Source organism: Anomaloglossus baeobatrachus, chromosome 5 (assembly GCF_048569485.1).
Source record: "Anomaloglossus baeobatrachus isolate aAnoBae1 chromosome 5, aAnoBae1.hap1, whole genome shotgun sequence".
NCBI lineage: Eukaryota > Metazoa > Chordata > Amphibia > Anura > Aromobatidae > Anomaloglossus > Anomaloglossus baeobatrachus.
Genome location: NC_134357.1, coordinates 300,847,886 through 301,136,243, shown reverse-complemented (window position 1 = coordinate 301,136,243; position 288,358 = coordinate 300,847,886). Strand labels below are relative to the sequence as shown.

The 288,358-nt window shown below is 47.6% G+C and overlaps 1 protein-coding gene across 1 annotated transcript; it reads left to right on the top strand.

Annotated features, from left to right (window-relative positions):
• Nucleotides 1-140,169: 140,169 nt before the first annotated feature.
• Nucleotides 140,170-254,113, top strand: GRIN2C (glutamate ionotropic receptor NMDA type subunit 2C). The gene is made up of 12 exons (XM_075349659.1): nucleotides 140,170-140,571; nucleotides 189,310-189,896; nucleotides 190,089-190,203; nucleotides 190,283-190,494; nucleotides 191,003-191,165; nucleotides 197,733-197,886; nucleotides 199,006-199,131; nucleotides 206,417-206,646; nucleotides 239,102-239,262; nucleotides 239,957-240,144; nucleotides 250,116-250,348; nucleotides 251,887-254,113. Exons 1-12 carry the CDS (start codon nucleotides 140,170-140,172, stop codon nucleotides 252,925-252,927), a joined length of 3,612 nt encoding a protein of 1,203 aa, XP_075205774.1. The 3' UTR covers nucleotides 252,928-254,113.
• The last annotated feature ends 34,245 nt before the right edge of the window (nucleotides 254,114-288,358 follow it).

The window sequence follows — 288,358 nt, the reverse complement described above, 5'->3', positions numbered from 1 at the left end:
TTCCATGTGACAAGTTCCTTTTAAGCTGTTCTCAGAATGGATGGCAAAAACCTGGTGACAGATTCCCTTTACAGTGCCTACAAGTAGTATTCAACCCCCTGCAGATTTAGCAGGTTTGATAAAATGCAAATAAGTTAGAGCCTGCAAACTTCAAACAAGAGCAGGATTTATTAACAGATGCATAAATCTTACAAACCAACAAGTTATGTTGCTCAGTTAAATTTTAATAAATTTTCAACATAAAAGTGTGGGTCAATTATTATTCAACCCCTAGGTTTAATATTTTGTGGAATAACCCTTGTTTGCAATTACAGCTAATAATCGTCTTTTATAATACCTGATCAGGCCGGCACAGGTCTCTGGAGTTATCTTGGCCCACTCCTCCATGCAGATCTTCTCCAAGTTATCTAGGTTCTTTGGGTGTCTCATGTGGACTTTAATCTTGAGCTCCTTCCACAAGTTTTCAATTGGGTTAAGGTCAGGAGACTGACTAGGCCACTGCAACACCTTGATTTTTTCCCTCTTGAACCAGGCCTTGGTTTTCTTGGCTGTGTGCTTTGGGTCGTTGTCTTGTTGGAAGATGAAATGACGACCCATCTTAAGATCCTTGATGGAGGAGCGGAGGTTCTTGGCCAAAATCTCCAGGTAGGCCGTGCTATCCAACTTCCCATGGATGCGGACCAGATGGCCAGGCCCCTTGGCTGAGAAACAGCCCCACAGCATGATGCTGCCACCACCATGCTTGACTGTAGGGATGGTATTCTTGGGGTCGTATGCAGTGCCATCCAGTCTCCAAACGTCACGTGTGTGATTGGCACCAAAGATCTCGATCTTGGTCTCATCAGACCAGAGAACCTTGAACCAGTCTGTCTCAGAGTCCTCCAAGTGATCATGAGCAAACTGTAGATGAGCCTTGACATGACGCTTTGAAAGTAAAGGTACCTTATGGGCTCGTCTGGAACGGAGACCATTGCGGTGGAGTACGTTACTTATGGTATTGACTGAAACCAATGTCCCCACTGCCATGAGACCTTCCCGGAGCTCCTTCCTTGTTGTCCTTGGGTTAGCCTTGACTCTTCGGACAAGCCTGGCCTCGGCACGGGTGGAAAATTTCAAAGGCTGTCCAGGCCGTGGAAGGCTAACAGTAGTTCCATAAGCCTTCCACTTCCGGATGATGCTCCCAACAGTGGAGACAGGTAGGGCCAACTCCTTGGAAAGGGTTTTGTACCCCTTGCCAGCCTTGTGACCCTCCACGATCTTGTCTCTGATGGCCTTGGAATGCTCCTTTGTCTTTCCCATGTTGACCAAGTATGAGTGCTGTTCACAAGTTTGGGGAGGTTCTTAATTAGTCAGAAAAGGCTGGAAAAAGAGATAATTAATCCAAACATGTGAAGCTCATTGTTCTTTGTGCCTGAAATACTTCTTAATACTTTAGGGGAACCAAACAGAATTCTGGTGGTTTGAGGGGTTGAATAATAAATGACTTTTCACAATTTAAAAAAAAAAAATAAAAAAAGAAATAACATTCTTTTTTGCTGCAGTGCATTTCACACTTCCAGGCTGATCTACAGTTCAAATGTCACAATGCCAAGTTAATTCCGAATGTGTAAACCTGCTAAATCTGCAGGGGGTTGAATACTACTTGTAGGCACTGTAAACTCAGAAGTCAGTGAGCGCTGTATTAGTATTATGTTTTCTAGTAAGGAGCACTTCATGATATCTAATATAAGCTGTACATCTCAAGCTTATCCATCATTGTATGCAAGAGGTATGCTTGACCCTCCACCATTAGCCCTGAGATTGAATGTACGTATACCCCTTTACTGTAGTTAGTATTCTATATTTGTTGCTTTTTAGGAGCGATTGCCAGTTTCTTGTAATATAAATGTGTACCTGTATGTTTTGTTGTGGCATTATGGTACTGTTTGGCACCCCATATGAAAAGATTAAATATCCATGGAATGGGGAGCAAACACCAGGGTCACAGGATTCCTCTCTTCTTCACCAGACTGAACCTTTGTTTGTGATCTACCCCAGACAGGGGGTGCGACACTTACTTTGGTCTTCAGGGGAGTGTCCACCTCCTTGCAGCCAGTTACAGTCGTAGACGTCGCAGGGCAATACATCATACTAAGAGTTTCTTAACAAAATTACATGGAACGGTTTATTTGCTCTTCAACCTTTTCAACAGATATGGTCATTCCTATTCTGTTCTGCTGCCGCTGTTCTCTGGGGTACGTCTTCTGCCTTGCTCGCGCCCTGGGTATTAACCTTCCAGCTGCCGAGCCTAATGCGGGCTTCACACGGTACGATCTATCGTGCGATCGCACGAGCGATCGTACCCGCCCCCGTCGTTTGTACGCCACGGGCAAATCGCTGCCCGTGTCGCACAAAGTCGTTTAACCCCCTTCACACGTACTTACGTGCTGAGCGACGTCGCTGTGGGCGGCAAACATCCACTTCCTGAAGGGGGTGGGACGTTTGACGTCACAGCGACGTCACACAGCGGCCGGCCAATAGAAGTGGAGGGGCAGAGATGAGCGGGACGTAAACATCCCGCCCACCTCCTTCCTTCCGCATAGCCGGTGTGAAGCCCCGCTGATGCAGTGTCGGTGCATTACCTTCAGGGACTCCACGCAGCTGGATCTTGTCACCGGTAGGAAATCTTCTGTTTGTCGTGACGCCACTCTCAGAATTGCGGTCAGTGGGGACCGCCACTGCAGATTAGGGGATGCCTGGAGCTGATGGTGGGTGCAGTCAGTTGTAGTAGCCTCCTGAGAGTGAGGCAAGCCCCAGGGCCCTGTGGAGATGTGTAGAACTACAAGGCGCAGAATGACTCCACACAAGCAGGATGTCTTTCGGGGTTTTTACTCACAAAAGGTGGCACAGTGAGTAACCCGGGCGAAGCTGGGATGAACCAAGTGGGAACCAGGTGTCCTTCAGGCTGACTTGTGAGGGTGACTACCAACTCGCCTTCCTTAGCCCTTTTTGGTTTGGGGCAACCCCGACTTTGAGTCCCTATGGGGGTCACCCAGGGAAGTTGCTGAAGCCTCACTCCCCTTCAGTTGCCGTTTGCTTGTCGCCTGGACCAGATCACTCCAGCTGCTTGCCTCCTGCGAACTATGGGCCCTAACTGTGGCTACGTGGCTGCGGCTTTTGTGGTGTTGTGGCGTGGGCTTTGAGAGCCCCACACCGGCAGGTTTAGCAAGGAAAGTTGAATCTATCCCCGCACCGGGATCTGCCGCCCGTTTGGGCCTGGTACTCCCTAGCAGTCTCCTTACTTCCCACTCCGTGCTCTCTCTCTAGCTGAGATGGGTTTCGGGTAGCACCCCTAGTTGACCGTTCTCCCCCGTCGGTAGCCACTGCACGGGCGCTGTCAGACTGCACAGCCCCAGGGGTCTGCTCCTCACTCGAGCTCCCTGAACTCTACACTGAACTGGCTCACTGCCCCTCCTCTCCTGTTCTTGCCTACGCCACCTAGCAACCAGACTCTCTTACCACACCCCTTGAGAGGAGATGGAGGCTTTTGGCCCCCTCCACTATTCCAGTGGAGGTGAAGGCTTTTCCCCCTCCTGGGATCCCCAGGGGTCCTCTCAAAGGTACATGTGTGAGACCTGATCACTATGCGCCTGTGTACCACACCCCGGTCAGCCTTCTGGATTACCTGTATTGTACTGTCCCCAGGATGGGTGCAGTACTCAGTGGTGCCTGACCAGGTCAGGGGCGCCACATTTCCCCTTAGTTATCACCAGCACGTCCTCGGGCTGCAAGACAACATTTTAAAATGCATAAAACATTAAAACATGTAAAACATTTTTAAGACCACCAGGTACCATACATCACCACCCTCCACCCACAAGTCCGTTAACCCACCCAAAACCCTTTCACGTTGGCCGCGCCTTCAGCCACTTCTGGCAGGATGTAGAGGCGGCTTTCATGGGCTGGTGGTTTCAGGGTATACCTGGCCTGGTGGATCCGCGCCTTCAGCCTCTTCTGGCAGGATGTAGAGACGGCCTCCACAGTTGGTGCTGACCAGGTACCCTCTTTGTGGTGGAGAGCCAGGCCCCATAAACAGGCATGCTCTCTGGTTGCAGGTGAGCCAAGGCCCTATATACGGACGTGCTCCCTGGTTGCAGACGAGCCAAGCCCCTAAACAGGCTGGCTCTGGTGGTGGTACCCTCTGGTGTAACTATTTACACTGCGAGAGTTTGTGGCTATAGCCAGTTCATAGCCTTAAGGTTCATTTCTCACATTAGTTTATGTGGGCACATTGCTTAAACTTGAAAACGTTGCAAACTTCAAACTGGTCAAAACTTTAACTTTTCAACTGCTGTACTTCTTACTTTACATGGATTCCTCCTCACCAGGGCTTGGGCCTGTAGGGCTGCGGCACCTGTTGCTTCCTTGACCTTTTTCCTCATCCGTGGTAGTCTCATCAGTAGGTTCTTTCTCTGTTCTTTCTCTATCTCTGTCTTTTCTTTCTTCTTCTGTGTCTGTTACTCTTTTTTTAGGACATGGTGTAACATCAAGCGCATACCAGCCTCTTTCTCCTTGATGCATTAAGTTCCTTCCAGGATGTCCTCTGGGCAAATTAGCTCTAACGTCCCTTCTATTGACAAAAATGCCTTCTTTTATACCAGGTGCTACTATGAAGCCGTATCCTGATTTTAGGCTGAAATCTTCTACTACTCCTCTACAAAGGGGTCCTCTGACCTGTGCTTTGGCTCTTCTCAGGAACCGTTTCTCCTTCAAGTCTCTGGCCGTTATTTCATCTTTCTGCTCTGGGGATGGCGGTGCAGGAGACAACTGGGTTCTGCTACGACGCCGTGTCTTGCGGGCTTGATTCTGCTGGGCTGTTACTTCAATGCCTGCAGGCCCCCAGGTGAGGTTTCTGGGCAACTCCTCCTCAGCAGATGGTGTCAGGTCTTCCTCATCCCAGCGGGAATATGGCAGCATCTCCGGCTCTGGGCATGGGTCCACAGCTGGTGGCTCCTGAGTCAACTCCTCAACTTCCTGGCCTCCTCTCCCCCTTAGTTCTTCTTGGCACTCCTTTGGTGGCGGTGCTGGGGATGGACTTCCTTCAGCAGGCCCGGACGGGGAACTCTTTGGCGTAGTGGCGGCTGGAGTTGCCTTGGGGGTGTGCGGAGGGAGCATGTACCGGTCCACCATCTCCTGTGGGAACTTGGCCTCCAGGTCAGCCTTCAGCTGCCAGTATGCGGGGTCCTCACCTACCAGGGATTTCCGAGTAGGGACTTCCTTAGACTGGGGAGCGGTGTCTGCTCTGGCCTTGCAGGCCGGGGTAAATACTTGTACGGGCTTGTCTTGGCGGGCCGCGCCTGGCATGGCGGCGGCCTGGTCTTGGCGGGCCGCGCCTGGCATGGCGGCGGCCTGGTCTTGGCGGGCCGCGCCTGGCGTGGCGGCGGCCTGGTCTTGGCGGGCCGCGCCTGGCATGGCGGCGGCCTGGTCTTGGCGGGCCGCGCCTGGCATGGCGGCGGCCTGGATCAGCGTCGCTGTTGCAGTGGGCTCTGTGCAGGCTGGGCTGGGCGTCGCTGCAGCGATCTGGGCTTGGCGGGCCGCACCTGGCGTGGCTGCGGCCTGGTTCAGCACCTCACTTGCGGCGCGGACGAGCGTTGCTGCTGCGGTGGGGTCTCGGCGGGCCGGGCCTAGCATGGCGGCGGCCTGGGTCAGCGTCACGCCTGCGGCGCGGATGAGGGTCGCGGTGGCAGCCGGTTCTTTGCGGGCCGAGCAGGGCATCGCTGCGGCGGCCTGGGCTTGGCGGGCCGCACCTGGCGTGGCTGCGGCCTGGCTCAGCGTCGCCACACCGGGCGCCTCTTCAGGGACTGCGGGCGTGACAGCAGGGGTCGGGGCATTCGTGCTGGCAGGGGCAACACTTGACTCACCCATCGGTAGCAGCATCGGGGTCTGAGTCGTCACCACCCGGTCTGGCACTCGGCGTGTGGCCCTCTCCTCGTAGGCCTGAACTGCCGCGGTCATCCACAGAAACTCCGTCCGTCCCTCTCTAATCAGCCTTCCGACCCTGGCTTCCAGTTGATCGCAGAACTCGGCGAGCTCCCGACACCACCAGGCAGCGGAGCCTGGCTCTGGGTCTCTGCACTCAGACGCCATTTTCTCTAGCAACAAGCTGCTGGCTTCCCTTCTGCTCCGCCGTCTCTGGACGCTTCCGCTCTCTTCACAAGCGAGGTCAGAACTCTGCAGGGGATCTCTGGGTAGCCACACCTCTTCGTGGGCGGTAACTTCTTCCAGCGCGGGCTGCTGTTGTTTTTCAGCGCGCTTTTCATGGTGGCAATATGGCGGCGCTTCCAATTTTTCAAGCGGACCGCCCAGGCACATGGTCACCTGTCTGAACAGGTCTAGTCCTTATCCTGTTCGTGACGCCAGATGTGAAGCCCCGCTGATGCAGTGTCGGTGCATTACCTTCAGGGACTCCACGCAGCTGGATCTTGTCACCGGTAGGAAATCTTCTGTTTGTCGTGACGCCACTCTCAGAATTGCGGTCAGTGGGGACCGCCACTGCAGATTAGGGGATGCCTGGGGCTGATGGTGGGTGCAGTCAGTTGTAGTAGCCTCCTGAGAGTGAGGCAAGCCCCAGGGCCCTGTGGAGATGTGTAGAACTACAAGGCGCAGAATGACTCCACACAAGCAGGATGTCTTTCGGGGTTTTTACTCACAAAAGGTGGCACAGTGAGTAACCCGGGCGAAGCTGGGATGAACCAAGTGGGAACCAGGTGTCCTTCAGGCTGACTTGTGTGGGTGACTACCAACTCGCCTTCCTTAGCCCTTTTTGGTTTGGGGCAACCCCGACTTTGAGTCCCTATGGGGGTCACCCAGGGAAGTTGCTGAAGCCTCACTCCCCTTCAGTTGCCGTTTGCTTGTCGCCTGGACCAGATCACTCCAGCTGCTTGCCTCCTGCGAACTATGGGCCCTAACTGTGGCTACGTGGCTGCGGCTTTTGTGGTGTTGTGGCGTGGGCTTTGAGAGCCCCACACCGGCAGGTTTAGCAAGGAAAGTTGAATCTATCCCCGCACCGGGATCTGCCGCCCGTTTGGGCCTGGTACTCCCTAGCAGTCTCCTTACTTCCCACTCCGTGCTCTCTCTCTAGCTGAGATGGGTTTCGGGTAGCACCCCTAGTTGACCGTTCTCCCCCGTCGGTAGCCACTGCGCGGGCGCTGTCAGACTGCACAGCCCCAGGGGTCTGCTCCTCACTCGAGCTCCCTGAACTCTACACTGAACTGGCTCACTGCCCCTCCTCTCCTGTTCTTGCCTACGCCACCTAGCAACCAGACTCTCTTACCACACCCCTTGAGAGGAGATGGAGGCTTTTGGCCCCCTCCACTATTCCAGTGGAGGTGAAGGCTTTTCCCCCTCCTGGGATCCCCAGGGGTCCTCTCAAAGGTACATGTGTGAGACCTGATCACTATGCGCCTGTGTACCACACCCCGGTCAGCCTTCTGGATTACCTGTATTGTACTGTCCCCAGGATGGGTGCAGTACTCAGTGGTGCCTGACCAGGTCAGGGGCGCCACACCGGCGGGTGCCGCAGAACGCAGGTAAGCTGTGTTCGTCGCTCCCGGGGTGTCACACAGTGTGTGTGCTACCCCAGGTACGATGAACAACCCGCGCAAAGTAAAATAAATGATTTTTTAAAAATAAACGAGGAGTACACGATACCCGATTTCTCACCGATTTGCGATCGCTCATAGGTGTCACACGGGACGACGTCGCCAACGAAGTCGGATGTGCTTCACGAAAACCGTGACCCCCGACGATCTATCGCACGATAGATCGCCTCGTGTGACGCCCGCATAAGCCTCTACTTCTACTTGACCCCATTCGTGTCCAAAACACTATCTCGAGCAGCTACACTAAGCATGTCCGGAGGTGAGCCGTAGGTCCTGGACACATGGCGGATACCTCCGGGTTCCCCGAAGGGCCCAAGTTACCAAGTAATGTCCACACATCTGGAACCCCTCTGCAGAACTAATCTCTCTCAGGCCTGTCTCTCCAGGCAGCCCTCTGGCTCTTTTTAACTCCTCCCATCCTGGCTCTCCATTCCCTCGGCACCCGGAAAGTACCTGCCAACTGTTCTTGCTAAAACCTTCACTTACTCTAATCCTTATCCTGCTAACATTCTTATACTTTACATTACACATAACAAACTCTACGTTACATTACTATAAAATACACATTATAATAAAATGGATTGTTCAATAAAACACTTTAAATTCTTGGCCATAAGATGGCGCCGACTGCTGTACTACTCTAGCTATGCTACACCGCAAGCCCATATTTTTCAGCAGCAACACTTAAGGCCATTTTACACGCAACGACATCTCTAACGCAATGTCGTTGGGGTCACGGAATTCGTGATGCACATCCCGCCTCGTTAGCAACGTCATTGCGTGTGAAACGTACGAGCGACCGCTAACGAGCAAAAATACTCACTTTATTGTTGCTCGTTGACACGCTCTTCCATTCCCAAATATCGTTGCTGCTGCAGGTACGATGTTGTTCGTCGTTCCTGCGGCAGCACACATCGCTATGTGTGACACCGCAGGAACGAGGAACCTCACCTTACCTGTGGCCGCCGGCAATGAGGAAGGAAGGAGGTGGCCAGGATGTTCGTCCCGCTCATTTCCCCCCTCCGCTTCGATTGGGCGCCCGCTTAGTGACGTCGCTGTGACGCCGAACGAACCGACCCCTTAGAAAGGAGGCGGTTCGCCGGCAACAGCGATGTCGCTAGGCAGGTAAGTATGTGTGACGGGTTCGAGCGATGTTGTGCGGCTGTGCGCCACGGGCAGCGATTTGTATGTGACGCACAACCAACGGGGGCGGGTACGCACGCTAGCGATCTCGCTAGCGAGATCGCAGCATGTAAAGCGGCCTTTAGACAGACATTTTATAAAACACGACTATTAAGATGCCCACATTATGAACACAATGGACACTATGTATGAACATCGTAGGAGTGGGGTAATCTGGCCACCTCCTACATAGTGTTCATACAAAACATTTGTAGTGCTAGAAGTTGCGATACTGAATGAGAGACTGAGGCCTTTTGCTGGGGCAGAATGGCTCAGAATATATGTAGGAGGATATGTGGGGTTCATAATGTATATAAGGGGCTATGTGAGGGGCTCATAATGTTTTTAGGAAGCTATTTGAGGGCTCATATTGTATAGAAGGGGTCTATGTGGGGGCTCATTTTGTATACTAGCAGTTATGCGGGGGCTTATACTGTATATTGGAGCCTATGTGGTGCCTCACACTGTATATAGAGGGGCTATGTGGGGGCTCACAATGTATATAGAGGGATTATGTGGGGTCTCACACTGTATATATAGGGGCTATGTGAGGGCTCATACTGTATGTTAGGAGTATGTGAGGCTCATACTGCAAATAGAGGCAATGGGGGGGCTCACATTGCATATAGAAGGGCTATGTGAGGGCTCATACTGTATGTTAGGAGTATGTGAGGCTCATACTGCAAATAGAGGCAATGTGGGGGCTTATACTTTATATAGAGAGGCTACATGAGGGCTCTTACTGTATGTAGGGGGCTATTTAGGTGCACACACTGTATATAGAGAGGCTATGTGGGGTTTCACGTTGTATGTAGAGGAGCTATGTGAGATCTTATTACCGTATGTAAGGGGCTATGTGAGGGCTGATCCTGTATTTAAGGAGCTATGTAAGGGCTCATGCTGTATATAGGGGGCTATATGGGGGCTCATACTGTATGTAAGGAGCTATGTGTCACGCTCCCGGGATCCCGGCGCCGCCTGTCACTCACCGGTCCGGTCCCTGGCTCTCCTGTCCGTGGCTGCTCCACCCGCTCTCTCCTGTGCGTCCTCCATGCTCCCCGTCTGCCGGTCCCGGCGTCCTGCTGCGGTCCGAGACTCAGCTTCTGCCTCACCTGCATCTCCTCCACTTCCCCCAGCACATCCTGCACTGGTCTCCAGCACTCGGGCCTCGCGCATGCGCACTAGGGCGCAGGCGCGCTCACTCACCTCTTCTTAAAGGGCCAGCGTCACTGAAACAGGATATGGCTGATTACAGGTACAGGGTATATAAGAACTTCTTTTTCTTGTGGGTGGTGCCAGTGTAACGGGGGCAGGGGGCGCCTCAGGGGGTGTAGTCGAGTCCCCTCGCCTTGTGGGCCGCAGGCTGAACCCCGGCCCGGCCGTTACTTGCAAAACAGGTGTGTTGTTGGGGCAGAGTGTGGATGCATGGGGCCCATTCATGACAGCGTTCTTTCTGTGCTCTCCAGCTCCTTCTTCACTGTCAGGAAAGAGACAATTGCAGGCAGCAGATAAACCAAACACCGATTTATTAAACAAAGCTTCCATCTTTTTGTTTGCAGCAGGTTTACTTTAGTACGTTACAAGTTACAGGTCCTTTTCTACAAAAACGGTTTCCTTTTTCTCTACGGGCACTTTCCTTTGCCTGCAGGGGACATACGTTAACCCCCTAGTAGCTGCGCTCTAACCCGGATTTACTGTAGGGCAGATCCAGCACACACTACCGGCTCTGGATAAGTTCTCAGCTCTCCACTTCTTTGTCAGGGCACTAACCTTCGCCTGCAGGGGCCACTTGTTATCCCCCTGATAGCTGCACTCCACTCTAGTACACACCACCGGCTCCGGACTAGTCCCAACTCTTCCACCGTTTCTCATGGGTTTCCTCTGCTTTCTAGCCAAGAGTACTCACTCAGGCTGACTGCCTCGTCTCACTCCCACACTCTGCCCCGTCACCTCAGACCGAGCTTGCTCGCCTCTCACATCTCACTGCACACTGGACTCTGCATTCAGAACCCTTCCTTCCCCACCTAGGCTGCCCTGCCCCTACCTTCCCTGCCACTGTTACCAGGGGAACCACTGCTCTACACTGGCACCTAGTGGGGAAACAGTTTATGACAGGTAACATTTTACCATCAACATTTACAATTTGCCACCATACTACTGTGGCGTTTTCAGGGGGGAAAAACCGCTCCTTCACTACCAGGGGTCCGACTACCCCTTACACCAGTTCAACGTGCTCTTGTAGCTAGGTGTTCAGGTCCCTCTGTGCTTCGTACCCAGGTTAACCCTGTCTCTTCCCACAGTGTCCGTCTGCCAACCTGAGTGTGTCCAGCTTGCCGGTTTCCCAGGAATTGCCCCGGTGACCACCAGCTGTGGATCCCGCCATCTTCCTTCAGCCTGTACCCGTCACTGGTCCTGGATTCCATCCGGTCTCATCAACCTGCATGTTTCACTGGACCCGGACCCCGTCTGTTGTTACCACTCGGCACCTGTACCCGGTTCCAGTCATCAGTCCTGCACACGGCCCCGTTGGACTAATAGCCATATACCGTACAGACTTCTGAAGGACACGTACTCCGAACTCTCTTGTGTCCCGGCTACTGTGCATCTAGGCCCTCTGGCGGGGTGACCGGACAGTCCCTCTATAGGGGTTCGCTCCTGGTTGCCTGTCTGGGCGAGTCCGGTGCACGGTACCGTGGATCCACCTCCAGGACGTTGCACTATGTAAGTGCTCATGCTGTATATAGGGGGCTATATGGCGGCTCATACTGTATATAAGGGGGATGTCAGCATACTTAATTCTGCTCAATATTAAGTGATACAATTAATAATAATAATAATAATAATAATAATAATATAGTAGTAGTAATAATAAGAATAACAATAATAATAATAATTATAACGTTAATTTTAATATTAAGCAGAACTAATTTCATCCTATTGGTTCAGCCATCCACTCCAGTCACGGTCTCTCATGTTGCCCCTCAGGAAAATCATGCTAGGCAAGTTTTAGGGTATATTCACATAGAGATCTTTGACGTGTATTTTAAAGTGGATCTGTAACGCCCCGGGGCTCGGCCGGCTGCTGAGCCGCTCGAATCCGTACTCGTCGGTGGGTGGCTCGAGCTCTTCCACGGACCCGGGGGTCACGTCGCTCTGAAAGAAGGTTGGCGCTACACGTAGGGACTTCGGTGGGGAGGTCCACGGCCGGAGCCGCAGTGGTTTGCAGGGGATTTAAGTTCGTGACGCCACCCACGGGTTGTGGTGAATGGATGGACACCACCTCTGCCGTTGACTAGGCTCCCGGGGACGGTGTTGCGCAGCTTGGTGTTGACCCCCTCCATGGGTAGGGGGGATGATGGTCCCGGGGGCCCGAGGGAGGTGCTGAGGCGAGGGTATGGATGCGTGCTGGGGGTGCTGGTGCAGTGCGGCGCGGTGCGTGGCCCAAAGGCACTGTGCACTCACTATGATAAAACACGCTGAAGTCTCTGGTAAACCAAACAAGGTGATGAATGGTACCCGCAGCCGGCTGCAGCTTCCCCTTAACAGGTTGGTGGTTTCCGCCTTTCTCCTGCACCTCTTTAGTGTAAACGTTATGACTCCTATGCCTAAGCAACGGTAGTCCGCTCCCCGGCTTGCTGTGTGTCGGAAGAGCCCTGTTTGCCCGCAGATGCTGGCCCCTTGGGTCTCTATGCCTTGGCGGTGGCTTTACGCTAATGGTTGGGCTGTTGTCTTCAGTCGGGTCTTGTGTGGGAAAGGTCCTAAAGTCCAGTCCTCAATCACTTGATTTGACTTAGCCTAGTTGGTTCTGGGCCTCGTACTGGGTCTAAGTACCCCTCCTGGTGCTCCGGTTTCCAATCAGTTCCTGGTTCGGTACCGGCAGGCCACCGCCCGTCCCCGATCCCTACGGTTCCACCGGCTGTTATCCCAGCTCCTGCAGGCAGCCACCACCATCTGCCTCTTTGCCAAAAGTGACTGGGCTCCAACCCAGACACCTGGTGTAGACTTTGGCAGGCCTGAGCACAGATCTGCCCTTGAACTTGACTCTCCTCACTCCCTGTCAAGACTAATCTAGTCTGTTTTCCCGCCTCCGGGCCTGTGAACTCCTCGGTGGGCGGAGCCAACCGCCTGGCTCCGCCCCCCTGGTGTGGACATCAAACCCGGAGGGTGGTGACAAAGGTTTGTAGTTTGGCTGCTGTCACCTTTCTAAGGGGAGGGGTGTGTGTGCATGCAACTACCTGGGACGACCTGACTAGTCCAGGGCGTCACAGATCCGCTTCAAAATCCACATTAAAGTGTATTTGAAGTAGTTTTTTATGTAGATTTTGAAGCAGATCTGATGCAAATGCCATGTTAAAAAGGCTTCTTTAGCCAATATAGTGCATAATTGTGCATAAACTAAGGGCTGCATGCCACCAAAACCTGCTGCAATCTGCCAGAGATTTAAAAAATACCAAAAAATGGGACCAGTATATCAGTGTTCACCTGCAGACCTCAGGTAACAAGTACACCATCTGCAAGGAGTTTGTATGTTCTCCCCGTGTTTGCGTGTGTTTCCTCCGGGTACTCCGGTTTCCTCCTGTCGCGGGCGGAGGAGGGGACGCTGCGCTCTCCCACTGCTCGGGTCCGGATGCCGCTGCTGCTGCGGCCGCTGCTGCTGCTCGGTGGTGGCTCGAGCGGTGGACCGGATCCCGGGGACTCGAGCGGCGCTCCTCGCCCGTGAGTGAAAAGGGGGATGATTGGTTGTGGGGGTTTTGATTATGGATATTGTCCGTGACGCCACCCACGGTTGTGGTGATTTTGGTGACACCACCGCTGCTCTGAACGGGGATCCCGGGAGCGGTGACAGGGAGCAGCTGAGTTGTTATTTCTCCCCTCCGTGGGTAGGGGGTTGGTTGTCCCGGGGCCCGGTGATGGGGTAGGTAGGGATGATGGCAGGCGGGTTGCGGGGCCTGGTGAGGTGCAGGGTCGCAGGGGCAGTGCTGTGCCGTACGGCACGGGGGTACTCACTCAGCCTGAGACGATGACACAGTTCTCGGTAAAACACACGGCTGGATGGATGGGTCCCCCAGACGGCTGCGGTTGTTTCTTCCCCGTAGGTTAGTGATGACTGTCTCTCCCTGCACCTATGTTCTATGTTGATTCCGATGGGTTCCCACCGGTAACCCGCTCCCCGGCTTGTATGTGGGCCGGAGGAGCCCCTTTTGCCCGCAGGCGCTGGCCCTGGGAAACGGTTGCCCTTGGCGGTGGCGGTGTCTCCCCTTCACGGTTGGACGGTTGCCTTCTGTCGGGACTTGAATGTTTGGAAACCCAGGAGGTCCCCTTCACTAACGGATTCGGCAAATTCACGGTGACTCCTAGCCTTGCTGGGGTCCGAAAAGCCCCTGCCAATGGTGCTGGCTTCTCCTTGTGTACCGGTCCGGTACCGCTGGGCCACCGCCCGTCCACGGTCCTTACGGCAAACTCCGATAGGTCACTCCTACAGATGGTCACCACCGTCTGCCAACCTTGCTGTTCCGTCCGGGCCACACACCCGGGCTCACTTCAGTCTGCTCTCTTGCCACTTCACTACTCCTCACTTTTCCTCCTTCCACTTTCACTGTCCAAGCTTATCTCCTCACTCCTTCACTTCCCTAGCTTAACTGAACTTCCTTTTCCTGCCTCCAGGACTGTGAACTCCTCGGTGGGCGGAGACCAACCGCCTGGCTCCACCCCCTGGTGTTGACATCAGCCCCTGGAGGAAGGCAACAAGGGTTTTGTGTCTGGCTTAGATGTGCCTAACCGGGCTGTAGGGTGTGGTGGTGTAGTTACCTGTGGCCCCTGGCTTGTCCAGGGTGCCACACTCCCACACTCTAAAGATATACTGATGGGGAATTTAGATTGTGAGCCCCAATGGGGACAGTATTGCCAATGTATGCAAAGCGCTGTGGAATTAACATCTATATAAGAGAATAAATATTATTATATTTATATAACTGTAAAGAAAAATTGGTCAAAACTAGAATATGCAAATTTGTAAAACTGATAACTAATTTAGATTGCTGTAGTTTCTGTCAAGAGTGACTTGAAGGGCAAATTGCTATACATTTATTTATTCTTTTGTTTGGTTTTGTTTAGTCCCACACATCTTTTATCTAACATGACCTTTACTGAAGATATGCTATAAATGTCACAAATGGGACAATCCCTTTAAATGTTGTCCAAAAATGTCCTAAGAGTATGCATACTTTTTATAACTTTAAATTCCCACATACAGTAACACATACAGGCATAAATTAAATATGCAGTAAAAAGGAAATCCCAAATGTTTTACATAAATAGAAATAATATAAGATACAATTGGCCAGACACACCTGAATACATGAACAGTGTACTCTGGTATGACAATTGGGGCTCCTTGAGGTTTTCAGAATTAGCATCTGAGCCTTTAAGGAAGAACTGTCAGGCTCTTTCAAGAAATGATGGTAATAAGAGGAGAACACAGATTTCGCTGAAAGGCCGTGGGCAAGAACCTCCACTAACCAAAGAAGAAGGATGTGATTAACCAAGAGCCTCGTTAACCTAAGTAAGGCTGCAAAAGGGAGAGAGTGGCCCTTATTACTCAGAAATACGCCAGACTTTTCTGCTTTATTCATATGGTAAGAAATACTATCAAAGTCATGTGATTCTCAAGGCAAACCTTATGTTGTATTGTGCCGCCCCCGCGTCAGCAGCCGGGCTGCTTGGATCCGGATCCGCGGTGGCTCGAAGGGATCTCCGGACCTGGGGGGGGGGTCGTGTGGCTCCTCAAACGAAGGGGATTATTTACAGGGGATGTGTTAAAGTTCGTGACGCCACCCGTGGTTTGTGGTAATTTGTTGGTGCACAACAGAGCACACGGTGACTCCATCTGCACCATTATACTCATGACCCTGTCGGCGCATGCTCTCGAAACCCGTTTGGCAGGGAATTCAGACAGACGCCCGGACGGGACCACTGAACGCAGGTCAGTACGCTATATGAAAGCGGCCTAAGATCTAATACTTTTTCTATGTACACAAAAGGCCTTTTTCTCCCAAATATTGTTCACAAATTTCTGTAAATTAATGTGAGGCCAACATCACACTGGCCTGTTAACCAATCAGGCAACTCAGCTCCGCGACTTTTTCCTATCATGCATGCTGTGATTGTCTTGAGTCTCGGCTTACTCGCACCCATACAAGTCTATGGGTGCGAGTGAAACATCGCACTGCACTCGCAATGTCATCCAAGTGCAGTCCAATACTGTATATGCACAGGCTGACAATGGAGGAGATGGAGAGATTACTCTCTCCCTCTTCTCCACATCTGTGATCCAATTGCAAGATCAAATCATAGTTGAATGACACTCGGTTCACGCTCACAGCAGAGCCTGGGGCGTAAGTCATTAGCATATCGCAACTGATGCTCTCGCATAGGATGCCATACACTAAGGTGACGCCGGCCACTTCTGTGTGGCATTTTTTCTTTGCTGAGATAATCCATCTACCTCACAGGTGTGGCATATGAAGATGCTGATTAGCCAGCATGATTATTGCACAGGTGTGCCTTAGGCTGGCCACAATAAAAGGCCACTCTAAAATGTTCAGTTTTATCATACAACTGAATGCCACAAATTTTGAGGGAGTGTGCAATTAGCATACTGACTGCAGGAATGTTCACCACAGCTGTTGCACGTGAATTGAATCTACATTTCTCTACCATAATCAGTCTCCAAAGGTGTCTCAGGGACTTTGGCAGTACATCCACTGGCCTCAGTAGCAACAGCAGACCACATGTAACACCAGCCCAGGACCTCAACATTCAACATCTTCTCCTCCAAGATCGTCTGAGACCAGCCATCTGGTCAGCTGCTGTAACAATCAGTTTGCATAACCAAAGAATTTCTGCACAAACTGTCAGGAACTCAGGGAAGCTCACCTGACTGTAGTTCATCTTCGTAACCAACTTGAGTGGGCAAATGTTCACATTCGATGGCGCCTGAGATGTGTTCTCTTCACAGATGAATCCCAGTTTTCACTGTCCAGGGAAGAGGCAGACTACATGTATGACGTTGTGTGGGTGAGCGATTTGCTGATGTCAACTTTGTGAATCAAGTGGTCCATGGTGGCAGTGGGGTTATGGTATGGGCAGGTGTATGTTATTGGACAACAAACACGGGTACATTTTTCCCTCACCCTATGACGGCACCACGAGGGAGGATCCGCCCATCAAGGACAGGAAACCTACAGGATAAAAAAAGGGCGGTCCTCTCCCCACCTCAGTTGGTTTCCTGTCCTTGACGGGTACTTCAGGATTCGGCCCTGGAGGGCCGTGGATTTTCCTCTGTCAAGTTCCTTACCCGGTCCCGGTGGGCGGTTCTGGTGTCAGCATGGGTCCTGCCTCGCTCCGCTCAGGTTCCTAGAGGCGCCATGGCGGACCCCTTGGGGTTGCGACCATGAGCGGGAGCAGGATGCACCAAGCGGCAGGTAAGTGGCGGCAGCTTACCGGTCCTTCCATGGTGGTGGAGCTGCTCACAGTCGCGTGTGCAGTACGCCGGCACCATCTTGTTTGGGGCGTGTTATGGCATGTGGGTGTTGTGCATGCGCGGCGCCCGCAGTAACCTGCGCTGACGTCGGCTGTGACGTTGTACCCGGAAGGGGGAGCTAGAAGAGCCGCAGACATGGACAAAGATGGGCACCGTGATGAGGAACAACACTCAGTGCGGGAGTCCTCATCCCCCCTGCCAGTAAAAAAGGTGGAAAAGCAGCCTCAGTGTCGCAGGAGCGACTCTGGTTCGGATGCCAGTCTGTCCAGCAAGCGTGGCACCCGGTCAAGTAAGCAGACCCGAGATACGTCTGATGGCAAGGTCGCCTCCAGTGGGAAGTGTTTGAAAGCTCCTTCCCCAGGACCGGTACCGACCCTTCATCTTCTTGTGGGTGAGTGATCTTCGGGCATGTGTACCTGTTGGTTCATTATTCTCCTGGTGTTGTGTCTCCCCCCCGTCTCTGTCATGCCTAGGTGAAAAAGCCAAGGAAGTGTACTTCCAAGTCGAATAACAGGGAATGTGCCCTCTGTATCCGGGGACTGGCTCAGTTCTGGTCCAAGAGGCTCTGCAAGGACTGTATCCAGCAGACCATTTCGGATGAGACCCCTGGGTTTGCCAATGATCTTCGCGCCATTATCCGGTCCGAGGTTCAAAGCTGCTCTGGCTCTGCAGTCCCTGAAAGAGCCTCCTCGTAAGCAGCATAGACATTCCTCCTCGGCCTCGCCATCCAGCTGGTCTGGGGGGGAATGTGGGTCTTCTATTTCTGCATCCTCTTCCTCTGACAGTGAGGCTGAAGAACACCAGTGATTCTCTGTAGAAGGCACAAGCAAACTGATTAAGGCTGTCAGAGACACTATGGGCATTAAGCCCGTTTCACACGTCAGTGAAAAACACAGACATTCTTCACTGACGTGTAAAACACGCACATGTCCCTCCGTGTTCCGTGATTCACGGCACATGTGGGTTGTCCATGTGCAATCCGTGATCCGTGATTGCATATGGACATTACTCACCTGCCTTCGCTCCTGCTGTCCATGGTGCTGATCTCCTCGTGTCTCCAGCATCCGCCCACCGCTCTCAGCACCTACTTTCTGTTCGGGTTTTCCTGCTCTCATGAATATTCATGAGCCAGGCAGAAGCTGCCAAGAGCAGAGCCTGCACAGCGAATCGCAGGCAAGGTAAGTTGAAAATATTTAATATTTAATATGTCCGTGATTTTCTGGTACGTGTTTCACTGATCACACACGGATCACTCCATAGTGTGGTCCGTGGGTCATCAGTGATGCCAGACAAAAACTGACTTGTCTCCGTGCAGAATAACGGCCACGCGTTCACGCTGCACGGAAACAAGTTCAGTGAAAAATCACTGATGTGTGAGCAGACCCATTGATTATAATGGGTCTGCGTATGTCAGTGATTCTGGTACGTATAAAAAAAAGCACAAACGTACCAGAATCACTGATGTGTGAAAGGGATCTTACTGAGGAGAAACGGCAGCCTTCAGTCCAGGATGTTATGTTTAAGGGTCTGGAAAATAGAAAGCATAGAACCTTCCCGGTGGTGGACAGGGTACAGGCGTTGATCTCCAGAGAGTGGAAGAAACCGGATAAGCGGGGTTCTCTTCCTGGCGGCTTCAAGCGCAAGTATCCCTTCGAGGAGGCAACCTGTTCCCACTGGGATAGGGCACCCAAATTGGAAGTGGCGGTGGCTAAAGCGTCTAAGAAATTTTCTGTTCCCTTCAAGGACATGGGATCCTTAAAGGACCCTATGGATCGGAAAGGCGGATGTCTTCCTTAAAACTGCATGGGAGTCCTCAGCGGGTGCTCTCCGTCCTGCCATAGCAGCTACATGTACTGCAAGGTCTCTGGCGGTATGGTTGTCTGAGTTGGAAGATAAGCTGAGGAACAAGGTTCCACGTGAGGATATGATTTCTTCTCTGCCCAGGCTGCAAGGAGCTGCAGCTTTCATCTTGGATGCGTCTGCGGATTCCACTAGACTAACGGCCAAAAAAGCAGCCCTTTCTAATGCGGCACGTCGGGCCTTATGGATAAAATGTTGCCCATGGGATCTACAGGTTAAATCTAAGCTGTATTCCATTCCTTGTCAGGGCGAGTTTCTCTTCGGGTCAGTTCTGGATGATGTTCTTGAAAAGGCTGGGGACAAAAGAAAGAACTTTCCGACCCTGTCCTTTCCCTCCTTCAAACGGTACTTTCGTAAAAAGCAGTACACCCGTAAGTTCTCACCCAGGAGTAGGAATACCTGGTCGGATCGGAAGAAGGAAGATAAGGGTTTCATGTTCAAGGGCCCTTCCCAATCCAAGAAGTCTTCCCAATGACTCCCTTCCCCAGGTTGGGGGGAGATTGACCTACTTTCTTCCAGCCTAGGAACGTATTTCATCAAATCCGTGGATTCTCAACATCATCCAATCAGGTCTGACGTTCCCATTCCGCAGTCTTCCTCCCAGGCGTTTTCTTCTGACGTCCCCGAGGGCTTCTCCGAGCGAACAACAAGCTTTGGAGGGGGAAGTGAAGGCCCTGTTGCACAAGGCGGTCCTGACGGAAGTCCCGGTGGCAGAGATAGGAGAAGGTTTTTACTCCCCTCTTTTTTTGGTCCAGAAACTGGACGGCACCTTTCGTGTCATCATAAACCTAAAAGGACTGAACAGCCACATGCAGGTCTTATCCTTCAAGATGGAATCAATGAAGTCCACGATAAAGTCTCTCTTCCCGGGTTGTCATATGGCTGTCCTGGATCTCAAGGACGCGTATTATTACGTCCCCTTCGCTCCTCATTTCCAGAAATATCTCAGGGTGAGAGTGCTTATACAAGGGTCGGTGCGACATCTGCAGTACAGGGCTTTACCATTTGGCCTGGTGATTGCACCCAGAGTCTTCACGAAGCTCGTCCTGGAAATCACAGCTCCCCTACGAGAGGACAAGATTCTCATTATTCCGTATCTCGACGACTTCCTCTTGGTAGGGAACTCGGCAAGCCATTGTACTGCTGTCCTTCAAACTATCTGCTCCAAACTGGAACATCTAGGCTGGATTTTGAACTTGGAGAAGTCGAGGTTGTATCCAGCCATGGTGCAGGTTTTTTTGGGACTTTGGACTCTCTCCTTCAACAGTGTCGTCTCCCACCTTCCAAAGTGGAGAAGATTCGCACTCTGGTGCAACATGCGGTATCAGTTCCGCGCATGTCCCTGTGAAGGGCTATGTCTCTCCCGGGCTCACCGACGTCCACCCTCCCCGCAGTCCCATGGGCCCAGGGGCATACCAGGGCCCTCCAGTGGGACATTTTAGAAAATCAGACGATTCTGGGGGACAGGTTGAACAGTCAGATAACTCTGCGCTCAAGCTCCGTCACCTCCCTTCACTCTGGTGGCTGGTTCCTGAAAACCTCACAAGGGGAGTCCTATGGTCTGTCCTGGTGTTCTGAATTGTGACCACGGATACCAGTGTGTCTGGATGGTGGGCTCACCTACTGGACCATCCCATCCAGCGTCTCTGGTCACCCCAGGAGGCAGCTTCCTCCTCCAATATCAGAGATCTGCTGGCTGTGGAACGGGCGCTGACAGGTCTTCTCCCTTCACTGAAAGGACACCATACCCGGGTGTTGTCGGACAATCAGGTGACAGTAGCTTATCTAAACCATCAGGGGGGCACAAGATCCAAGTCCCTTATGACTATAGCCGACAGGATCCTGTTACTAGCATAAACTCACCTTCTATCCCTGACAGCCGTCCACATCAGAGGGAAAGACAACCACACGGCAGATTTCCTGAGCCGCACTCGACTCCACTAGGGGGAGTGGGCACTCAACCAGTCAGTCTTCGACCTCATCATGTCCAGGTGGGGGACTCCGGTCATCGACCTTTTTTCCACGAAACAGAACAGGAAGGTTCCTCAATTCTGTTCTCTAAATCCCAAGGAGCACCCGTACGCAGTGGACGCGCTTTCGACCAATTGGGACTTTCCCCTAGCATATGCATTCCCCCCACTGGTTCTTCTCCCCTCTGTCCTGAAGAAAATCAGGGACAACAAGGCGAGAGTCATTCTGATTGCTCCCTTCTGGCCGAAGCGACCATGGTTTTTTTGGCTGGTTCAGATGTCCCTTACCGACCCGTGGGTCCTCCCAGAGATTATGGATCTCCTGTCCCAGGGACCAGTGTCCCATCCTCCCACAGTCAAACTGCACATGACGGCATGAAATTTGAGAGGGCATTACTGATCAGTAAGGGGTTTTCCCACAATTTAGTTTCCACTCTGTTACGTTGTAGAAGACCTGTGACCACCAAGATCTACTGTAGGACTTGGAGAAAGTTTTTATCTTCATCAGGGGCTAGTGTCACAGGGGAGGTTCCAATAGGTCCCATCTTGGAATTTCTACAGAGTGGGTTGGACAAAAGGTTAGCGGTTAGTTCTCTCAAGGTCCAAGTCTCCGCATTAGCGGCTCTCTACAATTATGATGTCGCGGGGAACCCTTGGGTGGCTAGATTTATCAGGGCCAGTTCTCATCAGCGTCCTAAACGTATCATCTCCCGTCCTCCATGGGACCTTAACCTGGTCTTAGCAGCCCTGACAGGTCCTCCATTTGAACCCATTAACTCCATCTCTGTTAAATGTCTCTCCCTTAAGACAGTCCTCCTGGTGGCTCTGACCTCGGCCCGTAGGATCAGTGACATTCAGGCCCTTTCTATCGACCCTCTTTACACTCAAATATTGGATGATAGAGTAGTCTTGCGCCCTGACCCTGCATACCCCCCCAAGGTGGTTTCTAGATTTCATACGTCCCAGGAAATTGTGCTGCCTTCCTTTTGCGATAAACCAACACGTGCTGAGGTAAGGCAATGGCATTGTCTGGATGTGCGTCGTTGTCTCATCCAGTACCTTCTTGTCACTAGTTCCTGGAGGAAGGACAAGTCCCTGTTTGTTTCTTTCCAGGGGCCTCAGAAAGGGATTAAGGCTTCTAAGTCCACACTGGCCAGGCGGATTAGGGATGCCATTGCGTTAGCTTACACGACTAAAGGTGCTGAAGTTCCTGTGGGTCTGAAAGCCCATTCCACGAGGGCAATAGCGTCTTCTTGGGCAGAACGGGCAGATGTTTCAATTGCACAAATCTGTAAAGCTGCCACGTGGTCGTCACCCTCGACCTTTTATAAGCACTATAGGTAGGATCTTTCTTTCTCCGACCTCACCTTTGGGAGGCGTGTTCTACAGGCTGTGGTCCCTCCCTAACTCTTTTTTTGCTGTAATTCTCTCGTGGTGCAGTCATAGGGTGAGGGAAAAATACGTAATTACTTACCGGTAATGTGTTTTTTCCGAACCCATGATGGCACCCTTATATTCCCTCCCTGCACTGGGTGATTGTTGGTTGTTTCACCTTCCTTATCCTCATTCCACATGTTCTGGTGGTGGCCTTATATTAACCTGTTGTTTTTTTATGGAGGTCCTCTCATGCTCTGCAATCAACTGAGGCGGTGAGAGGACCGCCCTTTTTTTATCCTAGACCAAAAAAAGAGAGAGGCGATCATCGGTTCAACTTTTTTTATTAATATTCATATTGTAATTTTAGAACATGCGGAAAGGTGATGGGAAGGGGAGAATGGTATACCGTACATCACCGCAAACAGTGCAAAAATTGGTCGCAATGTACCAGTTATATACAAAAATAATATAAGGTCGCATCCAAATAGGGCAATAGTGACCCACAACTATAGAGAAGATAAACATACAAGGATAGTATTTCAGGGCAATTCTCGGTATAAGTATAATATACAGAGGAAGAGAAGACCTAGTATATGTAAGAGAAGGCCAAAAGTAACTTTAGAAGTATCTAACTTCTCAGTGTGGGAAAAATTCTTTTGTCATTTTATAATTTATATCATATAGAGTGCACCATATTGGTATATATCTCTGTGTTTCAGATGGAAATCAACTCTACAGCGAAAAGACACAGAGACCACACCATTCAATTGTAGTGAGAGTAGAAGAATTGTTAAGCAATTGTGTATACACATATTGGAAAAAACACATAAATATATGTATATATCCGTGCTGATAGTGAAAGTCAGTACCGCAGCAAAAAGACACAAAGGCCGCAATATACAATATAGTGAGAGCAATAGATCCAATGTATATCAGTATATATATATATACTCTCTCACACTGCGGCTAATGTGTGTTTCACGCGGCAGCAGTGAAAAACACCACAAACACCATATGCACAGGTGTCCGTGCCACCGCAAAGACTACAGCACACAGACCACAGCATACAATTAGAACGAGAGTGGATGAAATAATTCCATACATGTAAAAATACTCTCACACTGGGGTCAATGTGTATTATAATAACAGCGGTGAGAGCAGCAGCACAGACACACCACACAAACTGGATGTATATATGTGTATACACATATATATATACTCTCACATTGAGATCAATGTGTATTTCACGTAGCAGTGATAAAGAAAAAACACATAAATATATGTATATATCCGTGTTGATAGAGGAAGTCAGTACCGCAGCAAAAAGACACAAAGGCCGCAATATACAATAAAGTGAGAGCAATAGACCCAAATGTATATATACAGTTAGGTCCAGAAATATTTGGACAGTGACACAATTTTCGCGAGTTGGGCTCTGCATGCCACCACATTGGATTTGAAATGAAACCTCTACAACAGAATTAAAGTGCAGATTGTAATGTTTAATTTGAAGGTTTGAACAAAAATATCTGATAGAAATTGTAGGAATTGTACACATTTCTTTACAAACACTCCACATTTTAGGAGGTCAAAAGTAATTGGACAAATAAACCAAACCCAAACAAAATATTTTTATTTTCAATATTTTGTTGCGAATCCTTTAGAGGCAATCACTGCCTTAAGTCTGGAACCCATGGACATCACCAAACGCTGGGTTTCCTCCTTCTTAATGCTTTGACAGGCCTTTACAGCCGTAGCCTTCAGGTCTTGCTTGTTTATGGGTCTTTCCGTCTTAAGTCTGGATTTGAGCAAGTGAAATGCATGCTCAATTGGGTTAAGATCTGGTGATTGACTTGGCCATTGCAGAATGTTCCACTTTTTTGCACTCATGAACTCCTGGGTAGCTTTGGCTGTATGCTTGGGGTCATTGTCCATCTGTACTATGAAGCGCCGTCCGATCAACTTTGCGGCATTTGGCTGAATCTGGGCTGAAAGTATATCCCTGTACACTTCAGAATTCATCCAGCTACTCTTGTCTGCTGTTATGTCATCAATAAACACAAGTGACCCAGTGCCATTGAAAGCCATGCATGCCCATGCCATCACGTTGCCTCCACCATGTTTTACAGAGGATGTGGTGTGCCTTGGATCATGTGCCGTTCCCTTTCTTCTCCAAACTTTTTTCTTCCCATCATTCTGGTACAGGTTGATCTTTGTCTCATCTGTCCATAGAATACTTTTCCAGAACTGAGCTGGCTTCATGAGGTGTTTTTCAGCAAATGTAACTCTGGCCTGTCTATTTTTGGAATTGATGAATGGTTTGCATCTAGATGTGAACCCTTTGTATTTACTTTCATGGAGTCTTCTCTTTACTGTTGACTTAGAGACAGATACACCTACTTCACTGAGAGTGTTCTGGACTTCAGTTGATGTTGTGAACGGGTTCTTCTTCACCAAAGAAAGTATGCGGCGATCATCCACCACTGTTGTCATCCGTGGACGCCCAGGCCTTTTTGAGTTCCCAAGCTCACCAGTCAATTCCTTTTTTCTCAGAATGTACCCGACTGTTGATTTTGCTACTCCAAGCATGTCTGCTATCTCTCTGATGGATTTTTTCTTTTTTTTCAGCCTCAGGATGTTCTGCTTCACCTCAATTGAGAGTTCCTTAGACCGCATGTTGTCTGGTCACAGCAACAGCTTCCAAATGCAAAACCACACACCTGTAATCAACCCCAGACCTTTTAACTACTTCATTGATTACAGGTTAACGAGGGAGACACCTTCAGAGTTAACTGCAGCCCTTAGAGTCCCTTGTCCAATTACTTTTGGTCCCTTGAAAAAGAGGAGGCTATGCATTACAGAGCTATGATTCCTAAACCCTTTCTCCGATTTGGATGTGAAAACTCTCATATTGCAGCTGGGAGTGTGCACTTTCAGCCCATATTATATATATAATTGTATTTCTGAACATGTTTTTGTAAACAGCTAAAATAACAAAACTTGTGGCACTGTCCAAATATTTATGGCCCTGACTGTATATACTCACACACTGCGGCCAATGTGTGTTTCACGCGGCAGCAGTAAAAACCCCTGACGAAGGTACACTCCGAAATGCGCATCGGGCGCATTCCCTCCGCAACCTGTATATCTTAGGTAATGTTATAATTGTATAATGGTTGGTCCTATTAGTGCTTAGTGCCCCACACTGTGGTTATATGCCTTTTTCACCATATGCTTTTATCATACTGTGTGGATATGGTCGTAGTCGCCAACCAGTAGTATGTGTGGTGTGTCAGTGCTGCCGCTCGTACCGCTGCTATAATAATACACATTGACCCCAGTGTGAGAGTATTTCTATGTGTATGGAACTACTTCATCTACTCTCGTTCTATTTGTTTGCTGTGGTCTGTGTGCTGTAATTTTGCGGTATTTCCATCCTTGGCATTGACACCTGTATACAGTGCCTACAAGTAGTATTCAACCCCCTGCAGATTTAGCAGGTTTACACATTCGGAATTAACTTGGCATTGTGACATTTGGACTGTAGATCAGCCTGGAAGTGTGAAATGCACTGCAGCAAAAAAGAATGTTATTTCTTTTTTTTTTTTTTTTTTTTTAAATTGTGAAAAGTTTATTCAGAGGGTCATTTATTATTCAACCCCTCAAACCACCAGAATTCTGTTTGGTTCCCCTAAAGTATTAAGAAGTATTTCAGGCACAAAGAACAATGAGCTTCACATGTTTGGATTAATTATCTCTTTTTCCAGCCTTTTCTGACTAATTAAGACCCTCCACAAACTTGTGAACAGCACTCATACTTGGTCAACATGGGAAAGACAAAGGAGCATTCCAAGGCCATCAGAGACAAGATCGTGGAGGGTCACAAGGCTGGCAAGGGGTAAAAAACCCTTTCCAAGGAGTTGGGCCTACCTGTCTCCACTGTTGGGAGCATCATCCGGAAGTGGAAGGCTTATGGAACTACTGTTAGCCTTCCACGGCCTGGACAGCCTTTGAAAGTTTCCACCCGTGCCGAGGCCAGGCTTGTCCGAAGAGTCAAGGCTAACCCAAGGACAACAAGGAAGGAGGTCCGGGAAGATCTCATGGCAGTGGGGACATTGGTTTCAGTCAATACCATAAGTAACGTACTCCACCGCAATGGTCTCCGTTCCAGACGAGCCCATAAGGTACCTTTACTTTCAAAGCGTCATGTCAAGGCTCGTCTACAGTTTGCTCATGATCACTTGGAGGACTCTGAGACAGACTGGTTCAAGGTTCTCTGGTCTGATGAGACCAAGATCGAGATCTTTGGTGCCAACCACACACGTGACGTTTGGAGACTGGATGGCACTGCATACGACCCCAATAATACCATCCCTACAGTCAAGCATGGTGGTGGCAGCATCATGCTGTGGGTCTGTTTCTCAGCCAGGGGGCCTGGCCATCTGGTCCGCATTCATGGGAAGATGGATAGCACGGTCTGCCTGGAGATTTTGGCCAAGAACCTCCGCTCCTCCATCAAGGATCTTAAGATGGGTCGTCATTTCATCTTCCAATAAGACAACGACCCAAAGCACACAGCCAAGAAAACCAAGGCCTGGTTCAAGAGGGAAAAAATCAAGATGTTGCAGTGGCCTAGTCAGTCTCCTGACCTTAACCCAATTGAAAACTTGTGGAAGGAGCATAAGATTAAAGTCCACATGAGACACCCAAAGAACCTAGATAACTTGGAGAAGATCTGCATGGAGGAGTGGGCCAAGATAACTCCAGAGACCTGTGCCGGCCTGATCAGGTCTTATAAAAGACGATTATTAGCTGTAATTGCAAACAAGGGTTATTCCACAAAATATTAAACCTAGGGGTTGAATAATAATTGACCCACACTTTTATGTTGAAAATTTATTAAAATTTAACTGAGCAACATAACTTGTTTGTTTGTAAGATTTATGCATCTGTTAATAAATCCTGCTCTTGTTTGAAGTTTGCAGGCTCTAACTTATTTGCATCTTATCAAACCTGCTAAATGTGCAAGGGGTTGAATACTACTTGTAGGCACTGTATATGGTGTTTTTGGTGGTTTTTACTGCTGCCACATTAGCCGCAGTGTGAGAGAGTATATATATATATACAGATATACATTGGATCTATTGCTCTCACTATATTGTATATTACGGCCTTTGTGTCTTTTTGCTGCGGTACTGACTTTCACTATCAGCACGGATATATACATATATTTATGTGTTTTTTCCAATATGTGTATACACAATTGCTTAACAATTCTTTTACTCTCACTACAATTGAATGGTGTGTTCTCTGTGTCTTTTCACTGTAGAGTTGATTTCCATCTCAAACACAGAGATATATACCAATATGGTGCACTCTATATGATATAAATTATAAAATGACAAAAGAATTTTTCCCACACTGAGAAGTTAGATACTACTACTTTTGGCCTTCTCTTACATATACTAGGTCTTCTCTTCCTCTGTATATTATACTTATACCGAGAATTGCCCTGATATACTATCCTTGTATGTTTATCTTCTCTATAGTTGTGGGTCACGACTCACTATTGCCCTATTTGGATGCGACCTTATATTATTTTTGTATATAACTGGTACATTGCGACCAATTTTTGCACTGTTTGCGGTGATGTATACCGTTCTCCCCTTCCCATCACCTTTCCGCATGTTCTAAAATTACAATATGAATATTAATAAAAAAAGTTGAACCGATGATCGCCTCTCTCTTTTTTTGGTCTGTTCCCTCTCAGCGATTTGGTTCACACATTATAGTTCTTTCTGCGCTATATATGATGTATATGTATGTACATGTGTATTGCTATATATAATTTCTACGATATGCAGATGTTTATGCCATTATCTATCCTTTTTTTATCCTGTACGTTTCTTGTCCTTGATGGGCGGATCCTCTCTCGTGTTACCGTCATGGGTTCGGAAAAAAACACATTACCGGTAAGTAATTACGTATTTTATTGATTCCTTTTTGAATGTACAGAGATACCATGAAAAGATCCTGAGGCCCATTGTTGTGCCGTTCATCCACAACCATCTCATCATGTTGCAGCATGATAATGTACTGCCATGTTGCAAGGATCTGTACACAATTCCTGGATCTGAAAACATCCTAGTTCTTGCATGGCCAGCATATTCACCAGACATGTCACACATTGAGCATGTGTGACGCTCTGGCCTATCAGATCGTCACAGGGTATTGTGCAATCCGCCCTTCTGCACAGTATCCACTCCTCCTTGGATACGGATCCTGGTCCTTTGGTGTTGCTAACAGCTTAGCCAGTCAAAATCCTAGAAACACTTTACACCGAACCCACCAGACACACCATTGGGGGGGCTGAAGGGAATAGGGCCGCCCATAGGGGTTGGTAGGGGAAAGTGAGAAAGTGACAGAGAAGTGAAACAGGAGTGAAAGGAGTAGGAGGTGGAAAGTGACTCTCTGGGAGAGAGAGGTCACCGGTCCGGAGCAGGGCTCCTGGAGTTTACTAGGTGGCAGACGTTGGTCTGGGCCTGGTAGGAGCTGGAACCCCGGTCGCAGGGGATCACGTCAAGGGGCATGGTCTGCTGAGGAGGGCAGCCGGCGGCCTTGAGCCATCACCGGACAGGGGCCAGTGGACCCTAGGCCGGGAAGTAGCTTCACACGTCCCGGTAATTTACCCGACGGGGGTGAAGACTTCACGATTCATCCCCAACCCGCTTCAAAATCGGGGTACTAGTGCACCGATGGGATAGGACTTTCCCAAATACAGTCCGAAGAAATCCTACGCGTGAACTCTGAGAGCAAGCTCACTCTGCTAGCCATATAGGTGAGTGGGACCAGAAAAGTTTCAAGCTTGAGGTTCCAACTAATGAGAAGGTGCAACGAAAAGGCCACAGGCAAGCAGCAACACCAAGGGCACGGATCCCAGTGTGCTCCCTCCAGGCTGCAGTGGTGCTCAGAATTCTGGTTTACAAGCTGTCGGTGTTATTATTCCTGGACTGAGTGAGTACGCTGAAAAGCCCCTTTTCTTCTACCCAACGGCACCCCAAATACCAACACCAAATAGGCCCCGGGGCACAAAACCCCTTCCCACAGAGGGGTTAAACATCCTGCTGCTACACCATCACCACCGGGCTCCCCCTCAATAGCAGCGGTGGTCTCCTACATTACCACGCACCGTGGGTGGTGTCACAAACTTCCTAATCCCCTTTTACATACTCCCCCTCTTCTTTTAATTCGAGTGTCCGCGTGAACCCCCCGAGGTCCGGAGATCCCTCGAGCCACCGCGGCTCCGGAACCGAGCAGCTCGGCCGCTGACAAGGGGGCGGTACACATGTTTGGGATGCTCTGGATCGGCGTATACAACAGGCTGTTCAAGTTCCTGTAAATATCTAGCAACTTCATAGCCATTGAAGAGGAGTATACCAATATTACACAGGCCACGAACAACAACTTGATCAACTCTATAAGGAGATGTGTTGCACTGTGTTTAGAGTGGCCTTTTATTGTGGCCAGCCTAAGGCAAACCTGTGCAATAATCATACTGTCTATTCTATGGCTGCGGGTAACCTGAGTGACGTCACCACTGACAGCACTACTCACTTCAGTTGCTCTGTGGAGCTCACAGTGAGCGGCGGTGTTCTACGGCGGCTCCTGTCAGCTTCCGATGTAGTAGAGCTGAAAGCGTCGTGGGACCTCGTGTGGATTACGATGGACCTAGAGGGATTGGGGATTAATAAAGTGGTGAAAGAGGGTGTTTTTTTGTCTTTTATTTCAAATAAAGGATTTTTCGGTGTTTGTGTTTGTTTACTTTCACTACATATTAATCATGGGGGGTGTCTCATAGGTGCCTGCCATGATTAACCTAGGACTTAGTGGCAGCTATGGGATACCATTAACTCCTTATTACCCCGATTGCCACCGCATCAGGGCAATTCGGGATGAGCCGGGTAGAGTCCCGGGACTGTCGCATCTAATGGATGCGGCAATTCCGGGCGGCTGCTGGCTGATATTTTTAGGCTGAGGGTTTCCCCATAATGTGGAGCTCCCCATCCTGAGAATACCAGCCCTCAGCCATGTGGCTTTACCTTGGCTGGTATCAAAATTTGGGGGGGGGACCGCACGCCGTTTTTTTTTAATTCTTTATTTATTTATTGTACTGTACGATATAGACCTGCCCACCGAAGGCTGTGATTGGTTGCAGTGAGACAGCTATCACTCAGCGTGGGGGCGGGTCTGACTGCAACCAATCATAGGCACCGGTGGGCAGGGGAAACAGTGAATACGAGATGGAATAATGAGCGGCCGACATATTTAAAGAGGAGAAGCCGCCGGAGCAGTGTTACAGCCGTTCAGCGCCAAGCCGGTGATCGGTGAGTATGAAAGAGGGGGTGAGAGGGAGAGACCGACAGAGAGAGAGACCGACAGAGAGAGAGACCGACAGAGAGAGTTAGAGACTGACCGAACAACAGAGAGAGAGACCAACACCGAGAGAGAGAGATATTTTCTAACCAGAAAAGAATCTACACATCTGATCATGCTCTGTTGCTAAAAGACGGAACTGTCGCTGGAATCCGTCATTTGACGGATTGGACGGATTCCGCCGCCCATAGGCTTCCATTATAACCATGACGGATGCCGACAGAATCCTGTGCACTGCGTTTTTTCCACGCTACAAAAAACGTTACATTCTGCGTTGCTTCCGCCCCAGCGGTCAGTCATTCCATGACTGATCAGTCGCATAGCGGATGCAACGCAGGGCCATCAGTCACAATCCGTCCTTAATACAAGTCTATGGGGGAAAAAAACGGAATCCTGCTAAATATTTTGTTGGACACCGTATTTCCGCAAGGCGACGGATTGTGACTGATGCAAAACAATGGAAGTGTGACTGTAACCTAACACATATTTAGACAAATTTGTGAACAATATTTGAGAAAAAAAAGGCCTTTTGTGTTCATAGAAAAAGTATTAGCTCTGTCACCAGGTTTTTGCTACTCCATATGAGAGCACTATGATGTAGAAGCAGAAACTCCAGCGATGTGTCACTTAATGTGTCACTTAATTGCTGCAGTTTTGATAAAATCACAGTTTAATCTGCTGCTGTTTTCTGAATGCTGAGCTCTCTATAACCCCAACTACATGACTGATTGGCAGTTTTCTGTGTACACTGTGCATAGACAGAAAGCAGTGATGGGGCATGGTTATACAGAGTCATGAATATGGAGGACCACATGGCAGCAGGTTTACTTGTCCTTTACTGATAATCTACTAAAAAAAACCTATGAGTTTATAAAAACTGCAGCAAGCAGCCCAGTAAGTGACACACCACAAGAATCATGGTATCTGCCCCTACAGTATGCTACTTTCAGATTTAGACTTGAGTATTTAAAAAAATTGGTCCAATTTTCATCCAGTAAAGTAGGACGAATTAAATCCGAATGGTCTTCCATGTGTAAAGCGAGTGCAATTTTTTCTCTCTTGTCTTCCATGTGACATCCGTGTGTTATCCATATGCAATGTGATTTTCATCATGCATTTTTAATCAAAAGTCTATTAACTTAAGGGCCTGTTTGCTTTCTAACTCTATAAATGAATACTCCACAAGGCCCCACATTGACAGCACATACATGAGATTTGTAGGATATCCGCTACCCAGTTCTCCCTATTTTTCTGGTTGCATTATATGTTTCCTAAAACATATCTTTACCTTTAACGTTCAACACTACAGAACGTGTTCTATTACACGGAGTGCTGTCTAGGCAGTTTGGGGTACACGACTAGTACTTGTGAGCCAACGCACCACAAGAGTAGAGATGAGCCACCCTCTAAAGGCTCGAGTTCGGTTCGGTTCATCGAACGGAGGCCGCATTCGAGTTTGGTTTGATGAACCGTTCGACGAACCTCTCGAACCCCATTGAAAACAATGGGAGGCAAACAAAAACACATAGAAACACATAGAAAACACCTTCAAAGGTGTCCAAAAGGTGACAACCAACTCCCAAGACACCACAAACACATGGGAAAGTGACAAGGACAAATACCCATACGAAAACAAAGCAGCTGGACGAGGAAAAAGAGGAGGAGACACAGATATAGGCATGTCATGCCCTTCTAAAATCATGGAAAACACAGCAAGGGTACTCCAAGCAGAGTCTCCCTTTTTTCCAAAAATTGGGCCGCACACACCACAACTTCAGTGGCATCACTTGTGCCCCAGTTGCAAACTGGACATGTTGATTAGCATCAAGCACATTCAAAAATACGCCAGCCTTAACTGTCCCCAGGATGACACCGGGGTAGTTAGTAAAGTCCTTGCTGAACCATGATTTGTTCATCTTGGCTCATTTTTAAAAACACATCTAGGGTAACTCCTGGCAGAGTCTCATTTTTTACCAAAAATTGGGCCACACACACCACAACTTCCGTGGCATCACTTGTGCCCCAGTTGCAAACTGGACAGGTTTATTTGCATCAAGCACATTCAAAAATATGCCAGCCTTAACTGTCCCCAGGATGACACTGGGGTAGGTAGCAAAGTACTTGCTGAACCATGACTTGTTCATCTTGGCTCATTTTTAAAAGCACATCAAGGGTTACTCCAAGCGGAGTCTCCCTTTTTTCCAAAAATAGGGCCATACACACCACAACTTCAGTGGCATCACTTGTGCCCCAGTTGCAGACTGGACAGGTAGATTTGCATCAAGCACAGTCAAAAATACGCCAGCCTTTACTCTCCCCAGGATGACACAGGGGTAGTAAAGTCCTTGCTGATCCATGACTTGTTCATCTTGATGAACGTTAGTTTGTCCACATTGTCACTGGACAGACGCGTGCGCTTATCTGTCAGCACACACCCAGCAGCACTGTAGACACGTTCAGAGACAACGCTGGCTGCGGGACACGACAAGATCTCCAAGGCGTAAGTGGCGAGCTCAGGCCATTTTTCAAGATTTGAAGCCCAAAATGAGCAAGGCTCCAGTTGCAAAGTGATGGTATCGATGTTCATTTGGAGATACTCCTGTATCATCCTCTCCAGCCGTTGACTATGTGTCAGACTTCTTGTCTCTTGCGGCCTTGCATTGGATGGTCTAAAAAAATTATGAAACAATTCCATAAAATTGCTGTAGCGCAGGCACACCTTTCTTGGAGAAGTAGTGACGACTGGGCATCTGGTACTGGGGCAGTGCGACTGACATAAGGTCTCGAAAATCCTCTGTGTCCACCAGGCGGAAAGGCAGCATTTCGGTAGCCAAGAGCTTACAGAGCGATAAAGTCAACCCCTTAGCTATGTCATGGCTCGGAGGAAATGGCCTTTTATTTGTCCACATCTGAGGGACCGAGATCTGGCTGCTGTGTGGAGACGGTGTTGAGCAGGGTGTCCATGGAAAACTGCAGGTCTGTGAGGAAAGTGCAGGCATGATGTTACCTTCATCCAAAGTTGGTGCTCTTGATGTATGAGAGAGCTCTACACCAGCACTTGTTTCCCCTTCCAAAACAACTGACGACCTGCCAAGCAAACTGCCTGTTGCGGTTAAAGAGGTGGAAGGTCTGCGTGGAAAAACATGTGTGACAGCTGTCCCCACAGTCATAGAGGAAGAAGATCGCGCGGATGCACTTGAAGGGGCAGACGGTGGTTGGCCCGCTCCGCTAGGCCGCATTGTAGCACAGTGAGCTTCCCACTGGGACTTATGCTTGTTATTCATGTGACGATTCATGGAAGAAGTTGTCAAACTAGTGAGCTTTTGGCCTCTACTTATAGATTGGCGACAAATCTTACATATCATATGATTTGGGAGATCCTTTGCGAGGTCAAAAAAGGACCAGGCTAGGCAAGGCTTAGAGCCCATGCGACCTGCAGAGCCACCCCGACTTGTGCTCAGAGGCAGAGTTATGGCTGAGGATGCAGTTGTTGATGTGCTTCCAGTACTCCGACTCTGTCCAGGAAGGAACAAGGTAACTTCGTCGTCAGTCGCATCCTCCTCCACCGCATCTGCTGACCTCCTCGAGTGCGTGAATGTGGGTTGATAGTAAGTGGGATCTAGAACTTCATCATCAAGCATTGTGTTTGCACTCCCCTCGCCCTCAGACCTAACCTCTTCCTGCCCTGACTGAATAGTTAAGTTGTAATCCCAATCTGATATCTGCGTCTCATCGTCATCAGTATGTTCCTCATTGTCTCCACCAACAGGTGTTACAGTTTGGGAATGAGGGTGTAAATTATGCTCAGAAACTTGGTCATCAGGGTCTGAATCAGATTCACAAAGCTTCTGGTCATCACTGCAGATCATTTCCTGGTCTCTACTCACTGTAGCTTGGGAGCAGACCTCTGATTCCCAGGGTATAGTGTGACTGAACAGCTCTGCAGACTCAGCCATCTCTGTTACACCATACTCTGCATGGCGGGTGGAGACTTGAGAGCTGGGAGAAAGCAAGTGCGATTGGGGTGACAACTCAGAGGACTGTTGTTTTTTGGATGTTGAAGTTGAGGTGGAGGAGAGGCCACTTGTTGGAGCACTTGCAATCCATCCAAGCCAGTAGCGTAGCTAGCGGGGGGGCAGAGGGTGCCGCCGCCCCGGGCCCTGTGCTCAGAGGGGGCCCACCCGGAGCTGCAATACCATTAACTATATCAGCGTGCACAGCGCGCCGATATAGTTAACCTCTGCGGCAGTGCGGAGGAGACATAATCTCCCTGCGCTGCTACTGATGACAGCGCACACGCAGGACACAAAGTCCCGGCGTGGTGACGTCATCGCTCAGCGCCGGGCGGGGGGGGAGGCAATTGCCCCCCTGGCTGCTCTCCCAGCTATTGTTGAGGGCCGGCCGCGGGCCGCCTGCTGCATAATGTCATTATAACACACATGGCCGTGCAGAGTGAATTGCACGCGGCCGTGTCTCTTGTACTAAGATGTGGCCGGCCACACTGACAGGCGCAGACAGTGCTGACCGCCACATAGTACAGGAGACCCGGCCGCTGGCATGCACAGTGCGCGGCCACGTGCGTTATAATGACGTCATGCAGTGCGCGCTGCCTCCATCCAGTGTTGTGGCTGCATCCCAGTGATTAGAAGCTGACTGGGTAGTGGGCGTGACCGGCTTTGTTAGTGGGCGTGGCCATGTTTCCTCCCGTCCACTATAATCATGTAGGCTTCGCCCCCCCCTCTCCCCCTGCGCCCCCCTGCACCCTCCATCTGGAGGTCTTACCTTGGTCCCCGCTTCTATCATAAAGAACTCCAGGACACCTGGAGTTTCTTTCTGTCATCACCTGCGTTGCTGAGGTCCCGCCCCTTCTGATCACATGGGCGTGACGTCGCCACAGGTCCTTTAGCTTAGAGGGATTTACCAAGGCATGAAACAAGTCTGTGGCTGCACGAGAGAGAAGTGTCCCCCAATCATCAAAAGTAAAAAGCACCTCCAGTATGTGTCTGTGTATAGGATTGTGTCTGTCTTTTGTGTATGATTATTTGTATGTGAATGTTTTCAAATATGTATACACTTCTATGTGACTATATCTGTGTATGTGTCTGTATATATGTGTGTGTATATGGCTGTACGCAGGTGTCTGTATATATGTGTGTGTATACGGCTGTACGCAGGTGTCTGTATATATGTGTGTGTATATGGCTGTACGCAGGTGTGTGTATGTGTGTACGGCTGTACGCAGGTGTCTGTATGTGTATACGGCTGTACACAGGTGTCTGTATATATGTGTGTGTATATGGCTGTATGCAGGTGTGTGTATGTGTGTACGGCTGTACGCAGGTGTCTGTATGTGTATATTGCTGTATGCAGGTGTGTGTATGTTTATACAGCTGTACGCAGATGTCTGTATGTGTATATGGCTGTACGCAGGTGTGTGTATGTGTGTACGGCTGTACGCAGGTGTCTGTATGTGTATATGGCTGTATGCAGGTGTCTGTATGTTTATACAGCTGTACGCAGGTGTCTGTATGTGTATACGGCTGTATGCAGGTGTGTGTATGTGTGTACAGCTGTACGCAGATGTCTGTATGTGTATACGGCTGTACGCAGGTGTCTGTATGTGTATACGGCTGTACGCAGATATCTGTATGTGTATACGGCTGTACGCAGATGTCTGTATGTGTATACGGCATTACGCAGATGTCTGTATGTGTATACGGCTGTACGCAGATGTCTGTATGTGTATACGGCTGTACGCAGGTGTGTATGTGTATACGGCTGTACGCAGGGGTGTCTGTATGTGTATACGGCTGTACGCAGGTGTCCGTATGTGTATACGGCTGTACGCAGATGTCTGTATGTGTATACGGCTGTACGCAGGTGTGTATGTGTATACGGCTGTACGCAGGGGTGTCTGTATGTGTATACGGCTGTACGCAGGTGTCTGTATGTGTATACGGCTGTAACGAAGAAAAAAAAAATTATTCAGCTCACCCGTATATGTATCCGCTCAGTTCAGGTGGGATACAGGATGTCCACCGGACAGGCAGATCCGTAGAGGCAATAGCAAGGAGACAGGATGGGACTCAGCACCAATTCCAGGATAGCAAAAATATAAATCCAACGAAAAATTTTTAAAAGTGTAGAAACTTTATTCAATGATTAAAAATCCAAGAAAAACATCATCGGTTCCATGAAAACATCATGGCTTGACGCGTTTCGGACAGTTGGAATATAGATAAGTCCTTAATCATAAGCATCTACGGCTGTACGCAGGTGTCTGTATGTGTATACGGCTGTACGCAGGGGTGTCTATGTGTGTACGGCTGTACGCATGTGTCTGTGTATACGGCTGTACGCAGGTGTCTGTATGTGTATACGGCTGTACGCAGGGGTGTCCATGTGTATACGGCTGTACGCAGGTGTGTCCATGTGTATACGGCTGTACGCAGGTGTGTGTGTGTATACGGCTGTACGCGGGTGTCTGTAAGGAGCTGTAGGCCCATCATACTGTGCATAGGGGAGGTGTAGAGGTATATTATGTATAGGGATGGGGTAGAGGCATCTTACTGTGTATAGGGGAGCCATGGGAACATCATACTGTGTACAGGGGAGGTATAAGGGCTTCATACTGTGTATAGGGGAGCTGTACATGGGAGGGACATTATTAAATGTTAAGTGGACACTTAGGAACCATTATTGTTATAGGGGAAGTCAGGGTATTGTGACCGTGAAAGGCACACTGGGGGCTCTATTACTTTCTAGGAACAATATGTGGGCACCTTTCTAGGGCACTTACACAGGTCATTAATATTTTCTAGGGGGAAATGTTACCATTTAGAGGACACAAATGAGGCATTTTACCATGTAAAGAGCACAGTGGTGGCATTAATATGTGGGGGGCACAGTGGTGGAATTAATATGTGGGGGGCACAGTGGTGGCATTACTATGTGGAGGCACGGTGGTGGCATTATTATTTGGGGGCACAGTGGTGGCATTATTATGTGGAGGCACGGTGGTGGCATTATTATTTGGGGGCACAGTGGTGGCATTATTATGTGGGGGGCACAGTGGTGGCATTACTATGGGGGGCACAGTGGTGGCATTACTATGGGGAGGCACAGTGGTGGCATTATTATGTGGGGGCACAGTGGTGGCATTATTATGTGGAGGCACAGTGGTGGCATTAATATGTGGAGGGCACAGTGGTGGCATTATTATGTGGAGGCACAGTGGTGGCATTATTATGTGGAGGCACAGTGGTGGCATTATTATGTGGAGGCACAGTGGTGGCATTATTATGTGAGGGTACAGTGGTGGTATTATTATGTGGAGGCACAGTGGTGGCATTATTATGTGTGTCCATGTGTATACGGCTGTACGCAGGTGTGTGTATGTGTATACGGCTGTACGCGGGTGTCTGTAAGGAGCTGTAGGCCCATCATACTGTGTATAGGGGAGGTGTAGAGGTATATTATGTATAGGGAAGGGGTAGAGGCATCTTACTGTGTATAGGGGAGCCATGGGAACATCATACTGTGTATAGGGGAGGTATAAGGGCTTCATACTGTGTATAGGGGAGCTGTACATGGGAGGGACATTATTAAATGTTAAGTGGACACTTAGGAACCATTATTGTTATAGGGGAAGTCAGGGTATTGTGACCGTGAAAGGCACACTGGGGGCTCTATTACTTTCTAGGAACAATATGTGGGCACCTTTCTAGGGCACTTACACAGGTCATTAATATTTTCTAGGGGGAAATGTTACCATTTAGAGGGCACAAATGAGGCATTTTACCATGTAAAGAGCACAGTGGTGGCATTAATATGTGGGGGGCACAGTGGTGGAATTAATATGTGGGGGGCACAGTGGTGGCATTACTATGTGGAGGCACGGTGGTGGCATTATTATTTGGGGGCACAGTGGTGGCATTATTATGTGGAGGCACGGTGGTGGCATTATTATTTGGGGGCACAGTGGTGGCATTATTATGTGGGGGGCACAGTGGTGGCATTACTATGGGGGGCACAGTGGTGGCATTACTATGGGGAGGCACAGTGGTGGCATTATTATGTGGGGGCACAGTGGTGGCATTATTATGTGGAGGCACAGTGGTGGCATTAATATATGGAGGGCACAGTGGTGGCATTATTATGTGGAGGCACAGTGGTGGCATTATTATGTGGAGGCACAGTGGTGGCATTATTATGTGGAGGCACAGTGGTGGCATTATTATGTGAGGGTACAGTGGTGGTATTATTATGTGGAGGCACAGTGGTGGCATTATTATGTGGAGGCACAGTGGTGGCATTATTATGTGGAGGCACAGTGGTGGCATTATTATGTGGAGGCACAGTGGTGGCATTATTATGTGGGGGGCACAGTGGTGGCATTATTATGTGAGGGTACAGTGGTGGTATTATTATGTGGAGGCACAGTGGTGGCATTATTATGTGGAGGCACAGTGGTGGCATTATTATGTGGGGGACACAGTGGTGGCATTATGTGGAGGCACAGTGGTGGCATTAATATGTGGGGGCCACAGTGGTGGCATTATTATGTGGAGGCACAGTGGTGGCATTATGTGGAGGCACAGTGGTGGCATTATTATGTGGGGGACACAGTGGTGGCATTATGTGGAGGCACAGTGGTGCCATTATTAAGTGGGAGGCACAGTGGTGACATTATGTGAGGGCACAGTGGTGGCATTACTATGTGGGGGGCACAGTGGTGGCATTAATATGTTCGGAGCACAGTGGTGGCATTACTATGTGGAGGCACAGTGGTGGCATTATTATGTGGAGGCACAATGGTGGCATTATTATGTGGGGGCACAGTGGTGGCATTACTATGGGGGGGCACAGTGGTGGCATTATTATGTGGGGGCACAGTGGTGGCATTATTATGTGGAGGCACAGTGGTGGCATTATTATGTGGGGGGCACAGTGGTGGCTTTATTATGTGGGACCACAGTGGTGGCATTATTATGTGGAGGCACAGTGGTGGCATTATTATGTGGAGGCACAGTGGTGGCAGTATTATGTGGGGGACACAGTGGTGGCATTATGTGGGGGCACAGTGGTGGCATTATTAAGTGGGAGGCACAGTGGTGACATTATGTGAGGGCACAGTGGTGGCATTACTATGTGGGGGGCAAAATGGTGGCATTAATATGTTCGGAGCACAGTGGTGGCATTACTATGTGGAGGCACAGTGGTGGCATTATTATGTGGAGGCACAGTGGTGGCATTATTATGTGGGGGCACAGTGGTGGCATTATTATGTGGGGGGCACAGTGGTGGCATTACTATGGGGGGGCACAGTGGTGGCATTATTATGTGGGGGCACAGTGGTGGCATTACTATGGGGAGGCACAGTGGTGGCATTATTATGTGGGGGCACAGTGGTGGCATTATTAAGTGCGAGGCACAGTGGTGACATTATGTGGGGGCGCAGTGGTGGCATTATTATGTGGAGGCACAGTGGTGGCATTATTATGTGAGGGCACAGTGGTGGCATTACTATGTGGGGGGCACAGTGGTGGCATTATTATGTGGGGGCACAGTGGTGGCATTATTATGTGTGGCAGTAAGAGGAGCATGGTTTTTGTGCACACAGCAGGTGCAGTAATAGGGACACACACGGCAGCAGTGGCTCAGTATTGGGGTGACGGCAGGATGAGGAGTTTGTGCAGGTTGGGATTAGATGGGGTTCGGTGCCGGAAGTGTGAGGAGTCAAATATGTCTTTGTTGTAATTTCTGTAGATGAGTTGTGGCTGGAAGAAGTTGTCATGTCGGTCTGGGCCAGATGGAAAACACAGAAAAGGTGAACAACTCCATCCGAAAGAACGTCAGCTGTAAGTCACCATCTATAACTGCACTGTGACCTCTTGTATGTGCTGCAGCACCGATATCTACCACTATATAGTCACCATATAGCGGTAATATCAGTGTCATCTGCCGAGGTCCACTATACCCACGATTAGTCTGCGCCACCGTAGTTATCATGGTTACCTGGTTAGGGGCCCACTCAGATGTTTTGCCCCCCCTGAGCTGAAACCCTAGCTACGCCACTGATCCAAGCAAGTTCTTTTTTGGTGCATCATCTACCTTTTTATAGTTGTTCGGTTCCGTAAAAAAGGGAGCACATCAGATTGGCCACGGAAAGTAGTAGACATCTTACTTTTGCTGGAAGATGGCCTTTCTTCAGCAGATGTTAATGTAGGTTTCCCATCTACACCATGGACACAAACTTTTTTTCCTTTTCCAACACGCCTGTTCCCCTTTCCACCAGCATCTGTCCTTTTGCCACTCATTTTGTTAGCAACAAGATTGGACACTTAAAATGTGGTAGCAAAAATGGAGAGGTGGTGTAGATTGCAGAGGTGGTCTAGCTTTATTGACAGCTGAAGAACCAACACTGATTATCCCGGTCAATTTTAGGATGCCCCTGTCGCGGGCGGAGGAGGGGACGCCGCGCTCTCCCTCTACTCGGGTCCGGCTGCCGCTGCGGCTGCTGCGGCCTGCTGCTGCTCGGTGGCTCGAGCGATGGGCCGGATCCCGGGGACTCGAGCGGCGCTCCTCGCCCGTGAGTAAAAGGGGATTGGGATTTGGGATAGTTTATTGTCCGTGACGCCACCCACGGTTGTGGTGATTAAGTGGACACCACCGCTGCTCTGTCTGGGGAGCCCGGGAGTGATGGTATGGAGCAGCCAGTTGTTGATGTGCCCCTCCGTGGTTAGGGGGTTTGGTGGTCCCGGGGCCCAGTGATGGTGTTGGGATGGTGGACAGGTGGGTATGGGGCCTGTGGAGGTGCAGGGGCGCAGGGGCAGCGCTGTGCCGCACGGCACGGAGGTACTCACTCAGCCAGTAAACACGACACAGTTCTCGGTAAACAAACAGCTGGTTGGACGGGTCCCTCGGACGGTTACTGTGCTGCGGTTCCCTGCAGTTAGCGGTGACGGTCTCTTCCCTGCACCCATGTAAAGTCTCTTGGTAGCGATGGGTCCCCACCGGTTACCCACTCCTCGGCTTCAATCTGGGCCGAAGGAGCCCTACTTTGCCCGCAGGCGCTGGCCCTGGGAAACTGGTGCCCTGGCGGTGGCGGTGTCTCCCCTTCACGGTCGGGCTGTTGCCTTCAATCGGGACTTGGTTGTTAGGAGACAGAGGTCCCCTTCACTGACGGATTTGGCAAATTATGGCGACTCCTAGCCTTGCCGGGATCCGAAAGGCCCCTGCCCTGGTGCTGACTGTTCTTCGTATACTGCTCCAGTACCGCCGGGTCACCACCCGTCCGCGGTCCTTCCAGCAACCTCCAAACAGTCCCCCTGCAGACTATCACCGCCGTCTGCTGACCTTGCTGTCTCTGTCCGGGGCACACACCCGGACCAACTTCAGGCTTTCTTAACTGTTTCTTTTCTGTCACCACTCTTACTGTCCTCCTTTACCACTTCACTGTTTACTCCTTCACTACCCTAGCTGTTCTGCCTGGTTCTCCTGCCTCCAGGGCTGTGAACTCCTCGGTGGGCGGAGCCAACCGCCTGGCCTACCCCCTGGTGTGGACATCAGCCCCTGGAGGAAGGCAACAAGGATTTTAGGTTAGCCTAGATGTACCTGCCGGGAATGTGGGGTGCATGTGATGTTGTGACTTGTGACCCCTGGCTTGCCCAGGGTGTCACATTCCCCCTTAGAAAAACGCAGACCGTCCTCGGGCTGCCCGTCCAACACCGGTTTTATTTTCCTTTTGTTTTTCTGTAAAATAGGAAAAACGGTAACATATATACAATTTATGGCATCATCCCACATCGGGAGGTTCAGTTCTTAAACGTTGCAAACATTAACACGGTTAACGGTTACGGTCTCCGCTCTCTCCCACCCAAGTAACCTGGCCCTGATGCTGCCCCTACAGCCCAGGCAGCACCACTTGACCCCAGTCCTGCACAAGTCACCCGAGCGGGATCTGTCCTCCCCCTCCAGAGGGTAGCCACCGGTTCCTGTGGTGGCTGGGCCCCAGCCTGCTCTGCTGTGGGCCCTCCCTCCAACCTGCCTCTCCGGAGGCGGTAATTGCGGAAACGGTAACGGTAACACAACTTATTTACAAGCCACTAACGTCTGTGGTTGCCCTGCAAGTTCACGGGCTTGTCCATAGGAGTTCTTATGCATATTTTCCAAACGGTCCCCACGGGGACAACGGTGTCGGCAACGGCCGGTTTCCAATCACGGTTGAATCAGGTGAAGCTTCGGTAATCAATTTCTCTTATCATTAAACTTTCAAACAAACACACTGGTGGTCCCAACGGGGATGGTGCAACGGTGCTCCGCTGCCATTACTGTGCACTTCCGTCCTCCTCCCCCGGCTCTGGGTGGAAGAACACGGGCACCAGCCCCTCCAGCGCATAGCAAGCGCGGCGAGGAAGGGCCGCCCGATACCCGTTGTTTCCACTCCGGGGGATATAAGTGGCCTCCGTGCCCTGCAGAGCGACGACTCCTTCATCTTCCTCCGAGACGGGCTCGGTGTCAGGTCCGGAATCACTATCGTCCGTCCCTGCGCCAGGCGGGTTGCCGCCAGCTGCCGCAGCTTCCAGGCTTGTCACTCTCTCGGCCACGGTCACGAAGGGGTGTACGCCCGATGGGCCAGGCGCAGCGCGGTGCACGGGCAAGGAGGGCAGAGGTGGTATGGGGGCCAGGGGTAGACCGGGTCCCTCAGCCGCAGCGGCCGGTCCCTCGGGGACATAGGGGCGTGGGTCACTCACCAGCTCCTCCATCATGGCCTCCATTCCATACACTCGTGCAACTGCAGCTGCGTCCTCCACCTCCGCGGTCCACTGTTCCATCAACCGGCAGATCTGGTCCCGGTAGTGTCGGCAGATCCCTGCCGACCGGGCCCTCAGCCATGCCGCTGTTCCGGGCACCGGTTCGGTAGCCTCCGCATAGCTAGGGGGAGCGGCCATTCTTTGCAGGGGTCGGTGGATCGTGGGGCCCCAGCTTCCTTATCTGTATAGCCGCGGCTACATGCGGCCAGCCGCCATTCCGTCTCCCTCAGCCTCTTTCCGGCCCCTCCTATATCGGGGCGGGGTTTTGGCCTTCGCGCCTCTGCTACTCGAGAAGACGCTCGAGCGGGAACTTTTCGCGCCAAAGATGGCGACTTCTGAAATTTTCCGAAAGGCCCCTGCCCTGGTGCTGACTGTTCTTCGTATACTGCTCCAGTACCGCCGGGTCACCACCCGTCCGCGGTCCTTCCAGCAACCTCCAAACAGTCCCCCTGCAGACTATCACCGCCGTCTGCTGACCTTGCTGTCTCTGTCCGGGGCACACACCCGGACCAACTTCAGGCTTTCTTAACTGTTTCTTTTCTGTCACCACTCTTACTGTCCTCCTTTACCACTTCACTGTTTACTCCTTCACTACCCTAGCTGTTCTGCCTGGTTCTCCCACCTCCAGGGCTGTGAACTCCTCGGTGGGCGGAGCCAACCGCCTGGCCCACCCCCTGGTGTGGACATCAGCCCCTGGAGGAAGGCAACAAGGCTTTTAGGTTAGCCTAGATGTACCTGCCGGGAATGTGGGGTGCATGTGATGTTGTGACCTGTGACCCCTGGCTTGCCCAGGGCATCACACCCCTAACAGTGGCAGCACAGTTTGCAATTAGAATTACGTTGCTAAAAATTGACAGGTGTGTACAATGCAGAGGTGGTCTAGCTTTATTGACTGCTGACAAACCAACACTGAGTATCCCGGTCAATTTTAGCATGCCCCTAACAGTGGCCAGCAAAGTTTGCAATTAGAATTGCGTAGCAAAAATGGACAGGTGTGTAGCATGCACAGGTGCTGTTGGTCAGTGGACAGCAAAGGAACACTAACTTAGTATTCCAGACACTTTTAGGATGCCACAAAAAGTGTCAGCTCTTTGGTGAAATAAAATAGTGTGGCAAAAATGGGCAGGTGGGTACAATGCCCGGGTGCTGTGGGTCAGTGGACAGCAAATGAACACTAACTTAGTATTCCAGACACTTTTAGGATGCCACAACAAGTGTCAGCTCTTTGGGGTAATAAAATAGCCTGGAAAAAAATGGCCAGGTGGGTAGAATGCAGGGGTGCTGTGGGTCAGAGAACAGCAAAGGAACACTAACTTAGTATTCCAGACACTTTTAGGATACCACAAAAAGTGTCAGCTCTTTGGGCAAATAAAATAGCGTGGCAAAAATGGGCAGGTGGGTACAATGCCCGGGTGCTGTGAGTCAGTGAACAGCAAAGGAACACTAACTTAGTATTCTAGACACTTTTAGGATGCCCCAAAAAGTGTCAGCTCTTTGGGGTAATAAAATGGCGTGGCAAAAAATGGCCAGGTGGGTTTTGAATGCAGGGGTGCCGTGGGTCAGTGGACAGCAAAGGAACACTAAGTTAGTATTCCAGATACTTTTAGGATGCCACAAAAAGTGTCAGCTCTTGGGGTAATAAAATAGCGTGGAAAAAAATGGGCAGGTGGGTAGAATGCAGGGGTGCTGTGGGTCAGTGGACAGCAAAGTAACACTAACTTAGTATTCCAGACACTTTTAGGATGCCACAAAAAGTATCAGGTCTTTGGGGTAATAAAATAGCGTGGCAAAAAATGGCCAAACTGGTTACAAAGTGCCTTAAGGATAGCAAAGTCAATGTTTTGGAGTGGCCATCACAAAACCCTGATTTCAATCCTATTGAAAATTTATGGGCAAAGCTAAAAAGGCAGGTGCGAGCAAGGTGACCTATAAACATGGCTCAGTTACCTCAGTTCTGTCAGGAGGAATGGGTCCAAATTCCTACCAACTATTGTGAGAAGCTTTAGTTTAGATTTTGATAGATCGGACATTTCTGAAAGTAGCTATACCAAATATGTTTTTTTTATTGTTTTATTTACAATGGGGCAACATTTTTCTTTAACTTTTTATTGAACATTGAAAGGCTTGCTGTAGACTATGTGTCTGAGATGAATAGTCCAAGGCAGGTTCCCGATAGCTTCTTCCTGCTTCCCATAACTGAAAAGTCTTTCCCTAATAAAACATAAATAGCTGCAATAACATAGCCAGTGTCCGATTTATGCAGCCTGCGGTTTGGGCAGAATGAATCAGCTGGAAGGTGCATTTGAAGTCCCACATAACACTAGCATGTCAGAGGTGGGAACCTCGTACCTTCTCTCTTATGGAAATGACTGATGATATATCCCTAATCAAACACTAGCTTATAGCACGCATGGTGCACACTCTGAGGCTCCATATATCTCAAAACAGGCAGACATACCATTGGTACAACCTGGGCAGCAACACAGGTGCACAATAGTTAAGGGGATCCAATTTCTCCTCCAAAGCAAGTAGAATTGTGCATTATGATGAGCTATTGCACTGCAAAGGACCCATATATTATTTTAGGCCTGGCACCCTCTTCTGTATGGCCCCCTCATATGTGGAAGGAAGTAAAAAGATCAGCTTGAGGGCTCATTCAGACAACCGTTCCGTTTGTTCTGGTCAGTTAATTTTTTTTTTACTGACCTACTGACAAGACCATGTTTTCAATGTTTTTTATGTAGGAACGGATGGCACACGAAAGTGCTTCTGTGTGCCATCCGTGCCCGTATGTCCGTTCCATTATTATGGATCATGTCCTATTCTGTTTCGTAAAATATGGACCATGACACAATACAAGTCAGTGGGTCCACAAAATCCCTGAAAGTCACATGGAAGCACTTCCATGTGGCTTTTGTCTATTGGTGCCCCTGCAGTCTATGTCCCACTGCCCTGGCCAGCACCGCAGTGATTCACTCAGCAGTGTGAGCAGCTGCTGGGATGACGAGCGCTGCCATCAAGAGGTTAGCAAAGTTCATTTCCTGCGATGATGAAGTCCGCTGAACTCGTCACCTCAGGGCTTGTCACTGAGTTCCATGCCGGCCGTGATCTGACCTCAGGTCTCACGGACGGCCTGAGACTGTGCCTAGCGGTGAGGTCACGGGCTTCCGCGATACTTCGCATGAGAACGCGGGGGTCATGGAACTCAGTGATGAGCACTGGTGTCACGAGTTCAGTGGACTTCATCACCGCAGGTAATGTACCTAGCTAACCTCATGACGTCGGCGCTCGACAATCCCTGCAGTGACCTGGCCTGACCTAATGATGTTAGCTTAGGTCACTGCACTGCTCTCCCAGCCAATGGGGAACATTCTGTTCTTCATTGACTGGGACAATGAGTATGGATCGTCGTGGGTCCACCTTATTGGATTACTCCAGACCCGGATTTGTTTTATCTTTTCAATTAATTGGTGAAAGAGGGAATGTGTTGGGGATTGTTTTTTCAAATAAAAATGTTATTGTTGTCTATTTTTTTTATTACTGACTGGGTTAGTGATGTCAGGTAGCTGATAGACACCATCACATCACTAATGTCAGGGCTTGATGCCAGCAGACATTACACAGCTGGTATCAACCCATATATTACCCCGTTTGCCACCGCAGCGGGCAACGGGTTCAGCCGGGGTGAAGCACCAGGATTGGCGCATCTAATGGATGCACCACTTCTGGCGCGGCTGTGGCCTGCTATTTTTACACTGGGAAGGGTCCAATAACCGTGGACCTCCCTAGTCTGAGAATACAAGACCACAGCTGTCTCCTTTACCTTGGCTAGTGATCCAATTTGGGGGGGACCACACATTTTTTGTTTTAAATTATGTATTTAATTTATAATCACAGCGTGGGGTGCCCTCTGTTTGAGATTACCAGCCAAGGTAGAGCTGCCAGCTATGGTCTGCAGGCTGCCGCTGTCTGTTTCACCTTAGCTGGCTACAAAAAATAGGGGGGACCCCACGTCGTTTTTTGGGGGGGGGGAAATAATGAATTTGGGGCTAAAAACAAGGCTTAACACCCTTTAATGCCACATGAAAGGTACTAAAGGGTGCAAAATTGCAAAATGCTGGGGAGTCCGACATTATATATGTCTTTATGTCTTTCTTGTCTATCTATCTTGTCTATCTATCTATCTATCTATCTATCTTGTCTATCTATCTATCTATCTATCTACAGTTAGGTCCAGAAATATTTGGACAGTGACACAAGTTTTGTTATTTTAGCTGTTTACAAAAACATGTTCAGAAATACAATTATATATATAATATGGACTGAAAGTGCACACTCTCAGCTGCAATATGAGAGTTTTCACATCCAAATCGGAGAAAGGGTTTAGGAATCATAGCTCTGTAATGCATAGCCTCCTCTTTTTCAAGGGACCAAAAGTAATTGGAAAAGGGCCTCTAAGGGCTGCAATTAACTCTGAAGGCGTCTCCCTCGTTAACCTGTAATCAATGAAGTAGTTAAAAGGTCTGGGGTTGATTACAGGTGTGTGGTTTTGCATTTGGAAGCTGTTGCTGTGACCAGACAACATGCGGTCTAAGGAACTCTCAATTGAGGTGAAGCAGAACATCCTGAGGCTGAAAAAAAAGAAAAAATCCATCAGAGAGATAGCAGACATGCTTGGAGTAGCAAAATCAACAGTCGGGTACATTCTGAGAAAAAAGGAATTGACTGGTGAGCTTGGGAACTCAAAAAGGCCTGGGCGTCCACGGTTGACAACAGTGGTGGATGATCGCCGCATACTTTCTTTGGTGAAGAAGAACCCGTTCACAACATCAACTGAAGTCCAGAACACTCTCAGTGAAGTAGGTGTATCTGTCTCTAAGTCAACTGTAAAGAGAAGACTCCATGAAAGTAAATACAAAGGGTTCACATCTAGATGCAAACCATTCATCAATTCCAAAAATAGACAGGCCAGAGTTAAATTTGCTGAAAAACACCTCATGAAGCCAGCTCAGTTCTGGAAAAGTATTTTATGGACAGATGAGACAAAGATCAACCTGTACCAGAATGATGGGAAGAAAAAAGTTTGGAGAAGAAAGGGAACAGCACATGATCCAAGGCACACCACATCCTCTGTAAAACATGGTGGAGGCAACGTGATGGCATGGGCATGCATGGCTTTCAATGGCACTGGGTCACTTGTGTTTATTGATGACATAACAGCAGACAAGAGTAGCCGGATGAATTCTGAAGTGTACCAGGATATACTTTCAGCCCAGATTCAGCCAAATGCCGCAAAGTTGATCGGACGGCGCTTCATAGTACAGATGGACAATGACCCCAAGCATACAGCCAAAGCTACCCAGGAGTTCATGAGTGCAAAAAAGTGGAACATTCTGCAATGGCCAAGTCAATCACCAGAACTTAACCCAATTGAGCATGCATTTCACTTGCTCAAATCCAGACTTAAAACGGAAAGACCCACAAACAAGCAAGACCTGAAGGCTGCGGCTGTAAAGGCCTGGCAAAGCATTAAGAAGGAGGAAACCCAGCGTTTGGTGATGTCCATGGGTTCCAGACTTAAGGCAGTGATTGCCTCCAAAGGATTCGCAACAAAATATTGAAAATAAAAATATTTTGTTTGGGTTTGGTTTATTTGTCCAATTACTTTTGACCTCCTAAAATGTGGAGTGTTTGTAAAGAAATGTGTACAATTCCTACAATTTCTATCAGATATTTTTGTTCAAACCTTCAAATTAAACGTTACAATCTGCACTTGAATTCTGTTGTAGAGGTTTCATTTCAAATCCAATGTGGTGGCATGCAGAGCCCAACTCGCGAAAATTGTGTCACTGTCCAAATATTTCTGGACCTAACTGTATCTATCCAGCTAATTATATATCCATCTATCTATCCATCCATCCATCCATCTATCTATCTATTATCTATCCAGCTATCTATCTTTCTAGCTTTTGACTTTATATAACCCTCCCTTCGTATTTTTTGCGGTCCGCAAAAAAAAAAAAAACGGAAGGCACACGGATGTTAAACGGACCATATACGGAATGGAATTGACGCGGTTGTGACACGGATGCATATGAGGAAATACAGGACCGTTTTTTATGGACCACAAAAACGGGACGGTTGTGTGAATTTACCCTGAAGAGAATGTATCTCCATTTTTTTATTAAATAAAGCCAAATACTTAAACATATACTTCCTTTTAATCTGCTTTTATTTTCTATTTGTATATATCTTATTCTGTTTCCTTGACATAATTATGGGGCCATCTGGTCTGAGCCATAGTAACAGCAGTTCTAGAGATTTGCTTTGCATCTGCCACCTGGACATAAGAAATCTCAGTCAGAAAACAACGCATTGACTTGTATGCTATGGGCATGCTCTGTGACCTGTGCAAAGGTCACTGTGCATGGAGGGGGAAGAGGTGGGCTGTAATATACTGTAAATTGTGTGATCCTTAGCAGCATATATACTGTATACAAAAGTTGGCATGTTTCAAAATCTTATCACCTTTACAACAAGGTTGCCAAGCATGGTAGTTATCAATTATATCTCCCAAACATCCATCCACCATGCATGTTTGGTTGAGCATGCATGTACTTTCAGTAGGCAAATGGAAGTAAAGCCGGCTTTACACGTTACGATTCTGCATACGATATCGTATGCGATCATAACGGCCCCCATCGTATGTGCGGCACGTTCAATTTGTTGAACGTGTCGCACAAACGAATAACCCCCCGTCACACGTACTTACCCGTCCATACGACGTCGATGTGGGCGGCGAACATCTACTTCCTGGAGTGGGAGGGACGTTCGGCGTAACAGCGACGTCACGCGGCAGCCGGCCAATAGAAGCGGAGGGGCGGAGATGAGCAAACTTCCCGCCCACCTCCTTCCCTCCGCATAGCCGGCGGGAGCCGCGGGACGCAGATAAGATCTGTTCATCATTCCCGGGGTGTCACACACTGCGATGTGTGCTACCCCGGGTACGATGAACAACCTGACGTTCAATTTTTAGGAATTGAACGACGTGTATGCGATGAACGTTTTACCGTTCAATCGCAATCGCACGTAGCTGTTACATGCTACAATGTACCTTACGATGCCGGATGTGCGTCACTTACGACGTGACCCCGCCGACACATCATAAGATATATTGTAGCATGTAAAGCACCCTTAAGCTGCTGCCAGATGCCTCTAGGTCTCCTAGAACAAGAATGCTGAGACCCCACCACCACCCCAAATCTCCCATGCCCGAACAAAACACACAAATGTAGTAAACCAAATAAACTTTATTGGAGAGATAACCAAATATATATACAAACTCTCATCTTTTGTTGGGTTGGGGTCGGTCACAGCTTTTAAAATAACAGGTGTAATTTACCAACCGGATATATCATGTCAAACGAGTCGTAATGCCAGGCCGGACTCCCAGCGCAATCAGCCTTCGCTTAACATCCACCATTTTCAACCACTGACCGCTGTGACTTAAAACAATATAACATACAACAAAAGGGGAGGGAGGGTGGGACAGCAGCGTTCGGGTCTCAGGCTGAGGAGAGACCGAAACCAGGAAATATGAGGATCATATAGGGGGAAAACAGTAGGAGGGAAAACAGTGGGATTGGACAAACACAAGGGGCAGGATTCAGGCATGGGAGAGGGATTTAACCCCTTATATATCGGGTTCAGCTGTCACGGTGCATTCAGTGTAATAATAATAATAATAATAATAATAATAATAATAATCTTTATTTCTATAGCGCCAACATATTCCGCAGCGCTTTACAATTAAGGAGTATAATATACAAACAAGTAACAGTTACAGAAAATACAATATTTAGAGGGAAAAAAAAATAGAAAAGAAGAACAACCCTGCCCGAGAGAGCTTACAATCTACAATGAGATATGAAGGGGGAGGGGGGGGCGGGGGCAAGGTACAACTGCTTATTTACAATGACAATCCAGCCATCTCACGGATGTGGGGGATGGTTTCCTGGACCAGTTGGCCAGAGCCTTGAGATGCATTTGGGTGCCATGGAGTGTAGCCCCACTGACATGCCCTACAGAATGCCATTTGATCCATATGTCCCCCAATATTTGCCATTAGGAGCCTCCTTACATATTAGATGGTTGGCTTGTTTTACTGAAATCATCAGGTTTGACCAATAAACTATACATTTTATGTATGCTGAACAAAAATATAAAACAATCACTGATCTTGGGAAGACCAGCCAGAGAAAACACTGCCGGCAGCCAGCAAAGGCGCACAACACAGTGAAATCCTAGGTGCATTGCCCCCTGGGAAGTATGCAAATCAAAAAGGGTCCGTGGAGCCTCTTTTAGGAGTCTCGACACGGAAAATAGCCAGATATCCCTCCAGGAAGGACCTAGCCAAGGAGTGGCTCTTTTTTAGGAGACCACCATAACCACCATATTAAGTGGCCCTTTTAGCCGTTATCCAACTCTTTGATGAGTTTAAAGATATGACAAGGAAAATATCAAAGCCAGGTATCCATTCACAGACAGCCGTTTCTGGGTATTGCCCCTTATCAGTGTGGAGTAGGATTCTGGCTAGGTGGGAGCAATGCCTAGTAGACCAGCAAGACAAAACAATCACTGATCTCGGGGAGACCAGCCAGAGAAACCACTGCCAGCAGCCAGCAAAGGCGCTCAACACAGTGAAATCCTAGGTGCATTGCCCCCTGGGAACTATGCAAATCAAAAAGTGTCCGTGGAGCCTCTGTTAGGAGTCTCGACACGGAAAATAGCCAGATTTCCCTCTGGGAAGCACCTAGCCAAGGTGTGTCTCTTTTTAAGGAGACCACCATAACCACCATATTAAGTGGCCCTTTTAGCCAATATCCAACTCTTTGACGAGTTTAAAGATATGACAAGGGAAATACCAAGGCCAGGTATCCATCCACAGACAGCTGTTTTGGGGTATTGCCCCTCATCAGTGTGGAGTAGCATTCTGGCTAGGTGGGAGCAATGCCTAGTAGACCAGCAAGACAAAACAATCACTGATCTCGGGGAGACCAGCCAGAGAAAACATTGCCGGCAGCCAGCAAAGGTGTTCAACACAGTGAAATCCTAGGTGCATTGCCCCCTGGGAAGTATGAAAAAATTAAAAAGAGCCACTCCTTGGCTAGGTCCTCCCCGGAGGGAAATCTGGCTATTTTCCGTGTCGAGACTCCTAACAGAGGCTCCACGGACCCTTTTTGATTTGCATACTTTCCAGGGGGCAATGCACCTAGGATTTCACTGTGTTGAGTGCCTTTGCTGGCTGCTGGCAGTGGTTTCTCTGGCTGGTCTTCCCAAGATCAGTGATTGTTTTGTCTTGCTGGTCTACTAGGCATTGCTCCCACCTAGCCAAAATCCTACTCCACACTGATGAGGGGCAATATCCCAAAACAGCTGTCTGTGGATGGATACCTGGCTTTGATATTTCCCTTGTCATATCTTTAAACTCGTCAAAGAGTTGGATATTGGCTAAAAGGGCCACTTAATATAGTGGTTATGGTGGTCTCCTTAAAAAGAGCCACTCCTTGGCTAGGTCCTTCCCGGAGGGATATCTGGCTATTTTCCGTGTCAAGACTCCTAACAGAGGCTCCACGGACCCTTTTTGATTTGAACAAAAATATAAGTGTGATGCCCTGGACCCCAGGGGTCACAGGTAACAACAACACCACACCACACACACACCCCCATCCCTTGTGAGGACACACCCATCACCCGAGAGGGAGACCTGATGCCTCCCTCAGGGCCAGTAGGGCACACCAGGTGGGCGGAGTCAGGCGAAAAGGCACGCCCACCAAGGAGACTACTGTCCTGAGGCAGGAAATACAAACAGTTAGTTAGGAGTAGTGAGTCGAGTTTGGAGTTTGGAGAGTGACAGGAGGAGGAAGGAGAGCAGCTGTCAGGGACCCGGGTTGGAGCCTGAGATCCCCGAAATGTCAGGCATGCAGACGGTGGTGGCCGCCTGCAGGAGTACCGGTATAGCGCCCGGCGGAACCGTAGGGACCGGGCCAGGGTTGGAGCCCGCCGTTCCTGAACCGGGGAGTCAACAGCTAATCAGAGCACCAGTATCTGTCAGCGCCATCGGAGTCAAGTGTGCCTTCTGATGGAGCAGTGGACCGCAGAGGCGGAGGAGCTGGCTGCAATCGCCCGGGCATACGAGATGCCGCATGCTGCAGCTGAGGGACCCGGTCTACCCCTGGCCCCTATACGGTCTCCGCCGTCGCCCGTGGGGACCGCCGTTGCTGGTCTGCCTGGCCCGCTGCCCCCTGCCATGGCAGCGGGGCCCGAAGTGCCGATTCAGGAAGATCCGGAGGTCAGGGTGGCTGAAGGAGCAGCAAGCCCGGAGGTTTCGGCAGCTGACGGCAACCCGCTTTACGCAGAGGGAAAGATGGCCCCAGCAGTCCGCCTGGTCCAGATGGGAGTGATGCCTGACCACGTGGAGACGGATAGCAGTGGCTCAGGGCCTGACACAGAACCGGTCTCAGGATCAGAGAAGGCAGATGAAAATCACCTCAACGGCAGTGCCCCGGTGGCCACTTACATCCCGCGAAGCGGTGGGAATGGATGCCGGATGGCCCTTTCCCACCATGCCTGTTGCATGCTGGACATGTTTGAGGCGGAGGTTGAATCTGCGTGAGAGGAAGAGCTGGAGTAGAGCTGGTAGCCCGTGGGCTATAAAAGGACCCGTCCCCGTTGGGACTTATGTTAATTCCCGTTTAACCCCTGTTGCGTGAGTGACTGCTCATGGACAAGGCCGTGGACATGCTGGCCACCCAAAAACTATTGGGCTTGTAAATATTGCCCCATCCTGCCCCTTTTACCATGCCTTCCCGTTCCGTTAGCCTCCGGAGAGGCAGATTGGAGGTAGGACCTGCAGCAGAGCAGGCTGGGGTCCGGTCACCACCAGGACTGGTGACCATCCTCCGGGGAGCCCTTGGGCAACTACCGGGTGCGTCGCACCGTACCCGTTCCCGCCTGGGTGATCTAGCTTTGTTCCTGTTTCCGGACTGGGGAAAAGGGGTGCTGCCCGTTTCTTAGGGGCAGCATCAAAGCTAGGTTGTTTGGGTGGGAAGGGCGGAAGGACATGAACCCGTTCCGTTAATTAAAGTTATGCAACATTAAAGTAAAATGCCTCCCGTTATGGGAAGACCTTCAGAAATCTTATATGGTTGTAATAATGTTAATATACTTGTAACTGTTCCCGTTTTTTCTAGTTAAAAGAAAAAGAAAACAAAAATAAAGCGGAGTTGGTCGGGCAGCCCGCGGATGGTCTGCATTAAACCAAGGGGGAATGTGATGCCCTGGACCCCAGGAGTCACAGGTAACAACAACACCACACCACACACACAACTCCATCCCTTGTGAGGACACACCCGTCACTCGAGAGGAAAATCCTGATGTCTCCCTCAGGGCCAGTAGGGCACACCAGGTGGGCGGAGTCAGGCGGAAAGGCATGCCCACCAAGGAGACTACTGTCCTGAGGCAGGAAATACAAACAGTTAGTTAGGAGTAGTGAGTGGAGTTTGGAGAGTGACAGGAGGAGTAAGGAGAGCAGCTGTCAGGGACCCGGGTTGGAGCCTGAGATCCCCGAAATGTCAGGCAGGCAGACGGTGGTGGCCGCCTGCAGGAGTACCGGTATAGCGACCGGCGGAACCGTAGGGACCGGGCCAGGGTTGGAGCCCGCCGGACCTGAACCGGGGAGTCAACAGCTAATCAGAGCACCAGTAACCGGGTACTCAGACCCCATCCTAGCTTAGAAGCCACTGAGTTTAGGCAAATTCACTGATTGCAGTCTGGACCTCACGGGTTCATCCTCACCCAAAGTCCCGAAAGAAGGCAACAGCCCACCGATACCGGGTGAGAGCCACCGCCAAGGGCCAAACATCCGACGGGCCAGCACCTGCGGGCAACTGAGGGCTCTTCCGGCAGCTAAACGCCGGGGAGCGGGCTACCACTGCCCAGGCAGGGGAGCCAAACATCACAACAGAAGGTGCAAGGCAAGGGGCCACCATCAGCCTCACAAGGGACACAAGCAGCCGGCTGCGGGACCCGACCATACCCAAACTTTGGTTTACCAGTGACTCCGAGTGTGAATTAATACTGAGTACACCAGTGCCATCCGGGCACGACACCGCACCGCAGCACGGCACCTTGCACCCCGACATCATCGCCCGTCCCACCGGGCCCTGGGACACACCGCCCCTACCCACGGAGGGGCTAACATCCAGGCTGCGCCCTCAACATCGATCCCCTTCACTCCCGCCACAGCGGTGGTGCATCCCGTCACCACGATCCATGGGTGGCGTCACGACCCGTCCAACGACAATGCGGCCCCCGGCTGCGAATCTCGTCCCACACCACCACCCCACTGCCTCCCCTTAACAGAGCGACGTGGCACCCGGTCCGGAGGCGCTCGAGCCACTGACAACCCGAGCCCGGACCTCGAGCGGCTCGGCCCGGCCAGGGACTGGCCGAGCCCTCTGATGGCGGTAAAAAAGCACAACACTTTTGTTCTTGCACCCATTTTTCATGAGCTGAACTCAAAGATCTAAGACTTTTTTTATGTACATAAAAGGTCACTTTCATATTGTTTAACAAATTTGTATAAATCTGTGTTAGTGAGCACTTCTCCTTTGCTGAGATAATCCATCCACCTCACAGGTGTGGCATATCATGGTGCTGTTTAGACAGCATGATTGTTGCACAGGTGTGCCTTAGGCTGGCCACAATAAAAGGCCACTATAAAATGTGCAGTTTTATCACACACCACAAGGCCACAGATGTTGCAAGTTTTGAGGTTGCGTGTAATTGGCATGCTGACTGCAGGAATGTCCATCAGAGCTGTTGCCCGTGAATTGATTGTCCATTTCTCTATCATAAACCGTCTCCAAACATTCAGATGATTTGTCAGTACATCCAACCGGCCTCACAGCTGCAGACCACGACTTTGTTTAGCGTATATGGGCAGTTTTAACCTATTTCTATTCTTACAATACTCTCTAACTAAAGAGCCCTCGGATTTCTCAAAAGGATACATACCACGAAGCTGGGCCTTTTACTTTTACCAATAGGCAGTGAGAACCTGCTCTAAACCTACAGAATCTTAGCAATCCTGTCAATCCAGTGACCCATGCTGCCTCCTTCCACACAAATAATAAGAGTAGGGTTGTAATTCTTGTATTGCAACAAGTCCCTTCTGAGCAGGATTAATGAAATGTCGTGGGAATGAACCAGCAGGGGGTGCTTCAACTCTGTGTTCTTCCCTGACTCTGTTTTCATATATTTTTTATTAAAATAAGGTTAACAAAATAACATATCAAATCCACACAATCAAGATATTATCATGCGTAGCATACTATTATTTGAATACATGTGGGGATCTATTGTATGAATAAAACTTTTCATCTGGGGGGGAAAGGTATAGGAAAACAGAAAGGAGAGGGGAGGGGGATGTAAAACAATTACTTTATTGGGGATGAAAAAGGGGAGGAGGGTGGAGGCAAGGAAAAACAAGGTGAAGAGGGAGTGGGTAAAAGGAAGAACAATGAACGTAAACAAATCTCAACCATGTTAACAGGCTTCCATTCCAGGAATATATGCATATTGTCAAGAAAGCATGACTGAAGGTCTGAATAAAAGGATTCATGTTATAAAAATGGTTTTTAAATAGCTATAAATATTTATTTATGTAATACCTTGTATAAAACTATTCCAGTGATCCCATGTTCTGTAATAGGAGGCAAAGGCATTGTTAATGGTAGCAAAGTACTTCTCGAAGTTGTTGTGAAGAGAAGTAGTCTCTACGACCTCAGAGATAGTGGGCACCGTAGGTTTCTTCCAATTAGAAGCTATAAGATTTCTAGTAACTAGAAATAAATGAGTTAGGATAGGTTTATATATAGGATCAAATTTTTCCAAATTAAGTGAAAGCAGGGCCATTTGGGGAGTTACCTGAATTGTGGAGTTAGTAATCTGATTAATTAGATTAGAAATATTTTCCCAGAGACTCTTCAATTTTGGACAACTCCAGAAAATGTGAAGTAGAGTACCTCTCTCGTCACAATCTCACCAACATAAAGGGGACGTCTCTCTATTAAATTTAGCAAGTCTACATGGAGTGAGATACCAACGCAAGAGAATTTTGAAGTGAGATTGATGGAGAGAGGCACAAGCATTTGAAGAATAGGTTAGTGAAATTACTTTCTGCCATTCCTCATCTGTAAAGCTCTTACCCAAATCTTTTTCCCATTCTAGCATATATTTGCTTTTGTGGAATGTTAGATCGTTATTGAAGTAGTTATAGATATTTTTACAACACCATAGGGACATTTTGGTTGGGTTACAGAATAACATGCAGGTTATTTCAGAAAGAGGGTTTGTAAATAATAATTTTGTCTTTAAAATTTCCCTTAATTTGATGAGGGCCTTAAAGTCAGAGTCTGGGAGCTTGTGTTTGATCTTTATATCCAGGAAGTTTATAAAGTCTTTTCCGTTAAAGATGTCTCCAACCGTTTTCAGATTTGACTCCTGCCATGTTGAGGGAATTTCTGAGTTATCCAGAATCGTCAAAATTTTTAGGGGAGTATTTCTAAGAAGATGATTTTTATTAAGATTAGTCGGAGTTTTGGCCAAAGCTTTCCATCCTCTAATTGTAGCGTATAAAGTAGGGGAGTTTGGAGGTGGGATAGAAGGGTTGATTAGGTGAGTTAAAATTAAAGATTTAATGGGTTGGTAATTAACAGAGGACATCTCTAAATCCATCCAAGGAAATAAATTGCTTCCCTCTATTAGCCTCTGACTCTGTTTAATTAAGTTAGAAAGATGATAATTTTTAATATTTGGGAGCCCTATACCTCCCATTTTTTTCTTTTAGTAAAATGTTTTTGTTCACTTTTGGCCTTTTATAGTTCCAAATAAAGTCACTAAGTACTTTTTGGAGTTTATTTAATTGATTTGCCGGGATCATTAAAGGTATGGATCTAAGGATATATAAAATTTTTGGTAATGTCATCATCTTTAAGAATACCACTCTACCCAACCACGACAAATCCTTATTTGCGGTGCGTGTCAAGTCTTTTTGAATATTTTCAATCAGAAGACTAATGTTATTGGCAACCATTTTTGTTACATTTTTATTGAGGAGCACTCCAAGATAAGGCATAGATTCATTCTTCCATGAGAAAGAAGTGGCAGTACCTATCTGTTCGATAATATCATTGTTGAGGTTGAAGTGCATCATTTTATTTTTTTTTTGTTTAACTTGTAATATGATATTTGAGAGAACTTTCCTAGTATCCTAATAACTTCAGCAGCTGAGGTAATGGGTTCTGACAGGGATAATATCACATCATCTGCGAAGAGCCCTATCTTATGATGGGTGTTTCTAGTGTGAATACCCTTAATGTCCGGGTTACTTCTTATGTGCTCAGCAAGAGGTTCAATGGATAAGGCGAACAGCAGAGGAGAGAGGGGACACCCTTGTCGTGTACCATTAGAGATGGAGAAGACATTAGACATCTGATTGTTTGCAAATATCCTGGCAGTTGGATCCACATATAAGGCCATAACTCTATTGATGAACTCATCATCAAAACCAAATTTTCTTAGAACGGCTTTCAGATAAGACCAATTTACACAATCAAACGCCTTTTCTGCATCTAGAGAGAGGAGAATTGCTGGTAAACCCTTGCCCTCTATATGATGGATTAAATCAATTGTTCTTCTTGTGCCATCTGATGTTTGACGTCCTTCAACAAAACCTAGTTGATCTTTCTGAATTATAGTTGGGAGTAATGCTTTTAGTCTATTGGCGATTATCTTTGCATATAGTTTTACATCAGAGTTGATAAGTGATATGGGTCTGTAATTATCCACAGCTTCCTCATCACCTCCCAGTTTATGAATTAGTGTGATAGTCGCCTGGAGCATCTCTTTGGGAAATTTCCCAGCAGACGAGGACTCGTTGAAGGATTTGACTAGATACGGGGCTAGAAGGTGTGGAAAGGACTTATAATAGTCGTTTCCAAAACCGTCAGGTCCCGGTGACTTTTTGGGCTTTAGTGTCGAGATAGCACTAATTATTTCAGACTCAGTAAATGGGGCTTTTAGTTTTTGAAGCTCATCTTCCGATATTTTTGGCAACTCAACCTCAGATAAAAATCTATTAATTGAGTCAGGATCTGGTTGGGGCGTATTTGGGTCATCCTTCAAATTATATAATACTGAATAGTAATCAGCAAAAGTATCAACTATATCTTTTGGATGATGAACTAGAATTCCATCAATTCTCCTCACGGCGTTGATTCTTTGTCTGATTCTTGGTGATCTGATCCTACTTGCCATAAATTTAGTTGGTTTATCAATAGAATTATAGTAATTCATTTTTGATTGCCTAATGTATTTATCAAACTCGTCCACCAACAAGGGCTTTCAATTGTACCCTTAGATTCAATAGGTCTTTCTTTATGGTACTTGAAGGGTTGGGTATGCTCTGTAATATCCTCTCCTTATCTCTAATTTTCCCCTGTATCTGAACAATGTCAGCTCCTCTTCGTTTTTTATGATGGGAGGAAAGCTTAATCAGCTCACCCCTCATTATCGCCTTATACGTGTTCCAAAGTGTATTGGAACTAATTGAATCATCCTCGTTGTCACTGAAAGAATTTTTAATGTGTTGTTCTATCTGAGATCTATATTCAGGTCTGTTGATTAACATGGGATTGCATCTCCAAATAAAGTTCCCTTGGGGAAATTGACCTAAAATTAGATCACAAATGACAGGAGCATGATCCGAAAAAGTCCTATCTCCTATGGCAATTTTTTTAAAACTGCTGATAGACAAATAATCAGTGAGTATTAAATCAATTCTTGAAAAAGTTTTGTAAGTACCCGAAAAATGAGAGTATTCACGTGAGGATGTATTTAGACATCTAAAGATGTCCAAAAGTTCTTGACGAACCAACCAATTGCCGAGAGAGTGTTTCACTCCTCTGTTTTGTGCCGTAGAATCCATATTTCCATTGGGGACGATATTAAAGTCACCTAACAGGATCAAGGTACCCTTTTTGATGTCCTTTAAGATGCGCATGATTTTGTTTAGGAATCTAATCTGTCCTGTGTTGGGGGCATAGATGTTAGCAATTGTGCACAGCTGATTATTCATCAAACAGGTAAGAATATGATACCTACCCTGGTTACCCACCATCTCGGAGATCAACTGAAATGACACTGAGTTACTAATGAGAGTAACAACACCTGCCTTCTTGCTAGTGTGTAATGAAGAAAATACATGTGGATAATTCTTGTCACTAAATTTTGGATGTGAATCTCTGGCAAACTTAACCTCTTGAAGGCAAACTATGTCCGCTTTTGAATATCTAATATCCCTCCATGCCAGAAACCTTCGTCTAGGGATATTCAAACCATTAACATTGTAGGAGAGTATTTTTGAATACATTCTTAAATTACAGGAGAGCGAAAATGACAAGAGGGATTTCTATCACTGGAATGTGAAAACCACTTGTTTGATTATTATCCTAAAAGGAAGGAAAGGGGTTAATAAAGTAAATGAACAAATAACCAGAAAAAAAAAAAAAATATCAACGTTCTCCCCGAGTAACCACGAAGAAAGGTTACTTTGCGAGGGGAAAGTTCGTGCAAGGGTATACCTCCACACGCAGCATCCAAGGCTCCAGAGATTTCATATGTTGTTAATAGCAACAAATCCAGGCAATTTACAGGTTAAAATGAAGGAATAAGTCAAGTAGCTAGTTGTTTTTGCTCAACCGGTGTTTCCGAGTTGTCTAGCGAAGTAAGAGAGTTAATTCCTTCTTCAGGTGTAAAAATTGGCTTAAATTTCCCTTTAACAAGGATTAGGAGTTTCAGAGGAAAGCCCCATTTATGTATAATGTTCCTCTGCCTTAATTTCTCGGTGATTGCGGAGAATGACTTCCTGAAGGTCATTGTGTCTTTAGAGAAGTCTTCAAACACTTTAATATTCTCGTAAGGTGTTGGTAGGGTCTTATTCCTTCTCATATATTGAAACAGCTTGTCTTTCGTGGAATAAAAATGAAGTCTTAGAATAGTATCTCTTGGGATTTGTTCAGACAGGAAAGATGGTCGTGGCAATCGGTGAATTCTGTCAATCGAGAGATCCAGATCTGATATGTTTGGTATGGTCTTAGAGAGAAGAGATTTGACATAGCCCATTAAATGGTTTGACGTAATGCTTTCTGGTATACCCCTGAGCTTCACATTATTCTGTCTATTTCTGTCTTCTGCCTCTGTAAGTTTCTTTCGAAGATATATAATGTTACGGGGGGCTGTCTGATAATAAAACCTAAAGGAGTATCAGACAGTCAGGGTCCACCGTGCAAAGACTCTGCTGCAGACTATGGCAGAGTGCAATACCTCTGTTAACTCACAGAAGGATATAATAAGAAAGTAAAGCAATTCCTCCCTTACTTGGAGGGTGTGTGGAATGATCTCTGTTAATAATCACAGAGACAAAGGCAATGTGTGCAAAATGGCACCTACCTAGGTCCGCTCTTCTAGTGGTGCAAAAGAGACGAACAGCAGCGTAAGCCGCACAAAGCTCCTACCTGCGTTCGCTCCACTAGTGTGCGAGGACACGAACCACTAGATATGGCACCTGCCTAGGTCCGCTCTTCTAGTGGTGCAAAAGAGACGAACAGCAGCGTAAGCCGCACAAAGCTCCTACCTCTGTTCGCTCCCCTAGTGTGCGAGGATACGAACAACTGCCAGACGCAGTATAAGGAACGTTACCCTAGCGGCAACGTCCACCTACGAGTAGAATCACAAGGCCCAGCCAGACCATGTGCCTCAGGCACCTGCCTATGTCCGCTCCCCTAAGAGGTAAGGATACGGACAGCAGCCGAAGCTGTAAGGTATAAGAACGCTACCCTGCCGGTAGCGCTCACCTAGCATAGACAGAGGAATGCCTAGAGGAACGCGCACAGAGCGTCTACTCATATGCATGAACCAAGAGGACTGAGCACCATGCGGCGTGTGTCAGGGTCTTATATAGACTCTGTGCCTCATCCAAGATGGAGGACACCAGAGCCAATCCGCTGCCAGAACGACAGGAGTGACGTCATGCTGGCCTATCACCGAGCAAGACGTCACAAGCACATGACCAGCGACCAATCGGCATAGAAGGTGTCAGAGACATGTGACCTCGTGTCAGCGATGATGTCACCCGCACATGTGCAATGGCTCCAAGATTGGACTTAGTCTCCGGCGCTCGCACATGTGCAGTAGCAAGAAATCTGGACTTAGTCTCCAGCGCTCGCACATGTGCAGTAGCAAGAAATCTGGACTTAGTCTCCAGCGCTCGCACATGTGCAGTAGCAAGAAATCTGGACTTAGTCTCCAGCGCTCGCACATGTGCAGTAGCAAGAAATCTGGACATAGTCTCCAGTGCTCGCAGCAACCGTAACAGTACCTCCCCCTCAAGGGCCCCCCTCCTGGCGACGCAGGTAATCGGCAACTAAGTCGGGAGCATGGACAGCCTCCTCAGGCTCCCAAGAGCGATGTTCCGGGCCATAGCCCTCCCAATCTATCAAGAAGAACCTGCGCCCTCTAACCATCTTAGAACCAACTATGGCTCGTACCTCATAGCTAGAGCGAGAGGAATCAGAGGCAGGAGAGTGCACTTCACGAGTGTGAGGTAAAATAGCCGGCTTTAGCAGTGAGACATGGAATTTGTCATGAATCCTAAGATGGACAGGTAACTTCAATTGATAGACTACAGGATTTACCTGTCGAAGAACCTCATAAGGACCCAGGAAGCGAGGAGCAAATTTGACAGAGCTCACTCTAAGGCTCACGTGTTTTGCAGAGAGCCACACAAAGTCCCCTGGAGAAAAGACAGGAGCCGGGCGACGAAACCGATCGGACACCGTCTTCATACGGTCCTTAGCTGCTTGGATCGACTCTTGAGTCCGATCCCAAACCTCTCTGGCATTAGTTGCCCAGTCGGCCACAAGAGGTGGAGGTGCAGCAGCGGGAAACGGTACCGGTACCCTAGGGTGTTGCCCATTATTGAGTACGAACGGTGTCTGCCCAGTGGCCTCAGCCAGCGAATTGTTAAGGGCAAATTCTGCCCAGGGTAGGAGGGAGGACCAGTTATCGTGGTTCTCAGCAACAAAGTGTCGAAGGTATATAATCATAGATTGATTGGTACGTTCAACCAAACCATTAGTCTCCGGATGGTATGCCGAAGAGAGATTCAACTCAATTTGCAGAAGGCTACAAAGATCTCGCCAGAAACGGGAAGTAAATTGCGGGCCTCTATCACAAATGATACGATCTGGCATCCCGTGAAGCCTAAAGACATGCTTGAGGAATAGTTTGGCTAGTACCCTGGAAGATGGGATTCTCGATAACGGTACGAGATGAACCATCCGGGAGAAATGGTCCGTAATGACCCACACAAATCTATGTCCCTGTGAACATGGAAGATCACCCACAAAGTCCATGCCTACCACCTCCCATGGTCTATCTGGCACTGGTAAAGGATGCAAGAGCCCAGCCGGTCTCTGCCGTAATGGACGGTTGCGAGCACACGAGTAGCAGGAACCGACATATCTCTTGACGTGGCTGGCTAAGTGTGGCCACCAATACCACCTCTCCAGTAACTCTCGTGTCCGCCTAATACCAAAATGCCCACCCACCTTTGAGGTGTGGGCCCATGACAGTATATCATTCTGTCGATCAGGCGGAACAAAGGTCTTGCCCGGTGGGATTTGGTCTAACGTCACAGGGGAGAGCGTATGAAAAACCCTGGAGGGAAGGATAAGAAGAGGTTCGTCAATCTCTTCCTGGGTAGAAAGCATAGAGCGAGACAGGGCGTCTGCCTTGTTATTCTTACTCCCAGACAGATAGTTGATGGAGAAGTGAAAGCGGGATAAAAACAAGGACCAGCGGGCTTGGCGAGGATTCAGACGCTGAGCGGTTTGTAAGTACGTCAGATTCTTATGGTCTGTATAGACCTGGAAAGGATGTTTCGCTCCTTCCAGCAAGTGACGCCACTCCTCCAAGGCTAATCTCAAGGCGAGCAGTTCCCTATCCCCAATGGTATAGTTTCTCTCTGCCGGTGAAAAGGTTTTAGCAAAGAAGAAACACGGCCTTTTTCTACCTGCACCGTTCTTTTGATACAAGACCGCACCAGCACCCACTGAAGAGGCATCAACCTCTAAGAGGAAGGGCTTATTCTCATCGGGTCTTTGAAGAACGGGAGCAGTTGAAAAGTGTCTTTTTACTGCCTCAAAAGCCTGAGATGTCTCAGTAGACCAGGCTTTGGGATTAGCACCTTTCTTAGTCAAGGCCACCAAAGGGGCCACCAAAGTAGAAAAATGGGGTATGAACTGCCTGTAATAATTTATGAATCCTAAGAAGCGTTGCACTGCCTTCAAGGAATGAGGTTCGGACCATTGCAGGACAGCAGAGAGCTTCGCAGGATCCATAGCCAGACCCTCTTGTGAGATAATGTAACCCAAAAAAGGCAATGAGGACTGCTCGAATACACATTTCTCAAGTTTAGCAAACAATGAGTGCTCCCTTAAACGGGAAAGGACACGAACGACATCCTGACGATGAGTCTCCAGATCAGGAGAAAAAATCAGGATGTCGTCCAGATACACCACTACTGAGGATAACAGTAAATCCCTGAACACATCGTTTACGAAGTCCTGAAATACTGCGGGTGCATTACATAACCCAAAAGGCATGACGAGGTATTCATAGTGACCGTCTCGGGTGTTAAAAGCGGTCTTCCATTCGTCACCCTTTCGAATTCGTACCAAGTTATACGCACCCCGCAGATCCAACTTCGTAAAAACTTGAGCTCCTCTCAGTCTGTCAAAGAGCTCCGAAATTAAAGGTAATGGGTATTTGTTCTTTATTGTGATTGCGTTGAGACCCCTGTAATCTATGCAGGGACGCAAATCACCCTCTTTCTTCCGAACAAAGAAAAACCCAGCTCCCGCGGGAGAGACAGACTTACGAATGAACCCCTTCTCTAAACTCTCTCTTATATAGGTCGACATGGCCTCTGACTCAGGTATCGACAGGGGGTAAACCCTGCCTTTAGGTGGAACCGAACCTGGGATAAGGTCTATGGCACAGTCATACGGCCTATGGGGTGGAAGAACCTCAGCACCCTGTTTGGAGAACACATCAGCGAAATCCAAATAGGGTGTAGGTATGGGAGAGAGATCAGTTGATGCAACCGCAACGACCTTAGGTGGTAAGGGAAGACATCGGGACTGACATTTCGAACCCCAACTAATAATGCTGTCAGACTCCCAGTCAATGTGAGGAGCATGAGTCCGAAGCCATGGAAGACCCAGAAGGACGTCGTCTATACCCTCAGGCAAAACAAGAAAAGAAATCTCCTCTATGTGACCCTGAGACAGGGAAAGGCGCAAGGGAACTGTCCTCAATGTAATGGAGTCAGACAACATAGTTCCATTAACAACACGGACAGGAATAGGCGCCTCTAACATGATAGAGGGAATATTGTGTCCCTTTACAAATCCTGAGGACACAAAAATCCCGTCAGCTCCGGAATCCACAAAAGCCATAATAGGCCATGTATTCTCAGATAACGAGAGCTGACCTGGGATACAACACTTAGAGGGTGCAGAAGACGTCTCTAGTAACCCCCCTCTAATGGTTACTAGACCAGGGAGTTTCCCTGACGACTAGAACACTTGTTGGCATAGTGCCCAGCCTGACGACATACGTAACATATAGGAGGACCAGACTTGCGTAGTCTGGAGAACGTATGACCTAACTCCATAGGAGTGGGAGATGTTTCAGATGCTGAGGAAGATGGTAGTGGACCCTCAACAACTGGAATAGCCCGATGCTTAGGGCGTGAGGAAGAGACCTCGAGTCTACGTTCCTTATGGCGTACATCGATCCTCGTTGCTACTGTGATCAAGTCCTCCAGAGAAGCAGGGACCTCACGAGTAGCAAGGGCATCCTTGACATAGCCTGCCAACCCTCTCCAGAAGATAGGAATCAACACCTTCTCTGGCCAATCTAGTTCTGCCACCAGAGTTCTAAAAGCAATGGCATAAGAACTAGTGGATAACGAACCCTGAGATAGATCTAACAGTCTCAGGGCCGCATCATGGGTAACCTGCGGACCCATGAATACCGCCTTAAGAGCATCAAGAAAGTCTTGATGTCTCAGAGTAACCACATCAGAGCGCTCCCATAGGGGAGTCGCCCATTCTAAGGCTTTGTCCTGAAGTAAGGAGATGATAAAGCCTACTCTGGACCTCTCCGTAGAGAAGCGAGAAGAGTTGACCTCTAGGTGTATCTGACACTGACTAATGAAACCACGACATGATCTGGCATCGCCAGAATATCTGTTTGGCAGAGCAAGTCGAGGATCATGTGCAGATGTCACCATGGTCTGAGGTTTATCCTCTATACTCTTGAGCCGTGACTCAAGTACTTGTATGTAACGGTGTAACTGCTGATATTCTGCCATAACTGCCAGACCCTGGGCTCAGTCCTAATGTTACGGGGGGCTGTCTGATAATAAAACCTAAAGGAGTATCAGACAGTCAGGGTCCACCGTGCAAAGACTCTGCTGCAGACTATGGCAGAGTGCAATACCTCTGTTAACTCACAGAAGGATATAATAAGAAAGTAAAGCAATTCCTCCCTTACTTGGAGGGTGTGTGGAATGATCTCTGTTAATAATCACAGAGACAAAGGCAATGTGTGCAAAATGGCACCTACCTAGGTCCGCTCTTCTAGTGGTGCAAAAGAGACGAACAGCAGCGTAAGCCGCACAAAGCTCCTACCTGCGTTCGCTCCACTAGTGTGCGAGGACACGAACCACTAGATATGGCACCTGCCTAGGTCCGCTCTTCTAGTGGTGCAAAAGAGACGAACAGCAGCGTAAGCCGCACAAAGCTCCTACCTCTGTTCGCTCCCCTAGTGTGCGAGGATACGAACAACTGCCAGACGCAGTATAAGGAACGTTACCCTAGCGGCAACGTCCACCTACGAGTAGAATCACAAGGCCCAGCCAGACCATGTGCCTCAGGCACCTGCCTATGTCCGCTCCCCTAAGAGGTAAGGATACGGACAGCAGCCGAAGCTGTAAGGTATAAGAACGCTACCCTGCCGGTAGCGCTCACCTAGCATAGACAGAGGAATGCCTAGAGGAACGCGCACAGAGCGTCTACTCATATGCATGAACCAAGAGGACTGAGCACCATGCGGCGTGTGTCAGGGTCTTATATAGACTCTGTGCCTCATCCAAGATGGAGGACACCAGAGCCAATCCGCTGCCAGAACGACAGGAGTGACGTCATGCTGGCCTATCACCGAGCAAGACGTCACAAGCACATGACCAGCGACCAATCGGCATAGAAGGTGTCAGAGACATGTGACCTCGTGTCAGCGATGATGTCACCCGCACATGTGCAATGGCTCCAAGATTGGACTTAGTCTCCGGCGCTCGCACATGTGCAGTAGCAAGAAATCTGGACTTAGTCTCCAGCGCTCGCACATGTGCAGTAGCAAGAAATCTGGACTTAGTCTCCAGCGCTCGCACATGTGCAGTAGCAAGAAATCTGGACATAGTCTCCAGTGCTCGCAGCAGCCGTAACATATAACCTCTTTTTCCAGAGTCTGATTCTTGTGTTCAAGTAATGTGGTTCTGTTTTCAACTGTAATAATTTTTTCTTCATTAGAGGTAATACGACCCATAAATTGATCAACTGTTGCTTGCAGAGTTTTTGCTTGTTTTTCAAGAGCTTGTTCCAGGGTTGTATTAAATGCACTAATCAATTTCTGAATTAGTGGGTCTGAGATGTGGTCTCCCAGTACACTGGTATGCTCTGTCCTCAGACGTGCCTTATCCGGACTTTGTATGAAAGTATCCTCCTGTGGGGCGGGTCTGAATTTTATCCATAGACAAAGAATGCTGAGTTTGTAGGGTATCCTGAGAAGCTGAAACAGGCTTCGTGAGATTTGAGATTAGTGGTGATTAGAGATTATTACTGCAGGAATGTCCATCAGAGCTGTTGCCTGTGAATTTTGATTGTCGATTTCTCTATCATAAGCCGTCTCCAAACATTCAGATGATTTGTCAGTACATCCAACCGGCCTCACAGCTGCAGACCACGACTTTGTTTAGCGTATATGGGCAGTTTTACCCTATTTCTATTCTTACAATACTCTCTAACTAAAGAGCCCTCGGATTTCTCAAAAGGATACATACCATGAAGCTGGGCCTTTTACTTTTACCAATAGGCAGTGAGAACCTGCTCTAAACCTACAGAATCTTAGCAATCCTGTCAATCCAGTGACCCATGCTGCCTCGTTCCACTCAAGTAATAAGAGTAGGGTTGTAATTCTTGTATTGCAACAAGTCCCTTCTGAGCAGGATTAATGAAATGTCGTGGGAATGAACCAGCAGGGGGTGCTTCAACTCTGTGTTCTTCCCTGACTCTGGATCGAATTGATGCATTATGTTAGTACATAGTATGCTTATGCCTTAATAGCCTGGATTATCTTATTAGATCAAAAAATACAAAGCAGAAATCTATCAAAATGAGCAACTATAGGGTCCAAGAGGATGAGAAAGCTACCTGCGGTGTAGCTCTCTATTACCTTTATATGCGGTTTCCTTTGTGCATAAGGTTTACATTACAATATTAAATTCTTGTTCTTCCCTCACCCCAGGACTATGCAGATTTTCCTCTAAAATGCCAGCTATCACAGAATATTCGAAACGTGCCCTCTTGGATTCCCAGTAGACCTTCAGTAGAGTTGTCAAGTTTCCCAGACAAGGAGCAGTTTAAACTGTATCCGTGTCTCATAGTTAGGCCTAAGACTCACGGCATGAAAATCGGACCGAGTGGAATGTGATAAATCATCACATTCCACTTGGACCAATATTAACCTACAGTATGTGTCAGCATCCATGAGCGATTATTTTCTCGGCCCCAATCAGACCAAGAAAACAATCACAGCATGCTGCGACTGTAATGCGAGACTCTTTCTCTCGCACCCATTCAACTCTATGGGGCGAGAGAAAGATCGCACTGCACTCGCGATACACCAATGTACCGCGAGTGCAGGGCTTGAATGGCAATAGCCGGATACGGAGAAGAGAGGGAGACAAATCCCTTCCTCCCCTCCGCAGCGCCGGCCCGCTCCTCCTCAGTGCCGGCCCTCCCCTTCTAGTGCTGGCCCTCCCCTCCTCAGTGCTGCCCCCCCCTCCTCAGTGGTGGCCCTCCCCTCCTCAGAGCCGGCCCGCCCCTCCTCAGCTGTGGTCTGATCGCATGATCGGACCTCAGTCGTAGTGGCACTCACATGACACTCGGCTCCCGCTGTGCTGCCAGCGTGAGCCGAGTGTCATGCGAGGATCGCATTAGTCCCCATGTGGCCCTGGCCTTATAAGCAGAGTGGCGGAGTAGGGAGCCATCAATGGCTCCATGCTCCACCACTTAGTTTGGTAAGCCACTGACAGGACTATGGTCTGAAGTGCACAGAGAACATCAGGAGATGGGTTGCAGAGGAGTAGAAGAAATTCTTAGCTGCCAAAAGCAAGCACATTTTTAAAGAACAGAATGAGCTGTGAACGCTGTGGAGTGATTGTTTATAAATGGGGATCCAAGATGGGTTATTTAGGCTAGTTTCACACTTGCGTTGGACGGGATCCGTTGCTATCCGCAGCCTTGAGGAATTACGGTAACCGTTACAGGAAACCGTTATATTCCTCATAGACTTCTATTAGCTACGGATAGCAACGGATGGTCTTGAATTGCATCCGCCCCGCAGCGCATCAGTTGTTTTGACGCTGACCGTCAGTGAGCGTCGGGCGGATGGAACGCTGCATGTAACGTTTTTTTGAGCAGCGGAAACCTTTATTTTTCACTGCGCATGCTCTTTTTTTTTTATCACAAACTTTATTTTATTTCTCGGTGGCCGAACGTTCAGCTGAGCGCTCGGCCGCCTGCATGTCAGGGCGCCCAGCTGAGCGCTCGGCCGCCGGCATGTCAGGGCGCTCAGCTGATCCGCCGGCATGTCAGGGCACTCAGCTGAGCGCTCGGCCGCCGGCATGTCAGAGCGCTCGGCCGCAGGCATGTCAGGGCACTCAGGTGAGCGCTCGGCCGCCGGCATGTGAGAGCGCTCGGCCGCCGGCTATTAAGAGCGATCAGCTGATCGTTCACAATAGTCGGCTGCCGGTAAACTGTAAGAAGAAAAGAAAAAAAAAAGCTTTCCGTTATTTTGAACGATCCGTAGCATTGCGTTGTGCCAATGTGGCGCCCTGGACAAGCCAGGGGCCACAGAGCACAACACCCACACACCCCACACTCCCAGCAGGCACACCAAAGCCAGAACACAAAACCCTTGTTGCCTTCCTCCAGGGGCTGATGATCACACCAGGGGGTGCAACCCTGCACCTCGCCAGGCCCCATAGCCCGCCTGCCATCCATCCCTACCCCATCACCGGGCCCCGGGACAACCAACCCCCTACCCACGGAGGGGAGAACTAACAACCAAGCTTCTCCCAGTCACGGACAATATCCATAATCAAAACCCCCACAACCAATCACCTCCTTTTCACTCACGGGCGAGGAGCGCCGCTCGAGTCCCCGGGATCCGGCCCACCGCTCGAGCCACCACCGAGCAGCAGCAGCGGCCGCAGCAGCAGCGGCAGCTGGACCCGAGCAGTGGGAGAGCGCAGCGTCCCCTCCTCCGCCCGCGACAACTTGGCGTCACGAACAGGATCTTACCGCTCTGCCGTTTGGTAGAGGTGCGCCTTGTTACCGCCGGAGGTGTCCGGCCGGAAAATTTGAAAAGCCGCCATCTTGGGCGCGAAGAGTTCCCGCTCGAGCGTCTCCTCGAGTAGTGGAGGCGCGAAGGCCTAAACCCCGCCCCGATAGAGGAGGAGCCGGAAAGAGGCTAAGGGGGACGAAACGGCGGCTGGTTGTATGTGAGCGCGGCTATAGAAGCAGGGACGCCAGGACCCTGCGGCCATTGACTGGTTCCTGGAAGAGGCCGCTGCTAAAGATGCTGTGTCCGACCGACAACACCGTGGTCCCCGCGCCTGGCACCGCAGCATGGGTGGAAGTCCGGACCGTCCAGCTAAGCAGCCGTCTGCAGGTCCGCATGCAGCTCTTCCTGGAGGAGTGGGAGGCCGACATGGCGGAAGTGGTGGCGGCCATACGGAGACGCGAGGTGGAGGGAGTCTTGGAAGGGAGGGTAAGTGACCCACGCCCCTGTACCCCTAGTGGGTCGGTCATCGCGGCTGAGGGACCCGGTCCATACCCGCTCGCCCTGCTACCTCCCCCGCTACCCGTGTTGGCTGCTGCTGCCCCGCCACTAGGCCCGCTACCACCACCACCGGTAGCGGTACCCTGCCAATCCGCCCCGGCGGACCGACCTGCAGCAGAAGCTCATGACCGCCCTGATCCGCTTCCATGGAAGAAGCCGAAGGCTGAGGCCGTCAGCAAAGATGCACCGGAGGCACGGCGGGGATGCAGCTACCAGGAGGCAGAGCAGGCCATGTCACAGCAGGGTCCCTCATTACTGAAGGTGCCGGTCATAGCCGACACGGAGGAACTCTGGCTGGGTCCGTTCCCCGCACACGCTGAACCGGAGCAAGCAGAAAGTGCTCCAGACTGGGAGTGGCGGCAACGGCAGCTGCGCAGAGAGATCAATGCTCGAGAGGGGTGTAGAGCGGATGTGCATGCCCGCATGAATATGGAGTCAGATCACCCGCAGCGAGCTATCATCGGGGTCCACAGCGGTGCACCATGTGAAGGTGGCACTAGAGCCCCGTGATTGAGAATGGACTGTTGAGCAGTAAAAGTCGGTGGTCCTCCGCCTAAAAGTTGTCCCCGTTGGGACCACCAGAGTGCTGTTCACCGTTTGGAAAGTTTGAAAATGAAAAAGAATGAATAATTGATGAAAAGTTACCTGATTGTCAACTGTGATTTGGAACCGGTCGTAGCCGGCAGCTCGTCCCCGTTGGGACCCCCTTCACCACTTTACATAAGAAACTACTTATGAACAGGCCCGAGAACTTGCAGGGCAACCACAAACTCAGTGGCATGTAAATAAAAATGTTTGTTGTGGCTTCCACCGTTACCGCCTCCGGAGAGGCATATTGGAGGAAGGGCCCGCAGTGGAGTAGGCTGGGGCCCAGCCACCACAGGAACCGGTGGCTACCCTCTGGGGGTTCCAGGGGTTCCCCATGGACGTGGGTCCCCTGAAAAGGATAGAACCCCCTCGGGCAACTTGTGCAGGACTGGGGTCAAGGGGTGCTGCCTGTTTGCTTAGGGGCAGCATTAGGGCCAGGTTGCTTGGGTGGGAGAGAGCGGAAGCCGTAACCGTTTGCAGCCGTTAGTAACGTTTAAGTAAGAGTACCTCCCGATGTGGGAAGATGTTATTATACTTGTATGTCTGTTACCATTTTTTATCTTTTTCAGTTGGTGAAAATAAAACCGGTGATGGACGGGCAGCCCGCGGACGGTCTGCATTTAACTAAGTGGGAATGTGGCGCCCTGGACAAGCCAGGGGCCACAGAGCACAACACCCACACACCCCACACTCCCAGCAGGCACACCAAAGCCAGAACACAAAACCCTTGTTGCCTTCCTCCAGGGGCTGATGATCACACCAGGGGGTGGGCCAGGCGGTTGGTCCCGCCCACCAAGGAGTTCACAGTCCTGGAGGCGGGAAAACCAGGCAGATTAGTTGGAGATAGAGTTTGGAGAGGAGTGAGGACAGTCGAGAAGTGAAAGTGAGAGGAAGGAAAGTGGTAGTAGAGCAGCCTGAAGTTGGTCCAGGTGTGTGGCCCTGACAGATCAGCAAGGTTGGCAGACGGTGGTGACCGTCTGCAGGAGTGGCCGATTGGAGTCTACCGTAAAAACCGTGGACGGGCGGTGGCCCGGCGGTACCGGACCGGTACACAAAGAGGAGCCAGCACCATCTGGCAGGGGCTTTTCGGACCCCGGCAAGACTAGGAGTCGCCGTGAATTTGCCAAATCCATTAGTAAAGAAGACCTCCTGGGTTTCCAAACAGTCAAGTCCCGACAGAAGGCAACCGTCCAACCGAGTGAGAGAGACACCGCCACCGCCAAGGCAACCGTTTCTCAGGGCCAGCGCCTGCGGGCAAAAGGGGCTCCTCTGGCCCATATCCAAGCCGGGGAGCGGGTTACCGGTGGGAACCCATTGGAACCGTACAGACATCTTAGGTGCAGGGAAATGCAGTCACCACCAACCTGCCGGGAGCAACAACACCGCAGCCGTCTGTGGGACCCGTCCATCCAGCCGTGTGTTTTACCGAGACTGTGTCTTCATCATTGGGCTGAGTGAGTACCACCGTGCCGTGCGGCACAGCGCTGCCCCTGCGACTCTGCACCTCGCCAGGCCCCGTAGCCCGCCTGCCATCCATCCCTACCCCATCACCGGGCCCCGGGACAACCAACCCCCTACCCACGGAGGGGAGAACTAACAACCAAGCTGCTCCCAGTCACCGCTCCCGGGATCCCCGTCTAGAGCAGCGGTGGTGTCACCAAAATCACCACAACCGTGGGTGGCGTCACGGACAATACTACAGCAATAACAGCGGCTACTGCTGCTCGGTGGCTCGAGCGATATGCCGAATCCCGGGGACTCGAGCGGCGCTCCTCGCCCGTGAGTGATAGGGGTTGTTTGTTGGTGGGGGATTTGATTAATGTCCGTGACGCCACCCACGGTTGTGGTGATTGTGTAGACACCACCGCTGCTCTGTCTGGGGATCCCGGGAGTGGTGGTATGGAGCAGCTAGATGTTGGTTTGCCCCTCCGTGGGTAGGGGGTTTTGGTAGTCCCGGGGCCCGATGAAGGGGAGGTCAGGATGGTGGACAGGTGGGTTATGGGGCCTGTGGAGGTGCAGGGACACAGGAGCAGTGCTGTGCCGCACGGAGGTACTCACTCAGCCCAAGGATGATGACACGGTTCACGGTAAACAAACGGCTGTTGGACGGGTCCCTCGGCGGCTACGGTGCTGATGTTCCCTGCAGTTAGCGGTGACGGTCACTTCCCTGTACCTAAGTACGGTTCTTTGGTAGCAATGGATTCCCACCGGTAACCTGCTCCCCAGCTTGGATATGAGCCGGAGGAGCCCCTCTCTTGCCCGCAGGTGCTGGTCCCGGGAAACTGGTGCCTTGGCGGTGGCGGTGTCTCCCCTTCACGGTCGGACTGTTGCCTTCAATCGGGACTTTGCTGCTGGGAGACCCGGAGGTCCCCTTCACTGACGGATTTGGCAAATTATGTCGACTCCTAGCCTTGCCGGGATCCGAAAGGCCCCTGCCACTGGTGCTGGCTTCTCTTTGTATACCGCTCCGGTACCGCCGGGCCACCACCCGTCCACGGTCCTTTCGGCAACCTCTGATTAGCCTCTCCTGCAGACGGTCACCGCCGTCTGTCAACCTTGCTGTCTCAGTCCGGGGCACACACCCGGACCAACTTCAGGCTTTCAACTGTCACTTTTCTTCTCTCTCTTCCACTCCTGTCACTAGCTTGACTTCAAACTCCAAACTCTCTCACTAATCTGCCCGGTTTTCCCGCCTCCAGGACTGTGTACTCCTCGGTGGGTGGAGCCAACCGCCTGGCCCACCCCCTGGTGTGAACATCAGCCCCTGGAGGAGGGCAACAAGGATTTGTGTTCTGACCTTGGTGTGCCTGCAGGGAATGTGGGGTGTGTGTGGTGTTGTGACCTGTGACCCCTGGCTTGCCCAGGGCATCACACATGCGTCACACAACGCAATGCTACGGATCCCGTCCAACGCAAGTGTGAAACTAGCCTTAGTCAGTTCAGTAAATTTCCTCTGTAGCTTTTTTACGAAAATGGGATTATTTCTCTATGTGAATATCCTTGCAGAAAGCTTTCTGTGTGAAGGAAGGTTTGAGGTCTTTCCCCCTTCACTGGGAGCTGTTCCCAAATTTTAAACATGCAGAATGAAAGGCATATGGTAAATATGCTTCCTCATAACAGGAATAGTAGGAGCACAAGACTGAACTCAGTTGTGTAGTGCACACTGACACCTGAGCGTTAGCCTGTGGCTAGGAAGGAGTCCGCTCTGCATTGAACAGAACAGCGGAGCGAGGAGGGGAGGGTGAAATGTGCAGACTGTCAAGGAAAGAGAGGAACATTTAATGTGTCTTCTGTGCCCCGGGCAGGAGTTGTCCACATGAGGGATAAAAGAAGAGGCAGAAATGGTAGAGACAGAGTACGCTGCATATACACATCACACACTTCATTATACGGCCATTTACCGAAGGCCGGGCCACCCGCTCTCTGGAATGAGCGTTCCCGTCACACCGATTTCTAAGGAATGGCTTTATAGATGAAGAGGCTATCCTAGCGTGCACTTCTTATTAGTTATTATACAACCGCATTTCTTGCAGGATTCAGAAATTGTTTCTCATATTTATCCCTCAATGAACTTCAACGGGTTATTTCATTAGTCGCAAAATATTTTATTTCATTATATCACTAGGTTCTCAGTTTGTGGCTCATGCACTATGACGGGGATTCTTGAGGACGGAAGCTGTTAACACTGGTCCATAATTGAGGTTCTCTATATGTGGTACATTTGCCGCTTAGGGTCTGCGCCATGTTTCTAGGTGTTACAATGGAGTACTTATCTAGGAAACTTTGAGAAAGGGATCTAAAACATGCTAAATATTTGTGCAGTGACTTCACCCTAGTGGAAAATATACACAAGTAGACTCTCATTATGTAAATCTATGGCTATTTAAAGGGAACCAAACGTCAGGATTTTCATGTATAAGGTAAAGCCAGTGCAGTACTGGCACTATCAGGCACAGGCTGTACATACCATTAGTGGGCAGCTCGGGTGTTTAGGCTGTGAAATCCAAGTTTATGAAGTTTGAAAATTCATCCACTTTTTGATTGACGTGTGCACCTCTGCTGATAATATCCGGGCGGGTTATGCACATGATTCCCGCCCCCCACCGCCTGTTCCTCCCTCCCTCTGGCTGTATGCAAATTTCTCTCTTCAGTTACACGGCGTCGGAGTTGGCGCCTGCGCATAGCGCTTATCTCCGGCGCCATGTTTTTGAAGTCCGCGTTACCCAGTTTTGTGTCTGAGAGGGCGGCGCATGCACCCTCGCTTCTTCAGATCTCGTTGTGACCGCAGGAGTGCGCGCGGTCACAACAGGACTGGAGAACAGCTGATCTTACTGATTAGCTGCAGCAGACGATATCGTAGCAGACGTCTGCTGCAGCTAATCGGTAAGATCAGCCCCCTGATGAAGCCAGTCATGGCGAAACCTTTCGGGGAGGCTATTAGCTGTTAGGTAGTTTTTAACAGGCAGTGTAGGTGTTAGCCAGCCATATTACGTTAGGAATTATCCAGAGTAGTGTTGGTCCGCGGCCGCACTCATCTAATATGGAATTGGCCTCCCACCTACCAATTTTAATCCTTGTTGAATCATATAATTTAATAAAGTTTATTTGATTAGGTCTTTAGTTAGTTACCTCTTGTTGCCCTTCGGGGAAATGTGTTTGCATAATTACCCCTACGCTGACCGAGTGGGACAATCAGAGGTTAGTGTTTGTGCAAATCCCACCAAGGGCAAAAATCTCCAGGGAATTTGCATGTTCTCCTTGTATTTACTTGTGTTTCCTCTGGTTTACACCTATACTCCAAACACATACGGATAGGGAATAGTGATTGGCGAGCGTGCTCGCTACTGCTCGATTGAGCATCAGGGCACTTGGGCACGTTTGATGCTTGATCGAGTATCCCTAGTGATCGAGCACCATGCTCGAGTCCCTGCCCCACATGTTTTGTGGCTGTTTTTCAGCCACTAAGCATGCAAGAATTACCTGACAATCACGGTAATGCCCTAGCCAGCTTGGCTACTGGCAATATTGTGATTGGCCGGAATCGACACTTCATTGGGTCTATACAAGACCGAGTGACGTGACGCTTGGCTCACTCTACCATGGAAACAGTGTAGGGATAGCTGCTGCAGGAGGTACAGGTTAGGATTAGAGGAATATAAACAGGGATTAGAGCCTTACAGTCCCTGCTGCTGCAATCTTAAACCAAAAATCCTTTGTCAGGACTACATCTATTTTATTCCCTATTAATAATACTGTTACCTGCATTCTCTGTAGGGCTTAGTTGCTGAAGGAGAGATAGGTTTTGTTTAAAGGCATATAGGCAGGGATTAGAGCCTTACAGTCCTTGCTACTGCAGCCTAAATTCAAAAGTCCATGGAGTCAAATCGCTGTTACCTGCATTCACTATAGGGCTAGCTGCTGGAGGAGGGAAAGGTTTGGATTAAAAACAGACTGTATAGGTAGGGATTAGAGATTTACAATCCTTGCTGGGGTAACCTAAAGCCAAAAGTCCTTTGTCAGGGCTACATGTATTCTATTCCCTATTAATATTGCTGTTAACTACATTCACTGAAGAGATAGCTGCTGAAGGAAGGATATGTTTGGATTAGAGGCATATAGGTAGGGATTATAATATTACAGTCCTTGCTGCTGAACCCGAAAACCAAAAGTCCATTGTCAAGGCTACATCTATTCTATTCCCTAATAATACCTTAAAGTTTGCAAGCATATATCATCTACGGAATTTAATATGCATAAGGCGTGCTGTAAGGAATGGTGAAGTGGATAAGCTGTAGATGGTACACGAAAGGGCCAAGTTGAAACTGCACTTTCTGCAAGAGCATGAGAAACACACTCACCCACGAGACCTATCTTCCAATAGTCCCTATTCACAAGTCCCTCCTTTTAATTTTTGGCAGGCCTTGCACAGATTGCATGGACTTTACTAGTCTAGGAGTCCCACTCCTTAATAATGGAAACAAATTTATTGTGAGGCTCTCCTCTACATATCTCTTAGAATGTAATGCAGTTCCTCCTAATTTTTGACGGCCTTTGCACACAGTGCATAAGCTTTACTATTATAAGAGTCTTGCTCCTTAATAATAGAAAAAATGATCCTGAGGCCCTCTTCAGAGTGTCTTCCAGGGTGCATTGCAGTTTCTCCTTTTAATTTTTGGCAGCCCTTGCACAGAGTGCATAGGCTTAACTAGTCTAGGAGTCACACTCCTTAATAATGGGGAAAAAAAAGTATTCTATGGCCCTCCTCTACCTGTCTTCCAGGGTGTATTGCAGTCCCTTCTCCAACTTTTCGGCGGACTTTGCACACAGTGCATAGGCTTTACTAGTCTAGGAGTTCTAGGATTGGTGTAGCAGGAGTTAATTTCTGCACCTGCTGGCTACCTTTTGGATCACATGTTGCGGGAGACCTATCACAAGTACCCCCCCGCACTTCTAAGATGGAGGAATTTGTCTTCTTATGCTGACTATAGCTTTCTGCTACACTGGTCCGTGTGCTGTTGTTTTCCAGTCTGGTGATGTACTGCATGTTGCTTGGTGTGCTGGGGATTACCTCCTGTCCTCTGGTTATTTCCTCCCTGCTTTAGTTTTCCTCCTTATCACTTGTTGACTGATTACTCTATGCAAGTGTGACGCCCTGGCCTATCAGGTTGTCACAGGATATTGTGCAATCTGCCCTTCTGCATGATATCCATTTCCTCCTTGGTTACGGGTCCCTGGCCTTTGGTGTTGCTAAGAACGAGCCAATTAAAATCCTAGAAACACTCTGCACCACACCCACCAGACACACCAATGGGCAGCCTGAAGGGAATAGGGCCGCCCATTTGGGGGGTTGGTTTGGAAGGGTCAGGAGTGTCAGGAGTAGTCAGTTGTGTGGTGACTCTCGAGAGGAGAGGTCACAAGTCAGTTGGAGGAGGTCAGGAGCTGGGCTCCCTGTTAATACTAGGTGGCAGACGTTGGTCTGGGCCTGGTAGGAGCTGGAACCCCATTCGTAAGGGATCGTGTCAAGGGGCACGCAACTGCCAAGAAGGGCACCTGGCGGCTTTGAGCCATCTCCGGGCAGGGGCTAGGGCACGACGGGGTACGTTGACTCTAGGCCGGGAAGTAGCTTCAAGTGTCCTGGTAATTTATCCGACGAGGGTGAAGTCTTCAAGATTTGTTCTCCACCCGCTCCAAAATCGGGGTACTAGTGTAACGAGGGGGATAGAGCTTTCCCAATACACAGTCCAGAAAATCCCAAGCGTGACCCCTGAGAGCAAGCTCACTCCGTTAGCCATACGGGTGAGCGGGATCCGACTAGTTCTATACTACAGGGGCTAACCAGTAATGAAGGTGCCAAGGGAAAGGTCACAGGCTAACAAGCAACACCAACGAGCACGGGATCCAGGTGTACTCCCTCCCTGCTGCAGCGGTGCTCAGAATTTCGGTTTACAAGTTGTCGGTGTCAGCGTTATTGGACTGAGTGAGTACGCAGTGACCCTTTCCATCCCCCTCTCACCATCACCGAGCCCCGGGGCATTATCCCCCTACCCACGGAGGGGTTAAACACCTGGCTGCCATTCCATCGCCACCGGGCGCTCCCAACAGCTGCGGTGGTACTCCACCTTACCACACACCATGGGTGGTATCACGAACTCTACACACAAAATCCCCTGTAAATACCTCTCTTTTATTTCGAGTGGCCGCGCGACCCCTCCCGGATCCAGAGACCCCTCGAGCCACGCGGATCCGGATCCGAGCAGTCTTGGCTGCTGACGCTGGGGTGGTACACAAGTATGCTGTGTGATTTTTTGTTTCTCCTGTTTGTCTATCACCATTGGTGTTTACATGCTTTTATCCCCCACACCCCCGGGGTATGGAGGGTGGGGGTACTAGATCAGAGCTGATCAGGAACAGGGGTAGGAAGGTGGCCCAGACATCATCACCATCAGACGTATCTCTGGGATGAGGGATATCTAAGGCCCCCTAGCCTGAGGACCAGTTTAGGTCCCTTGTTATTCCCTTCCACTCTGTGACAATTAATCAGCACATCTCTTCCAGAGACCCCCATATCATCACCATATTTGTGCACGGTTTATAGTGTGTTGAATATTTTCCTTTTGAATCAGTATTTTGGCTACAAAAAACCTACAATAAATAAATGCAAAAAAAGAAGCGTAAGACCACCTGAAATAAAGCTCAAATCATTGTATGCAATAACTTTTTACAGGAAGATTCTTTTCGTCACTTATTCATATTCCCGATGGTCACTTCATACCATGAAGACACTGACTGTGAAAATTTCACAGCTTGAAGCTGCTATATTTTATACCTGACCTGTTACGCTGTTTGATTTCTACATTTCTGGTTTGGTTTTTTTAAATACATGTTTTTTAATAAAAATAGAATAAACCAGAAATGGATGGTCCCACAAAATTTGGTTGTTTCAGGTATCTTTTATGCCATGCGTATGGCCCTCTTCTTAGCGCCTTTATAGTAGCTACATATTGCACTGAAAAGATACAATAAATTCAATATTTCCAATCAACAAACACTAATGGAAACTAAAAATAGAAGGCGCAATTGTTTGGGAATGATTGAATTTTGTGGTTTCCGTACATATCGGACATGGAAAATTTCACAGAATCATCTAGTGGACTGTAGGTACCTAGTTGCTGCTGCTAATATATCAATAACCAATATTCCTGCAGAGTTAATACATGTGCTATTGTGTTATTGATAGGGAAATGATGAGGATATATAATAGGAGGTGTCTGTGCAGTTTAATAAATGTTAGAGGCAAGAATAGAATATCAATATTTCCTACACAGAAGGTAAGATGGAGCTGGAGCAACGCTATGGTTACTTATTAGAAGCTGATTAAATCGGACTGGTCCAGATGACAAGAAATAATTCACATCCTTATATCACTGCGCGTTTTCAGACTTGTGTAATGAAGTGTTAGTAGAAAACATCTGGAGCAAATCTATTTATTTATAAAGGGCGCAAAGGATTCGTCGTTCTGACCTATTTCGAATACAGTACGTAAAGTATCTGAAATTGGGAACTTACCGTCATGTATTTAATCTGTTTTTTTGTTTGCAAACAATCTAGGACTATTCAGTGGATATGTGTGAGATTAAGCATATCTAGAGATGGATATGTCTGATCGTTACTCAGTCTATTAACTCCATCACGATGCAATCATTTAGCATTTTCTTGCATTCAGTTTTTCATCCTCGCCTTATTCTTCCACTGACATCTTCGGAGGGTTGTTTTTTGTTGTTTTTTTTTACAGTACAACTTACATTTTTTTAAGGGCACCATTTAATTTACCAAATGTTTTGGCAGATTTATAAAGTAAAACAAAAACTTTGCAGTAAATTATGCTAAATTTATTAAAAGATTTATTAAAAGATGCACACCACTGAATATATTTGACAAAATTGCAACAAAATGTGTGACTTTTTTATTATAATGCTTAAAGGGAATCTGTCGGCAGGATTTCACTCCCCAAACAATTTTTATGTGCATGTAGCTCTTTCAAAGACAAGTCCAGCAATATCTTTACAAAGACTTTGTACTGAATTATGTAAACCAGGCTGTAGATCTGAAGCCTCTGTGACTCCAGCTCTATTCTTCACCCAGGCCTAAGACCTAATCTGTCCTCTATCCTAACTTGTCTCCCCTAAAGGAATTGAGTGGATACCGCACTCTGACTACACAGGCCTAATATGGTTTCCCAACTGACGTACCAGGGCATACACTCACAGCTCTATGCAGGACCGATCTGCTCTGATGCTTGACGATGCGGTGGTATGCACTTCACTCAGGGAGGGTGGTGAAGAACTTGTGCCGTCCCCATGTCAGCAGTTGGGCTTGCTGCTCGGATCCAGATCCACAGTGGCTCGAGGGGTTTCCGGACCCGGAGGTCGTGCGGACACTCAAATAAAAAAGGACGTATATGTACAGGGATTGCTGTAGATACTTCGTGACGCCACCCACGGTGTGTGGTAACATGGTATACCACCGATGCTGTTGGGGAGCCCCCGGAAATGATGGGATAGCAGCTTAATGTTAACCCCTCCGTGGGTAGAGGTGGTGTAGTCCCGGGGCCCAGATAATGGTGAGGGATTGCAGGGAGCAGGAAACTCACAGTTCGGTTGTCGTGGTGCTGGATGAGCTGCTGATGATGTGGATGGTCAGTAACCACACACAGTCTGTATTGTAAACCAAATTGCCAATGGCCGGTCACATTTGGCGGGTGTCTTTGGGTCCCACACCCAGATACTGTATACAGCCAGGAGCCCTTTCTTCCACACTCTTTGTCTGTCTCTTTCTTGTCTGGACTAGTCCGTTTGAATGGCCTCCGGACTGGATCCCCTCTCTCGGCACCAGCAGGCTACAACCTTGTCCCGGTCGGCCTTAGGTTCCTCGCGACCGGATCTCTGTGCCTGTGGCCCTCACTGCCACCTAGTCCGGTAGTCCAGGGCTCCAACCCCAACTACCACCTTCTCCAGGGAGCTCCAACTCCCTTCTGTCAGCTCTTCACTGACTACAGCATAAACTGAAACTTAACTCCTCTCTGCACTTCCTAAGCTCTTCTCCATCCCTCCCATTTTCCTGGCGAGGGGGAAGTAGGGCCTGATTGGCTGGTGCATATCTGTGTGGGGACTTTGTTGGTGCCAAGGAGGATTAACTCTTTTGTGACTACCTGGTTTTGCCAGGGCGTCACAAACTTTTCTTCCCTCAATTCACCAGACAGCTGGGCTCATCCAGGCAATGTCTTCTAGCAGGCCGGATACCGACTCTCCCATCTGTGCGCTCCTCCTAGAACTCTCTCTCACTTCCTTATTTTCTTACCGCACTTTCACACATGGGACAAACCAAACAAACACACAGCAGCAGAGGAGATGCGGGCCCTTCCATTGTCCTCTGCAGGGGAGCCCCGTCTCTTAAAGCCACAGTACCACAAAGTCTTAAAGTCACAGTAGAGCAACATCATTAGTAGGGGCTGCACTCCCCTACAGACACCCCCCCAACAATTCTGTCATTTCATTGTGTGGTAAAGATTAGCTGCTAATATGATTCTACATGGAAGTGCAACTACGGAGATGCCAAATATATACAGTCATGGCCGAAAGTGTTGGCACCCTTGAAATTGCTTTAGAAGATGAAGTATTTTTCCAATAAATTTATTGAAATTACACATATTTTGTCATACACGTGTGTGTGTGTGTGTGTTTGAAGGAAGGTGTGAAACGGGGGTAACATGACCACTTTGTACATATCGGAACAACAGAGAAAAAAGTCAAATTGGACATAATTTCACACAAGTCCAGAAATGGGCTGCACAAAATTGTTGGCATCTTTCCAAAATTGTGAGTAAACTACTGTTTCAAGCATGAGATGCTCGTTCACACTCACCTGTGGCAAGTGGCAGGTGTTGGCAATATAAAATCACATCTGAATCCAGATAAAAAGGGGAGATAGTGACTCAATCTTTGCATTGTGTATCTCGGTGACTGACACCTTATACAATCCTTATATGTGTGCATCTGTAATGCCGACCGCCATTGATGATACATGTGTAAGTGGTTGTTCATCAGTATTTCACACCTCTGTTGCTTCCACCTCATGGGGGTCTGCTGCATCCTGCAGTGCATTAATATTGTGACGAGATATTAGTAAGTATGGTCTGTAGTCAGTGGCGTAACTAGAGTTTGATGGGCCCCGGTGCAAAGTTCGGACCTGGACCCCCCCCCCCCCTCTATGTACATCGACACTTGGGGTATGGGATAATCATGCTGACACTTGGCTCTTTCCCTCAGCACCCAGCTTCCCTATGTTCTGATATCCATCTTGTCATCGGCACCCAGCTTCCCCATGCTCTACTATATGCACATCAGAGCATGGGAAAGCTGGGTGCTGAGAGATGTATAGCAGAGCATGGGAAAGCTGGGTGCTGAGAGAAGATGTATAGCAGAGCATGGGAAAGCTGGGTGTTGAGGGAAAGAGCCCTTTTCCCTCAGCACAAAACGTTCCCATCCCATGCTTGTATCTTTGTCCCCCCTTGTATATAGTTCTCCAAATACTATAATGGCCCCCACAGTATATAGAAAAAGTCCAGCTCACCCAATGGAGACGGCTAAATGTTTGATCGGTGCACGGAAAAGAAAGCAGGATCCCTCTGCAGCAGGACGTAGTGTAGAAAATTATCCAGCATCCAGATCAGTAGATTGGTTAAAAATCTATTTTCCTTTATTCCAAACTTCATAAAAGCATAAAATTCTCCATCATGATAAAGAACGCATCACAAGGCGTGTAAGGTGGGCGCGTTTCGGACAAAAAAACTAGTCCTTAATCTGAGACGATAATAATAATGGCCCCCACATAGCCTTCCATATAGTATTAAAGGTCCCACATAACCCTTCATATATTAGAATGCAGCTCCATAGTCCTCCATGTATAATAATGCATTTCCCATAGTTCTCCAGGTATTATAATTCCCCCCATAGTACACCATATATTATACTGCGCCCCATAGTCCTCCATGTATGATGCAGCCAGCCCCCCATGTATAATGCAGCCAACCCCCATGTATAATGCAGCCAGCCCCCCCATGTTCCATGTATAATGAAGCCAGCCGTCCATGCTTCATGTATAATGCAAGACCCCCCCATGCTCCATGAATAATGCTGGCAGCCCCCCATGCCTTTATGTATAATGCAGCCAGCCCCCCATGCTCCATGTATAATGCAAGCCCACCATGCTCCCTGTATACTGCTGGCAGCCTCTCCATGCTCCCTGTATATTGCTGGCAGCTCCCCCATGCTCCCTGTATACTGCTGGCAGCCTCCTTTTGCTCCATGTATACTGCTGGCAGCCCCCCATGCTCCATGTATACTGCTGGCAGCCTCCCCATGCTCCCTGTATACTGCTGGCAGCCTCCCCATGCTCCCTGTATACTGCTGGCAGCCTCCCCATGCTCCCTGTATACTGCTGGCAGCTCCCCCATGCTCCCTGTATACTGCTATCATATAAATCAAATAGAAAACCGGTTTTAAATGCCGCGCTAAAAACCACAGATGCTGTAGATAAAGAGATTTCCTTTATTTCACAGTTCTACGCGTTTCAGAGACATCTCCATCTCCTTCCTCAGGAAAAGAAATCTTTTCCTGAGGAAGGAGACGGAGATGTCTCTGAAACGCGTAGAACTGTGAAATAAAGGAAATCTCTTTATCTACAGCATCTGTGGTTTTTAGCACGGCATTTAAAACCGGTTTTCTATTTGATTTATATGACAACCTGCTTTCCGGGGCCGCTGCTAAACCACATAAAACCACTCACATGCGATCATAGGGGGTTGTGACTGGCACAACCCTACCAGGTGAGTGTATCTCTTTCTGTTCTGTCTCTCTACCCTCATACCGGGTAAGACCCTATTGCGCTTTTTCCCCCCTACACCCTGTATACTGCTGGCAGCTCCCTTATGCTCCCTGTATACTGCTGTCAGCTCCCCCATGTTCCCCCGGCCCCCGGGTATGCACTGATTTAAAAAAAAAAAAAAAAAGTTTTTACCGCTCTCCTCGTTCCCCCGCTGCTGTCCTCACGTGTCCTCGTTCCCCGCTGCTCCGTCAGCATTCCTCCGCTCCTCTGCAGCTGCGGTCAGCGTCCTCCTGCCCTGAGCTCTGTGCTCTGTGATCTGAGCACAGCGGACACACAGGAGTGACGTCATTGCGCAGGCACAGAGGGAGAATGAAGGAGCGTGGAGCTGCACGGGCCACTCCACGCTTCTTCATTGTTGCTGTGCATGATGACGGGGAGGGGGGGCCCGGTGCCGCCGCTGACAACGGACAGGGGGGCTCACTGTCAGTGGCGGAGGCATCGGATCATATAGCGGCCGCGTGGTCTGCGCCAGATCAGTGCAGCTCCTCTCACAGAAAGGAGCTGCTTGCTGATCTGCAGAGCAGGCCCCTAACAGCTGCCGGGCCCGGTCGCAGTCGTGACCTCTGCGAACGCGGTAGTTACGCCCCTGTCTGTAGTACAGAGCTATAAAGACTCTGTATATTGTTGTCATATAGGTCTAAATATTACAGCTAAAATGAGGCAATTACAAGTGGGAGCAGAAATATATTACTAATAAATCTAGATCTGGATTATTTCCATCCCCAGCCTTATAGTTGGTCGAACAATATAGCAGAAACATGTTACTATGTATCTCCGTGGTCAAAGGATGAATAGAAATTCTCTATTAAGATTATGGTATTAAACAATCTTATAATAGTATGTTTTGGATTGCTGGAAGGATGTAAATTCTGATACTGGTATGTTTTGTTTGGAATGATTGTCCTTGACTTTATGTATTGATAGATATTAAGTGAAAATAGTATTTTTGGTTATTTTTTTATTTATTTATTTATTTTTTTAGAGACTTTTGTATTTAAGGAAGGCTTATGAACACACTCAGCACAGCCTAGGAAAAGTATAGATTGTGGAGCAACCCAGAGCAGTAGCAAGTAGTCCACAAGATTGTTTCATATATGAAAAGTGTGATGATTGATTTTATATTTGGGAGTGTGCAATAAAGATTTCCTTATCCTTGAAATAGTAGTGAATTTTTGAACTGTGTCTCCTCTTCCTTGTATAGCTCCAAGTTTTGGACATACCGAGAAAAACTGGTAATGTGGTTTACAGAAGGAAAAAGGAGTTGTTACATACAAGTGCATCTTAATAAATTAGAATATCATCAATAAGTTAATTAATTTGAGTAATTCAATACAAAAAGGGAAACACATATATATAGAGTCATTACAAACAGAGTAATCTATTTCAAGTCTTTATTTCTGTTACTGTTAAGGATTATGGTTTACAGCCAATGAAAACCCAAAAGTCATTATCTCAGAAAATTAGAGTATTTACCACAAAACACCTGCAAAGGCTTCTTAAGCATTTAAAATGGTCCCTTAGTCTGGTTCAGTAGGCTACACAATCATGGTGAAGACTGCTGACTTGACAGATGTCTAGAAGGCAGTTATTGACACACCCCACAAGAAGGTTAAGCCACAAAAGGTCGTTGCTAAAGAAGGTGGCTGTTCACAGAGTGCTGTATCCAAGCATATTAATGGAAAGTTGAGTGGAAGGAAAAAGTGTGTTAGAAAAAGGTGCACAAGCAACTGGGCCAACCGCAGCTTTGATAGGATTGTTAAGAAAAGGCCATTAAAACATATGGTGGAAATTCACAAGGAGTGGCCTGCTGCTGGAGTCAGTGCTTCAAGAGGCACCACACACAGACGTGTCCAGGACATGGGCTACAACTGTTGCATTCCTTGTGTCAAGCCACTCATGACCAATAGACAATGCCAGAAGCGTCTTACCTGGGCCAAGGAGAACAAGAACTGGACTGTTGCTCAGTGGTCCAAGGTGTTGTTTTCAGATGAAAGTAAATTTTTCATTTCATTTGGAAATCAAAGTCCCAGACTCTGGAGAAAGAGTGGAGAGGCCACAATCCAAGAGGCTTGAGGTCTAGTGTGAAGTTTCCACAATCAGTGATGGTTTGGGGAGCCATGTCATCTGCTGGTGTAGGTCCACTGTGTTTTATCAAGACCAAAGTCAGCGCAGCCGTCTACCAGTAAATTTTAGAGCACTTCATGCTTCTCTCTGCCAGCAAGCTTTTTTGAGATGGAAATTTCATTTTCCAGCAGGACTTGGCACCTGTCCACACTGCCAAAAGTACTAATACCTGGTTTAATAACCACAGTATCACTGTGCTTGATTGGCCAGCAAACTCGCCTGACCTGAACCCCATAGAGAATCTATGGGGAATTATCAAGAGGAAAATGAGACACCAGACCCAACAATGCAGATGAGCTGAAGGCTGCTATTAAAGAAACCTGGACTTCCATAACACCTCAGCAGTGCCACAGGCTGATCGCCTCCATGCCACGCCACATTGATGCAGTAATTCATGCAAAAGGAGCCACGACCAAGTATTGAGTGCATTTACTGTACAGACATTTCAGTAGGCGCCAACATTTCTGAGTTTAAAATCATTTTTTCAGTTGGTCTTATATAATATTCTAATTTTCTGAGATAATGACTTTTGGGGTTTCATTGGCTGTAAGCCATAATCATCAACATTAACAGAAATAAACATTTGATATAGATCCCTCTGTGTGTAATGACTCTATATAATATATGTATTTCCCTTTTTGTATTGAATTACTGAAATAAATTAACTTTTTAATGATATTCTAATTTATTGAAATGCACCTATATGTGTGCATTGTCCATTTTTGAAATTTTCCATTTTCCCTTATATTGTATGAAGGTGGAGAATGAATCTTCATAAAAGACTGTTGCACTATCATTAGTGTAGCGCTAACGTGTTTCTCCAAACATAAGACAGGATCTTAGATTATTTTTGGCTCCCAAAGACATGCTAGAGGTTATTTTTGGAATAGGTCTTCATTTTGGGGAAACAATTAAATTTTATTCCCTATGTACTGCTAAGTGTACCCCCAAAAGAAAGCAGACACCCCCAAAAGAATCACAGTTACCAGAACCCAAACAATTAGAGTTGGCAAGTGAATGGGCTCTCATATACAAATCTTCATTGCTATCAGGTCTCCCTGCATTTCACAGTGGTTCACTCCTCCTGCTAGTCAGAAGCAGTATCACTCGCGCAGAGTTAGTGAGAGCGGAGTGATACTGCAACGCGATGTGTGCATATGAGAGCCGAGTGATACTGGGACATATGTATGTGTGAGAGTGGAACAATGAGGTACCTGACAGTGATGCAGATCTCTGTGTGAGAGCCCATCCACTGTCGGCACTTGCCAGCTGTAATTGTTTACGTTCTGGTGAGTGTGATTTTTGGGGGGGATGTCTGCTTTTTTTTGAGGCTGTCTCCTCTGCTTCGGAGTCGTCTTCTCTCTTTTGGGGGTGTCTGCTTTCTTTAATGTGTCCTGCTGTATTCTTTAATATTTTAGCTGCATGGACACTGCAACTAGGGCTTATTTTTGGAGGAGGGCTTATATTTTAAGGATACTCCAAAAAGGCCCAAAATTCCATGCTAGGGTTTATTTTCGAGGCAGATCTTATTTTTGTGGAAACAGCACAGGCATATTGTGACACTGCTGCTGTGAATGATTAGTGGACTTTCCTGTGTTGCGCCGCTGGTTTTTAGACTGCCTTAGTCACCATATTATTGAAGTCAACATGTGTCTATTTAATGGCCATTTATAAGCATCCTAAGTCCATATACTGTATCTGACATATTTTCTATTGATTTCTTTACAAAAGGGATTATAGTAGCCATGTGCAAGGCATCTTTCATATAATATGAAGAAATTCATGGAACATATTAAAGAATAGGTCCAATGCATGTGTTGTCAGTACATGGTAATGAGGAGAGGACTCCGACTATTTTTAACTCTCCACTGATTGTTCCGTCCTCTGATATTAACATAAAAAGAAATTACTAAAAGAAAGTACATGAAACATTCATGATATTTATACCTCAATCACCTTACCCTAAGGCTGCACATGTTATAGGGTGATATCCTTCATTGTGGTTCATCGACAGATGCAATGAATATGATAATCAACTGGCAAAAATACATGACCATGATGACATCAGCTACTTGTTCAGAAGGTCACAATGTACACAAAATCATCAAAACAGTACGGTGATTTCAGTGTTCATGTTGCGATCGAGATTAATGTGTACTTGTAAATGATGTGCTGCAAGCAGTGGTGTGAATATAATGAGTCTACGTGATGCAGCTGTCTCAGGTAAAAATACTTCAGGGCAATGATTTTCCGTGACGTAAAAGGCTCAGCTACTGGTAGTACCTTCAGATTCCTCTCTTATTGCTTCAAGGAATTACTTATAGATTTTCCATCATTTTATGGGATACAAAAAATATTTAGAGGATTATTTCCAAAATAAATTATTCCCCATCAATAAAATAAGGAATTAACTAGCTGATTTGCTAGGAGTCCAACCACAGGAAGCACTAGACATCGCAAGATCTGGGCTTTGGTTATTCCTTCTTACCCATAAGGTTAAACCCTTGCTGCTTAGCTTGCTGATTGCTAGAGTTCTTTTCTCCGGGACGCTATGTGATCCTGAGAGTGAGGCTGTGTAGCTGTGATGTCTGTCTGAGGCCGCAGACACAGGGTGACTGTCACAGACAGACTAGAGGCAAGCCACCCACTCAGCAGGACCTTGAGAACCCCGAAACCCTTTAACCCCTGTCCCGGGATCTGGAATTACTACAAGGTCCAGGGGATCGCTGCTTGTTGAAAGAATGCAATGCAGAGGAGAATGGTTGTCAAGCAGGGTCATAACAGGAGGTACAAAAGAGGCAAAATTAGCAGGCAAAAGAGTGGTCAGTAAATCAGGCTAGGGTCAAAATCCAGAGATAGGAGCGAGGTACAAAAACTGCAGGCAGGTGAATAGTCAGGGATCAGGCAGAGGTCAAAACACAGGGAACAATAGTAAGGGCAAGGTGAACCAGAGACGCACCAGAAGCATACCAAGGCTATATCTGGCGGTGACCAGCAGACTGGAGGAGGAATAAGAAGGGTGTGATGCTTTCCCATTGGCCGTGTCTGAAAGGTGGTAACTTCAGCTGGAAGGCACACACCGCCACAGTCAGTCAGTGGTACTGCAGGTCACAGTCAAACTCAGCTTAGTGGATAGGGGTAGCATGTGCCCATCAGAGGCACTTGTACTGACTCCTCCCTGTCACCAGCATCGCCCACGGCAGTGCCTGGTGATCGAAGCAGAAGTCACAGGAGAAGAAACTGGTAGAGACGTGATAGTAGCCCTGTTCTGAATGGAGTCGATGTGTGCATTCTTGATCTCTGCTCCATTCGGGAATGGAAATACCATTTGTGTAAGCTGTGCATCTGTGACACCCCTGGACTAGTCAGGGCGTCACAGGGTACTGCACTTCCTATTCTTTGGTGCAGGACTCAACCCCTCATGGTTCTGGGTTCCCAACCTATGGTACTGCCTCCATCAGCATCCAAAATCCCAACCACACCTCACACCACACCCTGTCAGGCACACCAGTAGGCTGCCTAGCTGGAATAGGGCCTCCCACCTAGGGGTCAGGCAGACTGGTGGGAGGGAAGTAGAGAGAGCAGAGTTAGCCCTTGAGAAGTGAGGAGCTGGGGAGTGGTGGCTCCCTATTTGTGGCAGGTTGGGTCGCAGACGGTGGTCTGGGCCCGGAGGAGTCGGAGAACCGGTCGCAGGGTATTGAGGCTGGGTGCCTAGACCTGGTCTTGGAGGACGGGAGGCATCTGAGTCTAATAACCGGTCTGGGACCAAAAGCACGGCGGGGTAAAGGACCCTAGGTCGGGGAGGAGCTTCAGGCACCCCGGCAATTAACCTGCGGAGGATAGTGACTTTATGGACTGTCCCCAAGTAGCTCAGAGATCAGGGGCACTAGCGCAACGAGGAGTATAGGGCTTTCCAAACCTTGCAGCCCACAAAAATCCCAAGCGTGAGCCCTTGAGAGTGCAACTCCACTACTAACAAGTAGGGAGCGGGACCCAGACAGCTGTAAGCCAACGGGCTACCAGAACACTTCTAATTTGTGCACGGAGGCAGGCTCCGGATGACCCGGCAGTACCAGAGGGGACGGATACCCGGACTAGCTCCCCCAAGAGGACAGCGGAACCCAGAAACTTGGTGTACCTTGTTGTCAGAGTCTGTTTTGTGGTCGCATCATCACCAACACTGTTTGAGTGAGAACGTGGTCCTCCCCTACTCCCAACCAGCCCTGCACTCCCCTGCTCCACCATTATCCAGAGTCCCGGGGCCTCCCCTACCCGTGGAGGGAATGACATCTGGCTGCCCCACTCCATCTCCCTCGGGTACTCCCATCGGCAGCGGCGGTACTCCCCTTACCGCAAACCACGGGTGGCGTCACAAACTCTAACATCCCCTGTAAATACCCCCTTTCCATTTGAAGTGGATGCGAGCCCCCGGGTCCGTAGACCCTTGAGCCACAGCAACCCCAGATCCGAGCGGTTCGACCACTGCAGGGGCGGAAAACATGCACACAGAGGCCCAAGAGTTAAGGTGCTCTGCTTCTACAGCCAAAGCTTATGGAACTATGCATCATGATGACATATTGGAATGAAAAGAGCCTGTATGCTGTTCTTAGACCCTCTTCTGTCTATATCTGCCTCTGGCTCCATTCATTGTCTATGTTACTGCCAGAAATAGTCCTACGACTCAACTTCCTCAGGCAGTCCCATCGACAAGGAATATAGCATTGCATGCCTCCACTTTATTCAAGACGGAGCTGGAGCCTTGTTCTTGGAATAATTTACAATCCCATGGATCAGATCTACAGAAATCAACAAGTCAGATAACAAAGGAGTAACATTTCTTTTTTTTAGAAATAACCCTTTAGGGTTTAATTCACACACATTTTATTGTGTCTTGAGTGGCATTTTTATAATGCTAGATGTTATTTTAAGGTCTATTTGCAGATTTATGTCAGGTTCACATGCACAGCATATTTATTTTTGGTGTTTTTGTAGTGTTTTTCGGATCAGTGGTATTTTTTTCCCTTAATGTGGCGCCCTGGCCTAGCCAGGTCATCACAAATAACACCCAAACACCCCCCACCCCCATTAGACAGGGACACCAGCCAAACACAAAATCCTTGTTGCCTCCCTCCAGTGTCTGATGTCCACACCAGGTGGGGCGGAGCCAAGCGTTTGGCCCCACCCACCGAGGAGTTCACAGGCCTGGAGGCGGGAAAAGTGACAGTGAGAGTTTAGGAGTTGAAGTGAGAGGAGTGAACATTTGGGTGTCTGGGTTTGTGGCCCAGGCACTGACAGCAAGGTTGGCAAACGATGGTGGCCGTCTGCAGGAGTGGTGGAGCAACGCGGAACCGTAGGACCGGGGACGGCCCACCGGTACCAACCGGGGAGCGAAGTGAAGCCAGCACACACAGGCAGGGCCATCGGACCCCGACCAGGCTTGGAGCCGCCGACAATAGTCAGATCCGAATGTGACTGGAACCCCAGGGGTTTCACAACAGCAAAAGTCCCGATTGAAGGCAACAGCCCACACCGTGAGGGTATACAGCTACCGCCTAAGGCTAGAGACCCCAGGGCCAGCGTCTGCGGGCAACCGGGCTCCTCCGGTACCCATTCACCGGGGACCGGACTACCGTTGGGAATCCATAGTAGTCAGAAAGAGAACATTAAGGTGCAGGGAAAGACAGCCGCCATCACCTGTCCGGGGAGAAGCACTGCAGCCAGCTGCAGGACCCGTCCATCCAGCCGTTTGGTGTACTGAGGACTTTGTACCTTTCTTGCTGAGTGAGTACACCCGTGCCATCCGGCACCGCGCTGCGCTATCCCTGCAACCCTGCACCTCACCAACCCTGCCTCCCTGTCACATCATCGGGCCCCGGGACCACCAACCCCTACCCACGGAGGGGGAAAACAACATCCCAGCTGCTCCTTGCCATCGCTCCCGGGATCCCCGTCATCAGCAGCGGTGGTGCCTATCTTCACCACGACCCGTGGGTGGCGTCACGGACCAAATCCCCAAACCAACCACCCCTTTCACTCACGGGCGAGGAGCACCGCTCGAGTCCCCAAATCCGGCCCACCGCTTGAGCCACCGAGCAGCCATCACAGCAGCGCCGGACCCGAGCGTTAGCAAGCACAGCGCAGTGGCGTCCTCCCCGCTCGCGACATTAACATAGCATGTTCTAGGTATAGCATTTTTTCTGACAGTTTATTCCATAGGGTTTTCAATAGTCTATGTCTAGTTTAGGAATCATTTTTTATTTGTTGCATTAAGGGATAATCCCATCTCCAAGCTCCTATCCCAATATGTTGTAGGTGTAATAATACTAATATTAGCAAATACTTCCAATAAGAAATGTAGTATAGTTCCCCTAATATAGCCATGTCTCTTACCTCATGTGCAGGTCATTTTAGGTTAGGTATCCCTGTTTACAAGTGACCGTAACCATGGATACCTAAGCTGCAATGCCCTGCACATGAGGTAAGAGACATGGATATATCAGAAGATACTACATCCTAATTTGAGGTATTTGCTAATATTATTATTATTACACCTACAACATATTGGGATAGGATCTTGGAGATGGGAATAGCACTTTAATAAACCTTAAAGGGAATTTTTCACCAATGTGATGTTTAAATGATTAAAAGCAGATAGTGAAACATACATTTTTATTTTGTTTTTATTCCCCAATTGTAGATTTTGTTTATCTAATTTTCTGTACATGATTATAAGGGCAGCCATCTTGCCTCAGCATCTATTAACAGCGTTTAGAGATTTAATTTATAGCAACTCCATGAACCATAGGCAGCAATGCACAGTATCTGACCCATTTAATTGTATTGGAGAGTTTTCGAAGAATGCTCTGTGAAGTGTGGAGTGGTCATTATGCAGGAGAGGGAGGGAGACGCGGTGTGATAGCAATATGCAACAAAAATTAGGAAACGTGTTTACAATAGAAATATGATTTACACAATAGGCAACTCTGTGATGACAAATTCCCTTTAGTTTAATCTAATCTTTGCAAATAGACTTAACTAATTATGTCCTAGTATTTTCTATTACGAATATGCATTACGTGCCATTCAATGTAGTCTGATCCTGCTTATTGTGATGCCGTAGTTAGACTTTATTCTACCTGGCCCATAATATTAGGCTGTGTCTGTTTTTGGGAAATTTTGGTCCGAAGCAGAATAACTAATAATTTACATCCCACAAGGGTTAGAATCCATCACCAGGTTTTTAATATGTAATCTGAGAGCAGTATAATGTAGAGGTAGAGACCTTGATTCAAGTGATGTGTCACTTACTAAACAGCTTGCTGTCATTTTTATAAAATCTCTTTGTTATCTGCTGCAGATATAGCAGTTCTCTGAATGTTGCACTCTATATAACCCCATCCACGCCACTGATTGGCAACTTTCTGCCCATGTGCAGTGTACACAGCTGCTAATCAGTGTTGGGGCAGTGTAATACAGATCTGAACATGCTTAACAACCTGGCACCACACTAGCATCTGTAATATTCTACGTGTGTATACTTTTCCATCTTACATTTACAACCAATGTGGTGGTTCTTCAGACAATGTTGTTATATTGTGCCCTGAGTCTTATATTGTGCCCTGGGTCTGTTTTATGTAAACTACAAATTTCCCTATTTTCTCTATCTAAAATGTTTTATTATGTAGATGTCTTTGAATTGATGTTCCAATAAAGGAGTTTTGAATCAATCATTGGAGAAGAGAGTCTCTTTTTGTGGCGGATCTATAGAGATAGAAAATAGATACAAATAGACAGAGAGGGCGACAGATATATAATAAAATTGCATGCAGTAGAGCTTATTGGACAGCTTTTTATGAAGAAAGAAAGAAAGAAAGATAGATAGATAGATGACATGGGGTCCCCACAATTTTTCTAACTAGCAAAGGTAAAGCAGACAGCTGTGAGCTGATATAATCAGGCTGGGAAGGTCCATGGTTATTGGGCCCTTCCCAGCCTAAAAATACCAGCCTACAGCCACCCCAGAAGTGGAGCACCATATTAAATGCACCAATTCTGGTGCTTCGCATCCGCTCTTCCTGATTGCCCTAATGCATTGGCAATCGGGGTAATGGTAGTTGGGGTTGATGTCAGCTATGAATTGTCCCAAAACACAGCTAGCATCAAGCCCTGGTGTTAGTAATGGAGTGGTGTCAGACACTCCCATTATTAACCCAGTAAGTAAAAAGAAAAAAAAACACACACACACAAAAATACTTTATTTAAATAAACACTCCCCTACAGTTATCATCGTGAGTCGGGAGTGCTTGCTGCTCAAAGTCTATGGAGCCTCTTTCTGAGGATCCATAGCCTTTGATCTATATAATCTAGGAACATCATGCGAACAAGAGGACTATATCGGACCTAGGAACCTTGCTTTCTAATAAATTGGTGAATGAGGGACTTTGCCTTATTTTTATTTCTCTCTTTTTATGTTTTTCATGATTCCATTTGTAAACCAAGTCAAATTCCCTTGATTATGTTGAATCTCAGAAACTGTGTCAGACTCAGACCTGCATGCTTTGTTTTTTTTTTTAACAAAATAGTGAGCAATGGAAAGTGTGGGAGAATGTTTATTTAAATAAAGTATTCACCTTTATTGTTTTATTTTACTTACTGGGTTAATAATGGGGAGTCGGATAGACACCTCTTAATTACTAACACCAGGGCTTGAAGCCAACTGACACTATACGGCTAACATCAACCCCAGGTACCAATATCTTGATTATCAAAAGCACCAATTGGGAACGGCCAAGGCAAATCGCCAGAATTGGTACATTTAAAGCAATGCGCGACTTATGGAGCGCCTGCGTGCTGCTATTTTTAGGCTGGGAAGGACCCAATAACCATAGACCCAATAACCATAGAACTTCCCATCCTAATATTAGCCCACAGCTGACTGCTTTACCCTTGCTGGTTATAAAAAAAAAAGGGGGTAACCTCACATCATTTTTTTATTTTTTTATTTAATTATTAAAAGCTGTCAGATAAGCTGCATAGGGTTAATTTTATTATATGTCGAGCAGTTGTGCATTTATATGTTTATATGTCTGTCTATATGTCTGTCTATATCAATATCTATTATTTATCGCTATAGCATTCATTGGTGTCCAAAAATGCTAGAAAACTGCAAGTGAAAAATGCAATTAATTAATTCCTGGAAAATGCATATTTTTGGCACTGAATTTTTCCTGCCAAGAGATGCAGAAATGGTGCAGAAGTTTCTGCATATATTACTCAACGAACGCACATAGCCTAAAGCCCGCTTTACACGCAGCGACATCGCTATCGATGTTGCTGTTGAAAGCACCCGCCCCCGTCGGTTGTGCGTCATGGGCAAATCGCTGCCCGTGGCAAACAACATCACTAGGACCCGTCACACATACTTACCTGCCTAGCGACGTCACTGTGGCCGGCGAACCGCCTCCTTTCTAAGGGGGCGGTTCATTCGGCGTCACTAAGCGGCGGCCGCCAAATAGAAGCGGAGGGGCAGAGATGAGCGGGCTGAACATCCCGCCCACCTCCTTCCTTCCTCATTGCGGGCAGCCGCAGGAATGATGTTGTTCCTCGTTCCTGCGGTGTCACACAAAGCGATGTGTGCTGCCACAGGAACGACGAACCACCTAGATAAACAACCCTTACCGATTTTTGACTTTGGGATGACCTCTCCATGGAACAACCTGCGTCCTACAACAGCAACGACATTTGGGATTAGAACGACGTGTCAACGATCAATGATATGGTGAGTAATTTTGATTGTTAGCGGTCGTTCATACGTTTCACACGCAACGACATCGCTAACAAGGCCGGATATGCGTCATGAATTCCGTGACCCCAACGACATCTTGTTAGCGATGTCGTTGCGTGTAAAGCCCCCTTAAGTGACACACCGCTGGAATCAGGATCTCTGCCCCTATGTTATATTGCTCTCAGATTAGATGGAAAAAACTTTGTGACAGATTCCATTTAAGGCCTTACAAAAATTAGAATAATATTAGCTAAACTTGCTAAAGGACAGGCTGACAATATAATGTATATGGGGTCTTCTGATTCTACTTCGACAGATGATACATAACATTTATTTAGTGACATATTGCCTGATGACTTACAGAGAAACAACACTGGAAATCAGAACATTATGTACAAACATTTCCTCCATATACTTATTGACCACTTGTAGAAATTGAAATGCAGACCAGAATAGAATGTGGTAATAGCCATTTGGTTTATTGATATAACCTTGTGACGCTCAGTGCACATATTAATAAGTTTGAGGACCCGCATTCAATAATATCACCTGTAAATATCTGTCCTTGTGTTGTCCTTTCGTCTCCTCGTGAGTTGTTAATAATTCTGTGCTACAGCTGCTTTGTTTCAATGGCTTCTTTTTCTGTCTGTATTTTAGTCGAAACAACCAATATCGCCACCATAACAGCACTTATAAGCATTGCCATCCAGCTTTCCCAGATCCTGTATTGTTATTGTAAAGGGCTTGTATAGCCTATTTAAAGCACCTTTCCAGTGATTTGCTTTTTATTGCACCACTGGAGTGGTGCTTTAAATCTAAATCCCGTGCCCCCTGTCTCATACTCACCTGCCAACATCTTCATCAGTTATCACTGCAGCTACTTTAGGGCTCTGGCAATTTGTGACCTGCTGGCAGCTCTAGTGTTTGCTGGAGGTCACAACTCAATAAAACTCTATGAGAGCCTCATTCTGACTCACAGAGTTGCATTGTTAGCTTGTGATGTAACGTCTGACATCCGGCCAGTCAGAAGTCACAGACAGGATGTTACAGGGGGGGACCGGCAGATAAGGACCAGTGGGTATATATCCCAATCGCCAGTCGGGGCCCACCGTGCTCCAGATGGTAATTGAGCTGCTAGCACCCTGTGGGTTAGGCGGAGACTATAGAGCTGGATGGCTGTGAGATAATCCAGGATAATAGGTTCACGCACCCAATCCTGGAACACCTTGTTAACTCCACAAGGGTCCTGGGGTATGCTGTCCATGCGCGTAGGAGGCACAACCAGACAAGGTGGCGCAACAGGTGCGTTGTCCGTGTGCGTAGAGGGCACTCTCGGACAGGTGACGTAGCAGGTATGCTGTCCATGTGCATAGGAGGCACAACTGGACACGTGACGCAACAGCCGCAGCCCAGTTAACGCCACTGGACTGCAATAGCACAACAGGAACGGTAGCAAGGAAGCCTGGCGCCTGACCCTCATGTGCTGAGCCACAAATTTTGGCGTGACAGGCACCGTTCACCTAGCCCTACCTACTGCTTCCAACAAGGCTTATGCCACCATGAATTCTAAGTGAAGACTGCGCACCTCCATGTTGTCTCCAGCCACTTTTATAACCTGGGTCCGCCCCAAACCCAGGGTGGAACCACCAAGGTCCAATTGCAGAGTGCCATGTCATCAGCGACGTCACCAGCGGCCTATCCGGAACTGCCACGTCATTGATGACCTCATGGCAGCCACGCCCCAAACACTTCACCAGTCATTGTCTGACGACCAATGGTGAGGTGCCAGATCATAGGGGTGGGCCTCTGCGAGCCAGTCCGGAGTTGCCACATCATCAGGACACCTGACACCCTCTGCCCTATCAGGACCTGCCACCTCACGGACATGCTCCGTGAGGTCCATACCGGACCTAGCCTCTGATGTACTAAGTGCCTGAGCATGCTCAGTAGCCTGAACAACAGACTCAGAAATCAGACTATATGCCTGAGCATGCTCAGTAGCCTGAACAACAGACTCAGAAATCAGACTATATGCCTGAGCATGCTCATCAGGCACATCCCAGAACTTAGACACAGCATGAAGTCCAAGTACCTGTGCAAAGAGGCTGTTAGGATTAATTGTGGGAGCATGCTCAGTAGCCTGAACTGAGGACTTAGTCTCAGAAATGACACAATCAGGCTGAGCATGCTCACTAGGCAAAACACCGGGCTTAGACTCTGGCTGACGGAAATCGGCGCGCGCAAGCGCACTAGCCACCTCTCCACACTTAGACGTGGTGGAAGGAGCAGCCAACTGGACGACCCGAGGCACAGCCAAGAACGGCAGCCGGTGCCTGGGCGCAACTGGAACCGCGGCAGGCTGCTTGCGGCTATGGCAGCGCCCGTTCATAACACAAAATGACGCTGAAAGACCAAAATGGCTTTGAAGAAGCATGAAAAAGTCAGAGGGTTGGTATATTAGTAGGAGTAGGGGGCTTAGAGTTAAAGTGCATCTTCAGCAATGAAAAAACAAATGCTGGAGTGGTGCTTGAAGGCTTCTACAGTGCCTTTTATGTTTTCCCTCTTTGTAGGTCTTTTTCTCTAGACATTGTGTGACGCCCTGGTAAAACCAGGTAGTCACAGAAGTAGTCCACCCTCCTTGATACCACCAAAAACCCACACGCAGGTACAACACACAGCCATTAAAGCCTAGCCACCCCTCCATGACAATAGGGACACACCAGTAGGCGGGATCAGACGGATGAGAACGCCCACCTAGGGGTCCTGAGGTGTCAGGGGCGGGAACACAGTAGTCAAGGACTAACAGTTGAAGTTGAGAGTTGACAGTGGAGGAGTGCTGACAGCAGTGGAGTCAGGAATAAGGGCCCCTGGACTACCTGACTAGGTGGCAGACAGGAAACAGGGCCACAGGCGACGTAGATCTGGTCGCGGGAGACCTTAAGTGGACCAGGGCAGGGTTGTAGCCTGCCGGTGCCGACAGCGGGAATCTGGTCCAGAGGCCGTGCACAGACGTGGTGCCTGGACCCTAGGACGAGGAAGGTTGCATGCCCCTTGTTAATCAACCAGCAGAGGACGAAGTTTCAGGCCTTGTTCTCCAGAAGCCCAGAGAGCGAAACGGAAGCACATCACGGGGTATAGGGTGTCCGTCAAAACCCACAGAAATCCCAAGGGTCAGATTTTGCGGGCCACAGCTCCCAAACATACACAGTATCGGGAGTGGACTTCCCCGTTCCATGCGGAGTTGTCCGACAGAAGACACAGACGCAGAGTGTGGGAGTAGGGACCCCTGTTTGCTACACCCGGGTGTGGGACCCGAATACACCCACCAAAGGCGACCGGTCACTGGCAACTTGGTTTACCACTGGACTTGTGTGTGATTCTTAAACTGTGAGTACACCATTGATCCCCAGTCCAACCCGGCACACCACCTCCAGCAGCCATTACTACCGTGTACCAAGAGCCACGGGACAACACCTCCCCTATCCGTGGAGGGGATCCCATCTTGCTGCCCCGTTCCATCAGCCCTGGGCGCCCCATCACCAGGCAGCGGCGGTGTCACCATCCCTCACCACAACCCACGGGTGGCGTCACGACACATCAATCCCTTGTAAATATCCCCTTCCGACGGTTGTGAGGTCGGACAGCCGTGCGAGCCCGGGTCCGGTCACCACTCGAGCCGCAGCAGCGTTCCCGGATCCGAGTGGCCCCCGCCCACAATAACCCAAACTTGGCATCACGAACAGGATTCCTACCCATTCTACAAACCTGGATGACGTACGCCTTCTTTTGAACTGTAGACCGTGAACCGTTCCAAAATTTTGAACTGCCGCCATCTTGCCCGCCATATTTGGCGCCAAAAACAACATCATCACCTTCTTCCCCCAAAAAGGTGCACATCTGAAGCCCCGCCTCTTAAGAACGCAGGCGGAACCCGGTGACTCCCAAAGCAGGAAGTTGCAAAGGACAGTGGGTCCCACGAGACGACTGTCGAAAACCAAGGGGGAAAGACAGGAAGGATGTCGGCGCCTGATGGTGATGGTGGTGCCGTGGCTTCCGCAGCGATGCAGGATGACGGAGAGGCGGCAGACCCTGCTCCGGTCGCAGGAGCGGGTAAGCAGTGACCCACGCCCCTATGTTCCCCAAGAACTGGCCGTTCTGGCTGAGGGGTCTGGCCTGCCCCCATCCGCCACGTCGCCTCCCTCGTCGCCCGTGTCCGCGGCCAGTGCCCCAATGGACCCGCTACCCCAACCTGCAGCAGCGGAACCTGTCTTGTCTGCGGAGGAGGACCCAACAGCAGGGACCTCGGGCCTTATGTGTACCACCGACTCGGCACCTGTCTCGGCCCCGAGCCAGGCCGCAACCCTGATGACATCCCGTCCGGCCTTGAGCCACGCCGCAACCCCGATGACGTCTTCCCCGGCCCTGAGTCCGGCCGCACCAGTGATGACGTCGGCTCCGGCAGTCCGCCCGGCCGTAACAGTGATGACGTCGGCTCCAGCAGTCCGCCCGGCCGCAATGGAGGCGGCACCCGACCGGAAGTCTACCCCAGCTGCGGTGCCAGCCGCTCCCAAATACCCCGTCCCGGCTGTGGAGCAGCCACGATGTACCTGCAGAGAGGCGGAGCAGGCCACTGATCGATGGGGCCTACGGCAATGTGAGAGGCCGGTCGTCGCTGGCGCCGAGGGCATCCGAGTGGGCCTGGCTACTGAGCAGGAGGCGGAGCACGGAACTCGTGCCCCGTACTGGGAGCGGCTGCAACAGCAGCTATGCAGGGAGATCGCTGCCAGAGAGAAACGTAAGGCGGAAGTGCTTGCCCGCACTTATAAGGAGAAGGATCACCTGCGGCAAGCTACCTTCCGGGTCCGGGGCCCGACATATAGAGGACAGGTCCAATACTTTGACCCCCAGAAAGGAAGGGGTTTCATCTGCGATCCGGGATTGGAGTTTGAAATTTTTGTATCCCGTAGGGATGTGGCCCCTCACTTGCCAACCGGCCACCCAGACCGTAATCTGGAACCCGAGGATAGGGGGAGCTACACTCGGCATTGTGGAGAGCGAGGGTGGTTTGCCCATGACATCAAGAAGTGGGTTGTGGTTGACGAAAACCCATGCCTCGCCTCCCACCGTCACTTATATGAAAAAGAATAAGTAGGTAGCGGATTCCGGCTACCCCTCTTCAGTTAATATGTTTCCCCTGTTTTAAAGTTGATTATGGACCATGGCTTCAGGACTGGCGAAGCCACCTAAAAGCTTTCTTGGGCCTTATAAATAACCCCCATCAACCTTCTTGTTGCTCCACCACCAGGACTATAACGCCTCTGGAGAGGTTGGTTGGAGGAAGGGCCTGCTGTAGAGTCGGCCGAGGCCCAGTCATCAATAAAACTGATGGCTAACCTCCAGGCCAAGGGTTCAGGACCGTGGAACTCTTGGGGTGGACTGGTGGGTAAGGGACTTTACCAAGACATTCTGGACACCCACAGGAACTCGGGATGGTGTGACACCTGTGACTAGCGGTAGCACTGAGGGTGGGTTCAGGTGTTTTGGGTGGCGGGTAAAGGGAACGAAGGAGATAATGTTTATCTGTTCCATGCAACGTTTAAGAGATGCGCCTCCCTTATGGGATGAAAGGTTTTAAAAATGTTTATACTTGTTACATTTTCTATTTTCAGAAGCAGAAAAAATAAATGTCAGTGGCCGGACAGCCCGAGGATGGGGTGAATTCAACCAAGGGGGAGTGTGACGCCCTGGCAAAAACAGGTATCACAGAAATAGTCCACCCTCCTTGATACCACCAAAAACCCACACCCAGGTACAACACACAGCCTTTAAAGCCTAGCCACCCCCTCATTCACTAGTGTTGTGAATGTCAGTTATGCTTTCGCTGCTGTGAGGCTCCCTTTTGTGGCCAGGAATGGTTTGGACAGAGACCAGGTGTGCTGGAGAAATGGGTGTTTCCATTGCTAACTCTCTACATATTTAAACCTTGGTCTGCTAGCAGTCTGAGCCGGTTGTCATTTGTTCTTTGGTTTACCAGCCTTCTCATCTTGCTCCAGACCACGTCTACCCCAGATAAGTGCTTGTTCTTTCTTATGTTTTTTTGTTCTTATCTGGGTTTGTCATTTACTGTGGTTATTGTCAGTTCATTTGTATGCAGGAATCTTCCCTCTCTGTTGCTTAGCTGGGAAGCTCCCTGCAGCTATGTTTGGAGTATTGCTCCTATAGTCCATGTGTTGTTTGTTGCTTCTTAAATTTGTAATTGTTCCTGCTTTCTGTTGATTGGTTTGACAAGAGAGCCTGATATAGGACAGAGTTCAGATTGTGCGATCTGAGGACTTTTTGTACTATCAGGTATTTGGATTTTTGTAGGGGTTTTTCTCTGGCCACCATCAGCCCCTTTCCTATTCTTTCCTATTTAGTCAATGGGGCTTCACCTTTGCTAATCCTATCATCCATCTGTGTATTGTGTTTTCCTATATCACCGTAGTCTTTGAATGTGGGGGCCTTGCTATACCTTTGCGGTCTATTTCTGAGGTAGAGATGAGCTATTCATCCTTCTTTCCTTTAGGATAGCTAATTCTCCGGCTGGGTTCACGGTGCATAGGATGTTAGTTGACCCCTCAGCTACTTCTAGTGTTGATGGTTAGTAAGGGGATGGCGGCCAGATTAGTTGCCAATGCTCTTGTCACCTTTTTTGCCAATGATCTATTGTGATCTTCCCTGGTTCCGGATCATAACACACCAGTAGGCGAGATCAGATGGATGACAACGCCCGCCTAGGGGTCCTGAGGTGTCAGGGGCGGGAACACAGTAGTCAAGGACTAACAGTTGAAGTTGAGAGTTGACAGTGGAGGAGTGCTGACACCAGTGGAGTCAAGAATAAGGGCCCCTGGACTACCTGACTAGGTGGCAGACAGCAGACAGGGCCACAGGCGACGGAGATCCAGTCGCGGGAGACCTTAAGTGGACCGGGGCAGGGTTGTAGCCCGCCGGTGCCGACAGCGGGAATCCGATGTGGAGGCCATACACAGACGCCTTGACCCTAGGACGAGGAAGGTTGCATGCCCCTTGTTAATCAACCAGCAGAGGACGAGGTTTCAGGCCTTGTTCTCCAGAAGCCCAGAGAGCGAAACGGAAGCCCAACGTGGGGGATAGGGTGTCCGTCAAAACCCACAGAAATCCCAAGGATCAGATTTCGCGGGCCACAGCTCCCAAACATACACAGTACCGGGAGTGGACTTCCCCATTCCATGCGGAGTTGTCCGACAGAAGACACAGACACAGAGTGCGGGAGGAAGTGTGACACCTGGCAAAACCAGGTAGTCACACATAGGCCCCCGCATAACACCTTCCCTCACCTAGGTTACACACAGCCGACCTGAAACCCTAGTCACCCCCCTTAGGGCAAGACAGGCACACCAGTGGGCGGGACCAGGTGGTTAGGTTATGCCCACCTAGGGGTCTAGACAGCCCGGGGCGGGAAAACAAGCAGTTAAGCTTTAGTTCAGTTTGGTAGTTCAAGTAGAGAGGAGTGTGGGCTGGAGCTAGGTGTAGCTCCAGCAGAGGAAGTTCAAGTTGAACGGTGCCAGTGTCGAAGCCCTGTACCTTGTCTAGGTGGCAGACGGTGGTCTCCGTCAGCAGGAGACGGGAAGACGGCTCGGCAGATCCGAGGAGGACCGGAGAAGGGTTGGAGCTCACCGGTACCGAAACCGGAGACCCGACCGGAAACCGTGCACAGAGGGGGTACTCGGACCCTGAAGCCAGGACCGAAACCAACGGCCTAGCTAATTAACTGATTGAGAGCAGGATTATAGGTCCTGTCCCTACCAAAGTCCCGAAAGAAGACAACCACCCACAGAGAGGGATAGGGCAACTGCCAGGGCCCATAGATCCCACGGGTCAGCGTCTGCGGGCACGGCTCCTTAGGCACACAGCAAGCCGGGAGCGGACTCCAGAGTTCCAAACCAGGCAGCCCACAATACACAAAAACAGTGCAGAGGAAAGGACAGCGACCACCAACCCGGGTGGGGGACCAGAGTACAACCGGCCACAGCAGCCGGCCACCAGCTCCTTGGTTTACCAAAAGACTCGTGTGATTCATTTAATTGTGAGTAACCAACTATCCCCGGGTTCATCCTGGCGTGCAAGCCCCTACCGTCGCCATACTCTGCACAAAGACACTGGGCCCCAGGGCAACCATCCTTACCCACGGAGGGGTTAACATCTGGCTGCCATTACATCTCCCCCGGGTATCCCACAACAGCAGCGGTGGTGTCCCACTTCACCACACACCGTGGGTGGCGTCACAGACATTCTACAATCAATCCCGTACAAATACGTCCCCCTTTTATTCGGAGTGACCGCGAGACCCCCAGTCCGGGGAACCCCTCGAGCCGTACCATAGGCCCCGGATCCAAACAGCGCCGGCTACTGGCACGGGGGCGCCACACCCCGAAAACTTGGCTTCACGAACAGGATACAAACCCATCCACCTACCTGGTGGAAGTGCGCCTTGAATTGGACAGTCAGCAGTGATCCGTTGAGAAATTTTCAGAAGTCGCCATTTTTGCCACCATTTTTGGGCACGAAAAACTACAGCCCAGCGTCTTCTCCCCAAAGAAAGGGCGCGAAGCTGAAGCTCCACCCCCTGGGAACAAGGCTGGAAGGTAAACCCCGAGGGCGTAAAACGAAACTAACAAGCCGCACAAGGGAGTGCTGGCAAAAGACCAAGGGAGAGAAGCGGGAAGATGTCTGCTCCTAAACGTGATGCTGGAGCCGCACCGACCGCTGGAGCGGCGGCGCCTGTGAACGAAGCAGTTGGTGAGGAAGCTGCAGCTCCCGCTCCGGTCGCAGGAGTGGTGGACCCCTGGACTCCGGTAGTGAATCCCCCTGTAGCAGATGGTGGTGACCCGCCTGCCACAGGAAGGATGTCGGCTCCGGCAGTCCGCCCAGCCACAACGGGAATGGTGCCTGGCCCAGAAGACCCCTTAGCCGCAAGCTCAGACTCGGAGGAGACGGATGAGAGCAGCCCCGATGTCGACGCCTCAGTAGCTGCGTATATCCCGCGATGTGGTGGGAATGGATACCGGATGGCTCTATCGACCCGTACGTACCGTGCGCTGGAGGCGTACGAGGCTGAGGCGGAGTCCACCTCCGAGGATGAGACCCCGTCTGCCGTCGAGGGTGTGATAGTGCCAATCTGCCGGCACTGCGAGCTGCCTGGGCACTTTGCTAGTACGTGCCCCGGGAATGCCCGGCCTTAAAGGGGCCGGAACCTGCTACAAGTTTTAAAGTTTGAAGTTACAAGTTGCTGTTAAAATGCCTGTCAACCCTGTTGAACGTCCTGCTGTTCTCCGGAGGAGGCCATCTGCACCGCAGGTGGGGGGTGGCAGGTAGTTGAAAAGTTAAAAGACGCAGCGCTCCGTTCTTGTTGAACGTATTCACCCCTGCAAGTTAAAAGTGAAGAGGCCATCGGGGGTCGGAGCCCCAGGTGGAGGACGGAGCCCGTACCGGAGGAGCAGTCGTACCTGCACCGTCGGCAGCTGAAGACGGAGTCTTTTGGACAGTGCCGCCCATGAGCTAAGGTGGCATTGGGGACTCGTGCTGTCCGGTGGTGGCCTGTGGGAAAGCTTCAGGAGGAGGCTGTTCCGGCAGCGGCATTTAAAGGTTTTAAATAGTCCCTGACCAACCTTCTCAACTGCCGCAGTCTCTGGAGAGGCTGATTGGAGGAAGGGCCGATGGTAGAGTCGACAAGGCCCAGTCACCCCCAAAACCGGTGACTACCCTCCGGGTCAGGGGTCCCCTGGACGTGGGGCCCTTGAAAAGGACTGCCGGGTAAGGAACTTTTTACCCGGCCCGTACGGGCAACACCCGGACCTAACCTGGACTTGGGCAAGGGTCCAGCGCCGGCTTCTGGCACGGGGGCGGCACAGAAGGGACCCCTGTTTGCTACACCCGGGTGTGGGACCCGAATACACCCGTCAAAGGCCACCAGTCACTGGCAACTTGGTTTACCACTGGACTTGTGTGTGATTCTTAAACTTTGAGTACACCATTGATCCCCGGTCCAACCCGGCACACCACTTCCAGCAGCCATTACTCCCATGAACCAAGGGCCCTGGGACTACGCCTCCCCTATCCGTGGAGGGGATCCCATCTTGCTGCCCCGTTCCATCAGCCCGGGCGCCCCATCACCAGGCAGCGGCGATGTCACCATCCCTCACCGCAACCCACGAATGATGTCACCGACACATCAATCCCCTGTAAATATCCCTTTCCGACGGTTGTGAGGACGGACAGCCGTGTGAGCCCGGGTCCGGTCACCACTCGAGCAGCAGCAGTGATCCCGCATCCGAGCGGCCCCAGAAGCGGCAGCGGCCCCCGCCCGCAACAATTGCATTGAATTCTGTTCTACGTATGATTCTATACCAATGTTTATGGTGGCCAACAGGTGAATCGGTAGCACTACAGACAACCCGGACTGCCTGCCCCGGACGGGCTCAAGGGAGGGCAACATGGCTAAGGAGTGATACTAGGCCTGAGGGATAGCAAAGGGTTAAGGTTTAGGGCATTTTGTGAGTGAAATTGGGAGGTGGAGTTATAGGGGGTTGTGGGGCCATGTGTTTGGTCAGGGGGAGGTCAGTTGTAGTGTAGTATATAGGGCATGTCAGTAATTGACTGGATGCACCCTGACTGCTGTGCCCAGGCAGTACAGGGTTAAGCATTCTTCCCATGTCCGATTTAACACACCCTCCCCTTATAGATTTTGCCTCTCCCCTTATAGATTTTGCCCAATGGGATCGTTCCCAGAGTTCCATAGTTTTCCCCTATATAAAGTCCCTCTCTTCCTGATTCCGGCCTCTCCTCACTGCGTGAGAACCGGATTAAGCTGGTGAGAGATGACTGACATGCTTGGTGACGCTGTCAGGGACAGGATCAGGAGGGAAGGGGACGCATGGCTTGCTGCAATTCTAGGTGAGCAGCGTCCCCCCCCCTCCTGAGGCACAGACAGTACAACCGGTGGCTAGGCGGCCTGCCCGTTCAATCCGCCCTCCGGAGCGTCTGAGCCCCTCTGCAGGAGCGTCTCAGCGCAGGCGCGGGGGGCGTGTGCGCGCCTCGCGCTCGGGACGCGCGCGTTCACGTCCCTCATGTGAAGCCCCGCCCACCCGCCCAGCTCCAACGCATGCAGCGGCCGCAAGCCTTACCTGCCCTGCAGGCAAAGCGGCGCTGCCATCTTTACAAGTAACGCTCCCTGCTCTGCTTCCGTCGCCTGTCCCCCAAACGCTGCAGCGCTCTGCACCTCCTCCACCTCCTGTAAGGCCTATTCCCTCTGCTATGGGAGGCCATAACAGCCGCAGCAGCTCCTCCTCCTCCTCAGCAGAGGAGTGTGCTGCACAATCAATGCCCCCAATAGCAGTGGCTTATCCTTCCCTCACACCCTGCAATGCCTCAGAAGTATGCAGGGTGGGATCTGTGTCAGAAGCCACAAATGTAGCACCCCAAACACTGCCACAAATCATTAACAATCAAGGGGGGATGGCTGCTCATCCTGCTATGGCTGCAGTGATGGCTTGGCCTCCTGCAGCATCTGCGGTGATGGCTTCGCCTCCTGCAGCACCTGCGGTGATGGCTTTGCCTCCCCCTGCAGCACCTGCGGTGATGCCTTGGCCCCCTGCAGCACCTGCGGCGATGGCTTTGCCTCCTGCAGCGCCTGCGGCGATGGCTTGGCCTCCTGCAGCCCCTGCGGCGATGGCTTTGCCTCCTGCAGCACAAGCAATGATGGCCTTGCCTCCCACAGCGCAGAACGTACCCCAGCCCCCTCCTACTCAATCTGCCCCCTGGGTGGATTATGCAGCGGGTGCTGGAAGCACGGCCCACGGTCGGCGACGCCGTGGGCGCGGTAACCGCTCTGCTGCCTCCTCAGCCTCTTCGCATTCCCGAAGCCCTTATAGGCGTAGTCGCTACGATAGGGATCAGGATCGACATACCGGCTATTCTACGCGCCGGTCCAGGTCCACTCGCCGACGGCATCGTTCACGGTCCTCAAGATGGCGTTCGCCTTCAACCACAGCGGAGTCGTCAGATGAGTCTGGAGTGTCTGGTAGGCCCTCTCGGCACAGAACCAGCCGCCAGAGGGACGCCGAGACATATATGGACCAGGCGCACGTTTCAGCTGCTCCACAGATACCGCTTAATCCTACAGATCCACCTGCTGTCGGTGAGTACAATTATTCGGGGGCTTGGGCAGGGCCTGATACAACGGCTATGTCATTACAAACACTGCTAGCACATATTAATACCCCGGGTAATAAGATATTAGTTAACCCTTTATTACTTGGCCAGCCTAAACAGAGACCCGACCCCCCTCCCCGTGCGGATATACATAGGGATACGTTTTTTTGTGGTATTTCCCCCTTGGGTTCGCACCTTGATACCGAGACTACTAATAAAATATGGGGCAATGACTACATTGACATTTGGTCCCTGGTATCCACTGAACAATTCACAATTGACAAAGAGCGGCGGTCTGCTGAACGGCCTTTTGAGAGGAAACCCAGAGTCGCGAAAACAATTAACAATTGGCTGCAAGCCTTTTTTGTCATGGGTTGCGTTATGGGTCAAAAGCACCCCGAACGTTGTTCTGAGCTCTTTATATATGCCGATTCAATTTATAACTCTTTCAAAGCGCATGGCGGCTCGGCCTGGTGGCGCTATGATGAAGACTTTCGGCGCCGTTTAGCACTCCAACCCCATTTAGGTTGGGGAGTAAAAGCTACGGACTCATGGTTGCGTTTCATGATGACACCAAAAACCCCCTTTCCGTCTGCGGCCTCTGGCAACTCCGCCGGTTCCAGTTCAGTGGCCGTGCGTAGACCCGGCACGTGCTGGTTGTTCAACGAGGGTCACTGCCGATTCTTCGGCCTCTGCAGATATAAACATGAATGCTCCAATTGTGGAGGCACACATGCTGCAGTCAAGTGCTCTCGACCTTCTCCAAAATTGCCAGCTAAATCGTCGTCAACTCCGTCCGACCAGAAAGACCCCAGTGAGCGTAGCCGCGATGGGGCCATGGCTCGACCGTTACCCCAATAAAGAGGCGGCCGCGCAGTTGCGCTTTGGATTCAGTTTCGGGTTCTTCATCCCCTTCAACTTTACCAGACTCCCTCTTTTTGCTCAGAATCTTAAGTCCGCGTATGAATTCCATGACGTCCTGCTAGACAAGCTTAACACTGAGTTAACAAAAGGCAGAATTGAAGGCCCTTTCCTTTCACCACCATTTTCCAACTTGCGGGTGTCCCCCCTTGGAGTCATACCAAAAAAAGAGCCTGGAAAATTCCGTTTGATACACCACCTATCTCACCCTAGAGGTTCTTCCGTTAATGACGGTATACTCGAGTGTGAGGCATCGGTGACTTATGTATCTTTCGACAGAGCCGTTGAGTTAGTCAGGAAGGCGGGTCCGGGTGCGCTCATGGCCAAGTCAGATATTGAGTCGGCTTTCCGCCTCCTGCCGGTCCACCCGGATTGTTACCATTTACTTGGTTGCTTCGTAGATGGTTATTATTACTTTGACACTTGCCTTCCTATGGGATGCTCAATCTCATGTTCCTATTTTGAATTATTCAGTTCGTTTTTGGAGTGGGCGGTTAAGGTTGAATCCCGTTCCCAATCTGTCATTCATTATCTTGACGACTTCCTGTTTGTGGGCCCTCAAGGCTCCTCCCATTGTCAAGTCTTATTGGATACGTTCTGCACCCTCATGGCCAGATTTGGCGTTCCGTTGTCTGAGGACAAAACTATCGGTCCTTCCCCAGTCCTGTCTTTTCTAGGTATCGAGATTGACTCAAACGTAATGGTCTTCCGGCTTCCAGATGACAAGGTGTTGAGGCTGCTGTCCATGATAAAGGGGTTCTGCGCTGTACGGAGTGTGACCCTACGTCAGATGCAATCGTTGCTGGGCCTCTTAGTATTTGCCTGTCGGGTCATGCCAATGGGCAGAATTTTTTCCCGTAGGCTCTCACTGGCTACAACAGGTGTTCGGCTCCCCCATCATCGTATCCGGATTACCTCCCGCTTGCGTGAGGATTTGGCCGTGTGGGAAGAATTTCTTTCCAGGTACAACGGTCGCACTTGTTTTCAAGACAGTTTCGTGTCCAATACAGAGCTACCACTTTTTTCTGAAACATCTGGGTCGTTGGGTTTTGGCGTTATCTTTAAAGACCAATGGTGCGCGGAGCGATGGCCTTCCTCCTGGCATACCAATGGTTTCATTTCCGATATAACGCTCCTTGAGTTGTTCCCCATTGTGGCAGCGGTGTCTATGTGGGGCCCTGCTATCCAGAATAAGCGGATTTTATTTTGCTCGGATAACTCGAGCGTGGTCCACGCGATTAATCACCTGACTTCGTCTTCCCTGCCTGTTATCAAGCTGCTGAGATTTTTGGTTTTTAAATGTTTGGAGCTCAACATTTGGTTAAAAGCTCGCTATGTTCCTGGTACGTGTAACATGATAGCTGATTCCTTGTCCTGTTTTGACTTTCAGAAATTCCGACACCTTTACCCTCATGCCCAAGCAGAGGGATTCTCGTGCCCATCCAGCATGTGGGACCTGCTGGACTGCAGTTGATGCCGTTGGTGACATCCTCCGTGGCCCCGGTGACATGGCGTTCTTACGGTAAGGCATGGGCCGAATGGTTAGTTTTTGCTGCGGGCTTCCCGATTGCTACATCTGAATGTTCCAGGCTGGAAGCGACTTGCCAATACCTGATGAATATGTATAACAATGGTTTGTCCAGCGCGGTTGCTAGGAACCGGTTGTCCGGCCTCGCTTTCCATTTTAAGCTACGGGGATGGTCTGATGTTACCAAATTTTTCATCGTGCGGCAGGCAGTCAAGGGATGGAGCAGAGGGCGGCCTGGCAAGGAGAGCAGGAGGCCAGTTTCCTTTAGCCTCCTGTCTCGCATCATTGACGGCATACCTGCCGTCTGCCCTTCTCCTTTCGAGTCCGCCCTCTTCTCCGCCTCTTTCGCGTTGGCCTTTTTTGGTGCATTACGCATCGGGGAGTTGGTGTCTTCTTCTAAAGGCACCCATGGTGGCCTCTGGCATGACGATGTTATTTTGACTAATCTGGGTTTACGTATTCGCATACGTAAATCCAAGACTGACCAATCCGGTAAGGGCTGCTGGATTCCCTTATTTTCCATATCTGGACCAGTGTGCCCCGTTAGATTAGTTCAAAATTATATGGCGGTCCGCCATGGGGAATTTTCCTTCCTAGTTCATGAAGATGGTTCCCCTATGACGAGATTCCAGTTCCTGTCGGTTTTTCGGAAATGCCTCAGGTCCTTGGGTTTTTCTCCATTGGAGTTTGGCACTCATTCCTTTAGGATTGGGGCTGCAACGGAGGCAGCCCGGGCGGGATTGCCCAATGAAGTTATTCAGCGTATTGGCCGCTGGCGTTCGGCTTGTTTTGCGCGCTATATCAGACCGGAACTACTGCTTCATTGATAATTTCCTTTGCAGGTTGTCTGTTAAAATGCCAGTTGCTGTTCCCGCACTAACGGTTTTTTACTTTTAGGCGCTGCTAAACCGGTGATTTGGCTGCTCGGCCATTCCTATATTTTCTGGGCTGGACAGCGAGCCGAGAATCGACCTGGCGGACGGGCCCTTGGATTCCGTGGCTTTGAGGTCAACTGGAGAGGAATTAGGGGTCTGATCTGGCCTCAGGTTCTCCCTGAGGTAGTCGGGATCGCTAGGTCAGCCCTGTCACCAGTGGTTCTTGTCATCCATGCTGGAGGAAATGACCTCGGTTCTCGTCGTTTGGCGGAGCTCATTACTACCATGCGATCGGACTTGGATAAGCTTCACGCATTTTTTCCAGAGCTGGTCATCGTGTGGTCCGAGGTAGTTTCTCGGGTGGTATGGCGGAGGGCCCAGGGTGCTGCAGCGCTCGAGCGCTCTCGCCGTACGCTCAATTCGCGTATATCGCGATTTGTGCGTTTTAAAGCGGGAATTGTGGTTCGACATCGGCAATTAGAAGGGGACAATTCGCCCCTCATGATTACGGATGGCGTTCATTTGAACGAAATTGGTTTAGACATATTCTTGTCTGGCCTACAAGACGGCATAGAGCAAGCGCTGTGTTTGATGGGTGGGGGTTGGAGCGCAGCCTAAAGTCTTTGCTCCTCCGTGGCGGTATTTATCCAAAACTGGTATGTTTGTTAAGCTGAAGTGCGCCGGGAGTCCGGCCTGGCACAACGCTTCGTTTTGGAAGTTGCTAATAGTGATGGTTATCTTTGCTGTGACCGACCTACCTCCACAAAAAAGATGAGAGTATATGAGTGTTTTTGATAAAGCTCTCCAATAAAGTTTTATATTTTGGTTACATTGGTGTCGGTGTGTTTAATCGGACATGGGACGTGTTGGTTGGGGTTCAGGGTCTCAGCAGTCTATAGGGCATGTCAGTAATTGACTGGATGCACCCTGACTGCTGTGCCCAGGCAGTACAGGGTTAAGCATTCTTCCCATGTCCGATTTAACACACCCTCCCCTTATAGATTTTGCCTCTCCCCTTATAGATTTTGCCCAATGGGATTGTTCCCAGAGTTCCATAGTTTTCCCCTATATAAAGTCCCTCTCTTCCTGATTCCGGCCTCTCCTCACTGCGTGAGAACCGGATTAAGCTGTCCCACCCTCCCTCCCTAATGTTTGTGAATTTTACAAGTCACAGCGGTATTTATCCAAAACTGGTATGTTTGTTAAGCTGAAGTGCGCCGGGAGTCCGGCCTGGCACAACGCTTCGTTTTGGAAGTTGCTAATAGTGATGGTTATCTTTGCTGTGACCGACCTACCTCCACAAAAAAGATGAGAGTATATGAGTGTTTTTGATAAAGCTCTCCAATAAAGTTTTATATTTTGGTTACATTGGTGTCGGTGTGTTTAATCGGACATGGGACGTGTTGGTTGGGGTTCAGGGTCTCAGCAGTCTATATAGGACAGGGTTCTGTTGTGGGATGGTCATTCGGTACCTGCAGACGTTCAGAATCATCATGCCCTATTTTTCAAGACTTCTGGAGATCAATATGGAGAGGCAAAGAGGATTGACTTTGTCACAACAGTCTACGGACAGGAGGGGGGTATTTGGAGTCGGTGGATTGCCCAAAGAGTGGGGGGGGGGACAACACTCAGCTGGGTGTCCTCGAGCCTGTGTGGTGCGGCATGTGGTGGAGCTGGTGCTGCATTCATGTACAATGGGACTCTTCACTTACCACCCTCCTTTGGTGGTGGTTATGTTTTATGGAGTCATTACTATGGTTATGGATGAAATATTACTGATTGTTGTTAATAAATGGGGTCTGCTGTGGCTTTTTAAATCCAATGTCACACAGTCTTTATGTCTTATTTTAGGTTAATAAATTGGGAAAGGTGGGTTTTTGGGTTAGGGTCAGTACGGCAAGGTAAGGCCGTCAGTCATACTTTTCTAAGTCAAGTTATATATAGAGGATGTAGAAGGAATTGTGTGGCTGGAGCTGCATGGAGGTCTGAGGAGTCTGCATTACTTTTGCAAAAAACTGTAGGACCACGAAGACATCTCAAGCAAGCCAAGAAAGCCAGGTCCACAGCAGTGAATGACAGACTAGTGACTAACCTAAGGGTTAAGGTGCAGACTTAAGGGTGCTTTACACGCTGCGACATCGCTAACGATATATCATCGGGGTCACAGTGTTTGTGACGCACATCCGGCGTCGTTAGCGACATCGCAGCGTGTGACAGCTAGGAGCGGCAATCAGCGATCGCAAAAACGTCAAAAATCTTTGATCGTTGACACGTCGCTCCTTTTCATAATATCGTTGGTGGTGCATGCCGCTGGTTGTTCGTCGTTCCTGCGGCATCACACATCGCTATGTGTGACACCGCAGGAACGCCGAACATTTCCTTACCTGCGTCCACCGGCAATGAGGAATGAAGGAGGTGGGCGGGATATTCCGTCCGCTCATCTCTGCTCCTCCGCATCTATTGGACAGCTGCCATGTGACGTCACTGTGACGCCTCACGAACTGCCCCCTTAGAAAGGAGGCGGTTTGCCGGCCACAGCGACGTCGCAGGGAAGGTAAGTCCGTGTGACGGGTGTAAGCGATGTTGTGCACCACGGGCAGCGATTTGCCCATGACGCACAATCGACGGTGGCGGGTACACTCGCTAGCGATATCAATAGCGATATCGCAGCGTGTAAAGTGCCCTTTTGGCCTTTGTTTGCAGTATAACTACACACCAAAGTGGTCATTTTTAGGTATTCCTGGACATTTTAGGAGGATTATAGTAATCCTGGCAATAGGCTTAAATGTCATGTACTTTGCATTGAAAATGTTGGTTATGTATGCATAAGAATTCAGTGAAACATGAAATAATTTTTTATGGTTAGCTTCCTAAGGAATGGATCAGAAAACAGACTCCATTCTAAATTAGAGGCACATGGCTCTATGCCTTCCCTGTATTTATCCATAATTTTAATGGTGGAATAAAATGTATACTTTATTATAATTGCAGTTGCAAGAAATAAACTTATTTTTCTTGGATCCTTTACACCCTCATAGAGTGCAATGGCTCTCCATACAGCATGGTGGCCCACACATAGCCCTGCAAATTGTATAATGTACCCCACACAGCCCTGAAAACTGTGCAGTCCCTGACAAAAGTTCTGTCGTTTATCCAATACCCGGTGACCGTTCTCCCCCGCCAACTGTCACTACACCGCGTAGGGTCTGACTAGTGGCAGCGCGCGAGTCCGCCACGCGACTGTCGCGCTCCACTACCAGACTGGCTCTCCTTTCTTCCTTACAACCTCTGCAGTTTAGCTCCCAGCCCCTCAACTCCACCTCTTGATGATATTTGAAAGCTAGCCCCCCTCTGGAGACCACCCAAGGGTCCCCTCAAAAGGTGTGGGAGAACTGGTTGCTATGTGTCTGTGCGTACACACCTCATTCTGGCCATTAGGATTACCTGGAAGTACTGTCCCAGCATGGGTGCAGTATTCAGTGGTGCCTGACCGGGTCAGGGTCGCCACACATCCAAGATGCAGATAGAGTTGAAAGTATGATGCCAGGCATGGGGGTAGCGGCGCTGGTATCGTATCCACCAGCTCACAGGCCACATAGCGGCCTCAAGCTCTGCACCTATTACCAGTATGCCACTGACTAGAGCTATGCTACATTAATATTAGGTCTCACCAAGTCTTGTAACTAATGGGCAAACAAAGCAACGTTTCTACAATGAGTTTTTGGTGATTTTTTTGATGTTGCAGAATTTCTGCAGTTTTTCTACACTTGTAAATTAGGTTAGTTGCATTTTTTTCATTGCATTACTAAATGCACTTTTATACGCATTTTTTATCACTTGTTGGTATGTCATGTTTTAAAGGAAACCTGTCAGGTCCCTTATGCACCCAGAACCACGAGCAGTTCTGGGTGCATATTGCTAATCCCTGCCTAACCGTCCCTGTATACACTAGTATAGATAAAGAGATCTTTAGAAAAAGGATTTCTAAATATTCTTTATGATATGCTAATGAGGCCAGGGACTAGTTGCAAGGGCGTTAGTTCCCTTGACTAGCCGCCCTCTTAGCATGTTAGCCTGCACACAGGGGCATGCTAACATGCTATTCAATGCCCAGCATCATCAACAATGACGCACGTACGTCTGTTCATTGTCCGTTGTCAGCGCCGCTGAAGCCGAATTTAGGGTAAGTGCACATAATCAGAAGTCCCCGGCACTTTTGGTCATGCGCGCTAGACCTCTCTGAAGCTGGGATGCGTACACCCGACTTCATAGTGCGTATTACCAGAAGTGCGGTGACTTCTGATCATGCGCATGGACCCTAAACCTGGCGTCTGAGGCGGTGACAACAGACACAGGTACGTGCATCACCGCCAATGACTCTGGTCAATGGGCATTGAATAGTATGTTAGTGTCGCGGGCGGGGAGGAGGGTGTCAGCACACTACGCTCACCCCTTCTGCTCGGGTCCGGCGGTTGCTGCTCAGTGGTGGCTCGAGCTGTGGGCCGGATCCCGGGGGTTTCTCGAGCGGCACTCCTCGCCCGTGAGTGAAAGGGGGTTGTTGGGTGTGGGGATAGTTTATTGTCCGTGACGCCACCCACGGTTGTGGTGATTTCACCACCGCTGCTCAATATGGGGATCCTGGGGATGGTGATGCGGAGCAGCCAGGTGTTGTGTTGCCCCTCCGTGGGTAGGGGTTGGTGATCCCGGGGCCTAGTGAGGTGCAGGGGCGCAGGGGCAGTGCTATGCCTTGCGGCACTGAGGTACTCACTCAGCCAGTAAACACGACACAGTTCTCGGTAAACAAACGGCTGGTTGGACGGGTCCCTCGGACGGTTCACGGTGCTGCGGTTCCCTGCAGTTAGTGGTGACGGTCTCTTCCCTGCACCTTTGAAATGTCTGTTTGGTAGCGATGGATTCCCACCGGTTACCCGCTCCCCGACTACAATCTGGGCCGGAGGAGCTCCACACTTTGCCCGCAGGCGCCGGCCCTGGGAAACTGGTGCCTTGGCGGTGGCAGTGTTTCCCCAGTTGTGGTTGGACCTTTGCCGTCAATCAGGACTTGCTTGTTGGGAGATCTACGTCCCCTTCACTAACGGATTTGGCAATTTACGGCGACTCCAAGCCTTGCCGGGATCCGAAAGGCCCCTGCCCTGGTGCTGACTGCCCTTTGTATACTGCTCCAGACCCCCGGGCACACAGCCTCCGTGGTCCTTTCAGCAACCTCCAGACAGTCCCACTGCAGACCTTCACCGCCGTCTGCTGACCTTGCTGACTCCGTCTGGGCACACAGCCACAGACCAACTTCAGGCTTTCTGTCACTTCCACTGTTGTTTCACTTCACTCTAGCTCCCTCCTGAGCTACACTCTGTTGTTACTCCTTTCACTTCCTCCTCCAAACCCTATCTGCCTGCTCCTTCCTGCCTCCAGAGCTGTGAACTCCTTGGTGGGCGGACACCAAGCGCCTGGCTCCACCCCCAGGTGTGAACACCAGCCCCTGGAGGAAGGCAACAAGGATTTCTGGTTAGCTGGTGTACCTGCAGGGAATGTGGGGTGTGTGTGTTGTTGTGACCTGTGACCCCTGGCTTGCCCAGGGCGTCACATTCCCCCTTAGCAAAACGCAGACCGTCCTCGGGCTGCCCGTCCAACACCGGTTTTATTTTCCTTTTTCTTTTCTGTAAGCATAAAAGGGTATAACATGGTAAACGGTAAAATACATTTTTAATAATAACTCTTCCCAAAAGGGGAGGCACATTTCTTTAACGTTGCAAACGGTTTACGGTTACGGTTTCCGCTCTCTCCCACCCAAGCAACCTGGCCCTGATGCTGCCCCTAAAGCCCAGGCAGCACCCCTTGACCCACAGTCCAGCACAAGTCACCCGAGCGGGATCTGTCCTTCCCCTCCAGAGGGTAGCCACCGGTTCCTTTGGTGGCTGGGCCCCAGCCTGCTCTGCTAAGGGCCCTCCCTCCAACCTGCCTCTCCGGAGGCGGCATTGCGGAAACGGTAACGGCAAACAACATGTTTACAAGCCACTTAACGTTTGTGGGTGCCCTGCAAGTTCACGGGCTTGTCCATGGATAGTTCCCATGCAAAAACTTTTCAAACGGTCCCCACGGGGACAACGGTGCCGGCTCCGGCCGGTTGCAAATTACAAAGACAATCTGGTTACTTTCACGGTATCATTTTTCTTATCATTTCAAACTTTTTCAACAAACAAACTCTGGTGGTCTCAACGGGGATTGGACAACGGTGCTTCGCTGCCCTACTCCGGTTATTCAGCTAACGCAGCTCCATCCCCCTCCGCCAGCATATCCAACATGCACTGACATGCCTGTGGTGACAGGGGCACCCGGTACCCATTTCCACCGGTACACGGGGCATGGACGACCACTGGGGCTCCTACATAATGGGAACGCTCACTCGCTCCTTCAACTGCAACAGCGGTCCCGGAGCTGGGGCAGGAGTCATCATCTCTTGTTCCTGCGTCAGGCGGGTTGCCGCCAGCTGCCGCAGCCTCCTGGCCTCCAGCATCCAACACTTCAGCCTCTTCTGCGGTAGCACGGAGCAGCGGATTAGGCGAGCTTACACTGAGGCGCCCCATAAGTAGCGGCAAGGGTGATGCATAGGCCGAGACTAGGCCGGGCCCCTCAGCCGCAGCGGCCGGTCCAGGCAGGACATAGGGACGTGGGTCACCAGTCGGTTCTACTACATCCATTCCCCCTCCGTACCTCGGGGCAGTCGTAGTCAGCATCTCCACTTCGCTGGTCCACTGCTCCATCATCTGGAGGATTTGTTCCTGTTGACGCTGGTGGAACTGAATCACCCGGGCCCTCATCCAGGCCACGGTTCCAGGCTCAGGGTCTGGCACAGTCACCGCCGGGACTTCTGGCACCATGTTGTTAAGGGGCCGCGGTCCTCGCGGTTCCCCCTGGTGCACTTCAGGGCCATCCTGGACGTCTGCAGCTGGCTGTTCCGCCGCAGCGGCTGGGCAGGGTATCGCTATCGGTTGGGCAGGTAGCGGGCCTAATGGCGGGGCGGCAGCAGCTATCACGGGTAGCGGGGAGAGAGGCAGGGTGAGCGGAAGCCGGCCGGGCCCCTCAGCTCCAACGGCCGATCCCTTAGGAATACAGGGGCGTGGGTCGCTTACCCGCTCCTCCAACTCCTCTTCAACCTCGCGTCTCCACATAGCAGCCACCACGTCCGCCATGTCAGTCTCCCACTCCTCCAGGAGGAGCTGCATATGGGCCTGCAGACGATTACTCAGCGGGACGGTCCGGTCCCTCAACCACGTCGCCGTGCCGGGCGCGGGGGCTTCCTCATGGGGAGTTGGGTTGTACATCTTGGCAATCGTGCCTTCCAGGAACCCAGTATGTCTGCAGAGTCCTGGCGTCCCTGCTTTTATAGCCGCGGCTACATGCAGCTAGCCGCCATCGCGTCCCCCCTTAGCTTCTTTTCGGCCACTCCCCTATCGGGGCGGCGTTCTGGCCTTCGCGCCTCTGCTGCTCGAGAAGACGCTCGAGCAGGAACTTTTCGCGCCAAAGATGGCGGCTTCTGAAATTTTTCTGCCGGATATCTCCGGCGGTCACAAGGCGCACCTCTACCAAACGGCAGAGCGGTAAGATCCTGTTCGTGACGCCAAGTTGTCGCGGGCGGGGAGGAGGGTGTCAGCACACTACGCTCACCCCTTCTGCTCGGGTCCGGCGGTTGCTGCTCAGTGGTGGCTCGAGCTGTGGGCCGGATCCCGGGGGTTTCTCGAGCGGCACTCCTCGCCCGTGAGTGAAAGGGGGTTGTTGGGTGTGGGGATAGTTTATTGTCCGTGACGCCACCCACGGTTGTGGTGATTTCACCACCGCTGCTCAATATGGGGATCCCGGGGATGGTGATGCGGAGCAGCCAGGTGTTGTGTTGCCCCTCCGTGGGTAGGGGTTGGTGATCCCGGGGCCTAGTGAGGTGCAGGGGCGCAGGGGCAGCGCTGTGCCTTGCGGCACTGAGGTACTCACTCAGCCAGTAAACACGACACAGTTCTCGGTAAACAAACGGCTGGTTGGACGGGTCCCTCGGACGGTTCACGGTGCTGCGGTTCCCTGCAGTTAGCGGTGACGGTCTCTTCCCTGCACCTTTGAAATGTCTGTTTGGTAGCGATGGATTCCCACCGGTTACCCGCTCCCCGACTACAATCTGGGCCGGAGGAGCTCCACACTTTGCCCGCAGGCGCCGGCCCTGGGAAACTGGTGCCTTGGCGGTGGCGGTGTTTCCCCGTTGTGGTTGGACCTTTGCCGTCAATCAGGACTTGCTTGTTGGGAGATCTACGTCCCCTTCACTAACGGATTTGGCAATTTACGGCGACTCCAAGCCTTGCCGGGATCCGAAAGGCCCCTGCCCTGGTGCTGACTGCCCTTTGTATACTGCTCCAGACCCCCGGGCACACAGCCTTCGTGGTCCTTTCAGCAACCTCCAGACAGTCCCACTGCAGACCTTCACCGCCGTCTGCTGACCTTGCTGACTCCGTCTGGGCACACAGCCACAGACCAACCTCAGGCTTTCTGTCACTTCCACTGTTGTTTCACTTCACTCTAGCTCCCTCCTGAGCTACACTCTGTTGTTACTCCTTTCACTTCCTCCTCCAAACCCTATCTGCCTGCTCCTTCCTACCTCCAGAGCTGTGAACTCCTTGGTGGGCGGACACCAAGCGCCTGGCTCCACCCCCAGGTGTGAACACCAGCCCCTGGAGGAAGGCAACAAGTATTTCTGGTTAGCTGGTGTACCTGCAGGGAATGTGGGGTGTGTGTGTTGTTGTGACCTGTGACCCCTGGCTTGCCCAGGGCGTCACATTAGCACACCCCTGTGTGCAAACTAACATGCTAAGAGGGCAGAATGAGCGCAGGAAGTAATGCCCTTGTGACTAGTCCCTGCTCTCATTAGCATGTCATAAAAGATCTTTAGAAATACTTTTCCTAAAGATCTCTTTATCTATGCTAGTGTATACAGGGACGGTTAGGCAGGGATTAGCAATTTGCACCCAGAACTGCTCGTGGTTCTGGGTGCATATTGCACTTGACAGGTTCCCTTTAAATAAAGCTCATTTGTTTTTGATACTTTTAGGTATTTGTCTTTGAGCAGATTACATGTGTTTTTTTTTATTTCCACAGAGGAAAAACACTAAAGCAAATGTGCATTTTTTACCTGTGTGCTTTCTACATTTAATGCAAGTCTATGGGGAAAATAAAGCTCCACGTACCTAGAAGAGAAATTGACATGTTACTGATTTGAAACCAGAGGTCAGTAAAAAAGATAAATCCCATCCACTTTGCTGGAACTGTAAGACGCTGCGTTTTTGATGCGCAGTGTCAAAAACTCACCAAAACCTCATTGTGGGCACACAGCCAAACAAAGCCGAATTGTCCATCCATCTCCGCAAGATGAAAAAGAGGTGAAAGCAAGGATCTGTAAGGGGGGGTCTCCTTTCACTGTGCTAAAGTTATGTGTTCTGACTAGGAATGATCAAATACTTCGATTATTTGGCTTCGCAAATATTTTCCGAATACCTTGCCACTATTCGACTATTCGCGAATATTCGATGCGCAATTTAAGTCTATGGGAAACCCAAATAACAACTATTCGGAACTATTCGGGCTTTCCATAGACTTACATTGCGCATCGAATAGTCGAATAGCGGCGAGGTATTCGGAAAATATTCGCGAAGCCGAATAATCGAAGTATTCGGTCATCCTTAGTTGTGACATGAGGGATTTCATAAGGTGCAGGATAAGTGTCACTGAAAGTAATATGCAGTGGATAGAAGCAAATTGTAATGGTTTTCCCTTTACACAGCTTCTTAAAAATTCCCTAAGGCACTGTAAAGAAAATGATTAAGAGGCGCCAGTTCCCATAAAGTGGCCTCTATAAATTTGCTGTACAAAAAGTAGCATCTACTCTTGATTTCCACTATTAGAAAATCACTGAGAGCCATGGATAATAAACTGTCATCAGTCAGCGGAGCTATGTAAACATACCAAATAGGAGCACCACGTGACAGGACTGCAAGGCTGCGAGAGCCATTACAACAATTGTAATGACTGGAGAGAGCCCAGAAATAAGCAGCAGCCGCCATCTGGGGGCATCCAGTCTGCTGGTTCACTGACACTGTCTGTGTGTTCAAATCTGTATGGATGGTATAAAAATAAAGAATAACCATACAGAATTACACTGAGCCATCTGTTATATCCCTGTTGTTTTTCTCTACAATGTAAAAATACAAAGCAAAATAAAAAAATGTCAAACTGTCAAAAAATCATAATAAAGTGCCAATAATAAGTGCCCTACATTATACAGCTAAAGGAACCTTACAGGTGTGTATATAGTCAAGTATGAGAATATGTCATGGGTTTACCATAAATAGTCTATATTATACTTATATTTATTAGTAGGAGCCGGAAGCTGTACCTGCAGTTTTGGGTATATTTTATATGTCACGTAGAAAAAGAATAGATTACATATGGATCTTTCAGAAGCCTTAGGCTATGTGCCCACGGGAGCTTGCATCTGCGCATTTTGCCACGGAAAACCTGCGAATTTATCTGAATTTTCCAGATAAATCCGCAGGTTTTAGCATGTACAGACACTCCCCATGTTATCCTATGGGACATGGGGAGTGCTGTGTCCACGCTGCGGAAAGTGCGGCTGCCGAACATGCTGCGGATGTCTGCATCCACAGGTATTATTGCATGTCAATTATTCATGCGGAATTACCTGCGGATGTCCTGGCCCTCCCCTATGGAGATAGAGGCCGGGACGTCCGCAGGTAATTCGCATGAATGTCCGGATGTTTCCCGCAGCTATTCCGCTAGAATCTCGCAGCTAAAAATAGCTGCGGACGCCGGCGGGCAGCTGCGGGAAACATGCGCTCGTACCTGCGGATACATCCGCAGGTACGAGCACCCGTGGGCACATAGCCTTAGATGAACCTGTACTTCGAAATCAGAACATTGCATAGACAGCTATTTTGTAACATTCCCCATTAATTAATTCCCTATTTTATGAGAAGTGATTTTTGGTTTATTTTGTTTTTGCTATATAAGCATCATGTAAGCACTACCTGAACTGCAAAAATTAACGTATCTAGATGGATACATTTTTATTTACATAGAGTATAATGGGAAAACGTATGTCAAATTGGAGTCAGTTTGATACAAAGTGCAGGGCCGCTATCAGGGCATTACAACCATAACTGGTGAGGAGGGAGGGCCCGGCCGAGCTTGGGGTAATTCTTTGGCTTTATGAAGCTTTGGCTCCCATCTTCACTAGGCCCCAGTCACAGCTGCAACAGAGGGGCCCGTCACTGTCGCTTCAGCCACTGTACTTCTAAGGCATCGCATGCAAATTAGCCATGTAGCTGGAAGCAAGGTGAGTGGAGCAGAGCAGGGAGGTGGCGCGTCATCCCGCAGCCCACCATGATGAGGTCATCTCTCTGCAAACTCATCACAGTGCTGCTGGCAACGCGGAGGTGGCGAGGACGCGGCATCTGGCGGGGAATGGTAGGCGCTCCTTGAGCTAAAGATCCCTGGGGGTGCTGGGGAGTCCATCCAGCTGAAATGAAACGCAACTCAGAGAGGACGACGCACAAAATGGGAGTCGGGGAGGGTGAGTAAAAAGTTTGTTTTTTTTCTTTTTGCGGCAGACAAACATACAAGGAGAGGCATTGGAAAGGGATATATACAAGAAGGAGGACATATATAGCAGGAAGGGGACAAAAACCTGGATGGGGACATTATACCAGAATGTGCCCAGGAGGGGGATATATACACATCAGGAGGGGCCCTCAAAGGGGACATATATTCAAGAAGGAGGACATATATACTAGAAAGGGGACAAAAACCATGATGGGGGCATTATACCAGACTGAGGAGGGTGATATATAGACAGCAGGAGGGGCCCAGGAAGGGAACATAATCTATATACCAGGAAGGGCACAAAAACCAGGATAAGGACACAAATACCAGAATGTGCCCAGGAGGGTGATATATACACCAGTAGGGACTCTGGAACGTGATATATATATATATATATATATATATATATATATACAATAAGGAGGACATATATACCAGAAAGGGGACAAAAACCAGGATGAGTACATATATACCAGAATGTGCAGTTGAGGGGGATATACATACCAGGGTGGGATATATATACCAGGATGGGGACAAATAAACCAGGATGGGGATATATACCAAGAGGGTCCCAGGATGGGGACATATACCAGGAGGACGACATATATGCTATGAAGCGGACAATAAACCAGGAAGGGACATACATATCAGGAAGGGCCCAGGATGCAGACATACATACCAGGAAGGGCCCAGGATGGAGACATACAGTATATACCAGGATGGGGATATATATTCCAGGAAGGGGACATATATACCAGGAGTTGAACATATATACCAGGAAGATATTATACAGAGGAGCAATGTGTGTGTGTGTGGGGGATAGTATACAGAGGGGCAGTGTGTGTGTGTGTGAGTATATATATATATATATATATATATATATACAAAATAAAACAAAAACAGCCTTACCAGCATAAAAGAAAACAAAACCTCATGTATCAAGTCCATACACTGCGGGTTCAGCCCGCTAAAGTTTGGGGTTCCACACTGTTCACAGAGAGGAGGAACTGCTTCCTCCAACACAGAAAAACACAGAACAATGAGTGTGTTCGGAGGCCTGGCTTTTACCTCTTGGACCACACCCCGAGGTGGAGGTATGGTGAACAGCCGTCCCACCCATCTCTTTAGCTGTTCACAAAAAACCCGGCCCAGTTAAAAGCAATTAACCCTCTCAGCACCTAGTATGCTGCAGCATTACATTCGGGTTCACATCATTGTTTTTAGTAGTCTCAGCGACACATACCTCCCCTCTTGCACTTTACCAGTGATCATATCACAATATATATATATATATATATATATATATATTTTTATATATATATATATATATATATATATATACATATATGAGTGGAGCTTGTGTGGGGGGGATAGTATACACAAAGGGCAGTGTACTTGAGGGATATTATACAGAGAGGCAGTGTGGGGGGATATTATACAGAGGGGCAGTGTGTGTGTGAACGGGATTATACCAAAGGCCAATATGCGTTTGGGAATATTATACAGCGGAGCAGTGTGTGTGAAGGGATATTATACAGAGGGGCAGTATGTGTGTGGGTGAGATATTATACAGAGGAGCAGTGTGTGTGGGGAGATATTATACAGGGGGCAGTGTGGGTGTGTGTGGATATTATACCAATGACCAGTATACATGTGACAATATTATACAGCGGAGCAGTGTGTGTGGGGGGGATATTATACAGAGGGGCTGTATGTGTGTGGGAGAGATATTATACAGAGGAGCAATGTGTGTGAGGGGATATTATACAGAGGAGCAATGTGTGTGAGGGGATATTATACAGAGGAGCAATGTGTGTGGGGGAATATTATACAGAGGAGCAGTATGTGTGGGGGAACATTATACACAGGGGCAATGTGTGTATATTTTACAGAGAGGCAGTGTGTGTGGGGGAATATTATACATGGGGCAGTGTGGGAGAGATATTATGGAGAGGGGCAGTGTAGAGGGTGTATTATGGAGAAAGACAGTGTAGAAGGTATATCATGGAGAGGGGTGGTGTAGGGGGTGTATCATTAATCTTCTGAGGGAAATACTTCATTTTCTGGAACAACTTCAAGGGTGCTAACGCTTTTGGCCATGACTGTGTGTGTATGTGTGTGTGTGTGTGTGTGTGTATGTGTGAGTATATATATATATATATATATATATATATATATACAGACACATAAAGGTTTTTCCAAGAATGGTGGTGAGCGTGGAAGGTTTGAGCGGCGGAGGCGAAGCTGGGGTAGATCCTGGTAGGAGTCTCATGGGGGCCCCAAAAATTTGCCAGTATAGGGCCCTGAAATTCCTAGTGGTGGCCCTGTACAAGTGCATCTCAATAACTTAGAATATCATCACACCTCAGCAGTGCCTCAAAAAATTTTAAAATAGGTACAGTTTGGAATGTTTAGTGCTGTAGTGCACATTTGGTGCTGCTTTTTGTTTTTTCTTCATTGAATTGGTCGGTGGTTGACCTCCACCTTGCTTTGCACCCCAATTTGGGATGTATTCCATCTGTCTAGATTTTGGCGGTTGGTGACTGTTCACATTAAGTCATCAGGCTTTGTCCACAGGCTATTTACTTCATGCAGCATTTGCTTGGACCTGTCCCGCCCACAGCCATGACTCAGTCATGGGTACGGGATTGAAATAGACCAGGTGAGTGCTGCTAAGAGCAGTTCTACTATTCATATGTGAGGCCGTATGGCACATTTTATAAAAATATTTTAGTGTAGGACTGCTTCAAATGAGATTTGCCGTGACGTGGCGAAGCAGCTCAAGAAATTGCAATTTTTTGCCAAAAATCTCAAAAATTTTTAAAATAGGTACAGTTTGGAATGTTTAGTGCTGTAGTGCACATTTGGTGCTGCTTTTTGTTTTTTCTTCATTGAATTGGTCGGTGGTTGACCTCCACCTTGCTTTGCACCCCAATTTGGGATGTATTCCATCTGTCTAGATTTTGGCGGTTGGTGACTGTTCACATTAAGTCATCAGGCTTTGTCCACAGGCTATTTACTTCATGCAGCATTTGCTTGGACCTGTCCCGCCCACAGCCATGACTCAGTCATGGGTACGGGATTGAAATAGACCAGGTGAGTGCTGCTAAGAGCAGTTCTACTATTCATATGTGAGGCCGTATGGCACATTTTATAAAAATATTTTAGTGTAGGACTGCTTCAAATGAGATTTGCCGTGACGTGGCGAAGCAGCTCAAGAAATTGCAATTTTTTGCCAAAAATCACAAAAATTTTTAAAATAGGTACAGTTTGGAATGTTTAGTGCTGTAGTGCACATTTGGTGCTGCTTTTTGTTTTTTCTTCATATATATATATATATATATATATATATATATATATATATACAAAATAAAACAAAAACAGCCTTACCAGCATAAAAGAAAACAAAACCTCATGTATCAAGTCCATACACTGCGGGTTCAGCCCGCTAAAGTTTGGGGTTCCACACTGTTCACAGAGAGGAGGAACTGCTTCCTCCAACACAGAAAAACACAGAACAATGAGTGTGTTCGGAGGCCTGGCTTTTACCTCTTGGACCACAACCCGAGGTGGAGGTATGGTGAACAGCCGTCCCACCCATCTCTTTAGCTGTTCACAAAAAACCCGGCCCAGTTAAAAGCAATTTAACCCTCTCAGCACCTAGTATGCTGCAGCATTACATTCGGGTTCACATCATTGTTTTTAGTAGTCTCAGCGACACATACCTCCCCTCTTGCACTTTACCAGTGATCATATCACAATATATATATATATATATATATATATATATATATATATATATATATATATATTTTTATATATATACATATATGAGTGGAGCTTGTGTGGGGGGGATAGTATACACAAAGGGCAGTGTACTTGAGGGATATTATACAGAGGGGCAGTGTGTGTGTGAACGGGATTATACCAAAGGCCAATATGCGTTTGGGAATATTATACAGCGGTGCAGTGTGTGTGAAGGGATATTATACAGAGGGGCAGTATGTGTGTGGGAGAGATATTATACAGAGGAGCAGTGTGTGTGGGGAGATATTATACAGGGGGCAGTGTGGGTGTGTGTGGATATTATACCAATGACCAGTATACATGTGACAATATTATACAGCGGAGCAGTGTGTGTGGGGGGGATATTATACAGAGGGGCTGTATGTGTGTGGGAGAGATATTATACAGAGGAGCAGTATGTGTGGTGGGATATTATACAGAGGAGCAATGTGTGTGAGGGGATATTATACAGAGGAGCAATGTGTGTGGGGGAATATTATACAGAGGAGCAGTATGTGTGGGGGAACATTATACACAGGGGCAATGTGTGTATATTTTACAGAGAGGCAGTGTGTGTGGGGGGATATTATACATGGGGCAGTGTGGGAGAGATATTATGGAGAGGGGCAGTGTAGAGGGTGTATTATGGAGAAAGACAGTGTAGAAGGTATATTATGGAGAGGGGTGGTGTAGGGGGTGTATCATTAATCTTCTGAGGGAAATACTTCATTTTCTGGAACAACTTCAAGGATGCTAACGCTTTTGGCCATGACTGTGTGTGTATGTGTGTGTGTGTGTGTGTGTATGTGTGAGTATATGTATATATATATATATATATATATATATATATATATATATATATATATATATATATACAGACACATAAAGGTTTTTCCAAGAATGGTGGTGAGCGTGGAAGGTTTGAGCGGCGGAGGCGAAGCTGGGGTAGATCCTGGTAGGAGTCTCATGGGGGCCCCAAAAATTTGCCAGTATAGGGCCCTGAAATTCCTAGTGGTGGCCCTGTACAAGTGCATCTCAATAACTTAGAATATCATCACACCTCAGCAGTGCCACAGACTGATCGCCTCCATGCCACGCCGCATTGATGCAGTAATTCATGCAAAAGGAGCCCCGACCAAGTATTGAGGCATTTACTGTACAGACATTTCAGTAGGCGCCAACATTTCTGAGTTTAAAATCATTCTTTCAGTTTTTCTTATATAATATTCTAATTTTCTGAGATAATGACTTTTGGGGTTTCATTGTCTGTAAGCCATAATCATTAACATTACCAGAAATAAACACTTGAAATAGATCCCTCTGTGTGTAATGACTCTATATAATATATGCATTCCCCTTTTTGTATTAAATTACTGAATTAAATTAACTATTTGATGATATTCTAATTTATTGAGATGCATTAGTATATTTGTGCACCTATTCATTGTGATCTTATTTTTTAAAGGATAGAAGAAAATGCAGTCTGTTTCTTTTTCCTTGCTTTTAAAAAAAATGGCTGAAAAATGAATCCATTCTTTATAAAATAGCAAATGGAAACATTTGCATGTTTTAAATATTTTTTTTTTTTAGAAAATAAGTGACATGGCCTCCAATGCTCCTCCATTAAAGCAAAGAGTAAAAAGAGTAATTTAAAATGCATATTTGCCTCACTTTTACAACAGATCAATTGATATTTTTTATTTCCAATACAAAAACTTGTGTCTATTGAAGATTTCAAAACTGTGGTGTGAAACAGGGCTGTTTTGTTTAGGGCATTGGTGGACACAGACAAAAAAGGGCCCCTGTGCAACAGTATATGTGTCCTTTTCAGACCAATAACTCATCAATATGCACAATTCCACCTGTTTTGGTGGTAGATATGGGCCCCCTGACCTCTTGCTGTGGTTGCACTAATGATATTGCCTGGTTTTGAGGCTTTGTGTATTGTGACACTTCTCTATAGGGAAAGAGAGGACGGAGCATTGCCCCCCCCTCCCCCCCCGGGGCATTTGCGGAGGCCTGCATGACCCCTGATTGGTGGGGAGGTCAGGGTGTCATGGGTGGGGGGAGGGGGTGCGAGCCCGTTTTGAAAGGATTGGATGGGCAAAGGGGAGGAGCGGCACTTTCCCGCTCCCCTGGCTGAAGGAAGAGTCGCAGGCATCTTACCTGCGGCAATGGAGTCCGTGGAAAACATCCTGGAGCGGCTGCGAGCGGCGGCTGGCGTACATCCTCCAGGCTGGCTGCAGGCGTCTGTGCAGGGACTCATCGGAGGGAGTCGGGAGGCGGTGGGGGCTCCCCCCCCACGTGAGCGGCGCCTCCGGAGATCCAGACCGCCGGAGCGGTTATCACCTGAGGTGACTCCCCGGGCCCAGCGACGCATTAGAAGCCCCTCCGGGGACCCTCCAGGCCGGGCGCCATGTGCTAAAAAGTACAGCAGGCCCCGGTCTGGGAGGAATTCAAGAGTGCGGCCGGGTCCAGCGGTGGTGAGCAGGCCTTTCCTGGAGTTGGGGGCGGGGCCTGCTCCCACTGTGTCAACGGTGGATGTCGGAGCTGCGGCGGGGCGCTCTGGTGATGTGCCGGCCGAGCGCCCTGAGCCCTGTCTGCAGTGGAGGTCGGATGAGGGGGCGGGCCCTAGTGGAGGGGGCGGATCGCGACGGCTGGAATCTGTAGTGCACCGGGCCTGGCGTGCAGGGCCCTCATCAGCAGAGGCCCCGAATGCCGGGGGGGCCCCGTGGAGTGGGAGGTGGGAGCTGCGTCGGCAGGATCCAGAGGACCGCAGACAGCCCCCCGTGGCAGCCGGCTGGGGGGGCGGACATCAGCCACAGGATCAGCTCCTGGAGGGATCTTCCGGCCCTGCAGCAGCAGGGGCCAACGGCGGCGAAGCGGAGGTGCGGAGCCAGGAATCTACTGAGCAGCCGGAGGGACGTCAGGAGTCTGGTAGTCCGGCTGACGGGGCCGCTACCCTCGTGCAGCCCGGTGAGTATGGTTCTATGTCTTGTTTGTCTGCCCAGTATTGTCAGGTACAGAACGCAAGGGGGGATGTAGGTCACCCAGGGTTTAATCAGGGGATACCCACGGGGGGTGGAGGATATGTGTCAGGAAGGGGGGAGGTGGTAGAGCTTATAGGTTGTGTGCGTACGTTGCTGGAGCGGATTGGGGGGGCACGGGAACACTCAGGGCCAGTGGGGGCTTGGATTAATCCGCCTCCCTTGGGCATTAGTGAAGCGCCGGTGGCGGGTATTGCTTCCCCGGTGTCGGTGTCGGTTCAGACGGAAAAGAATAAGGAGGACAGGCTTCATTTGGATGATCGGGCGCGGGGTGAGGTTTTCGTCTGTTTTGAGGGTCCCTTGGGTTCCCATCTTAAGACAGAGGTGAAGGAGAAAATATGGAAGGATGAATACGTAGAGATCTTCTCCCTGCTGCCGTTGGCAAAATTTAATTTGGACAAAGGTAAAAAGGATGAGAGCAAGAAAGAGGAGGAGAAGAAGCGGCGATGGCGCTTGATCCCTCAGACGTTCACTAATTGGTTGCAGGCTTTTGCTATTTTGGCGAGTGTGAAAGGCGAGAAGGCGCCGGAGAACTGTTCACATTTGTTTTGCTATATGGACTCTATTGGTGAGGCGTACAGGGTATATGGGGGACAGACATGGCTTAGGTATGACGAACAGTTTCGTCAGCGGAAGGCCGTTCGACCTTCTATTAGATGGGACCAAAAGGACATCGGGTTGTGGTTACGGGTTATGGCGCCGTCGAGATATGGCCAGCCCTTTCAGGGCGGGGCCGGGTCTGCCGGCCAGTCCGGAACGCAGGGTGCCGGTAGTCAGCAAGGTCAGGGGGGTTCGCAAAAGCCCGGCGTGTGTTGGCAATTCAATGAGGGGCAATGCAAGTTCGGGGCCACCTGCCGTTTTAAGCACCTCTGTACCCATTGTAATGGGACCTCACATGGAGCGGCAAAGTGCTTTAAGAAAGGCAAATCCAAGCCCGGCACCACTCATACCCAAGGGTCTGACGCCGGTGAGCTTAGCCGCGATGCTTCCGTACCTAAATAGGTACCCTGATAGGGAGAAAGCTGAAGTTTTGCGGTTGGGATTTGGGGAGGGTTTCAGCATTCCGGCTCCCAATTTTAATGTGCCGGCGGCGACGAAGAACATTTTGTCAGCATACCAACATTCGGTGGTCGTGGCCGAAAAATTAGGCAAGGAAGTGGCTTTAGGGAGGATGGCGGGGCCGTTTCAGGCCCCTCCTTTTCCTGATCTGGTGGTCTCGCCGTTGGGGGTGGTGCCAAAAAAGGAGCCGGGGAAATTCCGGCTGATTCACCATCTGTCTTACCCAAGGGGTAGGTCGGTAAATGACGGGATACCGGCTGAACTGTGTTCGGTGGTTTATACGTCATTTGATGAGGCCACAAGATGGGTAAAAAAAATGTGGAAAGGGGGCACTTATGGCTAAGACGGATATTGAATCAGCTTTTCGGCTTTTGCCAGTGCATGCGGATTGTGTCCGGTTGTTGGGTTGCTTTTGGGAGGGGGCGTATTTTGTAGATCGCTGTTTGCCCATGGGGTGCTCAATCTCATGCGCATTTTTCGAAACGTTTAGTTGTTTTTTGGAGTGGGTTGTTCGGGACGTTTCAGGCTTGTCAGCATTGGTACATTATCTCGATGATTTTTTGTGTGTAGGTCCTGCCGATTCGGCGCAGTGTGCCGGGATCTTGGCAACTATGGAGTGGGTTGCGGACCGATTTGGGGTCCCCTTGGCGCCTGAAAAAACGGTGGGACCGACTACTAGTTTAAGTTTTCTGGGCATTGTAATCGATTCCGTGGCCTGGGAAGTCCGGCTTCCTGAGGACAAGGTTGCGGCCATGAGGGACGAGGTGGCAAGGGCACGGCGGGTGAAGAAACTGCAATTAAGGGAAGTGCAGTCCCTTCTGGGAAAGCTTAACTTTGCTTGTTGGGTGATGCCAATGGGCCGGATTTTTTCGCGACAACTTGCCAGGGCAACGGCGGGGGTGATTGCTCCGCACCATTACGTTCGGTTATCAGCAGAACACAAAGCGGACTTAGCAGTGTGGGGGTAGTTTTTGGAGCACTATAACGGTCGTTCCCTGATCATGGAGGATGCAGTGGACAATTTTGACTTGGAGTTGTTTACAGATGCGGCGGGCAGTTCAGGTTTCGGAGCTTTCTTCCAGGGTCAGTGGTGTGTGGGTCGGTGGCCGGACAACTGGACGGCTGCAGGCCTGACAAAGAATGTGGCGCTATTGGAAATTTTTCCAATAATGGTGGCACTTCATCTTTGGAGAGGCCAGTTGGCAAACAAGAAGATTCGTTTTAACTGTGACAACATGGGGGTGGTGCTGGCGATTAATCAGTTTTCAGCGTCCTCTCCTCCGGTCGTTCGGGTGTTACGGGAATTGGTATTGGTTTGTCTGCAAATTAATGCATGTATTACGGCGGCTCATGTGCCAGGTGTTCAGAACCTAATAGCTGATTCCCTCTCTCGTTTTCAGTGGGATCGGTTCCGGGTTTGCGCACCAGAGGCAGAGTCCAGCGGGTTGGAGTGCCCAGCACACCTTTGGAACAAGGTCTTCGGGCAGCGGGACCGCTAATTAGGGCGTCCTTATCGGGTAACACGTGGAACGCATATCAGGCAGCATGGGGGCTTTGGGAGCAATGGTTGCAGGGTGGGGATTTTTCTGAAGAGGATCAGTTGGGAATATTGTTGGAAAAGTTGGGGGAAGCAGCGGTAGCAGGGTGGTCAGTTGCGAAGGCAAATCGTTTCATGGCAGGGTTAGCATTTGGTTTCCGGTTACGAGGGTTACGAGATTTAACTAAGTGTTTTTTGGTTGTCCAGGCGTTGAAGGGTTTTCGCAGAGGACGAAAGCTACTAGATGGTAGACGACCAGTGTCATTTGGATTATTGGAACGGCTGGGTGGGGTGTTGGGGGAGGTTTGTACATCTCCGTTTGAGGAACATTTGTTTAGGTTGGCGTTTTCATTGGCGTTTTTTGGAGCCTTGCGGGTGGGGGAATTGGTATCTCCCAGTAAGTTGTCCCCTGGGGGTTTGAGTCGTGGTGACGTTATGGCGGTGGACAGGGGAATTGAATTGTGGATAAGTAAATCTAAAACTGATCAACGGGGGGCAGGGAAGCGAGTGTGTTTGGGAGCTGTTAGGGGATCGGATATGTGCCCGTTGAGGTGTTTCAAGAATTTTGAACAGATTCGTAAACAGGTGGACGGCCCGCTGTTATGTCATGATGACGGGTCATTCTTATCACGATACCAGTTTGTGAGTGTTTTCAGGGCGTGTTTGAAGTCATTGGGGTTAGATCCTAAGTCTTTCGGATCGCATTCTTTTCGCATAGGGGCGGCAACGGAGGCATCCATGTGCGGTTTGTCTGAAGACGCGGTTAAACAGATTGGTAGGTGGAAGTCGGGGCGTTTTAAGCTATACGTCCGCCCCCAGGCGGTGGTCGGAAACTGAGTGGGGGACTCTTACGGGGAATGGGGGGGGGGGCGGCCGGGGTGTGGTTGTTTCGTTTGAGGGTATCAGGCACTAAATGGTTGTTTGTTTGTGCTTTTGTATTGCAGAAACACCCCTTCCCTCCCCCCCGCTGGTCTGGATCTTGGGCCATTCTTACGTGTATTGGGGAGCCCGGCGAGCGGATGCGAGAAGGAACGGGAGACAGTTAGGCTTCGCCAGGGACGTGGCTCTCGTACGGTGGCTCGGGGTTCGGGGGTTAGGGTGGAGCAGGGTGTTACAAGAGGTGAATAAATATGCCCGATTAGACAGGCCTCCTGACGTGTTGGTCTTACACGTTGGGGGGAACGATCTAGGGGACAGGCCTTTCAGAATCCTAATAAAAGACATCAAGCACGACTTGTTGCGGCTATGGGTGTCGTTTCCAGGGATTACGGTAGTTTGGTCAGAGATGGTGGCGAGAAGGAGTTGGCGGAAAGCGCGGTCTGTTGAGAGGCTGAACAAGGCGCGGGCGAAGGTTAATAGGGCGATTTCAAAGTTTGTTAGTCGGAATGGGGGTGTTTGTATTCGGCATGTGGAGTTGGAAAGGACGGAAGAGGAATTTTGGTTGGCGGACGGGGTACACTTAAATGCGGTAGGGATCGATTTGTGGACCCTCGGCTTGCAGGGAGGTATTGAAAGGGCTCTGAGGTTGAGGGGGGTCTCAGGCACTTGAAGGTTATCAAGGTGCCTTCGTTGTGGCGTGTTATTGGTGGGTCCTTGAAGTTGGTTAAAATTGTTCGGGGAATCCATACGGGTGTGGATCCCCTCATTGGCATAATTGCTGGTCACCTGGTGATTTGGAGGGGAATCCCGACGGGGATGTCGGGGCCCCTGTGGGTGTGTTGGGGTTAATGAAGGATTAACCCTTACAGTTGGTGCGCCTGAGCCAGTGTGGGTAACGGCTGGGAGCAAGTTGGTTTTATGGTTCGGTTTATGGGGATCACCAGGGTTGTAGCTTCAAGGACCTTACCATATTGCAATTTTATTGGTTATGTATTTATGTTAATAAAATGGCTGCTATGGCCAGAATTATCCAAAGATATTCGGTGTCTGCGTAGTCATTTTAGATAAGAATGGGAATGGTGGAAGGAGACGGGAGGAAGACCGGAGTCAGCAATTCCAGGGTCAAGAGAGGACGGAGCATTGCCCCCCCCTCCCCCCCCGGGGCATTTGCGGAGGCCTGCATGACCCCTGATTGGTGGGGAGGTCAGGGTGTCATGGGTGGGGGGAGGGGGTGCGAGCCCGTTTTGAAAGGATTGGATGGGCAAAGGGGAGGAGCGGCACTTTCCCGCTCCCCTGGCTGAAGGAAGAGTCCCACCCGCCCTCCCTGATATTTATGGTATGTCTGGGTGTGCATCATATGATAGACGGGGGGGGTTTATCGGGTCGTAGTGGCTGATTGGCGTGTTATTGGTGGGTCCTTGAAGTTGGTTAAAATTGTTCGGGGAATCCATACGGGTGTGGATCCCCTCATTGGCATAATTGCTGGTCACCTGGTGATTTGGAGGGGAATCCCGACGGGGATGTCGGGGCCCCTGTGGGTGTGTTGGGGTTAATGAAGGATTAACCCTTACAGTTGGTGCGCCTGAGCCAGTGTGGGTAACGGCTGGGAGCAAGTTGGTTTTATGGTTCGGTTTATGGGGATCACCAGGGTTGTAGCTTCAAGGACCTTACCATATTGCAATTTTATTGGTTATGTATTTATGTTAATAAAATGGCTGCTATGGCCAGAATTATCCAAAGATATTCGGTGTCTGCGTAGTCATTTTAGATAAGAATGGGAATGGTGGAAGGAGACGGGAGGAAGACCGGAGTCAGCAATTCCAGGGTCATGTAGGGTCACTTGTAGCTACAAACAAAACATATCACAGTACCATGCTCAGCTGTGCCCAACACTAAATCTACTACATCCGTAGCTATAAAACAGACACTAATCTGCTCATACACATCCGTACACATGACAATGTCTGAAAACACACATCTGAAAAGTTTGTATAAAGGAAATAAGAATTAAGGAGGAAGCCTCAATCCCTGAGAAGTTAGCTATAATGAAGCAGTCACTACAGGATACACTATAGGGGTGCCACACTGAGAAATACAAGGTACCCGTCACAGAACATGAAAAACATTGCCCAAATTATTGAATTAATGTATGAACGTGAAGACAATAAGGAGCCAGTGCTACAAATCAAAGCAAGAGACAAGGAGCAGACAAGATGGGTTAGGGGCTAATCCCTAACAGAAGACCATGAGGAGCTCTCACATATAATGCAAGGGGTGAAGAGCCTAATATGTAAAAAAAAAAAAAAGCCTCCAAGAGCTGACGGATAAGATGTTTGGATGAGCAGAGGCTGCGGAGACTGGCTGTGACACCCAGCCAGGGACACTGTGAGTGATATAGAGCTCCCCTCACTGGCTCTGTCCTTGATTCTGTCCTTTCTTTCATGCCTCTCTTCATACTCTTGATACCTGTCTCTTCTCTCCTCCCTGCTGACTCTTTTCTTGCTCTCCCATATTACCTACCTCCCATATTTAGTCTCTCTCCTATTTTTCCCATCACCGTATCCCACTCTTCTCACTCCTTCTCTCATCCTTATTCCCCCTCCTCTCTCCTTCCCTCTCCCTGTCCCACCTCCTCCCTCTCTCCATCCTCTCTCACTCTTTGCCTTTTTCCTTGTTGCTCTGATCCTTCTTTCTCCTTATAGTTTGTCTTTTCTGTAGTTGTGTGTTTGTCTCCTTCCCATTCCCCTTCCCTGTGTTTAGATGTGTCTCCTGTGCTCCGTTATCCTTGCAGTTGGCTCTGCGAGCTCCACTCTGTATAACATTCTTCTGGCATCATCCTGTGCGGCTCCTGGCTCAGTTCAGGTGAGGGATGTACATTACCTGGCTGGGACAGATGTTACTGATGATTGAGCTATTGCTGTCTTCCATTGCCTCTTTCTTCTCCATTTCCATATCTACCCACCCTTGTCATTTCCTTACCCGTACTACAGTTGTTTTTTTCTTTCACCCTTTATTCTATGGGACATGTAGGCAGCAGGTTGTTAGAGGAATGAGTTAAAGCAGCTGTGCCTCTAAAGACTGATGAGGATAGATCTCTGAATTTTCCAATGTTTCTATGCATCTAAGAAGCTGAAGGAGCCATATGCCATATTTCTGCTGTGCCCACCGCATTATGCCATGCCCTCAAGCCAGTGCATGGCACTTTGCCACATTCCTGCAGAATCATCACCGTTTTACCACATTCCAGTGGAGTCCTTATAATTGAGCTGTGCGTCTGAGGCAACTAGATGATTATGCCAAGCTCCAAAGTAGCTTGAAGCTCTGTGCCACCTGCAGAGAGGCTGACATTGTGCCAGTCCTCTGAAGATACTCTGTGGGGAAATGCTATGGTGAACCGCGGACTGTACCTAGTGCCCAACAATTTTCACTTTGTTCTTGTCTCTGATCCCTTGTTGGAACAATGTCGCCTTACGATACAACGTAAAGTCTAATGTACTGAGGCCTACTTCAGGGTCATGATATTTCTGGATCCATGGAAAAGTTGCCAGTTTATCCATCTTCAGATCTAGGGAGAGATTGCTCCATCGATTACAGCTCTGCTTTTGCTGGAAGACTGTAGGTCAGATGTAACTTCATACAGACAGGTGAGGCTCAGCACCAAATTGAACATTAAAACATTTGTAGTTATCTTCCAGGCTTCGCGAGAAAAGTTCCTGTAGATCGGGTGTCCTGTGTCTGCAGTTCAGGTTTTGGCTCAGTTCTGGCTGTATTTCAGTTGAGGTCTGGTTCTGGTTTTGTGGTATGATCTCAATATGACGTCTGCTGCTCAGACAGGAGTCACAGGATCAGCTGCCACATCCACCCATGAATAATTCAAGGGATAACTAAAAATACATCATAGTTCTTTGTGTGTGTCCCATTGTCCTCCCTCATCTTGTCTCGCAGCCGGCACCCTCCCTCATTAGACTTCATTCCTAGAACCTGACGTACCCACCTTGCCCACATGATGCTACGTTACTGTTTATAGTTACTTCATAAATAGCACATGCAACTTCCACATATGTGATAAATGTCATTATGTTGGTATTTTACAATATTCATTTATTTATATTTTATATACTTTTCACTGTCCCATAAAACTCCATGCCAAAGTATTCAAGGTTTCTCTTCTACACTATAAGTTCCATATTACATTGTGATCCTAGATCTTATCATCCCGCTGAGCAGAAACAAACCGAAAATGGCCAATGTGGAGTAACACTATATAGGCCCTTTGCAGTCCAATAACTCATAATGCACAATTCCATTGGCTTTGGAGGTGGAAGTAGGCCATTTACTTCTTGGGCCTCTGTGTGGCTGCCGCCCAGGTTGTACCAATGGTATGTCCACCCCTGTATCATCTAGCCAATATTCCATTTAAAACAATTGTGTTTTGAGTTCCAGCACTGCAATGCCAAAATGCATAAATAACCACATATATATTTTCTTACTTGCAGGTTTCACCTTTGCCATGTACGTGGCCCAGTCACTGGGATGGCTTATTCTTGGTGCTCTTGGTTGTGGTGCTGTAGTAATGGAAACATTGCTTCCCCGAGCTGGAGGACCTGTGGTGAATGTTGCTCTGGTATTTGGTGGGTCACTTCAACAGATGGAGATGGCAGAACCCCTGATTCCAGAAGGATCCTTATCTCTACCTCTTGACATTCACACAGTTACTGTGCTTGTTAACGATAGCGGCCCTGGACCACTCTTGCGCCAATTGTGCCTGGCATTAAAAGGAGCTCATGCGGTTGTGTTTCAAGATAATATTGGAACAGAAGCTGTTGCCCAAATCCTAGATTTCATCTCTTCTCAGACACTTGTACCAATCATTAGCATTAGTGGAGGATCTGCTGTGGTATTGACTCCAAAGGTAAGCTCATACCATCATCAAATTAACCATAGCAAACTGTAAGAAAGCAATTGTTGCCTGCGAGAACTTAAAAACTATCTTTACCCTTTCTAGCATAGGTTTGCCTACAGATGTGCTTGAATATTCTTTGTAATTTGTGCACCACATTGTGATATTTTGGCATGATATTGATGATTTGATGGTTTTACGTAGAACTACAGAGTAATTTGTTGATTTATCTAAATTCATTCATATAGTTTACTGGCACAGAGCTTCTCTTTTGTATCTACCTGGTGTTATGCATTAACATTCCTGCATATACTGTTGAGTTACATTAGCATTATGGTCTATTCAGGACTGTGGGACAACCTTTTATCTCATCATTGACATTTGCAGCAATCTGTGCTGAACTGCAGATGCCATGCCACGATCACATCTAGTTAATGGATACAATATGATGCCATTGTCGGAATTTGAACATATTCAATTCATACTCTAGGCTAAAAACTGTTGCCACGTCCTGCTTTTCCAACTACAAAATAGCAGAAATGATAATGCTTACACCACCTTTATCTGAATGTAAGGCGAAACGTTGGTACATGGCTTAGGAGAACCTCCAATGATTGCTGGAAACAGGGTCAGGAGAGGCTTTGCATGGCTGGGTAAGCAAGAAGACTGCCCACAGGCAGTGAACCCATCACAAGAAAATGACTGCTCTTGCATAACATGTACTTTTACAACTTTATTAGCTAAAATAATTCTGCAATTGCCTTAAAACATGTAAGAACACCTCCATCATAGAGGTCTTCCCCGTGACTGTTGTGGAAACCTTAGGAGAAGGGAATGAATCATGGAGGTTCCTCTTCTTTTTTTTTTGCAATAAGTAGGGATCTATAGAGGACTCCCCTCTCCATGGGTGGCAAAACCCAGCACTATAAGGAATGACTTATTCCAAGAGGTTTTAGAGTGGGATCTAACTACACTACATAAAGAAATCATGTTAGTTTAGAGTAATACTCACTTGCTAGTTTGCTACCATGTACCTGTGATTTGGAGGGAAACTGGTGTTCTATAGTCACTACTTTGTCGACCCGATGAAGATATGGGTCGCTTGATACCTACCAGATGGTCTATAAAGATAGCAAAAATTTGAATTTGAGTTACTTTTAGGAACTCTGCTGTAATGCTGGAGAAACATCATCAAACATAAAGCACATGTTTATGAGTTACTTTTAGGAACTCTGCTTTAAAACTAGAACTACTGGACTCGTGACACCTATATAGAAATACATAGTGCAAAGTAGTCAAAATGACTACCTCAGTAGTTCTAGTGTTAATGCTTGAGAAAGACCATCAAACATGAAGAATATGTTTAAGTGGGAATTTTGATTTATATTTGTCCTCCATCTACAAGCAAGGAGTTCCATAACATTAAGATAAAAATTTTTCAAAAGGTTGCAATTTTGAGAGATCTAATTCAATGTACGGTGAGAGTAATCCCTAAGAAAGCATATGCTGTTGGATGGCCAGGACCATATTTGTCACTAGGCACTTGAGGTCCATTTCCTAGGGCGGCAGGTTGTAAGGAGTAGAGCAACTCAGGGAAAATAATTTTTTTATCCCGCAACCCTGCCTCTTGCTTTACTTCCCAGCACAACTGATGAAACAGGCATAACGGAGGAGGTGAGGAGACCATCAATGCTCCACCTCAGCTCCACAATGTCAGCACTGATTGGTGCAATAACAGTCAGAAGGCTTCTCTCTGCATTACTGCTCCACTAATCAGAGTCAACACACTAACCGAGTGCACGGCTCAGGTAGAGTCTCTCCTCTATAAGAGGAGCCGGAGCCCAACCGCAGTGTAAATAGTACAAGATTATTCAGATGGGCAGCGGGAGTCAAGGTCGGGGCCTGTCACTGCTCTTTGTGACTGCAAAAAGATCCCTCTTATGGGTTACCCCTGGTGGTGCAATGGTATACTTGGTTAAGGTGGGTCCCTGCTGTGCTGGGTCACAGCGGGACATGTTAACATGGGACCCTGCTGTGCTGGGTCCCAGCAGGACATTGGTTGGGCAACACTCGGCTGGGTGTCCTCGAGCCGGTGTAGTGCTGCTGAGGGCACGTGATGAAGCTGGTGTTGCAATCATGTACAATGGACTCTTCATTTACGCCCCCTCCTTTGGCTAGTGGTTATGTTTATGGAATATTACTACATTTTATTGATAAATGTTATTGCTTGTTGGTGTTAATAAATGGGGCTGCTTTGGCCTTTTACATCCAATGTCACGCAGTCGTGTCTTATTTTAAGGTTAAGGAGGGGTAAGTGTGGGATTTTTGGGATGGGTCATTACAGTGAAGCCATCAGTCAGACTTTCCTAAGTCAAGACAAGCCCGAACGCCTGCCCCAAAGGGGCTACAGGGAGGGCGCACATGACTGAGGAGGGATGCTATGCCTGAGGGTTAGTGAAGGGTTAAAGTGTAGTGCTTTTGTGGGGGAAGGTGTGGGGTGGAGCTATGGGGGCTATGGTGCCATGTGAGTGGGCAGGGAGTGGTCAGTGGTGGGAGGGATATATAGGGCAGAACTGTGGGAAGGGGGCAGTCATTCCTTATCTGGCAGATGTCCGGAATGGTCCCGCACTAATTTTAGGATCCTCTGGAGATCGACATGGAGAAGAAAAGAGGATTGACCTTGTCTCAGCAGTCGGCGGAAAGGAGGGGGGTATTTGAAGTCGGTGGACCGCTCAAAGAGCGGGGGGGTGAACCCAGTGCAGGAGCGGGTTACCGCTGGTGGTGCAATGGTATACTTGGTTACCTTGGTTACCTGGTGGTGCAATGGTATACTTGGTTAAGGTGGGTCCCTGCTGTGCAACCAGCTCTGTCTTCACCTATTGTACCATCACACCATCACCCATTCCCTGTAGACTGTGAGGGTCCTCTCTCCTCCTATACCAGTCTGTTTTGTACTGTTAATGATTGTTGTACGTATACCCTCTTTCACTTGTAAAGCGCCATGGAATAAATGGCGCTATAATAATAAATAATAATAACAACTCTACTACATGCTCATATACACACAGCTCTACTATATGCACATACTGTATACACAAACACAGCTCTACTACATGCACATATACACAGAACTCTATTACATGCACATATACACAGAGCTCTATTACATGCACATATACACAAACAAATCTCTACTATATGCACATATGCACACAGCTCTACTACATGCACCTATTGACACACAGCTCTACCTCATGCACATATAGACACACACAGCTCTACTATATGCACACACAGAAACACAAAGCTCTGCTACATGCACACTACATGCTCCTATAGACACACACAGCTCTGCTACATGCACGCTACACACTCCCATAGACACACACGAATCTGCTACATGCACACTACATGCACCCATAGACAAACACAGCTCTGCTACATGCACACTATGTGCTCCTATAGACACAAGGCTCTACTACATGCACACTACACACTCCCATAAACACACACGGCTCTGCTAAATTCACACTACTTGCACCTATAAACACACACAGGTCTGCTACATGCACACTACATGCTCCCATCGAGACACACGACTCTGCTACATGCACACTACATGCACCCATAGACCCATAAACACACACTGCTCTGCTACATGCACACTATGTACTCCTATAGACACAAGCCTCTACTACATGCACACTACACACTCCCATAGACACACACACAACTCTACTACATGCACACTACATGCACCCATAGACACAAACAGCTCTACTACATGCACAATACATGCACCTATAGACAAACAGAGCTCTGCTTCATGCACACTAAATACACCCATAGACACACACAGCTCTACTACATGCTCCTATAGACACACACAGCTCTGCTACATGCACACAACATGCACCTATAGACACACACAGGTCTAATACATGCTGTATAGACACACACAGCTGTTACATGCATCAATAGACACACAGCTCTGCTACATGCACCTATATACATATACAGCTCTGCTACATGCACCTATAGTCAATCACAGCTCTGCTACATGCATACTACCTGCACATATACACACACAGCCCTACAACAGGCACATTTATTTACACACACTTTACATTACCTTACCGCAGTTCCTGATTGGTGCAGAGCAGGAGAGGAGCCACTGGGATCTGCATAGAGGCTGCAGCAGATGAACAGCTTCCAGTTCACCTTTTCGGTCATGTGATCAGGCACATGATTAGTCAGATGACCTGGAAGGTCGCTCACCTTCTCAGCTCCTACACCCTCCGTTCTCGTCCAATACGTTTCCTGTCCTGCTTTGCACCGATCACATAGATCAGTGCAAAGAATGAAGAGAGAGGGCAGCTCTCTATGAGCGGCCCGTGCCCCCCTCATCGCCCTACTAGCGGCCCCGTCCCCTGAGGCCCGGTGAGCAGAGGAATGAAAGGGGAGGGGCCTGGGCTGTTAGCGACTGGACCCCCCTTCTGGCTTCTACTCACCAGGCTCCAAACAGAAGTCACGTTTGTAACGCCTTGATGGCGGCTTTGCGTTTCGGCCTGTTTGTCCTTCTTTGGGTATAAAATAGTCAGAACCTGACTATTTTATACCTGAAGAAGGCTGAATGGGTTGAAATGCGTAGTATTGCCACAAGCTATATGTGAATAAAATAAATATCCTCATCTGGGAACACTCGTTATCCCTTAGCTGCGGACAACATCTTCATATCTGAAGACATCACCGGAGATCATTTCTTCAGCCTCATAGCTCTTTGTGGGGAAGATGACCAGGACCCTTAGTTCAGCACAATACTGCACAGACACCTGGTATCATAAAATAAGTTTTACATAAGGTGACTACTTTATATATGTAGTATATCATAGGTGTTATAGACATTTATAGCTCATACGGTATATCCACATTATTGTCATCACACTGGCACAGCTCTACTTCCCTGAACAGAATGTTGTGCCTGCACCTCCGTCTCATATATTAATTACTGCGTCCGGCTATGCTTTCTACCCTGAGCACTGGTGATGTGAAGGAATGTGCAGGTCTAGCCTCTGAGGAGGAACATACTCTCTGTAAGACATGTCAGCGCATAGCAGAGCATAGCATTATATAAAGACACTTTTAGTTTGACTGTACAAATTGTAAACAACACTGCTGCCAACTTAGGTGGGATATGGCAGTGCACATAACACATACATAGCAGAGCTGTGTATATATAATGTGTTGATAGCAGTGCTGTATGTGTGTATATATATGTATATATATATATGTGTCGCCCTGGGCAAGCCAGGGGACACAGGTCACAACACCACCACACCCCACACTCCAGGTAGGCACATCTGCTAACCAGAAATCCTTGTTGCCTTCCTCCAAGAGTCTGTTGATGCACACCAGGGGGTGGGCCAGGCGGTTGGCTCCGCCCACCAAGGAGCTCACAACTCTGGAGGCAGGAAGTTACCAGGCAGAAAGCTCAGGGAGGAGGAAGTGGAAGGAGTGAGGAGTAGCCCAGGCAGGGGCTAGAGTAAACAACCAAGAAGTGAAAGTGGAGGAAAGAAAAGGAGTAAAGGAGGAAAGCAAGAAGAGGTGACAGCGCAGAGAGAGTGCAAAGCCTGAGAGCCCAGCTGTGTGTAGGGCTAGAACAGCAAGGTCAGCGACGGCGGTGACTGTCCGGAGGGGGACCGTTTGGAAGTTCCTGGAAGGACCCCGTTGGCTGTGTGCCCGGTAGTCTGGAGCAGTGTTCCGAAAGACAGTCAGCACCAGGGCAGGGGCCTCTCGGACCCCGGCAAGGCTAGGAGTCGCCAAATTTGCCGAATCCGTCAGTGAAGGGGACGTAGATTCCCCCAACAACCAAGTCCCGATTGAAGGCAACAGTCCAACCTGTACAACAGAGGCACCGCCACCGCCAGGGCACCAGTCTCTGAGGGCCAGCGCCTGCGGGCAAAGTGTAGTGCTCCTCCGGCCCAGCTTGAAGCCGGGGAGCGGGTTACCGGTGGGGACCCATCGCAACCATCCGTACATACAGGTGCAAGGAAGAGGGACATCACCGTCACCTACCGGGGAAGCAAAGCAGCCGTCTGTGGGACCGTCCTACCAGCCGTTTGGTTTACCGTACAAACTGTGTCCAAGTCTCAGGCTGAGTGAGTACCATAGTGCCGCAAGGCACAGCGCTGCCCCCGCGTCCCTGCGCCCACCAGGCCCTGCACCTCACAAGCCATCACCGGGCCCCGGGATCACCAACCCCTACCCACGGAGGGGCAACACAACACCTGGCTGCTCCCCATCACCATCCCCGGGATCCCCGCATTGAGCAGCGGTGGTGCTACACATCACCACAACCGTGGGTGGCGTCACGGACATTATCCCAACACCCCAAACAACCCCCCTTTCACTCACGGGCGAGGAGTGCCGCTCGAGAAACCCCGGGATCCGGCCTACGGCTCGAGCCACCACTGAGCAGCTGCCGGACCCGAGCAGAAGGGGTGAGCGCGGTGTGCTGACACCCTCCTCCCCGCCCGCGACAACTTGGCGTCACGAACAGGATCTTACCACTCTGCCGTCTGGTAGAGGTGCGCCTTGTTACCGCCGGAGGTATCCGGCAGAAAAATTTCAGAAGCCGCCATCTTTGGCGCGAAAAGTTCCCGCTCGAGCGTCTTCTCGAGCAGTAGAGGCGCGAAGGCCAAAACCCCGCCCCGAGAGAGGAGGGGCCGGAAAGAGCTAAGGGGGACGGAAACAAGATGTCTGCGCCCGACGGAGCCGCTGGAGGAGCGGTGGTCGCAGCCGCAGCGGCACCCGCGGATGGGAATGGGCCTGCCCAGGTCCCGGCCGTACCGGCGGGAGGTGCCGCGGCCCCCGCGCTTGCTCAGGTTATGCCGTTTTCCTTGCCCTATGCGCCCGGAGCTGCCTGGCTACCGCAGTATGACGGGAAACCGGATGCCTTACAGGCCTTCCGGAAAAAGCTTAACCCGTTGCTAGAGCTGTACCCCCTGACTGATAAGCAACGTTCAGCGATAGTGCTAGGCCAGTTAACCGGTGCGGCGGAGCAGGAAGCGGAGACCTGGGCCGAGGGGGACCGGCTCTCTGTAGCCACCATCTTCGAGAAGCTACAGACTGCCTTCGAGACCCGGACTGAAGCTGAGCTGAGGATGCAGTTTTACCAGTGCCGGCAACGAGCTGGGGATAGCATTCGGGACTATGCTCTACGTCTGCAGACCGCCCTCCGCACGCTGAAGCGGGTGAACTCTATTAATGAGGCGGATAGCAACAAGATGTTAGTGGAGCAATTTGCGCAGGGGATGAGGTCCCCTGAGGATCGTAAACAACTCCGGATGTGGGCCCTGGAACACCCTGATGTGGACTTTGCTGTGTTAAAGGAGCGGGCTATCAAAGCACTACAGCCCCCAGCTGCTGAAGTTCTGGAACCCGTCCCGTGGCCCGTCGAGACAGCTCCCGTTGTGGCGGCCCCAGCCAAACCAACCTCCTTAATACCTGCAGCCTCGAGCAGCACAGTGGAAGAACTGGCAGCCCAGGTCCGTCGCCTGGACGGAGACCTTGCCAAGATCCTTGCTGCGCTACAACCTCTGACCAGATCTCAGCCTCCAGCACAGATACAGCTTGCTGACAGTCCCGAAGATGTTCCCTGGATGCAGCGGAGAAGCGCTAACAACCCGCGGAGCAGACCTCCAATCTGCTACAAGTGCCGTAAGCCGGGCCATTATTACCGACAGTGCCCGTTAAACGAGCAACCCCTGGGGCCCCGGGCCAATCCTCAGGAGTAGAACACCGTGGCCCCCCGGACTGGCGAGACCGATATGTCGGGGCCCGCCCCATCATCCCCGTGGCTGTGGACGGCATACCAGTGATGTCTCTCTTGGACACTGGATCACAGGTAACTACCATCCCGTACACGTTGTATCAGCGATATTGGGCCACAGACGAGCTGGCGCCTCCAGACAATAGTATAAATTTGATTGCCGCTAATGGACTTCCATTGACCCAGGTGGGGTATAAACAGGTGGCTATGACAGTGGGGCAAGCTGAACTGCAACACCAGGGTATGATTGTGATCATGAATGAACCGAGTGATCATAACCCGAAAATAGTGCTGGGAACCAATGTGATGGAACACTGCATGGCTGATGTGTTGAACCTATTGCAACAGCTAGCCGCCACGGCGGCGGGGAGCCGGCAGAGGGCTGTGCAGCGTGAGATCCGCGCCCTGATGTACCGCCAGCATGTAAGCTCAACCGGAGGGGAGATTGGTGGAGTGCGAGTGATGGATGTTGCTCCATTGACTGTGCCCCCTAGGAGTGAGATGATGATCTGGTGTAGGGCAGCAGTAGGGCCTCAGGGACGTGACTACCCTGCGATGATGGAGCCCATGCCTTCCGAGCACTGGCCCACTGTAGTAGCCGCCCGAGGGGTGGTAGATGTGAAGAAGGGGAGAGTGCCTGTGAGAGTGTTGAACTGTGGGGAGGAAGAAGTCAGGCTCCCCCGGTATGCCACCATTGCCAAGCTGCTCACCCTGGACCCTCACACTATCCAGGAAGCCAGTCCATCCACACTCCCACCTACCACCAGCACTTCCCCACCCCAGGGGGACACCAAGGAGTGGCACCAACAGCTACATGTGGGCACTGATGATACCCCTACACATCACAGGGCAGGGGTACACAGGGTGGTGCAGGAGTACGAACAGGTTTTCAGTAAGCACCCCCTAGACTTTGGGCAGATCAAGGGGGTACAACACCACATTCCCACGGGTGAACATCCCCCTATCAAAGAGAGGTATAGACCTATTCCCCCTGCACATTACCAGTGTGCCAAAGATATGTTAAAGAATATGAAGGAGGCAGGGGTTATTCGGGACAGTTGTAGTCCCTGGGCCGCTCCGTTGGTACTGGTCAAGAAGAAGGATGGTACCATGCGGATGTGTGTAGACTACCGGAAGATCAACCAGATAACCCATAAAGATGCCTATCCATTGCCTCGTATTGAAGAATCTTTGGCTGCACTAAGAACTGCAAACTACTTCTCGACCCTTGACCTCACCAGCGGATACTGGCAAGTGGCCGTGGCCCCAGAGGACCGGGAGAAGACCGCCTTCACCACCCCGATGGGGCTCTGCGAATTCAATAGCATGCCGTTTGGGTTGTGCAATGCCCCCGGGACCTTCCAACGGCTTATGGAGTGCTGTCTGGGACATTTAAACTTCGAGACCGTCCTGCTGTATTTGGATGATGTGATTGTTTATTCCCGGACGTATGAAGCCCATCTGGAACACCTGGCCGAGGTGTTCGCGTCCCTTGCCAAGTACGGGATGAAGTTGAAGCCCTCAAAATGCCACCTGCTGAAACCCAGGGTGCAATATCTAGGGCACGTGGTGAGTGCGGATGGTGTCGCCCCCGACCCTGAGAAGATCACTGCCATCCAAAGCTGGCCGAGGCCCACTACAGTGAGAGAAGTAAGGCAGTTTCTGGGTCTGGTGGGGTACTATCGGCGCTTTATAAAGGGGTACACGAAGATGGCCGCCCCCATGCAAGATCTCCTTGTGGGACAGACCAAAGGTGGTAGACCCGTCGGAGCCCCATTGTCGTGGGAGGACAAGCATGAGGAGTCCTTTTGCCAGTTGAAGGCGGCCCTGACCGGAGAAGAGGTCTTGGCGTACCCTGACTACGAGCGCCCATTCATCCTCCACACGGAGGCCAGTAATGTGGGGCTAGGAGCGGTCCTCTCCCAGGTCCAGGATGGAAAGGAGAAGGTGATCGCCTACGCCAGCCGAAAACTCCGACCGACCGAAAGGAACCCTGAGAACTATAGCTCTTTCAAGCTCGAGCTACTGGCATTGGTGTGGGCTATCACGGAGCGGTTCCGTCACTATTTGGCGGCAGCAAAATTCACCGCATTCACGGACAACAATCCGCTGACTCACCTGAACACGGCCAAGTTGGGCGCGCTGGAGCAGCGGTGGGTAGCCCGGTTAGCCAACTATGATTTCACCATAAAGTACCGAGCTGGTCGTGTCAACATCAATGCAGATGCACTCTCCCGGATGCCCCATTTGTCAGAAGAGGGGTGCGAGGATGACGACCTCGAGGAGATTGAGTTGCCTGCGTTTCACCAGCCGCCTCCTGAGAGGGTACAAGTATGTCAGCAAAGGGTGGATCTGGACCCGCGGCCCAGTCAAGAGTGGAAGGACGCCCAGGACCAAGCGCCGGCTGTCCGCCTTGTCAAGACTCTGGTGGAACAAGGCGCCATGGGAATGGACCCTAGCGCTCCGGCCGAAGCCCAACGCTTGTGGAAAGAACGAAAACGGCTCTACCTACACCAAGGGAGGCTGTGCCGTGAGCTGATCAACCCAAAGACCCATGAGAAAATATGCCAGTTGATCGTTCCTCAAGCTGAGGTCGCTACTGTCCTGCGGGCATACCATGATGGTGCTGGCCACTTCGGGTGGAAAAAGCTGGAGATGCTGTTGAGGGAGCGGTTCTATTGGAGTGGGATGCGGGAATCGGTGGAAGCCTGGTGCCGAGAGTGCGGTCCTTGTACACTGAGGAGAAAGGACGAGACTAGCCAGAGGGCACCATTACATCCCATCGTTACCCATCAGCCGCTGGAACTGGTCGCCCTGGACCATGTCAAGCTCACCCCTAGCCGAAGTGAGTATACCTACGCATTGACCATGGTAGACCACTACTCAAGATTTATGGTGGTAGTCCCCGTTAAGGACCTAACTGGTCGAACCGCTGCTCGAGCGTTCCAGGCTTATTTCTGCCGACCCCATGGGTACCCCGAGAAGGTGCTGACAGACCAAGGTCCGGCTTTTGAAGCAGAAGTGTTTCACGAATTCTGCCAGTTGTACGGCTGCAAGAAGATCCGGACCACTCCGTACCACGCCCAAACCAACGGCATGTGCGAGAAAATGAATCACTTGGTCCTGGGGCTCCTCAAGACGCTGCCGCTGGAAGAACGGAACATGTGGCCGGAAAAGTTGCCCGACTTGGTCGACATGTACAATAATATCCCGTCCAGCTCGACGAAGTGCACCCCAGCGTATCTGATGAGGGCTCGGCCTGGCCGCCTGCCGGTGGATCTGGAGATGGGGTTGGAGGCCCCGGAAGCACTCCCTTCAACGGCAGAGTGGGAAAGTCGGAGGAGGGCACAGTACCGGCAAATCCAGGAGTATGTGGAGAAAAACCTCGGTCGAAGTCGAGAACAGCAAGAGCACCGGTTCAATCAGAAGGCGGCCGCAGGTCCTTTCCAGCCAGGAGATGTGGTGCTGAAACGGAAGAGAAAAGCCCACAAGCTGGATGATCAGTGGGAGCAGGTCCCTTACATCATACAACCCACAGCCTGGGAAGATGGGAAGACCTACCAGATCAGTCGTGACCAAGGGGGCACCCTGGCCACTGTTTCCCGGGACCATCTAAAAAAATGCCCCCCAGCGTTGAAGGCAGAGGCTGAAGTACCGGTTCCTCCACCCGTGGAGAAGGCAGCAGAGGTAATCCACACTGTAATGGGTGACTTCCCAGCAAACTGGCCTACACAGAACGGCGCGGTGATACTTCCAGTGATACTGTTCCCACAACCCGTGGATGAAGAAGTAGTGGAAGCGGTTAACCGTGAGCCAGAATCAGTGCCAGTACCCAGGGATGAACCTGTACCCAGCCCCCCTATACCTCCGCCTGCCCCACACTATAGCAGGGAGGAGGAACCGATTGTTCCCTCTACCCCACTGTCTAGCAACACTGACACGAAGGTCCACCCGTTCCAACCTAGGTAGACCCCCACTTAGGTACAGGGAGACCGTTCTATGAGTAAAAGGGGTCCGCAAATGTAAAAGAGTGTTGTGTGTCTGTTGAAAAAGTTTGAAAGTTTGCCAAAGTTGAAAGATGATGAAAAATGATTATCCGAGTTTTCACCTGATTCACCGTGTGATTTGCAACCGGCTGGAGCCGGCACCGTTGTCCCCGTGGGGACCGTTTAAAGTTTAAAAATGCATGGGAACTAGCCATGGACAAGCCCGTGAACTCTGCAGGGCAACCACAAACGTTAGTGGCTTGTAAATATGTTGGGTACCGTTACCGTTTCCGCAGTGCCGCCTCCGGAGAGGCAGGTTGGAGGGAGGGCCCTGAGCAGAGCAGGCCAGGGCCCAGCCACCAAAGGAACCGGTGGCTACCCTCTGGAGGGAAGGACAGATCCCGCTCGGGTACCGTGTGCTGGACTGTGGGTCAAGGGGTGCTGCCTGGGTTTTAGGGGCAGCATCAGGGCCAGGTTACTTGGGTGGGAGAGAGCGGAAACCGTGACCGTATACCGTTGAAACGTTAAAAGTAAATGTGCCTCCCGTCTTGGGAAGAGTTATTGAGAATGTTATGTTTGTTTAACCCTGTTATCCCCTTTTTACAGAAAAATAAAACCGGTGTAGGACGGCAGCCCGCGGACGGTCTGCGTTTTGCTAAGGGGGAATGTGTCGCCCTGGGCAAGCCAGGGGACACAGGTCACAACACCACCACACCCCACACTCCAGGTAGGCACATCTGCTAACCAGAAATCCTTGTTGCCTTCCTCCAAGAGTCTGTTGATGCACACCAGGGGGTGGGCCAGGCGGTTGGCTCCGCCCACCAAGGAGCTCACAACTCTGGAGGCAGGAAGTTACCAGGCAGAAAGCTCAGGGAGGAGGAAGTGGAAGGAGTGAGGAGTAGCCCAGGCAGGGGCTAGAGTAAACAACCAAGAAGTGAAAGTGGAGGAAAGAAAAGGAGTAAAGGAGGAAAGCAAGAAGAGGTGACAGCGCAGAGAGAGTGCAAAGCCTGAGAGCCCAGCTGTGTGTAGGGCTAGAACAGCAAGGTCAGCGACGGCGGTGACTGTCCGGAGGGGGACCGTTTGGAAGTTCCTGGAAGGACCCCGTTGGCTGTGTGCCCGGTGGTCTGGAGCAGTGTTCCGAAAGACAGTCAGCACCAGGGCAGGGGCCTCTCGGACCCCGGCAAGGCTAGGAGTCGCCAAATTTGCCGAATCCGTCAGTGAAGGGGACGTAGATTCCCCCAACAACCAAGTCCCGATTGAAGGCAACAGTCCAACCTGTACAACAGAGGCACCGCCACCGCCAGGGCACCAGTCTCTGAGGGCCAGCGCCTGCGGGCAAAGTGTAGTGCTCCTCCGGCCCAGCTTGAAGCCGGGGAGCGGGTTACCGGTGGGGACCCATCGCAACCATCCGTACATACAGGTGCAAGGAAGAGGGACATCACCGTCACCTACCGGGGAAGCAAAGCAGCCGTCTGTGGGACCGTCCTACCAGCCGTTTGGTTTACCGTACAAACTGTGTCCAAGTCTCAGGCTGAGTGAGTACCATAGTGCCGCAAGGCACAGCGCTGCCCCCGCGTCCCTGCGCCCACCAGGCCCTGCACCTCACAAGCCATCACCGGGCCCCGGGATCACCAACCCCTACCCACGGAGGGGCAACACAACACCTGGCTGCTCCCCATCACCATCCCCGGGATCCCCGCATTGAGCAGCGGTGGTGCTACACATCACCACAACCGTGGGTGGCGTCACGGACATTATCCCAACACCCCAAACAACCCCCCTTTCACACACGGGCGAGGAGTGCCGCTCGAGAAACCCCGGGATCCGGCCTACGGCTCGAGCCACCACTGAGCAGCTGCCGGACCCGAGCAGAAGGGGTGAGCGCGGTGTGCTGACACCCTCCTCCCCGCCCGCGACATATATATATATACTTATACAATGTGTATATGTATATATACATATATACATACATATACATACACACGCAAATGCATCTGCTGTTACTATTCACATATTGCAGTATATTATATCAGCGACCAAGCAATTGCATCAGCAAGTCCCTTGCTGTAATTTAAAAACAAGGTTTAAAAAATGTAAGGTTATAGTGAAAACCTATAAATTGAAGTAAAAGAAACAAAACATGTTCTCTGAAACAAAATCTGTAAAAAAAAACAAAACACAAATTTAGCACTGCAATTTTAATAGTCCATAGTATAAAAGGCACAAAAAATTTATAGGGAACCTGTTAGCTGTTTATTAAGCCCCAAAGTAACATCATTATCACACTGAAGTACCTCCAGATGATTACATCTACAGTGCCTTGTGAAAGTATTCGGCCCCCTTGAATTTTTCAACCTGTTCCCACATTTCAGATTTCAAACATAAAGATAAACAATTTTAATGTTATGGTGAAGAATCAACAAGTAGGACACAATTGTGAAGGTGAACGATATTTATTGCTTATTTTCAAGTTTTGTAAAAAATAAATTACTGAAAATTGGGGCGTGCAATATTATTCGTCCCCTTTGAGTTAATACTTTGTAGCGTCACCTTTTGCTGCGACTACAGCTGCAAGTCGCTTGGTGTATGTCTCTATCAGTTTTGCACATCGAGAGACTGAAATTCTTGCCCATTCTTCCTTTGCAAAAAGCTGGAGCTGAGTGAGGTTGGATGGAGAGCGTTTGTGAACAGCAGTTTTCAGCTCTTTCCACAGATTCTCGATTGGATTCAGGTCTGGACTTTGACTTGGCCATTCTAACACCTGGATATGTTTATTTGTGAACCATTCCATTGTAGATTTTGCTTTATGTTTGGGATCATTGTCTTGTTGGAAGACAAATCTCCGTCCCAGTCTCAGGTCTTTTGCAGACTCCAACAGGTTTTCTTCAAGAATGGTCCTGTATTTGGCTCCATCCATCTTCCCATCAATTTTAACCATCTTCCCTGTCTCTGCTGAAGAAAAGCAGGCCCAAACCATGATGCTGCCACCAACATGTTTGACATTTGTAATGAAAAGAAATTGAGATAATCATCATTACAGATACTTTACTGAGATTATATTACTTTAGGGTCTAAAAAAATAGCTGACAGGTTCCCTTTAACCCCTTTAGGACGAAGCCAGTTTTGTACTTAATGACCAGGCCATTTTTTGCAATTTTGACCAGTGTCCATTTATAAGGCTATAACTCTGGAACGCTTCAATGGATCCCGGTGATTCTGAGATTGTTTTTTCGTGACATATTGGGCTTCATGTTAGAGGTAAATTTAGGATGATATTTTTTTTTTTTTTTTGTGAAAAAATATGAAATGTGACAAAAAAAATTAAAATTTTGCAATTTTCAAACTTTTAATTTTTATGCCCATAAACCAGAGAGTTATGTCACACAAAATAGTTAATAAACAACATTTCCCACATGTCTACTTTACATCATCACAATTTTTGAAACAAAATTTTTTGGGGTTAGGAAGTTATAAGGGGTCAAAGTTCATCAGCAATTTCCCATTTTTTCAAGAAAATTTACAAAACCATTTTTTTAGGGACCACATCACATTTGAAGTGACTTTGAGAGGCCTAGATGACAGAAAATACCCAAAAGTGACCCCATTCTAAAATCTGCACCCCTCAAGGTACTCAAAACCACATCAAAGAAGTTTATTAACCCTTCAGGTGCCTCACATGAACTAAAGTAATGTGGAATGAAAAAAAAAAAAAATAACATTTTACCCAAAAATGTTGCTTTAGCATCAATTTTCTCACTTTTTCAAGAGGTAGCTCCAAAAATTGGAGCTCACACTTTGTTACCCACTTTCTTATGAGCGCGCCGATACCCCACATGTGGCGAGAAACCTCTGTACGGGCACATGGTAGAGCTTGGAACGAAAGGAGCAATATTTGAATTTTTGAAAGCAAATTTGGCAGAAACAGATTGCGGGCACCATGTTACATTTACAGGTCCCCTAAGGTACCTAAACAGCAGAAACCCCCCTCAAGTGACTCCATTTTGGAAACTAGACCCCTTAAGGCTTCTATCTAGGGGTATAGTGAGCATTTTGGACTGACAGGTACTTCACAGAATTTGCTAACATTAGGTTGTCATATTGAAAATTTTCATTTTTTTAGCAAAAATGTTGCTTTAGCATCAATTTTCTCACTTTTTCAAGAGGTAGCTCCAAAAATTGGAGCTCACACTTTGTTACCCACTTTCTTATGAGCGCGCCGATACCCCACATGTGGCGAGAAACCTCTGTACGGGCACATGGTAGAGCTTGGAACGAAAGGAGCAATTTTTGAAAGCAAATTTGGCTGAATTTGGAATATATTCTCAAATTTGCAGAGCTTTTGGGTTTCAAGAACAGAAAAACCCCATAAATGTCTTTGTAAGTTATACCCTGTAATGTATTTGTTTACAGAGGTAGGGAGTAGTTTGACACCATTTTTTATGCAGCTGATGCCTATTATAGATGGTGCACCATTTGGTCTTCAGGGTAAAACTGATGGAATCCCAGAACCTATTCAAAGCTTACAGAGACATTGTGCTACCAAACAAGAAAATCCTTCCAGGAATTATTACTCACAAAAGGGCGGCATGCCCCTAAAAACACATTTACTGGACTTGGTCTTGCTAACAAAACAGTTGTAGAAGGAAGAATAAACTTTATTGGACGGAAGGGCAAAATGTTCAAATGTGGAGGAGTTGGCAGCCACTATGTGGCAAACCTGAGTGTGCCAAAGATGACAGAACACCAGCAGGGCCGGAAGGACAGCTTTATCTTCCAAATAACTGGTCGTACAATGTCTTCTTAGCTCCATCAATCCCTATATGAGGGACAAATGTGCCAAGCGACATGGTACATCATAACAGGCTCCTGCCCGCCAAGGTAGGAACCGCTATGTGCACAAAACGACCAATCCGTTACAGAATTCTGAAAGTATTGTTCGATGCAGGTGGTTCGGCAAGAACCCTGCAGTAAAGCCCATAGTGTTTGAATATGGCACAGCATCATTGTTAGGGGATCCTCCAATAAAATGATCATGCCCATAATACCAAGATAAATGCAAAGAAAAGTTTTGTGTAGTAAGACCTAGTGGTAATATGAGTCAAACTAAAATAATTGGTAAAAAAAATGTTTGAGTAATGAAGTCCTGGAAAGTTGTCAAATGATGAGACTTTTCAAGAACGTTAGTGGGGTCCACACTCTGGAGTCTAAAGACGTGGGCATGTGGACTGGGTTTCGTCTGAATAATTGTTTGGTATGTGATGATAAAGTCCTGGAATTAATTGTGAAATGGGGTAAAATGTGTTTTACTGCTGAAAATTTTCTCTTTATTACTAGTCCAAGAAAAAAAAATTACTGAACAGAAATATAAAAGTAAAGTATTTTCAAAATTAAAAAAAAGCTGCTACCACACAGTTTGGTGTAATTTATTTATGCCAATTAATAATTGAGGGATGTGTGATAGGTTTCAAAACAGGGGGAGATGCAAAGGCCTGGTTGGGAGGGGCACATGGGGCAGAAGTACCGGGAATCGCTCCTTGTGCCGTGCTTTCTACAAACACGGCATCTTTTTTGGGGATACCTTTGGGTGGGAGTGGAAGGGATGGGGCGAATGAAATGACGCTCGGAAAGTCTCCGGACATCCTCTGACTCGAAGGCTTCCTCCTGTGCCTCCGAGTCAAAGAGGAGGCTCTCAATAATTTTCTCCTGGTATTGGAGGAAAGAGAGCGGTCCTTGAGATTTTCTATAGAGGATGAAGCTATTATAGGTAGCAACCTGTAGGAGATAGATTGCTACCTTTTTATACCAGGTTTTGGTTTTTCGCTTCACTAGATAAGGCTGAAGCACCTGGTCAGACAAATCTACACCTCCCATGAACTTATTGTAGTCTGCGACACAGAGCGGCTTCTGTTTGTCACTGGTGGCGCCCCTGTCCCTGACCGTCACAGTGGTGTCCGCATGCAATGTGGTCAGCATGAAAACATCCTTGCGGTCTCTCCATTTTATGGCAAGAAGATGGTCACTTGCCATTGAGGAGGACGCACCCTTCTCCACACGTTTAGACACCAACTGTGGGGGTAGACCAACTCTGTTTTTTCTGATTGTTCCACAGGCCCCTGTGTTTGCAGCGTGGAGGGATTTAGAAAGGGGGACACTGGTATAGTAATTATCAGTATACACGTGATAGCCTTTCTCAAGGAAGGGGGTCATTAGCTCCCAAACAATTTTGCCAGGGATGCCAATTGTCTGGGGGCAGTTTGGGGGGTTGATTTGGCGGTCCCTCCCTTCGTAAATGAGAAAGGCACACGTGTAACCGGTTGTGCTTTCGCACATTTTGTATAATTTTATACCATATTTGGCACGCTTGGAGGGGATAAATTGGCGGAAAGACAGACGGCCCTTATAGCTCATAAGGGACTCGTCTATAGAAACATTTTTGTCAGGGGTATACGAATTTAGGAAGGTAGTTTTTAGAAGGGATATTAGGGGTCTCAATTTATAAAGTCGGTCATAGTTTGGGTCATTTCTTTGGAGGGCTTGGGAATTATCGTTAAAGTGCAGGAATCGCAAAAGGGTCTCATATCGGGATCGGGTCATGATGGCTGCAAACACAGGGGTGCTGTGCACTGTTTTTGTTGCCCAGTACGAGCGGAGTGTAGATTTTTTCACTAACCCCATGTTAAAAGTTATGCCCAAAAACTTTTTAAGTTCGGGGACATTTGTGGGGATCCAGGAGCGGGAATGGATGGAGGTAGGATGTTGGGATATATATTGACGGGCATATAAATTGGTTTGGTGGACAAATAATTGGAGGACTTCTGGGGTAACATAAATTTGGAAAAAATCTAATGGGGTAAAATTTGTGACATTTACATTTATACCGGGGGTTGCTACAAACGGAGGAATTTGAGGGGAGAAGGACGGGTCAGGATACCATAGTGGCCGGGGAAGGGCACTACTTGGACCTGCCTCTGACGTTTCAGCAGTGACGACCGACTCCGCTACCATCGGGCTGTCGGATCCCGAGGAGGAAGCCGAGTCGTCACCATCCGAAAATCGCTCGATTTCAGAGGCAGACTCTGTATCCGAGCCTGAACTGCCGGAGGCAAGAAGCATGTATGCCTGCTCGGCGGTAAATGTTCTCCGCGCCATTACAGTATTTTTCACTGCCTAGCAAAAAAAAGAAAAAAAAATACTACAAATTTTTTTTTTTTTTTAAATTTTTTGAAAATTTTTTTTTAGATTTTTTTAACCCTAACCCTGATCCTAACCCTGATCCTAACCCTGATCTAACCCTGATCTAACCCTGATGCTAACCCTGATGCTAACCCTGATGCTAACCCTGATCTAACCCTGATATAAGAAAAAAAAAAATCTAAAATAAAAATTCTAACTAAGGGGGGATTCTGACGGAGGTGATGAGGATATTTGGGGGGGGGATATTTTGGGTGAGGATATTGGGGATGAGGATGACTGATTTATAATAAAAATTGGTGTTTTTTTTTCTGACAGAAACGGCAGCAAATGTAGTCTCTCTCTCTCTTCTCTCCCAGATCAACTACAAGGGAGAGAAGAGGGAGGCAGACCCAAATGCTGCCATTTCCAAAATATTTGGGGTATTTGATCACTGTGATAGGGTCTAACACAGTGTTCAAATGTCAGGAACCAATGAAATAAATTCCTGACGTTGCTAGGTGGAAGGAGGCAGACTTTAGCGGTCGAACTGCGCATGCGCCCGCCATTTTACACGGACACGAGAAGGAGGGGGGCCGGGGGAATGCCGTGGGAACTCGGTAACGAGACCCAGGTACCGGGGGGGGACCGAGAGGGACCGGACAAGGACCGATCTCTCACATTTGACTGTTAGATCACGTCAAATGTGAGAGAAACCATTAAAATGCATTAAAAACCGGCATTTCATTTTGCAGGTACATGCTTGCCGTTATTCGGTTAATAACGGCGATCACCGTACCTTTAAATGAAAAAACCGGCCTGAACCGTAATCTCCAGGGTCTCAGCTACCCCCGGCAGCTGAGACCCCGGAAATTTTCCGACTCTGGGGGGCGCTAGACCCTTTTTTCCGACCGCCGTTAAAAAGCGGCGGATCGGAAAAAGTACCCGAATATGCCGCCGTTAAAAGGCGTATCGGCGGTCGTAAAGGGGTTAATATACAAGTGTATCTCAATAAATTAGAATATCATCAAATAGTTAATTTATTTCAGTAATTCAATACAAAAAGGGAAATGCATATATTATATAAAGTCATTACACACAGAGTGATCTATTTCAAGTGTTTATTTCTGTTAATGTTGATGATTATGGCTTACAGCCAATGAAAACCCAAAAGCCCTTATCTCAGAAAATTAGAATATTATATAAGACCAACTGAAAAAATGATTTTAAACTCAGAAATGTTGGCCTACTGAAAAGTGTGTACAGTAAATGCACTCAATACTTGGTCGGGGCTCCTTTTGCAGGAATTATTGCATCAATGTGGCGTGGCATGGAGGCGATCAGCCTGTGTCATTGCTGAGGTGCTATGCATCTTCTTCCATTCGGAGAGCTGTTAGAGATGCCAGGAGAACAGATAATCAGAAGAGGGATAAAGAAATGATTAAAACGCAACAGTAATGGAGAAAGCAGAGGTCAGAGCAAGCAGAGGAAATAAAACAGAGCAAAGAGAAAGAAGGAGCAGACAGCAGAATGAGCAGAGCAAACAGAGCAGAACAAACAAGAAGAAGCAGAGAACAGAAGAAACAGAAAGAAAAAGCAGAGGATAGGATCTTAACACAACCAGGAGGACCCACCCACAGGAAGTGCAGCAGGGAGGCCAGAGCCACTAAAATGATTTCTCATATCACAGGGGCAGGTGAGTATTATAATCTACACAAATATCTACCTGTAACAATACAGAAAGAAACTGCCCTGTGTTGTTACATCACTGTGTGTATCACCCCTGTGCTGTGACATCACTGTGTGCATCACCCCTATGCTGTGACATCACTGCATCCCTGTGTGTATCACCCCTGTGCTATGACATCACTATGTGCATCACCCCTGGGCTGTGACATCACTGTGTGCATCACCCCTGTGCTGTGACATCACTGTGTGCATCACCCCTAAGCTGTGACATCACTGTGTGAATCACCCCTGTGCTGTGACATCACTGTGTGCATCACCCTTGTGCTGTGACATCACTTTGTGCATCACCCCTGTGCTGTGAGATCACTATGTGCATCACCCATGTGCTGTGACATCACTTTGTGCATCACCCCTGTGCTGTGAGATCACTGTGTGCATCACCCATGTGCTGTGACATCACTGTGCATCACCCCTGTGCTGTAACATCACTGTGAGCATCACCCCTGTGCTGTGACATCACTGTGTGAATCACCCCTGTGCTGTGACATCACTGTGTGCATCACCCCTGTGCTGTGACATCACTGTGTGAATCACCCCTGTGCTGTGACATCACTGTGTGCATCACCCCTGTGCTGTGACATCACTGTGTGCATCACCCCTGTGCTGTGACATCACTGTGTGCATTACCCATGTGCTGTGACATCACTGTGTGTATCACCCCTGGGCTGTGACATCATTGTGTGCATCACCCTTGGGCTGTGTGTGACACCCTGGCGCTGCCAGGTGGTCACAGAGGTACACAACACCTCACATAACACCTTCCAATACAAGGTCCCATCAGCCACAAATCCTAGCCACCCCCCTCAGGGTAGGAAGGACACACCAGTGGGCAGGACCAGGCGGATTGGGAGCACCCACCTAGGGGTCTTGAGGATCCGGGGGCGGGAGCAAGTTAGTCAAGTCTAGATGAAGTTTGAAGGTGGAGGTCACGTGGAGAGGAGTGACAGTGACAGACGGTCAGAGGGAAGCTGAGCCTAGTGGAGAGTAGACAGGGTAGTGGCCCTGGTCTACTGGCTAGGTGGCAAGCAGTGTACCGTGTACAAAGGCGACGAGAATACGGTCGCGGGAGATCCAGAGTGGACCGGGACAGGGTTGGAGCCCGCCGGTACCGACAGCGGAGATCCGGTCCGGAAACCGTGCACAGGCGGGGTACCTGGACCCTAGTTAGAAGACGGTTGCAAGCCCCTTCTCTAATTCACCAGGCCGGGGGCAGGTTTCAAGCCTAGCTCCAGAAGTGTTAGCCCAGATAGAGAGAAACGTCAGCCCACTGCGGGGGATAAGGTATCCGCAAACATCCACTGAAATCCCAAGGGTCAGTTTTCGCGGGCATGACTACCAACCAAAATATACCAGGAGTGGACTTCCCCGTTCCAGACAGAGTCGTCCAAAAGTGAGGAAAATTACAGAGTGCCGGAGGAAGGGGTATCGGTATGTGGCGCCCTGGACAAGCCAGGACGTCACAGGTACTGCAACAACACACCCCAGACCTCGGTTAGGAACATCAAAGTCAGACACAAATCCTTGTTGCCTCCCTCCAGGGGCTGATGTCCACACCAGGTGGGGCGGGGCCAGGCGGTTGGCTCCACCCACCGAGGAGTTCACAGTCCTGGAGGCGGGAAAAGGGAGAGTTGGAGTTTGGTGAGGGAAAGCGAAGGAGTGAGGTAGTAGTTGAGGAGCTGGAGCATAGTGACCGTGTCCGGGTACGTGGCCCGGGCACCTGAGAGCAAGGTTGGCAGACGGTGGTGACCGTCTACAGGAGAGGCCGATTGACGCACAACCGTAAGGACCGGGGACGGGCGGTGGCCTGCCGGTACCAGATCGGGGAGCGAAGAGAAGCCAGCACCATCCGGCAGGGCCTACGGACCCCGACCAGGCTTGGAGTCGCCGTTAAACCGGTCAAATCCGTCAGCGACGGGAACCTCCAGGGTTTCCCAGCAGTAAAGACCCGATTGAAGGCAACCGCTCAACCGTGAAGGGAAATACAGCTACCGCCACAGCTAGAGTTCCCAGGGCCAGCGCCTGCGGACAAAAAGGGGCTCCTCTGGCAAACACACCGCTGGGGAGCGGGCTACCGGTGGGAAGCCATCGGGGCCGAAAACACAACAAAGGTGCAGGGAGAGACAGTCACCGCCAACCTACCGGGAGTGATCACCGCAGCTGCCTGTGGGACCCGTCCATCCAGCCGTCTGTTTTACCAGAGACTCCGTGTACGTTACTGGCTGAGTGAGTACCACCGTGCCGTCTGGCACCGCGCTGCCCCCCCCCCCACGACCCTGCACCTCGCCAAACCCCGTCATCAACCTTTAAGTCAACATCACCGGGCCCCGGGACCACCAAAATTCCCCCTACCCACGGAGGGGAGAGAAACATCTCGGCTGCTCCCTGTCATCACTCCCGGGATCCCCGTCCAGAGCAGCGGTGGTGTCCCATTATCACCACAAACCGTGGGTGGCGTCACGGACTACATCCCCAAAACCCAAATCATCCCCTTTCACTCACGGGCGAGGAGTGCCGCTCGAGTCCCCGGATCCGGCCCACCGCTCGAGCCACCAGTAGCGACAGCAGCGCCGGACCCGAGCGTGGTGACTGCAGTGTCCCCTCCTCCGCCCGCGACAGGTACACCAGCTGGTATGGGACCCAAGTACACCCGGACGCTGCAGCCGGCCACTGACACCTTGATTTACCAACGGACTTGTGTGCAATTATTCCACAGTGAGTGCACCAACACTCCCCGGTCCGGCCCGGCGCGCCATCTCTGGCCTACATCACTTGCCGTGTTCTGGACACTGAGCCCCGGGGTAACCATCCCTACCCACGGAGTGGTTAACATCCAGCTGCTATCCCATCACCCCCGGGTGCTCCCCAACAGCAGCGGTGGTACCACATCTTGCCACACACCATGGGGGGGCGTCACAAAGTATTTACAGCAATCCCCGTACATATACGTCCCCTTTTATTTGAGTGTCCGCACGACCCTCGGGTCCGGAAATCCCTCAAGCCACTGCGGATCCGGATCCGAGCAGCTCGACTGCTGACGTGGGGGCGTTACATGTGACATCATTGTGTGCAATACCCCTGTGCTGTGACATCACTGTGTGCATTATCTCTGTACTGTGACATCATTCTGTGCATTATCCCTGTGTGCGTTACCAGTGTGTTGTGCAGAGTTTTACTATTGTTCCTAAGGCTATAAAGGGGGTCATAATTGTTACCATTATATGGGGGAGACAGATGTGAAAATGTATATTGTGTGTGGAGGACCATGAAGAAGGGCATCGCTACTTTAGGCCACGTTCACAAACTGCAGATTTTTTGGGGATTTGCGGTGTGGACTCACTGGTCTTTGTGCAGTGGACTTTGCTCAGTAACAGGACGGTGCTTATATTAAGATGTAGTGTAGACAGTAATGTAGTGATAATATTTGGTTATGGTGTGGCAGCATTATTTTGCAATGTATAGTAGTATTATTGGTCTTGATATGGTGGGTGTTGTTCAGTATCACAATGTAGTATGTGTTATTTGGTAATTGTATGACTAGTTTGTTGATGCATTACTAAAAAGAAATATAGATATTCATAGATTTGTATTATGTAATTATTTTTATGGTGGCAGTAAATGTATCAGTAATTACTGTGAGGCACTGTGGTGTGACTGTTTTTTAGTCCTGTTTACTCTGGAGTTCTTTGGTTAGTTGGCTGCAGCTGAATTTACTGTTTGCGGGCACTGCGGTGCTCAGGGAGTGTCAGTCACTGTTACTTTGAATGCCGGTGGTTTCCACTTTTCTAAGAGGATCTTGAAGGTATTGCAGCATTGTTCTAGTCACATAAAACAATTTTTTGGGTTGCACATGTGTCGCCCTGGGCAAGCCAGGGGACACAGATAACAACACCACTACACCCCACACTCCAGGTAGGCACACCTGCTAACTAGAAATCCTTGTTGCCTCCCTCCAGGAGTCTGTGATGCACACCAGGGGGTGGGCCAGGCGGTTGGCTCCGCCCACCAAGGAGCTCACAACTCTGGAGGCAGGAAGTTACCAGGCAGAAAGCTCAGGGACATGAAGGAGTGAAGAGCAGATTAGCCCAGGCAGGGCTTGAGTAAAGAAGCAGTTTAGCTCAGGAGGAGCTTGAGTGAACAGCAGAGTAGCCCAGGCAGGGGCTAGAGGAAACAACCAGAAGTGAAAGTGAAGGAAAGGAAAGTGGAAAAGGAGGAAAGCAAGAAGTGGTGACAGAGCAGAGAGAAGGAGAAGCCTGAGAGCCCAGCTGTGTGTAGGGCTAGAACAGCAAGGTCAGCGACGGCGGTGACTGTCCGGAGGGGGACCGTTTGGAAGTTCCTGGAAGGACCCCGTTGGCTGTGTGCCCGGTGGTCTGGAGCAGTGTTCCGAAGGACAGTCAGCACCAGGGCAGGGGCCTCTCGGACCCCGGCAAGGCTAGGAGTCGCCCAATTTGCCGAATCCGTCAGCGAAGGGGACGCAGATCCCCCAGCAACAAAGTCCCGATTGACGGCAACAGCCCGACCATTACCGGGGAGACACCGCCACCGCCAAGGCACCAGTTTCCCCAGGGCCAGCGCCTGCGGGCAAAGTGTAGAGCTCCTCCGGCCCAGATTGCAGTCGGGGAGCGGGTAACCGGAGGGAATCCACCGCTACCATCAGTCAAACAGGTGCAAGGAAGAGAGACGTCACCGTCACCTACCGGGAGTGCAGGTGCAACCGTCTGTGGGACCGTCCTACCAGCCGTTGGTTTACCGTACAAACTGTGTCCGTGTCTCAGGCTGAGTGAGTACCACAGTGCCGCAAGGCACAGCGCTGCCCCCGCGTCCCTGCGCCCTCCAGGCCCTACACTTCACATCTCTTCACCGGGCCCCGGGATCACCAACCCCTACCCACGGAGGGGCAACACAACACCTGGCTGCTCCCATCACCATCCCCGGGACCCTCACACTGAGCAGCGGTGGTGCCATCACCACAACCGTGGGTGGCGTCACGAACTATAATCCCAACAAACACCCCCCTTTTCACTCACGGGCGAGGAGTGTCGCTCGAGACACCCCGGGATCCGGCCCGCAGCTCGAGCCACCAGGAGCAACTGCCGGACCCGAGCAGAAGGGGTGAGCGCGGTGTGCTGACACCCTCCTCCCCGCCCGCGACAACTTGGCGTCACGAACAGGATCTTACCGCTCTGCCGTCAGGTAGAGGTGCGCCTTGTTACCGCCGGAGGTATCCGGCAGAAAAATTTCAGAAGCCGCCATCTTTGGCGCGAAAAGTTCCCGCTCGAGCGTCTTCTCGAGCAGTAGAGGCGCGAAGGCCAAAACTCCGCCCCGAGAGAGGAGGGGCCGGAAAGAGCTAAGGGGGACGGAAACAAGATGTCTGCGCCCGACGGAGCCGCTGGAAGAGCGGTGGTCGCAGCCGCAGCGGCACCCGCGGATGGGAATGGGCCTGCCCAGGTCCCGGCCGTACTGGCGGGAGGTGCCGCGGCCCCCGCGCTTGCTCAGGTCATGCCGTTTTCCTTGCCCTATGCACCCGGAGCTGCCTGGCTACCGCAGTATGACGGGAAACCGGATGCCTTGCAGGCCTTCCGGAAAAAGCTTAACCCGTTGCTAGAGCTGTACCCCCTGACTGATAAGCAACGTGCAGCGATAGTGCTGGGCCAGTTAACCGGTGCGGCGGAGCAGGAAGCGGAGACCTGGGCCGAGGGGGACCGGCTCTCTGTAGCCACCATCTTCGAGAAGCTACAGACTGCCTTCGAGACCCGGACTGAAGCTGAGCTGAGGATGCAGTTTTACCAGTGCCGGCAGCGAGCTGGGGATAGCATTCGGGATCATGCCCTACGTCTGCAGACCGCCCTCCGCACGCTAAAGCGGGTGAACTCTATTAATGAGGCGGATAGCAACAAGATGTTAGTGGAGCAATTCGCACAGGGGATGAGGTCCCCTGAGGATCGTAAACAACTCCGGCTGTGGGCTCTGGAACACCCTGATGTGGACTTTGCTGTGTTAAAGGAGCGAGCTATCAAAGCACTACAGCCCCCAGCTGCTGAAGCTCTGGAACCTGTCCCGTGGCCCGTCGAGACAGCTCCTGTTGTGGAGGCCCCAGCCAAACCAACCTCCTTACTACCTGCAGCCTCGAGCAGCGCAGTGGAAGAACTGGCAGCCCAGGTCCGTCGCCTGGATGGAGACCTTGCTAAAATCCTTGCTGCACTACAACCTCTGACCAGATCTCAGCCCCCAGCGCCGATACAGCTTGCTGACAGTCCCGAAGATGTTCCCTGGATGCAGCAGAGAAGCGCTAACAACCCGCGGAGCAGACCTCCAATCTGCTACAAGTGCCGTAAGCCGGGCCATGTTTACCGACAGTGCCCGTTAAACGAGCGACCCCTGGGGCCCCGGGCCAATCCTCAGGAGTAGAACACCGTGGCCCCCCGGACTGGCGAGACCGATACGTCGGGGCCCGCCCTATCATCCCTGTGGCTGTGGACGGCATACCCGTGATGGCTCTCTTGGACACTGGATCACAGGTAACTACCATACCGTACACATTGTATCAGCGATATTGGGCCACAGACGAGCTAGCGCCTCCAGACAATAGTATAAATTTGATTGCCGCTAATGGACTTCCATTGACCCAGGTGGGGTATAAAGAGGTGGCTATGACAGTGGGGCAAGCTGAACTGCAACACCAGGGCATGATTGTGATCATGAATGAGCCTAGTGATCATAACCCGAAAATAGTGTTGGGGACCAATGTGATGGAACACTGCATGGCTGATGTGCTGAACCTTTTGCAGCAGCTAGCCGCCACGGCGGCGGGGAGCCGGCAGAGGGCTGTGCAACGTGAGATCCGCGCCCTGATGTACCGCCAGCATGTAAGCTCAACCGGAGGGGAGATTGGTGGAGTGCGAGTGATGGATGTTGCTCCATTGACTGTGCCCCCTAGAAGTGAGATGATGATCTGGTGTAGGGCAGCAGTAGGGCCTCAGGGGCGTGACTACCCTGCAATGATGGAGCCCATGCCTTCTGAGCACTGGCCCACTGTAGTGGCCGCCCGAGGGGTGGTAGATGTGAAGAAAGGGAGAGTGCCTGTGAGAGTGTTAAACTGTGGGGAAGAGGAGGTTAGGCTTCCCCGGTATGCCACCATTGCCAAACTGCTCACCCTAGACCCTCACACTATCCAGGAAGCCCGTCCATCCACACTCCCACCTACCACCAGCACTTCCCCACCCCAGGGGGACACCAAGGAGTGGCACCAACAGCTACATGTGGGCACTGATGATACCCCTACACATCACAGGGCAGGGGTACACAGGGTAGTGCAGGAGTACGAACAGGTTTTCAGTAAGCACCCCCTAGACTTTGGGCAGATCAAGGGGGTCCAACACCACATTCCCACGGGTGAACATCCCCCTATCAAAGAGAGGTACAGACCTATTCCCCCTGCACATTATCAGTGTGCCAAGGATATGTTGAAGAATATAAAGGAGGCAGGGGTTATTCGGGACAGTTGTAGTCCCTGGGCCGCTCCGTTGGTACTGGTCAAGAAGAAGGATGGTACCATGCGGATGTGTGTGGACTACCGGAAGATCAACCAGATAACCCATAAAGATGCCTATCCATTGCCTCGTATTGAAGAATCTTTGGCTGCACTGAGAACTGCAAACTACTTCTCAACCCTTGACCTCACCAGCGGATACTGACAAGTGGCCGTGGCCCCCGAGGACCGGGAGAAGACCGCCTTCACCACCCCGATGGGGCTATGCGAATTCAATAGCATGCCGTTTGGGCTGTGCAATGCCCCCGGGACTTTCCAACGGTTGATGGAGTGCTGTCTGGGACATTTAAACTTCGAGACCGTCCTGTTGTATTTGGATGATGTGATTGTTTATTCCCAGACGTATGAGGCCCATCTGGAGCACCTGGCCGAGGTGTTCGCGTCCCTTGCCAAGTTCGGGATGAAGTTGAAGCCCTCGAAGTGCCATCTGCTGAAACCCAGGGTGCAGTATCTAGGACACGTGGTGAGTGCGGATGGTGTCGCCCCCGACCCTTAGAAGATCACTGCCATCCAGAGCTGGCCGAGACCAACCACAGTGAGGGAAGTAAGGCAGTTCCTGGGTCTGGTGGGGTACTATCGGCGCTTTATAAAGGGGTACACGAAGATGGCTGCCCCCATGCAAGATCTCCTCGTGGGACAGACCAAAGGTGGTAGACCTATTGGAGCCCCACTGTTGTGGGAGGACAAGCATGAGGAGTCCTTTGGCCAGTTGAAGGCGGCCTTGACCGGAGAAGAGGTCTTGGCGTACCCTGACTATGGGCGCCCGTTCATCCTCTACACGGACGCCAGTAACGTGGGGCTAGGAGCGGTCTTGTCCCAGGTCCAGGATGGGAAGGAGAAGGTGATTGCCTACGCCAGCCGAAAACTCCGGCCGACCGAGAGGAACCCTGAGAACTATAGCTCCTTCAAGCTCGAGCTATTGGCGTTGGTGTGGGCTATCACAGAGCGGTTCCGCCACTACCTGGCGGCGGCAAAATTCACCGCGTTTACGGACAACAATCCGCTAACTCACCTGGACACGGCCAAGTTGGGCGCGCTGGAGCAGCGGTGGGTAGCCCGGTTAGCCAACTATGATTTCACCATAAAGTACCGAGCTGGTCGTGTCAACATCAATGCAGATGCACTCTCCCGGATGCCCCATTTGTCAGAAGAGGGGTGTGAGGATGACGACCTCGAGGAGATTGAGTTGCCTGCGTTTCACCAGCCGCCTACTGAGAGGGTACAAGTATGTCAGCAACGGGCGGACCTGGACCCGTGGCCCAGTCAAGAGTGGCAGGACGCCCAGGACCAAGCACCGGCTGTCCGCCTTGTCAAGACCCTGGTGGAACAAGGTGCTATGGGAATGGACCCTGCCGCTCCAGCCGAAGCCCAACGCTTGTGGAAAGAACGAAAACGGCTCTACCTACACCAAGGGAGGCTGTACCGTGAGCTGATCAACCCAAAGACCCATGAGAAAATATGCCAGTTGATCGTTCCTCAAGCTGAGGTTGCTACCGTCCTGCGGGCATACCATGATGGTGCTGGCCACTTCGGGTGGAAGAAGCTGGAGATGCTGTTGAGGGAGCGGTTCTATTGGAGTGGGATGCGTGAATCGGTGGAAGCCTGGTGCCGAGAGTGCGGTCCTTGTACACTAAGGAGAAAGGACGAGACTAGCCAGAGGGCACCGTTACATCCCATAGTCACCCATCAGCCGCTGGAGCTGGTCGCCCTGGACCATGTCAAACTCACCCCTAGCCGAAGTGGGTACACCTACGCGTTGACCATGGTAGACCACTACTCAAGATTCATGGTGGTAGTCCCCGTTAAGGACTTGACTGGTCGAACCGCTGCCCGAGCGTTCCAGGCCTATTTTTGCCGACCCCATGGGTACCCCGAGAAGGTGCTGACTGACCAAGGCCCGGCTTTTGAAGCAGAAGTGTTTCACGAATTCTGCCAGTTGTACGGCTGCAAGAAGATCCGGACCACTCCGTACCACGCCCAAACCAACGGCATGTGCGAGAAAATGAATCACTTGGTCCTGGGGCTCCTCAAGACGCTACCGCTGGAAGAACGGAACATGTGGCCGGAAAAGTTACCCGACTTGGTCGACATGTACAATAATATCCCATCCAGCTCAACGAAGTGCACCCCAGCGTATCTGATGAGGGCCCGGCCTGGCCGCCTGCCGGTGGATCTGGAGATGGGGTTGGAGGCTCCGGAAGCACTCCCTTCAACGGCAGAGTGGGAAAGTCGGAGGAGGGCCCAGTACCGGCAAATCCAGGAGTATGTGGAGAAAAACCTCAGTCGAAGTCGAGAACAGCAAGAGCACCGGTTCAACCAGAAGGCGCCTGCAGGTCCTTTCCAGCCAGGAGATGTGGTGTTGAAACGAAAGAGAAAAGCCCACAAACTGGATGACCAGTGGGAGCAAGTCCCTTACGTCGTACAACCCACCGAGTGGGACAATGGGAAGACCTACCAGATCAGTCGTGACCAAGGGGGCACCCTGGCCACAGTTTCTCGGGACCATCTAAAGAAATGCCCCCCAGCGTTAAAAGCAGAGGCTGAAGTACCGGTTCCTCCACCAGTGGAAAAGGCAGCAGAGGTAATCCACACTGTAATGGGTGACTTCCCAGCAAACTGGCCTACACAGAACGGCGCGGTGATACTTCCAGTGATACTGTTCCCACAACCCGTGGATGAAGAAGTAGTGGAAGCGGTTAACCGTGAGCCAGAACCAGTGCCAGTGCCCAGGGATGAACCTGTACCCAGCCCCCCTGCACCTCCGCCTGCCCCACACTATAGCAGGGAGGAGGAACCGATTGTTCCCTCTACCCCACTGTCTAGCACCACTGACACCGGGCCCCGAAGGTCCACCCGTTCCAACCTAGGTAGACCCCCACTTAGGTACAGGGAGACCGTTCTATGAGTAAGAGGGGCCCGCAAATGTAAAAGAGTGTTGTGTGTTTGTTTGAAAGTTTGTTGAAAGTTTTGAAAAATGAAAAACACTGATTGAACCGAGTTTTCACCTGATTGTCAGCTGTGATTAGCAACCGGCAGGAGCCGGCACCGTTGTCCCCGTGGGGACCGTTTAAAATGCATGGGAACTATCCATGGACAAGCCCGTGAACTCTGCAGGGCAACCACAAACGTTAGTGGCTTGTAAATATGTTGGGTACCCTTACCGTTTCCGCAGGCCGCCTCCGGAGAGGCAGGTTGGAGGGAGGGCCCTGAGCAGAGCAGGCCAGGGCCCAGCCACCAAAGGGACCGGTGGCTACCCTCTGGAGGGAAGGACAGATCCCGCTCGGGTGACTTGTGCTGGACTGTGGGTCAAGGGGTGCTGCCTGGGTTTTAGGGGCAGCATCAGGGCCAGGTTGCTTGGGTGGGAGAGAGCGGAAACCGTGACCGTACACCGTTGAAACGTTAAAAGTAAAATGTGCCTCCCATCTTGGGAAGAGTTGATTGAAAATGCTTATGTTATGTTTAACCCTGTTATCCCCTTTTTACAGAAAAATAAAACCGGTGTAGGACGGCAGCCCGCGGACGGTCTGCATTTTGCTAAGGGGGAATGTGTCGCCCTGGGCAAGCCAGGGGACACAGATAACAACACCACTACACCCCACACTCCAGGTAGGCACACCTGCTAACTAGAAATCCTTGTTGCCTCCCTCCAGGAGTCTGTGATGCACACCAGGGGGTGGGCCAGGCGGTTGGCTCCGCCCACCAAGGAGCTCACAACTCTGGAGGCAGGAAGTTACCAGGCAGAAAGCTCAGGGACATGAAGGAGTGAAGAGCAGATTAGCCCAGGCAGGGCTTGAGTAAAGAAGCAGTTTAGCTCAGGAGGAGCTTGAGTGAACAGCAGAGTAGCCCAGGCAGGGGCTAGAGGAAACAACCAGAAGTGAAAGTGAAGGAAAGGAAAGTGGAAAAGGAGGAAAGCAAGAAGTGGTGACAGAGCAGAGAGAAGGAGAAGCCTGAGAGCCCAGCTGTGTGTAGGGCTAGAACAGCAAGGTCAGCGACGGCGGTGACTGTCCGGAGGGGGACCGTTTGGAAGTTCCTGGAAGGACCCCGTTGGCTGTGTGCCCGGTGGTCTGGAGCAGTGTTCCGAAGGACAGTCAGCACCAGGGCAGGGGCCTCTCGGACCCCGGCAAGGCTAGGAGTCGCCCAATTTGCCGAATCCGTCAGCGAAGGGGACGCAGATCCCCCAGCAACAAAGTCCCGATTGACGGCAACAGCCCGACCATTACCGGGGAGACACCGCCACCGCCAAGGCACCAGTTTCCCCAGGGCCAGCGCCTGCGGGCAAAGTGTAGAGCTCCTCCGGCCCAGATTGCAGTCGGGGAGCGGGTAACCGGAGGGAATCCACCGCTACCATCAGTCAAACAGGTGCAAGGAAGAGAGACGTCACCGTCACCTACCGGGAGTGCAGGTGCAACCGTCTGTGGGACCGTTCTACCAGCCGTTGGTTTACCGTACAAACTGTGTCCGTGTCTCAGGCTGAGTGAGTACCACAGTGCCGCAAGGCACAGCGCTGCCCCCGCGTCCCTGCGCCCTCCAGGCCCTACACTTCACATCTCTTCACCGGGCCCCGGGATCACCAACCCCTACCCACGGAGGGGCAACACAACACCTGGCTGCTCCCATCACCATCCCCGGGACCCTCACACTGAGCAGCGGTGGTGCCATCACCACAACCGTGGGTGGCGTCACGAACTATAATCCCAACAAACACCCCCCTTTTCACTCACGGACGAGGAGTGTCGCTCGAGACACCCCGGGATCCGGCCCGCAGCTCGAGCCACCAGGAGCAACTGCCGGACCCGAGCAGAAGGGGTGAGCGCGGTGTGCTGACACCCTCCTCCCCGCCCGCGACACACACTACATATAATCATGCTGATGTTACCCCCAGTGTGAGCCATTCAAATACTGAAAGCGGCACGCACAGGGCTGAGCACCGACCCCAGTGACATGTATGCTAACTCCAGTCACGTGCATGTCCACCCCAGTAACATGTATGCCACCCCCAGTAATGTGTATGGTGTTTCTTATATTAATATTTTATTGTAATTCTTTATTGGTCGGGTCCATTCAGACTTTTGTTATGGGGTCCCATGATTTCTATGTACTCCCCTGCCCCACTCCGTGGGTAACTTCACACCAAGAATGATCGATATACCATGGAGTTCACTTTAAGAACCACATGAATTCTGTTGGGGATTCTTCTCAGAAGTCCTCTGTATGCACCAGAGGATTCCACTTTACTGCTGTAGTCTCTATAAGGCACTGGTAGCTCAGGGAGGTGAGTCTGCTGGACACTGATAATATAAAGTGCCTGTAACTGCCTGTCTAAGTATGGCACCAAACTCACTGCATGTGCGTGCACTGTCACGTTCATCTCCCTGCATGTTGAGACCAGTGACAGCCTTTGAACTGGAGCCTCTCATCTGGCTCTCTAAATTTAAATGAGTTACGTTTCTCTTGGCAATGAAGTGGTTAAGTGTCAGTTTTTCTCTTGCAGCCTTTCCCAGCAGTTCTTTGATGAGTGTTTTCAGCTGCACTCACTTTGTAGTCACGCCCTTCAGCTTTAAATAGGAGTGTATCCCAGCAATCCCTGCTGAAGATACAAAATCATTTGGTTTCTGGCTGCTTTTGAGAAAGGTTCTGCAGTTGAAGTTTCCTGTGCTCAGGCTATATCCTTTTTGTTATTTTTTCCCCCCTGTTTGTCTTTACATACCTGGTGTGTTGTTAGTGCAGTGGTGAGGTCTAGTGAACCCCACCTGCCCCTCACTACTAAGGGCTACTATAGGGTCTTCCGAGGGTTTCAGGTTCCTGTTCGGCGACAGTTGCGGAGACTGTATAGGGACTGGCTAGGAGAAGAGGGACATCAGTAGGGAGAATAGGAGGTGCCCCACTAACCTCTCTAACTAGTTCCAGGGCCACCCATTGTTTTTGTGTCCCTGGTGCCCCCCTTTCTTGTGTTTTTTGTTCTGCATCAGACGTTTGTAGGTTTGAACGCACTCCGCCACACTTGCTACACCCGGCCAGCGTGACATGCATACTCCCACCGTGATTCCTGCAGCGGGACTGAGCTCAGGATTTACCGAGCTGGGTCTGATCACTGTAACACTTCAGACTTGGGTTCGCCTGGCCAATAACTGTGTAAGCAGGAACAAGCGAGTCTTGAACTGGTGCGTGGTTCCACTCTTAGCTTGCTGGAGTGTCCTCCTGTCAACATTGTCACTGGAAACTTGTCCCTTGATGGTGGAACTGGAACGGAATGGTATCCTCTTTCATTCGGAGTGTTCTTAATCTTCCCAGGACACACGGCTCCATGGATAGCGCTGGATGGAGATGCAACACATCCTTCCTATTCCAGCTCTCACATTACTCTACCAAGATGGCCATGCTCAGCCACTTTCTGTGGTGCACATCCTCCTATTTGCTTGCACTGCCCCCTGGCCCAAGCTTTGTCTGTTGGTGTCAAATTGCAGTCCAAACCAGAATAGGGTCCATTTGACATTTGACAAGGCACAACTCTATGTCAACAAAGGAGTTGTTTTTACATCTCCCCCACTGAACTTAGTATATATCCACATATCCTGTACACAAGTTCCAACAAGAGTCTATAGAGGAACAACAGGGGAAATAGTTGCCTCTGGTGGTCAGTGGTTAGTACTGTGGGCAACATTGTTCTTAATGTCCCTGCAGTGTGATGCCGTATACATTGCTGTTGAAACAGACCAGCAGCTGTAAACAGATTGTTAGTATCATGTAAACAGTTAAGGGTAGGTGCTAATTAGCTGCATATTCTCTATCACCTCACAAGCTAATCCGATTGATGCACATTTTTGTGGAAAATGTTTCAGTAAAACTTACATTTTAATAATTAAAATTCCTGGTATTTATATGCACATGAGTTCAGTGGTTGGTCTGTGATTGACAGACCTCCCTCTATGACTGTAAAAGTCTGAAACCACGCGAGATTCCTAGTATGTGTGCACTGGCTCTGAGCCCAGAGTTCTCAGGCAAACAATTCGGATCCGGCCACCCGGATGATTAAAAAAAAAGAAAGAAGAAAAAAAATAGTGATCAGCAAGAACAATATACTTAACGAGTTTCCCATGGTACACTACTTTTGGGGCCGCTCATTATGCTCATGCATATTCACTGCTTCCCTCGCCCACTGGCAATCCCAATGTCTGTGATTGGTTGCAGTCAGGCTGCGCCGCCATCCTGTGTAAAAGCATGTCTGACTGCTTGGAATCGCAGACACTGTGTTCATATCTATAATAATGTAACAATAAATAAATAAATAGAAAAATGTGCATAGTGTCCCTCCATATTATGATACCCAGCACAGATAAAGCATACGGCTACAGGCTGCAGCCCCCAACCGTCCTTATCTTGGCTGTGTATCAAAATAAGAGGGACCCCAGGTGGCTTACTTTTTATTTAATTATTTAAATAAATAATTAAAAACTTGGCGTGCAGTCCCCCCCCCCCAATTTTCATACCCAGCCATAATAAAGCCGATAGCTGGGGGCTTGTATTCTCAGGCTAGAGAGGCCCATGGTTATTGGACCCCCCAGCCTAAAAATAACAGCCTACAGCCACCCAGAATTGTTGCATCCATTAGATGCGACAATCCCGGTACTTTACCCAACTTATCCTGATTGCCCTGGTGTTGTGGCAATTGGGGTAATATAAGGGGTTAATGACAGCTCACAGCTTACAGAAAGCCCTAGATTAATGATGGGATGCGACTTTGAGACCCCCCATTATTAATCTGTAGGTGAAAAGAAATAAACACATGCACCCAAAATACCCTTTATTTGAAATAAAATACAAAAAAACTCCACCCTCTTTAACCCCTCTATTAACCCTAAATATCCAGTTCCAACATAATCCAAAGAAGTCCCATAATTCTGGCTCTTCTACTCTTCTACATACAGTACATACTGAAATCACAGCGCACAGGTAGAGAACATGTCCGTACGCTATGGGCTTCAGGCAGAGACTAATGCGGGTGCCATACGATACGATCTATCGTGCGATCGCACGAGCGATTGTATCCGCCCCCGTCGTTTGTGCGTCACGGGCAAATCGCTGCCCATGTCGCACAAAGTCGTTAAACCCCCGTCACACGTACTTACCTGCTGAGCGACGTCGCTGTGGGCGGCGAACATCCACTTCCTGAAGGGGGTGGGTTGTTCAGCGTCAATGCGACATCACACAGCGGCCGCCCAATAGAAGCGGAGGGGCGGAGATGAGCGGGACGTAAACATCCCTCCCGCCTCCTTCCTTCAGCATTGCTGGCGGGACGCAGGTAAGCTGTGTTCATCGTTCCCAGGGTGTCAAATGGAGCGATGTGTGCTGCACCGGGTACGATGAACAATCTGCGCAAATAAGATCACATGATTTTTTAAAAATGAGCGACGTGTACACGATACACGATTTACAACCGATTTGCAAACGTTAAGAGTCGCTCTTAGGTGTCACATGAGACGACATCATGAACAATGCCGTATGTGCGTCACGAAAACCGTGACCCCGATGACATATCGCACGACAGATCGTTTCGTGTAACGCCCGCATAACTTAGCAGCAGTGACGCACATACCTGTGTCTGCGGTGAACGCTGAAGCTGAATGCCCCGGCACTTCCAGTCATGCACAGTAAACCTCTCTGAAGCCGGGACGTAAACCCAACTTCATGCTGCGCATGACCGGAAGTGCCGGGCTTTCAGAAGTGCGGTCACAGCGAACATAGGTACGCTCTGCACCGCTGGTGATGATGAATTAAATAGCATGTTAGCACGTCCCTGTGGACGTGCTAACATGCTGAGAGGACGAATTAGTTGGGGGAGATAACACCCTCGGGACTAGTCCCCGAGCTCATTAGCGTAAAATAGAAGATTTTTAGAAATACTTTTTCATAAAGCCTGCTTTACACCTTACAATTTCGTATATGATATCGTATGTGATGTGACCCGCCCCCATCGTATGTGCGGCACATTCAATTTGTTGACCGTGTCGCACAAACGATTCTTTCCCATCACACGTACTTACCTACCATACGACCTCGATGTGGGCGGTGAACATCCACTTCCTGGAGTGGGAGGGATGTTCGGCGTCACCGCGACATCACTCGGCAGCCGGACAATAAAAGCGGAGGGGCGGAAATGAGCGGGATGTAAACATCCCGCCCACCTCCTTCCTTCCGCATTGCCGGCAGGAGCTGCGGGACGCAGGTAAGCTGTTGTTCATCGTTCCTGGGATGTCACACACTGCGATGTGTGCTGCCTCGGGAACATTGAACAACCGGATGTTCAAATTTTAGTAATTGAACGACGTGTATGCGATCAATGTTTTAACATTCAATAGCAATCGCACAGAAGTTTCACATGCTACAATGTAACTAACGATGCCGGATGTACGTCACTTACGACGTGACCCCGTCGACACATCGTTAAATTGTAGCGTGTAAAGCCCGCTTAAGATCCCTTTATCTATGCTAGTGTATATAGGGACAGTTAGGCAGGAATTAGCAATATGCACTCAGAACTGCTCGTGGTTTTGGGTGCATATTGCACCTGACAGGTTCCCTTTAACCCCTTCATGACCGGCCAATTTTTCGCTTTCCGTTTTTTTTTCGCCATTTTTTTTCTGAGAGACATAATTTTTTTATTTTTCAGTCAATATGGTCATGTGAGGGCTCATTTTTTGTGGAACGAGCTGTACTTTTAAATGAAACCATAAGTTTTACCATATAGTGTACTGGAAAACGGCAAAAAAATTCCAAATGCAGAAATATTACAAAAAAGTGCGATATCACTATTGTTTTTGAGATATTTTATTCACTGTGTTCAATATATGGTAAAACCGATGTGTGGGTGTGATGCCTCAGGTCAGTGCGAGTTCGTAGACACCAAACATGTATAGGTTTACTTTTATACAAGGGGTTAAAAAAAATCAGAAGTGTGTCTGAAAAAAGTGGCGCACGTTTTACGCCATATTCCATGACCCGTAGCGTTCTCATTTTTCGAGATCTATGGCTTAGTGATGGCTTATTTTTTGCATCTCGAGCTGACGTTTTTTTGACCATTTTTGTGCAGATGCTACATTTTGATTGCCTGTTATTGTATTTTGCGCAAAAGTTGTGTCGACAAAAAAAGTCATTTTGGTGTTTGGAATTTTTTTGCCGCTACACCGTATACTGATCAGATTAATTGATTTTATATTTTGATAGATCGGACGTTTCTGAACGCGGCGATACCAAATGTGTGTATATTTTTTATTTTTTTAACCCTTTAATTTTCAATGGGGCGAATGGGGGGTGATTTGAACTTTTAGGTTTTTTCTTTTTTTTCTTTAATTTTTTAAAACTTTTTTTTTTTTTTAATTTTACTAGTACCCCTAGGGGGCTATAGGGATCAGCAATTCGATCGCTCTGCCCTATCTGCTGATCACAGCTATACAGCACTAAACAGCAGATATGGTCACTTTCTGCTTCACTGGGCTCCGGGCCAAGTGAAACTGAAAGTAGTTCATGTCTAGTACAGGAGTCATCACATGACCCTGTGCTACCATGACAACCACCGGAAGGCACGTGATCATGTCACGTGACTTCCGGTATCGGCGGTAAGTAAAACTTTACCGCGATGCGATTATTATGGAGCTGCCACATATTGACAGCGCCATTACAGGGGTTAAACGGCACAAGCAGATAACGATTCTGCTCGTGCCTAGCAGGCACACATCTCAGCTGTGAAAATCAGCTGAGATGTGCGCCGATCGCGGCATGCTGCCGCCGGCAGACCGCAGGCAGTAATGTTATAACCGCTAGAACGTAATATTACTGCCTGCGGTCGTTAAGGGGTTAAGAAAATGGTAATCTACATATCAGAAAAAAATGCTTCACCTTACAAAACAGTTTTTATTGAATCAAAATAATTTCACATGCAAAATAGAAACCAAAATATGAGCAGAAATTAAAAGATATCGTGATATATGTTGTTGATATGATTTTTCAGGGTTGGCCCTATCTAACATCCAACAGTAATCTGCCATCATTGAGTCATTCTAAAAACCCTGGTAGCGGTGTTCCAGTACTTTAATGTCCTGGTGAAACCGCTTGCCTTGTTCATAACTTACATCCCCAAGATTTTGAGGGAAGAAATCTAAATGTGAATGCAAAAAGTGCATCTTCAGAGACGTGACATCCAAGACACTGGTATACATTTAGAAGTTCCTCAACACCTTCAACATATTCTGGAGATTTATTTTTTTCCTAAGAAGTTTTCACAGATCCACTTGAAGCTTTTCCAAGATCTCAGTTCCTTATCTTTTAGAGTTCCTCAAACATATCATCTCTCATAAGCTCTCTGATCTGAGGACCAACAAATACTCCTTCCTTCAGTTTTGCTGGAAGAATTGCTGGAGAATTTCTGTGAAATGTACTGGGACCCTTTTAAATTTGTCTTTGCCATGGCTTTCACAAAGTTTTTAATCAATCCCAACTTTCTATGTAGTGGAGGAAGAAAGATTTTTGTTGGAGCAACTAAAGGATTATGCTGAACATTGTCTCTACCAGTAGCATAGATGTTTCTCTGTCTCCAGACGAACATAATGATCTACTGTATTTCAACTGTCCCATAAACATGAGAGCAACAATATTTTGTGAACCTCACATTCCCATTAGCAGACCAATCCCTTTCAAATCTCCACAGATATTCCATTGGATGATGCTTATATTGTATAGCATCCAAAACAGCTGACAGATTTTCATAACTTTCCCTTAGATGACATGAGTGAGGAATAGGGTTTGATAGTTTCATATTTCCATTGTGAAGCAACACTGCTTTCAAATGTCTCTGTGATGAGTCAATAAACAATCGCCAATCTGCAACAAAATACTCAATTAAGTTCTTCAATGAGGCCATTCACATTGTTACAGTACACCATTGGTCCATCAACTGTGAAAAATTGTGTTAAAGTGTTACTTCTGTTTCAGTAATAACACACTTTGACATGATCATCAATTAGATTCTTCTGTTTCAACCTAGATGCAAGACGTTCAGCTTTATCTTTGACAATGAAAGATCTGTGATGAGATCATTTAATTCATGTTGAGTAAAGCGTTCTGGCTGCTCCATCAGGTACATACTCATCTTGACTTGAGGTCTCCATGTCTTCGCCAGTACCTTTAGCTCCATAGTCTTAATATTCTACTTCATTTTTATCCAATCCAGACAATGGTGGTACAGGAACTGGCAAGGTACCATCATGTGGAACTGGCCTGATCGCAGATTCAAGTTCAGCGTAATTAATCTTATGTTTGCTCTTTGTAGAAAAGCCCTTCGGTTTGACAAAACAAAAGTAGTAGTCATTACTATGATTTTTGGGTTCTCTCCAAATCATGGGAACAGCAAATGGCATAGCCACTTTCCTCATATTCAACCAGTCACGAAGACCATGAGAGGAGGTCTGGGCAGCTTCTGCAATAACCCAGCACCAATCACATCACAGCCTCACCAAACTACTACTCTGAGGCACTAGAGAGGAGTGAGAGTGTCAGGGGGTGAGGATGGGGGACAGTGAAACTGGTCAGATTTGCACCTCTGCAGGAGAGGTAATATCTAGCACAACTATTGACTGCTGAGCTAATTTGCATCCATAGTAGATCATTCCCTCCTTCTCCTACCATGCTTGCGCTAGGTGTTGGAGTCAGACTGACACCTGTGTAGGAGAGGTGTTACTGTCATTATCACTTCTGCTGCACAGATATCAGTCTGACTTCACCACCTAGCACAAACTCAGCAAGAGAAGGAGGGAATGTGCCACTATGGATGCAGATTAACAGAGCAGTGAATATTGTAGCTGTGCCAGAGTAGGAGAGAGAGGAGACTTCTATCCAGTGGTGTACTATCAATAGAGGCAGACCACGTGGCTGCTACAGGGCCCGTGACCTAAATGGGCCCAGAGTGGCTGCCCGCGGTGTGTGCACATTTACTTTCCATCATTCCCAGCATGGGCGGGCTGCCCCGGGCCGTCACCAAGCAGCTGATTAAGGGGGGGGCCCGCACTGTGTAAATAGCTGCAGGCACAACACAGAGGAGCAAACTCACCCACACTGCACAGCGCGGCCTCTGCTGTAGAGGGGGGAGTGGCCAGGCAGCGACTTCTACCAGCCAGAGAGCTGTGAGAGCCGCCAGGAGGGGAACAGCCAATCAGGAGAGGGGACAGCTTGTTCAGCACAGCCGCGGGAAAATGAAAGCTAACAGTGCAGGAGAAAGAGCACAGACCTGACAAGGAGACAACAGAGCAGAATAAGCAAAGACCTGACAAGGAGACAACAAAGCAGAATAAGCAAAGACATGACAAGGAGAGACAGAGCAGAATAAGCAAAGACATGACAAGGAGAGACAGAGCAGAATAAGCAAAGACCTGACAAGGAGACAACAGAGCAGAATAAGCAAAGACCTGACAAGGAGAGACAACAGAGCACAAAAAGCAGAGGAAAGAGAGAGCTAAGCAAACAAGAAGAAGGGAGAGCAGAAGGACCAGAAAGGAAAAGCAGATGACAGGAACTGAACAGCATAGCCAGCAGGACCCAGAGGAAGTGGAGGCAGAAGCCACTGACATAATCTCTCTCAGCACAGGATCAGGTATTAGAATGTACAAATGTCTGCCTGTAAAGCCTGCTTTACACGTTGCAATTAGTTGTACAATCGCATTTGCGATGTGACACGCCCAGGTTGCATACGGGATCTTATGAGATTGCACGTAGGTCGTTCATTTGCTGTCACACGTGCGTTAGTAGTCTATGTTAAATTGATCAATTTTGTGAGTGATCCTTTAGATCATGTGTTCTGTGATGTATGCATTGGGCACCCTTTTTTTTTTTTTTTTTTTAATTGACTTGCCAAGCGTGTGTAATGTGTAGGGATGCGTTTTTATTATGTCATCTGCCGTTCAGCTCTGCTACATGGCCGCTGACAGCAGACACAGACAGCCATGTAGCAGAGCTGAATGGCAGATGACAGCAGCCACAGACAGAGCCGCACTGTCAGATTGAACTCGGGTGAACTTCACCCGACTTCATTGTCATGCTGCGGCTCTGTCTGTGCCGCGTCCTGATTAGCGGTCACCTGTGAAGGACTCACCGGTGACCGCTAAACTCGTGAGTAACTGAATTGAGCAGCCCTCTCTCATATACTCACCGATCCCCGATCTCCGGCGCTGCACGGCTGTTATAATAACTCTGGCGGCTTTTACTGTTTTGAAAAAGCCGGCCGCCCATTAAACAATCTCGTATTCCCTGCTTTCCCCACCCACCGGCGCCTATGATTGGTTGCAGAGAGACACGCCCCCACGCTCAGTGACAGGTGTCACACTGCACCCAATCACAGAAGCCGGTGGGCGTGTCTATACTGTGCAGTGAAATAAATAATTAAATAATTAAAAAAAACGGCGTGCGGTCCCCCCCAATTTTAAAACCAGCCAGATAAAGCCATACAGCTGAAGGCTGGTATTCTCAGGATGGGGAGCTCCACGTTATGGGGAGCCCCTCAGCAATATCAGCCAACAGCCGCCCAGAATTGCCACATACATTATATGCGACTTATATGCGACTATGTGACAGCAGCGGCTGTGTCTGCTGCAGCTCCGGTCACCTCCATGCAGCAGCGCTGGATGCGACGCTGGAGCATCCTGGATTCCGGCGGACATGGAGGGCTTTTTTGGGCTGATTAAAGTGATTAACCAGGGTATATGTTTGTGTTTTTATTTCTAATAAATGATTTTTCGGGTGTGTGTGTTTATTTACTGTAATTTACAGATTAATCATGGAGGGTGTCTCATAGACGCCTGACATGATTAATCTAGGACTTATTGGCAGCTATGGGCTGCCATTAACTCCTTATTACCCCGATATTTCAACGCACCAGGGCAAATCGGGAAGAGCCGGGTACAGTCCCAGAACTGTCGCATATAATGTATGCGGCAATTCTGGGCGGCTGTTGGCTGATATTGTTAGGCTGGGGGGCTCCCCATAACGTGGAGCTCCCCATCCTGAGAATACCAGCCTTCAGCCGTATGGCTGTATCTGGCTGGTATTAAAATTGGGGGGGACCGCATGCCGTTTTTTTTTAATTATTTATTTATTTCACTGCACAGTATAGACACGCCCACCGGCTACTGTGATTGGGTGCAGTGTGACACCTGTCACTCAGCGTGGGGGCGTGTCTCACTGTAACCAATCATAGGCGCCGGTGGGCGGGGAAAGCAGGGAATACGAGATTGTTTAATGGGCGGCCGGCTTTTTCAAAACAGTAAAAGCCGCCGGAGCAGTGTGAATGCCGTGCAGTGCCGCGCCGGAGATCGGTGAGTATGAGAGAGGGGGTAAGAGGGATAGACTGACATGGACAGAGAGAGAGGGACAGAGATAGTGACCGACTGACAGAGATTAGTGAATGACAGACATTGTGAGGCGCTTCAGAACGCAGCTTTTCAGCTGCGCTCTGAAGCGGACCTTTTTTAAGCTGCGGTGCAGAGCACACACCTGCGCACATAGCCTCAGACATCAAAATCGTATGAGGGATGTCACACGTTTCAATTGACTAGTTTCGTGCAACAAAACGCTCAATTCTAGACAAAGATACGATGTGTTTGCGATCAACGGTTTTGCGTTCAATTCTGATCGCACGTAGATGTCACACGCAGATACCTCACTTACAACTTGACCCCAACGACGGATTGTGAGATATATTGAAGCGTGTGTTGGGGGCTTTACACTACAGAAACTGTCCTGTGCTGTGTCATCCCTGTGTGTAATATCTCTTTACTAAAAGGGAAACCATCAGCAAGCCGTATGTAAATGCTCTGTGCTGCGCTGTGCAGCAGAGCATGAAGCAGAGCCAGTATACCAGATGTGGCACTGCAGAGGGGTATAACAGTAGGAGGGAAGCCCCATGTATGGCAGCCATAAGCGTGCGGCTTCCCTCCTACTCTGATACCCCCTCTGCAATGCCACATCTGGTATATTGGCTTTGCTTCATGCTCTGTTGCAGAGCACTGCACAGAATGTTTTCTTTTGGCTTGCTGACGGTTTCCCTTTTACTCATACTCTTTTGCAGTACCTATATCAGGCTCATCAGGCCTGCTTTATGCTTTGCCGCACAGAGCATTTATCCCAGTCCTTCACCGCCTTTCTCTTAGCCCGGCACATGTATATTGCTGTTCTTTTTGGCATATTTTTGCACTTGTCCCATATCTATATCTGTACAGGGATTGATAGTTCCTGGTTCAGTGGATCATCACACTGGGTATAGGATCCTATGTATTACTTTTTTCATTATTTGATTGGATCACATAGATGCCCTGACATGTTAGCAGTGAGCTATAATAGCCAGTAATTAAGATATACGTATGACTGACTGTATAGCACGATGAGTATTTAATCTATGTATTGTTATTGTGCATTATTGCTTATGGGCATATTATAAGAGTGTGTTATCATAAGTGCCACATCTGATATATTGGGTCTGCTCCAGGCTCGGTCGCACAGAGCATTATTCAGGGCTCCCTGACGATCTTCTCTTCTATACTAATCCTTCTGTGCAGTGCCCATATCAGGTTTATTACAGAATGAGTTGAATTTAGCTATACGTATGTCTCTGTGCTAGCTGTGTGACACTGCACATATTTATTCCATGTATTGAATTGTTATGCGCATTAATTGTATATGGGTATTGTATTACAGTAGGTTATCACACTTTTGCGGAGGTTGTCATTTGGGATTTGTTCATGCTTTTAAAGGGTACCTGTCACCAGATTTGGGGCCTATAAGCTGCGGCCCTCACCAGTAGTCTCTTATATATGTGACTACCTGGCCCGGCCAGGGCGTCACACTCCCCCTTGGTTAAACACAGACCGTCCGCGGGCTTTCCGACCACCACCGGTTTATTTTGCTTTTTGAACTGAAAAAGATAAAATCATTTACAATTATAATAACATATTTACATTATATGAAGGCTTGGTTTCTTCCCTTACGGGAAGCAGTTTGCTTAAACGTTACAGTAAAACATTTTTATTAACCGGGATGGGACCGGGTCCTTTTCACCTTAACCCACCCAAGCAAACCTAGCCCTGGTGCTGCCTCTAAAAACCAAGTCAGCACCCCTTTTCCCCAGTTCAGGAAACGGGTTTGGGTCCGGCTGTTGCCCACATGGGCTGGGTAATAAGTTCCTTTCCTCGGCAGTCTCTCTCAGAGGCCCCACGTCCAGGGGACCCCTGACCCGGAGGGTAGTCACCGGTTTCCGGTGAAAAGGCTGGTCAGGGGCTATTTACAAGACCCAATAGTTTTTGGGTTGGCCTGCAAGTTCTCAACCATATCATTTTTCAACTATAAAATGGGAACGTCAACAGGGTCCCAACGGGGACTTTGCAGAAAGGTAGCCGTGAACCGCTACCACTTAATATTCTGAATCAGGTGAGAATCTCGGTTAATTGGTATTCATTCACACATCTATTTACACAATCAACATACAATACCCCTGGATTGCGGTCTCCCTGTATCTGAGCGGGGGCTGACCGAAGTTAGGGCGCGTGGACCTTCTGACCCCAATACTCTCGTGTGGGGCAGGTGGAGGAGAAGGGACGGCAGGTCCCTCTTCTCGAGTGTCAGGTATGGCGGGCAGAGACCTGCGGGGGCGTGGTGTAGGTGCATCCCTGGGCACTCGTTCTGGTAGCTCACTGACGGACCTCTCTGGGTCTATTTCTTCCACGGGTTGTTCTTATTGTGCCAGGGAGCGTTGTAGTCATGGTCTGGCTAGTGTCTGTGTGCAGCCCAGTCTGTTACAGGCAGCTCATGGGCCCACTGAACGTGTGGGGTACGTCCACTTACTTGCTGGTTGAGGTACTTTGGTCCCTTTTCGCCTCTGAGCGTCTGTCCCAAGATTTCAGATAACACAATGCGGCTTTTCTTCAGACGGAAATTATACTTATATCAACACTTTCTTCACAGATTACAGATAATAAAACATTTCTCCTTTAAGCTTAACTTCCACTTGCACTGTTCGTCTTCTCTATACAAAGCTGTATTCTCACATTTCACAGACTGGCATGGCCCTGACTCTTCCTTCCAGTTTCCCAGCTCTATGCTTCCTGTACTCCTAGGGTTCCACATACCCCTACATCCAGCAGCCCCGTCTGTCTGGGGAACCTACCTGCAGGGGATCGGTCCGACCCCCGTACACCACTCAACCTCTTTTTTACACAGCCATTTTCCTTTTCCTCCTTCCTGTTCCTCTCTCAGAGACTTAACCCTCTAAACCTCCTCCCAGGGTTTAAACCTATCCTTAACCCCTGGTGTCCCTGCCGTAGGCTGCAGATGAGTTACCCAGATCAGCATGCTAATCATTACTATGCAGACTACTTCACATGACATGGTACATAACAACATTCACATTAAAACAACATGGTCGGCGTCTTCAGGTGTGGGTCTCCATACAACGACCACCTTCTTACATCAGTAGCTTGTGCCTTCTACATAGGCAGAGCCTCAGTGATTGGCTCCAGCACTTATTATGTGACATCACGGCTGCAACCTATATTCAATAAGCGAAATAGCACCGGTGGCACATCGATGAACAGGGAAAGGGTAAATAAAGTGCAGATTTTTTTTATACTACAAACAGACCTGAGAGTTCAAAATGCGTTGAACAATGTGAAATTTGTACTTTACCTGTATCTAAAGAATGGTGTCCACCACCATTAAAAATCATCCTTTATTGATATACTTTAAAAATAGATCTAGTATTGCATTGAAGAAATGGCAACACAATTCGAACGTTCTTTGTCTGTGCTCAGACGATGGCCGGCATGCGTTCGAAACGCGTTGCCATTTCATGCAATATGAGATCTATTTTTAAAGTATTTTAATAAAAGATTGGTTTTAAAGAACCTCAAGCCAACCCCTCTTAATTTTTTGGATTCATTACGTTTGGTCATAATGGAGTTCCATGCATCTTCACACCTTCAGCCGCAACGGTGAACTGGTTTTGTCTTTGTATTTAGTTTAACCTGAAATTTTTAAATAAAACTAAAAGTTATTAACTGGATTGGGCTGTGAACTGGATGAACTACATTAATATAGGAGGGGAAACGTTTTCTCTTTGATACATGGACCCATCTTCTGCACATACCAAATTTTTGTTGATGGGCCCTCATTAAGCCTTTATTCCTAATCACCCAGTAGTTAACTATTCTTTAATGTATGTTGACGATCTCTTCTTATATACAGTAAAGGGGGCTTTACACGGTAGCGATATCGCTAGCAATTTGTGGCGATAGCTAGCGTGTAAGTACCCGCCCCCGTCGCGCATGCGATTGTTTGTGATCGCTGCCGTAGCGAACATTATCGCTATGGCAGCGTCACACATACTTACCTGGTCGTCGTCGTCGCTGTGACTGCCGAACAATCCCTCCTTCAAGGGGGAGGGACGTCCGGCATCACAGCGACGTCACCGCAACGTCACTAAGTGGCCGGCCAATCAAAGTGGAGGGGCGGAGGTGATCAGGACGTAACATCCCGCCCACCTCCTTCCTTCCGCATTGTGGCCGGCGGCAGGTAAGGAGACGTTCCTCGCTCCTGCGGTGTCACACACAGTGATGTGTGCTGCCGCATGAGCGATGAACCACCTGGATAAACAACCCTTACCGATTTTTGAGTTTGGGACGACCTCTCCATGGTGAACGATTTTCACCTTTTTTGAGGTCGCTTAAGGTCGCTGGTCAGTGTCACACGCTGCAATATCGTTAATGACGCCGGATGTGCGTCACTAACACAATTTGACCCCGACGACAAAACATTAACGATATCGTAGCATGTAAAGCCCCCTTTAGTTTTATCTTCTTTATTACTTACCAATGAACCAGCTTCACTTTGCAAGATGTTCACAGAAAACGTATCTCTCATCATGTCATATTTATGGATTCTTCCATTCATTGGTGCAGACGTGATTCTCCTTACTTCACTGGACCCTGGCGACCACCCAATTATTTTACCGCTACTTTACCAAACTTAAATAATGAATTTTCTGAGTTTTTGGACTCCTGTACCTGCGTGCGAGGGTTGTTCACGATGCTGAATTTAATCTCGGTTTGTATTTAATTAGTGAGTTTATTTCTGCTTACAACAGAGAGCAGCAGCTTTGAAGAAATCAAAGAAAACAAGTAGTTTCACAGCTGATGACGCATCTGCTTCTGTCTTTCAGCATTTTTAATTTTCTCTCCGAATCACAGTATATGGAAATTAGGGTTACTTGATGGCAAAAGTTATATAAATGTTTCGTTGACTAACATCTGCTGTCTTTTTGTATATAACTTGTTCCCTTTTATGAAATTATACGTAAAATGACAAATGTTAAAACTTGAGCACTTTTATTTGACTTTTTAATACCCATATAAAATAAAAAATTGTCATGATCTTCCCAGGAGCCGAAATCTTCCTTCCTGCAGATGGCAGCCTCACTGGAACAGCAGCTCATTGTCATCTTCAAAGTATTGGAGGAATATGACCTTGGTCCATTTTCTGTCATTACAAGTCATTATCCTGGTCACCGGTTATTCTTGAAGACAGTAAGAGTTTTGTGTGAATCTATTCAGCCGGGTTGGGGTCCTCAAGATGAACTGATATTAGAGCCAGGAACTGGTACCAGGGGGACTCAGAGAGTTCTCCGACAAATTTCCGCTCCTGTGCTTCTACTATTTTGCTCCAGAGAAGAGGCTGAAGAGCTTTTCCCAATTGCTGGTGAAGCTGGACTGCTTGGACCAGACTATATTTGGATTGTACCAAGTTTTACAATTGGATCTCCAGAACATCCTGCTGAATTCTTCCCTGTGGGACTTGTGAGTGTGGTGACCGATGGTTGGCGGAGGAGCCTACGGCAAAAGGTTCGGGATGGAATAGCAGTAATTGCCGCAGCGGCTAGGAACTATTTGCAGAAACATGGTGACCTGCCTAATCCTGGAGGAACCTGTTTGACACCAGGACAGATGCAAGGAAATGACACTTTGTATAGGTAATGTACTTACTAAACAAATGTCATAGTTAACAACACAAGTTGAATTCACTCTTACAACATTTTATTAGCATTCTTTCATCTGTCAGGAGGTCATATTTTATTTTCTCCATTTTTTTTTCTTGCCCTTTGTCTTTTTCGATTCACTTACTGTATTTCCTCTACTCTCCTAAAACTGTTCTCATGTCTTAGGCATATGCTGAATATAGTGTGGCAGGAGAGGGACCTATCCTTCAATACCCGTGGATTTCTACTAAACCCATCTATGCTGGTCATTACATTGACACCACAGCGGGTATGGGAGGAGGTAAGACCCTTTTCTATAGTTGGTGCCAACTATTGAAAGAAATATGCACAGCTAAACAAAATCTGTCCCTCTTCTCTAGGTTGGCAGGTGGGAACATGGTATAATACGTATGAAGTATCCAGTATGGCCACGATATGGCATAGGTCATCAGCTTGTGGCCGATACTCGTCACCTAACTGTGGCCACCTTGGAAGAGAGACCTTTTGTTATTGTCGAAAACACAGATCCAATCACAGGAGACTGCGTGAGGAACACCGTGCCTTGCCGAAAACAGAGCAACCTGACATTAAGGTAACGGGAGCTAGTCAACAGCAAACTATACAGAGCATGTGAAAAATAATTACTTTGGATAATTATTCATAAAATTAAATCTACTTTTTATTTCACGTAGGCCCTGTCTATACTGCCCTTCTGGGGGTTCTATCTGAATTCTCCTAAAACTGAGATTTAGACAAATTTCTGACGGGGCCATAGACTGCAATTACATGACTGCAGATCAAATATAGTCTTTGTTTGTTGTCTGAAAATGCCAGGTTGTTTAGACGGGCACAGGAACATAGCAGACTACGCTTTTGTGCACGACTGAATGAGAAGACTTTCAGAGAAGAAACACAAATGGAGTTCATCTGAACCCTGGTTATGTCATTGCAGTATATCGTCTTGGTTTTTCTCAATCCTATTTATAGGTGGACGCATATGGAATAACTGGACGTATTGCTCAAAAGCAGTGCTAAAAGGTCCTTACTCTTTGCTTCTTTGTTTTGTAAAGCTTACAGATTTCTTTCCTATTCTACCCTAGCAGTTCAGGCGAGCCTTACTCCAAGCTGTGCTGTAAAGGCTTCTGTATTGACATCTTGAAGAAGTTGGCACGTACAGTTAAATTCTCGTATGATCTTTACCTTGTGACAAATGGCAAGCATGGCAAACTTGTGCGTGGCGTGTGGAATGGAATGATTGGCGAGGTGAGTCGGTTACATGTTTTACTTCTTATTTCAATAACTATATCCAAAATATATTATATTTGGAGTGCTGGGGTGCAAAGAAAACACTTGTGGTGCAAACAGAAAATATGTACTATTCACTTAGGGGTACTTTGCAAGCTGCGACATCGCTAGCCGATTGTAGCGATGCCGAGAGTGATAGTCCCTGCCCCCGTCGCAGATGCGATATCTTCTGATAACTGCCGTAGCGAACATTATCGCTACGGCAGCTTCACACGCACTTACCTGCCCTGCGACGTGGCTGGCGACCCGCCTCCTTCCTAAGGGGGCAGGTCATGCGTTGTCACAGCGACGTCATACGGCAGGTGGCCAATAGAAGCGGAGGGGCGGAGATGAGCGTGACGTAAACATCCCACCCACCTCCTTCCTTTCTCATTGCAGGCGGGACGCAGGTTAGGAGATGTTCCTCGCTCCTGCGGCTTCATACACAGCGATGTGTGCTGCCGCAGGAACGAGGAACATCGTACCTGTCGCTGCAGCGAAATTATGGAAATGACCGACACTACACAGATCACCGATTTTCGACGCTTTTGCGATCGTTTATCGGTGCTTCTAGACTTTACACGTTGCAACGCCGTTACCGGCGCCGGATGTTCGTCACTTTCGATTTGACCCCGACGATATCGCAATAGTGATGTCGCAACGTGCAAAGTACCCCTAACACTGAGGCCCAGGTATTTTGTCTGTCTATTTAAGTGTTTAAGTCTCTTAGGAGAAAAAATGTCTTGACGGTTTACTCTAAGGCTACTTTCCCACGATCAGTGTTTGGTGCGTTTTTGATGTTGCAAAATTTTTGTATCTAGAATACAGGATACAGGGAAAAAGACAGGACCTGGCAACTAGCAGAGTTCCTTTAGCAATAGACCACTTTGCCAGGCATCTCCCATAGGGGGAACATGCCTTTGGAACTTAGTGCATCTCAGCCATAGGCTGAGAGGCACTTACAGTTTAGAGCACCCTGGCTCTTTAAGAGTAGGGATGCGCACCCTAAGTGTGCTCCCGGAAAACCTGTGCAGCGTGCACAGGCCCTGGGAGCAGGCAGAGAGGACAGATGCCGATGCCACTGCTGAGCAGCCGGGAGGGGGAGTTCACTAGAATCCCTGCCAGGAGGAGGAAGCGGTATACAGTAGGGATGCCTGCGATGACATTACCCTTGTGCAAAGTGGCATGCCTGACATGCCAGTGAAAGGAGGCTTATAAGCCATGCAATGCTTTTCTGGGAAATCAAATATGCAAATTGTCTCTTCAAAGAAAGCAACTCAAGGGGTAACACCCCGAAACACGTGTCTGCAAATTGAGATTCTGGTTTTGCTTTTATCCTAAGTCATATGGCTAAGATACTGACTTTTAGATTGCAACTTCCAATAGGTGGCACTAGAGTTTAAGACCTCTTCCTCTCTGAAGAGGCAATTTGCATATTTAATTTCCCATAGGAGCACTGCATGGCTTATAAGCCTCCTTCTGCCTATACTGGCATGTCACTCTGAGCAAGGAATGTATGCAAATTGTCTCTTTAGGGAGGAAGGAGACGAACTCTAGTGCCACCTATTGGAAGTAGCAATCCTAAAAGTCACAAGTGACCCTTTAATGAGCCTAGTCATATGACTTAGGATTATTGCCAGATCAGAACCTCAATTTGCAGACACTGTGTTTTGGGGTTATTGCCCCTCATCAGTGCACAGTATGACATCTGATCTGGCTGTGTGAGAAACTATAGTGTTGTCTAAGGGGAAAACTTTTCTCCTTGCGGAGACTGCCAAACTAATCTGGCTGTCGATGAGGAGTCTTATAGCTGCAATGCTCCTCTGGGAAATATGCAAGTTGTCTCTCCAGGGAGGAAGGCGACGAACTCTAGTGCCACCTATTGGAAGTAGCAATGCTCAGCGACAGTCAGATTGGTTTGTCAGTTTCCATGAGGAGAAACGTTTTCCCCTTAGATGCCACTATAGCTTGTCATACAGCCAGATCAGATATTTCTTGGTAAAATGCTCTTGATCCTGAGCTCCTTCCTGGTATAATGTCTCCCTTTACTGGTATAATTTCCTCCATCCTGGGCCCTTTCTGGTACAGAGATCTTTGTCCGAGCACCACACCTTATCCTGCAGGACACTGAATGAACTTTGGATCTGGTGAACTGATCAACTATTGTTTATAGACTATTTCCTTTCTGGCACAATTTCCCCCATCCTGGACCCCTTCCAGTAAAATATGTCCTCTATCCTAGCATTATGTCCCCCATCCTAGCCCATTCCTGTATTAATGTCCCCTTTCCTGGGCACCTTCCTGGAATAATGTCCTCTATCCCGGGCCTTTTCCTAGTATAATGTCCCCCATCCTGGGCCCCTTCCAGTAACAATTGTTCCCAATCCTGGTATAATGTCTCCATCCTGGGTCCTTTCCTACTACAGTGGCATGAAAAAGTTTGGGCACCCCTAGTCAAAATTACTGTTATTGTGAACGGCTAAGCAAGTTGAAAATGAAATGATCTCTGAAAGGCATGACGTTAATGATGACACCTCTCCTTTGTATTTTAGGGGAATATATATATATATATATATATATATATATATATATATATATATTCATGTTTTGCATTTTTAAATTAACAAAAATGGAAAATGGGTCGATTCAAAAGTTTGGGCACCCTACACAGCTAGTACCTAGTAGCACCCCCTTTGGCAAGTGTCATAGCTTATAAACGCTTTTTGTAGCCAACCAAGAGGGTTTGAATTCTTATTTGAGATATTTTCATCCATTCTTACTTGGAAAAGTCTTCCAGTTCTGTGAGATTCCTAAGTCGTCTTGCATGCACTGCTCTTTTGAGGTTTAGCCACAGATTTTCAATGATGTTCAGATCAGGGGCCATTGTAAAACCTTCAGCTTGCACCTTTTGAGGTCGTGTATTATGGATTTTCACATGTGTTTAGGATAATATCCATTTGTGGAAGCCATCCTCTTTTCAACTTCAGCTTTTTTACATATAGCGTTATGTTTGCATCAAGAATTAGTTGAAATTTCATTGAATCCATTCTTTTTTCTACCCGTAAAATGTTCTCCATGCCATTGGCTTCAGCAGAACCCCACCACATGATTGATCCACCCCCATGGTTAATGGTTGATGAGATACTCTTTTCTTGAAATTCTGTGTCCTTTTTTCTCCACATCAATCATTGTGGCCAAAGAGTTCTTTTTTAACCTCATAGCTTCCCAGGACTTGTTTCCAAAATACATCATCTTCTTTAGATGTTCTTTTGCATACTTCTGACGCTGAATTTTATGGTAAAAATGCAGGAGAGGTTTTCTTCTGATGACTCTTCCATGAAGGCCATATTTGTGCAGATGCCTCTGAACAGTAGAACAATGTACCACAACTCCAGAGTCTGCTAAACCTTCCTGAGGGTCTTTTGCAGTCAATCAGGGGTTTGGATTTGCCTCTCTAGCAATCCTACGAGCAGCTCTCACAGAAATTTTGCTTGGTTTTCCAGACCTTATCTTGATCTCTACTCTTCCTCGTAACTGACATTTCTTAATTACATTTCAAACTGAGGAAAGGGCAACTTTAAAACACTTTTCTATCTTCTTATAGCTTTCTCCTGATTTGTGGGCCTCCACCATTTTCATTTTCAGAGTGCTAGGCAGCTGCTTAGAAGAAGCCATGGCTGCTGTTGTTTTGGCACAAGGCTAAAGGAGGCTTGGTTTTTATAAAGTTATGAAATTTGCATCACCTGGCATTTCCTAATGATGATAGTGAACAAGCTATAACCTTAACAGGCTAAATAAGGTCTGAAATCTTGGTCAAAGTTATCTGAGCACACAAATTTCCAAGGGTGCCCAAACTTTTTCATTGGCCCATTTTCCTTTTTGTAATTTTTAAAATATAAAAGATGAAAATACTTTTTTTTTTTTGCTTAACCCCTTCACGACCGGCCGATTTTTCGCTTTCCGTTTTTTTTTTTCGCCATTCTTTTTTTGAGAGACGTAACTTTTTTATTTTTCAGCCAATATGGTCATGTGAGGGCTCATTTGTTGCGGAACGAGCTGTACTTTTAATTGAAACCATCAGTTTTACCATATAGTGTACTGGAAAACGGCAAAAAAATTCCAAATGCAGAAAAATTGCAAAAACAGTGCGATAGCACTATGGTTTTTGAGATATTTTATTCACTGTGTTCACTGTATGGTAAAACTGATGTGTGGGTGTGATGCCTCAGGTCAGTGTGAGTTCGTATACACCAAACATGTATAGGTTTACTTTTATATAAGGGGTTAAAAAAAATCGGAAGTTTGTCCGAAAAAAGTGGCGCACGTTTTACGCCATATTCCGTGATCCGTAGCGTTCTCATTTTCGGGATCTATGGCTCAGTGATGGCTTATTTTTTGCGTCTCGAGCTGACGTTTTTAACGGTACCATTTTTGCGCAGATGCTACGTTTTGATTGCCTCTTATTGCATTTTGCGCAAAAGTTGTGGCGACAAAAAAAATGTCGTTTTGGCGTTTGGAATTTTTTTGCCGCTACGCCGTATACTGATCTGATTAATTGATTTTATATTTTGATAGATCGGATGTTTTTGAACGCGGCGATACCAAATCTGTGTATATTTTTTATTTTTTTAACCCTTTAATTTTCAATGGGGCGAATGGGGGGTGATTTGAACTTTTAGGTTTTTTTGTTTTTTATTAATTTTTTTAACTTTTTTTTAACTTTTTTTTTTTATTTTACTAGTCCCCCTAGGGGGCTATTGCGATCAGCATTCCGATCGCTCTGCACTATCTGCTGATCACAGCTACAAGGCTGTAAACAGCAGATACGCTCTCTTTCTCTTTTGCTGTGCCGCTGGCACAGCGAAAGTGAAAGCAAGTCAGGTGTAGTACAGGAGTCATCACATGACCCTGTGCAACCATGACAACTATCGGAAGTCACGTGATCGCGTCACGTGACTTCCAGGATCGGGCGGTAAGTAAATGTTTACCGCGATCGCGCTTATAATAGCGCTGTCACATATTGACAGCGCCATATAAGGGGTTAAACGGCACGAGCAGATAACGATTCTGCTCGTGCCTAGCAGGCACACATCTCAGCTGTGAAAATCAGCTGAGATGTGTGTCGATCGCAGCATGATGCTGCCGGCAGACCGCGGGCAGTAACGTTATGACTGCTAGGATGTAATTTTACGGCCCGCGGTCGTTAAGGGGTTAAAATGAAAAGGAAATGTGTGACCTTTAACTTTATGCCGTTTAGAGATCATTTCATCTTCAACTTGCTTAACTGTTCACAATAACACTAATTTTGACCAGGGGTGCACAAACTTTTACATGCCACTGTATAATGTCTCCCTTTCCTGGTAAAATGTCCTTGATCCTGAGTTCCTTCCTGGTATAATGTCTCCGTTTACTGGTATATTTTACTCCATCCTGGGCCATTTCTGGTACAATTTACCCCATCCTGGACCCCTTCCAGTAATATATGTCCTCCATCCTGGCATTATGTCCTTCATCCTGAGCCCCTTCATGTAATATGTGTCCCTCATCCAGTTATAATTTTCCCCTTTGGTGGCCTCTTCCAGTAATGTACATCCCCTTTCCCAGTATAATGTCCCCCATCTTTGGCATCCAGTATTATAAATCCCCAATCCTGGTATAATGTGCACCATCCTGGGCTTCTTCCAGCAATAATATCCCTGTTCTGCGGCTCTTTTCCAACAAATATAGAAAAAGAAAATACATTCTACTCACTTTTCCCCGGCATCATCTTCCATAGCCGCAGAAGCTGGCAGCTGACCTCAGTCTGCAAGTGTTGGGAAATGCATGAAGGCACTGCCTTGCGCCACCAGTGACTTGCATACCAACAAAAGTTGCTGACCACTGTATGGAAGCGGATATTGCAGTTCAGAGCTGCAATACATTTCAGCTGAATGTATATCCTCGAACACAGATCCAGCTGAAATAGCTGCTGGCATCGGTAAGCCCCCCTTCCGCACAGGCCTCATCATGGTGACACTCTATGCAACTGCATTCGTAAAGCTTTCAGGGGACACAAAGAATAGCATCACGGGCCGCATGTGACCACCTGGCCACAGATTGTGCATTCCTGCCTTAGAGACCCCAAACACACATGGTTATATGGACACATTTCGACCCTATCTACAGACTCTACAGCTCAATTTTTTTGGTATTGCAGCATTTACCAAGTCAGGCTCAAGGTACCAAATTGACCCCTTCTACCTAACGCCACATTTTTTTTGCAGCATGTCATAAATGTTTCTAATGTCAAAAACTTACACAGGAATAATAACACCTATGAGACAATGTTGCCCAAACTTGCCATGGGGTGCTCAGACTGTGGATGCATGGCATGAACAGTACAATGCAATGTTAAATAATATCACATTGCAAAACATAATAGTGTATATTATTTGGAGGCAAGTAAAGGCACGCGTGGTTTAATCCTCTTCCATGCCATGTCCCATACTTTACCACTTTCATGTAACACATCCTGGCTTATTTCTTTTTCTCTCCCTACCTGCTTAGGTTTATTATCAGCGTGCTCACCTTGCTATTGGGTCTCTAACCATAAATGAAGAGCGTTCAGAGATTGTGGATTTCTCAGTTCCCTTTGTTGAGACTGGAATCAGCGTTCTGGTATCACGTAGCAATGGAACTGTGTCCCCCTCAGCTTTCCTGGGTGAGATCTGTAGAACATTTCTAGAGCTCTTGAAATATATTGAGTAATACGTGTATATTCTTTTACCTTCTTTATTTTTATTTCTTATATTATTTTACCTTCTTTTACCTTCTTATTCTTCTATTGTCCAAACATATAATCCTAGAGTCAAATAGATTGTAGAATATACTCTTGGAAATTCAGTAGGAACCATAATAGAAAATACTAATAGTAATTTGCCTCTTGGCCAGTGACATAACTTCAATCTCATGGGCCACCCACTATCATGGATCTTTAACAGTGCTGGTCTTTTTTATATCGGTCAAAGGACTTTTTTGGCCCCCTTTTTTGCTATTGCAACCTTGCCTCTACTATAGTTGCACCCCTCTACTTGGCTAATTATTGTCAGTCAGTTTAGAATTATATATTAAAAGTTGGTAATATTGGCCTTTGGCTTATTTCTCTTGTGTTCAAATATTATATGGTGAACCCTTGGTAAAATCCTTCTAATGCTGCATTCACACTTCCATGTGTTACGGAATGAGTATGGACTGCAATGCACAGACGGACTGACCACAGGTCTTCCAACATAAACTTGACGGACTCATACATCCCTATGAGATTGTTGCATTTTGGGTCTGAACAACTGTAGCCTGTCTGTGAATCATCAACCATGACACATAGGTGTGTGAATGTGGATTTATTAAAACTAGAGATGAGCGAACCCGAAGTTCAGTTTAGATAAAATTCAGTTTGGGACCCCAACTTGACCTGAACCCCAATAGAAATCACTAATTGGGCATTTCAAGTCTTCGCCCACAAACAGCCAGCCATAAATAAAAAGCACTTCCTTGGGAGGGTGGAATGGTTTTTCCTTTTTTTTTTCGGGGTGCTTCTAAAAACGATAACGCTGTTGTCACCTCCAATGAGATCCATTCAAACACAGGAAGTGGCTCGCACTGGGCCGAGCACCAAGCGTACCGGAGCACAGAGATGCCCGCTCAAGTTTGCATACCTAGAGCACCCGAACTCCAAACACGAACAGTGATTTTTTTAGTAAAGTCTGTATTTGGTATGAACTCCAAGCTTAACTTTTCAGGGTCGCTCAGCACTAATTATCATATTTATTTGCCTTTACAGAACCATACAGCCCAGCAGTCTGGATGATGATGTTTGTCATGTGTCTATCTGTTGTAGCAGTGACCGTATTCATCTTTGAGTATTTTAGCCCAATGGGATATGATCAAGATCTAAACAATGGAAAACGTAAGTGGAAAACAACTTTCAAAATCATTTGTAGAGTAATATTAGACAGAGCAAGTGTATTTGTTGGATAGGAATCATAAATAGCAAGTGTAAAGCTGGTGTCACACATAACGACGACGACAACGACGTCGCTGCTACGTCACCATTTTCTGTGACGTTGCAGCGACGTCCCGTCGCTGTCGCCGTGTGTGACATCCAGCAACGACCTGGCCCCTGCTGTGAGGTCGCCGGTCGTTGCTGAATGTCCAGCTTCATTTTTTGGTCGTCACTCTCCCGCTGTGACACACACATCGCTGTGTGTGACAGCGAGAGAGCGACGAAATGAAGCGAGCAGGAGCCGGCACTGGCAGCTGCGGTAAGCTGTAACCAGCGTAAACATCGGGTAACCAAGGGAAGTCCTTTCCCTGGTTACCCGATGTTTACGCTGGTTACCAGCCTCCGCTCTTGCTGCCAGTGCCGGCTCCTGCACTGTGACATGTGGCTGCAGTATGCATCGGGTAATTAACCCGATGTATACTGTAGCAAGGAGAGCAAGGAGCCAGCGCTAAGCAGTGTGCGCGGCTCCCTGCTCTCTGCACTGTGACATGTAGCTGCAGCACACATCGGGTTAATTAACCCGATGTGTACTGCACCTAGGAGAGCAAGGAGCCAGCGCTAAGCGTGGCTCCCTGCTCTCTGCACATGTAGCGACGTTATGATCGCTGCTTCTGCTGTGTTTGACAGCTAAGCAGCGATCATAACAGCGACTTACAAGGTCGCTGTTACGTCACCGAAAATGGTGACGTAACAGCGACGTCGTTGTCGCTGTCGCTTAGTGTGACACCAGCTTAAGGGTCCGATCATAAGGAACAATTGTTTACTCTTTCAGACAAGTGGACTTTTTCTTATCTTCTACTGTAAAGTGCTTTGACACTGCCTTTTATATCCTAATTTGGCTCTCAAGCTAAATACAGTACCAGAGAGATCATGTACAGAATAATGGAACAAGACCTGATGTTAATTGAGTTCAGGAACTGTTTATGGAGGAGCATGAGTGCGAAAACCTGTCAGGAAAAACTGAACGGTTGTCTTAAATAGTCAAGGATATGATGCTTGTGTACATTCAGTAGAAGAAGATGGGAAAAATCAGTAGTGCCCTTATTCTACCTCCAAAATAAGGCCATTCTTAGCCATATGTTATGTTCTTGGTCTTCCAAGTATAAATAGCTGCCTAACTAATATGAATAATTAATCCTAGACTCATTTGAATAGAGTCACTGAGCCTGAATATGCTGCAAACCTCGCTAAGGATGACTACATTCCTCCGTTATTCAAGGTTGTCCTGTGAAAAATGAGAATTTTAGGAAACACTTAAAGTCTGGATATGGAATCATAATGAGATAATTATTTTTAAAGTAAAATGAATAATACTTATTATAAAACCTTTATATGTGTCTTTGTATATATATATATAGATAGATAGATAGATAGATATAGATATTGGAGATCAAAATTAGAAAACACACAAATTCCTAAATGTTAAGGTCAATTTGTAGTCCTATGTGATTATATTCTAACATGAGGAAACTCGCAGTATTTTAAGCTTATTTCATAAATTGAATTTTCTCTAAGGCACATAAGAAAAATGTAAATTAGATAAATGAAAAAGAACAGTGATCAAAGTTAGAGAATACTTTCAGATACCTGCAAGTTATTGGTGCTAATCTGGCACCTGGTGCTAATTTCCTTAATTATCTGACAAACTCTATTTAACTAGCTGCCTAACTTTCCAGTTTGCACTGACTTTGCAAAAATGGTGTGCCGTTCCTAAGTGACTGAAACCCTCAAGCAGCAGGTTGTCCAGATGAAGGCCAAAGCGGTGACCCTATTAGCCATAGCAAGAGACGTTGGTTGTTCCAAGTCTGTGATTTTGAACTTATTGCATCCTTACAATGTCACAAACTCTTTCAAGTCCCCCAAGAAGGCTGGCCGCCCTCGAAAGACAGGACAATGCGGAAAATCTCCATGAGTGATTGTTTAAAGGCACTGTGAAGCGATGACCCAGGCACCACCACAGACTAAGTCACGGCACAAGACAAAACTATAGATAAACAGGGTTTATTTACAGGCAGGGACACGCAACGCAACGTCGCCTCAGCTATCATAAAACAAAATGGGAACAGTACAGAACATCAAACATACACTTAGGGGCATTTGCACACTACGACATCACAAGCCGATGCTTGAGATGCCAAGCGCGATAGTCCCCGCCCCCGTCGCAGCTGCGATATCATGGTGATAGCTGGCGTAGCGAACATTATCGCTACACCAGCTTCACATGCACTCACCTGCCCTGCGACGTCGCTCTGGCCGGCGACCCGCCTCCTTATTAAGGGGGCGGGTTGTGCGGCGTCACAGCGACGTCACGCGGCAGGCGGCCAATAGAAGCGGAGGGGCGGAGATGAGCGGGACGTAAACATCCCGTCCACCTCCTTCCTTCCTCATAGCTGGCGTGAGCCGCAGGAAGCAGGCAGGAGATGTTCCTCGCTCCTGCGGCTTCACACACAGCGATGTGTGATGCCGCTGGAACGAGGGACAACATCGTAACATCTGTAATTATCAAATTATGGAAATGACCGACGCTACACCGATGATACGATTACGCCGATTTTGCACTCGTTAATCGTATCAAAAAGGCTTTACATACTACGATATCGCCTGCGACGCCGGATGTGCGTTACTTTCAATTTGACCCCACCGACATCGCACCTGCGATGTCGTAGTGTGCAAAGTGCCCCTTAGCTACACTACGCTACAATCTGACTGGCCTCCACTACTGGGGCCGCACGGCTACCGCGCTCTAATAACTGTGGCTTACAGTACACATTAACCAAGGTGCACAAATGCAGACTCAAGGTACTGTTGTGAGAAACTGTCTCTCTGGGGACAGCAGGGTTCATTGGTGAATACTTTTCCGGGCGATGCAAGAGAGAAATTTTCTTCTCTTCTGTCACTTGGTGGCTGGGCTCCTCTGGTTGACGCCTTCCCTTTTTACGGGCCCTGGCCTGGCTAAAGTCTGGCTTCTCTCACGGTCCAACTCACGGAAGTCTTGCAGCTGGCACCATATATCTTACCACTCCGTGCCTTTCGGATTCTCCTCAGGCAGCGACCCACAAGATTAAACCATGTCAGCGGCACAAACAGTCCTATATCTCCCTCAGAAAAGTCTGTCCCCTCACAGACTCTTTCTCGCACTTTTTCTGCCGGGTTAAACCACACACTGTCAACTGGAGGGGAGGCGTTGGGCTGTCTAACATACACCTGGAACAGGGAGCACTGTTCCCTTAGATACTAAAAGTATCCACTTCTGTGCTTGCTAGCACCTGCATCTTACTCTTCCTGCCACTAACAAACATTCTATCAATTCCTATGCATACAACTATGATACATTTATGACACAGCATAGCTTACACTTTAAAGTAGTCTAAAACATACATTATGCGATACACTTTAAGACAATACCTAGAAGGAGTGCAGGTATCCTGACCACCTCCTACAACTGCAGCTGGAATTGCTTGCCAGTTCAGCTCTGAACAGGCAAGGATCTCTTCTCGTCATCAGTGTCACAACATTTAAGAGCATTTGGACTGAAAGCCCACTCTGCAGTGACCAAACCTCTCATTAGCAGAAAGAATCAAAAGGATAGACTCACCTTTGGTAAGGTGCATATTGTGTGGACAGAAGAGAAGTGCTCACAGTTCATTTTAGTGATGAAAGTTTAATTTATTTGGGTCTGATAGGAAACATTATGTTTGTTGACAAACTGGGGAAAAACTGAACCTAAAGTGTGTGAACAAGTCAGTGAAAGGTGGTGGAGAAAGTGTCATGGCTTGGGAAATGTTTTCTGCTGCAGGAGTTGGACATCTCATATAGCTACTGTACATGGCAGAGTGAATGCAAGTGTGTATCAGAACCATGGTGACAAAGTTATAGCCAAGAAACCCACAACAGTCTAAGAACTGTGGAAGAGACTGGAACAACAGTGGATCCAAATCACACCAGAGCACTGTGAGAGACTAGTGATGTCCTGTGGCCGCAGATGTGCTGAAGTCATTCAAAGCAAAGGCCTGCACACGTCCTACTGATTGGTGACTGTTGTTACCTTCAGAAAATGTAGTTATAATCTTTCTCTGTGCTACAGTCATTGCTGTTCTCTAACTATGATCATCACGTTTTGGGCAAAATAAAGGTTTTATGCTGATAAACTTTGGATCTTTGTAAAATACTGTCCTAGTGGCATGATGTACCCCTTACAAAAAACTTACTGACTGTTCATCAATGTAGATTACATTATTTCTGAAAGAAGCAAGTGATCATACACTGTTCTCTAATTTTCATCTCTAGTGTGTATGTATATACAGTATATATATATATATATATATATATATATATATATATATATATATATACAGTACAGACCAAAAGTTTGGACACACCTTCTCACCTCTAGAACAACTGTTAAGAGGAGACTTTGTGCAGCAAGCCTTCATGGTAAAATAGCTGCTAGGAAACCACTGCTAAGGACAGGCAACAAGCAGAAGAGACTTGTTTGGGCTAAAGAACACAAGGAATGGACATTAGACCAGTGGAAATCTGTGCTTTGGTCTGATGAGTCCAAATTTGAGATCTTTGGATCCAACCACCGTGTCTTTGTAGAAAAGGTGAACGGATGGACTCTACATGGCTGGTTCCCACCGTGAAGCATGGAGGAGGAGATGTGATGGTGTGGGGGTGCTTTGTTGGTGACACTGTTGGGGATTTATTCAAAATTGAAGGCATATAGAACCAGCATGGCTACCACAGCATCTTGCAGCTGTGTTCTATTCCATCCGGTTTGCGTTTAGTTGGACCATTATTAATTTTTCAACAGGACAATGACCCCAAACATACCTCCAGGCTCTGTAAGGGCTATTTGACTAAGAAGGAGAGTGATGGGGTACTACGCCAGATGACCTGGTCTCCACAGTCACCAGACCTGAACACAATCGAGATGGTTTGGGGTGTGCTGGACCGCAGAGTGAAGGCAAAAGGGCCAACAAGTGCTAAGCATCTCTGGGAACTCCTTCAAGACTGTTGGAAGACCATTTCCGGTGACTACCTCTTGAAGCTCATCAAGAGAATGCCAAGAGTGTGCAAAGCAGTAATCAAAGCAAAAGGTGGCTACTTTGAAGAACCTAGAATATAAGACATATTTTCAGTTGTTTCACACTTTTTTAAGTATTTCATTCCACATGTTTTAATTCATAGTTTTGATGCCTTCAATGTGAATCTACAATTTTCAGAGTCCTGAAAATAAAGAAAACTCTTTGAATGAGAAGGTGTGTCCAAACGTTTGGTCTGTACTATATAGATATAAGTATATATATACAGTTAGGTCCAGAAATATTTGGACAGTGACACAATTTTCGCGAGTTGGGCTCTGCATGCCACCACATTGGATTTGAAATGAAATCTCTACAACAGAATTCAAGTGCAGATTGTAACGTTTAATTTGAAGGTTTGAACAAAAATATCTGATAGAAATTGTAGGAATTGTACACATTTCTTTACAAACACTCCACATTTTAGGAGGTCAAAAGTAATTGGACAAATAAACCAAACCCAAACAAAATATTTTTATTTTCAATATTTTGTTGTGAATCCTTTGGAGGCAATCACTGCCTTAAGTCTGGAACCCATGGACATCACCAAACGCTGGGTTTCCTCCTTCTTAATGCTTTGCCAGGCCTTTACAGCCGCAGCCTTCAGGTCTTGCTTGTTTGTGGGTCTTTCCGTCTTAAGTCTGGATTTGAGCAAGTGAAATGCATGCTCAATTGGGTTAAGATCTGGTGATTGACTTGGCCATTGCAGAATGTTCCACTTTTTTGCACTCATGAACTCCTGGGTAGCTTTGGCTGTATGCTTGGGGTCATTGTCCATCTGTACTATGAAGCGCCGACCGATCAACTTTGCGGCATTTGGCTGAATCTGGGCTGAAAGTATATCCCGGTACACTTCAGAATTCATCCGGCTACTCTTGTCTGCTGTTATGTCATCAATAAACACAAGTGACCCAGTGCCATTGAAAGCCATGCATGCCCATGCCATCACGTTGCCTCCACCATGTTTTACAGAGGATGTGGTGTGCCTTGGATCATGTGCCGTTCCCTTTCTTCTCCAAACTTTTTTCTTCCCATCATTCTGGTACAGGTTGATCTTTGTCTCATCTGTCCATAGAATACTTTTCCAGAACTGAGCTGGCTTCATGAGGTGTTTTTCAGCAAATTTAACTCTGGCCTGTCTATTTTTGGAGTTGATGAATGGTTTGCAACTAGATGTGAACCCTTTGTATTTACTTTTATGGAGTCTTCTCTTTACTGTTGACTTAGAGACAGATACACCTACTTCACTGAGAGTGTTCTGGACTTCAGTTGATGTTGTGAACGGGTTCTTCTTCACCAAAGAAAGTATGCGGCGATCATCCACCACTGTTGTCATCCGTGGACGCCCAGGCCTTTTTGAGTTCCCAAGCTCACCAGTCAATTCCTTTTTTTCTCAGAATGTACCCGACTGTTGATTTTGCTACTCCAAGCATGTCTGCTATCTCTCTGATGGATTTTTTCTTTTTTTTTAAGCCTCAGGATGTTCTGCTTCACCTCAATTGAGAGTTCCTTAGACCGCATGTTGTCTGGTCACAGCAACAGCTTCCAAATGCAAAACCACACACCTGTAATCAACCCCAGACCTTTTAACTACTTAATTGATTACAGGTTAACGAGGGAGATGCCTTCAGAGTTAATTGCAGCCCTTAGAGTCCCTTGTCCAATTACTTTTGGTCCCTTTAAAAAGAGGAGGCTATGCGTTACAGAGCTATGATTCCTAAACCCTTTCTCCGATTTGGATGTGAAAACTCTCATATTGCAGCTGGGAGTGTGCACTTTCAGCCCATATTATATATATAATTGTATTTCTGAACATGTTTTTGTAAACAGCTAAAATAACAAAACTTGTGTCACTGTCCAAATATTTCTGGACCTAACTGTGTATATATATATATATATATATATATATATATATATGTACAGTGCACGTAAAATTAGGTAGAATCTTAAAGAATTGAAAGGAAAGATCAGTAGTGTTAGTAATGATAGCTACAAAGATCAATTATTCTGAAGTGCAGCAAAGGACAGGAGCTGATGTGAGAGAATGATAAGAGATGGATAGAATAAAAGGGAATCAGAGATAATATTCTTACTTGTGTTTTCAGGTTTAGGAGGTCCAAGTTTCACCGTTGGGAAATCCTTATGGCTGCTGTGGGCACTGGTGTTTAATAATTCAGTTCCTATACAGAATCCCCGTGGTACTACCAGTAAGATCATGGTTCTGGTCTGGGCATTCTTTGCTGTAATATTCCTGGCTAGTTACACAGCCAATCTTGCTGCATTTATGATTCAGGAACAATATATAGACACAGTGTCTGGATTGAGTGACAGGAAGGTGAGTAGCATCACAGTCTATTCTACTCAAGTATGCTGCTTATTACTTTCTTTTAATCTCATCTGAAAAGCATGATGTAGTGGCAGAGACCCTGATTCCAGCAATGTGCTATTTTCTGGCTGTTTTCTGTAGTTTTCAAAAAAATCACTGTTATTTTACCTGTTGCAATGCTACAATTCTCTGAATGCTGAGCTCTGTATAACCCTGACCACACGACTGATTGAAAGCTTTATGTGTACACTGTGCATAGGCAGAAAGTCAATCAATGGTGGGGGGCAGGGTTATATAGAGCTAATGCATATGGAAGACTATATGGCAGCAGGGTTACTTGTCCTCCATTGATAAACAGTAATTACGCAGATCTCGGGGTCATAAGGCATACTGGCCTTGGTTTCATTGGAGCACTGACAATTCACTTTATACCATTAAAGCTGTCTTGTTATATTGTTTCCCAGTCATCACTGCATGACTCTTGCAGGGATCAGGTTTGACCTCCACAACCTTCTAAATATGAATTTTTCTTTATGCTTCATTAGGCATTTCAGAGGGTGGCATACTTACAGACCTCGTACTATCCTCTGTAATGCAGTTGTCATTGTTTAGGGGTAGTGTTGAGTGAACCCGGATCTGAGAAATCCGGATCCACACGGCTCGAGGTTCCGATCCGAGTCCGACCAGTACCCGGGATCCGGGGAGCACGATCCGGATCCGTTTTTTTTTTCACCTCTCCCTCTCCCTCTCCCTTTCCCTCTCCCCTCTCCCCTCTCCCCTTCCCTCTCCCCTCTCCCCTCTCCCCTTCCCTCTCCCTTCTCCCCTCTCCCCTCTCCCCTCTCCCCTCTCCCCTCTCTCTCTCTCTCTCTCTCTCTCTCTCTCTCTCTCGTCCCGGATCCGACTCCCCATTCATTTACATAGCCGCGGATTCCGGATCGGATCCGGACTTCGGCGGCAACCCGATCCAGATCCGTCGGACCCGGATTATAGCCGATCCGCTCTACTCTATTTAGGGGTTGTATATGTGATAACAGGTTCCCTTTATAGGGATTGTCTGGCCTTAGGCTACAAGCCTGCAGTCACTTTATGTGATGGCAGACTTACGAGACCTCACATCACGCACACGTACACTGTGAGGATTCTCCGGAGCGGGTGCTAGGGGCGGGCAGTCATGTGACAGCATGTGTGTGATTTGGATACTTTCAGCCACATTCTAATTAGACTGTATCCGGCTTCACTCATTACACTTGTATTGAGTGATCTCATATCCTTCCAGTCAGTACGTGACCACATGTATGCAAATCACATACTTGCAGTCACTTGACCGCCACTCTTGGCGCAAGCCCCGGTGAATCTTTACAGCGCATAGTTCACGTGATTTGAATATTTACAAGTCTGCAGTCATGTAGAGTACCTGCAGACTTGTTGTCTAAAGCCGGACAACCCCTTTAAGCTCCATCTAGGATGAGTGTGTGCATACACCCATAATTTTATGATTTATCCCTGTGGACATGTGATGGAAGTAGATTTAGGCTACTTTCACACATCCGGATTTTTGCTCTGCGGCACAATACGGCGTTCTGCAGAAAAAACCGCAACCGGCTTTTGTAACGCCGGTTGCGGGTTTTTTTTGCATAGACTTACATTAGTGGCGTATTGTGCCGCAGGGGCTTGCGTTCGGTCCGGTTTTTGCCGCATGCGGCAGATTTAGCCGATGCCGCGGCCGGATCGAACGCTCCCTGCAACGTTTTTTGCTCTGGCAAAAAAACACCGCATCGCGCCGCATCCGGCCGCTGCGGCGCATTTTTCAATGCATACCTATGGAGGCCGGATGCGGCGCGATGCGGAAAAAAACGCATCCGCTCGCCGCATGCGGTTTTTTCCACTGCGCATGCTCAGTAGCATGCCGCAACCGGAAAAAAAACAGACGGGCCGCATGTAAAAACTTATGCAAAGGATGCGGTGTTTTCGCCGCATCCGTTGCATAGTTTTTACAGCCGGATTGAGCCGCAGTGCTCAAACCGGATGTGTGAAAGTAGCCTTAGAGCTCATTTTTATAAAGAGATAAGTGCAAACCTAGATGCCCGTAATGTTTTTGATATAGTACATTGCAACAGAATGTGAAAATGAAATATCACAGAAAGACCTTGATAAGTTGGCAGTCTGTGCAGGTAAAGGGAAGATGAAATTTAATGTTGATAAATGTAAAGTAACGCACCAAGGTCACAGTAATGGCGTGGTCATGCTGTGGGAATTGAATTCAATATAACAAAGTGCAAGAAGTTGAGCCGCAAGAGAAAAAACATTTAAGGAGAAGAGATAAAAAAAAACAAAACAAGGTTCAGATATAGGATTGTCCTTATACAAGTCCTTTATAAATCTTGATCTTGACTATGATGTTTTGGGCTCCATACTTTATAAGGGAAATAAAAACACTGGGGTTAGTTTATTGGGGAGATAAAAGAATGGAATGAGATGTCTCTGTTACATAGTTACTTAGGTTGAAAAAAGACCTAGGTCCATCTAGTTTAACCTTCTTCCAAAAGTTCTACATTTTGTTCCTAAGTCACTTATAACCAAAATGTTGTGTGTACTGAGGAAATCATCCAGCCCTTTTCTAAAAGCTGTTATAGTATCTGCCATTATTTCCTGTTGTGGTAGGGCATTCCACAGTCTGACTGCTCTAACTGTAAAGAACCCTTTCCTATTTAGCTGCCGGAATCGCTTTTCTTCCACTTTGTATTAGAAGTTAATTATTTGTTTGAATTTCACATTACTTTCTGTGGGCGATAAAACTTTTGTTTTTTCTGTGTTCATTAAATGATCAATATTTCAGCTTTGCAGCAACTTTATTTTCATAACCTAAACCAAATTTGGGAGGGTTTTAGCTTTCAAAAGCATAATTTATGAAACCAATGGATGAATTTAATTAAAGTCATGTTATAAGCTTTTATTTACCTAACATGGATAAGCGACAGAACGTCTGTCAGGGACTGTAGGGAGGAGCTGTTGACGACTTGAGAAGTCGTAGGTTGAATGAGTGAAATCTGAGTAATGAAAAAAACAATGAAGGAATTAAAAATAAATGGTCTAGGGATAAAAGTATTGAGGCAGGCGGGGGCAATTATCCTAAATTGTACAAAAGCTTATAGATTCATTATTCATCAAGGGTTACTGACATGGATAACCTCTTCTATTACCAACACAAACAGATAAACACTAGTGATGAGCGAGTACTAAAAAGCTCGGGTGCTCGAAGCTCGGGCCGAGCCTCCCAAGATACTCGTGTACTCGGCCCGAGCAACGAGCCCAATGTTATCCTATGGGAGACCCGAGTATTTTTGTGAAATGACCCCCCGGCAGCATGGAGAAACCCTAAAAATGTCACAAAAGTCTCAGAAGAGTGCTCAAATGGCATGGCAACAGCATGGGGAAGACCCCTTGAAGCATTTATCACTCAAAAGTCACAGCTGTGAACAATTTTGTCCGCGTTTTACGCCATTTTTACGGACTCACCAGAAAACCTTCCAAAATGACCCCAAAATGATTTTTCATGGCGGAAATGTTAAGGGCACATACCCAATAGTGAGATAGAGCTGGTGTATGTTACTTTTTGAGATTAATACATGAAAGATTTTACGTGAAAACATTGTGTGGCACTCCGATGTCCCTGAGAAGAGACGTACATGAAGGCCTCTTGAGTCTAATGTGCCCATTTTGAGGAAGTGAGTCTTTGTAGTATTTTCCTTTGCCAGGGCAGTCCAAAATTGTGAGGTTCACCAATGCCCCTACATACAGACGTGCATGAGGGCCTGTAAACCTGAAGTGCCCATTGTAAGGAAGTGGGTCTATTGTAGTATAGCCCTTTGGCAGGGCAGCCAAAAATTGGGAGGCTCCACATTGTCCCTGGATAGAGACGTGCATGATGGCCTGTAAACCTGAAGTGTCCATTGTCAGGAAGTGGGTGTATTATAGTATAGCCCTTAGGCAGGGCAGCCAAAAATTGGGAGGCTCCACATTGTCCCTGGATAGAGACGTGCATGATGGCCTGTAAACCTGAAGTGCCCATTGGAAGGAAGTGGGTCTATTGTAGTATAGCCCTTAGGCAGGGCAGCCAAAAATTGGGAGGCTCCACGTTGTCCCTGGATAGAGACGTGCATGAGGGCCTGTAAACCTGAAGTGCCCATTGGAAGGAAGTGGGTCTATTGTAGTATAGCCCTTAGGCAGGGCAGCCAAAAATTGGGAGGCTCCACGTTGTCCCTGGGTAGAGATGTGCATGAGGGCCTCAAAATATTAAGTGTCCATTGTCAGGAAGTGGGTGTATTATAGTATAGCCCTTAGGCAGGGCAGCCAAAAATTGGGAGGCTCCACATTGTCCCTGGATAGAGACGTGCATGATGGCCTGTAAACCTGAAGTGCCCATTGGAAGGAAGTGGGTCTATTGTAGTATAGCCCTTAGGCAGGGCAGCCAAAAATTGGGAGGCTCCACGTTGTCCCTGGATAGAGACGTGCATGAGGGCCTGTAAACCTGAAGTGCCCATTGTAAGGAAGTGGGTCTATTGTAGTATAGCCCTTAGGCAGGGCAGCCAAAAATTGGGAGGCTCCACGTTGTCCCTGGATAGAGACGTGCATGAGGGCCTGTAAACCTGAAGTGCCCATTGGAAGGAAGTGGGTCTATTGTAGTATAGCCCTTAGGCAGGGCAGCCAAAAATTGGGAGGCTCCACGTTGTCCCTGGATAGAGACGTGCATGAGGGCCTGTAAACCTGAAGTGCCCATTGTAAGGAAGTGGGTCTATTGTAGTATAGCCCTTAGGCAGGGCAGCCAAAAATTGGGAGGCTCCACGTTGTCCCTGGATAGAGACGTGCATGAGGGCCTGTAAACCTGAAGTGCCCATTGGAAGGAAGTGGGTCTATTGTAGTATAGCCCTTAGGCAGGGCAGCCAAAAATTGGGAGGCTCCACGTTGTCCCTGGATAGAGACGTGCATGAGGGCCTGTAAACCTGAAGTGCCCATTGTAAGGAAGTGGGTCTATTGTAGTATAGCCCTTAGGCAGGGCAGCCAAAAATTGGGAGGCTCCACGTTGTCCCTGGATAGAGACCTGTTAGGTTCTTAGTGCCTCCGTGCTTGCATTTAAAAACCGCACGTGTGTGCCTGTTGGTGGCAGCTTTCCGCTGAATTTGTGTGAGTTTTGCAAAAACTTGGATATAACGCACAAGTCTAGTGAATACACATCAGCACAGCATTGCAAAATGCGCAAGGACGTTGTCAACGAACAAGGAAGTGGACGTGATGGTGGTGCAGGCAGAGACCGAGGTTGTGTGCAAGCTCTAATTTCGCCACAACAAAGGGCCACATCTAGTCGCTCGCACGTCCTGTCCCAAATTCTTTGGGACCGCTGCAGTACACCGCTCTTGAACCAAGACCAGTGTCAACAGGTTGTTAGTTGGATAGCGGATAATGCTTCCAGTCAGATTGGCACCACCACAAACACTCTGTCTTCCACACGGTCAAGTGTCAGTAGCCGTGATACTGCACTGCACATTTCAGAACCTGATCCTCCTTCCTACCACCAGGCCGAGTACACGTCCACGGACATTACTGATCCCACACTTGGACACTCGGAAGAGCTGTTCGTTCACGTTTCCATTCACAAATTCTGGCCTCTCGCCAGCTCCTGTTGAAGTGGGCCATGACGAGATTGTATGTACAGATGCCCAAATATTTGAGCAGCCACGTTCTCACGAAGTTGGCAACGTGTCTCAACAAGGGGTGGACGATGATGAGACACAATTGTCAGGAAGTCAGGAGGAGGAGCAGGGTGCGGAAGAGGAAGACGACGTGGTGGATGATCCAGTAACTGACCCAACCTGGCAGGAGGATATGCAGAGCGAGGACAGCAGTGCACAGGGGGAGGGAGGCGTAGCATCCCAACAGGCAGTAAGAAGCAGAGTGGTGGCCCCAGGCAGACGTCAGGCAACTGTTCCCCGGAACAACACGACACAAGGTGCCTGTACAAATGTTAGGTCTTCCCGAGTCTGGCTGTAATACTATTGTATGTATTGAGGATTTCGATTGCTTTAGGGCAATGACAACCAGAGACGAGTTCTTGGTGCAATACGTTTATAATATGCAACCAGCAAATATGTACATAAACGGAACAAAAACACAGTAGAACATAAATACAGGAAATACCTTCCAGGGACGGAGCGAAAGGGAATTCCCGGGACCGCGCACCGGACTCCCCCAGGGAGACCACCAAGAGCGAACCCCTATACAGGGACTGTCTGGCAATCACCCCAGAAGCCCTAAATGCGCAGCAGCCAGGACACAAAAGGGCAATAGGTAAGTCCAAAAATGTCCGTACGTGATGTGAGTCCAGAGTGGTATTAAACGGAAGGAACCGGGCAGAAGTGCCGACCAAAGACGGCAAACGGAGTCCGGGCACAGCTAGATGATACCAGATGAAGTCCAGAGTCGGTGTCGGTTGTTTTCCAAGAGGATCCGAATAACAATCAGGAACCAAAAGCTGCAGGGCAGGAGCACACAGGAAGCAGTATACTCAGGCACTGGACTAAGCTTTAGGGGCGGCTTTTAAACAGATGGACAGGAAGTAGGGCAACAGAACAGAAAACTCCATGTTAACAAAGGGCAAGCTCTTTCAAAAGAAAACTGGAAAACCCGGAACTCTGACACTGGCAGTTTTTTAAGTTGGCTCCAGATGATTCTAAAAAGGCCATTTGCAACACCTGCCATGCCAGCATCAGCAGGGGTACCAAAACTAGCAGCCTGACCACCACCAGCATGATCAGGCACATGTCAGCCAAGCACCCGACTTTGTGGGAAGTACAACAGAGTCCAGGAGCAGTGCTTGCTGATGTCACTGCTACGTCTTCGCTGGATGTGCATGCGAGCCAATCCCCTGTCCATGCTGCCTGCGAACAAGCCTCCTCCACTCCTGCACCTGCAGTTGCCTACGCAGAAAGAACACCATCATCAAGCACGTCCTTGTCCCAGCGCAGCGTTCAGTTATCCATTCAGCAAACCTTTGAACGCAGGCGCAAATACACTGCCAACACCCCACATGCCACAGTTCTAAATGCTAACATTTCGCGACTGATTGCGCTGGAAATGTTGCCTTTTAGGCTGGTTGAGACAGAAGCATTCCGCGACCTGATGGTGGCAGCTGTCCCACGTTACTCGGTCCACAGCCGCCACTATTTCTCCCGGTGTGCCGTCCCCGCATTGCATAACCACGTGTCACAAAACATCACACGTGCCCTGAACAACGCTGTTTCAGCCAAAGTCCACCTAACCACAGACACGTGGACAAGTGCATGTGGGCAAGGCCGCTACATCTCGTTGACGTCACACTGGGTTAATATTGTGCAAGCTGGGACCCAGTCTGAGCGAGGGACGGAACACGTCCTTCACACACCAAGTTTTGCAGGCCCTACCTCAGTCAGGGTTTCACACACACTCTACAGCTCCGGAATGTCATGCTCCTCAGCCTCCTCCTCCTCCTGCGCATCCTGATCCACTTTACGCTCCACACCAGTCCCAAGCTGGAAGTGTCGCGGGCGGAGGAGGGGACGGTGCGCTCTCCCACTGCTCGGGTCCGGCTGACGCAGCTCTACGGCTGCTGCTGCTCGTTGGCTCGAGCGATGGCCGGATCCCGGGGACTCGAGCGGCGCTACTCGCCCGTGAGTGAAAAATGGTGGTTTGGGTTTTGGGGATATTGTCCGTGACGCCACCCACGGTTGTGGTGATTGTGTGGACACCACCGCTGCTCTGGACGGGGATCCCGGGAGCCTGTGACAGGGAGCAGCTTTGTTGTTATTTCTCCCCTCCGTGGGTAGGGGGGTTGGTTGTCCCGGGGCCTGGTGATGGGGTAGAGATGGATGACAGGCGGGTTGCGGGGCCTGATGAAGTGCAGGGTCGCAGGGGCAGCGCTGTGCCGCACGGCACGGAGGTACTCACTCAGCCCAATGATGATGACACAGTTCACGGTAAAACAAGTGGCTGGATGGACGGGTCACTCGGACGGCTGCGGTTGTTCCTCCCTGCAGGTTAGTGATGACTGTCTCTCCCTGCACCTAAGTTAAGTGTTGGTAGTGATGGTTTCCCAACGGTAACCCGCTCCCCGACCTGGATATGGGCCGGAGGAGCCCCTTTTGCCCACAGGCGCTGGCCCTGGGAGACGGTTGCCCTTGGCGGTGGCGGTGTCTCCCCTTCACGGTTGGACGGTTGCCTTCTATCTGGACTTGGCTGTTTGGAAACCCTGAGGTCCCCTTCACTAACGGATTTGGCAAATTCACGGCGACACCAAGCCTTGCCGGGATCCGAAAGTCCTCTGCCAATGGTGCTGGCTTCTCTTTGTATACCGGTCCGGTACGGCCGGGTCACCACCCGTCCACGGTCCTTACGGCAGACTCCAATCGGCCTCCACTGCAGACGGTCACCACATCCTGCCAACCTTGCTGTCCTGTCCGGGCCACACACCCGGACCAACTTCAGGCTCTTTGCTGTCACTTTTCTCCTCTCTACTACTTTCCTCCTTCCACTTCCTTAGCTTAACTCTCACTGCCTGTGTTTTCCCTCCTCCTCGGTGGGTGGAGACCAACCGCCTGGCTCCACACCCTGGTGTGGACAACAGCCCCTGTGGAAGGCAACAAGGATTTTGTGTTTTGACTATGATATGCCTGCAGGGAGTGTGGGGTGTTTAAGTGTTGTGCTCTGTGGCCCCTGGCTTGTCCAGGGCGACACAGAAGCACTGCAGCACTGCCTCGGCGAAGCGGCAACAGGCAGTGCTGAAGCTAATCTGCATAGGTGACAACAAACCCCACAATGCAGAAGAGGTGTGGACAGCTCTGAAACAGAAGGCAGATCACTGGCTCACAACTCTGAACCTAAAGCCAGGAAAGGTCGTGTGTGACAATGGCCGGAACCTGGTGGCGGCTTTGAGGCGAGGCCAGCTGACACATGTTCCATGCGTGGCCCATGTGCTCAACCTCGTGGTTCAGCGGTTTCTAAAGTCATACTCAGAGCTGTCTGATCTGCTGGTAAAAGTTCGCCGCCTGTCTGCACATTTTCGAAAGTCACCTACTGCTTCAGCCGGCCTTGCCGGCTTAAGACGCCGTTTGCATCTTCCGGCACACAGACTGGTGTGTGATGTCCCCACGCGTTGGAATTCAACTCTGCACAAGTTGGTCAGGATATGTGAGCAGAAGAGGGCAGTTGTTGAGTACCTGCATCACCTAAGCCGTCGGGAAATGGGTCAAACTCCACACATAACACCTGAGGAGTGGAGATGGATGTCCGACCTATGCACCATCCGCCAAAACTTTGAGGACTCCACCAAGATGGTGAGCGGCGATGACGACATTATTAGCGTCACCATACCGCTTCTCTGCCTTCTAAAATGGTCTCTGCTCAAAAAACAACCATGATGCATTGCAGGCGGAGCGCGATGAGTTTGAGCAAGAAACAGTAGTGGGTGTGGGTGATAACACACAGCCCAGCCTCGTCTCATCACAACGTGCAGTGGAGGACTATGACGAGGAGGAGGATGAAGACATGGAGCAACTCTCTGGCCAAATTGAGGATATGACATGCAGTCATATCCTCGGTTCAGCGTGGCTGGCCAGAGGACAGGGTAGATGATGAGGAGGAGGAGGACAGCATGTTCAGTCATCGTGTTGGTCAGGATACTGAAGTGATGGCTGTTAAGAGTCTGGCACACATGGCTGACTTTATGGTAAGCTGCCTGTCTCGTGACCCTCGCGTTAAGAACATCTTGGCCGACAATCATTACTGGTTGGTAACACTGTTAGACCCACGCTAAAAGGAGAACTTTATGTCTCTTATTCCCGAGGCGGAGAGGTCAGGCAAAATGCAGCAGTTCCAGAAGGCCATAGTCACGGAAGTAGGCAAAGCATTCCCCTCACAAAACGCTAGCGGCATAGGTCAGGAATCAGTGGACAACCAAGGCGTACAGCCGAGAGGGGCACAAGTCCAATCCGCCAGAGGTAGGGGAACAGTCTTTAAGATGTGGGACAGTTTTCTCAGCCCCTCACATACCACAGCCCCTGAGGTGAGGGGTAGTGACACAAGAAATCCTAAGTTTGGCCAGATGCTCAAGGAGTACCTTGCAGATCAAACAACTGTACTCCGACATTCCTCTGTGCCTTACAATTAATGTGTATCCAAGCTGGACACGTGGCATGAATTGGCTCTTAGTCTCTACGCCTTGGAAGTCCTGGCCTGCCCTGCCGCTAGCGTTTTGTCAGAGCGTGTTTTTAGTGCCGCAGGTGGAATCATTACAGATAAACGCACCCGCCTGTCAACTGTAAATGCTGACAGGCTGACTCTGATCAAGATGAACAAGGGTTGGATTTGGCCAGACTTCACCACACACCAACAGCAAATGACAGCGGAATTTAAAGTTTGTAACGGGAATTTGCCATGTACCTCCACTCACCCATGGTAACACACTTCTGGATTTTGGCTAATCGCTGGACTGCTCCTCCTTCTCCTCATGCGCCATCATGGTGACCGTTACAATAGTTAAGCCGTTGTTTCAGGTATACCCCCAGTGGTAAATTTTTTCGCCCATTTTTTCTGAATGGGCATTACAACGACAGGAGACCCGCTCCTTTGCAATGGGAACAATGTTTTGAGGCCCTCATGCACATCTCTATCCAGGGACAATGTGGAGCCTCCCAATTTTTGGCTGCCCTGCCTAAGGGCTATACTACAATAGACCCACTTCCTTACAATGGGCACTTCATGTTTACAGGCCATCATGCACGTCTCTATCCAGGGACAATATGGAGCCTGACGCTGCCACCGACAGACACAAACGTGCTGTTTTTAAATGCAAGCACGGACGCAATAAGAACCTAACTGGTTTTTAGGAGCGACAATTACTGAGAAGTCTGACACTATCAGACACTGCTGACTGACGTGTATTATACACTAGACTTGAGCGTTATATAATAGTTTGTGCAAAACGCGCACCTGTACGCTGCCACCGACAGACACACACGTGCTGTTTTTAAATGCAAGCACGGACGCAATAAGAACCTAACTGGTTTTTAGGAGCGACAATTACTGAGAAGTCTGACACTATCAGACACTGCTGACTGACGTGTATTATACACTAGACTTGTGCGTTATATAATAGTTTGTGCAAAACGCGCACCTGTACGCTGCCACCGACAGACACACACGTGCTGTTTTTAAATGCAAGCACGGACGCAATAAGAACCTAACTGGTTTTTAGGAGCGACAATTACTGAGAAGTCTGACTCTATCAGACACTGCTGACTGACGTGTATTATACACTAGACTTGAGCGTTATATAATAGTTTGTGCAAAACGCGCACCTGTACGCTGCCAGCGACAGACACACACGTGCTGTTTTTAAATGCAAGCACGGACGCAATAAGAACCTAACTGGTTTTTAGGAGCGACAATTACTGAGAAGTCTGACACTATCTGGACTGTTTTAGACTGTGTACACCAGCCCCAGATATGATGAAGGCTGGTATACGGTCACCACTAGGAATGGCTATATACCCTGCCTGCCTGCCTGTATACTGCTACAATAGTCCTGACAAGGACTCTTCTGGTCACTAGCCTGTATTCCGACCTGGCTATACCCTGCCTGTATATAGCAACAATAGTCCTGAGAAAGACTCTGCTACTGTACTCCGACCTGGCTATACCCTGCCTGCCTGTATACAACTAGAATAGTCCTGAGAAGGACTTCTGGTCACACTGTTTGCAGCCCTGCTCCGGAACTAACTATAAAGGGCCGCAAAGCTTTCCCTGAATCAGCGACACTCTCCCTGCACTGACTGTCTGGATAGTTGTGAGCAGAGCACAGCGCGCCGGCCGGTATAAAGGCTCGGTCACGCTGTGCAGGCCGGCCAATCACTGCAATTCCACAACTAACAGGGCTGTGGCATTGCAGTGGTCTGCCAGCCAATCCCTGCATGAGGGCTGGCTCTCAAAAGAGCGCCAACATGCAGAAATGAAGACCACGAGTACAGCACGAGTATCGCGAGATTACTCGGTCCCCGCCGAGCAGCCCGAGTACAGCGATACTCGTGCGAGTACCGAGTAGTTACAAGCATGCTCGCTCATCACTAATAAACACATAAAAAAACAGTAAAAAAAGACATATATAACTAAAAAAAAAACACTATACAGTTCTCAAACTGTACAGCCATGGCCAAAGAATTTTGAGACTGACACAAATTGTGGTTTGCCCAAAGTTTGTCATTCACTGTTTTTAGATCTTTTAGTCAAATGTTTCTATGATTACTGAAGAACAATTAGCATTTCATAAGTTTTTCCACTTTTATTGGCAAATACATTAAGTTTATGCAAAGACTCTTGACTAGTGATGGGTGATCCCCCCCGATGGTCGGGACCGGGAGCCTCGCCCGATCATTTTGTAAAGATCGGGATCGAGATAACGCAAAATTGTGCGTCCGATCACCAAACTCGGGCTTTTCAGTTATGGGATGGGGTGGGGGGCTGTAAAATAAAGAATATAGTTAATAATAAACATTGTCATTATACTTACTGGTCCTGCAACGCATCATGCAGACTCTGTCTCCCAGCTGCTTCTGCTTCCGAGTCCGATCATTGCAGTGCCCCCGGGTTAAAGGAACTTCCGTGACGTCATAGACATGTGACCAGTCTGGTGTGCATGTTGTACAGACATTGGTTTACAGACTGGTCACATGACTGACGTCATCGAAGGTTCTGCTAACTGAACTTTGACTGTCACTGTGCAAGTGTCGCATCGCGGCGCGCAATCTCCCAACAGGAGCGGTTGGCTGCATGTATTTCTATGCAGCTGAGGCACTCCTGTCCTGAGAGCGTCAGGCTGTGCGGGAGGATGCAATGCGAGACTCAAGTGCAATTATACCCTCACTGTCAGCCTGCTTCTTGCTCTGTACAGAGCAATGTAGCAGAGCTGTCATGGCTCTCTGCTTCTCACTTTGTATAGACTGTGTCTGTGCACAGTGATGAAGCAGAGCTGACTTTGCTGTCACTGTGGATTACGTCGGACTAAAGAGTTTTTTATAATAAAGATAGAGTCTCTAAATTTTTTTTGTTTTATTTCTAATAAAAAAAAATTCTATGTGTTGTGTTTTTTGTTTTTTTTTAACTGTTTATTAGAAATTCATGGTGGCCATGTCTAATTTGGCATGACACCATAAATTTCGGGCTTAATACCATCTGAGAATACAAAGCTGGTATTAAGCCCTCTATTACCCAGTGTGCCATCGCCGCCAGGGCTGCTGGACGAGCCAGGTAAAGCGCCTAAAAATGGAGCTAAGAAACAGTGAGCCATTTCCAGGGGCGGCTGCGAGCTGCCGAGAATCTCAGGCCCCAACTGCCTGATTTTACCTGACTGGTGATTAAAATGCGGCTGGAGCCCATGCATTTTTTTTAAATAGTTTTTTAAACAATTAAAAAAAAAAAAGGGTTTCCCTGTATTTTGATTGCTAGCCAAGGTAAAACTAGGCAGATGGGGGTGGCAGCCCGTAGCCATCCGCTTTATTGGCGCTGAGAATCAAAAATACCGCGGAGCGCTACGCCATTTTTTTAAATTATTTATTTTTATACAACTACAGTCATATGAAAAAGTTTGGGCACCCCTATTAATGTTAACCTTTTTTCTTTATAACAATTTGGGTTTTTGCAACAGCTATTTCAGTTTCATATATCTAATAACTGATGGACTGAGTAATATTTCTGGATTGAAATGAGGTTTATTGTACTAACAGAAAATGTGCAATCCGCATTTAAACAAAATTAAGTATGGGCACCTCAACATAAAAGTGACACTAATATTTTGTAGATCCTCCTTTTGCAAAAATCACAGCCTCTAGTCGCTTCCTGTAGCTTTTAAGAGTTCCTGGATCCTGGATGAAGGTATATTTGACCATTCCTGTTTACAAAACAATTCCAGTTCAGTTAAGTTTGATGGTCGCCGAGCATGGACAGCACGCTTCAAATCATCCCACAGATGTTCAATGATATTCAGGTCTGGGGACTGGGATGGCCATTCCAGAACATTGTAATTGTTCCTCTGCATGAATGCCTGAGTAGATTTGGAGCGGTGTTTTGGATGATTGGCTTGCTGAAATATCCATCCCCTGCGTAACTTCAACTTCGGCACTGATTCTTGCACATTATTGTCAAGAATCTGCTGATACTGAGTTGAATCCATGTGACCCTCAACTTTAACAAGATTCCCGATGCCGGCATTGGCCACACAGCCCCAAAGCATGATGGAACCTCCACCAAATTTTACTGTGGGTAGCAAGCGCTTTTCTTGGAATGCCGTGGTTTTTTGCCTCCATGCATAACACCTTTTTATATGACCAAACAACTCAATTTTTGTTTCATCAGTCCATATGACCTTCTTCCAAAATGTAACTGGCTTGTCCAAATGTGCTTTTGCATACCTCAGGCGACTCTGTTTGTGGCGTGCTTGCAGAAAAGGCTTCTTTCGCATCACTCTCCCATACAGCTTCTCCACATGCAACGTGCGCTGTATTGTTAACCGATGCACAGTGACACCATCTGCAGCAAGATGAAGCTGCAGGTCTTTGGAGGTGGTCTGTGGATTGTCCTTGACTGTTGTCACCATTCTTATTCTCTGCCTTTCTGATATTTTTCTCGGCCTGCCACTTCTGGGCTTAACAAGAACTGTACCTGTATTCTTCCATTTACTTACTATGTTCCTCAAAGTGGAAATTGACAGTTTAAATCTCTGAGACAACTTTTCGTATCCTTCCCCTGAACAACTATGTTGAATAATGTTTGTTTTCAGATCATTTGAGAATTGTTTTGAGGAGCCCATGATGCCACTCTTCATAGGAGATTCAAATAGGAGAACAACTTGCAAGTGGCCACCTTAAATACCTTTTCTCATGATTGGATACACCTGCCTATGAGGTTCAAAGCTCAATGAGGTTAAAAAACTAATTTAGTGCTTTAGTAAGTCAGTAAAAAGTAGTTAGGAGGGTTCAAATCAAGAAATTGATAAGGGTGCCCATACTTTTGCACCGGTCAAATTTTGTTTAAATGCGGATTGCACATTTTCTGTTAGTACAATAAACCTTATTTCAATCCAGAAATATTACTGAGTCCATCAGTTAGTAGATATATGAAACTGAAATAGCTGTTGCAAAAACCCAAATTGTTATACAGAAAAAAGGTTAACATTAATAGGGGTGCCCAAACTTTTTCATATGACAGTATATATTGTGTACACACATACAGTCAGGGCCAGAAATATTTGGACAGTGACACGTTTTGTTATTTTAGCTGTTTACAAAAACATGTTCAGAAATACAATTATATATATAATATGGGCTGAAAGTGCACACTCCCAGCTGCAATATGAGAGTTTTCACATCCAAATCGGAGAAAGGGTTTAGGAATCATAGCTCTGTAATGCATAGCCTCCTCTTTTTCAAGGGACCAAAAGTAATTGGACAAGGGACTCTAAGGGCTGCAATTAACTCTGAAGGCATCTCCCTCGTTAACCTGTAATCAATGAAGTAGTTAAAAGGTCTGGGGTTGATTACAGGTGTGTGGTTTTGTATTTGGAAGCTGTTGCTGTGACCAGACAACATGCGGTCTAAGGAACTCTCAATTGAGGTGAAGCAGAACATCCTGAGGCTGAAAAAAAAGAAAAAAATCCATCAGAGAGATAGCAGACATGCTTGGAGTAGCAAAATCAACAGTCGGGTACATTCTGAGAAAAAAGGAATTGACTGGTGAGCTTGGGAACTCAAAAAGGCCTGGGCGTCCACGGATGACAACAGTTGTGGATGATCGCCGCATACTTTCTTTGGTGAAGAAGAACCCGTTCACAACATCAACTGAAGTCCAGAACACTCTCAGTGAAGTAGGTGTATCTGTCTCTAAGTCAACAGTAAAGAGAAGACTCCATGAAAGTAAATACAAAGGGTTCACATCTAGATGCAAACCATTCATCAATTCCAAAAATAGACAGGCCAGAGTTAAATTTGCTGAAAAACACCTCATGAAGCCAGCTCAGTTCTGGAAAAGTATTCTATGGACAGATGAGACAAAGATCAACCTGTACCAGAATGATGGGAAGAAAAAAGTTTGGAGAAGAAAGGGAACGGCACATGATCCAAGGCACACCACATCCTCTGTAAAACATGGTGGAGGCAACGTGATGGCATGGGCATGCATGGCTTTCAATGGCACTGGGTCACTTGTGTTTATTGATGACATAACAGCAGACAAGAGTAGCCGGATGAATTCTGAAGTGTACCGGGATATACTTTCAGCCCAGATTCAGCCAAATGCCGCAAAGTTGATCGGACGGCGCTTCATAGTACAGATGGACAATGACCCCAAGCATACAGCCAAAGCTACCCAAGAGTTCATGAGTGCAAAAAAGTGGAACATTCTGCAATGGCCAAGTCAATCACCAGATCTTAACCCAATTGAGCATGCATTTCACTTGCTCAAATACAGACTTAAGACGGAAAGACCCACAAACAAGCAAGACCTAAAGGCTGCGGCTGTAAAGGCCTGGCAAAGCATTAAGAAGGAGGAAACCCAGCGTTTGGTGATGTCCATGGGTTCCAGACTTAAGGCAGTGATTGCCTCCAAAGGATTCGCAACAAAATATTGAAAATAAAAATATTTTGTTTGGGTTTGGTTTATTTGTCCAATTACTTTTGACCTCCTAAAATGTTGAGTGTTTGTAAAGAAATGTGTACAATTCCTACAATTTCTATCAGATATTTTTGTTCAAACCTTCAAATTAAACGTTACAATCTGCACTTGAATTCTGTTGTAGAGGTTTCATTTCAAATCCAATGTGGTGGCATGCAGAGCCCAACTCGTGAAAATTGTGTCACTGTCCAAATATTTCTGGACCTAACTGTATATATATATATATATATATATATATATATATATATATATATATATATATATATACAGTGCCTTGCAAAAGTATTCGGGCCCCCTTGAATTTTTCAACCTTTTCCCACATTTCAGGCTTCAAACATAAAGATGAAAATTTAAAATTTTATGATGTAGGAACAACAGGTGGGACACAATTGTGAAGTTGAACGAAATTTATTGCTTATTTTAAATTTTTGTACAAATTAAAAAACTGAAAATTGGGTCTTGCAATATTATTCGTCCCCTTTAAGTTAATACTTTGTAACGCCACCATTTGTTGCGATTACAGCTGCAAGTCGCTTGGGGTATGTGTCTATCAGTTTTGCACATCGAGAGACTGAAATTCTTGCCCATTCTTCCTTTGCAAACATCTCGAGCTGAGTGAGGTTGGATGGAGAGCGTTTGTGAACAGCATTTTTTAGCTCTTTCCACAGATTCTCCATTGGATTCAGGTCTGGACTTTGACTTGGCCATTCTAACACCTGGATACGTTTATTTGTGAACCATTCCATTGTAGATTTTGCTTTATGTTTTGGATCATTGTCTTGTTGAAAGAAAAATCTATGTCCCAGTCTCATGTCTTTTGCAGACTGCAACAGGTTTTCTTCAAGAATGGTCCTGTATTTGGCTCCATCCATCTTTCCATCAATTTTAACCATCTTCCCTATCCCTGCTGCAGCAAAGCAGGCCCAAACCATGTTGCTCCCACCACCATGTTTGACAGTGGGGATGGTGAGTTGAGGGTGATGAGCTGTGTTGTTTTTACGCCAAACATAGTGTGTCCACAGATAGTTCCCTTTCCCCACCCTCTCTCCCCCATACTGTGTCTATATATACTGCCCCCTCCCCCTGTACCCCCCATAGTGTGTTCACAGATAGTTCCCTCTCCCCATCTTCTATCCCCCATACTGTGTCTACAAATACTGCCCCCTCCCCACCCTCTGTCCCCCCATAGTGTTTCCACAGATAGTTCCCTCTCCCCACCCTTTGTCTCTACATTCTTTCTCCATAGATACCTCCCCCCCTCACCCCACAATGCTCCTCTTCAGTTGAGTCTTGAGCTCGAAACTGGAGCACTTATCAGCAGCGCTCTCTGCCACCTCTGCGTTGCGGCCCTGACTTCTGGGTCAGCCATGTGATCAGCTGACCTGATCACATTAGACATTTCTCTGACCTGGAAGTCAGGACTGGCGGGCACCGCTTCAATTGTCCTTGTGTCTGACAGATACAAGGACAATTGATCAGTGGGAGACGGGCGCTGCACTTCCTCTGAGTCTTGGCTGTTAGCGTGACAGCTGGGACTCAGAATACCCTGCGGCCACTACAAGGGCGACAACACATAGCCGCCAAGGAGACTCAGACTGCCGCATCAGGCGGCTCAACAGCGCCCCCCTGACAGCTGCACCCGGGACAGATGCTCCGCTAGCCCCCTAGATACAGTCTGTAAGCCAATATCTGTACAAGGCGGCCGGGAGACAGTGTCTGCAGGATGCGTCACGGGACCTGTAAGTATGATCATAACGTTTTTTAATAATGTGCTTTTTTTTTACAGCCCCTGGACCCGAACTGAACCCGATCTGTAACATAAGCTTCCCAGGAAAGCTTGTGATCGGGATCGTGTACACGATCACTATGTGATCGGTACGATCCCCGATCTTTACAGTTCGGGATCGCCCATTACTACACTTGACTCTTATTTCTCAAGAATCAAGTCTTCCACTGTTGACCCTTGCATGCTGGATAACAGCTAGGCCAAAATCCTAAGGGATGGCAACTACTGTAGAGATCAATTGAAATTGAAATTCACCAGATTCGCCAATTCCTATTAACTTGATTGGCAAAGAATAAATCTGAGCAAATTTCTACTTTGCATTGCTCGGAAAAACCATGTGGGTGAGAGAACCACGCTGACCATAAGAGCCTACACTCTATAGAAGAGAGATAGAGGACCCTGCTGACCATAACAGCTTACACGCTACAGAAGAAAGAAAGAGGAAGAGAGAAAGTATCCCGCTGGTTATAAGAGCTTTCACTTAACAGGATAGAGAGGGAGGGAGAGTACCCTTCTGACCCATTGACTCTGGAGATGGAAAACAACTCTGTTGTACATATTTTCTCTACTGAGAGCCACTGATCTATGATGGTCCTGGTACTGACCCCCACTATAAAACATATGATAATCCACGAAATGTCATGGCTGCAGCGCATTATGGGGACGCAAGTGCGGCTATGCAAAAAGACATTTGTCAACTCTCTGATATTTCAGTAGTGTGGGAAATGGTGCCAAAGTATTTTTTTTATACAAATAAAATTTCAACTACAAATCAAATTTCAAAATGTTTGAATTTGCATGAAACCGCAAATTTCAAGAAATCCGATTCAAACTCCATCCTCAGCGAATCAATCCAGTCATCTCTAATGGTAACCCATCCTGCCTAACAGTTCTGTGTTTTTGGTTTTGACCATCTATTTTTTGAGAAGTGACCACAGTTTCTTAAAGGAGATTGAGATCTGGGGAGTTTCCTGGTCATGGACTCAAAATTTCAATGTTCTGTTCGCCGAGCCACTTAGCTATCACTTTTGCCTTGAGGCATGGTCTCCATGATGCTGGAAAAAGCATTGTCCATCACCAAACTGTTCTTGGATCATTGGGAGAAGTAGTTCTTAGAGAATCTTTAGATAAAATTCTTTATTCATTAGTAGTGACGGACAGACTTTCAGATCAGCAGGTCTAACTAGATTTAAAAAAAAAAACCCGGTTCAGGCACAGTATTGATATCTAGCCGGATGCTGTTCCCCATATAAGTCTGTGGGGGCACGAATTAAGCACTTAAATATGGTGGTAGAAGGGATAGGGGGACTGCAGCAAGCGCTTTATACTTACCACTCTCTGCGCAGCTGTAAACAGTACTTCCAGGGCCACTCATTATCCCTCATGCATATGCACCGCTTTCTCCACCCACCGGCAGTCACTGTGTCTCTGGTTGCAGTCAGTTGTGCCCCCACCCTGTGTGTCAGCGTGTCTGACTGCTTTCAATCAGAGATGTTGTCTGTGTGTCTATATTGGTGTGAAAAAACTAAATAAATTGGCATATTTATTTAGTTTATGATACCCAGCACAAAAAAAACATACAGCTACAGGCTGCAGCCCCAGCCGTGTTCTTATCTTGGCTGCGTATCAAAATTAGAGGGACCACATGCGGCTTTTTTAATTATTTAAATTAATAATTTTAAAAAATAATGTGCAGTCCCCCACAATTTTGATACCCAGCCATGCTAAAGCCGACAGCTGGGGGCTGGTATTCACAGGCTGGGGAGACCCATGCTTATTGAGCCCTAGGATTGCCGCATCCATTAGATGCAACAATCCCAAAACCTTACCTGGCTCATACCAATTGCCGTGGTGCAGTGACAATTCAGGTGATAAAAGGTTAATAACAGCTCACAGCTGCCACTAAGCTCTAGATTAGTAATGCGAGGCATCTATGAGACCCCACTATTACTAAACTGTAAGTTAAATGAAATAAACACAAACACCAAAAAAATCTTTTATTTGAAATAAAATTCACGCACTCTCTTTCAACCTTTTATTAACCCCCAAAACACCCAGGTACGACGTAATCTATACGAGGTACCACAACTATTCCAGCTCTGCTACATCTGAATTGACAGCACAGAGTGTGACCGCCCGCTGTGGGCTTCAAGCAAAGAATGACTTAGCTGCAGCGGTGAGCAGTAATGTCACTCAAGTTATTTGCGGCCACAGCTGGAGGTTCCCACGGTTGTCCACCTGTGACCTCAGGTAACCTGACCTTAGTTGACCTCATTAAACTCAGCGACCTCACCTCAGGTGAGGCCACTGAGTTCACAGATCTACATCTCCTGGCTGAAAACCAGTTTTCTTGACAAGAGATGCAGATTTGGTGGCGCTTCTGACTGCAACCAATCAGAGACCCAGGGACTGCCAGTGTGCGAGGGAAGCAGTGCATATGCAGCAGTGCATATGCATGAAGGATAATGAGCTGCTGGAAATAGTATGAGCAGCCCTGAACCAGTGTATAATGCGATTGCTTTCCCCTTTTTTCTTTATTTTTCATTTATTTTTTTAACCGCTTCAGGACTGCCCTTTGTAAATATATGTCGGCGCTTGCTTGGCTCTGTGCAGCACTGACGTATTTTTACGGTCAGCGGTTCAGTAAGGGATCTTGACCCCTTGCATGCTGTCATCGCTGGGTTCCCAGTGCAGAACAGTAGATCTGTCCAGAGACTTCATCAGGACCTGCTTGGGATCCAGCGATTAGACTAAGAAAAGTGAAAGTCTCATATAGGGACTAGGTAAAAAGTTAATAAAAGTAAGAAAAAAGTTGCAAAATATAAAAAAAAAATTACACCCAAAACTACATTTATAAAAACAAAAATAAACAAAACAGTACATGTATTTGGTATCACCGACTCCGTCCCGACCTGATCTACAAAACTGTCATACTTTTTAACCCTTCAGTGAACAATTTAAAAAAATGTGTCAAAAAATGCTTTTTCATCACATCATGCATAAAAAAGTGGAATAAAACGCAATAAAAAAGTTGAACATAAACAAAAATGGTATTACTGAAAACTACATCTTGTCCCACAAACAACAAGCCACCACATAGCTCCATTAGCAGAAAAATACAAAAAAGTTTTATAGCTCTGAGAATACAGCAATGCCCCAAAATTTTTTTTTTCTTAAAAATTGTTTTCATTGTATAAAAGTGTCAATACATAAAAAAGGATATAAATGTGGTATTGCTGTAACCGTACTGACCTGAAGAATGTTGTTACTTTTACAAAACAGTGAACGGAATAAAAAAAAAGACCAATTCCTGAATTGCTATTTCATGTTAATTCTACCTACCAAAAATAAGGATAAAAAATGATTCAAAAATGTTATGTGCCCGAAAATGGTACCAATAGAAACATCAACTCGTAACAAGACCTCACATAGATGACTCTCCAAACGCAACATGGCATCCGCTATCTACGACAATTGTGCGCTCTATAATTGAAATGGCGTTCGTTCCCTTCCAAACCCTGCGGTGAGCCCAAAGAGTAGATTTCCACCACATATGAGGTATCGGTGTACTCAGGAGAAATTTCACAACAAATTTCATGGTGCATTTTCTCCTCGTACCCTTGTGAAAAGGCAAAATTTGAGGCTAAAGTAACATTTTGTGGGAAAAAGTAAAATTGTCATTTTCTCCTATCATATTGCTTTGGTTCCTGTGAAGCACCTAAAGGGTTAATAAACTTTTTGGATGTGGTTTTTTAGCAGTGTGAGGGGTGCAGTTTTTAGAATAGTGTCACTTTTGGGTATTTTTTTGTCACCTAGGCCTCTCAAAGTTAATTCAAATGTGATGTGGTTTCTAAAAAAATGTTTTGTAAATTTTGTTGGAAAAATGAGAAATTGGTGATGAACTTTGAACCCTTCTAATTCCTAACAAAAAAAGTTATGTTTCAAAATGATGTAAAGTAGACATGTGGGAAATGTAATTCATTAACTATTTTGTGTGACATAACTCTCTGGTTTAAGAGTATAAAAATTAAAAATTTGAAAATTGCAAAATTTTTACCAAATTTACGATATTTTCACATATAAACGCAAAAAATATTGTCTTAATTTTACCCCTATCCTGAAGTACAATATGTCACAAAAAATATTCTCAGAATCAGCGGGATTCATTGAAGTCTTCAGGAGTTATAACTTATCAAAGTGACGCTGGTTAGAAATGAAAAAATTGGCATGGTCACGAACGCAAAAACAGGCTCTGGTGCGAAAAGTTTACCTGAGTTGAAGGACCCTGGATCGTTAACTGGAGTTCCCTGAGAACTCCTGGCCCAGTGTTGGTGCTTGGGTTCTTTTGAACACATGCTGATCCAGACTTTTAAAGTTTGGGTCCATCCATCACTATTCACTAGGAAAAATTGTGAGTGATACCTCTCTCTTTTATGAAAAGCAACCATACACACATTAATAATAATAATAATAATAATAATAATAATAATAATTGTATTTCTATATCCCTAACATATTTTGCAGGACTTTAGAAATTAGAATACATATTCTCAGTATTCTTTACTGTTGGCATAGCACAGGACTCATGATACTACTCACTTTTTCTTCCATGGACATTCTCTCAGATTTCCCAGACAGTCTGAAGGGGGCTTCATCAGAGTCAATAACTTTTACCCAGTCCTAGTCAGTCCAATCCCTCTACTTGCTGCATAATATCAGTTTATTTTTGAAGGTTTTCTTGGAGAAAAGTGGGCTTCTTTACTGACCTTAGTAATAGCAGGCCAGCTACCAAGGACTTTTCCTAACTGTGCATGAGATACACTGAAATCTACATGCTGCCATTCCTGAGCAAGTTTTGCACTGTTTTCAACTGATCCCATAGCTGAATTCCTATTTAGAACTGATAGGTTGACTTTTTGGGGGTGCTTTGAAGCCTTCTTCACAGCAATTGAACCTCTCTGTTTGAAGTTGTTGATGATCCAATAAATGGTTGATTAAGGACCAATTTTACAACCAACAATATCCTTGCCTGTATAGCCCTTTTGATGCAAACAATGATTTTGCGGTCCGCAAAAAAAACAGAAGTCAAACGGATGACACACGGACCGTATACAGAACGGAACGGGACGGATGCGGTTGTCACATGGATGCCACACGGATGCATCCGAGAAAAAACAGGACCGTTTTTTGCGGGCCGTAAAAACGGAACGATTGTGTGAATGTGCCCTAACAGAAGAAGACAATGATTTCAAGCACCAGCCCCCTTTTTAAAATAATCTGCTCTTAAAATTCAATCAGCATGGGAGAGTGACATCAGATGCATTCCCCTAAACTAACGAGATCACTGAATGACATAAGCAGGTCATTTTGTGGCAGTGTTGAAATTCACTAGAAATTTTTTTTTTATGTTGTTATTTTTCTTGTCAAGGAATTACTTTGCTATTTTTTGCAATTTATCTAACCACTCTTCATAACAATCTAGAGTTTATGCAAATTGCCACTATAAAAACTGAAGCAGCCGTCTTGGTGACAACCAAAATTTATGTTAGTCTCAAAACTTTTGGCTTTTGGCCACAACTGTACTATACAATTTATTATTATTATTATTATTATTTATTTATAGAGCACCATTAATTCCATGGTGCTGTACATGAGAAGGGGGTTACATACAAAATACGTATACAAGTTACAGTAGACAGACTAGTACAGAGGGAAGAGGGCCCTACCCTTGCGGGCTTACATTCTATAGGATTATGGGGAGGAGACAATAGGTGGGGTGTAGGTCAGGCGGCGGCTCCGCACGGTGGTCGGGCGGCAGCTCCGCACGGTGGTCGGGCGGCAGCTCCGCACGGTGGTCGGGCGGCAGCGAGTTCATTGTAGATTGTAGGCATTTCTGAACAGATGAGTTTTCAGGTTCCGTTTGAAGTTTGCAAGGGTAGGGGATAGTCTGACGTGTTGAGGCAGCGAGTTCCAGGAGACTGGGGATGCTCGGGAGAAGTCTTGGAGTCGGTTGCGTGAGGAGCGAATGAGAGAGGAGGAGAGGAGGAGATCTTGGGAGGACCGGAGGTGACGTGTTGGAGTGTAGTGGGAGAGTAGTTCGGAGATGTACGGAGGGGAAAGATTATGCACAGCTTTGTAGGTCAGTGTTAGAAGTTTGAATTGGATACGGTGGAAGATTGGAAGCCAGTGGAGGGACATGCAGAGGGGAGAAGCGGGGTGGTATTGAGGAGAGAGGTGGATAAGTCGGGCAGCAGAGTTAAGGATGGACTGGAGAGGGGCGAGCGTGTTGGCAGGGAGGCCACAGAGGAGGATGTTACAGTAGTCGAGGCGGGAGATTATGAGGGCATGCACTAGCATTTTAGTAGATTGCAAATTGAGGAAAGGGCGGATTCTGGAAATATTTTTGAGTTGAAGACGGCAGGAGGTGGTGAGGGACTGGATGTGTGGTACAATGCGAGATATATATATATATATATATATATATATATATATATATATATATATATATATATATACACAGTTCAAAAGTTTAGGTCATTTTCTTTTTCAATGAAGCTACCATTAAATTAAACAGAAGTACACTCTATACATTGTTAATGTGGTAAATGGCTATTCTAGCTGCAAACGTCTGATTTTGAATGCAATATCTACATAGGTGTATAGAGGCCCATTTCCAACAACCACCACTCCAATGTTCTAATGGTACCTTGTGTTTGCTAACTGTGTTAGAAGACTAATGGTTCTTCAAAGTAGCCACCTTTTGCTTTGATTCCTACTTTGCACACTCTTGGCATTCTCTTGATAAGCTTCAAGGAAATGGTCTTCTAACAGTCTAGAAGGAGTTCCCAGAGATTCTTAGCACTTGTTGGCCCTTTTGCCTTCACTCTGCGGTCCAGCTCACCCCAAACCATCTCAATTGGGTTCAGGTCTGGTGACTGTGGAGACCAGGTCATCTGGCGTAGTACCCCATCATTCTCCTTCTTAGTCAAATAGCTCTTATACAGCCTGGAGGTGTGTTTGGGGTCATTGTCCTGTTGAAAAATAAATGATGGTCCAACTAAACGCAAACCAGATGGATTAGCACGCCGCTGCAAGATGCTGTGGTAGCCATGCTGGTTCTGTATGCCTTCAATTTTGAATGAATCCCCAACAGTGTCACCAGCAAAGCACCCCCACACTATCATACCTCCTCCTCCATGCTTCATGGTGGGAACCAGCCATGTAGAGTCCATCTGTTCACCTTTTCTACAAAGACACGGTGGTTGGATCCAAAGATCTCAAATTTGGACTCATCAGACCAAAGCACAGATTTGAACTGGTCTAATGTCCATTCCTTGTGTTCTTTAGCCCAAACAAGTCTCTTCTGCTTGTTGCCTGTCCCTAGCAGTGGTTTCCTAGCAGCTTTTTTACCACGAAAGCCTGCTGCACAAAGTCTCCTCTTACCAGTTGTTCTAGAGATGAGAAGGTGTGTCCAAACTTTTGGTCTGTAATATATATATACAGTTAGGTCCAGAAATATTTGGACAGTGACACAAGTTTTATTTTAGCATTTTACAAAAACATGTTCAGAAATACAATTATATATATAATATGGGCTGAAAGTGCACACTCGCAGCTGCAATATGAGAGTTTTCACATCCAAATCGGAGAAAGGGTTTAGGAATCATAGCTCTGTAATGCATAGCCTCCTCTTTTTCAAGGGACCAAAAGTAATTGGACAAAGGACTCTAAGGGCTGGAATTAACTCTGAAGGCGTCTCCCTCGTTAACCTGTAATCAATGAAGTAGTTAAAAGGTCTGGAGTTGATTACAGGTGTGTGGTTTTGCATTTGGAAGCTGTTGCTGTGACCAGACAACATGCGGTCTAAGGAACTCTCAATTGAGGTGAAGCAGAACATCCTGAGGCTGAAAAAAAAGAAAAAATCCATCAGAGAGATAGCAGACATGCTTGGAGTAGCAAAATCAACAGTCGGGTACATTCTGAGAAAAAAGGAATTCACTGGTGAGCTTGGGAACTCAAAAAGGCCTGGGCGTCCACGGATGACAACAGTGGTGGATGATCGCCGCATACTTTCTTTGGTGAAGAAGAACCCGTTCACAACATCAACTGAAGTCCAGAACACTCTCAGTGAAGTAGGTGTATCTGTCTCTAAGTCAACAGTAAAGAGAAGACTCCATGAAAGTAAATACAAAGGGTTCACATCTAGATGCAAACCATTCATCAATTCCAAAAATAGACAGGCCAGAGTTAAATTTGCTGAAAAACACCTCATGAAGCCAGCTCAGTTCTGGAAAAGTATTCTATGGACAGATGAGACCAAGATCAACCTGTACCAGAATGATGGGAAGAAAAAAGTTTGGAGAAGAAAGATCCAAGGCATACCACATACCACATGATCCAAGGCATACCACATCCTCTGTAAAACATGGTGGAGGCAACGTGATGGCATGGGCATGCATGGCTTTCAATGGCACTGGGTCACTTGTGTTTATTGATGACATAACAGCAGACAAGAGTAGCCGGATGAATTCTGAAGTGTACCGGGATATACTTTCAGCCCAGATTCTGCCAAATGCCGCAAAGTTGATCGGACGGCGCTTCATAGTACAGATGGACAATGACCCCAAGCATACAGCCAAAGCTACCCAGGAGTTCATGAGTGCAAAAAAGTGGAACATTCTGCAATGGCCAAGTCAATCACCAGATCTTAACCCAATTGAGCATGCATTTCACTTGCTCAAATCCAGACTTAAGACGGAAAGACCCACAAACAAGCAAGACCTGAAGGCTGCGGCTGTAAAGGCCTGGCAAAGCATTAAGAAGGAGGAAACCCAGCGTTTCGTGATGTCCATGGGTTCCAGACTTAAGGCAGTGATTGCCTCCAAAGGATTCGCAACAAAATATTGAAAATAAAAATTTTTTTTTTGGGTTTGGTTTATTTGTCCAATTACTTTTGACCTCCTAAAATATGGAGTGTTTGTAAAGAAATGTGTACAATTCCTACAATTTCTATCAGATATTTTTGTTCAAACCTTCAAATTAAACGATACAATCTGCACTTGAATTCTGTTGTAGAGGTTTCATTTCAAATCCAATGTGGTGGCATGCAGAGCCCAACTCGCGAAAATTGTGTCACTGTCCAAATATTTCTGGACCTAACTGTATATATATATATATATATATATATATATATATATATATATGCAGGTGGAATTGTGCATTGTGATGAGCAATTGGACTGCATCGGGCCAATGTATTGTTCTTTCACAAGGACCGTCTTCTGTCTATGTCCACCCCTGGATTGTGCCAATGAGGGTTTTGTAGTCTTAAAAATAGCGTCACAGGTATTATAAATTGAACCACTAAAGTGACATCGATTACCAAGTAATTAATGCATATATTTTGCAGTGGAGCCATTTGTCCTGATTGAGTGATCACGTATAAAACTGTGATTAAGGCCCCTTTCACATGTCAGTGATTCTGGTACGTTTGTGCTTTTTTTATAAAACGTACCAGAATCACTGACATACGCAGACCCATTATAATGAATGGGTCTGCTCACACGTCAGTGATTTGTCACTGCACGTGTCTCCGTGCAGCGTACCCGCATGTGCGTGATTACTGCACGGAGACATGTCCATTTTTTTCTGGCATCACTGATGTTCCACGGACCATGCAGTGGTGTGGTCCATGAAACACGTGCCAGAAAAAAACATGCATTTAAAATAATAAACATTTTAACTCACCCGGCGTCCAGCGATGTCCTCTGCAGCCCGTTCTCCCTGCTGCTTCTGAGCCGGCTGATTACTGTCGCGCATATTCATTATGCGCGACACAGCCGACCTGGAAGCAGCTGCAGCGGGGGTCACCGCCGGCCGGATGTTGCGTCGTGGGAGCGATCAGCACTATGGACAGCGGGAGCGGGCGCAGGTGAGTGAATCTCTAAGTGCAATCATGGGCCACGGAGAACGGAGCCCGGATTGCACTTAGACAACCCACGTATGCCGTGATTTTCGGCACACACAGGGACATGTGCATGTTTTACACGCCAGTGAAAAACGTCTGTGTTTTTCACTGACGTGTGAAACGGGCCTTACATTTCTATGTTACTTTGCTTCATGGAAAACCAGGACTAAAGACAAGCATCCTTCATATCTGATCTAAGAAGGGTTGTTTTAATTGGTGCTTTGGAAATCAATCGGATTAGAGGGCGAGTAACACACACAGGCGAAAGATGGGAACACAACAGAAATTGACATAGAAAGCTAAAGGACGCTAAATAAAGAAGGCAAAAGGAAACGATACCAGGATTGAAATAAAAAGCAGGTTGCAACGTTCCTGGGAGGCTAAAAAATCCAGACATTCCTCATTATGTCTGTGATTAAGCTCTCATTAACACATGTTGTTAATTGTCAGAGCGGCCAGACAGCTATTATCCTGCCTGCTGCTGCCGCCGGATCATGAACATTGATATAGGAAAATACAGAAAGGGAATGGGAACGGGATGATGAAATGATAAACGCACTATGTTTATACCAACATAACAAAATAAAAATGATGAGCTTACTCCACTTTAGGGCACGCTGCACGGAAAAACCAGGCCGGTTCCAGGCTGCAATGCTGATAGACTCCATAGGTGAAAAGTATCCAGCACCCGCGAAAATTGAACAAAGTTATATGTATAAAAACATACTTTTAATGATGCCATTTAAAAAACATAAAAACAATTGAATATCAGACAGATGGGTCTATGCGTTTCAGGCGTGAGTCCTTAAAGGGTATCTGTAATGCCCTTTGACCATTTTAAACTATTACTATGGGCATACAGGTAATAGGATGGTGAAAGAAAAAGAAGAAAAATCAAAGTTCACCACCCGATATAATTAATTTAACACAAGAAGAAGTATACCTGCGTCTGAGTAAATTAAACATTGACAAATCCCCAGGGCCAGATGGCATTCATCCACGAATATTTGAGGGAATTGAGCTACGTAATCAACAAACCACTGTATCTCATCTTCTTAGACTCTCTTGTAACAGGGTTGGTGCCTCAGGATTGGAGGATGACTGATGAGGTACCGATATTTAAGAAAGGTAAGAGGGTAGATCCAGGCAACTACCCTCCAGTAAGACTAACATCAGTAGTATGCAACATTTTTGAGGGCATTTTAAGAGATGACATGCAAAAATATATTGCAGAAAATAATATAATAACTGACAGACAGCATGGATTCATGAAAGATAAGTCGTGTCTAACCAACCTGTTGGGGTTCTATGAGGGGGTAAGTGCAAACCTGGATATTGGTAATGCAGCTGATGTGATTTATTTGGACTTTGCAAAGGCATTTGATACTGTACCACATAATAGCCTTATACTAAAGCTCCAGAAGCAAGGACTAGGGGAAACTATATGCAACTGGGTAAGGAATTGGCTGAAAGATAGGAAACAAAGAGTAGTCATAAATGGAACATTCTCTAAATGTGCTATAGTCAGCAGTGGGGTGCCGCAGGGATCTGTGCTAGGACCGATTCTTCTTAATCTCTTTATTAATGACCTTGTGGATGGGATTGATAGTAAAGTGTCAGTCTTTGCTGATGACACCAAACTATGTAGGATATTAAAAACTGACCTTGATAGTACAATATTACAAAAAGATCTGGATAAGATGTCAGAATGGGCAGATACTTGGCAAATGAGATTTAATGTTGATAAATGTAAAGTAATGCACCTAGGACGGAGTAATCCTATAGCTGCGTGTACATTAAATGGAAGTAAACTCGGGACTACAGAACAGGAGAACGACTTGGGTATTCTCATTACAAATAAGCTGAGCAGCAGCACTGAATATCAGGCAGCAGCTGCTAAAGCAAACAAGATTTTAGGGTGTATAAAAAGAGAGATTAGATCCTATGATCCCAACATATTGTTACCCATCTAAAAATCACTTATAAGGCCACATCTGGAATATGGGATCCAGTTTTGGGCTCCACATTTTAAGAAGGACATACAGAAGTTAGAATCAGTTCAAATCTGGGCAACTAGACTACTACAAGGAATGGAAGGCCTCCCATATGATGACAGGTTGAAAAAGTTACATATATATAGCTTAGAAAAAAATACGTCTCAGAGGAGATCTCATTTATTTGTATAAATACAGGTGTGGTCAATATAAAGGACTGGCACATGACTTATTTCTTCCAAAGACAATACTAAGGACCAGGGGGCACTCACTGCGAGTGGAAGAAAAGCGATTCCGACAGCTAAATAGGAAAGGGTTCTTTACAGTTAGAGCAGTCAGACTGTGGAATGCCCTACCACAAGAGGTAGTAATGGCAGATACTATAACAGCTTTTAAAAAAGGGCTGGATGATTTCCTCAGTACACACAACATTGTTGGTTATAAATGACTTAGTGACCAAATGTAGAACTGGTGGAGGAAGGTTGAGCTAGATGGACCTAGGTCTTTTTTCAACCTAAGTAACTATGTAACTATGTAAAGTAGTCTTACCTGTCTGCCTAATAGTAGATGTCTTGTTCCACAAATATTACTTTAGATTGCTATAATCAAATTAGCCTAACAGGCTACTGGGCATTGTGCTTTGGCTACGGGGCGGTTGCTTCCCTGTAAGATATCCTCGCCTCCCTTCTTCATTATTCTTCCTGTCACCTCCTCTCAGCGTCACAGTCACAGCATCACAGCTGGCAAATCCCACGCATGTGCAGTAGAGTGTTTTTCAGTCTGCGTTCATTCACCCCCCCATAGAATCTACTTAGCATGCGCCGGTAAGTCAGCTCCACTTCCATTATCAGTGCGTTGTTCTAAGTTGTCCTCTCAACTTCCTGCCTGCAGGCAGGTGGGTAGACAGACATACACTCACATACCTGGACAATTTTGCAGGCAGGAAGTTGGGAGGACAACTTAGAACAGTGCACTGAAAGCCTGGTGTGGGCGGCGGCAGCTCCCAGAGCTCTGCTACATGCAAAATCTCAAATCTTTCACTGTGTCAGAACAGCTGCAGCCACTTATCTAAGGAATACATCATTGAACTCAGGGCCTCTTTGCCTACATCATGCTGCTCTGAGATGAGGTAGCAAAAAATGTGCTGACAGATTCTCTTTAACACCTACAATACCCCACTTGATACCCCAGAAATACATATCCATACTGCATATTAAATCAGTAATGTACTCAATAAATTTATAACAAAGCAACAATATAAAACAGACATGAACATGAGGCCAAACAGCAAGTGAAATAGGCAGATGGACCTCCAGGTGTATATATACTATATACCTGGTGGACCATCTGCAGACATACTTCAGAAGAATATCAGTGGTAACACTGGTATTGAATTATGGTAAATGCACAAACAATATTAGTTAACAAATGTTTCACCCTTTCACAATAACATTGTAAGGTCTGTATTTGTAGGGATTTATTCCCAATTTACCCCATCTATAAAGAAAAACCCAACCCTCCTTCAATACCTCATTACTATCTCCTCTTGGGCTGGGCTTCTTTAGATCAGACTTTGGGCATGTGTACATGTTTTCTGTATGGTTTGCTGTGGATTTTAACAAGTCTCAACCACACTGCTCAACTGACTCAACTCAACTGTAGGAACAAAATCACACAAGATTTCTCCTGCGGTGCAGAATTTCAATCGGTTAAACTTAAATTATTTCTTGGATTTCACCCATTCAAAGGCAAAAGTTATATTCTGTGACACAATCCATATTTACATTTCCAGTGAAATCCACAACAGATTTTTTCCATCTCGAGTCCGTTTTATGAGCATACTCTTAACATTCAAAAGACCTCTTGTCATTGAAGACCATTCCCACAAAAACTCACAGAATACCAGTAAACCATAATAAGTTACATGTTCTTAAATTTTTTTATCAACTTATTATTTTTTCTGTGTCTTCAGTTCCAGAAGCCACAAGAGCATTACCCTCCTTTCCGATTTGGCACTGTTCCAAATGGCAGCACTGAGCGTAACATCCGTACCAACTATCCTGACATGCACAGTTACATGGTGAGATACAACCAACGATCAGTGGAAGATGCTCTTGCTAGCTTGAAGACTGGGTGAGAACTATTTTATTGTAATTACATAGTTACTAGGGTAAAAATAGACAAATGTTCATTAAAGGGGTTGTACCCTTTCAGAAAAGTTTTCCATATCAGCTCCTTTAGTATTAAAAAACCCAATTTGTGCATTACTTACCTTGCCTAGGTCCAGCTCTGAATCTTGGGGCTGCTCCTGGTGTCTGTTGTCTACAGGGCAACCATCACATCGAAAGCGCCACAGACAGCTGAGCTCAGTGGTTCTGCTTTTGTAGACGACACGTGCCACTTGGAGCCACTGACCTCACTGATTGGCTGCTGTGACAACATATCAGCCAATCACTAGGCTCAGTGGCTCTGAACAGAAACAAGGAGCGGCCACCAAGGTTGAATTTTCAACTCACGCAGGAAAATGAAAGCATAATTTGTTGTTTTTTTTGCTAATAAGTGAACAGATAAGCAAAACGTTTATGATAAGTCACATTTCAGATTAATTACTATTTAGTGGCTTTACATCCTACTAACTGTAACACCACCCAAACCAAAAAGAGGGCATAGTGTCCATATCTCCCACAACATAGTACTAAGGAGTCAGAACTAGCTCTACCTTGTACCCAGCACATGGCACTATGTTTTACCTTCTCTAATTTTATTGTATTCCCTAGTAGCACACAGTATTTCCAATTGTTATCTTGGGTCTTATGTTTTCACACAGAAAGTTGGATGCCTTTATCTATGATGCAGCGGTGCTGAATTACATGGCAGGCAAGGATGAAGGGTGTAAACTGGTGACCATTGGAAGTGGGAAAGTCTTTGCTACAACAGGGTATGGTATTGCTTTACAGAAGAACTCACGGTGGAAGCGCCCCATTGACCTTGCACTGCTTCAGTTTTTAGGAGATGGTATGTGTCAAACTGTACGATGTCCCTTCTAGGTGATTGTAATATAATACTTGAAAAATGATTTAAATGATTAACAAATGAAATAGAAATGAAAATGTTGCACTCAACACTGAGGAGCAGAGGTCCGGCTCACCGTTATAAATTATATGTACTAGATTATGGGACATGGGTGCTTGAGCCAAGAATTTCTTCAAGATTAAGAATTGGAAAATATAGTTAACCAAAAATGAGGAAAATCGTTTTTTGTTTTATTAAATGTGTTGCCTTTGGTTGCATTACCATTGTAGAAGAAGAAGTTAAACTATACGGATTTATGTATTTTTCCAACCTTACTAAGTTATTGTGTTAAATTGTTTGAATTACTTTACATATTCTCAAAAAAAAATTTCCTACTAAAGATTAAACATTTTAAATGGTTAATACATATTCTGAGAATAGAGCTATGGGTAACAGTTAAGGGTAGACATTTCAAAAAGTGTTTAAAGGGGTTTTCCACTGCTTTTTTCCCCCCTTGCCATATATCATAGTTCTTCAAAACAATACCTTTTGTAATATATTTGTATTGGATGTATAGCTTCTATGAGCGCATCTCAAGAGGGATCACATATAGTATAGCTGGATTGTTTGCAGATTCTTCTTCCTCATCTGATACTTCCTTTTTCCGTCACAGAAATCAGACCAAATGAAAGGAAACTGTCCCTTTTCCCCTCATGGTGGGTGTAAACGTTTTTGAATGAATCACAATTAGTCTACCTCACAAAAGCTGAGCTGACAGTTTCATTCAGCAGTAACAGCATTGGCCGACACCTTTGCTTTTTAAATGCAGGTCACAGCACTTCACTAGCAAAGTGTTTAGGTAATCCAATCACTGACATGGCAGCTGAAAAGTGCTTAAATGTGCATAATGAACACAGTGACAGGGCTGTACTGGCCATCTGGTGATTGCCAGATGGGCTGTTACCTACCCTAGGCTGCTCTGAAACTTGGTATCTCTCAATATCTTCAGCAGCACAAATTGGAGAAGGGAGGGGGTACGCCATGTGCTGGATCACAGGCTACTGCAATACATTATTGAACTTGTAGTAATAAAGCACAGTAAGCCTGGGGAGAGGAAGGGATGGATTTAAACATCAGAGCTGCAGCTGACAGATACCAAGTGATGCTATCTGCTGATAAAGATTTATATTACTATAATAAGAGTATGGATGTAATTAGTGGCCCATAATAGCATGATTGATGAATAAAAAATGAAATGAGTTAGAGTAGGGATATCTTCTTTAACACTGGTGCTTTGCAGCCCTGTGGTCCTAGGTGCAAATCCAAACAAGGATGACAAGAATGGAGTTTATATGTTCTTCCCATGGCTGCATGGGTTTAGTCCAGGTGCTCCACTTTCCTCCAACACTCTTAAGACATACTGTGGAAGGAAATGTAATTTAGATTGTAAATCTCACTGGGTTATAATGTCTGGAAAGTGCTGCACAATATGTTGGTGCTATATGAGAAAGCATAAATAGAGTAAGTACTTTTAATCCCTGTATCATGCATAACACAGTGCATTAGTTGTGCACAAGTGATCCTTTATAATCAAGATCAACATATTGTTTGAGGCCTTTACTTGACGTTAAAGGGGGCCTGTCATTATATTTTATTTCTGCTGTTCCTCTGGGTATTCAGTTTGTTTTTTTCTTTTTTAAATCAGCCACATGGTTCCAGAGTTATTGGCCAATTTAGTGCTAATTTTTAAGGTCTTTTTACCAAGGAGTGTGGGGCCCCCATTGATTATGTGAAACGATGCTCTGAAGAGCCCTGAGTGAATGAAATAGTGGTCAATTATGCTCACCTCCACTCCATTCATTAGGCCTAAGACACACGGCATGAAAATCAGAGCGAGTAGAATGCGATAAAACATCGCATTCCACTCGGACCAATATTATCCTATGTGCCAGCTCCTATGAGCGAATATTTTCTCAGCCCTAATCGGACCGAGAAAATAGTTGCAGCATGCTGCTGGTGCAATACGAGTCTTTTTCTCTCGCACCCATTCAAGTCTATGGGGCGAAAGAAAAATTGCACTGCACTCGCATTACACCGGTGTATTGCGAGTGGAGGGCAAGAATAGCAATATCCAGCAACGGAAGAGAGAGAAAGAAATCCCTCCCTCTCCTCCGCAGCGCCCCCCCTCCCCTAATCAGTGTCGGCCCTCCCCTCCTCAGTGCCGGCCCGCCCCTCCTCAGTGTCAGCCTGCCTCCCGCAGCTGTGGTCCGATCGCATGATCAGACCTCAGTCGCAATGACACTCGGCTCCCGCTGTGCTGCCAGCGTGAGCCGAGTGTCATACAAGGATCGCTGTAGTCCCCGTGTGGCCCCGGCCTTATTATCAGAGTGCTAAAGACTAGGTGTGGGCAGTGCTCGGCTATCTCCAATAGTCCCAATAAGAATGAATAGTCAACCACTACTGATCAACCACTACTACCCATTCTCAAGATTGAAGTCCCAGAGGTTGGATTCTCATGAATTTAGAAAGTATCCATTATCACATGTATAGATGATAGCTTCTAAACTTGAGCATACCCCTTTAAATAATTGCTCATAAGGTAATCTAATCTGTAATCTATCGGTATTACACTGTATAAATATGATTGCATTTTTTTTCTTTACAAAAAGTTTGCTTGCATCATATTACTATGAATAAATGGCTTTATAATAATACTCATTCCAATAAAACTTCACACAGTAAAAGTGAATGTGCAGATCCCTAATATGACACTATACAGGATCAATGTGCATCACTTGGATGACCTTAAGCCTGACATTTTGTTCATCTACTTTATCAGCAGATTTAGGTCTGTTTCTGTCTTGTGATTTCCATTTCTCTGCAAATGAAGTATCCAGGCTTCTATTTAATAAAAAGAGTGCAATAAAAATGGGTTACAATATTTTTGCTGTATAATTCCATTATGCATATAGATCTGGAAGCTTTGGCCATCAATCACAGGCCATGACTAGAATTCATTTGTATAGTAGACAGCACGTGCAACTTTCTTTCGGTATAGCCATTTATAAGTGCTTTTTGACAAACTGCACAAAACCAATCGAGGATACACCAATCTTTCAAAACTGCAAAATGAAGCTGCTTGAAATTTGGCCACATTCTTAAAGTCACGTAAATTTGTCACTATTTATGGACTCAGAGGTGTATTTCCATCTTTATTACATTACAATCTTTTGGTGTGTGTGTGTGTATAGCAGAATTCCACTAATGGTAGTGGTCTTCTATGACCGGTCTTTGGTGACCATGACCAGTGGTATGTTTGCAGTGGTTATCCTTTCACACTTACTGTCTTGCGCCCATTGTTGTATATGTATTTAACACCACCAAGATCTGTGCTCCAGACTGTACGGAATTACTGTCTGATTTGTCATAAAGAGAAGGAACATATTATGAATTCATTGTAGGGACCAAAGGAGGGCAAAAGACATACAGCTGTGGCAAAAATTAAGAGACCACTGCAAAATTGTCAGTTTTCTGATTTGTCTCTTTATAGGTATATTTTTAAGTAAAATGTAAATTGTTCTTTTATTCTATAAACTACTGACAAAGTCTCTGAATTTCCAAGCAATACATTTTGTATTTATTTTCTGAAAATGAGAAATGGTCAAAATAACAAAAAAATGCATTGCTCTCAGACCTCAAATAATGCAAAGAAAGCAAGTTCATAATCATTTAGAAACAACAAACTAATGTTTTACCTCAGGAAGAATTCAGAAATCAATATTTTGTGGACTAATCATGATTTTTAATCACAGCTTTCATGCGTCTTGGCATGCTTTCCACCAGTCTTTCACATTGCTTTTGGGTGACCTTATGCCACGCCTGGTGCAAAAATGTAAGCAGTTCTTCTTAGTTTGATGGCTTGTGACTATCCATCTTGATTACATTCCAGAGGTTTTCAATGGTGTTCAGGTCTGGAGACTGGGCTGGCTATGACAGGGTTTTGATGTGGTGACCCTACATTCACACATTGATTGACCTAGTTGTGTGACATGGCACATTGTCTTGCTTGAAAAACCATTCCTCAGAGTTTGGAAACATTACCTGAGAGGAAGGAAGCAATTGTTTTTCCAGGATAACCTTGTATGTGGCTTGATTTATATGTCCTTTGCAAAGTTTAATCTGCCCAATTCCAGCCTTGCTAAAACATCCTCAGGTCATCACCGATCCTCCACCAAATTTCACAGTGGGTACAAGACACTGTGGCTTGTACACCTCTCCAGGTCTCCGTCTAACCATTAGACAACCAGGTGTTGGGCAAAGCTGAAAATTAGACTCATCAGAGAAGATTACCTTACTCCAGTCCTCTATGGTCCAATTGGGCAGATTAAACTTTGCGAAGGATGTATGAATCAAGCCTCATACAAGGTTATCCTGGAAAAACAGTTGTTTCCTTCTGCTCAGACAATGTTCACCAACTCTGAGGACTGGTTTTTCCAGCAGGACAATGAACCATGCCACACAGCTAGGTCAATCAATGTGTGGATGAAGGACCACCACATCAAAAACTTGTCATGGCTAGCCCAATCTCCTGACCAGAACCCCACTGAAAACCTCTGGAATGTAATGAAGAGGAAGATGGATAGTCACAAGCCATCAAACAAAGAAGAACTGTTTCAATTTTTGCACCAGGAGTGGCATAAGGTCACCCAAAAGCAGTGTGAAAGACTGGTGGAAAGCATGTCAAGACGCATGAAAGCTGTGATTAAAAATCATGGTTATTCCACAAAATATTGATTTCTGAACTCTTCCTGAGGTAAAACATTATTAGTATTGTTGTTTCTAAATGATTCTGAACTAGTTTTCTTTGCATTATTTGAGGTCTGAAAGCAATGCATTTTTTTGTTATTTTGACCATTTCTCCTTTTTAGAAAATAAATGCAAAATTTATTGCTTGGAAATTCAGAGACAAAACATACCATGGCACCCAAAAGACATAAAATTACACCCAAAAGACACAAAGTTTTGTGCCACACATAGTTCCTAAAAAAGTTGCAATTTTTATGTAAGCTCTGCTGTTTTTTTTTTTTTTAAAATGGATAGATCTTACTGTGGTCTAGTACACACCAATATTTACTACGATTTACACCAAAAATGCCATAAATTATAACAGTAATAGCCTCCATCTTATGACTGAAGTACATTTTTTGACTCAAAAGATGCAGCCCAAAAGATGGGGCAAATTCAGTAAGTAGCATGCACCTTAATGAATTTTTACATATTTGACACCATCAGACGTTTGATCAAGATGGGCTTATAAAATGATGGTGATGTCAACCTTGAGGCATACAACTACATGGATTATTTTAATCTAAGTCGCCATTTTAGTATCCAGAATTGATCAAGAGGAAGGTGTACCGCGAGTGCAGTGCGATTTTTCTCTCACCCCATTCACTTGAATGGGTGCGAGAGAAAAGAGTCTTTAATTACAATCGCAGCATGCTGCGATTGTTTTCTCGGTCCGATTAGGGCTGAGAATATAATCGCTCATGGGAGCTGACACAGGCTAGAATTGGTCCGAGGGGAATGCGATGTTTTATCGCACTCCACTCGCATCGATTTTCTCACCGTGTGGCTTAGGCCTAACACTCCATAACACATTATCTACCACTTAATCCCCTCCTGCTACTTGGTCCCTACGTTGCACTAAATCCTACCTTAAAAGATTCTTATACTTTACATAATACTCATTACAATATCCCCTATGATAAAAGACCTTATATAAAACATGTTATACTCCTATACATTATATTCTATATACTAAAACAGCAGTCATGATAGTGTTTAGAGCAGAGCACTACAATGCAATACACTTAAAGGTACAGTTACATTTATATAAACATCGTAACCTATCGGCCGCTAGATGGCGCCGACTGCCGTGCCGCTCTGGCTCTGCTACATTGCCAGCAGTCACACTAATATATTCAGCATAAAGCACATTTGCAGCACAGCACTGTATATTAGTGAAAACACTGTATAATAGGAGGGGGAGTGAATCGACCACCTCCTACACATGCATGGTTAAAATAGCCTCAATGACAACAAGAGGCAAAAGTTGCATAAGGACGGAGATTAGGCAACCAAATATAGCAATTAAAATTGAATCATACTCCATAATTACATTAAAATGTATATTACCATCTTTCCAGTTAGCCATTAAAAGATATCAACCACTGACGACTCTAGTGTTTTTTTTTAAACATTTTTTTTATTAAAATGCATAGTAACAGTCAGTTTTCACATACTTAAAACATTTATGCTGCAAACATGATGCTGAATAGAAACTGGTGTCTGACTGTTATAACCTGCTAGAAACATGATCCATAGGAGAAGGGTGCTAAGCACTAAAAAATCTTAGTATGAAGGGGTTGAATAAATGGAACTGCAGTAGTCACTGAAAGTTGCATTTTGTGTGATTTTCGAGAAACCACTTGCTATATTGGTTGGGTTGAGCTATATACCTTGTTTTTGTTTTACTATAGAATAGTTATGCTTACAACTGTAAAGGGTGCTTTACACGCTGCGACATCATTAGCGTTTGCTAGCGATGTCGTGCGCTATAGCACCCGCCCCCGTCGCTCGTGCGACATTTGGTGCTCGCTGCCGTAGCGAACATTATCGCTATGGCAGCATCACACGCATATACCTTGACAGCGACGTCGCTATGACCGCTGAACAATCCCTCCTTCAAGGGGGAGGAGCGTTCGGTGACATAGCGACGTCACAGCGGCGTCACTAAGCGGCCGGCCAATAGAAGCGGAGGGGCGGAGATGAGCAAGATGTAACATCCCGCCCACCTTCTTCCTTCCGCATTGCCGGTGAACGCAGGTAAGGGAATGTTCGTCGTTCATGCGGTGTCACACATAGCGATGTGTGATGCCGCAGGAACGACAAACAACATCGTACCTGTGGCAGCATTTATATATTAAAATAAATCTAACCTTCCTTTAGAATTAATCAGCAATTCCACCTTCACAATATTCTACGACTAAAAGTTCCATTATTATTATTATTCCATAATCTCACTGCTTTGACAGTAGAAACCCCTTCTTCCCTGATGGAGAAACTTAGTTTCCTTAGAAAAGTTAGACATAAGTTTGGTGGAATTTGTTTGATAAATTCCTGGCTATAGTTTTCTTTCATAGTAAATTCACACAATTTTGGCACTTAACATATTTGTGCTAACATTGTACTCCTCTCACCACTTGGCAAGTGGTGAGAAAATAGGGCAGGATTAGGGTGAGGTTACTGTAGGTCTCGCACATTTACTATAACATATGGAAGATTTTGAATTATATTACAGATCTAATGGCGGCTTTTCACGTTGCAACATCGCACGTGCGATGTCGGCGGGGTCAAATCGAAAGTGCCGCACATCCGGCGTCACTTTCGACATCGTAGTGTGTAAATCCTAGATGATATGATTAACGAGCGCAAAAGCGTCGTTATCGTATAATCGGTGTATTCTCCAACATTTCCATAATGCCGGTGCAGCGACAGGTACGTTGTTGTTCCTCGTTCCTGCAGCAGCACACATCGCTGTGTGTGAAGCTGCAGGAGCGAGGAACATCCCCTTACCTGCCTCCACCGGCTATACGGAAGGAAGAAGGTGGGCGGGATTTTTACATCCTGCTCCTCTCCGCCCCTCCGCTTTGATTGGCCGCCTGCCGTGTGACGTCGCTCTGACGTTGTACGACCCGCCACCTTAGGAAGGAGGCGGGACGCTGGCCAGAGCGACGTCGCAAGACAGGTGAGTGCATGTGAAGCTGGCGTAGCGATAATGTTTGCTACGCCAGGAATCACAAGATATCGCTGCTGCGACGGGGGCGGGGACTATCGCGTGCGACATCGCAGCATCGGCTTGCGATGTCGCAACGTGCAAAGCCCGCCTTAGACCTGGTTTAGCAGGGCCAATTTTTGGCACATGATCAAACTATGATGTGCCAGATTTATTAAGAGGAGTGTACCTTTTAATAAGTTTGCCATTTATATGCTAGTCAAAGTATCCTGGCGTAGAATGTGACAGTTTTAGTAAACTAACCCCTATAATTTAATAATTCAACTCATGAAATCCAGATTTAGAAGCGTTATGCTAAGTACAGAGCTATAGCTAGAGCTAGGGCTACACAGGGACTGCATGAATATTTTGATGCCAATTGAAGGTAATGATAGTGAATGTGGTCCTGTAGAAATCCAGCAGGGGATATTTATACTGACTGTCAAGTCGATGTGACTACAACTCGGAGGTACTATCATAATTTGCAAGGTAGAAGCACGTCAGTGGGATCTTATGTCTTGTGTAGTAAAAGCCATATACTGTAGATACCTCAAATACTGACTTCTTGCTGTGATTTCTAGACAAGCAGAGGCATAGCTATGGGTTCAGCCTGGGGAGGGCGAAACATCTGAGTGGACCCCCCTAATCAGATAACCTTAATTATAACTACGGTGGCACAGCCTAATCATAGGTCTAAAGGAGCTTCAGTAGATGACTGGGCTGTAACTGAAAATAAATCTCTACACAAAGACCAACACTGATATTAGCGCCATTATAAGGACAATATCATAGTAGATACCAGTCCCACAGAACATATAAGAGATTGCAGTACGGTTATAAATGGTGACTTACAGCTGACGTTCTTTGTGATGAAGTCGTTCACTTTTCCCGTCTTTTCCATCTGACTCAGACCCACATAACTTTTTCTAGTCATGACTCATCTGTGGAGATTACAACAAAGATCCATTTGACTCCTCACATTTCCTCAACTATTCGCAACCTGCACAAATTCCTCATCCTGATACCCCAGTACTGAAACCCTGATGCCATATGTGTGTTCCTATTTCCGCACCTGCTGTGTGGTACAATATCAGGGATCCTCTTATGCCCTTCATCGTAATGCCCCTTGCATAGTAAAATGCCTTCTTTATGTCCTTAATATTGTAAAATTGCCCAATAGAAAATATTAATGCCCTGTGTAAGTGCCCTAGAAAATTGCCCACATTTTGCCCCTAGAAAGTAATAATGCCACCCTGGTCACCTTTTACTGCCACAATACATTGAGTGCCCCTATGATAATAATGGTTCTCAAGTGTCCACTTAACACTTAATAATGTCCCCTGAGTCCCCACATGTACAGCTCCTCTATACACAGTATGATATCTCCACAGTTCCCCTATGTACAGTATATTGGATCCACAGCTGTCCTGTAAACCAGTGTTCCCCAACTCCAATCCTCAGGGCCCACCAACAGTGCATGTTTTCAGGATTTCCTTGCATTGCCACAAGTGTTAATTTATTCACCGCAGATGATTCCATCACCTGTGCAATTCAAAAAAATCCTGACAACATGCACTGATGGTGGGCCCTGAGGATTGGAGATGGGGAACACTGCTGTACACAGTATGATGGGCCCACAGATCTTCTATACACAGTATGGTGGACCACAGTTCCCAATACACAGTATGATGGGCTCACAGCTCATCATGCTGTCATTGCATGCGCAGGACATCAGAGTCCCAGCACAGCGCAATGACGTTATCGCACTGGGACTCTGACATCCTGTGCATGCAGCGGTATCATCGTGCATCCAGCTGTAGACTGCAGGCTTAAAGAGCCCTGTGGTATACAGAACAGTGAGTGGCAGTGCAGGGAGATTGCTCTACCGCAGAGATTAACTATATCGGGGTGCTGTGCACAACAATATAGTTAACAGCGTCAGTAGCTATGGGTGGGACCTTCTGAGCGTGGGGCCTGGGGCAACCACCCCCTCTGCCCCCAGTAGCTGCACTACTGTAAACAGGGCTGCTAGATTGTAGTCTGCAGCCAGTTGGTAGCTAGTCTCAGATAGAATAGTGAATTAGTGTGAAAACTTTAATTGTATCTATAGGGACTAATTAATTGTCTAATTTTCTTAAAGGTGACACTCAGAAGCTGGAGACAGTGTGGCTATCAGGCATTTGTCAAAATGAGAAGAATGAGGCGGTGAGCAGTAAACTGGACATTGACAACATGGCGGGAGTCTTCTATATGCTTCTGGTGGCTATGGGGTTGAGTCTTCTAGTCTTCTCTTGGGAACACCTTGTATACTGGAGGATGAGGCACTGTGTACCCAGCTCTTGTGTGGAACAGAGTTTGCTGGGGATCAGTCGGGTAAGGAAAATGTGTAATTAGAAAACAAGACCTTGACTTCTGAAGCTGCTCAAATGGAAGAGAATCACATCTGATGGTGTCATTAATACTCTTGATAATATCTATATTTGCAAGTACATAACTGAGCATCATTTGGAGCAGAAACTTGTTTGGTTGACCAAGGAACATCTGCTTAAATAAATATTTCTTTCTATTCTTAAAAGTAAAGTTATCATAAAAAAGATAAGACTCACCTAAAATGTGATCCTATTCTACTTGAACTCTAAAACCAAAGATACCGTATTTTTCGGTTTATAAGACACATCAGATTATAGAGACACACCCCAGATTTAGAGAAAAAAAAGGTAGAAAAAGGGGTCCGTCTTAAAATCCAGTGGTCTCTTATCGGAGGGGGATGGCAGCGGTGCTGGAGCAGGGTCACGAGAGGCAGGGGCGGTGGTGTCCCAGATGCTGTAAGGTTTGAAACTTCCATAAACTGTCAGCGGTGCGGGATTCAAAGAGATGGCACCCAGAGTCAGCGCATGCGCAAATTGAGCTGTCGGCTCAATTACAAGTTGAGATCTCATCCGCACACATGCCACCTCTGTGCACCATTTTCCTTAAGTCCGCTGCTGGGAGATCAATGGGCCAGAGGCAGCGCACGCACAGATGAGATTTTGAGCTGAGATGTCTGCACACGCGCCACCTCCGGGCGATATTATTTGAACCCTGCACCACTGACATTTTTTTTGAAGGATGCCCCTGCTTCACAGGCCCCAGCCCAGGCCCCAGCACAACCTGCCGCACAGGCCCCAGCACAGCCCGTCGCACAGGTCCCAGGACAGCCTGCCGCACAGGCCCCAGCACAGCGCCCCACAGACCCCATTACAGTACCTGTGCCCTGCGACCCCTCTCCACCACCTCCCGGTAAGATGCATTCGGATTATGAGACTCATTTTCCTCCGAATTTTTGGGGAGGAAAAGTGCGTCTTATAATCCAAAAAATCTGGTTCATAGGTTGCCAGATTTTCAGCCTTTATTGAGCTTAGTCACTTTGCTAACTGTGATGGACTACCCTTTTACAGAAAAACTACATTATTGGCAACAAGTGCGCGCAGAATTAATTCAAAGGCTTTGGAAAGGGTGTGGTTGGAAAAAGGAACACAATGTACTTCTGTCCTGCACGCTAAAACCTGGCACTGTGGCGGAACCTATGATTTCTTAGTTGCCAGTGCTAATTTTTGAAATGTAAATTAGGTAAAGATTAAATCCTTATAGAATGAAAGAGAAACAGCCAAGTTCTCATTTGTACTAATCTCAGAAGAAAATTCATATTTTCATCTGCCTTTAGAAGTTCTGAGCTTTTACTAAGCCCTTGTTATCTGTGCTTAGTGGAGATTAATTTTTGATCTACATAGATACAGCCAGAGACACATAACTACTCATCAGTTCTTTCTGTGCAACTCTAGATTTGGGATTTCAGAATACTTACAAATTGTGTTTGCAACTAAAGGACATAAACTTATTCCAATTTCTCACTTCTGTTCTTAAATCTTTAGGGGATTTACAGTTGTTTTCGTGGTGTACAGAGTCCATCTCGTGGTCCTGCTTGCCCTGACCCTGACGTGACAGGAACTCCAGTACCAGACAATGTTTTGAGGGTACTGCAAACTGCAAGGGATCTGGTTTCCTCTTCTGGCGTTGGGGGTTCCCTGGAGACTGCATCTCATGCTCTACGTACATGGAGACAGCGGAGCGCAAGTCTTCAAGCTGCTTTTTCTGTTCAGGGATCTCAGCAGCCAGCTCAGATCATTTCATCCCCTCAGTGTGGTATCATCACAAAACCAGTAGTGACTGTACCAAGTGGATCACTTCTTTCTCCTGCATTAAGATCTTCTCATGGAGCTTGCTTTCCATCGGTGGATATAGACCCCCCCTCAACTACAACACTAAAGTTCCTTTGTCAGGATAATGCTCCAAAGGTTTCCCTCATCTCACAGAATGGAAACATACAAGAAACAAAACTAGGCATCAGTGGTGGCCCTTGTGATATTTCTCACCTTACAATTAGCAAAAGACTGGAGCCAACACACAGACCACCAACCACGTCCACGGCAGTCTCTCCACACTACAGAGCTTGGTGCCCTTCCCCTATTCCAAGGCGAGTATCAAGACGGCCTTACCTGTTGTGTGATTCCCTCCAAAGGGAAGACTTGAGGCTACGCCAAAGATGTGGTGGGCCTTACTTCTGTTCTCTTCCTCATACCTCCCATGTGTGCCCTTTCTGCAGCAACAGCAATAGCTATCCTATGAGGCATAGAGGTGGCAAATGGGGTAACCCTGTTTCCAATAAGTCTTCCCAAAATGAAGCATGTTTGCAGGAGTCAATCTCCACACATGCCATACCATCCACCTTAAGTAACAGAGACCCACACACTGTTTTTAGCATGGCTACTCTAGGAAGGACTGCATGTTACTCCGACATGGGGAATAATAGGAATCCCTCCTCTTCATCTTTAGGAACATTTCCAGGTGACAAAGCAAGAACCCACAATCCTACTGAAGCATGGAGGAGAATAAGCTGGGAATCAGAAGTGTGACATTTTATGGAATACCTGTGTGTATTGGGGCAATATAAACTGTGCCAGATTTACAGGATCATGTTTGACTGTTGATGTTGAAGCTCAGGTGCAGGACACATAAATAGAGGTCTGTGAAACTCTTTATACCTAACCAGAAAAAGGCCTTAGTGGTGTTATCAATGGAATGGATTAGGTATGAATTTAAACTGTCATATTGTCACTTTACATTAAAGGGTATGTCCACCTTGGAACACCATTTTACTGCTCATACATAGGTAGAATCTACAACATATGTTATCTTTAGCAATATTCTGTTTTACTTTTTTGTACTGATTCTCAGTTAAAATCTTTATTATGGCCAGAGCTGCATTCATAGTTCTGCTAGTTCATTTTGGAAGCAGTCAATAATTGTCGTGGTACCCCTGAAACTTGATGGGTTCCTATGCAGTAGGATGATTAGCTTTTCCTCAAACTATATTGTACAATGTCATTGTCTAAAGACAGCACTTCTCAAAATACAGATCATCAAAACAAGCTTTGTTCTGCCATAAAGTCCAGAAGGGTTGTTATAATATTTCAGCTCGAAGCTTTCAGAATAATAATACAGCGTGTAGATCATGATCAGAACAAAATAAGTAATGTATGTCTTTTTAACGTTACTTAATGGGGATGTCCGCCTATGAGGAAACTGTCAACAAGCCCTTCAGCTTGCTGAATCTTAAAGTGAACCTGTCAGGTGCAATATACACCCAGAACCACGAGCAGTTTTGGGTGCATATTGCTAATACCTGTATAACCATCCCTGTATACACTAGCATAGATAAAGAAATCTTTAGAAAGAGTATTTCTAAAGATTCTTTATAATATGCTAATGAGGCCAGGGACTAGTCGCAATGGCGTTAGTTCCCCTGACAAGTTCATCCTCTTACCATGGTAGTATGTCCACAGGAGCGTTCTAACATACTATTCAACGCAGCATCATAAGTGGTGACGTGCGTACCTGTGTCCACTCTCTCTACTGTTCAGAGGTCCAGGCACTTCCGGTCATGCGCAGTATGAAGCCAGGTATACGTGTCCCGGCTTTAGTGAGGTCTAGTGATACTGGGGATGCTCTATTGAGTAGCATGTTAGTATGCCCCTGTGGGTGTGCTACCATGCTAAGCGGGCGGACTAGTCGGGGGAAGTAACGGCCTTGCGACTAGTTGCCAGCCTCATTAGCATATGATAAAAGATCTTTAGAAATACTTTTTCTAAAGATCTCTTTATCTATGCTACTAGATATAGGATTAAGCGGGGTTTACACGCAACGACATCGCTAACGAGATGTCGTTGGGGTCACGGAATTCGTGACGCACATCCGTCCTTGTTAGTGACGTCGTTGCGTGTGACACTGCGGGAACGACCGTTAACGATCAAAAATGCTCAGCATATTGTTGATTGTTGTCCAGTTATTTCTATCCCGATTATCATTGCTGTTGCAGGTTGTTAGTCATTCCTGCGGCGGCACACATCGCTATGTGTGACACCGCAGGAATGAGGAACAACATCGTACCTGCTGCCGCAAGCAATGAAAAAGGAAGGAGGTGGGCAGGATGTTCGTCACGCTCATCTCCGCCCCTCCGCTTTTATTGGGATGCCGCTTAGTGACGCCGCTATGACGCCGCACGAACCGCCCCCTTAGAAAGGAGTCGGTTCGCCGGCCACAGTGACGTCGCTAAGCAGGTAAGTATAGTGTGACGGGTTTTAGCGATGTTGTGCGCCACGGACAGCGATTTGCCCGTGACGCACAACCGTCGGGGGCGGGTACGCTCGCTAGCGATATTGCTTGCAATATCGCTGCGTGTAAAGCCCACTTTAGTTAGGCCAGGATTAGCAACATACACCCAGAACTGCTCATGGTTCTGTGTGCATATTGCACCTGACAAGTTCCCTTTAAGGGCTCGTTCCCACTTGAGTATAAAACGGACTAGTGCAATGTAAGAAAAAAAATTACTCTGCACTTGAAACCAATGTCATTCAATGAGTCAGTAATTGTCTGCAAGTTTTTCCTTAGCTGTAATCGGCCTGAAGAAAAAATGCTTATGACCACGTATATCAGACAAGACTCGCCAATGCAAGTCTATGGATGTGCGAAAAAAAGAAAGGCACACAGATCATCTTTATGCTGTCCGTTTTTTATGGATACATTACCATTCTGTAGCATAGAACACTGTAAATGGTCCTGTAATGACTGTAGATTGATAGCTACTGAGAAAAAAAACGCCTATCATACAGATGGCTTACGGATGCTAGACGAGAAAATAATCGCTCACATGACATATGGAATACCAAACGAATTTCACTTATCCTACTTTTCTGGATGAGAATGGGACCGATTTTTTTTTTATACCCAATTGGGAGCGATCCCTAACAGTCAGTGAGGTACACATCGTTAGGTTTCAGCTACTCTTCCTAACGCCAATCACTTGACATCAGTTTGAGTAGACTAGATGCTCAACCACTTCTCTCAATAGAAGATTTCCTCAGGGGCGGACAACTCTTTAAAAGATGTATTACCATCTCAGACATTTATGGCATATCTAAAAAAAACATAGCCAAGTCTTACACCTCTATGAATGGAAAAGCGTCAGCGCATGCATGTCTTTCTCTGGCCACTTTTATCAGAATTCTGAAGGTAGCTGAGCAATGAGCATTCTTAGGACCTCAGTCAATCAGACACTTAAATACCCTCAGGCACTTATTATATACCCTTTGGTTATGCCATAAATATCTGAGCTAGGAATACAGCTTTCACAAATTCTATATGTAAACTGAAAATATTCAATGGTGTTAACCAGGGACTTTAATAGTAAGTAATAGCAATAAAAGGTTATATCTATATTCATTTCCCAAAGACCAGAAAAGGTATACAGATGTAGAGTAAGTTCATCTGAAAACTCTCAGGCTGGATAATGCTATTTACCTGCAGATATAGGGTTAATCTGCAGGGTAATAGCGTCATGAAGGTGCTCAGGTGCCATACTGAAAGTGCGCCACCTGGAAGAAATTATGTTTATTCCTCCCAGGAGCCACTGGCTTCAAGCTTTGTAGGCATGCGAGCATAGGTACAGTCATTACTCACAGCATTGTGTGTGGTGACTATAAGCACGCCCCGGCACTTTGACTGACAGCCAGCTCCGCACAAATGCACTTCTGAGACAGCCATCAGTCAAAGTGCCATGGTGTGCTTAAAGTCGCCCTTCACTACTGTGAGCTGTGACTGTAACCATGCCAGAGGGCCTACATAGCTAAAAGCCGGCGGATTCCAGGTGGAGTAAAGTTAATTTTCTCCTTGGTGCTGTACTTTCAGTGGAGCAGCCAAGCACCTTCCTAACTCTATTAATCTGCAGGCTAATAATGTTATCTGACAAGACTGTTTCTCTTTAATCTTCCATATTATGCTAAATGCCTTTGATAAAAGTTTGTTTGGGTTTTCTTATCTGTGGATTTTCTTCATCTCATTACTGTTATTAGGAAAATACCGAAAATGCGCATGTCATAAATGCACCAAACATGACTTGTGATAATTTAGCTTCCAAAGCAATAAAAGGGAACTGTTAGCAGGTTTTTTCTATGTATTCTGAAGGCAGCCTGCTATAGGAGTTAACACAGAGATTTCAGCAATGCATCTCATATCACTGTGTGCAGCTGTTTACCTGCAGTGTTTGTATTAGCTTCAGGAGATTATCATTGCTAGGCTAGGTCAGCTAGAGTTCAGCTTGTCCAGCACTCCCCCTGATGTAATTAAAAGCTCACTTTTTTTTAGACATTGCTAAATCTAAAACCTTTGATTGGTCAAAACAGCTGCACCCAGTAAAGTAAGTGATGCATCGTTAGATTCAGAGTCTCTTTGCCTACATCATGCTGTTTTCAGATGAGGTAGCAAAAACCTGCTGACAAATTCCCTTTAATCTTATTCTGATTTAGCCAGAGATTTCTGTCTTTTTATCTTGAAGTTTCCAAAAAGTGCCATTGTATCCATTGGTACACGATTATTGCGCAAAAGAAACAAAAATACATTGCTGTATAGTAGCATCTGGGTAAGTCAAGTGTAATTCTTCTTGAAGAAATTCAACTTATTTTTATTAAGATATTAAAAGGAACAACCCTAGGTGTAAACTGGTGGAAGATCTTGCATTACATTACAGTACATTTAAAGGCTATGCAACCATGTATGTTATTACTCAAATGAATCTAAAATAAACATTAGGCAACTATGTAAAAATCCTTAAAGGAGTTGTCCGATACCTATAATGCAATTCTAGACATCTATCTTTACGCTTTAGCCACTTTTGTAATTAGCTTTGTTCTAAAATTCCCTACTATTATCCTTATTCCTCTAATTGCTTTATCTATTTTTTTCTTTACTGCCTGTGATGTTTTGTTGGAGGAAAGTTTTAAATGGAATATCATAGGAAGATGGTCCTGAAGTCACTTATCTGCAACTTATATTATTCCCCTTGGAAAAAAAATGGCATGAGGGGACACTGCGGTCACATACCATAGCTTTCCTCACCGTTGTTCCCTGGAAATGTCCTGTTTCCATTGAGAAGATGGAAAAGTGACCGCAGCTTCTGTTTCTGCCATCTGCATCTTCAGTCGCCACCATGCGCATATTCAGTGGCCATGGCCTCACTTCTGTCACCACAGTCCCTGCTTCTGACTCTGCTGCCTCTTTCCCTGAAAAGAATCTTCATCAGGGTGCGGTGACAGAAGCAGGGTGAGTGACATCAGCTGGACCATCCTCCTGTGATGTAAAGGAAAAAGAGCACATCCAGTTATTAGCAGGATATGGAGAATAGTAGGGAATTTTATATTCAAGCATATTACAAAAGTAGTTAGGGCTTAAAGTAAGACATATACAGTTAGGTTCAGATATATTTCGACACTGACACAAATTTATTTTTTTTTTTACCTGTTTAATGAAACACATTCAAGTTATAGTTATATAATGGACATGGTGATAGTCCTGACTTTTAGCTTTCATTTGAGGGTATCACATTAAAATTGGGTGAAGGGTTTAGGAGTTTGAGCTCCTTTACATGTGCTACTCGGGTTTTAAAGGGCCCAAAAGTAATTGGACAATGACTCTCAGGCTGTTGCATGGGCAATTCCTTTGTTATTTTATTCTCAATTAAGCACATAAAAGTCCTGGAGTTGATTTGAGGTGTGGTGCTTTCATTTTGAAGTTTTGGCTGAAAAGTAAACATGCGGTTAAGGGAACTTTCCATGCAGGTGAAACAAGCCTTCCTTCTTCTGAGAAATTGCTACAATATTAGGAGTGGCTAAATCTACAGTTTGGTACATCCTGAGAAAGAAAGTAAGCACTGGTGACCTCAACAATGCAAAAAGACCTGGACGCCAACAGAAGACAACAGTGGTGGATGATCGCAGAATAATTACCATGGTGAAGAAAAACCCCTTCACAATATCCAACAAGTGAACAACACTGTCCAGGATGTAGGTGTATCAATATCCACATCTATCATAAAGAGAAGACTGCAAGAAAGAAAATACATAGGGTTCACTGCATGGTGCAAGACACTCATAAGCCTCAAGAATAAGAAGGCGAAATTGGACTTTGCTAAAAAAAAATCTTTAAAAAGCAGCACAGTTCAGGAAGAGCATTCTTTGGACAGATGAAACCAAGATCAACCTCTACTAGAATGATGGAAAGAAAAAAGTAAGGAGAAAGCATGGTACAGCTCATGATCCAAAGCATACCACATCATCTGTAAAGCACGATGGAGGCAGTGTGATGGCCGGGCATTCATGGCTGCCAGTGGTACTGGGTCCCTAGTGTTTATTGATGATGTGACACAGGACAGAAGCAGCCGGATGAATTCTGGTGTTTTCAGAGACATACTGTGCCCTCAAATTCAGCCAAATGCAGCCAAACTGATTGGTCTGCGTTTCATAATACAGATGGACAATGACCCAACACATAAAGCCAAAGCAACCCAGGAATTTTTATTAAAGCAAAGAAGTGATCTCAACCCAATAGAGATGCTTATTAATTGTTAAATACTAAACTTCAGACAGAAAGGCCCACAAACAAACAGCGACTGAAAACCGCTGCAGTAAAGGCCAGGAGAGCATTAAAAAGGAGGAACCACAGCGTCTGGTGATAGCCATCAGTTCAAGACTTCAGGCAGTCATTGCCAACAAAGGGTTTTCAACCATGTATTAGAAATTAACATTTTATTTCCAAATATTAAATTTTAAATATTAAATTTGTCCAATTACTTTTGAGCCCCTGAAATGAAGGGATTGAGTTTAGAAAATGCTTTAGTTCCTCACATTTTATACAATCATTTTGTACAACCCACTGAATTAAAGCTGAAAGCCTGAACATCAACTGCATCTGAATTATTTTGTTCAAAATCCATTGTGGTAATGTACAGAACAAAAATGTGAAAAATGTTGTCTCTGTCCAACTGGATCTAACGGTATAAAGGACATTATAAGTATCAGACAACGCCTTCAACTAAAAATATCCTATTGCTTAGTGTCTACAGCTCCTATGCAGATCTTTATGTCCCCATGATCACTTCATAGAAACCCTGTGTAGTCCAATTCTACAGATATTGTGTCTTTATTCTTTTCACCAGTTACTAGTAACCTACAGAAGATATACTGTCAAGTCGTGGAGAATAGATTTAATGGATCATTACTGCAGGATCACACTATGGATGGATGCTTTGCTTATAATTTATGTACTAGCGTAACCAACGCTTGCTAGCTCTTCCAGAATATCTAGGAATCTCTCAGAATAAGTGCTTAATCCTTCCAAAATCCATAGAACGAAATTCCAGAAGATTTCTTCCTTGGAGATCGTGTAGAAGAAGCATAGTGGGGAAGGGTAATAGGTGAAGAGAGGCAGTGGGTGAGCATGGCGTATCAAAGAGATCATGGATTTCCATACAAATGTTCGCCTTCGCTTCTAAGCTCTATTTTGGCCATTTTTACCAGAAATCTTAAGGAGCTGTTACACACAAAATGATAGGATATTTGCAATTAACAATATTTACAAAGCAAGTTCATTTTTATTTTGTTTTACTTGCATGGAGAAATAAAAATTGTATATCTAGGCCTCAAAGTAACACGTTCTGGTTTCTCAGAAGTCTATATTCTTTAGGTGAGGCTTTAAGACATTTTAAGGAGAGACTCGATTTTGCTGACTAAATACAAAATGCATTAGCTGAGGAAGAAGATTTTACTCTTCTTTTTGGAAAATAAATGCATTAATCCAGCCAGTTACCGTGCCTTTTATGTTCCAGGCTCACTGAGATATCCTTTAACTCTTACTATGTTGTTCCAAAAAAAAACACAAATTTTTCTTTTATGCCAAAGAGCAAAAAAACAACTTGTCTAGTCCGGTAGCAATAGTGCTAAAATCTAGATAAAGATGAGGCTCAGTCACCTACACATAGATACTTATTTTTATACCTATAGTTAATTTAACATTTTTTGTTTATTAACATTATATATCATTGATGTGTTTCAATAGTTGACACTGGAGATTTAAAGTATCACAAGCAATAAAAAAGAAGTAATAATTGTAGTTCAAGGTTTGATCAAGGTCATGCAAACTATGTGACTGCTACGGGGCATGGACCAAGTCAATTTTATAAACTTTGCTATTAAGTGGAAAAATTCCCCGCCCCTGAGGAACTGCAAAGAAAGAAATAAAGGGATTAGTGAACTGACCCAAAAATCAAGGAAAGGGTATAGAGGGAGAAACAAACAGTTGTTCATCCTTTCTGTCCTGGGAGGGAAAAATATCACTAAAATCGGCCGCCCGTTTTTTTTTCTGCATAAACCACTATTTGAGGTTCCCTTACATCTTACTAGACACAAATATCAAAAAGATAAAAATGTATTTTTATAACTAATCCCTAATCTATTTTTTGTTATTTCAAAGAGAATTATCTGTGGTGTATTTTAATTTCTGCTCCCTGTGAACACAAGTGATACGTAATCCATTACTCAGAAGTTTCCTCAATAGCTTATTCAGTATATCAAGTAACTGACTGATTATACACCCATCATAATTATGCAGCCGCTAATTGGCCAATAATCATGATTAATGAAAGTTTCAGGGTTATTAACTGAGGTGAATATTATGGTCATAAAAAAATGATGTGCCATTTATATCACACAGCAAGCCGAGAGACAACTATAAATTGTGTTCATAGAGCGTCTTTCATTATGAAATTCGAGTGTAGGTTAAAGGGAATCTGTCATAAGGTTTTTGCTATGTAAGCTGAAGTCAGCATGCTGCAAGGGTTAACACAGAGAATTCAGGAATGCCTGTCTTGTTATAGTCCAATCTGCTGTTTATTTGCTATGTTAGTTTAAGCAGCAGGATTCTTATTATTGCAGGACTACACTGTCACGCAACACACCCCGTCCTCTGATTGACACCTCACTGTTAATGTACAATCTCTATAGAGAGGATGGCGTAAGCAGGGTCAGCTCTCTGGACTCTGCTACATGACTAAACCTAAAAATTCTTATTGTGTCAGAACGGCTACACCCAGTAATCTAAGTGATACATCATTGGAATCAGGATATCTTTGCTTACATCATGCTGCTCTCAGATGAGGTAGCAAAAACCTGCTGACCGATTCCCTTTAAGATGCATTAGATTCCTTCTTTATTGCCTTGCCTTATAAAGATATGTTTGCCTATTTCACAGGCTTAGCTAACTGAGAGCTGAAGACCCATGTGCCATGAATGTGAACTGGTAGATGCCACAGGCACAAGCTGAATCTAAAGGGGTTATCTTGTTTGGAAAAAAAAAAAAAATTCCAAAGAACTATGTGGGTGTTTCAGTCGATAGAGGGGCGTCATTTCTTTTAGGCTTTCCTTGATAACCTACACCAGAAATGGGCTGGTCTCTTTATTTCTAGGGGACCCAGCACATTCATACATTACCATGCACATCCTGTTGATCTCCCATGGCACCATGCAGTGCTTTATTTATCCTGTGGGGGCACTGCAGAGAAATTGAACATTTGCTGTCCGGATCCCCTGCAGATTAAACCTCATTGATGATGGAATGAAGTTGTGGGTATGTCAAACATTATGAAAAGCATTCTGTGCTCTTTCATGGGAACATTAGATGTGGTGTATACCATTTCAGTGGAGTAATGCCAAGCTAGCCCCTAGCAGAGACAGGGCGGGGTATATTGATTGGGTCACTGAACTACACATACATGTATGTAGGTTAGCATACGGGGCTTTTTTTGGAGTCCAAGACAAATCTTTAGTGAAAATAAAGCCTCAGTGTGCTCCAGAATATTATTCTAAAAGCAGTTATTAGGTACAATGGATGAATGTATGGCTGTGAATGATGTATGCTACAGCAGAAAACTACATATTACTATGTCAGGCAGCTGTCAAGTAAGAAGGCAGTTATCTGACGATGAAATAGATCTGCTATTTGTCACAGAGCCTATTATTTACTGGTACAGAAACTGTTACCTTCGTGTCTGACAACTTACAAATATATTTCATCCATAGTCTCTATGATAAAGTGAAACCTAAATGGTGTGACACCGAATATGTACTATTTTGTGAAGGCTCAAATCTATGTGTAAAAGGTCAAGTATGGGAAGAAATATGCAAGTATCGTCGTTAGTACTATGCAAAATATTTATATGCAGTCTAAAGCACAACCACAGGCAAAAATGTAAAGTCATAAGGCCAACCCATGAGGAACTGCCTGAAAGACATAGACTCCCTTAGATTTACTCATGGTAACACACCAACTTACAACTCTATGTAGATAGAACATACATATATATATATATATATATATATATATATATATATAATGTTTAGCGCAGCAGAACAGCAGGTTGGTTAATTGTTACCATTTCTTACTGGGTTATTAAGAGCAAGGAATAGATTTATTAATGAGGCTAAAGCGTTCAATGAAAAACAATTCAATTATAGTTATAGTCAAAAGGGTATTTTGCCAGGATCATGTCGTACACAATATATATATGCTCATGTGAATATCCCTGACATTCGGTGTCTCTGCCTAGTTGCAGTATAATCCAGTTCAAGAAATAGAAGGTCCAGCTCCACGAACTTGTCACACAAGTCCTAAAAATAGATAAAAAGAACCAAATCAAATGAGTCAAAAATATTAGATTGTCTTTTTTTTATTGAGGAAAATTATCCAATATCACATGTCTCTGAGTGACTAAAGTATGTTATTATTATTAATTAATATTATGAATAATTATTATAGCGCCATTTATTCCATGGCGCTTTTCATGTGAAAGGGGTATACAAAATAGGACAGGTACTATAATCATAAATAATACAAGACACAGACAGGTACAGGAGGATAGAGGTCCCTGCCCGCGAGGGCTCACAGACGTATGTGAACCATTTGGATTAGCAGATAGATATTTTGAAGATGAAAGTAGAGTTTTGTGTTTTCAATAAATGGGATGACAATCTGCTGTGAGTGGATGACCTGTTTTATTTAAAGAGCAGGGATTTATCAAAAGCTAAGCTTCATAACAGTTTGTGGAAGTGAATGGTGGCTCGAACAAAGGAGATTTCTGAGGACATCAGAAAAAGAGTTTTTGATGCTCATTAGGCTAAAGAGTTCCATAAATATCTGTAAAGCTTTTGGACTGCACCAATCTACAGAGAGACTGTGTACAAATGGAGGAAAATCAAGACCATTATTACCCTCCCTAGTATTAGTCAAACAGCAAAGATCACTCAAAGAGCAAGGGAGTACCCTAGTCCACAATGTCACAAAAGAAGCCATGGTAATCTCTAAGCAAATAAAGGCCTACTCACAGTAGCTAATGTTAACCCTTGTCTGGTACCAGGAAAAATATTTACTAATTGTATCAATCTACGTGGGGTCACATGGACCCCACGGTACCAGACAAGGATTAATGTTCATGAGTCCTTCTTAAGGAAGATAGTGAAGAAACAACAATATACATAACATGGTCGCCACTGTTCTACAAAATGAACATTGTTGCTCTTCTGCAATTTTCTAAAGATCACCTGGAAGAATGTTTTGGTGACAAATGAGATGAAAATAGACTTTTTTGGTTTACATGGGAAGCATAAAATTTAGAAAAAGAAAACCACTATTACAACATAAAATCATTGATGAGACAATTAAATTTAAAATTCTAAAAAGAGAATGTTAGGACATCTGCCCATGGACAGAATCTCAAGAGAACGTGGGTCATGCCACAAGACAGTGTAACGGGGGCAGGGGGCGCCTCAGGGGGTGTAGTTGGGTCCCCTCGCCTTGTGGGCCGCAGGCTGAACCCCGGCTTGGCCGTTACTTGCAAAACAGGTGTGTTGTTGGGGCAGAGTGTGGATGTATGGGGCCCATTCATGACAGCGTTCTTTCTGTGCTCTCCAGCTCCTTCTTCACTTTCAGGAAAGAGACAATTGCAGGCAGCGGGTAAACCAAACACCATTTTATTAAACAAAGCTTCCATCTTTCTGTTTGCAGCAGGCTTACTTTAGTACGTTACAAGTTACAAGTCCTTTTCTACGAAAACGGTTTCCTTTTTCTCTACGGGCACTTTCCTTTGCCTGCAGGGGCCAATTGTTATCCCCCTAGCAGTGGTACTCCTATCCCGATTTTAGTCCAGCCCTTTCCCAGGGATTTGTATTGAACTAGGGGACGGCTCCAGTACTCACTACCGGCTCCGGATTAGCTCCAACTTCTCCGCTCCACTGCCACAGCACCCACTCCTGCACTCTGCCCCGGCACTTCTCCTCAGCTCTCTCCCATGTTACATCTCACAGCACACTGCCCAGCATTCAGAGCCCAACCCCCTTCTCTTCCCTCCTAGGCTGCCCTGCTCCTTCCTTCCCTGTCACTGTTACCAGGGGAACCACTCACTACACTGGCACCTGGGGGGGGGAGAACCGTACATAACACATAACATGGTACAATGTGCCACCATACTCCTGTGGCGTCTTCAGGGGGGGATTCTCTTTCCCAGTTCGGGGGTCCGACTACCCCTTACATTCCTCCCCTCTTTAACCTCAGCCTCCTGGCGAGGTTCGTACCTGCAAAACAACACATGTAGGAAAACACACAGACTGGCACACAAGTTTGGTGCCCGGAGTCCCTCCAGGGAAGCTCCCGGTCTTAGTCGCACATCTGCCCGGAGGCCCTCCTCAGGCGCTCCCGGTCTTAGCTGACCTTCTGCCCGGAGGCTATTTCCAAGCGCTCCCGGTCTTTGGGTGGGCAGAAAACAACAGGACAACAAGATTCCTTCTTAACAGTCACGGAAGGAGTCCACGCACAGTTCTGCATTAAGCTCCTCCCGGGTTCAGTACTTTTAACGTTACTGTAACTGGAAACATTCACCGGCTTTCAACAGTACCGGTTTTCAACGGCAAACAAATCACTCTCTTCCGGACGATTACCTCTGGTTCTGGGATATCTTGCCAGTACGGGGCCTTAACTCCTGAGGGGGGCAGAGAGCCTACCTTAACAGACGCGGGCGCCTCCGGAATCTGTACGGATGCTCCTGGTGGCCCGCTCCCCAGAGTCAGCCGGGACTTGTAGGTGGCCCGGACGTCCGTCGTCGTTTCCCCAGTAACGGCATCCCATGAGGTAAAAAACGTGACCTTCGCTGGTTTCTCCGAGACTCCAGTCACGGCCGGTATCATGCTTGCTGGCAACGTGATGGTGGGTAACTCTCCCACCGAGCTCTCCATCGGACGTCCACTTCCGCGTCCTACGGGCACCAGCGCGCCCGCTACGGCTTGCTTGTCTGTCCTGGCCTCCATTTTGTGTAGCACAGGTAACTGGAACTGTTGCTTCTGCTGCTGGGATTGCAATGGCGCCGGGGAAGGTGGAGGCGGTTCTTCTTTTCCCGCTTTAGCACACACTCCGCCCCCGGCTTCACCCACCAGGTCTGCATAGCGTTGGCGACGCCTTTTCTTTCTTGCGGCGCCGCCCACGTCTCTAGACCTCTGCAGCTTCTTGGGGCAAGTACCTCCCCTCTTTGGGCGGCGCACTCCGAGCTTCTTCCTCCCAGGCCAGCCCAGCGCTTTTCGTTTGGCGCCAACTTTTCGCGCCTCCACTGAGTCCATGAGGACGGCCGCCATCTTGCCGCCATCTTGTGGCCCCTTCAGCATGTCAGGCACCACTTGATCTTCCTCACAGTCTCTGGTCAGGGTTTCTTGCATGCAGGCTTGATCCTGCCAACTACGCCAAAATGTAACGGGGGCAGGGGGCGCCTCAGGGGGTGTAGTTGGGTCCCCTCGCCTTGTGGGCCGCAGGCTGAACCCCGGCTTGGCCGTTACTTGCAAAACAGGTGTGTTGTTGGGGCAGAGTGTGGATGTATGGGGCCCATTCATGACAGCGTTCTTTCTGTGCTCTCCAGCTCCTTCTTCACTTTCAGGAAAGAGACAATTGCAGGCAGCGGGTAAACCAAACACCATTTTATTAAACAAAGCTTCCATCTTTCTGTTTGCAGCAGGCTTACTTTAGTACGTTACAAGTTACAAGTCCTTTTCTACGAAAACGGTTTCCTTTTTCTCTACGGGCACTTTCCTTTGCCTGCAGGGGCCAATTGTTATCCCCCTAGCAGTGGTACTCCTATCCTGATTTTAGTCCAGCCCTTTCCCAGGGATTTGTATTGAACTAGGGGACGGCTCCAGTACTCACTACCGGCTCCGGATTAGCTCCAACTTCTCCGCTCCACTGCCACAGCACCCACTCCTGCACTCTGTCCCGGCACTTCTCCTCAGCTCTCTCCCATGTTACATCTCACAGCACACTGCCCAGCATTCAGAGCCCAACCCCCTTCTCTTCCCTCCTAGGCTGCCCTGCCCCTTCCTTCCCTGTCACTGTTACCAGGGGAACCACTCACTACACTGGCACCTGGGGGGGGGGGAGAACCGTACATAACACATAACATGGTACAATGTGCCACCATACTCCTGTGGCGTCTTCAGGGGGGGATTCTCTTTCCCAGTTCGGGGGTCCGACTACCCCTTACATTCCTCCCCTCTTTAACCTCAGCCTCCTGGCGAGGTTCGTACCTGCAAAACAACACATGTAGGAAAACACACAGACTGGCACACAAGTTTGGTGCCCGGAGTCCCTCCAGGGAAGCTCCCGGTCTTAGTCGCACATCTGCCCGGAGGCCCTCCTCAGGCGCTCCCGGTCTTAGCTGACCTTCTGCCCGGAGGCTATTTCCAAGCGCTCCCGGTCTTTGGGTGGGCAGAAAACAACAGGACAACAAGATTCCTTCTTAACAGTCACGGAAGGAGTCCACGCACAGTTCTGCATTAAGCTCCTCCCGGGTTCAGTACTTTTAACGTTACTGTAACTGGAAACATTCACCGGCTTTCAACAGTACCGGTTTTCAACGGCAAACAAATCACTCTCTTCCGGACGATTACCTCTGGTTCTGGGATATCTTGCCAGTACGGGGCCTTAACTCCTGAGGGGGGCAGAGAGCCTACCTTAACAGACGCGGGCGCCTCCGGAATCTGTACGGATGCTCCTGGTGGCCCGCTCCCCAGAGTCAGCCGGGACTTGTAGGTGGCCCGGACGTCCGTCGTCGTTTCCCCAGTAACGGCATCCCATGAGGTAAAAAACGTGACCTTCGCTGGTTTCTCCGAGACTCCAGTCACGGCCGGTATCATGCTTGCTGGCAACGTGATGGTGGGTAACTCTCCCACCGAGCTCTCCATCGGACGTCCACTTCCGCGTCCTACGGGCACCAGCGCGCCCGCTACGGCTTGCTTGTCTGTCCTGGCCTCCATTTTGTGTAGCACAGGTAACTGGAACTGTTGCTTCTGCTGCTGGGATTGCAATGGCGCCGGGGAAGGTGGAGGCGGTTCTTCTTTTCCCGCTTTAGCACACACTCCGCCCCCGGCTTCACCCACCAGGTCTGCATAGCGTTGGCGACGCCTTTTCTTTCTTGCGGCGCCGCCCACGTCTCTAGACCTCTGCAGCTTCTTGGGGCAAGTACCTCCCCTCTTTGGGCGGCGCACTCTGAGCTTCTTCCTCCCAGGCCAGCCCAGCGCTTTTCGTTTGGCGCCAACATTTCGCGCCTCCACTGAGTCCATGAGGACGGCCGCCATCTTGCCGCCATCTTGTGGCCCCTTCAGCATGTCAGGCACCACTTGATCTTCCTCACAGTCTCTGGTCAGGGTTTCTTGCATGCAGGCTTGATCCTGCCAACTACGCCAAAATGTAACGGGGGCAGGGGGCGCCTCAGGGGGTGTAGTTGGGTCCCCTCGCCTTGTGGGCCGCAGGCTGAACCCCGGCTTGGCCGTTACTTGCAAAACAGGTGTGTTGTTGGGGCAGAGTGTGGATGTATGGGGCCCATTCATGACAGCGTTCTTTCTGTGCTCTCCAGCTCCTTCTTCACTTTCAGGAAAGAGACAATTGCAGGCAGCGGGTAAACCAAACACCATTTTATTAAACAAAGCTTCCATCTTTCTGTTTGCAGCAGGCTTACTTTAGTACGTTACAAGTTACAAGTCCTTTTCTACGAAAACGGTTTCCTTTTTCTCTACGGGCACTTTCCTTTGCCTGCAGGGGCCAATTGTTATCCCCCTAGCAGTGGTACTCCTACCCCGATTTTAGTCCAGCCCTTTCCCAGGGATTTGTATTGAACTAGGGGACGGCTCCAGTACTCACTACCGGCTCCGGATTAGCTCCAACTTCTCCGCTCCACTGCCACAGCACCCACTCCTGCACTCTGCCCCGGCACTTCTCCTCAGCTCTCTCCCATGTTACATCTCACAGCACACTGCCCAGCATTCAGAGCCCAACCCCCTTCTCTTCCCTCCTAGGCTGCCCTGCCCCTTCCTTCCCTGTCACTGTTACCAGGGGAACCACTCACTACACTGGCACCTGGGGGGGGAGAACCGTACATAACATGGTACAATGTGCCACCATACTCCTGTGGCGTCTTCAGGGGGGGATTCTCTTTCCCAGTTCGGGGGTCCGACTACCCCTTACAACAGCAACATAAAGCACACAAGTAATTCTACCAAAGAATGGTTAAAGAATGTTGATACTGAAAACAACGGTTCCCATACTTTTGTCTCTCACAGACATATGCGTTTATACCATTTTCCTCACTTAGAAAATGATAAAATCTAATATTATTGACTTGTTTGTTTAATATGGTTCTTTTTATCTACTTTTAGGACTTGAAAACGTGTGGAAATCTGATGTAGTTTTAGGTCAAATTTATGCAGAAATATGGAAAATTCTAAAGCATTACAACTTTTCACATACCACTTTAACTAACCCCCAAATGTTATAACTGCCTACAGGTACTCTACAACTGGAAGCTGTATTCATCACTCCAACTTTGATTGACGTTGGCTATTTAATCAACAAATCTGAAATGTAGCAGATGGTTCTCTGGTCATGTAAATATTAAAGACCTATGCAAAGAACAGGTCATCAATATTAGATCAGTGGTGGTCCAACAGCCTAGATCAAAACTCCAGTGGCTGACAGATGGAGCAGCATTGCCCACCTCCATTCAATGTGTAGCAGGCGCTGCCGAGTACTACAGATCAGCTCCTATTTAATAGAATAGAAGCTGATGAGCAATTCCTACATCTTGGGGTTTCTTTGTGACCTGGATTCAATCACAGAGTGATTCATGAACACTGCAGTCAGTGTTAGAGGGGCTTTTCACGTTGCGACATTGCTTCCGAAATATCGTCGGGGTCACGTCGTTCGTGAAGCACATCCGGCGGCGGTAACGACATTGCAACGTGTAAATCCTAGGTGTGCTGATAAACGATCGCAAAAGCATCGAAAATCGGTGATCTGTGTAGAGTCGCTCATTTTCACAATGTCGGCTCGACCGCAGGTACGATATTGTTTGTCGTTCCTGCAGCTCCACACATCGCTGTGTGTAAACACGCAGGAGCGACAAACATCTTCTTACCTGCGTCCCGACGGCAATGAGGAAGGAAGGAGGTGGGTGGGATGTTATGTCCCGCTCATCTCCGCCCCTCAGCTTCTATTGGCCGGCCGCTTAGTGACGTCGCGGTGACGCCGAATGCACCTCTCCCTTGAAGGAGGGATAGTTCGGCAGTCACAGCGACGTTGCCGAGCAGGTATGTGCGTGTGACGCTGCCATAGCGATAATGCTCGATACGGCAGCAATCACCACATATTGCATGTGCGACGGGGGCGGGTACTATTGTGCTCGGCATCGCTAGCCGATGCTAGCGATGTCGCAGCGTGTAAAGTACCCCATACTCTAAGGCTGCTTTCACACATCAGTTTTTTTGTATCAAGCTCAATCCGGCTCAAAAATCTATGCAACGGATGCGGCGAAAAAAACGGATCCGTTGTATAAGTTTTTCCATGCGGCCCATCCGTTTTTTGATGGATCCAGTATGATACTGAGCATGCGCAGTTGAAAAAAACGCATCCGGCCGCCGCAGGACACTGCATCCGGCGTCCATAGGCTTCCATTGTAAATCATGCCACAGACAAAAAACGCTGCAAGCAACGTTTCATGCGGCCACCGCATCGGCTAATTATGCCGCATCCGGCAAAAAATGGATGCAACACAAGGCCATGTGGCACAATCCGGCGCTAATGCAAGTCTATGAGGAAAAAACACATCCGGCGGCAAAAAAGGGTTGCGTTTTTTCTGCAAAGCGCCAGATTGTGCCTGATTGCAAAAAACTCATGTGTGAAAGCAGCCTTAAGCCTGATTTACACGGGACGACTGATTGTGCGATTTCACAATCGATCGTACCCGCCCCCGTCGTTTTTGCGTCACGGGCAAATCGCTGCCCGTGGCGCACAAACTCGTTTAACCCCCGTCACACGTGCTTACCTTCTGGACGACCTCGCTGTTGGCAACGAACGTCCACTTCCTGAAGTGGGAGGGACGTTCGGCGTCACAGTGATGTCACACAGCCGCCGGCCAACAGAAGTGGAGGGGCGGAGATGAGCGGGACGTAAACATCCTGCCTACCTCCTTACTTCCGCATAGCCGGCGGGTGCCGCGGGACGGAGGTAAGCTGCTGTTCATCGTTCCCGGTGTGTCACACAGAGCGGCATGTGCTACCCCGGGAACAATGAGCAACCGGCGCCATTTTATTTAAACGACATTATGAAACCGAGCGACGAGTACACGACTCACGATTTGTGAGCGATACTGTGTCGCTCGAAGGTGTCACACAGCCCGACGTCGCAAGCGATGCCGGATGTGCGTCACAAAAACCGTGACCCCGACGATCTATCGCACGATAGTTCGTCTCGTGTAAAGCACCCTTTAGTCTATAGCAAATTATTGTAAAGTCTACAGCGTTTTTGATTTCCTGACATTTGTGTGGCATTTTTAGGGATTGGCTAGGTAGAATATGGCAATCAAAAAACAACATAATTAAAGCACATTTTAAAAATGCTGTAAAAAACCCTTAAATGTCATGGCACGTGGGTTTTTTTGCACTGAAAAATAGTGTACATGAAGGAACTCTAATAGTGTCCTGTTAAAGGGGTTATCCACTACTTAGACATTGATGACCTATCCTCAGGATAGGTCATCAATGTCTGATTGGCTGGGGTCCAACAAGCCACACCCCTTCCGATCAGCTGATCCCAGTCCCGGCGGTGGCAGCATGTCAAAATAGTGGACAACCCCTTTAAGATGGGTTTCCCATGCTACCATATATAATTTTGAAATAAGGACAGTATGTTGCAAAAATGCTAGATTCAACACTTTCTGACTACATAGCTAAAGTCATATAAAGGTAGTTCTCCTGGACATGTACCTTTTTGCCTGTGACGTAAAACGTTCTATGCAAATCTCCATATGTAATATCGTACTAAAAGCACATATGAGATTAGAAAAACATGGCTGCTTTTTTTCTGAAGCCCTGCCCCATTTGTCCGTGGGCTGTCTAGTACTTTGGCATTGTCCTTGGAAAAAATCAGCAACTGTTTTTTGTTTTTTTTTAATCTCTTACAGATGTTCTAACTCTGAATTGTACAGGGTAAATGGATTGTCTTGCGTTTCATATATTCTCTGTTGCATTGAACAAAAAAACAAATACAGTCATGGCTGAAAGTGTTGAAACCCTTGAAATTGTTCCAGAAAATGAAGTATTTCTCCCAGAAAATTATTGCAATTACACAGGTTTATTTCCTTTGTTTGTATTGGAGCAACACAAGAAAATAAACTGAGGGAAAAAAAGGCAAATTGGACATAATTTCACACAAAACCCAAAAAATGTTCGCAACCTCAACATAATATTTGGTTGCGCACCCTTTTCAATCAATCGCTTCCTATAACCATCAACAAGCTTCTTATACCTCTCAACTGGAACTTTGGATCACTTTTCTTTTGCAAACTGCTCCAGGCCTCTCATATGTGAAGGTGCATTCTCCCAACAGCAATTTTAAGATCTCTCAACAGGTGTTAAATTGGATTTAGATTCGGACTCGTTGTTGTCCACTTCAGAACTCTCCATCGTTTTGTCTCCATCCATTTCTCTGGGCTTCTTGAAGTATGTGTGGGGTCATTGTCCTTTTGGAAGATCCATGATCTAGGATGCAAACAAAGCTTTCTGACAAAAAAGGACTACATTACGACCCAAAAACCTTTGGAAGTCTTGAGATTTCATGATGTCTAAGGCCTCTGCCACACTCATGGGGAAAATCACGCACGTGCCGCGTGACACGTATTTTCCCCGTGATAACACACGGAGAACCGGTAATTTGCATACTCACGTGGTCCTTGCTGCTGTCCAGGGTTCTGATCTTCGGCTCCAGCCCCGCCCACTCCCCGCTGATGCTGCTTCCAGCCGAGCGGAGGGGCGGAGATTAGAGCCCGTGACAGCACGCCCACCTCCATAACACACATAACGAGCAGCGGCCGGCAGCAACTGTTTGGAGCGGAAGCTTCTGTCGGGCTGGTGGAGGTGAGTATGTGTTTTTTTATTTTAAAATAATGACACGTGTTTCTCCGGCGCGTGTCACACGGGACCGCATCCACACTACATCCGTGTGGTACAGGTGAGGGCCGTGTGAAACTCGTGCTGCAGGAGAACCCATGGATATGTCGGCGTGAGGAACACACGGACACACAGAAGTACGGAACGGACACACGTTCCGTTCCAAAATACTTACGTGTGTCCAAACCATTCTGAAATCATATGTCCACGTGTGTACGTGCCTCTGGTACGTGAAAAAACTGCCAAACATGTACCGGAGGCACGAACGTGTGACATAGGCCTTACACATAGTCAAGGCACCCAGTGCCAGAGGCAGCAGATCAACTTCAAAACATCTTGAATATCCCCCATATTTGACTGTGGGTACTTTGTTCTTTACTTTGTAGGCCACATTCCATTTTCAGTAGATAGAATGATGTACTTTACCAAAAAGCTCTATCTTGGTCTCATTAGTCCACAAGATGCTGTCACAGAAGGATTTTGGCTTATTCACGTATATTTTGGCAAACTGCAGTCTAACTTTTTATCTCTCTGTGTCAGCAGTGGGGTCCTCCTAAAGTTGTCCCATGGCATTTCATTTCATGCAAATGTGGACTGATAGTTTGTGCTTACAATGATGTACCCTGAGCCTGCAGGACAGCTTGAATTTCTTTGGAACTTTATTAGGGATGCTTTTTCACCATCTACAGGGTCATGCAACCTTTCAGAAACTTTTCTCTGCCATCCACATCTACGTACATTAGCTACAGTGCCATGGGCTGTAAACTTTTTGATTATATTGTACACTGCGGACAAAGGAGCATCAAGATCTCTGGAGATGGACTTGTAACCTTGAGATTATTGATATTTTTTAACAATTTTATTTTTTAAGTCCTCAGACAGTTCTCTTCCCCTTTCTGTTCTCCATGGTTAGTGTGGCACACACAGACAAACAATGCAAAGACTGAGTCAACTTCTCCCCTTTTTATCTGGTTTCAGGTGTAATTTTCATATTGCCCACACTTGTTTCTTGCCACAGGGGAATTTGAATGAGCATGACATGCTTGAAAAAAAGCTGTTTACCCAAAATTTTGTAAAGGTGCCAACAATTTTGTCAGGTCCATTTTGGGGGTTTTGTGGAAATTGCGTTCAATTTGTCTTTCTTTCTCTGTTTTTTTTTGTGTATTGTTCAAATAGGCACAGAGGAAATAAACGTGTAGAATAAAACACTTGTAAATGCAATAATTTTCTGAGAGAAATACTTAATTTTCTGGAACAATTTCAATGGTGCCAATACTTTCGGCTATAACTGTAACTGTTTAACTATTATAGACATACAGCTATCTGATATGGATCTATGCACTTTCTGCTGTACCATTCATATCAATTAATAGTGTGAGATGCTATCATATTTGTTTTAATTTTCAGAAGATGCACAATATGATCATACATTCTATGCACTGCAAATATTGTAAAAGACCATTTGGCCATCCATGTATTTGCCATTGGTGTGATATATCCATTGTTATTGGTCCTATATGATATAGTAATGTCTCTATAAGGGCTTCCAGGATTCAACTATCTAGAGAAATGGCTTAAGCTTTGGAAATCACATGAACATTTGTCAGAAAGTGGCAGCTTTTACCTTGTTGTATAAGACTCCAATATAATTAATTATACATGAAATCTATGATACAGAATCCTTGTACTGTAGAGAACAGCCTCTACTCTAAAGGAAAAGACTGACGACCTTGAGCCACGTTCACAGATTGTGGGATCCCATTTCTGGTCTTAAATGTACTTGAATAAAGTGATCATAACCCCTCTGTTCATTGACTGTTAACTTTATTAACATTAACTATGGGTCTTATTCTGATTCTGATTCTAAAAAGTTTTCATTACTTCATATAAAGTAATTAAAATGATCTGAATAAGGCGATATTTTTGATCTACAGTGCTACATTGCCCAGTTCTTTAATTTATAGCCAGCACATTCTGACCGGTGTGCAACTTCACAGCCCCATACACAGCAAGCTTCAATGGACTGTGTTCTGCCACATATCTATGGCCAACGTTAATGGAATTTCCGGCTTTCAGTATTGTCTCTATGCCGATGATACTCAGATCTACCTCTCTGTACCTGACATCACCTCCTTACTAACCAAAATCCCACAATGTCTCTCAGCTATTTCAACCTCCTTCTCTGTGCGATTCCTAAAGCTTAACATGGACAAAACAGAATTCATTGTCTTTCCTCCTCCTCATTCAACTCCTCCACCAAGCCTATCCATCAAAGTTGATGGCTGCTCACTCTCTCCAGTCTCACAAGCTCGTTGCCTTGGAGTAACCCTTGACTCTGCTCTATCCTTCAAACCGCACATCCAAGCCCTCTTCACCTCCTGCCGACTACAACTGAAAAATATCTCCCGGATCTGTGCCTTCCTTAACCAAGAATCAGCAAAAACATTAGTCAATGCCCTCATCATCTCCTGCCTCGACTACTGCAACCTCCTGCTCTCTGGCCTCCCTTCGAACACTCTTGCACCCCTCCAATCTATCCTGAACTCTGCAGCCCGCTTAATTCACCTTTCCCCTCACTATTCCCCAGCCTCACCACTCTGCCAATCCCTTCACTGGCTTCCCATTGCCCAAAGACTCCAGTTCAAAACATTAACCATGACCTACAAAGCCATCCACAACCTGTCTCCTTACATCTGTGCAGTAGTTTCCTGGTACCTAGCTGCACGCAACCTCAGATCCTCACAAGATCTCCTTCTCTACTCCTCTCTTATCTCCTCTTCCCACAATCGCATACAAGATTTCTCCCGTGCCTCCTCCATACTCTGGAACACTCTACCCCAGCATATCAGACTCTCTCCTACCGTGAAAAGCTTCAAGAGGAACCTGAAGACCCACCTCTTCCGAAAAGCCTATCGCCGACAGTGACCCTAAGTCCAGTACACCACTGCGCAATCAGCGCTGTCCTCACCTATTGTACCCTCACCCATTCCCTGTAGACTGTGAGCCCTCGCAGGCAGGGTCCTCTCTCCTCCTATACCAGTCTGTTTTGTACTGTTAATGATTGTTGTACTAGTTTTTATGTATATCCTTTTTCACTTGTAAAGCGCCATGGAATTAATGGTTCTATAATAATAAATAATAATAATAAGAAGAAGAATAAAATTGTTAAAATTGCTTGTAAAAATAACAAAACTTTGAAAATTTAAAATAAAAATTTTCTCTGTTCTCAAGAATGGAGGAAATTTTTAGTTCTATAGATTTATGTTCATTGCCTAGTTTACTAGCCAATTCTGAGATCTATTAGAGTGGCCATTTTCCTAAACAGGCAGCACACGCTTGCAAGCTGTTTGCTTTACCGTCTGTAAACACTGCTCAGAAGCTGGCTGGATCTTTCCAATGTTAGAGCCACTGTGCTCCTCTAATGCCGAAGAGGCAAAGCAGCAGCAGAGAGCGCACAGTTCTGAGAAGTGATGCTCACAATACTGCTGGTCTGATCTGTCAGTCTTCTCCGGATAACAGGAAGTCAGGAGGCAGAGGAGCAGTGTGCTCCTGAAGACAGAAGGGTGGAATTAACTTTCAATCTTTTCATCAATTTGTGCTTTTCTGTGGGATCCTGCTACTTTTGTTTCCTATGGGCATCAATGAGCGCTAGTCATCTACTACACTGGTCGGGTTCACGAGTTGTCCTTCTTTGGACCTAGTTTTGGTAGGTACTAACCAGTGGATTCTGAAAACACTCAACAAGACCTGCTTTTTGGAGATGTTCTGACCAACTCAATATGTCTTGTGTCTTAAGCCGCTTTACACACTACAATGTATCTTACAATGTGTCGGCAGGGTCACGTCGTAAGTGACGCACATCCGGCATCGTAAGGTACATTGCAGTGTGTGACAGGTACGTGCGATTGCGAATGAACGGTAAAACGTTCATCGCACGCACGTCGTTCATTCCTCATGAATTGAACGTCAGGTTGTTCATTGTACCCGGGGTAGCACACATCGCAGTGTGTGACACCCCGGGAATGATGAACAGATCTTACCTACGTCCTGTGGCTCCCGGCCAGCAATACGGAAGGAAGGAGGTGGGCGAGATGTTTACGTCCCGTTCATCTCCGTCCCTCCGCTTCTATTGGCCGGCTGCCGCGTGACGTCGATGTGACGCCGAACGTCCCTCCCACTCCAGGAAGTGGACGTTCGCCGCCCACATCGAGGTCGTATGGACAGGTAAGTTCGTGTGACGGGGGTTAATCGTTTGTGCGGCACATTCAACAAAATTGAACATGCCGCACATACGATGGGGGCGGTTACGATCGCATACGATATTGTATGCAGAATCGTAACATGTAAAGCAGGCTTAAGTCACTCAGACCCTTAAGCTTTGCCATTTTTTCTTTTTCTCCAGCAAGAAGAATTGAATATTCACATGCTCCAGGCATCAAACCCTAGGTGCTAGTGTAAATAATAAATGTTATGATTTTGTATATTAAGTTTATTTGTTGTCCAATGTATAGTAGAACTACAAAATGTACATATGTGTCATTGTGAAATATTTTTTAATAAAACTACAAGAATATATGGGTAAAAATAAACATATAATGTTTACAAAATTAGTGTAGAGAAAGACAAATTTGGTAAAAATGGATTTCTGACACCACAAATGTTGGCACCCGCTCCGATTCTTCCCTCTTCCTCAAAATCATTAGCACCCATTTATAAATCAGGAGAGTGATGGACTTGCACCAAGAAGTATTGGGTCCTGTCAGTAACATCCAGCTGACAGCCTCCAGCACCGTGACTATCCAATAGTGTGTGAAAAGAATCCATCTGTTTCCTACTCCAAATGAGCTGGATCTTACAGGGCCCCCACTCCTGTGCATCACTTCTTTTTTCACTTTAAATAGTGACATCTGTCACCCTCTGGCAATTTATAAGTAGGCGAAGTGGTGCATTGGAGGTGAATGGAGTATCATTTGTTCTATGTAACATTATTGTGGTACATAGGGACTACTGCTGCCCTGTGGACCCTAACAGATATCCACTATGTAGGGGTGGCACGGTGGCTCAGTGATTAGCACTGCAGTCTTGCAGCACTTGGGTCCTGGGTTCAAATCGCACCAAGGACACCATCTGCAATGAGTTTGTATGTTCTCCCCATGTTTTCATGGGTTTCCTCCCACAGTCAAAAGACATACAGATAGGGACTCTAGATTGTGAGCCCCAATGGGGACAGTGTTGCCAATGTATGTAAAGCGCTGTGGAATTAATAGCGCTATATAAATGAATAAAATTAATTAAGTTATTATAATTACCATTGTAGGTGATCTCAGCTATGCAGGTATACTTACTGTATGGGTACAATGGTACTTGTACAATACTATATTGGCATATGTACGCAAATGTAGAGGTCACTAGAGTTAGGGACCATCTATGAGGTCACTTTGCCTTGGTTGGGTGACTTTTACGCCTTTTGATAAAAAAATGCTAACTAATAACTCACTTTTTTACATCTATAGCAATAGTGGAATTCATGTACTTGACGTATCTATAGGGATAAGCGGGTCTCCAATGTAAAACTTGCCCTTACCAACCGTACCTAAAATAATGACACAGACTACGACTTTATTGCACGAATGGCCACAGCTTTATTTAACAGTATATATGTACCCAAACTCGTGGCTCCACATGCCACCCATTGATAACACATAACCTGTACATATATACTTATTCTCCACAAAACACACCTGATAGATCCGTCCGAGAGGCCAAACCATCATTCCTATCCCCCGGCCGTAACCTCCAACCGGCCCAGAGGACCACCTCGGCCGTGACCAACCGACCCGAGATGTGGGGTGATAACGTTCCATCGTTAATTACCCCTCCCCAGAACCTGCAGGACCTCCACCCACAAGTTCCCATCCAAACCGAAGCCACTCCCCCTGAGTGGCTTCATACCAACAAACCGACTGTCGGTACTTCCAACCTCTCTGAACGGACCTATCACCCCGCTGCGACAACAAAAACTCTTTATATTTTTTTTTTTTTTTTTTTTTATGATACTTCCACCCCCGTATAACTTAGGGGTTTTTTTTGTTTTTTTTTTTTTAACTAAATATTTATTCTCTTTTTTTTTTTTTTTTTTTTTTTTTTTACAATATTGCAGGGCGGGCGGGTGGGACACATTGGTTGTAGGACAAAGAGGCAGTGACCTATGCACGTCCCCTTTTATACCCCCTGCAACACCCCACCCCTTCCAGTCTATCCCCCAATCCCCTTTGCCATTTCTCCCACCAATCCAAAAGCCCCATATACAACCTTCTAGCCATATACCTTAACCCTTTCCTACCCTGAACCCTCCCGATCGTCATGGGGCCTATTCACCCCTATGGGGCTCACTGCCCATCTTGACGTATCTATAGGGATAAGCGGGTCTCCAATGTAAAACTTGCCCTTACCAACCGTACCTAAAATAATGACACAGACTACGACTTTATTGCACGAATGGCCACAGCTTTATTTAACAGTATATATGTACCCAAACTCGTGGCTCCACATGCCACCCATTGATAACACATAACCTGTACATATATACTTATTCTCCACAAAACACACCTGATAGATCCGTCCGAGAGGCCAAACCATCATTCCTATCCCCCGGCCGTAACCTCCAACCGGCCCAGAGGACCACCTCGGCCGTGACCAACCGACCCAAGATGTGGGGTAATAACGTTCCATCGTTAATTACCCCTCCCCAGAACCTGCAGGACCTCCACCCACAAGTTCCCATCCAAACCGAAGCCACTCCCCCTGAGTGGCTTCATACCAACAAACCGACTGTCGGTACTTCCAACCTCTCTGAACGGACCTATCACCCCGCCACAGACCGGCCAAGTGACACCTTACTTGGCCCGGGCCCTCCACACCCCCATTGTTTGCTTTAAACCATCCTTCAAAACCAACATCCACAAATCCAAACCTATGCCCGTGAGATGAACCCCATCTCGCCTCAAATAATGCTCGGTGGACTCCTCCAGCTCCCCTGTCGGACCACCAATCCTCAATTTCGCGCTCCGACCCTGCCAATGCCCGGTTCAATTTTTGTACCCGGGCCCTGTTAATATGATCCACCGACCTCGCGAAACGCCACTGCTTCCGGCTATGATACCGGACCCTACAATCAAAATACCAGGGAACGCCTTCCACAAATAAAACAAGTCAAACTTGATATCCCTCTTCAACTCTGTCGCCACCCTCACTCCAAGGTCATTCCCTCCCACATGCTGAATTAACGCATCCGGTTCCTGATCAATACAGCTATAAAACACCACCTCAAGGCGAACTCTCCCCCAGGTCATGACCAATTTCCGAGCCATTTCAGACGGGCTTCCGTCTTCGCCACTCCAAGCTGCCGACCGTCCCGGTGACCATCCGCCCGCAAAGCTTCCCACCATCTCCCAATCTGCCGAAACCATTCTTCACTCAGACCTCACCTAACGGCTTCAGTCGCTGCCCCAATCCGGAAGGAGTGGGACCCTCAATCCCTTGTCTCCTCCCACACCCGTACTAAAGCCGTCTTCAGTACTGCGATACACTGGAATCGCTATAAAGCGGATCCATCCCCATGCCTAAGGAAAACAACAGGGTAACCACCCCACCTTCAAAAAACTCCTACACTTGTACCACCGGGCATAGCTGGTGCCCTGGAAATTCAAACACACCACCAGGCATCCCCGGCCCACTTGATCTGTCCTTGAAAACCGTAGCCAGCATTCCGCTCTATCCATCCCAAGCATCACACCCTCCACCAACAGTCCGCCTCCCGCTTGCCCAGTCGGGCTAACCAATTCTCCGATGCGAAAGGCCCAAAGAACGCCAATACGAAGGCCACCGTGAACAAGGCTCATTAATAAGGAAACGAGCATATATCCCCACAAACACCCCACCAAACGAACCAACAATGGGAACGCTATAGGCCGCCTTGTGACCCGCGACCGCGCCCCCTTTCGAACACCCCTTCATCGCCTGCCGTTCCAGAAAAAAACCTTTGTCGCGTCCCGACCCCTTGCATTTCAAACAAGAAAGCCCACGCCTCCAACTTGTAACCTATGACCGAACAGACCGACCTGCAGAAAATTCCCCACTAATCAACGACAAAAAACCCCCAACGTTCCTCCCGTGTAACCAGGCTCCATCCCATCCGCCTTCACCAACTCTACCCATTTCTGCCACACCGACTGATACCGGCAACCAGTAGCCTCGGACACCGATCTCCTAATTCCCTCAAATGCTACACCGACACCAGGTCCCACAGCCATTACGGGCATAGCACTCCATCCTCGTCTGCTCCCGTCACAGTCACCGGAACCTGTGCTACTGCACTCGAGATAGCGCATCACCCACCTCATTTTGAACCCCGGCACATACCGCGCCACCACACCAATGTTAAGCGCCTAGCAACGCAACAATAGCTGCCTCAAGTACCCCACTACTGGAGATGATTTAGCCGACAGTGAATTGCTAGAATGCACCACCGCCATGTTATCACCATACATGCCAAGCTTCTTGCCTCCAAATTCGGGGCCCCACTCCAAAGCCACTAGGATGGGAAACAATTCCAGCAGCGCAAGATTCTTTACAAGCCCCTTTTTTTTTTTTTTTTACTCAAAGCCGTGGCCATTTTCAATGCACCAATGTGTTTGAAAAATTGCCCCAAACACGACGCCCCCCCGCGTCCGTAAAGAATTCCAGCTGTTTATTTGACAATGCCATTGCCCATCCATAACATCTTTCCATTGTATTGGTCAAGAAATGCATCCCACACCAGCAGATCTCCTTTCATCCCTTCGTCACTCTGACAAAATGATCCGAAGCCGTCACCCTTGTAGCTGCGCTTGCCAATCGCCTATTAACTATTTTCCCCATCGGCATAATGCGACAAGCAAAATTCAATTTATTACGCACTGACTGCAAATCCCGCAACCGCACCTTCCCAGCCTAAGACAAAACTGCACTGACGCCTTCAAATCACGCAGCTTGCCCCACCGGCAATCGGCGTTCCATAGCCACCGTATCAATTCCGTTGCCCGAAAAACCCTGAGCCATCACTGGCCCTTCCGCTTTTTCTTTGCAAACGGAATACCCAGGCTTCCCGCTATCCGCTCTAAATATCAACAAGGAACAAACTAAGGAGCCCACCGGGCCACCGTAAAGAAATCAACCAAATAGTGAATCACCGCATGGACTACTGCCACATCCCTGAATACCAATTCCACAAAAGAACTAAACGCTGCAAAATAAACACATGAACTGGAACAACCCCATGGGCAGGCACCGATCCACATAGTATTCACCATCCCACATGCACCCTGAAAGCTGAAAATTCTCCGGATGCCGGAATTAACCAAAACTGCTTCCACATCCGCCTTGGCCATCAGGGCCCCCCCTGCCGGGCTACCCGCAGTGACTCCCATGCCGTGTCAAACGAGACATGCAGACCACAGACAACTCAGGTGAAAACCCATCGTTCACTGACAACTCTGCCGGATAGGATAATGATGAATGAGCCAAAAGGTGTTCGGCTCCTTCCCGGGCACCATCCCAAGTAACGAAATCCTCAAGCTGTAGAATGGCGGGTCCTTGAACAGGCCCGCCATCATCCACAACTCCACCCCCTTCTGCAGCTTTTCCCCCTACCACCTCCAGATGTTTTTAGCGGACCTCAAATTACCCGGGCGAAACACCGGCGCCTCGGATTCAAACGGAATCCGTAAACCCTCCCTAAAACCTGTCGCCAACAGCTCCACCGCCCGAACATACGGATATCTATTTAAATAGGGGCGCATCGCCTCTACCCTCACTGGCGGCCTCCCTTTCCAGACCCCTCCCCCAACTTCTCCTTAACCTTGGTCGAAACACCTGGCCAAAGAGCGGGAGCCTCCACACCCGGAACACTCGTATTGTCACCGACACGACGCCCCCAAACTCACTTGCCCCTCATTAAATTGCCAGCCTGGACCTATTTCTGACCAGCCGGGGACTCGCCGCTCGCCCCCGGGCTCCCGGCACCCCCTCGAAAGGGCTGGGCCGAGGCCGTCATTAACCGCATCCACAAAGAAATATCTTTGTGGTCCCACCGGATGCCAGGCCGCAGAGCCTTCCGTTGCCGGAACTGCGCATCATATCCCAACCAGCCTAAACCCCCATACCCTCCGTTAGCCTCGCCGATCGAGTCCATGTAACCGGAAAAAGGGGGGGGGGGTGGAACGCTCCGCCTCCTTTTTCCCAATCACCCTGGCTAGGGCCACAAAGGACTGTAGCCCATTAGTAAAAGTGAGCAACCTATACTTCCTTTTCTCCTCCTCCTCCTTTTCCTTCTTGGAATCACTCGCTTCCTTTGTCCACGTTAAACTTTTCCAAGGGAAGCAGGGAAAAATTTTTCCACATACTCCCCTTTTCGTATCTTCTCCCTTACCTCCTTTTTTTTTTTTTTTTTTTTTTTTTTTACTGTACCCCCAACGGACTTTCAACACCCACGTATACTGCTACTGCACTCCGTGCCCTATCGCCCAAACGCGCAACCTCGTCCTTCTTCCTTTTGTCTTTCCCATGTCCTTGCTAACCACCGCCTCAGCCGCCACGCCGTCCGCCTGACCCGCAACAACCGCCAGCACAATTTCCTGAGCCTCTACCTCGCGCACCGGCACCACCGGCAACACACCCGAAGCCCCCCCGTCGGACCCAGGCCCACTCTGACCTAACCGTTCCACCAACAACCCCTGCAATACCCCCCAACAGCTAAGCCCAAAAATTCCGCCCCGGGTAACACCGACTGACTGACCGCCCCCAGCATACTACCCCCCGCAGAGGAACCCCCATCCCCGCTACCCACAACATCAAACAATAGTGGTCGTCCTCTTACCGAGCTGCCTCTGAACCGAGCAGCCGTAACACGAAACGTCCTGCTGCCGCTCCATCCATTCAGCCGCCTCCTCCAATCCTTCTTCCTCGCCGGCTTCAGAAACGCCGCTGAATTCCACAGGGGGGACCAGCGAGGGGACAGCCTGCCTCCAGCGGCCGTCAACCCCCACGGTCACCTCACCCTGCTCCTCCGGGCGTCTCCCGCTGGGCCTCTGTCTTTATGCTACGCGGCGTCCTGCCGCCGTTCTTCTTCGCTGCCTCCACTCCTGCCTGCTGCGCCATCCCCCCTTTCAGTCATTTGTATGGGTCTCCCTCCCTGCCGACTGCAGGGAGGCCGTGCCACTCCGACGTACGCAGGGAACTCCCCCCAGCCGGATCCTTGCTGGGGGGGGACCGTTATTACTGACCGGAGCATCCGGCCCTGTGGACTGCAGGGCCCTGCTCCCGGTCCTCTCCGGCTGCCGCTCTGATCCGCGCCGCCCCTCACGAACGATCCCGCTCCCGCTCCACCACGCTGGGCACCACCCCCAGCCAGCTCTTCACTGGGGGCTGCCGTCGCTCCGGTCCGGGGCCGTGCAGGCCGCAAACCGGAAGTAGGCCTTGCCGAAGCTCCGCCCACTTCCGGCCTACGGGATCTCCGGCGAGGATTCCTCCCGGCGGCTGGTGACTCTCCAGACAGGTGAGGAGAGCTCCGCTGCCCCGGAGGGTCCCCCGAGGGGGGAGATCCCAGATCTATTCCTCCTCCCCCCGCCAGGGGAGTAGCGCTCCGGCGGTCGCTCCCGCCGAACGCGCAGCGCCGGCCCGGGAGCAGAAGCAGCAGGCCTAACCGCTCCAGCCACCAGACCGCCGCCAGCTGCTCCTGCAGCGTGTCCACTTCACTGACTTCAGAGGCCCCACCAGCAGTGCAGCCAGGGCCGCCATCTTGCAGGTCAGCGAGGCAGCAGCACAGGTGGGACACATTGGTTGTAGGACAAAGAGGCAGTGACCTATGCACGTCCCCTTTTATACCCCCTGCAACACCCCACCCCTTCCAGTCTATCCCCCAATCCCCTTTGCCATTTCTCCCACCAATCCAAAAGCCCCATATACAACCTTCTAGCCATATACCTTAACCCTTTCCTACCCTGAACCCTCCCGATCGTCATGGGGCCTATTCACCCCTATGGGGCTCACTGCCCATCTTACTAATGGCAGTGTGCAGACACACAGTGTAACAGTGCATGTATACAATTTTTCTCCAAAAATGTGTCACACATTCAATTAGTAAAAGACATTATCTTTAATATTAAATATTTATTTAAAAAAAAAAATGGTCATATATATGGCAAAGGCTATGTTCACATGTCTTGTAATCATTTCCATTTTTGCATACATTTGGAAAGTGCAAAAACGGATCCGTTAAAGGGAAGGTGTCATAAAAAAATTTCAATAACTGAAAAACTGTAAAGTATTAATGTTTTAATATCATTATTTGTTGTAACCCCTTCACAACCGGACGATTTTTCGCTTTCCGTTTTTTTTGTTCGCCATTCTTTTTCCGAGAGACGTATCTTTTTTATTTTTCAGTCAATATGGTCATGTGAGGGCTCATTTTTTACAAAACGAGCTGTACTTTTAAATGAAACCATAAGTTTTAACATATAGTGTACTGGAAAATGGCAAAAAAATTCCAAATGCAGAAAAATTGCAAAAAAAGTGCTATATTGTTTTTGAGATATTTTATTCACTGTGTTCACTATATGGTAAAACTGATGTGTAGGTGTGATGCCTCAGGTCAGTGCGAGTTTGTAGACACCAAACATGTATAGGTTTACTTTAATATAAGGGGTTAAAAAAAATCGGAAGTTTGTACGAAAAAAGTGGCGCACGTTTTACGCTTTATTCCGTGACCAGTAGTGTTCTCATTTTTCGGGATCTACGGCTCAGTGATGGCTTATTTTTTGCGTCTCGAGCTGATGTTTTTAACAGTACCATTTTTGCTCAAATGCTACGTTTTGATTGCCTGTTATTGCATTTTGCGCAAAATTTGTGGCGACCAAAAAACGTAATTTTGGCGTTTGGAATTTTTTTGCCGCTATGCCGTTTACTGATCAGATTAATTGATTTTATATCTTGATAGATCGGGCGATAACAAATGTGTGTATATTTTTTATTTTTTTAACCCTTTAATTTTCAATGAGTTGAAAGGGGGGTGATTTGAACTTTTAGGTTTTTGGGGTTTTTTTAAAACTTTTTTTTACTTTTTTTTATTTTCCTAGTCCCCCTAGGGGACTACATGGATCAGCAATCCGATCGCTCTGCCATATCTGCTGATCACAACTATACAGCTGTAAACAGCAGATACGCTCATTTTCTGCTTCACTCGGCTCTGGGCCGAGTGAAACCGAAAGTAATTCTTGTGAGCTACAGGAGTCATCACATGACCCTGTGCTACCATGACAACCACCGGAAGTCACATGATCACGTCACGTGACTTCCAGGATCGGCCGATAAGTAAATATTTACTGCTGATGCCGTTATAAAGGCGCTGTCACATATTGACAGCGCCATTTAAGGGGTTAAATGGCACGAGCAGATAACGATTCTGCTCGTGCCTAGCAGGCACACATCTCAGCTGTGAAAATCAGCTAAGATGTGCGCCGATAGCGGCATGCTGCCGGCGGCAGACCGCGGGCAGTAACACTATGACCGCTAGGACGTAATATTACTGCCCACGGTCGTTAAGGGGTTAATTGAGCAAAATAGAAAAAAAAAAATATTTTAAAAGTTTGATATTTTCCACTCTTGAACAGTAGGGGGACCAGCTGCTGAAATCCTAGAGAAATCCTACTGTAGCACTACTGTACAACTAGCTCGCATTACAACTACAGTAAAAGTGGGTGGAATCTGCTCTCATGTGTGTGATGTCACTTCCCCCTCCACTTCTGGGTGTTTCCAAAAGGATAAGAGAGAATAAGGTTTAGGATCACAGTACGGAGCCATTTTGTTGGTGACCATAAAGTGATCCTAATATGTCTAAAGTATCATCGAGGACCTCTGCCATAGTTCGCCACTGTATACTCTGCCCTAATGTATACTGAACTCTGCTCCATACCGTGCCCCCTGCTGTATTCCACACTCCACTGTATTCCACCCCCCGCTGTATACCGCATTCCGCTGTATTCCGTGCCCCACTGTATTCTGCGCTCCGCTGTATTCCATGCTCCACTGTATATCGTGCCCCGCTGTATACCGCGCTCTGCTTGATATCGTGCTCCTCAGTATACCGTGCTCCGCTGTATTCCGTGCTCCACTGTATTCTGTGCCCAGCTGTATTCTGTGTCCCACTGAGCTGCTAGGAGCAGAGGCCCGAGGTGAGCACACGAGAGCGGGGGGAGATGGGGGAGAGGCAAGGGGAGGGGGGAGTGGCGGTGGCAGGGGAGGGGGGAGGGGTTGAAGCTGTGGAGGGTATAGGGGAGAGGGTATATATAACAAGAAATGGGACGCTAGAGCCTATCATAGTTAATTTATCCAAGATCACTAAACCCCATAATGTACAATGTGAAAAAACAGGAGAGATAGCGGTCCACTAGTGAAGCAACAGAATGGCCGAAATAATACAAAATAAATCAACCTCTTGAAATATCCAATAAAGTTTTTATTACAAAAAATTACAGCCATAAGAGGGATATAATACATTTTTAAATACAAGGTATATTTTAGACAATCAGGTTTAAACTAGAAAAGACCAAAAACCAATCACCCCGAATAGTCAGCAGATGGGATGGTATAAAGATGAAATCAAATGGCACTGTCTGAGCCTAAACAACGGTTAAAGTACAAGATAGTAAATGTCCTGAGGAAACCCTTCAAGGAAACGGTCAAATACCGCTGGCAAAAATGACATAAAATAAGTCACAATGCATAATAGGAATGCTCAACGTAAACAGCATGTAATAGGATACAAAGAAATTAATATTATATGGTTAAGAAGAAAAATGCAGATAAACAATGAGCAGACCCAGTCAAATGTCAGCAATCTAGACCATACCCCAAGGGATTAAGTCAGGCTCAAGTATAATAAAGATTAAACATTACTGAAAAGCAGGACCAAGAAAACAGTGCACAAAAATACATAGGTATTAGTGCCCACGCTCATCAGCTCAAAGTAGTTCACAGAATATCAAAGGAATCAAATTTGAAATCAATGAGCCAAAAGCCAAAGACACTCATCCATCAATACTGACTGTTCGGCACAGCGTGCTCCGACGCGCACGTTTCGTGACCTTCCTCGGGAGCCGCTAGAGGGGGAGAGGGTAGCTGCGGTGAGAGAGGGTAGCGTAGGGGGGAGTGGCGGAGGGGGAGAGGGGGTAGTAGCAGCAGCAGGGGGGAGAGGGTAGCGGCAGGGGAGGGGGTAGCAGCGGCGCGGCGGCCCGGTGTCGGTACTCACACGTCCTGAGTGAGTAACAAGGGGAAAGTGAGTGCAGCACACAGCATACGCTCTGAGCTCCACAAAGATGGAGGCGATCTCCTCCCTGTC

Coding starts and splice junctions, on each gene's coding strand:
- GRIN2C (XM_075349659.1), top strand. CDS start 140,170: ATGTACGTGGCCCAGTCACTGGGATGGCTTATTCTTGGTGCTCTTGGT. Junction 190,204..190,282: donor CACAGCGGGTATGGGAGGAG/GTAAGACCCTTT, acceptor CCTCTTCTCTAG/GTTGGCAGGTGGGAACATGG. Junction 191,166..197,732: donor GGAATGGAATGATTGGCGAG/GTGAGTCGGTTA, acceptor CTACCTGCTTAG/GTTTATTATCAGCGTGCTCA.